The following is a 288,358-nucleotide window of genomic DNA, read 5'->3' as shown; positions in this document are numbered from 1 at the left end:
TTACGGTCAGAGGATCGTTGTTACGGTCAGAGGATCGTTGTTACGGTCAGAGGTTCGTTGTTACGGTCAGAGGTTCGTTACGGTCAGAGGATCGTTGTTACGGTCAGAGGATCGTTGTTACGGTCAGAGGATCGTTGTTACGGTCAGAGGTTCGTTGTTACGGTCAGAGGATCGTTACGGTCAGAGGATCGTTGTTACGGTCAGAGGATCGGTCAGAGGATCGTACGGTCAGAGGTTCGTTACGGTCAGAGGATCGTTACGTCGTTCGTTACGGTCAGAGGTTCGTTACGGTCAGAGGTTCGTTACGGTCAGAGGATCGTTGTTACGGTCAGAGGTTCGTTACGGTCAGAGGATCGTTACGGTCAGAGGTTCGTTACGGTCAGAGGATCGTCGTTACGGTCAGAGGATCGTTGTTACGGTCAGAGGTTCGTTGTTACGGTCAGAGGTTCGTTACGGTCAGAGGATCGTTGTTACGGTCAGAGGTTCGTTGTTACGGTCAGAGGTTCGTTGTTACGGTCAGAGGTCGTTACGGTCAGAGGATCGTTACGGTCAGAGGATCGTTGTTACGGTCAGAGGATCGTTACGGTCAGAGGATCGTTGTTACGGTCAGAGGTTCGTTGTTACGGTCAGAGGATCGTTACGGTCAGAGGATCGTTGTTACGGTCAGAGGATCGTTGTTACGGTCAGAGGTTCGTTACGGTCAGAGGTTGTTACGGTCAGAGGATCGTCGTTACGGTCAGAGGATCGTTGTTACGGTCAGAGGATCGTTGTTACGGTCAGAGGTTCGTTGTTACGGTCAGAGGTTCGTTACGGTCAGAGGTTCGTCGTTACGGTCAGAGGTTCGTCGTTACGGTCAGAGGATCGTTGTTACGGTCAGAGGATCGTTGTTACGGTCAGAGGTTCGTTGTTACGGTCAGAGGTTCGTTACGGTCAGAGGTTCGTTGTTACGGTCAGAGGTTCGTTGTTACGGTCAGAGGTTCGTTGTTACGGTCAGAGGATCGTTGTTACGGTCAGAGGACCGTCGTTACGGTCAGAGGTTCGTTACGGTCAGAGGATCGTTGTTACGGTCAGAGGTTCGTTGTTACGGTCAGAGGTTCGTTACGGTCAGAGGTTCGTTGTTACGGTCAGAGGTTCGTTACGGTCAGAGGTTCGTCGTTACGGTCAGAGGTTCGTCGTTACGGTCAGAGGATCGTTACGGTCAGAGGATCGTTGTTACGGTCAGAGGATCGTCGTTACGGTCAGAGGATCGTTACGGTCAGAGGATCGTTGTTACGGTCAGAGGTTCGTTGTTACGGTCAGAGGTTCGTTACGGTCAGAGGATCGTTGTTACGGTCAGAGGTTCGTTGTTACGGTCAGAGGATCGTTACGGTCAGAGGTTCGTTGTTACGGTCAGAGGATCGTTGTTACGGTCAGAGGTTCGTTACGGTCAGAGGATCGTTGTTACGGTCAGAGGTTCGTTACGGTCAGAGGATCGTTGTTACGGTCAGAGGACCGTTGTTACGGTCAGAGGTTCGTTACGGTCAGAGGATCGTTGTTACGGTCAGAGGATCGTTGTTACGGTCAGAGGTTCGTTGTTACGGTCAGAGGTTCGTTGTTACGGTCAGAGGATCGTTGTTACGGTCAGAGGTTCGTTACGGTCAGAGGTTCGTTGTTACAGTCAGAGGATCGTTGTTACGGTCAGAGGTTCGTTACGGTCAGAGGATCGTTGTTACGGTCAGAGGACCGTCGTTACGGTCAGAGGTTCGTTGTTACAGTCAGAGGATCGTTGTTACGGTCAGAGGATCGTTACGGTCAGAGGATCGTTGTTACGGTCAGAGGATCGTTGTTACGGTTCATTATCGTTCATCCGTTACTGCCGTTAATTACTTCGTTAGCCAGAGAGATGCTAGTTCGGCTAAAGTTAGCTGTCCGCTCGTGACTCTGATGAATATGTGCGTGACACTCATCTTTTATACAACTTGATCACGAACATGTGAGAACCGTGAAAGGCTGAGTTGACACTAACCTCATTAAATCACAGAAGCACAGGGAGAGTTGGTGCTCGTGCCCTTCCATCTTGACAACACAACTCTTGACGTGACACCACAGGAAGTTGCTATCAGCTGACCGAGCTTGCCACTCTGTGATTGGCTCAGGTGTTTGTTTACCCACACGTCATCGACATCTGACTTTTATTTAATTATTTAATACAATGCAAAATGATAGCAAACACATAAATGATCATATTTAGTTGACGTTCTGTACGATGTTTGTTTTCACCTTTTAATTTTTTGTAATCAGTGAAATGGAAATAAAATAAATACTCATAATATTCTAAAAGAAAAAATTCTATAAGCTACATGAAATAATAAACAAACCAAAAAAACCACACTATTAACTTAGAAAGAAAATAAATGAGTGTGCTTTTATTTTTATATTCATTTATTGATTAAACACGTTTTCCAGAGAAATATATAGGCTACTGCATATATTAGTTAAAAATATATATATGTTTCAAACGTATCTTAATTATTGGTAATAAAACAAGCTGGAAGTTAAAAACATAGTAAGTAATGACAACAGTAATAATCTCTCCACCTAAAGGTCTTGATTCTTTTTGTCTTTCTTGCTATACACAGTAATATTTAATTGTTTTGTTGACATTGTGCACCTGTAAACTAAAGTTGGTAATGTTGGTGTGATTGTCACAGTGGATGATGCTTCGGAAAGCTTTTTAATCTTTTTATATATATATTTTTTAAGAATCATCAGACCTCCAGTAAACCCTGTTTGTTTGGTAGCTTATAAAAACATTTGAAGCAATGGGTCAATTTTTAGCAAAAAAGGACATTTACAACAAAGTCTTATCCAGGCGCAGGTCATGGTAATTGATTCAAATTATTGCAATAAATTATGTGTATGAACAGATTCTTCTTTGGCCATACCACATCCTTATTGTTTCAGGTGCTCTTATATGACTTCTGATACTGCAGAACAGTCAGGTTTCTGTGTGTTTGTATCCAAAGCTGGACTTATGGCTCTCCACTTTGAATATTCTTCTTATTCTTCTTCTATAACACCTTTATGGCTGAAACGGCTTACAAACGAAGGGCAGAAAAAAAGGCAGTGTTATACAGCTGTAATCCCTTCAGCGTGCTCTGGATCTTCCCCGGGGTCTCCTGCCATTTAGGCGTGCCCGGAAAAAATCCAGAGGGAGGCGCCCGGGAGGCATCCTGATCAGATGCCCGAACCACCTCAGCTGACTGCAGATGAACATGCAAATATTTACAGAGTGATTAACCCGACAACAGCTCAGTCTTTATCGTCTTTTTCTTGCAGTGTCATCTAAAAAGGTGTGACTCAGCGTCTGTTAACACAGTAAAGCTGCTGCTTTCTGTGTTTTTTACCAAAATATTGTACTTACTGTGCTGACTTTATGTCATACTTTCACTTTACTACATTTCAGAGGCAAATTTTTGTACATTTCACTGCACCTCATTTGTCAGACATACAGTCTGTAGTTTCTAGTTCATTTGCAAATTTAGATTTTATATGAAAACATGATCGGTGTGTAAAATATGACGCACAGAACAGAACCACAGCCGTAAACTACATAAAAATAAACATATGATCTGAGATCTGCTGCAGACGAAGGACTTTTAACTATATTTGGTTGTTTGTTCTGCATCTGAAGGAGGCGATAACCTGGCTCCACGCCTGGGACTGTTGGTGTCGGTTGGTGTCAACTGGGAGCTGTGCTGGGAACCATTAGGTCTCTGAAGGAAGTCATTGAGGCAGAAAGCGGGCGGTGGAGTTTGAAACCGTGTATCTGTGAAAGTACAGTTTACAGTTATTACTGAGTTGTTATTATTCTTAAAGTTTTAGATTTAACTTGATTCAGTGCTTCTTTTAAAATAAACATTCAGTTGCACTGATGTTCCTGACCTTTTACTTTTCCTTATCTTGGGAAGGCCATCTTTTTGAGGCTTTGCCAACGATCCCACCACCACCACCCCACGCCCCACCCCCAGACTGAATTCAGATTTTTGTTTTGGTCCAGCAACGACTACAAGCAAAGCTGTTTTGGAGCTCATACACCAGCTGGCACAGCAAGTAGACGAATGTAAGTACAGACAGATCAACTTGTTTAAACTGTTATTTGCATGGTAGTAAATTGTGCTTTCCCTTCAAACAGTTAGCAGTAGCTTCAGGATGAACATGAAGTCTCAGTGTTACCTGACTGGATGAGTTTCAGCAGGGGGGTTTTGTTTAGAGTTCGTGGAGGTTTACAGGGGAAACTCTCAGTGATTCTGTCTGTCAGCAGGGTGGAGGTGTCAGGCAGCAGAGGAGTGGGTGGGGCTGCCCTCGTGCCCGGGCTGTCAGCTTCCTGCCTGCTGCATCCCCTCACACCTGCATTGCCCTGATGCAGAGGCATCAGTGCGCCTGCTGTGGAGAACAACAGTGAAGCAGTGGCTGAAAGGTAATGGCCACCATCCCTGTGTTTATCCACCGAGTTGTGATATTTCACTCTACGTGTAGAATCAGAAAATTCCAGACTTTTGCTCCTCCCAGAGGTGGTATGAACAGTTTGGTGCCTCCCTGCAGGGCCCCCTGGTGTGTGGAGGCCAGCATTTACAATTTGTTTACATGTGAAACAATTTTAAGAATCAACCACAACTGAAGTGTGCATCACACAAATGTGGGTCTCAAAATGACTGGCAACTTACAAACTATATATATGTGTGTGTGTGAAATATATACGCTGGGGAGGTTTTACGAATATAAAAACTATCTGGATTAAAAAAAAACAACAACAACAACAATTGTGTTTGCAGTTTGATGTATCTTGTCAACAGTTCTGCAGATTTGTTTATCATCATTGTTAATCTAATGGGAAAATGCTCTTTTGGACTGCAGGTGATTTTTAAATTGCAATACTGTGAGTTACCACTAGGCACATTTGGCAGCAAGGTTAGCGAAGATAGCTGCGAGTAGATGGTTAGAAAACTGCAGAACTGCCTGCTATTTAAACCGGCGTTTCATTTCTGCATGTGTTAAAGACAAAAGATTGGAGCTGTATGTGTGGAGGACTCTGAGTTGTTCAATAGGCTGACAGAGCTGATGTGGAACAAAAGTATTTTGTCCTTCAGGAATGAGTTAAATAATTGTAATCCTTTTCAAATGAATGACTCTTTACATGCACCACCTTTATATTCAGATTTAGTTGACTGAAATAAACAGCTCGTGGCACTAATTCTCCATTCAGTTGCATTGAGCTATTGCAGAAAAAGAGAACATGATGAGATAACGTCACTGGGCTCTGCAGGTCTCTAAAGTACAGTTCATGATGGCTGCATCATGTCCCTGAATGCTGGTTCACTGTCATGACTTAAAAGAACACTTAAATGAAACTGAGTCATCATCGATGATATTCATTCAACCTGTGCTGCTTTACAAAGAAAGGTCTATTACAGAGGAGGAACAGAATCTGCCCTAAGTTGGGACACTCATTGCAGTTCCTCTTACCTTTATTGCCAACACTTGATTTTTTTTAAACAGCAGACATGGCTGCAGCAAATGCAATGATTAAAACACTAGTTTAATCTAGATGAAATAAAAACCAGCTCATGTCTGTAACTGACATCACAATCATCAAAATCATGTGTAATTCTTGGGTTTGTGTTGGAGGTTAGTGACTGATTTACCTTCTACTTGGCCTACTGAGTGAAGGATTCAAAACACAATCAATGACTCAGCAGGTTTGACTGTAACTGTCAGATAGCTAACGGGGGACATTAGTGCATATATGGGTGCAAATGTTTCATAACTCGGTCTCCTCTGTATCCACACATGCACACATATGAACACATAAATCACTTGACTCGGTGAAATGTTTCCTTATTCTGTACTTTTTAGTTACATAACTTTATAAAAAACAGAACTAGTATCGTGGGAATTTTTCTTAGATATTTTTTACATTTTATTTTATTAACCCTCACATGCCTGGGTCACACACTACTATACCTCTGTCTTTATATAAGCCATCAATTATCATAATGCTTGTAACCTTTTCAGAGTGCAGTATTGATTATAACAAACACACCAGCCCCCATGACCCCGTTCAGCATTAAGTCAGTGGGGATAATGAATGGATGAATTGTTTACAATTGCGTATAGATTTAAAAAAAAAAGTTTTTTGTAAATGGATAAATGTTTCTCACTGAAGAGTAATATATTTCATGACATACTGTATCTGCACACAGACATTGAGTGTGGATGGACAGGTGAGGCCTCTCCAGTGTTTTGGTGGTTGTTCTTCCAGCTGAAGCTTATGCTTCAGACCTGCTTTTATAAGCAGGTCTGATTCTGAACAAACAAAAACTTTTAAAGCCTTCATCAGCTTTTCAGAAGCCGTGGTGCCTCTTTCTTTATTTCCTGCCCTGAACCTGGCAGCTGAAGGTCAATGTTCTCCAGCAGAGTTTGTGAGATCTTCTGGTTTCCTAGCTACTCGCTATATGTGTTTTAAAAATGTTTTGCCATTTAAATTATTTCTCATCGTCATCAGCAGCCTCAGGTAGGCCTCATCTTCATCCAGCACTGTTGTCATCAAAACCTCTGCTATCAAAGAAAATGCTGTTCTGCATTAAACCTGTAACCAGCTGCAGCTCCATCATGTTTCTGTGACAACAAGCTGTGCACTGCCATCATGAGATCCAGTTACACCATTGCCCTCTATAATCAACCTAAGAGTCGGGCCATCAAAGAGTTACCAGGTAAATCTGAGGGTTCACGAGATGATTAATGAAAGAGGAAAGAAGAAAAAAAAACTTTTGAAATATATATATTGTATCTTGCCACACGTTAAAAAGGTTATAAACCACTGAGGTAAAGGGTCTGTCTCAACACCAACATTGGTGGTACCTCAGGGAAATGCAGGACACATTTAGCTTAGACTACCTAAAGTGGTATAAGGTTATTCTATTTTGGATAATGACGGTAGTTCAAATGAGGTCATGTGATAAGTTTAAGAGGGGAAGTGACTCTTAGTGGAACTTCTAACAACTGAGACAATGGGACAAAACTAGAAAAAACTCATTCTTGAACAATCTGTTGTATTTTATGATCTGATGGTGTTTTAATTTTAATGTTTGTGTCAATCTGAAAATGAACTTGTAGCTGAAGCTGTCAAATAAATATGATGGAGTAAAACGTACAATATATAGTGAAGCGGAAGTTGGAAATAGCAGAAAATGTGCAGTCCTCGATTGGATTTTGTTTCGATCACTTTTCTTGTAAGACTGATGGATTGATCTTTTCAGAAATATATAATGCATTTATAAATCTGCATCCATCAGACATTAGTGTACCTGAAGGTCGAGGAGCAGGAGGACCTTTCACCCTCGGAGGAAATGTTTTGGGAGGCAGAGGCCTACGAAGGAGCCAGATGTGGTCCGAGGACATGATGCTGCTGGATATGAAAGAACAGCTGGGTTTATTGATGACACAACCTTTTATGAGACTCCAAAGCTTGTATGTCCTCCGGTGTCATACATGTCACATCGTATGTCCAGCCTTCTACTTAATGTTAGTATATCCTGGATGTCATTTGCAGTGTATAAATAAACCAGTACTTTACAAATATAATATAACAGGTAGTGTATCCATAATGTTACATCTGCATCACAGAAGCCAAAAGAATAATTTCAATCAATTATTCAGATAAAAGAAAAATACTCATTCACAAGTAAAAGTCCAGCCTTCGCAATACTCGAGCAAAAGTACACAAGTATTGACAGTTGCCAGCTGTATGTAGTCATAGTAGCCTATCTGCAGAAGTACACAAGTATTAGGGCCTTCATGTAAAGTATCAGAAGTAAAACTACACAAGTAGCCTATTACCATATTTATGTAGTTAAAGCATAATATATATATATATATATATAAAGATATTGTTTTTTTCTCATGTTTCTCCCCAACAAACCTTCAGAAATCCACTTACAAATCACAGAAAAAAAGAAGCTGCAGAACTTCCCTGGGAATCATGAAGTTTTTAAGTTTCCTTCAGGATCAAATGAATCTGGTGAGAGTTTCCTAAACATCCATCAGTACCCTGCAAACATCAGCTGCTAATTACTCATTCGGCTGCTTTTAATAGTGCCGGTTTGAATAAATGTAACTAATTACAGGCCCAAAGTATAACCCTGCACCTACCTGTTGCTGACAGATGAGCTTTTTAGTTTAGCAGACTCCTTAGCAACGGAGTCATAGCAACCGTCAACTCCAGTAAAAAGCGGTCTCGTGATCCTTCCGGTGATGGACAGGCGTCCAGCCCACGGCTCGCTCCTGATTGGCTCCAGAGAAACACAGGGGAACCAATCAGGCGGCGAGCTGCTGCTGGCCTCGCCGGCATCTGCGACTTTGCGCCAGAGTCCGATATTCAAAACTGTGTCTGTCAAAACTGGTAGTTTATCAGGGAACCCCGAGGCGCCACGAGAGCAGCACTTCTTAGACAAACTTTAACATGTTTTGTGCATTTTTCGGCGCAGAAACGAGGTGACGTTAACGTAGTTCAACGAGGTAATTTGTCTCATGAACATGTAATAAGCTAGCTAATGTAGTTACCTGCTGTCCTGTGTTTGAATGTGAAATCATAAAGTGTTTATGTAACACACACTAGTGTTCAACACTTCAACACTTTAACACTTCAACACTTTAACACTTTAACTGAGAGAAATGAGAGAACTGAGCACCATTTTCATATAAATAGATGTATTTATATTTACTGCCTTCCTGTTCATGACAGCATGTTTAGCATCCTGACTTTACTTTTAGTCCCTAAAGCTGAAACGTTGACAAACAGTGTCTGTTTATGGTCCCCATGTCCCCATGTCCATCTGTCTTTGGTCAAGTGGTTTTCATGGGACCTCTTATCTCTGCTGGTGCTCCTCTATCTTTATGCAGCAGGTTGGGGACGTGCTGTGTCAGCAGGCCCTCATGGACAAGTTTGTCCCTAAAGAAATGTTTGTCCCAGTTTGGAGAGGAAGGACTTGACTAACCCGCCTGAGTTCAGATCTCAACTCCATCCACCACTTTCAGGATGAACCTAGACTGCTGCCTGTGGACCAGACCTCATCATCACCATCAGTGTTGGACCTGTCTGATGGGACGTGGGTGTCCACTTACTTTTGTGCATGTGGTTGTAGCTCCAGGTAGGAAGTGATTGGCAGCATCTGAACACAGAAAGAATCAATGTGTGTCTACAGTATTTAACTCCAAGACAGACTTTTGTCTTCACCTGTCTGTCCTACCTTTCTTTTTACTTGTCTACTAATACCTGCTCACCTTTGTGTCTTTAAACGCCTTCCTCTGTCTCTTTTACTACCTGCTTATTTGTCTTTATAACTGTAACTTTCTTTTAGCTATCTGTCTCTTATTACCTGCTTTTTTTTTTTTAAAGTGCATGATCTGAAAGTTGACTCCGTCTCATCTGACACTGGTCTCCACCTGACATAACTTCCCCTTTAATTAGCATTTTAATCTACCTGTCTGTCTGTCTGTCTGTCTGCTATTAGGACTTACTGACTGCCCTTCTATCTTTCTGTCCATCTCTGTCACTACTTTTTAACCTACCTGTCTGTCTCTTAAACTCTGTGTTTGTCTCTTTATCTACTGGCTGCTTGTCTGTCTTGATTTAAAGGCCATAAGGAAGATCCAGCTTCCTCACTGACAAAAAACAAAACTACAAAGTAAATAAATAAACCCCACATCCATTACAGCTGACACACGTCTATCTTCTCGTGCACCTCCAGGACACCTTAAGGTCCCCGTGGCTGCTCGAAAACTGTAAAACGTGTCCCCAGAGTCCCTTGAGGCTGGGCGCGGGGGGTCACCTTGACTCGTAGTCAGCGTGCATTGCCATATAAAGACAAAACACATTTTCATTCCTGTTTCTGAAGTGTTGCATGTCACTTCCTTCCTCGTAGATTTGAATAGATGCGTTGTCGCCCTGCTTTCGGTGCCGACTCAGAGCGGTGCCTGTCAAGCAGTGAGCAGCAAAGCAGCCAGACGGACCAACCGAGGACGGACAAGTAACCCTCCACGCCCAGAGACCAGCAGCCTCCTCAGCACATCTCTCAGGTAAAGAAAGACCGGATGGCCTCAGGTGATTCCTGAAGGCATCCCTGCAGGATGAGAGGGACTTCGGTTTTATTTATTATTCTTTGTGTTAAAGTGGACAGCTGGAAAGACAAAGAGAGGAAGATCAGGTGTCTTACTGTCTTTGTAATCGCTTGGTATTGCATATGTTATTGCACAGTCTACATTTTCATAATCCAAAACCCGAAATTTCTTCACTGCAGCTCATTCGTGCTGCTCTGCTCACACAAAATAAGTCCAGACTAATAAAACAACAACAAAACTAAAAAAAGAACTTTTCTGGCTTTACGCTGTATGTGCATGTTTGACTTGAATCAGTTAAAAGCTGTCGTGTATAAATAAATAAGAAGAGCGGTTCGAAGCAGAGCGAGGCCTACAGGGGAGAGGAGGAAGCAGTTAAACCACTGCAGTGAGCTGGAAAGGAAGTTTGCGGTTAGCTTCATTTTAACTGCAACAAAAAAAATCCAGAGGCAGAAACGTCAGCTCGGTGCTGGATTCAGGATTAAAGCTTGGTGTTGGGGAGGTTGAGGAGGAACCGTGGCGGGTACAGTTGATGAAACTCAAGCATGTGTGAAGCATGATGATGACGTTCAGCAAATCCTCAGGTGGAAGACCATCGGAGGCCGCGCTGCTCCGAGACAGCTCTGTTTCCTTGTACAGTTTGTGGTACAACACTTAAGTAAAGTTACTTGTACTTTACTCAAGTATTTCCCGTTTCTGCCACTGTACTTCTACTCCGCTGCATTTCAGAGGGAGATACTGCACATTCTCACATATAATCACATGAAACGTGATGCCATAAACTGCACATTTAACGCAGTAAATTCTTTACTTCTGTTTGTAATGGACTATTTTAAAATTGCGGACTTGCAGACGAATGGACAAACGAGTGTTCTCAAATTTGTGCATTAAAACAGAAATGGTCGAAATTGAAAAAGATAAGTCCAAAAATTGAAAAGCGTTTCCTGTCATGTGAAGTGGAAAAGTGTGTGTGTGGTTAGAGAACAGGCTCAGTGAATAAATTATGATGTACATGAATCTTGTGACTTAACTGTTCCTCGAATGAAAACATCAGATCCGTGTGCAGCGATGAGGAAACTGGAACCTCGCTCACTTTAATCCATCAAACCGTCATGTGTGCATCATGTGTCCCGTTGTTTTTAGCTTCGACTGGAGCTCTGCATGAGATTAGCTCATCTTCTGCAGGTTTTAAAGTCACTGTCTCCTGTTCATCTACACACAGCTGTCATAGGTGGAAATGTACAGGAATTCTGGATTTTCTGCACATTCAATTAAATGTTTTGGTTGCTGGTAAAGTCAGGATTTCTCTATCAACCTCACCGCCATTGCAGGGGTCAAATTAGTGTTCCAGGAGATTAAAAAAAAAAAAAGAAGAAAGAAGAAGATATAAAGCAGAAAAAAGCAACAAATGTTTTGCATTTTTTTCTTAAATCCAGCCAAATTGCCTCCATTAATTTCCTTCTGATTGTTTCACCACTGGGTGGCTCAGCGAGGAGGTGAGGTATTCAGATCCTTTTACTCAAGTAAAAGTACTAGTCGCACAATGTCCAAATACTTCACTGCATTAAAATCCCCCTTAAGTAAAAGTACACATATAGTGTCAGATTAATGGAATAAAAATACTTTATTATTATGGATGATGTTATTATTATTTTTATTATTTGGGGCGTCACGGTGGTGCAGTGGTTAGCACTGTCACCTCACAGCAAAAAAGGTTCCGGGTTCAAATCCGGTCCTGGGCCTTTCTGGGCGGAGTTTGCATGTTCTCCCTGTGCTTGCGTGGGTTCTCTCCGGGTTCTCCGGCTTCCTCCCATCATCCAAAAACATGCATCTCAGGTCAGGTTACCTGGCGCCGCGCTAGTGGCAGCCTGCTGCAGCATCTCCCCCCTGAGAGCCCCCCTGCTGTAGTGAAGACATTTCCCCTCGGGGATTAATAAAGTCTATAAAATCAAAATCAATAAATTAATCCTGAGTCATCAAGCCTACAGCATCACTTTGCTGTTTTAACTACGTTATTGTTAGCTAGTGTGCCACAGTGGTTCACAACTTAAGGGTCGGGCCCCTCCAAAGGGTCACAAGATACATCTGAGGGCTCAAGTTAATTAATGTGAGAGGTAAAGGAGTTCCCCTCCAGACGTGGTCAGACCATAGTCTGTATGTAAAAGTGGACATAGCTTCTGGATCTGAAAAACGAGGCCGATGTGGAAGTGCCTTAAACTGCGATACCGCCGGGTGCCACTAGAGGTTCTTCTGCTCCATCGACTATTTAACTTCTCTCATAATTTCCATGTGTTCGTATGGTTTTGTAGTTGCATCTTATTCGTTTTCTGGCGGTCCATCTGAAAATAATCCCGTCATTAATTAGAGAATAAGTCTTAAAAAGAGGTGTCTGTTTGATTGACAGGTCTGTGGTGGAATCAGGTTATGGCTACTGGTGGGCGGGATGTAGGATCGTTAGGTGTGACTCACATCTTCCACTTTAAATGTCAGTCTGAGTCTACAATTAGCTCATAGAGAGATTATGAGTAATTAATATTAAATGTTCAGGGGTCTAGTTTAGCTGAGCTCAGTTTCATTTCTGCTTCTGATCTTCTGGCTGCTGCAGGGACAACTGTCTTTCATCGACTTCAGACGTAAAAGACAAAGGCAACAAATATCCAATAAAATTATTAGATACCCTTAAATTTCTAACAATAATTAGAAACAAATTGCTCTATTTACAACCCTCCAACACAGTATTAATAGAATAACAAGAAACCCTTGTGTTGTTGTTTTTGCGTGTGAATTGTCAGGAAGGCAAAAATGTAAAAGTGTTTTGTTTGACAAAAAAAAAGTAGGCGAAGCTAAAACAAAGAGGAAACTGAGTTTATAAACCAGCTCCTCCGTCCTCTCAGCCTGCCAGATGTTCTGCTGTGGTTCTGTGAGAACAGCTGCACAAGTTCAAGTAGAAACAAACTGAAAAGATCCTGCAGAGACGTGTGACAGTGCTGTCGGCCGTGTTCACAGCAGAGGTTTCTAAACTAGGTCATCTAAGCGTCTTTAATACTGTTCTGTGGTTCGTACCTTCCACTGTTCTTTACACCTCCACACAGTCAGCTGTTTTTTTTTTTACTTTTGTTTGATGGGTGTGTCTGATTGTTGTATGGTGCTGTCTAAAAAGGCCTGATAAATATATAAGTACAATTAAAAGGTAGTTCTCGTTCAGTTTACATCTCAGTCGGCCCATTAAACAATTAGTGTTTGACGGGAGAATAACTGGCTACTTATGTATCTATGCTGTCCTTTTCTCTCTCTGCTCTCCACTCACCCCAATCGGACGAGGCACTTCTGAGCCTGGTTCTGTCGGAGGTTTCTTCCTGTTAAATGGGTTGTATTATAATTTGTTCATAGGAGTACTGTAAGGTCCGATACTTTGACCTTCCTGTGTTGGACTGTGAGTCACTGGTAGATCAGAGAGTAGACGAAGTAAAGACCTCCTTTCTTTTCTACTAGAAATGTTATATATGATGTTGTTATTGCTTTTGATGTGTTACTAACTGGATTTACCAAATGAAAATGTCCTGAAATAATTCATTTTGAATAATTGCTATCTGGACTCAGTTCAGTAAAGACCGTGTCGTGCTCTTGTCGTGGTCAGTGTGTGCTTTGACAGCAGAGCTTCACATCCTGAGTCCTGTGTTTGTTGGCTTTCAAGTTGAACTTCAGGGGAGATTTGTGGTTGGGATTTGTACGTGTTTTTTCAGAACACGTCGTAGCCACATTTTCCTTCACATATGCAGTGAAATTCTCACATTAGAGATGCAACTTTCATTACAGAGATCAGAGCAGCGACACCAGCAGACATATACCTTCATGTTTCATTTGAATGTGCATTTGTTTCCACCACTTCATTTAAACAAGGCAAGTGCAGTGCAGGAAGTGATGTCACTCATACTTTACACCCTGAAGTCAGTCGTCCCTTCTGCGGTTCAAAGTGTGTGTGTGTGTGTGTGTGTGTGTGTGTGTGTGTGTGTGTGTGTGTGTGTGTGTGTGTGTGTGTGTGTGTGTGTGTGTGTGTGTGTGTGTGTGTGTGTGTGTGTGTGTGTGTGTGTGTGTGTGTGTGTGTGGATTTTCACATTTAACTGCCAAAAAAGGACCTGCAAATGCACTCGGAGTGAATCAGCACACCGAAATAAAATCTCCTGCGTGTCATGTGATCACTTACTTCTCACAACTGCTGCACTCTTCCTCATCTGCAGCTTTTTCTTCTTGGTTTGAAAAAAAAAGTTAACACTGCAATTAAATTCATTATACAACAAGTGAATGTGATCATTCCCATTATGTAGAGCAATACAGCATTTTAAAATAAAAATTAATGTCGATAAATAAGTCTTATAATAAAACAACTGTCTGCCAAACCACCCCCTTTTTTTCATTTCATTATGGACACAAATAATAGAACTAAGACGTGAAGAGAAGACCCACATGAATCAACTGCAGCTACAAATCAACAACGCAAATGAATAAACAATAAACAAAAATAAATAACAAACTTACTCTGTTGGATGTTCGATTTGCTGCATCAGTTGTGATTCTGAGGGTGTTGTCGGGGTGAAAAGCTAAACTGGAGGAACTCTGTTAAAGGAGGCATTTGTGTAATTTTATATTTTGTGACAATGTCAGTACTCCGTGTTCCTCTTGGTCAAAGTTCCCAAAGCTGAGGTCAACCTCACTGACATCACGTGACTCGTTCAAACTGCTGTAGCCTTTGTGTCTGAGGTTGTTCGGTGGGTTGCTAGCGTTGTCCACTGCTGTATTTTGATCACATTTAGTGCTTGAACATGAACCGACCTAATACAGACGCTGTCATTTTACGTAAGGAACGAGAAAAGGAAGTGACATCTCACTACTGTTGTTTAGTTCCTGGAAGTTGTTTCAGACACAGTTGAGCTGAGGGGTGGCGTTAAACTCCAGAAGTTGGAGTTCCAGGGACTGAACTAAATTCATCTGCGTTTCCACTGCGGTCTGCAAAAATCAACAATCGCGAGGTTTATAGTGGACCTGCTCTATGCAAATCATTACATTATATTCAAAGATTCAAAATCTTTGTTGAAAAACCAAAAGAGCATCATGTTGTTGTGTCGAAAGGACAAAAAGCAAGAACCAAATAAACTTGTTTGCAGTTGCAGGTTTGCAAGAATGGTGGTTGTAAAATGTTGACAACTAGTACACAACTAATTATATATTCTGCACTGCGAAGCACAAATCCTAAATGTTCCTGAAACCTTCAGAAGGTACCACTGAGCGGAAACTCTTTTAACACAGTCTGCCTTCAACCTCATTCAGTGGAAACACTGGTAAGAAGGACGGAGTCCCTCCAAAGTCAGTAACGTTTATTTGTATCGCACTTTGGCAGATATAAAATCACAAAGTGCTTCAAATTCATAAAACAGCCCACAAACAACATGATTTTGAACAGTTCAAATCACAATAGCAACAGACAAACGCCATTAGTGGAGAGATAAGCCAGTAAAGGGTAATCAACAAAAGAAGCTGTCCAGACAGGCGAACCAAAAGCCTGAATAACAACGTTTTTAACTGTTTTTAAAGGTTCTCAGACGCAGGAAAAGATTACAGCGACACAGAGAGTCAGAGCAAGATGATGTTTATGGAACTAGAAACCTTGTAAAGATGCCGGGAAAACAACAACAACCAGTATGTCCCTTTTAGGTAAAGAATCAGAGTCCTTTTGCCAGTTCCAGGTTACCAGCAGGTGCTCAGATATGATTACAATCTGATCACAAAGAAGCCTTCGCTGTCAGCAGGAAGTGCAGCAGAAGCAGGAAGTTGGAGGCTGGCAGAAGTGAGAACTGTGAGCGGTTTGCAACACAATAGAAAATCAGGAGATAGCACCTCAAAGTTCCTCCTTTTTCTGCCCTCGTGAACACGGCTGCCCAGGCTCGGACATTTTCATTTAAGGATGTTGTGTTCCTCTGTGTCAGTTTCAGGTTTCCAAGATGGCCGCCCCGCCGATCTCTCCTGAGGAGCTGGAGGAGCTCAGAGAAGCTTTCGCCAAGATTGGTGAGGGTTCACACCATTACCGTCACTTCCTCTTGTGGTTTTTAAAACAGGAAGGACCAGCGAACTTCACATCTAAAAACATCTGGCCTTCTCCAAAAACTACTGTCAGCTCGTCAGTTAGAAGTTGTCCTTTAGAGATGAGACACTTTCTCGTAAAAAAAACAACACAACACACAAACAACAAAATGTCTGAGTGAGTTCTTCTAAATGTCCTGAACAGAAAATGTTTACTGTTTGTCATATCCTGGTTTTATACAAGCGGCGACCAACAGTGATGTCACCTGTTAGTTGGTGAACTGCTGTAATGAGGTCATGTTAGACTTTTCGGTCGCTGACCATATTTGGTCGAGCTGCGCAGGAAGGAAGCGATAAATCTGACTCGATCTGATTGGTAACCTGAGGACACTACGCCCCGCCCACCTTTAGCAGAACCCTGACTGAACCACCAACAGAAAACAAAAATACTCATTTTGAAGCAGTAATTTCATTTGTGGAAATGATTTATTGACTGTATTTGATTAGAGAAGTTAAATCGAAGCCTTTTGGAGCCCATTGACTGAAAAATTAGCCCGGTGCAGAAGTGTCTTCAGCTGTAATACCACCGAGTGCCACTAGAGGTTGACTCCAAAAAACCTCCGGCTCCATAGACTCCCGCCCATTCAACTTTTCTCAGGGTATTCCAAGTCAATAAATGTTTTCCACGTCATTTCGGTGTTGTTAGCTAAAGTCGCTCCTTCTTATTAGTTTTCTGGAGGTCCATCTGAATATAATCCCTCATTCATTAGAAAATAAGGCTCAAAAGTATAGTTTCTGGGGGCGTGTCTGTTTGATTGACAGGCCTGTACTCCAGTTAAGTTACGACTATCAGTAGGGACATGGTGTTGTGGGGATTCCAATCAGATCGAGTCAGATCCACCGCTCGTCCAAATATGGTCACTTCCTGCTCCAAACTGCTCCGAACAAGCAAGATGGCGCCGACCAATATCCGAATTCGAGGCTTCATTACGGCCGTTCCCAAGCCAACGGGACGCATCGCACATATATATATATGTATATTTTAAGATAGATATAGAATTTGTGGGAGTGAGAACATTTTAATGGCTTTATTTCTGGGATTAATACAATAATTGATGACCACAAATGGTTACATAAGGCTTCATTCTCAACAGAAACAAAGTCACTGTAGCTCTCTCAGTCGTCGTAAAGGTGCCAAAACAATCAGAAACAAATGAATCCGGCTGTCCACGACGTGCCATCGGAGCAGCAGAGGATGTCTGACATTCAAACAGTGGCAGTCAGAGGATGTAATGTCAGAATAACGTACGGTGCAGTTGGTGCACCGGACGATGTTCACCACACATCTGTGTAAAGATCCTGAAGCCGAACTTTCCTCAACAACTACTGAAACTCAGATTCAGATGTGTTTGTCCCATGAAAAGACATCGTTTTGGAAAACTGGTGAATGCTACATAACTTAAACGTCCTCTGTCAAACCTGTCACTTTACAACAAATCTGTGAATGTGATTGGTTCCTGATTGAGGCCCAGTGTCTGACACGTCTCACTGCTTGTCAGTGTTCAGGTTTCATGAGCCTCAACAGGAAAGAAGAAAAACAAGCAAAGTGTAATTCTCTGTTTAATCACCTTCAGCAGCATTTTGACTGTGACGTTCAGTAAAGTAGGAAACTTGATATCCAAGTCACACTTTCTGTCACTTGTCTGTGACCTCTGACCCCTCCGTCCTCTCCCAGATGTGGACAACAACGGCTTCATCAGCAAAGACGAGCTGAACGACCTCTTCAGGGCCGCCAGCCTGCCGCTGCCCGGCTACAAGATCCGAGAGATCGTCCTGGAGCTGACCAAGAAAAGCGACAGGCTCGATTTCAACGACTTCACTCAGGTAAGTGTGCAGGTCAAAGGTCAGGCCGGCATATACAGCGTTTTTCTTTACGTGTCCTTCATAAATATATTAAACAAAAGACAGAGGAGTTGAGGAGACGCTTTATTAACCGCCTGCAGATCGTCCACGGACTGAAGAGCTCTGAGGTGGCCAAGACCTTCAGGAAGGCCATCAACAAGAAGGAGGGCATCTGCAACGTGGCGGGAACCTCAGAGCAGTCGGGCACACAGCACTCCTACTCAGGTCTGTACACACACACACACACACACACACACACACACACACACACACACACACACACACACACACACACACACACACACACACACACACACACACACACACACACACACACACACACACACACACACAACACTAATGTGTGTTTGCATGGTTACTATTAGATTACACAGATGTCGCATCACTGTTGTGCCAATAATAACGTTAAAGGACACCCTCGAGTGTAATATTGTTACCAACCAAGTAAAACATGTAATTAACATGTAATCAACATGTAATCAACATGTAGTCATACATGTAATCATACATGTAATCAACATGTAATCATACATGTAATCATACATGTGTTACGGTACGGGTGCTCGGAGCGACCAAAAAGGACCAAAAGAGACCTGAGTTTATAAACTATAACAAGTTAAAACAAGATTATATTCCATATTATATGAAAATCAATTCCAATTACATATTGCCATTGAGAAGGTGGAGCGATGTTGTTGTAGTGATGACCATGTGCTGTTGCTGCTTTGAGGACTTTCCAAATGATCAGTCGACCAATCAGATCTCTGGATCGGAGCTACTTGTTGTATAAAATAATATCAGAACCATGTGGAGAGTTTTTAAACCTGCAGTCTGGTTCCTTTAATTCTGACCAACTGAGCTATAAAAGAATCTGTTCAATAAGAGAACTGATCAGGTTGATACTCAGATCAAATGTACATTTCAAGAAAATGACGTAACAGAACAACCACATTGTGAAGATGTGATGTTGTGTTGTGTGTGTCTGTGATTGAGACTTCAACTGTGTGGAAAAGAAACGAGAATGAAAACCATTGAGGGAGAGAAAGCAGTTCATCGGATTAGAAGCTGAAGCTCCGATTTGTCTGATGGTTCGGCTGCTCTGTGACCCGCAGAGGAGGAGAAGGTGGCCTTCGTCAACTGGATCAATAAAGCTCTGGAGAAGGATGCCGACTGTAAACACGTCCTGCCGATGGATCCAAACACCAACGACCTGTTCACCGGCATGGGAGACGGCATCGTCCTCTGGTAAGTTCCTGCCTGATCCCGTTACGGTGACCGGCGTCACTCCACAGACCTACCATTCAAAGGACATTTGGGAAATGTCTTGTTTTCCAGAAGAAAAGCTTGATCAGACGTTTTAAAACCACTCAGGATCCTGTGCAATAAATATTTACTAAACTTAACCGACATAGTGGACAGACGGACAGATGGACAGACGGACAGATAGACAGACAGACGGGCAGACAGATGGACGGACAGACAGATGGACGGACAGACAGACAGGTCTTACCGATTCATGACGGACTGAAGATTTAAACATTTAAATAGCGCTGAGACGTCACTTTCAATAAAACAACATAATTACAACATTATTGTGACGACCCTTTTATCGGACTAATTAGTAAGCTCAGTTATTATTCAACATTATAAGTGTAAGTCCTGCTGGTTCCCACCTGAGGCTGCACTACCGCTGCCATCCCATCATAAGGAGCAGAGGGTAGAGCTGGGGAACCATGACAGCTTCGGACCTCTCCAAGTTAAGTTAAGGCTTCCACCACCTTGAACAGTGCGGCTGACATGAAGCAGCTATCAGAGGATAGTGTCTGTAGTTCTGCAGACGTAAGTCAGGGTAAGATCATGTCGACCTGATGATGATGATGATGAGGACGTCATCAGAGGATGAGGAGGATTATGGTCTGCTTCACGTTGAAACTGCTCTGAACTGCCGCTTTCTCCGTCCTGTCAGTAAAATGATCAACCTGTCCGTCCCCGACACCATCGACGAGAGAACCATCAACAAGAAGAAGCTCACGCCCTTCACCATCCAGGTGAGACAGGGAGCGATCCCGGTCCGATGCATACGGACCTGTAGTCTGTAGTCGGCCTGAGTGTGTGAAAGGTGCTGCTCGGTCCAACAGGAGAACCTGAACCTGGCTCTGAACTCTGCGTCGGCCATCGGCTGCCACGTGGTGAACATCGGCGCTGAGGACCTGAAGGAGGGCCGGCAGCACCTGGTCCTGGGTCTGCTGTGGCAGGTCATCAAGATCGGACTGTTCGCCGACATCGAGCTCAGCAGGAACGAAGGTGTGTGTGTGTGTGTGTGTGTGTGTGTGTGTGTGCGTGTGTGTGTGTGCGTGTGTGCGTGTGTGTGTGTGTGTGTGTGTTCACCTTAGAATCTCCTGTGTTTGAAACTATATTTTTGAATCCCTATTTACGCGGGTCATGGGACAGAATATTAGGAACACCATACAATCAAACACGACAGCTTAAAAACTAAAAATGAGAACACAATTTCAAGGAAAAGTTCATCTTTTTTTGGAAAGTTAATAACTTGGTTTATTTCTGCCGTCATGTCTGTTTTGTTAATCTGAAGCTGGTTATCTTAGTTGAACACGGAGACTAAACATTGTGAAGCAGCTGCTCCAAACACCTCCAAAGATCATTAACAGTGACAAGCAGCAGAATCCAGGAGTCACTGCACCCCCATCATTGTTAACATATGATACAGGATAATCATCATCATAATCATAATAATAATAACAATAATAACAATAACAATAATAATAATATTATTTTGTGTGTGTGTGTGTGTGCAGCTCTGGTGGCGCTGCTGCGTGATGGAGAGAGTCTGGAGGATCTGATGAAGCTGTCTCCTGAGGAGCTGCTGCTGCGTTGGGCCAACTATCACCTGGAGGAGGCCGGCTGCGGGAAGGTCAACAACTTCAGCTCCGACATCAAGGTGATCCCAGACGAGGGTGAAACCGCTCCGTCATCTGATGTTTGTCTTCAATGACAAACATGAAACGGCTCCTGAATGTGGACTTTGTGTCGTCAGCTCTGCGTCTCAGACTTATACTCTGATTCTAAATCCAGATGTCCCTCAAATTTGAAACAAAAAGCAAATGATTGCTGTTTCCATCCACGATGCCAATTACTGATGAATATTGTTCACATGAAAACGTGCACATGCTGTTTTCCCATATTTAGCCCCGCCCCCTCCTCGCTCGCCATTTTCCTGTCGGTTTTTCTAGTCAACTATTTTGGTAGAAAATGAGGGAAAATTCTAACTTTAAGATGGTGACCGGTCTGAGTCGTGACTCCTGGTAAGATGGACGTTTAACGCCCATCGTATCAACGTCACTCTTGTACGACTCCAGTGTAAAGCTGTCTGTGCTGAGTAGAACTGTCCAAACGGTTTTGTGCAGGACTCCAAAGCGTACTACAACCTCCTGAACCAGGTGGCACCCAAAGGAGACGAGGAGGGAACCCCCCCCATCGCCGTCGACATGTCCGGAATCAGGGTGAGACACTCACAGTTGAAGATCAGTCGTGGAAAATGTGTTTGTGTAACTATTCCTTTAATGATGTCATCAGTCATTGGAGCCGGCTGCAAACACTACTGATGATTGAACTGGTATTTGAGTGAGAATAGAGTGTTAGATATAAATAGAGCTGGATGTTACTGTAAAGCTGCATACATGAATATAACAAGAGTTTATGTTATCTGTGATTGTGATTTAATCAAACGTATTATTCATACACCGATGAAGAAGGGTTGAAACTAACATTATTGCATTACATTGATCTGCACAGTTTCTTATATCTCTTAATTATTTTGGTCAATAAATTGTCAGAAAAGCGTGAAAACAACAACAACTCCCGAACAACAATCTCATAATAATGGAATATAATTTAACTTTCCAAACATATGATACAAAGTGCTCCAAATCTGAAGATGTTCATTTCACCGTCACATCAAACAAAGAATAGCAGCAACACACTAAAAGAAATACATGATTTAGTCAAATATTTTCAAATGACTTTTTTGCAGGGTGATTCATTTCAACAAGTATTTTTGAAAGTAGCAGCTTTTAAAAAGAAAATTCAAAATAAGTCTGACTTATCTACAGCTTGCTGAACAACGTGTATAAAAGGACAGTTGATGAAGTTCCTTCATATAAACTGAGGTCAGGCTTCTGACGCGCTTCTCGTCCCGCTCCGCAGGAGAAAGACGACCTGAAGCGGGCCGAGTGCATGCTGGAGCAGGCCGACCGCCTCGGATGCAAACAGTTCGTCATGCCAACGGACGTCGTCCGCGGCAACCCCAAGCTCAACTTGGCGTTCGTGGCCAATCTGTTCAACAAGTACCCGGCTCTGAAGAAACCCGAGAACCAGGACATCGACTGGAGCTCCATCGAAGGTAGCTTTCCTTCTCGCTGCTTCTCTGACTTGTGAATGTCACTGTGACGGTCTCGGGTTTGAATCTGGGATCTCTGATGTTCGTCTGCAGGTGAAACCAGGGAGGAGCGCACCTTCAGGAACTGGATGAACTCGCTGGGGGTCAACCCTCGTGTCAACCACCTCTACGCGTAAGATGGCTCGCCGCTCTGCTTCTTCTTCAGCCTTTATTTATCCTCATGTACCGTACATCTACATAACGTGTGTGTGTGTGTGTGTGTGTGTGTGTGTGTGTGTGTGTGTGTGTGTGTGTGTGTGTGTGTGTGTGTGTGTTACAGAGACATTGACGACGCCCTCGTGATCTTCCAGTTGTACGAGAAGATCAAGGTACCAGTGGACTGGGACAAAGTAAACAAGCCTCCGTACCCCCGACTGGGCAGCAACATGAAGAAGGTACGACAGCCAATCAGAGCTCCGTCTGACACTTCACAGATGAAGACAGACGTTAATACTGATGAAGAAAAAGGTGGTTTTTATTTCCACTGAAGCAAAATAACTGCACTTTTGCTGATGGATCAGAAGAACTTAAGAAACCTCTGGAGCCCAACAGATCTTCTTAATAATGACTCATAATGAATCTATGAAACAAGACCAGCTGACATGAATCAATCCATTAATTACAGGTTTATTACTGATGACTGTTCACAGCTCTGCAGCTTGATGACCAGTCAGACCATGAGGTTTGGAGCAGATCATCTTTTGTCTTACTGTCAACTCTTTACACATTAATGTGAGGAGCAACTCAGGAACCAATCAGAATCGGTCCAGTGGGACTGGAATTAAAATAACTATCTTCACAAATTGTCCAGATGAACTGTGAATAATCTGCTCATCAGCCACCAGTCTGTAACGAGTCACCGCTCATTGGTCACTTTTTTGGACTTCCTCACGTAAAGGCACTCATTACTGAAGTTAGTAGCTACTTCCTGATTGTCTGACCATCACTTCCCCTTCTCATGTCCCTGAGGTAAAGTACCATCAGAAACTAGCCAGCAGATCCTGAGTTACCATACAAGGAGTTATTGATACTCAACCCGAGGAAATAATCATGAAGTATCTATTCATCTGTTTCACAGTTATTTAGGAGTCTTGACTTGATGCTTCAGTGGTCGTTGCTCAGTAAACTCCTCAGTAACTGACGAGCTCGGCTGTGACCCGTGTTTGTGTTGCAGCTGGAGAACTGTAACTACGCCGTGGAGTTGGGCAAGAAGGAGGCCAAGTTCTCTTTGGTCGGCATCGCGGGTCAGGACCTGAACGCGGGGAATCGAACCCTCACCCTCGCTCTGCTGTGGCAGCTCATGAGGAGGTAACAGAGCTGCATTACATCTGTCCCATAACTCATCATACAACATCATTTAAAGGAACACCGTCTCTTCAGTGTCGAACGGTCAGAAGGTTTTGGAGTCCGACTGGATTCACAGCAGGTTCGAGGTTTCTGCAGGAGTTAAAACGTCTTTTCAAAATAAATTCAATTCAGCTCCCTCAAATAAAAAGACATAAAGATATAAAGAGAGGTTATTAAAAAGGGTCGTAAGTTGAATTTCTAATCGTGTCTTGTCTGCAGCAGTACTGTTGGTAGTAAAATGTTTGTGTTTGTAATGATGCCTGTCAAGAGATGATTGTTGTGACGGTGAATTGTGCTGCAGGAGGCGTTTGAGTCAAACATCAGTTTCCTGCTTCACCACGTCCCAATAACTGATTGACTATCAGGTGAAAATACTTAAACAGAAGAAGTTCCTTCAATAGGAGTTTGGTGTTTTGGATAGTTTCCACAGCGACAGCCGCCCATCGATCTAAAAATATGTATCGAGATGCGTGTCTTAAAATCGACTGATAATTGAATGGAGTTTGGTGTAACTTCATGTGGCATGCTCTGATTTTATGATCAGAAAATCAATCAACACGGATAATCAGTGTTCATGGAAACGGATGTTAAATTAGCAGATATTTGAATGGAGTTTGGTTGTTTAGATGAAGAAGACATGGAACCTCTGCAGTGATCGGTAACCAGGATGCTCGTATGATCCTGTTTTATTGTTGTATTAAAAGGCCCTTCAGCAGCACAGGTGAGCCTGGTCTGTTTAAGAGAGGTGTTTAAAGGTGGGGGGGGGTCATGCTGTGTCCCTCAGGTACACCCTGAACATCCTGGAGGACCTGGGCGACGGGCAGAAAGTGATCGATGACACCATCGTGACGTGGGTCAACGGGACACTCACACAGGCTGGAAAATCCACCATCTCCAGCTTTAAGGTGACGCGCACACACGACTCGTCTTATTGTGTTTCTGCCAGACGTGATTAAAGTCTGCAAACCGTGTTCACGCTAACGTTCCTTCAGTGACCGCTGTCGGGAGTTACTATTAGTGATGAGCAACACATTTACTGCATGAATTCATGGGTTCTATCACATATGTGACCGCAAACAACAGCTCAAGATGAATACTGTGTTAATGTCTGTCTGTCTGTTTGTTTGTTTGTTTGTTTGTGTAGGATGGCTCCATCAGCAGCAGCATGCCGGTTCTGGACCTGATCGATGCCATCCAGCCCGGATCGATCAGGTACGACCTGCTGAAGACAGAAGACCTGGTTGAGGAGGAGAAACTCAATAACGCAAAGTACGTACACATGACGGCAAAAACAAACTGCTTCACCTCATCTTCGGCCTCGGAGCTCGTCGTCATGGTTTTTACATCTCAGAAAACTTCTTGTCCACAATGATTTGCATCCACAGAAAATTGATCAAAGTTGAGTTCAGTCCTGAAGTACCGTTGGAAGTTCTTGAATTCAAGTGAAGTTCAACTCGGTTTGATCAGAAACAAAATTCCTTGTTTTGTTATTCACCTGTTCTCGCTGATGTCATCAGGTACGCCATCTCCATGGCGAGGAAGATCGGCGCGCGGGTGTACGCGCTGCCGGAGGACCTGGTGGAGGTCAAACCCAAGATGGTGATGACGGTGTTCGCCTGCCTCATGGCACGCGGCATGAAGAGAGCCTGAAGACGAGGACGTGCTGCACAACGTCCCAGCAGTGACCCGAAGAACCCTCAATGTGATGAGGAGGAGGAGGAGGAGGAGGAGGAAGCAGCTCAGCCGTGTAGCTTTAAACAGTTAAGGGATCAAATAAACTTTCAGTGTAATGACATGAAAGCTCCCAACAGGCGACAGATCTGTCAACATCAGCTGCTTTCACTTCACTTCACATTTAATTCTGACGGTTACTCTGACGACTTTGATCACAGCCGCTCGTCACTGTTTGACTTTTCTTGAACATGTTAATGAGTCAGTCTCCTGTTTGCTGCATTGTTAGTTCTTGTTTATTGTGTCTCAGGGCAGCGCTGCAGCCTCACCGGCTCGGTCTTACAAACACAACTCACATCACAAAGTTTCTACCAAATAAACACATTTTTGTATTAAATGTTGGTGTTACTGGTTTGTATAAAATGTCTCTTTGACTTGTAGCTGCAGTCACACGTTCACATCGACACCTTTTCATACCCGTCTAGATATATGAGGCTGACAGCCAGCAGCTGGTTAGCTTAGCTTAGCATAAAGACTGGAGTCAGGGGGAAACTGTTAGCCTGGCTTTTTCTTAAAAGTAACAAAGTCCACTGGGTGACGCCGCTATGCTCACATTGTTCATCCACAATCAAACGGGATGGTTCAGGTCATAGATTATTAATGAGTCTTTTAATTTAGACTATTGTGTAGATGTGTGTGTGTGAGTGTGTGAGTGTGTGTGTGTGTGTGTTCAAACACATGGATAAGTGAAGTGAAAGTGTCGTGTGTTTCCAGACGGACATCCTGAGACTTGAAACTATGACAACAGTTCAGTAAGGTTGGACACACAAGGCTGAAAACATCAGGCTTGTTTCATAAACAGAGTCACATGTTCATCCTTAAAGGACAGACAGGTTGCCGGGAGACGGCCATGTCTGTGGACTTCTGCAGCACTTCAGAAAGTGTTCGCACCAAGACAAAGATATCAGAGCTTTCTTTAGAAAACGGGTTGATTCACTTTACAAGTTATTAACTCAGGTATGACACAAGTGCAGCATCAGTGGAGTTTGTTACTTTAGCGTTAAACGTGTCCGTAGCTTCACATTTAGTGAACAGACATGAGAGCAGATTCAATGTAAACATCTATATTCAAAAATACTCCTCTAACAGCTCGAGTGTCCTCCGACCGTCCCAGAAGATGAGCTCTGTACGCATGTACAACAGATTTGAGGAACCTACCACAGCAGCTCGGTGCTGTGATGAAGCACGCTGACTGGTTTCCCCGCAGCAGCCAGCGGGGGGCGCTCATGAGCTCCAGAGTCTGAGCAGCTGTTAGCTGAAGGAACGTGGAAGATGCTCAACCTGGAAAAAGTAATTAATAAAATATACAAACAAAAACAACCTGAAGGACTGAAACGATCTGTTTAATTAAAGAAAAGTCACAAAGTTGAACTTCCAAAGGGAAGCGTGCTGGTGGGGAAGAGGAGAAAGAAGCGGAGCTGAACTGCAGACGGGGAAAGACTGAAGTCTGAAGGAAAAACCACCACATCAGTTCAAGGTTTCCTCCAGTCGGAGAGCTGCAGCAGTTTCAGCTCTGTGAACACACGACGAGCGTTTCAGGTGACCCAAACCGCGTCCCTTTCCCTGCTCCTAAAAGTATTCTTATTCTTATTAGTAGTAGTAATAACTGGTCCTGGCGGTGCAGCGTCTCTGAGAGGAGCGTTATTTAGCAGGTTTGGCCTCGGCGGGGTTTTCTCCCGTGTCCAGCGTCTTGAGGAGGCGGAAGAGGCCGGCGGCTTCGCGGATGCGGCTGAACTCGATGCAGAAGGCCTGAACCTCGATGAAGAGGTCCTGCACGTTGATGATCTTGTTCCGGATCAGCGACTGGAGGAAGACGCAGACCAGACGGACCAGACGGTTCTGGAGGGAAGAACCGGCGTGTTGTTAGTATCCCGAGACTTCAACACGAACTACATCCTCCACAGTAAACAAAGTGCGGTGAAGGCAGCTCCGGTCAGTGATCTGAACCCAGTCTGGATTCTTTTTATAAATCAGCTCATCAGCAAGTTACACTAAAAAAAAAGTATCTCCTCCTCCTTATGTGCATTTTGAAGTATAAATAATGCTGAATAATTCTCACCGTACCTGCATGTACTTGTCTTTGATCTGCTCACAGGTGGAGATACAGTTGGAGATGTAGAGGTGGATGAACTCTGGAGGCAGGTCCACCGCTGTGGTCAGTCTGAGGAGGGAGAGGAACGACAGCTTCAAATAGCAAATATGAGCTGCAGTCTAACGATGCTGGTGGAGACGGAGGTCCAAGCTGCAGCTACGATTACACTTCAAAACTGTCCAATTATGGTTCATCAATAGCTCCATCACATGACATCTGAAGCAAGGTGGTTTTCATGAACAAACTAAACGGGGATTTAAAAGACAAGTGGATGTTCAGAGTTGTGAAGTGACTCTGCAGTCTGATCAGGAACAAAGAGCCAACTTTCTCTTTCACCCGTTGCACGAACAAACATCTGGTACTCAGTGATCTGTCCGTCAGAAACGTTACGTCACATAAAGAATCCGATTCTATGGACTAAATTCATCTACAATCTGCAGACAATTAAAACGAGAAGCGACAACTAAACAGCCGAGACCAACTGGAAACCTGCCGGCAGCACGCTGACGTTTAGTGAACGACTTTTCTGTTCCGCTCGGTCAGACATCCGTCACGTTGAAGGATCTTATTCTTCCTCCAGCGCCGTGTTCACGTTAGTTAAGCATTCGGTCGAGTCGGCAGAATCTCAGCTTCTCAATGATTCGGAGCGTCGACAGAGAGAGAAAGTGGAGATGATGAGAAGTTTAACTGAGGACAGTCGGTCTGTCATTTTACTGCAGAGTCTCAAGTAACACGCCACTTTTCCACAAAGCTCCAGAATAAACAAGAAGGACAACTAAATCAACAAAAGCTGAAGTAAAATGTCTTTAGTTGTTGTTGAACACACTAAAGTAAAACGTATTAACTTTCATCAAATGATTAAAACTAAATCAGATGCCAAAATTAAAGTGTGAAACGCTGGACACTCTAAACGGTCGCCATCTTGGCTACGTAGAGGAAAGGGGCGGGGCCACCGACAAGAAGCATTTTCAAAATAAGAGATCTGAGGAAGCTGCAGATGTTGAACACCAACGTGTTATTTTTCACTACTGCTGCTGGACAGAAGCCGTCATTGTGTTTATTGAGTGTGTTAAACAGGGCAAAAAGATCATTTGATAATAATTAAAGCTGCAGATATTTTGGAGGGTGATGTGTTCTCACTCCGTCAGCGTGTGATTTGAAACAACACCACCCTGTCAAAAACAGACTTTTCTCGTTTTATCTTCTGATTTTGCACACAGTGGGACTTGAGAAACAATATTTCCATCTCTCTGTATATCTTGTGCACGTGGTGGATTGACGTTAAAGTTAAAGATAGAGTTGAACATTTCTGCACGACACAAGAAAGAGTCCCAACCTACGAGAGCACTTTGTTCGTCAGCATGTCATTCTGAGCGCAGCAGTAGTAACGTGACAGTTTCAGCCTGCGGAGCTGATAAACTGAGTCCAAACCGACCTGTTGACGACCTCCATGGAGTGCAGCGACATGTCCATGTTGACCAGCACTGAGAAATACTCGGTGATCTGGCTGCTCTGCATCAGCTTCAGCAGCATCTCGATGGCCACCAGCGGGTTGTTCTCCACCAGGTCGGGCAGCTTTGCCGGGGACAGGCCGATGTGGTACACCAGCTTCGGGTCCTTCTCCAGCTCCGCCAGCAGCTGCTCACACGGAACAAGGCGAGGGTCAGGAGGAAGACAGAACGATCCAGACTCTGACAAACATGTCGGAAACAGACTCGCAGCGACCGATAATCATTTGAGGCGTTTCCTTCTGTATCGGTGAACCCACCTGGGACTGCTGCTGGGCCGACAGCGGGCTCTTGAAGGCCTTGGACATGATGCGTTTGATCTCCACGCCGGTGCTGTTCTTCACACACATGGAGCGATCCCACTGGACGCCGTGGTCCGGCTCGGTGGGGTTCAGCCACGCCAGCTCGTCCTCGCACACGTGAAGAGGCGGCGGCGGCCGGATGAACTCGGGGCGGAAGTGACCTGAGGATGAAACCGGCTGGTTTTACTTTGCGAGGTCATCACCCGGTTTACAAACACACCCGGGGCGTGGTAGATTTGAGTTTAGCCGCAGGTGGTGGATTTCACTCGTCCGCTGGCCATCTTGGCAACCGTGGCAACGTGTCCACCAAAAGGTGTCCTCACATTCACAGACTCGGCACCATTTTGTCAGGATGTGAACAGCGGTGAGTTCTAATCACAGGACATCACGGAGAGGTGAAGCTCGGATTGATTCACTGAATCAAGTATCTTTGGAAAAGTACAACACGTATGAACGTTCATGGTTTAGAAGTTCACGGGGAAGGAAGAGCAGGTTCTCTGATCTCTGACACCACTTCCACACACTTGCAGAGCAGAATGGGTTGAGATTCACTCTGTGCCGTGAGCATGAAGAGATTGGGCTTAAATGTCCTCTTTTTAAGTGCACAAGAATCAGTAACTGTGGTACTGTGGGCTGGTTGGAGATACCTTACTTCCTGCAGCTGATTTCTTTGCCATGTTTACATGTATTTCGGTTTCTAATCAGCAGTTTACATCGAAGCAACCAAAGACAAAGACGGAAAAAGTAATGCTGCAGTAGCAGAATGTAGAAACATGCATCGTCGTACACAAAATCATTTCAGACTGAAACTGTCAGGAGTGACCTCTTCGGTCTTTTAGAAAAACTGTACTCTGACAACAGAACCTCATTTAGAAACACAAAACAAATGTTATGTACTGCAGCACTAAACAATATTTAAAACAAGTGTGCCTGCTGCATGTGGACAGCGTAGTAACTGCAGCACGAGTAAACATGTTCTACAGAAGTGTAGAAATGACAGCAGCGTTTGACTGTATTTACTGATGTTTGATGAGGATGTCATGGAGGAATAAAGACAGACAGCAGTTCCCTACAGTGGACTGAGTGCTGCTGAGTGTTTGATCGTTAAAACACCATGAAACTGGTTTTGTTCAATTTCCTTTCGCCTCATTTGCATACGTTCTCTCTCTTTTCAAAATAGTTGTCAAACTGAGCTCCTCTGAAGTTTCTTTGTCTTCTGGGAAACCTCCTGCGCCGGTGAACACTGAAAACCCCTTCTTCAAATTGAACTCAACACTCACTCTCCAGTGGAGGGCGCGGCCCGGTGACCAGAGACTCTGTGATCTGATTGGCCACGGAGCTGTCGAATCCTGAATTGGATGAGTCTGGATCCGGGTCGTTCAGGATGCTGGGGAAGCTGGCCTTGCTCTGGGTGGGCAGCTCTGACTGACGCTCTGCACCACAAACACACACAAAAGAATTCAAAAGAAAAAAACAAAGCAGGAGAAACACAAAGTGTAATTTAATCCACACTGCTGCACGGGAAGACTCGCATTCATTTGAACACGCGTGTACAGACCACAAGTGTTCCTATTTGCTCCGATTCCAGCATTTATTATTACAGCGCAAACTAATAATCCTCACTGTAAATCAGTAAATCAGTGTTGAACTGAAGAAACTTTGATCAAGTTGGGATCAGATGTGATTTAGTCATCCGACTGAACTGTTGGAGAACTCTGATCGTCTGATTCTTCGTGGATATCCGTCTCGGTAAACGTAATGACAGATTAAATCCAATACATGAGTAAGTCTGCACAGCAACAGTTAAGTTAAACATCCTCTGAGGTCTTTCACCACTCTGCATCGACCTAACCCTTCTGCAGGCAACAGGAACACACCTGCACCTTTAAAAAACCGATTTTATCTTCATGGTATTTTATACAATGAAGAATCAACCGATTAAAGCATTTGGTCGTCTGATGCACTGTAACAGAAAATGACTGATTTTGGGGCTTTACGGTAGTTTTGTGATGAATAATATGACCTTATGCTTCGTTTTCTGTGTGCCCGTTAAGTGAAGCACAGAAAAGCAGCACAACTTTAAAGCAATGAGCTCAATGTAAATCAGAAAATTAAGTCTTTTATACTTTGTTTAAGATCAGGGACACAATATGGAAGATGGACTCCAGCAGAGTTGATATAATTGATTACAGATCTGCAATTAATCAAATGATACAGACCCAGAAAAGATGGACATGAATCTGCCCTGTTACTCAGCTGTGTGCTGAACTCAACACACAGCTGGAGATTCACTAAATTCACAACAGAAATTATTCTCTGAAAGAAAAACAAACTCCCCAAAACCTTCACTTTTGCCGAGCGCTGTTTCTCGACTGTTCTGGACATCAGTCAATGATCGGAGCTTTGTTTGCTACACATTCAGCTTAAATCATGTCAGGTGGTGAATGACGTGTTGGTACCGGTGTGAACTGGAAGTCTGGAGCCCTTCACTCAACATTATATCAACAGTGCATAATAAAACCGTCTCTGAAGACGACAGTAGTTCTCTTTCCATCATACGTATCATTGTCTTGTCCTCAAATTAGACAACGCCCACTTTTTCAAACCTGATTTCCATCAGAAGAGATTTTCTTATATTTGTAACAAAGTCCTACTACAAATGAAACACACACAAAAACAAAACACAACATCAAACATGCCAACAGTTGAAACTCGTGACCAGCTGCTATCTTCAGCTGGTGTTAATGTGTACACTGACCTGCCAAGGCCAGCTGCAGCCCGCTGATGTCTATGGACTGGGGCATGTTGCCGACGTCCATGCAGGACACCTGTCTGGGCGTCTTCTTGAAGAGGTCCCTGGGCGGCGCCAACATCAGCTGGGACAGGAAGAACTTCTCCGGCTGGGTGATGGGAGGCAGGAAGCCTGTTGGGAGAGTTGATGGGCGATCATAGTGGACACGCTGTATTTATTCGGCCTCACCGAGGTCAAGGTTTTAACACGGTAGTCACATTTTCTGTACTTTAGTTAAATGATACGAGAGCGCTGATTTTGGTCGTTTCATCGAGACTCGGCGCAAACGATGAATCAGGTTGTCGTACAAACAAAACGTCTTAAAACTCGGTCCAACTACAGCTGCATGACGGAGGTGGTTTCACTGAAAAGATCCTTTTGCTGGTTTAAATAAATTGTGTCTCTTATCTGTGACACAGTTCACATAAACACTCAGCTGGACAGTTTCAAATTAAAAAGTGTAAAACTCATGTTTTTGTATGAAGTATTTCAGAAGGCTGAAATCATTCATCCTGATTTACCAATATTGTGATGAGACTTGACATCATCTCATGACATGGTGGTGTCTTACATTATTTTAGTTTATAACGAGTTCACTTGTCGTCGTTTGCTTTTATACAATTCTCTGTTGTAAGGAATAAAAATAGTTTCAGATACCAAAGTAAAATCCAAATCAGGTTTTCTATCTGAAAACAGCCTGAGGTCAGTCAGCCTGCTGCGGGTCAGGAGGAGGGTCAGGAGTCAGGAGGAGGGTCAGGAGGAGGGTCAGGAGGAGGGGGTCAGGAGTCAGGAGGAGGGTCAGGAGTCAGGAGGAGGGTCAGGAGGAGAGTCAGGAGGAGAGTCAGGAGGAGAGTCAGGAGGAGGGTCAGGAGAGTCAGGAGGAGGGTCAGGAGGAGGGTCAGGAGGAGGGTCAGGAGTCAGGAGGAGAGTCAGGAGGAGGGTCAGGAGTCAGGAGGAGAGTCAGGAGGAGGGTCAGGAGGAGAGTCAGGAGGAGGGTCAGGAGGAGGGTCAGGAGGGAGGGTCAGGAGAGGGTCAGGAGGGAGGGTCAGGAGGAGGGTCAGGAGGAGGGTCAGGAGTCAGGAGGAGAGTCAGGAGGAGGGTCAGGAGTCAGGAGGAGAGTCAGGAGGAGGGTCAGGAGTCAGGAGGAGAGTCAGGAGGAGGGTCAGGAGGAGGGTCAGGAGGAGAGTCAGGAGGAGGGTCAGGAGGAGGGTCAGGAGTCAGGAGGAGAGTCAGGAGGAGGGTCAGGAGTCAGGAGGAGAGTCAGGAGGAGGGTCAGGAGAGTCAGGAGGAGGGTCAGGAGGAGAGTCAGGAGGAGGGTCAGGAGGAGAGTCAGGAGGAGGGTCAGGAGAGTCAGGAGTCAGGAGGAGGGTCAGGAGTCAGGAGGAGAGTCAGGAGGAGGGTTAGGAGTCAGGAGGAGAGTCAGGAGGAGGGTCAGGAGTCAGGAGGAGAGTCAGGAGGAGGGTCAGGAGTCAGGAGGAGGGTCAGGAGTCAGGAGGAGGGTCAGGAGTCAGGAGGAGGCCGGTACCGACTGGAGACATTTAATCTCTGAAAACAGCCTGACTGGGGTTTGTCTCTGTCCTAATCAACGACTCGTCTCAGGTCGCGGTTCTTCTCCTCTCGGAGACATAATGACACAGAAGTGAGACACGTGTGTCGTGTCCACGCAGACCCACCGGACAGCACCTTCTCCGGCTCCTCCCCGGCCGGTCCGGCCGGTCCGGCCGGGTTCAGCAGGTGAGCGAACACGGCGGCGAACGGGTTGGCGGCCAGCGGCTCGGTGCGGTACATCTCCCACAGCAGGTAGAGGGCGGTGAGCCGCTGCGGGGAGCTGGGCAGCAGGTCCGGCTGCTGGAGGAGCATGACCAGCACCGAGCCCACCCTGAAATGTTCCGCTTTCCCGAAGTAGTGGTGGAAGTGCGTGGACAGGCTCTCGAAGGTGTTGGTGCTCGCCTCCTCCGAGATGATGCTCAGCAGGTTGGACAGCTCTTTCGGAGCGAGCGTCATGGTCTCCTCCCGAGAGGCCGCCGGTCCGATACGTCGTACTCAGGTAGCACAGAAAACACAGCGTCCCGCGGTAAGACGGCGGGGAGTTACTTCATGTTCAGAGGACCTGAAGACCTGAAGACCTGAAACGAGGTCGACCGAGTCACAGCACGAGACCAGGACCCGGAGCAGCTAGCATCGGGCTAGCTGAGCTAGCATAGCAGTGCTAACTGACAAAAAACGGCCAAGTCATAGCAACACAGAACCGCGTGGACCGACGAACCGCTCACGGACCGGGTCGGAGACCACATAACAAGCTTATACAAACAGCAAGCGTGGGCCGGGTGAACTACCGGAGCCTGTCGGTGTCCCCGCGGCTGTTAAAGACGGTCTGCGTCCGGTGCGTTAGCTGTTTAAATTCACGGTGACGCGTTGACCTGCTCGGCGCGGTGCATGATGGGTATGTAGTTCTCTGGGGCTTCGCGCGTCATCTTTAACGCGACTCCATTCAAAACGAAGTCACGCTGACATGTTCCAGTTCATGAAACACGTGTCGCTCCGTGTCTGAGCTGTTAGCCACCAGTTCACCACTTCTACATGCGACGGACTGACGAAACACTGGTAGCTTAGCGTAGCTTAGCTTAGCTCGGCTCGGGAACTAGCTCCGTTACCCACAAGCTCTTGCGGCACCAGTTCCGGTGTTCTGCTCTTTCAAAGTAAAACCATAAAAGTTGTGTAGTTCAGTTCACGGTTGTCCCACTGTCCCCGATCACTGTTCGTCTGATTAATTGATTGCTCGTCACGGGAGGCAAATCGATTAAACATTAAATCGATTAAACATTAAATCGATTAAACATTAAATCGATTAAATATTAAATCGATTAAATCGACCTCACACGTGTGAAAAGTGATGGATGCACAAATATTTATAGAAACAAAAAAAGGTCATTTTTAAACGAAAACTTAAAACTTACCTTCTTAACTTGACTGTAGGATGTTTAATGGCCTTTAAAAACATGAACCATTATCTTATTTATCCCTTTTTAAATGTTCTATTCAAAGGTTTATTGTCTCTCTTTCACCGATTGCATCTTTTTTTTTTTTACATAATTGTATTGGTTTTCATCATCTTAATTTTTGTGGGTGCAAGTCTGAAACTTTTTCACAATTTGCTTTTGAATTTTCTTTTTATCTAGCAGCCAGTCACCTTTATGAAAGAGGCAGCAGTAATGATTTATAAACACAAAAACACGAAGATGAACACTGCTTATGTTTCGGAGGATTCTGGTGCTGAACAAAACCATCATTGATCTGGAAAGTCCAACGTGAATAAAAGTATTGCAGGTATTTTTTAATATTCTCAGACTTTACTTTCTAACTCACCTTGTGTTTCATGCAAATTAAGACAAAAGATTATTTGACTTCAGTTCTGAGAGTAAACTTTCTAACCTCTAATGCAACCAACAACCTTTTCAAAATGATCCATCTTAATAAATAAACACCAGTAACGCAGACAGGCTGTTAAAACATTTATTTCTTCTTTCTTAGAAAAGAGCGATGTGCTTTAATTCCTGGTTCTCTTTGGAAAGCAGAAAGCTTCTCCAGACTTCATGTTTTACAAGGAGGAGCCTGCAGACTGAGGAGGGAATCCTTTCTGTTTTCTTTTTGTAGATGTCCCCGGCCATGGAGCTGCAAGTCTTCGCTTTGGCTGCCCACATCTGATCCTGGTTCTGTTAACAGATGCTCCGCCCACCTCTGAGCCTGGTTCTGTTAACAGATGCTCCGCCCACCCCTGAGCCTGGTTCTGTTAACAGAGGCTCCGCCCACCCCTGATCCTGGTTCTGTTAACAGATGCTCCGCCCACCTCTGATCCTGGTTCTGTTAACAGATGCTCCGCCCACCTCTGAGCCTGGTTCTGTTAACAGAGGCTCCGCCCACCCCTGAGCCTGGTTCTGTTAACAGAGGCTCCGCCCACCCCTGAGCCTGGTTCTGTTAACATAGGCTCCGCCCACCTCTGAGCCTGGTTCTGTTAACATAGGCTCCGCCCACCTCTGAGTCTGGTTCTGTTAACAGATGCTCCACCCACCCCTGAGTCTGGTTCTGTTAACAGAGGCTCCGCCCACCTCTGATCCTGGTTCTGTCGGAGGTTTCTTCCTGTTAGAGAGTTTTTCTTCCCTCTGTTGGAGGTTTTTCTCCCTTAAAGAGGAGTTTTTCCCTCCAAGCTTATGTGGGAATTGTTGAATTGTTGGTTTCTCTGTATAATGTAAAGATTTGCTGTAAATACTTTAATGTGTTAACTGCCATGAAATAATCTGTGTTTTGATTTGGCGCTATATAAATAAAATTGAATTGAATAGAACGAGAGAGACGATCTAAAGGTCATCTAATCCACAGTTCATCTAATAAACTAACTAACTAACTAACTAACTAACTAACGTGTGTGAAAAAACAATTGAGGTGAGCATTTCTCTCAGAATCAAACATCTGCAGGGAGGATGATGAAGCAGGTTCCTGGTAAAAGTCTGCCTTGGAGAAGCAGTCTGTAACATGTCACAGATCACCTCCTTTCTCAGGCCACACTTTAAAGGGATATTGCAGGCAAAACAAAAACCAGAGTGTGCTAAAACGTTGAGGGGGAAACGGATCAGGTGACAGTTAGCTGACCTGCCACCTAACTGTCACGAGTTAAGATATTTTTAAAAGAGATTCAGTTTCGTTGGTGTTGCACCGCCCGGCTGGCTTATTTCTTTTATATGTATTTTACTGTTTGTTAAGGAAATTATTATATTTGCATTTTACCTTTATATTTAAACCTATATCTTTAAATTTGAACTTTCATCTGTTTAATGTTTGGGCTCAGTTTAATGATTATTAATGTTTATGTTTGCTCTATTTAGGGGCCAGTCCTTCATAGTTGTGCTCTAATCTTACTTACAGGCTGGTACATGAGCATCTGATGGTATTATTCTGTAATTATTTAAATGTGGATAGCACTTTGTGCTTATGCTTAAAAAAAAATTATGATTAAAACTATTAACTTTTGAAGAAATACCTTTGGTATGTGGGAAAATGGAAAGTTTTCGCTATTTACTGTCATTTTATAGACCAAATGATTAATTGATATCTTCAGATGAATTGATAATAAAATTAATCCTTGTTGCAGCTGCAAAGCAAAAGATCTCAAAGACATTTTCATCGTGGAAAAAACTGAAGCGCAGTTAAAAGATGAATTTTCAGGGATCAATGACATGATTAAAATATTGATGAATAATTCTCTGGCCAGCACTTTAGGGGAGCATTAAATGTGGCATACTCTGGTTTTTGTGCAAAAATGCCTTTTACATAACACGGCACAACAAGGACACACAGTTCTCAGGTCCATAGTTACTTCAGTCGACGAGGGAGGGTTCACACCGCTTCTCAACACACACACACACACACACACACACACACACACACACACACACACACACACACACACACACACACACACACACACACACACACACACACACACACACACACACACACACACACACACACACACACACACACACACACACACACACACGTCTGCATTTACAACACACACGCATACATATGGCACGAAAATATCCACCTTCATCTGAGAGTCGATGTGACGTCCAAGCACACGAGACTTCAGTTAAAGGGCCGTTACAACCAAAAAACTGCACAAAGACATCACAACCTCCAGCTGCTCAAACAGAATAAAGCAAGTCGGTGAAAATATGTAAAAAATACAAACATAAGGAATATGAAAACACGGTGAATTAAAATGTCTGTTATATATCAGGCATGCAGGCAAACACACTGTAAACTTCAAAACTGGCAACTGGTCCAGAATGTCCACCTGGAGATTTGTTCGGGTCCACTTCACTCCACGACAACAACACCATGAGGAAACAGGGAGGCTCAGAGGTCACACAGGGAGAACTTCTACCACGTGGGAATTCATCATCTATAGTTCAGCTTCCATGGTGCAACCATTTTCATGAAAATGGTCAGCACTAAAAGAAACATCTTTCAAAAATAAAAAGGTTTTCTTTGTTTATCCAAATATTTGTTGACATATAATGAGGAAGGACAGTCAGTAGTTTAACTCAAATATCTAAACCACTAATTTAGACTTAAGTTTTCAGGATGGACGGCAAACTGTGAAACAAACAGAAAAGCTGCACTGGTCTCATTCGATGTCTTTTAAGGCTGATTACTTAAAAAAAAAAAAAAAATCACCATAAACCCACAGAATAAGGAAAAAGATGCTGCCATCTGGCTTTAAACAAACTTGTGCAATTTCTAGAAACAAATTGTGTTCTCTCAGCTAGTTTGTTTCAGAAAATGTAACTATAGTTTGATTATCATAAAATCAAAAGCTTTCAGCTACTGTCTTTTTTTATTGAAATTATGTGGAACAAGCTGAAAAACCAAAATGGCAGTTTGTCAAAATGTATATTTTGACGGGGAAATCAATAACTCGATGTAGTTTTACTTTTATTCTTAACTAGGGCAAGCCGCAGTTGTCTCAGCAGATAGCTTTTACTTGATGTAGCACTTTGACTTAAGCTGTGTTGTTAGCGGTCATTCAGAAAGTGTCGTGTCTGAGCTGAGGAGTCCTGCAGCTCACACATGACCACACTAGAGAGGATGAGCTGCAGCATAGCAGCAACCCAGTTCAAGTCTTCCTCTAGTTCTTTCTGCTACTGTTTGAATCGTGTAAAGTCTTTCTGACTCGTAGTGTCTTCATCTTTCCTCTCCTCCTGCATGTTATCTTTTTTTAAATTTTTTTTTTTATCTTTTCACTGACAAACAATGAAAATAAGGCTCTTGAGAAAACAGGACGGTTGAGGTCGAAGGTCAAAGGAAGGAGGAGTTGGGGTACGTTTTCTGGCTCATGTAGGTGCAACGATTAATTTAGTCAAGAATCAGAAAGACAGATCAGGACGTAAGCTGACGACAACCGGCTCTTATATCTCACAATGATGAAGCTGTGGCAAACAGGTGGACTATTTACACCCTTCCTCTTCATACAGAAAACGAATCAGTGGAAGTGGATGGATGGCTGTTTCAGAAACATAAATGATTTTACTCCTAGAAGTAGTAAAAGGCTGATTTACCCAGCTTCATATTACCTTTGCTGATGTTCTGAAAACGACCACACCGGCTTGAATACAGGACGACCCTGATCAAGAGACTACCACAAAATTTCCAACGTCTGTTTTTGAGAACATACTTGTTTTATTGGGAAACTTCCCTGAGATATCATTCCAGGAGTTTAGTGTTTAGTGCAAAGTCAGCCGTTAACTGCAATCTGTCTCTTTAAACTTGGATCGTACTCAAAATATGTGATGTCACATGACACTTTCTTCTGGGCTCTTCAGAGGAAAACTTCTGGGAAGAGACCAAATCTATGTCCTCTGTGAGGAAAATAGGGAATGGAAGATTCAACTGGGCAAAATTACAGAAGCTCAGAGAAGTGGGCAATTACTGTCAATGCATCAATTAAAAATAATAATCGCAAAGATTTTTTTTTGTGTAAAAATGAACAGCTCTTTTATGATCAAGTTCAAATAATTATTAGAAAGCTTGTTTTAACAGCTTCCTTCATCAATTCTAAATGTCTCTTAAGCCCTTTGGACTTTTTCACGCTCTTATTTTGAAGGATTTCAGATTTTCAGTCGCTCAGAAGCAGCATAGTCTGCATGTTAGTTTTATTACATATTTTCTAGAGCAGTGCTTTGCCTCTGTGTCCACAGCTCTTTGATACAGGGTGAAATCTGCATTATAAAAACAGAGCTGATGAGACATCCTGAATCCTCATAAGGCCAGAGAATTATATAAAACAAAAAAAGATCATATTTGTGTTGTTTTTTTACTTCTTTCTGTAATATTTATTAGCTTATATTTGTTCAAAGTTTGATAAATTGGCACAATTAACTCATGCATAATTATATGTTGGCACTTCCTGTTTGCAGTAAAAAAACAAAACAACCTGATGATTCTCAGGTGAGTTCTGCCTTTTAAAGAAGCATCTTTCTCTTATAATTATGAAACATATTCATTGACATTTAACTGTGCTGGCCATAACAAAGGCTTTCATGTGTGTGGTAGTGCCAGCTTTTGTTTTGGGGTTGTTGTTGTTTTTGATCAAATTGTGTTGTAGGAAAACAAATTTATGTCAAAATCTTGCAATAGATTTCTTCCCGTCCAGTACAGAAATATCAGACACCTTCACAACTTTTGAGTTGAAGGTTTTGATTTGTTTTGGGGAGACGATCACATTTACAGAATACCTTTGTTTGTTTTTGATGTGGTAGTTCTTCTTGCCTACGCTGATTTCTGTTTAAGCCGGTTATTTTAAGTATTTAAAAGACGCCATCATCTGTCTATATATTTTCTGTACTTGAAATGCTGGGGGTGGAGTCCTTTCTTTTAGCACAATTTTTTTGTTGTTGTAATTTCTCTTTAAGACACCTGAAATGCTTCAACATCAAATCACCCCTAAATGCAAGGCCTTATGGGTAAGATGACAGGACCTCTGTCCAATAAACAACACTATTAGTAATAAAGTGATGATTTTTCTTCACAAGCTCTGACTTTCTTGTGACTGGTTAGAATAAATGTAAAGGAGCCAAGTAAAATATTGGAATGGAGTCAACTTTTTTTCCCTTCCAGTTCAGATCCAAGAAACTGAACTGCGGCTGTAATCCCACCAAACAGTGAAGCTCAGTCGGCGTAGTGCATGATGGACTCGACGTAGTTCCCGGGGAAGAGGCCGGTGGTGGAGTTCATCACCCCTTCGTACCAGCCGTCCTCGTTCTTCTTGATGACGTAGATGATCGCTCCCTCCTGAAATGACAACTCGTCCTCTTTGTCGGCTGTGTAGTCGTAGATGGCCACCACTGGAGGGCAACAAACACACCAAAATAAAATAATAATACTGAAGGCATTGACTGTATACAAAAGTGGACGTCAGTTCTCGGGTCTGAAAAATGAGGCCGATGCGGAAGTGCCTGAAGCTGTAATACCACCGGGTGCTGCTAGAGGTCGGCTCCAAAAAGCCTCCGGCTCCACAGACTACCAGTCTCGTAAAATTAGCAGTCAATAAAATAAAAAGTCGCTTCTTCTTGTGTTCTGGCAGTCCATCGGAAAATAATCTCATAATAAGTCTCAAAAAGCAGTGTTTTTGGTGGTGTTTCTGTTTGATCAACAGGCCTGTGACACGTTATGGCTATCGGTGCGTGGGAAGGAGTATCATCTGGTTTCCAATCAGATCGAGTCAGATCCCCCGTTTGAAGTTATTAATGGTTGTTTTTATCAGTGTTGCACAACACACAAGAAGATGTCAGGAGCTTATTACAGCTGGGAGTACTAATGGGGACAGTGGTGGAGAGGTCCACGATAACCTCAGGAAACGGCACAGACTGCCCATGCTGTGGGGCGCTCCTGGGTATTTCTGTGGGTTACCTTTTTCCATGTAGTTCCTGGGGGCCCACGGCGGGTCTTCTTCAGCATACGGGTCGTTGTACTCCACCACCGCTGAGTCTTCTTCTTCATGTCCATCCTCCAGTGGCTGAGGAGTGGGCAGGGGCTCCTCGGGCCCTGATTGGCTCTCGGTTGCCGGGTGAGGTGGAGGAGGGGCGTCTGAAACTGAAAGTTGAGGTACATCATACAAACAGAACTACCGCAAGTCAAAAAGACAACAATGCCTTTATTTTTGTATACACAGTTATTGTCATATTCACAAGAAAATGGATGTAAGGAAGCGTTTTTCTGTAATGCAGAACTGAACAAAAGTCCACAAAGTGAACGTAAACAAAACCTAGAAGCGGATTCATACTCACTGGACTCCTGAACTCGAGCGACGAAACCCATCAGTGGAAGCTGAGGGGTGAACTGGAGGAGTGAGGGGGGCGGAGGGGAGGCTGCAAACACACAAAGTTAAATAAGATCCTTGTAGACCTTCATCAAGTCTTCACTACAATCCACAGCCTACGGTCTGAACCGCTTTTCCTGCTGGTTCGTCTCACGTCATGGTGCGTACCCGGGCTTTGGTTGTAGTAGGGACCCCCGTTGACCTGGTTCTGTGACACGATTGTCTCACCCGTCCCGGAGGGGGGGCGGCGGTACGGCAGCGACCCCCCCACTTGTGGAGTCTGCTGTCGAGGCTGAGGTCGGTTCATGCTGTAGAACTGCGGGACGATCGGACCTGACGCAGCGGAGAGGGACCACGTCAGACATCAAAGACTCAACAGCTCTGCTTCTTTACAGTTCAAGAAAACAAAGTTCTGGAGACACGAGGTTTTCAACGAGAGCAATCAACTCAAAAATTAGAAATGAAATATCTGCATATCCAGGTAGAGCTAAGATTGTGGAGAATATGCTGATTTAGTTTGGCTTGTGCACTGATTGATACAACTCTCATTTCAACCCATGTTTTTTGTATTTTCTATCAATTCAGGTGACAATGCAGTAACACTAAAAAATTAAAGGTACATGTCAACACTTGTTGACCAACAGTGAAAGCTCATCTGACTTTCTGGTTGAGAGTTAGAAGAAAAGATGAAGACTAATAGCACTCTCATGTCTAAGACTGCTGCGATAGTATCTTGTACTGAAAAATGCTTCGTCATTCAGGAACAACTTTGTGTACCTTTTCGAGAAAAGCAGTACATTTTAGTGCCAAGCAATGATCTCTCCTCCTCTCATCCTCTAAACTACAGATTTTGTGCAAAAACATGTGATGTGATTTTCTTTTTCTTCAAATGGATTGTATAAATTAAAAAAAAAAAAAAAAAAAAAAAGTATTGTTCAGGAACTGTATCCAAGTCAAGGTATCTGAGCTGGTAACATTTTGAAATGTTTTTGAATGACAGGCTTACCCAGCCCAACAAATGTCCAAACATTGGATACGAGACCGCAGCCAGCAGCTGGTTCGCTTAGCTGAAGGTAGGTAGGTAGGTATATACTTTATTAATCCCCGAGGGGAATTTTTTTTAGCATGGAGACTGGGAACAGAAGGAAACCGCGAACCTGACTTGTTTTCACAAGTCGTTTTTTGTACAGATCAAACAAACATGATACAAACATGTTAATCAGTGAGCTTTCCAGCTGTTGGGAGGTGGGTTTGGTTTTTCTTTGGAAAGAGCCAGGTTAGCTATTACTCTGTTTCCAGTCTTTATGCTGAGTGGCCGTAATCTCATCATCTAACTCAGCAAGAAAGCCAATCACTAACTAGTCCTTTACATTTTTAGTCTTGAGTCCTTTTCACTTGTGGAAGTGAACACGATATATGGTCATATGGACATCTTACGTAGTACATCTCCTCCCTCTCCTGTCGGAGCACAGTGGAGACTTTTACTCAGTAGTTCTCTTTCTCAGTTAGAAAAGGGAGGATGATGGAAAGGGGACGACGGAGGGTGACGGAGGCGAAGAGAGAAGGTTGCAGGCGAAACTCACCTTCGGCAGGTGATGAGGAGGAGGAAGAGGAGGACAGTGGAGGAGGAGGTGCAGGAGGAAGGAGAGGGGACAGTTCCGATTGGAGCTCGGCTGTGCCGGGGGAGGGGTTAGAAGGCGGGGAGGTGTCGGCGGCGGGCGCGTTTGATTGCGAGCTCGGCTGAGGAGACGGGTTGGCGTGTTGTGAGGGTGAGTTTGGTGGCAAAGGCGCGTTGGGTTGAGTTAAGGTTGTGGTGGAGGAGGAGGAAGAGAAGGAGGAGGGAGTCGGCGAGGGGGAGGGGGAGGAGTTAGGAGCAGTGGAGGAGGAGCTAGCAGGTCCAGCAGTTGGGGAAACTTCAGGAAAGAGACAAGGAAGGAAAAGAGGAAGGAGTGAAGAAGGAAGGTGAAAGAAGGGAGTTAGTGACAAAGTGCAAACCACAGCATACTTGTAAATATCTCAAGTACACATACAAAAAAAAAAAAATTAATAAATGTTCGTGTGGAGGTTTTTTTGTTGTTGTGATTTTGGGAATAAAAATGTTTGATTTTACAGCAGATTTTCTCAAAAAATTGTGACGTTTTGAGTGTTTTTCTTTTGCGGGAAAATTGCAGGAATTAAAAAAAAACTGCAAGTTGAGGAATAAAAAAAAATAGTGTTTTTCAATTATATAAAAAAATTATATGTAAACACTTCCTTATACAATAAGCACGCTGCACATCACAGACATATTTTACTTATTTATTTTTTAATCTATTTTTTTTTTACTTAGAGAACCATGGCAGCTCAAAATTACAAAAAAAACTCATAAAAGTGATATAGCTTTACAAAACAGACAGTCTGAGACTAATAACAATATAAAGGTAAAATCAGCTGTCAAAAGGAGATATTTAAATGCTGTTTAAATAATATTGATTCAACATATAGGCCTACTATATTTAAAAAACAAAGTGTATTCTCTTACAACTGGAAGTGTGTATAAAATGAATTTAACACAGTATACGTCATTCCAATAATAAGACCACATTTCACACAATCCCGGTCACTTCCAGGTTTTCCAGGTAGCTAGCATGGAGTTTTGATTGTGAGAGGAGAGGCAGTAGAGCGGTGCTGATTGTAAATGAGGACTTAGATTTGTTAATAAAGTGAGTTTTGTTTGGAAAGACTACTTTTTAATTTGCTTAATTATTGCGATTGCAATATTTCCTGGAGGGACTTGATTAACATTTTATTTTCTCTGTGAATGGAAAGACTAACATGAACTTTTCATTTAATGTCATATTTGCACTGATGAAAACAGAAGAAGAAATGAGAGGAAAAAGACTAAGTGAAAGGAAAAATAAAGAATAAAAAAGGAATAATGAATATTCCTGTTGTGCCGCATTGACATGAATACCATCACGTTAAACTCTGACAAACCACGACACCATTTCACAACACACAGACCAGACCAGCTGGAACAGAAACAATGATAAAAGACAGAAGACCAAAAAAACAACAACAACACAACGTTCCAGTAACGGATCGCTTTACAGAAGAAACCAGGAGGGACAGATGTAAAGTGTAGATGTGTGTGTCCTTTTCCTGTGTTTGTGTTTATGTGTGTTACCTGGGAAGGTGGAGGGCGGGGAGGGTGTCGGCACGGCGATGGGAATGCCCACGCTGCCGCTGCCACTGTTCTCCCTGCTGCTGCTCCGACTGCTGCTGCTGGGGTGGCTGCCTCCGCTGCTACCACTACACACACACACACACACACACACACACACACACACACACACACACACACACACACACACACACACACACACACACACACACACACACACACACACACACAATCAATATTGTGTGCAGGGATTTGTGCCATTTTGGATCCAGTTCCACATTAAACACCAGAACTCATTACGGTCTGTAATCAAACCTTCCCCTCGTGTTCTCTGTTCAGTTAGTCTCTCTAGTCTCTCTCTGACACTACCAGCCTAAAAACCCAGAAGTCAATGAAACGGCTGCAAAGAAATATCTGTAGCAAGGTTCTCACAGGCTCTTCCTTCAACACGTTTCTACAGTAGATATTTGAACATGAAGTTAACGAGCTCTCGGCCTGAGTCCATCACTGGTGTTACATCATATTTTGTGACCTGCAGTTGAGTGACAACTGCTCTGTCTCTAGGCAACATTAAGTGCAGCATGCATGCGAAATACCAGCATTTATTGAGCAGCTATTTACTTCAGTAAAATAAATGTTATTCTCCTTCAACGTTCACGCATTTATTTTTTAACAATGTTGCTTTATGTTGTGCCGTTCAGCAGATGCAGCACAGCCCTCCAGTGATGAGCAAACACTAACACATAGCAGTGACACAATACAAGCCAATATCTTTGGGTTTCAGGCAGTTGTTTGGACGAAAAAATGTATAATTGTGATGATAGTTTTTACTGTTTGTTTGATATTACATAATCTACAAAGAGTAATCTATTAATCGGGACAATAATTTGCAGACTAACTGATAATGAAAGTAATCTTCAGGCAAAACAAACTTTCCCTTCAGGTTTTCTATCAGTGTTTGGGTGTGTCCTCTCCATTTTTTCTTTCCTTAAAGGCATAAATTCAACTTTCTCCAGCACAAAGTAAAGCTCTCATTTAACCAATGAGTCAATCTTTAGATAGATTGTTAAATAGGCAGAAAGGACAAAGACAGACATTAATCAAACAGATAATAAAGGCAGAGATGGGAGGAAGGAGGATGGCTCACTGATGAAGATGAGACTGATGGACAGGAAGTCAGCTGCCTGCAAGGAAACAGCCCAGCAAACAACCGCAGTGAGTCGTTAGTGTCAGCACAGAAGCAATGAAACAATGCACACATGCAATCTGATTGGCTGAAGGCTCCAGAGTGACAAAGGCGAAGGTGGTGATTGGATGGGAAGGATTGCAGAACTGTCTGATGCAAAGGTTTGATTGGGCAACAGACAGTCAGGATGTAATTCATCTGTTCATTTACTAAATAATGTACATAAAGATAAACTCAAACAATGTTAAATAATAAAGTGAAGCAGGAGTCTGATTATCAGACTAATGTGCCATATACGATTTTAAAATGAGAATATTCTAAAACTGATTTCATCTAAACAAGTTTTTTCATTTAAATTTTCTTTTGAAAACAGTACTTATAGTTACAATGACATGCACATGGACAGTGTACGTCACCGATTCTCATTATCACCATGCATCAGCTCTAGCTGATCAACACCAAAGAGTTACTTTAGATGAACATGTAAACACTTTTAAAGAATTAAAAATGTATGAGTCAATGAAAAATGAAAAAGACTATGCTGTCCTCCTTTCCCATCCAGGAAACCAACATGCCTGCAGTTACATAATCATCAGAGGAGAGAAGATAAAGCTCCAAACTGAAAATGAATCCATGAATGAGAAGAAGTCGGTTAGTTGATGCTGTGAGGATGGAAGCAGAAAGTTAGCGCTGTGTGTCCTCTGTGTTCTCTCAACAACACCACTGCTGCACATATTTGGAGGACATTTGTAAATTTCATATGATCAGAGGGATTCACACATTTGTCCCGGACTAGAAGATGAAGCTCGATGGGAGGTTTAGGAAAATAAATAGCTTATAATCTTGTAAAAATGCCAACATGTCTATTCTGAATGTATCAGATAAACTAAATATTTTATTTGCCAGTTAAAAAACGAAATTTAGATTGTATATCCAATACTGTACTATGTAATCAAAAACAGAACAAAATATTATAAATTCAAGTTAAATTAATAGTACTATTAAATTTCCATTTAATTTTACTATTTCATCACATTTGAGAATCCCTCATGATATTGGCTGTTCATTTTTTCATTAATAATCAACTGCAATGACAAATGAAAATACTGTGTTTCAACTGAACCAACACTGAATGAACTGCGGTAGAACAACAGAGGAAACACTGGACAGCAGCACACTTTAGACATGCTGAGAAGCCAACGCAGAGGAAAGTGGGATGAAGTTCAACAATAAAGTCTGAAGAAAAGTGATATTACACCAGCAAAGAAAGCACTTTCAGATTGAGTTGTGTTGTGTAACTCCATGAGACGGAGAAACTGAGAAATCTGCTCTGGCAGCCATGTTTAGACGGCGACCCGGCTACCTGTATGTCCGGGGTCGATGGTTCAGGGTGGCGGTGCGGGCCGGACTTGGAAACTGCCCAGCAGCCAGATTGTTTCTGGTCGGGCTGGAGACGTAATCGTTGGGCACCACAGGGGGGCGTACTGGCTCCAGTGTCCTGTAGGGGGAGTTCTTCCTGTACATGCAAGAAGTAAGGGTGAAGACGGGGTTAACAGGGAGAAAAATGTGTCCCGGTACCCACAACCGAAGTCTTGAGCATTTTACTTGCTGCCAGGTCGTAGACAGGTCCCACCTACTACATAAGGCAAGGCAAGACAAGTTTATTTGTATAGCGCATTTCAACAACAAGGCAATTCAAAGTGCTTCACATAAAACCATTAAAAGCATCAAAACATCAGAAAAAGGAAAAGCAAATTTAAAAACAATTAAGAATATTGATCGAAACATTAAAAACAGTAATAAAAACAATAAACAAGCTAAAAAAATAGAATAAAAGTTGCAGTGCAGTTTAAGAAATAAAATACAGGAATAAAATGCAGAAATGCAGGAAATTGATCAACATCCTTGAGTCTGGTTCAATTGAAGGCAGCAAACAGAAAAGTCTTCAGTCTTGATTTGAAGCAGCTGAGAGTCTCAGCAGACCTGCAGCTTTCTGGGAGTTTGTTCCAGATATGTGGAGCAGAACAACTGAGCGCTGCTTCTCCATGTTTAGTTCTGACTCTGGAGACAGAAAGGAGACCCGTCCCAGACGACCTGAGGGGTCGGGATGGTTCAGAAGGTAGCAGCAGATCACAAATGTACTTTGGCCCTAAACCATTCAGTGCTTTATAAACCAACAGCAGGGTTTTTAAAGTCAATTCTTTGTTGGACAGGAAGCCAGTGTAAGGAGTGATAGATGAATGAAAAGTGGGGGATATTGGAGCCAAGTGTCCCAGAATATAACCAGCAGCAGGCAGTTTGAGCCAATTTTAAAGCTGTTAGAATTATCACCCTAACACTGCTACATGTCACATTATCCCATTGTTGTTTTTTTTTTCTTAAGGTGAGAAAGAAGTAATTTAGATTCATAAACTAACGTCTATTTGGAAATGTGAGAACCAGCTGATGTTTGCTGCTCTTTAGTGATTCTTTGCTGCTTCGGTTTGTTATCAGTAGTCAATGTAGTTCTAACCAAGCTCACTGTTACACTAGATGTTTCATATTTTCAATAAGTGTTAATTTGCTAACTGGGATTTTACTTTGAACAGTTAGCCAAAGTCAGTCATTCTATAGTTTTGTTTTGAATATATTTATTTTTCAATGTTAAAAAAAGTCAAACTTAAACTGGGAGCTATAGCTTACAATCTAAAGATAGTGTTTTTAGTAGTAAAGTTCCTTAATGTATGACAAATAAATATCCCTTAAACTGTCCTGTAGCTATGATTTAAATAGACCAAAAAAAAAAATGGTTAAATGAACACAGTTTCATTAGGGAACATATTTCCTTCTAATCAAATCAAGTTCAGTCAGTCTGTCTTGATTATGTCACAAAAACATGACAGATACATTAACAAACGTATACACTCAAAATTCCAATTATTTCAACATACTTCTATTTAGCAAGCCAAACATGTGCCTTGTTCATTTCTGTTAAACGTACTGTGCAGGATGAAGAAGAAACAGGATCATGCAACTAAACAGACTGAAATGGCATTTGCACGGTGTTTGAGCCTGGATATATCACTTCAATTAATATCTATTAAACTCTAACGTTAATCATAGTTAATGGAAAAGATTTTGCCAGGAAATTTAAAATTTTTACACAGTAGTGCTATTAAGAATCCACAGGAGAGCGCTCTAGAGCAATCAGGGCATTCGAGTATTAGCGGTCTGCTCTACGGAGCCATAAAAATTGTTCTAATTAAATCAAAGGTGACATAAAATGGTCACAGGTACACCTATAGCATCAGGATGGACACATGTAATCAAACATTATTTCAGCACTCAGTAGGTTGGTCCTCCTTCTTGCTGTGGGAGAAATGAATAAATCTGTGGAGGTCGTGTTTAAAAGGTCAGGGTGTATATTTAGAGAACTCCTCCAGCTTCACAGAACTGTAGAGAATAAAGACAAGTGAGCAGCATCAAAGAATAAAACACATGAAAATCAGACTGAAGACCGAGAGGAGTCAGAGACACATTCAGTGTGAAGAGTTCTCCTAAAATCACCACAAAAAAATGTTACTGAAGCATAAATAAACACAACTATAACTCTGAAATATGATTGTCTATTTCAAACAAAGACACACACAGAACAATAAATGACATTCATAATTTCTGTTGTATGTAACTGAAAGTGAAAACGAGACCTGAGCCTCCATTAGACAGGATTTATTTCTCCGGGGCAGATGATGTGGTTTTGTTATTACCTGCTCTGGTTAGTGATTTCATACGAGTCATTTTTGATCTCCTCCCCGGTAATTATTGCAGCTACAATTTCCTCCTTTTTAAACGCAAACTCTGTAATTTATATCCCATCTGGGGTCCCATCCATGTAATTTAAAGTGAATCTCTTTCATTAGCTCATTGTGAAATTTGGCTTTTGTGCAAAAATGAAAGAAATCTGATGAGAAAAGGCTAACAATAACACACAGGCCTATTTAGAATATAATGTGGTGACAAAAAGAAATGAAAGACGTCAGGAGAACTCCACCACGTGAGCTCATTAATGGGCTGTTAATTCCAGCAACAGGTGGGTACTGCTCTCTCTGAAGCCTGTTTTTATCCTGTATCTGTTTAAATGGTCAAATAAGTGCCAAGAAAAAGTATGCAGAATTATCTATTAGCTACTCCTCTTCATGTTGTACCTGTGGATGTACGGACATCGATCACTGGTTTACTGTGAGACGGAACAAAACCTAAAAGCGTGGTGCTTCCCAGGCAGGTTCCTAAGTGTCTTTCTTCTTGATTTTTGGTGTTTTATTTGCTTTGCGTTTCGTTTCATCCTTCTCAATGCCCAAGTCTACCTGGAACTGTAATTTCACAGTTTAAAATCCTGTTTGTATTGTTAATCCCATCTGAATGGAGCTTTAGACGAGAACACGGCAGAATGTGTAAAATTGTTTGTGAATATCCTTCTGGCTTGTTGCTGTTGTTGTTATTGTGTGGAAATGTGTGTGTGCTGTCTAAAGGCCTGTTGATTGCGGTATGATGCCAACTGACTGCTGTGTGTTTGTTCCTTGACTGTGTGCACATTTGTGCTTGTGTGAGAGGAGTGTGTGTGTGTATGTGTTTAGGTAGGAGGGAGGAGGAGGTGGAGGGGGAGGGGGGCACTTGGCTTGTTGACCACAGCTTAGCTCCAACCAACTGTGAGGCTGCTTCTGTTCACTCTTTTCTAGAAACGCACACACTCTATTTGCGACCGTTTTAGCCTGAATATAATATCAGAGTTATTTCTGGACATTAGGTATAAAAACAAAAAGTGTGTGTGTGTGTGTGTGTGTGTGTGTGTGTGTGTGTGTGGGGGGGGGTCATCTTAAAGTAGAGGATTAACGCAGAGTAGCACAGCGCTGAATCGAGGGTTGTTTGTAGGCTACTTTTTGTTCATGGCACCTTCAGCAGGGAAACAATCCTGCCACGTAATTAAGAGTCAGGGTACGACAGGCGGCTGATCAGCAGGCTGCAGGAAACAGGAAGGAACAGGAGGGTGAGATGGTGCTGCGCGAGCTGGCTCTGCTCAGTCAGCCAACCTGGCTGCACACACATACACATACAGTAATGTAGTGTACAAATATGGTCAGAAGTATTGTGATGAATAGTTTCGGGAAAACGAGCTAGAAAAGAATATGGATACTTCAAGTTTTTGTTAAATATGATGCTGCGGTCAGAAACTGGTTTACTTAGCTCAGCATAAATGTTAGACAGAAAAAAACCTGAGAAAAACATGACTGTGTTAAAGGTCCCTAATTGACAGATTTCTTTTGTTTGTTTAATCTGTGCATAGACAGAAATGTAGGTTACGTGTCAGACTATTTCTCAGAAAGGAGCGGTGACTGCAGGAAGTCACTTCCCGTGTTCCAAATGGTGGACGTACGAACCAACACTCACTATTGAGTGCATGAGTTCGTTCACACTAAAAGTATGGACACTGTGCAGTGCACTAAAAGTACTACTGATGTACTACAAAACAAATCCAAATAAATGAGTGTGAAATGATGGACACCTTTCACTTTTAACAGTCGCAGTCTTAGCGTTGCAGCAGAAAGGTAAGGGCCAACCGATCTGCAGCTGTTGCAGAACACCTCATGGTGTTTATTTTTCACTTCGTACGACCTTACTGCTGATGGACAGAAGCCATTAATCTCAAACAGGAGGTACAAAAACACATTCATTTCTGCAACGCTGCAGATATATTGGCAGGCGATGCATTCAAATGTTACAGTTCTATCCGTTAAGTGCAGAACGACAGTATGAGACAACACTACCCTGTCGAAATTCAAATACCACACAAGTGAGTGTCCTAACATGTGAGCGCACTAAATCTTCGTGTACAAAGGGAAGCAGCTCGCTCGGAATACAGTCACTGTTTTCAGCCTTTATGCTAAGCTAAGCTAACAGTATGATGGCTGCAGCTCTATATTATACAAGTATTATCCAAGTCTATCGAAGACAGAAGATCAGGAAAGCATACGGCGTGTGTCTCCCTCCTGTCTGAAATCCTGAGCTGACCAGCTGGCCCCCCATCTTCACGCAGATCTTCAACTAATCCCTGGAGCTGTGAAGTTCCTCCTGCTTCAAACGCTCCACTATCATCCCGGTTCCCAAAAAAACCTCCATCACAGGACTAAATGACTACAGACCCGTCGCCATGACGTCTGTAGTAATGAAGTCCTTTGTAAAAGTGTCCCACCTGAAGGACACTACAGGCCCCTTATTGGACCCCCCAGGCAAACAGGTCGGTGGATGATGCAATCAGCATGGGACTGCACTACATCCTGCAACACCTCGACTCCTCAGGGACATACTGTACACACGGATCCTTCAGCTAGGCGTTCAACACCATCATCCCGGACACCCTCCACATCAAACTCACCGTGCCAGCTTCCACCTGTCAGTGGATCACAAACTTCCTGACTGACAGGAGATGAGGCTGGAAACATCACATCCAGGATACAGACCGGAGGCTGAACAGATGGTCCTCTGGTGCCTATTTATGTTTTATTTGTCTATTTATGTCTGTCTGATGAGATTTTCAATACAGTGTGAGGCTGTTTGTAGTTGTCCTGTTTATCAGTAGTTGGACTGGCAGCAGCTCCTGGGGGATATTAATGTACTTAAACACTATGGGCCTGATTTATTAAAGGTTTGCATGTGGAAAATCACGTGGAAACTTCACACCACCTGCAAAAAAAAAGTCCAAGCTGATCTACTAACGACGTGCAGTGAGGATTTCAAATGTGCAATTTAACACACGTTGTCCATTTTGCGTGTTTGCCTGAATGCATATGTAATATTGGGCGTTTCTACTTGAAGATGAAAAATCCTGGGAGGGAAAATGTAAATACATAAATTTAGCACCCGCAATGATATTTACTAAACCTGACAGTAGAAATAGGAGAAGTGGTTGCATGTGAATTTTAGTACGACTGAAAGGCACGTATTAATCAGATTTGAACATCAGGAGAGACGGCTGCTATTATTGTGGTGAGGAGACGCAAGAAACCAAAGAATACGTTGAGAATGTGGTTTTACACCCGTGTAAACATTTTGGAGATGGCAGAGGCAAAAACTATTCAGACATATCGTCTGTCGAGAGATGACAGAGTTATTGAATGAGCTGAATGATGATTGACAGCCAACAACAAGGAGGAGCCATGAAATACCAGCAATTAAAAAACTTCTTCCAACTCAGCATTTTGCTGCCTCTGGGTGGTTCCAGCGTATCTCTGCTTGGATCTCCCTCCAGTCCTGTTATTCAGGTGTGATGTCACAGGTCCTGAATGAGTCCTGCAGAATTCACAGGTAGCTTCATCAGGTTCACGAGACCTCGGGAGACACTGAATGAAACATCACCTGCTCATCACAGAAAGATCTGGACCTGCTGATCGGTGTTTGTTGGAAGATCTCATCTTCCTTTGTTTGCCAACGTTTTAATTATAAGCCATTTTTATTATTATTTTTTAGCCTAATATCTTGCCATTTTCTCATAATTTCATCTATTGATGTTTTTGTTTATTCCCATTGACATCCTTGCTGATAATCTCCTATAGAGCGTTTCGTTCTTGTTATATTAATATTTATTAATTTCAATGGCATCAGATTTCCTTTTTTTTGTGGTCGTTCTGTTAGAGCGGCTGGAATCACTTTAACACATGCAAATACCTCATTTGAATAGAGTGATTTGCACCTGATATCAATCACCCGCGAAACGGTTGCAAAATAAACGTGCAAACTTTTGGAATAAACACACAATTTAGTACCCTTTATTTGAGATTTTTGTAAATCAGGCCCTTAGTCAAATCTGAATGCACAGAAATGATGCACATAGTTTTAGATTCATCATGACTTATACTTTCTGAGGATATCAACATCTCTGATGTCATTGTAAATACAAATCCATATATCTGCTTCAAAATCATAGTAAAAAGTCTTTAAAAAGTTTAAATATTTTTTAAGTTTTCTTCAGTGTCACAGCAATCCAGTGATAAACGTCTCTACATCAGTAGCTAAACTTCAAACAGGAACTGGTAAGAACTAATTAAGCATACCTGTAATGGGTACAGTTTGACAAAATCTGAATATATTCAGGCTAAAAATGGGCTCAAGTTGTAGCCCACAGCTACAACAGGAGCAGATACGGGGGGTGTTTAGTTCCTGCAGTACCGGAGAGAAAGAAGAAAGGCGTGAGAGGAGAAGATCTGAGGAGATGGAGTAAAAGGGGGGAAATAGATGCAAAGAAAGTGAGACAGCTGAAGTGAGAAGAAGGGTATGAACGAAGGGAGTGAATGGAGATGAAGATAAGGAGAGAGAGGGAAGGAGGGATACAGCTGGGTGACCTAGATGTTTGAGGGGAGAGCACACAATGCATGACGTTATTCCTCTGAGCACTGTGTGTGTGTGTGTGTGTGTGTGTGTGTGTGTGTGTGTGTGTGTGTGTGTGTGTGTGTGTGTGTGTGTGTGTGTGTGTGTGTGTGTGTGTGTGTGTGTGTGTGTGTGTGTGTGTGTGTGTGTGTGTGTTTGTCATTCCCCTCTGCCAGGTCAAATCTGTAATAAGCTCGCCGCAGGATGCTCCGTCCTTCCAGAAGAGACAAACGCACAAAAACTGCAGCAAGATCACAAGCGACTTATTTCACGTGTGTCACTGTTCACAGTTCTCTATTTACATTTTCAGAAAAGTCACATATACATAGAAAATACCACATTAAACAGATGTCGTTCACACATTCACAACACAAACAATTGGAAAACAAAACAGAGAATTTTTAAATCCAAGAGTAACACTGAGTAAATTCAGTCAGCTATGAAAACACAAGACAAACAGACATGGAAGGATCAGTTGGGGTGAATGTCAGACGTACAGGTAGGGGAGTGTTGGTGTTCGGTTGAGTACGTACCCTAAGATGCCCTTGCCGGCCCTCGGAGGGCTGGGTGGTTTCTGGGTGGGGGGGTTGGTTCGGGATAGACCCCCTCCTAGTTTTGTGTTCTGCTGGCCGTTCACCTGTGAAAGCACACACAGCAGTAAAAGGTCACTACTGAGCTGGGCTCGGCCTTTCAGAAAGCCCAGTGTGCAGAACTTAATGTAACTAAACACTGATGAACCAAGAAACATTATGACCACTGAGTCCGATCCGAGATATAAACAATAAAAGGGGCTTCATCTCACAAAATACATTCTATATTGACCTAAACAGACTCAAACGAAAAGTGAGATATGGAACGTTAACTTTTACTTCCTATTTTCTTGTTTTGGTGTTTATATTTTTTTTCAGAATTTTAATTACTGATTTTTAAAACATTTTATTGTTGCAATTCTATATTGTCCATTTTATTTCTCCTACATTTTTACTAGTTTTCATTATTTTAATTATTCATTATCAGTTTGTATGCTTGTGTATTTGTCTGTTTTTTTTTCCCTTTTTTCAACGTGTTGCTCTGAAGTGAAGCACTTTGGGGCTGCAGGCTTGTATGAAAGGTGCTGAACAAATAAAGCTGAGTTAAGTTGAAGATAAATACCAAAAAAATAATGTGTACCTGCTGCCCAAAAACATCTACTCTACACTGTATGTCCCCAGTTATTTGTGGCACGCTGATGAGTTAACTTTGTGTCTCTCCAACGAGTTGCTCATTGACCAGAACGACGGTCCACATGAATCAAATGAAGGTCCCAAAGTTTTAAAAAGATACAAATAGTTCGGAGGTGCTCCACAGGTGTTGTTTTGCATCCTTACCTTGAACCTCAACAACCACTTAACACATCGATGGCAGCAGAAGTGAACAAGAAAGAGAGAAGAGGAGAAAGTCTGGAGGTCAGTGACGGAGTGCAACAGCATCATGCAAACGTGAACAGCTATCAGAAAGACAGAGCAGAGATCACACCGCGGAAATAGAGAGGCAGATGAGCTGGAATACAGACAGAGATGGGCTGCTTGACGTGATGCAGCTCAAACAGTGAACAGTGCAACTTAAATAAGAGTTATTAAACACTAGATAATTAATGCTAGTTGTCATACAAATGGTTTTTTTCCACATTATTCTACATATTTAGTGACACAGTGACTGTGAACACTCAGTCATGCAAGTTTAGATCCAATCATTTTGAAGGTGCAATCATCTTTTATAACTTATTTTTTAATAATGGGAATGGTTTTAAATTTTTGCTTTTTTATTTAACATTCTTATGTGCTACACAAATGAAGTTTATCAAACTTTTAAAATCCATATTTTAAAAAAATGATTCTATCCACCTTAACTCCGTGTCCGATATCATCCAGCACACTGTAGTCGATGGGCTTCCTGATGTAGCGCACCGGCCTCTCCTGATTGGCCGGAGCGACGATTTTATGGGAGCGCGTTGTGTTCTTGTTGGTGGTCAGGATGCCGATCTCCCGCCTCGCCACCTTCTCCTTGTGAATGTCAACGGTCTGAGAGGAAGAAGAGGGAGGAAGAGTGAATAATTAATAACTGATGACTGCACTGTGGTTGTTTGAACTCCGTTTCACCTCCAATCAGTGTCAAATCCCCTGGATACACCTGTACATCACTGAAGTAAGGGGGAGGAGTTAAACCACTGCAGGTCAAGTTATCTCTTTAGGCCAAGATAAGTTATTACTGACATAAATAGTAGGTTACTGATTGAGGCCAGAAGAGGCATCAGGTTATAACGTGTGACGGATCCAACCTGAAATTACATTAGTGACAAACCTCTGTGTCTATACTACAAGTCTGCAGGCCTGCAAGCCGCTCAGTGAGGATGGACTTTTGTCAGAGACAATGCCAACATGCTGCTGTTTAGAGGGTTTATCATGATTACTATCTCAGCTTAACCCCTTAGGATGCTGACATCAGCAGTAAACACAAAGTCCAGCTGAGGTTGATGGGAATGTCATCCGGATGGAGGTTTTCCTCTGCCATAAACCAAACAAGATGAAGGCACAAGATGTAGAGTAAGAAGATCGCCAAACTGATTCCAATTCATCCCGAGGGGGAACATGAACATCTCAACCCTTCTAGCGCTTGTTCAGATCTGGTGGATCGACCACTGTCATTGATCCAAAATGAGGTTTGTTGGGATGACTCCCTTCAGGATTATGAATTTGGCATTACCATGTTTCTTTGCTACATGAACATGCTTGTCTGATAAAGACAGGCAGCAACTGATGTCTGTAGAACAGCTGATAAGAGTTCAAACTGCACATTTCATTCATTGCATTTTTCCTCTTTGAGACAACAACACACTTGTAAAAATGTTTACTCTAGAACAGGGAGCCATTTATACACTGACATTATCATATGAATACTTTCTGAATGACTAGTGTGTGTGTGTGTGTGTGTGTGTGTGTGTGTGTGTGTGTGTGTGTGTGTGTTAAAGCTGCACCACAGTGACAGAGCTCTGGTTGTGCCACTCAGTTTTTTCTCATGAAAATACTGACACTATTATTTTAATCATTGATTATTGTTTCATTTGTTGTATTTATTAATTAATTATATTGTTTATAAAAAGTCTGTAATAACTTGTTAAAGTCTGCAGTGGTGTCTTTCCTTTATTTTTTCACCAACGGTACAAAACCCCACAAATGTATTTGGTGTGAGAAACGCATTTCACGCCGCTCTGTGATTTCACACATTTTTGGAGAAGTGGATTTTATTAATATGGATGAAAACCTGTTCTTCAAGCCTGGAGTCACAAACAAGTACGAACCATATTCAGTGTTGCATTACCTTCAGATACACAAAGATTTCTTGGTTTTCTGTTGAAAACGTAATATCTTTGACAGAACTAGATGTATGAAAATGTCACTTTAAATAATAATTTTCACTATCATCTGACATTTTTCAGACTAAACCAGTGGTCACCAAGTGGAGTCCAAGTAGTGGACTGGAGTCCAAGTAGTGGACTCCAGTCCACTACTTGGACAGGCTTCCACTTGTACTGCAAAGTGTTCAGTGTTAAAATAGTAATGAGTCTTACAATTTGAAGAGGAAAGTGAGGGCAGCCATCTTCTGTCATCTGCAGTTACTGTGCGAGAGATTGCCATTCCAGAGGAGGCCTTTTCAGCCACTCAAGGAAATGTTTCAACACCTAAGCAGCTACACCATTGTCTCCTGAGACATACGGATGCCAACGATATCATGTAGAAGTGCTTATTATACTTTGAATATCCTAAAAATGAACATGGGGTTGTCCTCGAGGACGCATATCCAGTTTACAAAAGATATGGATGTAAAGTTGAAAGGGAGACATACTTCCCTTTTTTTTGTTTTTAAGTTTTCTATTTCATAACAAAGTGTTTGTGTAATCAAAAAGCACCCTTCTGTTTCCAGTCTTTTCAGGGTCACATTAACTGATCATAATAATAATAATTGTGAAATACCGTAAAGCAGGATGCTGTGATATTTTCTGAGACGTTTAATATTCTGTGAAAAACTGTTGCAGCCCCAGTAAAAAAAAACAAGAAAACAAAACAGTGTTCAGAGAGGAGTTGACACATAAATACGCCTTTATTCTCCCTACAATAAATGCAGCGAGGCCTTCACGTCCGATCTCCACAGACTGTTGCCGGCTGTGGCAACATTGGAACGGCACGAAGACGCAAAAGACTTTAAAGAAAATGTCTTGCAACTGTCTGAGGTAAGGACAAGAAAAATAAATGAACACAAAGCCCAGCACGATCGCTGTCCTCACCGCAGTCCTTCATAGCTCAACAACATGCAAACAAGCATTTACTGAACAATTACATTAAGTACAAGTTGTTGCCATGTGACTCCTTCGTGCTACTTTTTTCTTGATTACATTGCTGACTGCATCCCATAGTTTTGTGTCATTTACTGACAACTGCTTATAAAGAAGTAGTCAAAGCAAAGTATCAGGAGAAATAAATCATAGGAGTAAATGTAGTACAATTGGTCCTTGGGGAGCTGAAAAGCATTAAGATGCTGCCAGTGTATTTTACACTCAAAAAACAGGATGTGGGGGTGTTTTGACATGCTGTAAACTACACTGGAGAGCCAAAACATTACCATGACTCACAGATAAAGAACATGTGTCAATTATCTCAAAGCAACAGCAACATGTCAAGTAAGAGTAAAGAAAAAAGAAAGAAAAGAAAAACAGTTTGCAGTACAAAGATGAGGTGAATATGTGGAACACAAATGAACTCCAATGCTCAGGTGATTTTAAATTTGATAGAATGTCCAGTATTTGAACAAAGGAGGCTCAGGTGGTACAATGGGTTGGCTAGAAAGTGCTAATTTGGTGGTTCAATCCCTGGCTCCTTCTGTCCTCAGTGTCCTCGGGCAAGACACTGAACCACACGTGTCTCCTGATGGCAGCTATAGATGTACGAATATGTTTGTTTGAAATTGTAAAGCGCTAAACCGCAAAGGTAAAAAGGCTCCGTTTGGGTTTCCACTTCAAGTCAAATGTCATATTCCCTGACTTTCACTGACTGATAACTCCATGACCTGTAATGAACAGATAATCAGTCGCCTTTGTGCTGATCAGAGAAAAAACAAGCACTTTATTTTATTCCCAGAAATGTGAGAGCTTTATTTAGTAGTTTACAGGTGTTTCCTATTGAGGTGTTTTTTGATACCTATTTGAATAGATCAATAGCAGTTTTCTAAACTTTACATGTGGCTTTTCTGTCATTTACTTAACTGATCTTTGAAGTCATCGTTTTGTAGCCAAAACTCTTGAAATTTCCATTTTCCTGCATGTTTGCCTTCGTTAGCAGCTACAGGAAAAAAGGATATATTGACTGAAGTGATTGTTGATGAGCGGGAAGGAGATAAAACCACTGTAAATAACACTGGATAGAAAAATACTTCATGGAAAATATAACTAAAATTCAAACATACTACAAACATAAGTCCATGATTTTCCATGACTTGGGCCAAAGAAAGGGCAAAATCCTTCATCTTTGCATGTCTGGAAAGGAATGTTTTATAATTCCATGATATTCCAGAAATGTCCCACCCGGAGGGACCCTGCGCTTTATAAGTGGATTCCATTTACCTCGTAAAACATTCACTATCTACAGAGTCACTCTGGGAAGAATCTGAGGAGCACGTGTTCTGTGCTACGACTGCGTTTGGATATTCCCGCTTCATGTTACATGACTACTGTGCTGGCTGCTTACTGCAGCCTAAAAATGCAAAATGGATTATAAAAGATCATCTCAGTGTGATTCCTCGCTGCACGAAGCGGTCGCCTACATAACAGATGTGACTGTGTCTCAGTGAACAGAAAGCGGTAATTATGACGTGCAACCAGAGCCTGGCCTGACATAAGAGGAAGAGAAGCATCTCATTATTTCTGCATGCAGAGTATTCTGATTCTACTGATTATTCAGAGGTCTGAGGAGGAGAATGGAGCCTCTGTACCAGTGAAAACTGTGATTTTATTCCTCCAAGTTACTCTATAAAAAGGGCTGTTGAGGATTTCAATGTTCGGTGAATGACAACACTTCTTTCTCTGCACGAGTGCGCACCGAACGACGAGTCAGCCTGCTGAGTTTATCTAGGAATATGCTGGAGAGCGCTGCAGTGTGAGATGTGTGGGTGCCGCAGAGTTGTTGTGTAAGTCGGATCAGATCCCTGGCGATGCCTCACGCAAACACACAAATAAAACCACCTGTAGGTGTGATCGCACCCAACAGTGTCGAAGCTACACCAGCTTCTCTTTGTCTTCCCAGGTTTTGCATTTAAATGAAAGTGGTTACTGTACTATTCCTGTGGTAACCTGATATTTTAGATGTTATGTAATAAAGAACTGAATAATACGAATGAGGTAATAGTGGATTCAGAGAAACCCTCCAGTAGAAACCAGATTTCTTAGCCACACGAGATATTAGTGCCTGTTTAAATGTTCTCAATCTGTAGGTTTACTTAGACAGTGTCCTGCTTTGGAACTAGTTAGCAAACACCTGTCTACTTGATTTTAACACGATCTTGGTGTTTGTCACTCGATATCAGCCCACACTGCTGAGCGAGTAGTGTACAGGGGCTTTTTAAAGCTTTCCTCTGAAACCAGCCACCTGCTGTTATTAATATTGATGCTACAAAAGCAGAAAGTAAAACAAAAGTAGTTGTAGTTGACAGCTAACCAACAAGCAGAAAGTTATTATAAACCTCTGTAAAGCTGAGAGCTGCAGATTCAGCAGATAATTCTTGGTTTCCAGAAGCACCTTTCACATCACATGCTGTTTTTACATTCATAAACATACTGACATCGGTTATCAAAGTCCTGTCTGCTTCAACCCTGGCACCAACAAGAAATATTGCCATCAAACCCAAATGTTCATCAGACTCTTGCGTGCACAGAAAAACAACAATACATGTTCGGTGTTTCCCATACGTACACGTTGACGACACATTTCAGCATTTTGAGTGTTATTTATTGTTTAATGCGTCCGAGAGAATGACGCAATAGTTTCAGTGGAGGATCTCCCCTCCCTCTCTCTACACTTCATCTGCTCTGTGCCAGGTGAGTGTAGCAGGGTTTGAAGCTCCGCCCTTCGAGAAACACACAGAGACCAGAGGACAGAAACTAGCATGACTCTCCGTGCCTGTAAAAACGCAGCAGAGACTCTCTGAAAAGCTGAAAGAAAACGAGTGCTCATAGATCAGGTAAATAAAGGAAATACAATTTGATTGGCTGGACTGCAACCCCGGGACCCGAGCGATAAATTAGGGATGGGCATGGAGGGGGGGGGGGGGGTCGAAGGGGAAACACAGGATTTCAATTTCAGTAAATCTTGTTACGCTGTATTTGACACTTTTCATGTCACTGCATTTGGGGAACATCTGTGTAATTGTTGATACAGAAAATGAACCCACCCTGCTAAACTGTGTACACATCAATCACACGCTGTACCACCCACCACAAGTACATTTTCAACCTATGGAAACATTGACGTTACTTCACTCTGGCCACTTTTTGCTGTTAAATTCCCTCTGCAGTTTATTACTGCTGCATCTCTATATTTTTGTAAGTGCTAAATCCTCCTGAGATGAATTCTGGGCTGCCGCACTCGGCTTTACACAGCGAGGACAGCGGCGTCCAGAGAGCAGGGAACATAAATGAGCCTGCATGCATACATGATTACATATTGTGTGCTTTCATCCATGAGCCCTCTCACTATAAATAACAGAGCGGTGTATGATTTTATGCACCATGTGTAGCCATGCCTCTGTTCATGCCCACGTATACACACACACACACACACACACACACACACACACACACACACACACACACACACACACACACACACACACACACACACACACACACACACACATGCGGGCAGATTTCACATTTCAAAGGAAGTGTTTTTGAATTTCACAGCATTTTTCAGTATCAATGTACCTGTAGACACCTGACGTGGATAATCGAGGTGGTGTGGGCAGGTGTAATGAAGCAACGAACAATCAAGTCTTCTTATTTGTGTGATTTTAACACATTTACGTATTGGGAGATAAATTGTGAATCCCTTAAAATGTAAATTTACCATGCAGGCAAACCAAACGATTTCCCGGTGTTTGACTTTGATATTCAGGAACGTGTGGCATTTCCTCCGCTGTTTTCATCCTCTCAGATGAAATGAGAACATTAAAAGGTCACCGAACCTGTGAAATGTGGTTGACGGAGCTCTCCATGCGGCGGAGCTGCGAGGCCTGGATGTCCAGCATTTGGAGCACGTTGTTGGCCAGCGTGTTGATGAGGTACGCGACGCTGGCCAGAGACTGCGTGGTGTAGCTCTTGGTCTCCTCCAGCGCTTGTTGCTTGTCTGCAGACTTCAGGGAGAAGAGAGACAGATTCAGGACAGCAGGCATTTAATGTGGCCACTTTATTCACATATGCAGAAGAATTTGTTTTATTTATGAACAAGGAATATGAAAAATCACTGTCAGAGTTCATAACTGACATAAAGTCAGATGCTAATCTTGTTCTTTTAAACCTGTTGAGTCATTTTTGTTGTTCCCCTTTGATATGGAGGACAATTACTTTAAATATAAACTGATATGCTGATTATCTTTTGATCAATTTACTGTTTGGTCGACAAACATATTTTGTGTATTATGGATTAATGTGACGTTTGATCTCCAAGAATGGCAGAACATTTAAATAAATATGTGTCATAATTCATTGGCTTTCACAGAGATAGAGATGCACACACAGAAGACAGACACTGTGATTTGTGCTTGAACGTCACATTCAGCATTTTAACAAGTGAGACAGACTGTGTGTGTGTGTGTGTGTGTGTGTGTGTGTGTGTGTGTGTGTGTGTGTGTGTGTGTGTGTGTGTGTGTGTGTGTGTGTGTGTGTGTGTGTTTGCATGACTGCCTTTGTCAGTGGGCATCAGCATGTATGTAACTACATGTGAGTACATTAATGTTTCTTCATGTGTGTATCTTACAGCAGGGCTGATATATAGGGAATGTGCATATGTGCTTGTACATCTATCATTGTGGGGACAATTTGCATTTTGGGTGGTCTAGACTAGAGACCAGAATCAGGTTTAGGTTAGGGTTAGACATTTACCAGTGATGCTCCATGTTAGGTAAGGGGAATGCATTAAATGCATGCATTTATGGTCCTCACAACTAGGGAAAGAACAACACGTGTGTGTGTGTTTGCTGAAGCCCGATGTAGGTCAGTGTGAACTCATTCATGCCCGAGGTTGACAAGAAACACACTGACACCCATGTGTGTCTCTCTCTTACACGCACGCACGCACACACACACACACACACACACACACACACACACACACACACACACACACACACACACACACACACACACACACACACACACACACACACACACACACACACACACACACACACACACACACACACACACACACACACACACACACACACACACACACACACACACACACACACACACACACACACACACACACACACACACACACACACACACACACACACACACACACACACACACACACACACACACACACACACACACACACACACACAGTGTCATCGGCTCAGATGACCTACAACCCTACATTCATTCAGAGATCAAACAATTACAAATTTCTTCCATTATGTAACGGCGAAGGAAGACATTCAATTCTGATTGGCTTGAAGAGGTGTCAATCACAGTGACACAACGCCCGTTCAATTGCTGTACTTGGAAGCATTTGAAGTTTCCTTTGTTCCAGACTAAAAACAAAAGTCACACAAGGAGAGGAAGTCACGACAAATCTGCAAAGACCTGTTTTACAGAAGACGTGGACTCGTCATTGATGGCCGCGTTCCACTTAGAGGAAGTCCTGCTTTTGTGAATGTTCACTGACGTGGATTACCGTAGACACTAAATGGAACTGAAACACCATCAACCTGTGCGTTCCCTGCAGCAAAAAAGTCAAGACGTCTTCCAATGAGAGAGGTCTATGAGAACGGAACCAAAGAATAACAATACCAGCGAGTGCCACTAGAGGTTGACTCCAAAAAGTCTTCGGCTCCATAGACTCCCATTCATCTTCTCTCATGAAATTTGAAATCAATACAAAAAATGTTCACTACTTTTTTTGGTGTTGCTAGCTAAAGTCACTGCTTCTTATTCATTTTCTGGTGGTCCATCTAAAAATAATCCCATCATTAATTAGAGTAAAAACCTCAAGAGGCCTTGTTTTTGGGGGCGTGTCTGTTTGCGCCCTGTAACCCGACTACACCATGGACCTGCAGTATCATCGAGCTTCCAATCAGATCAAGGGAGAACCACAGTTTCTGCTTGAGGCTTCATAACGGCCGTTCACAAACCGACGGATGACGTCGCCGTTGGTGGCGGCTTGAGTTAGACGGAGCGACTGAGGCGACTGCTTATATTTTGCATTGAGCCTGAAACAGGCCGCACTTTTTTTTTTTTTTTGTACCTCAACAAGTATTGTGGTTGCAGCCACTGTGAAGTTTATATCGGTTATACGTCACGATGTTGTCTGCTTCAGTAAGGCTGTATGAATTAATTCTGTAAAAGTGGCAGCCTATTCGATTTATGGAGCATCATATCATTACATACTTTGTGAGGACACCTGCTGTGGTTCATTGTTGCTTTATATTGTCAGACTCTGGATTTTGTCTTGTTAACTTTACTAAGTCCAGGGCTGTTGCATAGTGTTATTTGTAACTGATCATCAGCTGCATGCACAGACTACAGATATATGTAAAACAACAAAAACATGTAATTTGTTGCAGCGTTAATCACAACAGGCAGGGCTGATATTTTACTCCTCTACAGCTTTAAAACTGCATTGCCATAATGTTTAACTGACTTACCGTGAATGGAAAAGTCTCATTTTAAAAAGTATGGAAGAGCCGTCAAAAGCGAGCAAAGGTTGATCTCTCCCATTTACTGAGGTCCGCCCTTACAGCTGATTAAACTGACATGTAACGGATCAAATGCACATGGATGATATTTCAACACTCAAAAAAACAACTAGAAACTCAACATTGTTATTCTTCCAAGTAAATATCTTTTGCCTGCTGAGTAGTAGGAGGTTCTCTGAAGTGAAGAGCAGGTTCTCCGATAAGCTGTTGTTAATGTTTGTCGACAGAGGGAACTCGTCTCTCTGCTGCAACAACAGTACCGAGGTCTTAGAAAGAGTTCTTCAGTTCAGCTCAGTGTGTGCTGGTCAGCTGGTCGCGGTTTGTACTGCTGGAGTTCAGTTATCCGATAATCTGTCACACAAAGTATTCCCAAAATACTTCATTTTTGTTTTGCGACTTAAGCATTAAGCCACTAAATCCAAACAGCACTCCAAAAACGGGCCTTTAATGGAGATGAACTTCCAGATCACGATGTGTGTGTTGCACACCGTCCAGGTGCAGCACTGTAGTTCTGCTCTTTTTATTCCATCAATCTTCTAACATTGTTCCAAAAAAATGTATTTGTGAATTTTTTCTTGATTTTCTAGAACATGTGACTTATCAATTCAGTCCCCTTTATGAGGAGGTCCACGTGGGCTAGTGGGACTCCGTTCAAAAGGACGTCCACATACAGATACACAGGACACCCCTTGATGAGGAACAAACATCTTTCCCATCTATTTGCCCGTTACCGTCCTTCCTTCTCACATTCATCTTTTTAACTCAGCCTCCTCATTTTCATGTCCCTTCTGATTCTCCCACTCCTCCATATCTGCCCACCTCCTTTTCAAATTCTTCCCTCCTTGTCTTCCACTATTTCCTCCACCACCTCTCTCTCCTTCCCTCTTCATCACATCATCCTCATATCTCCTCATTTTCCCTCTCTTTCTCAGCAGCCATCTGATGTCCTGTTAGCAGTGACCTAGTTGGAGGGCTGCCTCCTCTGGCCCAAGGCAGAGCAGCACACACACACACACACACACACACACACACACACACACACACACACACACACACACACACACACACACACACACACACACACACACACACACACACACACACACACACACACACACACACACACACACACACGTTTGCAGTTGATGTTTTTTTTTCCATTTCTAATGAATTTCATGTACATGAATCATATCAGATCTACATGAATCACACACACGCTCTGATTCCTCTGACCTCTTTTTTAATGAAGACACACTCTGCTCTCCTCCTGTCACATTCCTGATGCTCAGTGTTTTTTTCTGTATGATACAAAATAGAAGTAAGCTAACAACACCGACATGGAGTTGTAAGGATAGAATGACTGAGTGTGTAAACAGTCTGCTAAGTTCAGAAAATGACAACAGGCAACTATCTTCCAGGAACACGAACCATTAAGTTATTCATTTCAACTTCATACACAGAACATCCTTCACTCCCTAGACGTTGCGTGGGATGAACATTTTGCCATCATCAAACTACACTCTATGCAATCAAAGTGCAGTGTGCACATGTTTTCCTGTGTATGGGAGTGCTCCAGGGGCTGCTGAGTTATTGAAGAGGCTGCATGTCAAAGATTCCATCAAGCATGTTGTTTAAAACCGTTCAATATTTACCAAATGTTCTCTCACCTCAACGACAGCTCCAACATGGAATTCTGTGCAGATGGGAGACATCACTGGTTGGCTCAGCCTTAAAGCAATCTCAGCGATTGAAAGTGCCTCAGTCTTTTAATGTACAGAGATGGCTTCTGGACTAGCATGGAATAGTGGATTAATAATAGTTCGGAATAGTTCTGAGTGATTTTCAAACAGTATTTTTGCTTGAAACGCCCATTTCTAATCTATGTTGTATCAACTTGCGACTCCACGCGGTAAATTACCAATGACGAATTCATCACGAGCAAATGACATCACTTTACTGTAATATGCAGCCATGGAAACCTGGAAAAGACAACACTTATTCCATGATACTACAATATCTAAATTCCAAGACAATATTTTGGTCTGAAATCACTACATCAATATAGTACCAACATATTTCCCAGCCTGACTCTAAGCCACCTAAAGATGTGGTGGTAAATGCTGTCATGTGTTATGCCATTTTTATTTAGTACTGTGCAATAAGCCATGAGGAGAACAAGGAGTCCTTCAACAGATGGTCTGACCCCCTCAGAGCCCCGATCTCAGCATCACGGAGTCAATCCGAGACTGAATGAAGACACAGATGCCAGAAACAACCTAAGAGCCATACACGTCAGAAAACTGTCTGCAACTGTACCTGGTGCTGCTCGAGACGCAAAGACTGCTCACATCAAATATGCTTACGATTTACATTCTATATTTTAAGTTTGAGTTGTTTAACTGTATTTAGGTATATTGCAGTCTTTAGTAAAATCGTTTTATAAATCCTGACAGTATCCTCTTCAATACAGTTAAACGTACACTCATTCCTCTAATAAACTGATTCAGAGATGCTGTTAACATGAGGGATTGTAGAGCACAACAAGCACCACCTGAGGTAAGTCATGATGCAGGCAACAAGCAAAGGATGCAGGCAAAGAGGGCGGCTGGCAGTGAGAATTCAGGACTCGCTGTTTCACAACCTGTGTGAATTCTTAGCTACAAGTCGGTTGTGTAGAAAGCAGATAACACATCAGACAGTTACTGTACAGGGCGGCCTTCAAATCCCTGAAAGAATATTCAGCAGAGTGGGAACACAGTGGCCCCACAATGTTCCTGTCTAAGGTCAAACAAAGACAATATGTTCGTCTTCTTGGTGAAAAAACAAGGATGATTTGGTCATCAAAGCCTGTGCAATACAAAAGCATGATCCTGTCTTGGCTGAGGATTTATTAATTAGGCTAAATCGTTTTTGTACAGGCCTATTTTTTAATATATTTTCAGCAAAAACTCCCACATAATGACATTTATCTATATGTAAAAAAAAAAAAATCCTGCCCATAAAACTGTGTCTATATAGCTAGCTTAGCTATATTTCACATGCTTGACATTGAATAATGTATTTGTCCACAGCAAAAGTTTTATTAGTTTTACAATGACATTTCAAGTTCGCCTGGAATATTAAAAAATAAAATCAATTTATAACAACAGGGGATTGAGCCAAAAGAATAATTATTTGGAAGGAGAAATCATTTTAGGTCGTTAATGACATTTATTCAACTTTATTCACAAAGCGACAGGATAATATGAATTAATTAGGAGTCATTGTCACATTGTGACAATAACTTGTCCTTCCGAAATGAAGGGATTAATAGATTTTTTTTGTTACAAATGCCGTCCGTCATACCAATTAATTATAACCTGCTATAATTTTGGGAAGGGATTAAGAAATGAAATAATAGATATCCCCAAAGCCTACTGCACTTTGTATGCATTTAATTTACAAAAGCATGCCCATGGTATGATTTCTGGGGACCTGTGCTGCATGTCAAACCCTTCTCTCATTGCTTTGTTTCCTGTCTCTCTACACTGTGTCAACTGTTAAATAAAGGCATAATGCCACAATCTATTTTTAAAAAATGGCAGAGAAAAATGAGGGCAGCAAGCACAGAAAGAGAGAGGTACAGCCAGACCAGAAAGTGCCGTTCTCTTTGTCTTTGGATGAGACTCATAAATGCTGAGCCACTTGTCATGAAACACACCTTCTCTCAGAGACACACAGCCACCAACGGCCAACTGCCTGTTTTTACCTTACAAGGACAAGTCCCTCTCGTTATGTCTGTCTGTGAGTGTGTGTCAACTACGGGAGGATTTATTTCCACTTCAAATTCATGATGTGACTTTTATATCACATATAACAAACAGTTTAACAAACAAAGCTTTTAGGCACTAAAATGTAATATTTTCAAAAATAATGCTCCTTATTTAAATGCAGGCAAAGTGCAGTAAAGTTTTAAAATGAAATCAAATAAATATTGTGCGTGGCCACCCTTTGCCTCTAAATCAGCACCAACTATTTCTAAATATCATGATTTTTTTTAATCTACAGGGTTTTATTTTCCATCTGCAGACTTAGTAAGGACTACTTAGTAACACAGTGTCATGTGTTGATATCCAATTTCACGCCACTTCATACATCTGACAACAGACAGCAAAAAACTATGAACGAGAACAATGATATTGTGTATTATCCTACATTAAAAATGGAAAAAAGAAGCAGGTTAAGAAGCAGAATTACTTTTGCTGTTCCGGAACCAGTATCAAAGTCAAGATAATGGTCCTGCAATAAAGAATTTTTGAACGATAACCAGCCTTATCGATCTATAATCTCTTTAGCATCATCATGGTTCTGCCTCCTGCACCTCGTTGCAAGTACCCAGGACATTTCCCGAGATAGGCGTCCAGGTTGCATCCAGCTGCTTGAATCAGCGGGCTCCTTTCAATGTGAACAATCTACTGGATTAGTTGATAAGCAAAATTGTTTTTGTGAATTTAAGATGTGGCCAAATAACACCAAATTCAGCATCCATGGGGTAGTCATGTGACCAATGCTTGGCACATGCTCAACTTTCTAACCAGACACTGATTGGTCATATCTTCATAATGGCCGTGGAGAATGAACAAAGAGAATACGATGTCCCGTTCGCACCTGCATGTGGGACACTTTTGTGGTTATACAATTGCACAATGCTGCAATTGCGATTAAGATTTCAATTCAATTTTATTTATATAGTCACAACAGAGGTTATTTCATGGCACTTAACACATTAAAGTCCTTACAGCAGAACTTTACAATATTATACAGAGAAACCAACAATTCAACAATTCCCACATAAGCTAAAAGGGAAAAACTCCTCTTTAAGGGAGAAAAACCTCCAACAGAGGGAAGGAGAAACTAACTTAACAGGAAGAAACCTCCAACAGAACCAGGATCAGGGGTGGGCGGCCATCTGCCTCGACCGGTTGGGGTGAGAGGAGAGCAGAGAGAGAAAAGGACAGCATTCAAGTGTGCATCCCTACTTGAATCACACCACAATTAGAACAGAAAAAAGAGTTTGTTTTAACTAAAAATATAAACTCCTGTCCAATTGCACACATGATCATCTTCAGTTTGCCAAGCTTCTGATCACCAACCTATCCTTCCGATCACTCAGCCTGTTACGCCCCCGCAGGAGCTGTTCCTGGCACCAGCCCTCAAACTGGAGGCTGATACTTCTTCAACTGGAAAACCAATCGCCATGGTTTCCAACCCAAAACACACACACACACACACACACACACACACACACACACACACACACACACACACACACACACACACACACACACACACACACACACACACACACACACACACACACACACACACACTCTCTCACAACGACCAGGGTCCTCCTCCACCCTCCATGTTCAGCCTCCTGTAGCGGGGCCATGTGTTTTCAATGAGCAGCAGGAGGTCGAGTTACATTACAACTACCTCCACTGACAGCTAACCGGTACCAGCTGTGGAGGACCCAGAAGGAACAAAACAGGACGGGGATATGAGTGGGGGAGGGATGGGTCGTCACATGCTCAGTACAGGACGGCTCAGGATGAAGAAAATGCACAAATACCAAGATGGAATTCATGAAAAATGAACGTTGATTAATGGATGAAGAGTTTCAGCTCATTTTGCTGCTACATTTCCCCTCACATTTCACATCGCGTCCACCAGCTTTTAAAACCAGGTTTTTAACATTTTTACTTGACTTTGTTTTTTTTAAGTAAATATTCCAACAATCGTCCTGATATTCTGAGTTTCTCTCTACAAACAAGAAATCTTCTATTCTTAAATAGATGAGCTCTAACTTTGTAAAGATGTGTGAATTTGTGTCCCAGCTTCAAACCCACATGGAGATGTGGGTGGTGTTATATTGGACAATCAGGTCTCGTGCAAGACCAGTATATTGTATTTTTCCTGACAAACAATGGTAGGAGACCTGGACAGACATTAAACTATCTAAGGTAGAGTATGCAAGTTTTAAACAATTTCCTCTATTGATGCTGAAGTGTGTTTTTCTTCTACAGCCTTAAGGGTTTTCTACAAATTGCACCAAAGCGTGACTGAAAGGCGATACCTTTCAGGATTTCACTTGTGAGACAGCTGACGATCAAAGACCTGCGAGGCTGTCATGACCCTACACTCTAGCCAAAGGTAATACATTATCATCAAAGATAAACAGAGATATCATATCAGCATGCGGAGATTTTTTTGTCACTCTTTACCTCTCAGATGAGACTGGGGTTGGGATCTGTTCGCTGGTTTTGTTTGGGATCGGATTCATTAAACTCTGACAAGAACAGTCTTCGATCAAACGCATTGATGCAGCTTAAAGGTGGCTATTGGAATCAGCTTTCATCTATGTCACTGAGTTTAAAGTTCGGCGGGTGTGCCACCGTGCACTGGCCTCCACACACACCCCGGCAACTGCTACACACCACCGAGAGCAGACCGGGCGAGAGACAACCGGCAGTCCAGAGAAAAAAGAAGAGTGTGGCGTGGACTTTTACGATTGACAGGTAGTCTACATGAAAACCAAAAAAAAGGAGCAAATAGTCTGGGAGAGGGGGTTGCATTCCTAAAATCACAAACTGTCTGATCAGAGCAGATAAAAGTAAACAAGTATCTGACTAGGCATGCAAAGGATCAGACCGTTTTTAATAATGATATAAACACTATTATTTACACTATAATGAGTGTCTGTCCCGCTTTAAATAAAACCAGACAGATTTCAATTTGACAGCGCCTCATTAGCCGTGGCCACTTTACCCAGGAGGAGGCCACACAGGGCCAAGTAGGGCTGAACACGGGTCAACCCGAAATCCAAATATTTAGCCCATTTAACAGGATCAACGGCACTATCGGATTATGTAACAGCTCACGTCATCTGCTGGCAGCGGAAATGTAGGCCAGGCACTGGGTACCGAGTTAGCAATGTTAGGCCCCATTTGGACACGGAGTATGACCAGTTCAATGAACTGGAAAAAGAGGAGTTTGTGATGTGATTGCCGAGAGGAGGAAGTTATTGCTCACAGAGACAGAAAAGAGAGTTGAGCTCATCTCAAGGAAAGAAAAGTACACAAAGGTGAAAGGATGTAAGAGAGTAAAAGGAGAAGTAAAGAAAGAAAGGAAAAGTAACAAGGAGAATTAGACAAAGAGAAGATAAATTAAAAAGAAAAAGGGAAATGAAGATTAAATTAAATCAGTTATTGTGAAAAGCAGGGTATAATGGGGACCAGGGTTTCTATACCTTATCTGGTGCAGTGGTACTTTTCATGGACAATTAGCACATTGCATTTAAACGTAATGAATATATATAAACATGCACTGATTTTTATTTTTTTATTCTTAATTAAAGGTGCAATATGTAAGGTTTAAGTCCAGTCTTGTAGAACCACTTTGCACATTGAAAGGAGATACAGGAGAAAATACAGAAAGAATGCAATTCAAGAAAAAGTTTCTGGGAAGCTGACCTGTTAGTCAAGTTAAGAGAAGAGAACGGCTTTCCTCTGGTGCTACATACCAACACTAATATACACTCAGGTACTAAAACTAATATTAAATAAAAGCTTCAACTAGTCAAAAGACAAAACAAAAACCTGAAGCAACACTAAAGCCGAAAACTAAGAAATGTAAAGTGGGATGGAAATAAATAGAACAAATTTACACAAACTCATTGTCAAGATTATAACCTGAAAAAGTTGCAAAAGTAAACCGGAAGTTGTCAGTCCAAGTTGACCAGTTTAAGCCGAACACACAAAAAAAAGCCACTTCTTAAAGAACGAAATGAGAAAACATTTTTGGAGTTTGCCAAACAGCAAGAGGCAGACTTCCCAAACACATGGTGGGAGGTTTTCATGAGCAGGGACTGGAAAACTGATCAGGCTTGAAGAAAAGTCAGATGGAAACCCGTTCCCATCCCACTGGGATGGATTATCACCTTCCTGCAGGACAAAGACCCTCAAACATACCGCAAGAGCTACACTGGAGTTGTATAAAAGGTTCTTGGAATGGCTTAGACCTCAATCCACCTATGAATCTATGGCATTACTTGAAAACTGCAGTACACCAACACAATCCTATCTCACTAGCAAGAGCAGTTTTACCTTAAAGAACAGGCAAAAATCCCCAGTGGCTACGTGTGCTCAGCAAAGAAACGCACCAAGAAACCTGCAGCTGTACTTAAAGCAAAAGGTGGCGCTAAAAAAGTACAGATTTCAGTTTTCTTAATTGTTCTTTAAAAAAAAAGGACATTTTAATTCTAGGTTGGAATGAAACCAAACAGGAAACACACCAAGAGGAGTGGCTACTTTTACAATGCACTGTACCAGCATACATTTTATAACTGCTGCTTTGTGCCTGGAAATATTACAGATACCTGTACAAACAGCATGCGCTGACAGTTTATTAGTATTTAGCATGTACACATGGATGCGTGTAGCCAGATTTCCCCTGTGTCAATCTGCGGTGACGCATCATACACCGCATGTGTCGCCCTTTGGTGAAGACGAACTGTTAATGCAGTTTCTCTCGTTGAAATTCACACGCAGCTGCACAAATGTGGTGAACATGAAGTGTGGCGGTGAACAGGTGTGTATTTAGCGCTGACAGATGAAGAACAGTTGTCCATAACAGCCTTGCCTGCCCACGTACACTCACACACTCATCTGCCGTCATGTCTCCGCTAACCAAGCACAGGGGGAGGATGGTGCACGGCTACTGGTGTTTTATTCACCGTCTTAAGAAGCCATTATTGAAGCTGGTCATAGACTTGTTCCGTCAGTGGATGTTACACAGAAGCACAACTGAAAAGAAAATGGATTTACAACTTTTAAAGTAGTTCTTTAAAGCAAAAGTCAGAATGTCACCAAAGTCCAGCTTTACAGTTGTGAGGATTTGCAATATTTTTAATGTCTTATGCAATACTAAACTCAATATCTTTGGGTTTTGAAAAAAAAACAACCCAAAAAAACCAGAAAAATATCACGTTAGACTGAATAATAAATCGATTAATCGAGAAAGTTACATCAATATACTTTAAATTAACCTGACACTCACTTGTCATCGTACATCTGACACTGGGATCTAACACTTTGTGAAGCAATGTTCTTGGTTAAACACATTGGACACTTGTTTATTATTTATTTATCATTTTCAATGTAAAATGACAAAAAATAGCCAAAAATCATGAATTTTTTTTCCAATCAGAGTTTTCAAAAGCTTACTGTCACGTCTTCAAAAAGTCTGATTTTGTCTGAGCAGCACACAACAATATTCAGTTTTACTATAACATAAAATAAAAAGCAACAAACTGAAAGCTGAAACTAGAGGACTTGATATATTTTTACTTAACAAAAGATTAATTGATTTTTTAAAATAATGGACGAACCAATCCTTTCAGCCTAACTTTAGATGTATATTTGTTTGTTTATTTGTATCTACAAATGGCTTTTTACTTTTCCTATTGATGACGATCACTTCATCTCAAGGCATTTCAGCTATTATGTGAAATATATCCTTGTCCATAACGGTTTTGGAAAGAGGAAAATATTATAAGGGATTTATAATTTGCACATTTCCAAGGTAATTCTATACTTATACTCTTGGTTACGTCCAGCGGTCCGTTATGACCTTAAACTTGAACTTTTCACCTGGCCAAAGTTGCCCCCTCTTGATGTTATGTAACTGGGCTTCAGTACATTTTGATTTTGAAGAAATGTCTACTTGGTCAGGGATCACGCTGAATTCTTCTTTAATTGTAAGCAAAGTGACAATTTATGTTTTCTCTGAAAATATAAAAACAACTCTGTGTTAAGCTGGAGGAGGTGAAGGAGTAAAATTCCTCACAACGTATTGTTTAGCAAATTCAAATGATAATGAAAACCAGATCTTCAGAAAAACTGGGTAATTTCCCAAGTGATGCTTAATGCTGCAAATGATCTGTCGTTCACACCTCCATGTCAACGATCCCCTGCTTATCTGCACAAGTTACACACAAGTCGCTTTTTATTTCGGTGTGTGCGTAATGAACCAATCAAGAATGAATTCAGTCAAACTCCAACTTCAACACCAACTCACTTCCATCCATGACTCACCGCAACGCACCGCGGGGCTGCAAACAACACTTGGAAAAGTTGGTTTTTCACACTTAGAAAAACGTGTAAGGTTACAAATGTGGACGCCGAATTACCTCTGAGGTTCCAACAATTCAGCCCTAAAAACAGGTCCGTTTTTAAATGTGGACTTGAGTCCTTTCTGTAAGACAACGGAGTATTTGTACAGTCATTCCATCACTCCTCTCCAAAACGCCCACTCCCCACTGACATTACCTCCATATGTCATTTTAATTGATTTGCACACCAGGTGTTTAAATACGAGCACGTACCTGGACATAGTTGCTTTCGCAGTACTCCGCTACTCTTTCCAGGTTGGTGAAACTGTCCAGTAATGCTCTCCGTCCCGCAGGAATTTCGTCCTCCAGCAGCATCTGCAGCTCCGCCATCTTTACATGCTTTTTACTACTAGAGGCTGCGGCGCGCGCTGACTGGATGTACCCCGCTGCCTTCAGGGGCTGTGGGAAACATGAACTACGTGCTCCAATGAAAGGGAAAGTGGGAGTTTTCTGTGACACTGAAAGTAACAAGAGCATTTCAGGGTTACGGCCGTGGACGGGACAACCGGGCACAGGCCCAGGATCCCAAGTGGTCTTGGGGACCACGTTGGAGGGGACAGTTACTGTTTCTAGTTGGAAAGTCAATTAAATGACGAAGAGACACACAATAACTTTGAAATGACAGCAAAGACAAACAAAACAATTTAAAAACTACTTCAAATACTAAACAACCACAAGGACACCAAAATGACCAAAACGACAAAGATAAAATTAGCACAAATACTTGGCAAAAAATACAAACAGATGCAAAATGACCATGCAGACAACCTCAAACACATAAAATGACGACAAAGACACAAAGACTTCAAAATGAATCGAAAAAGATGCAAATGTACTAAAAAAGAGAACAACTTCAGTCCAGGAATATAAAAATGATCTTGAGTAAATTTCAGCCTGAAATCCAATTTAAGTAAAAGTATAGACATATCAGCTGCTAAGTAGTTTAACTATTAAAGTAAAAATATTGGTTTGGTCCCTCTGACTGATTTTTTTTTTTTTAATTTTATTTCACTCTATTAATCCCCGAGGGGAAATGTCTTCACTACAGCAGGGGGGTCTCAGGGGGGAGATGCTGCAGCAGGCTGCCACTAGCGCGGCGCCAGGTAACCTGACCTGAAGTGCATGTTTTTGGATGTTTGGATATATGATTATATATGACAACAGTAGGTTATTATTAATAAAGACGCAGTGTCTCAGCAGTATGTTACTATCGTAGCTAGTGTGAACTTCTATATCCAGTTTTATATCCAGTGACAGCAGATAAATCTGAGGGGTTGTCAGATAATTCCTTAGGGAGGACACAAGAAAAAAAAAAAGAAAGTTCTGATTGTCAAATAGTTTTCCTGTTTTCCTGCAGTCAAGAACTTTAAAGACACCAAACACCCGCCAGCTGTTACTGTACACATACTGCATTTCTTTATTTACAAAATCACATTCATGTAAAACAAAGTGCTAGATAATATATTGTACAAAAACATAGATTAAAAGAGCAAAACACAGATTTGGAGTCTGATAGAGACAGACAGACAGACAGACAGGGCTTCAGGCAGGGATGTCCAGGTTCTCGTCTCCTCTCGGGTATCCCTCCACTTCCATTGTCATCAAAAACTCTGCAATAGAAAATAAAAAATAGACCGGTGTGTAACATGCTTTACTTTGGTGCCATCTGGTGGTAATATCAAGACTAACGTCAGGATAAACTGCAATACAACACAGCAGAAACCTCATTTGTAAGATCAAAGCATCATTCTTACATCATGTCCACTCATGAAAGGGATTACAGAAGCTGTGTTTTAATCATCATTCAACCTGCATGTTCTGTTTGGAGTCCAAGAGACTAGTGCTGCGTTCCAAGTGACATATTTACTAACAAATAGTGCACTTACATGTTGGAGCTTTTACTTGTGTAGTGCAGGAGTTTTGACAGGGTAGTGTTGTTTCAAATCACACACTGCACTGACTGGAAATAACCTCAACATGTCAACACATCACCCACCAAAACATCTGCAGCCTAAATTATTTTACCCAGAAATTAACATGTTTCGTGTCCTCTATTTCGAACTCTATGAACACACTGACGGCTTCTGGACAGCAGTAGTTAAAAATAAACCCTTTTGTGTGGTGTTCAACAACATCTGCAGCTTCCTCAGACGCTTTAATTAGAGAATTCTTTACTTCAGTGGTCCCACCCCTTCTCTACATAGCCAAGATGGCCACACTTCTTTTTTAGACTGTTTTGAGTGCATCATCCTGGTACTTGTAGTGCACTGCATGTTTCTGTACTTGACAGTGTGAACGCACGTAGGCACTCAAAATAGTGAGTGTTAGTACACAAGTGTGTCATTTAGAACACCAGAGTCCTCTTTAGAAGCTCAGGTTGCATTTAAACTTTTGAACTGATGTTTCAAAAGTGCATCTGTATTGTGACTGGGACAAATCCCCAATCAATCAATAGTACACAGCTGTGAAATGTATTGGGGTAGACGTATTTAACTACAGTACTTGAGTAAATGTACTTGGTTACTTTGCCCCACTGCATCTTTAGGAACACGAACGAGATGGAATAACAGCCACAAGCAATTACAACAATGTAGAAGTGTTAACTTTCTATACAGTCGTTAACCCGTGTGTGAGCTACTTTCACGAAGGAGTTAGCCTGACAGTAATCTACAGTGTGATATCTCCACTTGCCTTCTGTGTAGTCGATGTCCGGCCGCGTGGAGACGACGGCCCAGGCCATGCCCACCAACAGCGCCACCACCAGGTTCACTACAATCCACGGCCGCAGGATCTGCTGCTCCGAGCCTGGAGGCCTGCAGGAGGCGGGGAGGTTAGCAGCAAACGGATTATTAACTGGGAAAAAGACAACTGGACAACTGTCCAGGGGCCACTGACAAGTATGCTATTTAATAAATGTCAGAACATATAGAATTATGGCCACTATTATTCCCTAAAGTCAAAAGGAATTATCGTTTCTTTATTTAATTATCCCCCCCAAAGAAGATCAAAAAAATCTTCCACTGTATATAAACAATATGTAAAACAATCAGGGTTCTCACCACAGAGTCTCGTTGGCAGTAGGATAGAGGTTGATGCGATCACTGGTCATTTGCTGACTGAGGGACAGGATCAGGGCTATAAAATACACTGAACACAGAGAGATCATGTTAAAACATTTCATCATCATTATCATCATCATCATCATCATCATCTCAATCTCAACCCTGCTGTCATGTTGCCTCACTTACAGAAAGATGCCAGAGCAGCAGGGTCCAGAGTGAGGAAGCCTCTCAGGGCCATGGAGGCCTTGGCCAGGTTCACTCTGCGGGTGACCCCAAAAACAAACATGTTTTTTTCTGTCTTATTGTCTATTTAAAGTAACTGATTGTTGTCCAGCAGCAGTTCAGTTCAACTATGGACCACTTTCTTTAAACTTTGGGGTTTTACAGACGCAGTGAAAATGCAGGTCCTACATTATATGTTTCAATAACTTGTGTTTCTTTCTTTTAAACTATTTAAGACATTTTCTTTAGGGTTGTTTCTAAGGCCAGATAACATTTTTCTATTAAGTTACCAAAGTTAAGTCAGCTTATTACTAGCATGTGTGCTTCAAGTGGACTGTATGTAACTGATTGTTTGTTTGCCCATGATAAACACGGTTCCTGCTTCATTTATGGGTGAATAAAGTACAGTTCTAATTGTATGACCCTCATTAAGGCCACAACCTGAAATGCACAAAAAAAGCTTTCTTTCTGACAGAATTGCTGCTGGAGTTTAGACTTCATCTGGCTTTGTTTGCATCCGCCATGCTCACTGGAAGAAGGCAAAGGTGTACCACAATTCTCTATTTGTTCTCTGCAGAAAAAAAAGTCTACTAAACTCATGAGAGTGGAGTACGATTTTGTCTTACTGGCTGCTATTTGCACACTCAAAAGACAGACCTGTCGAATGCAGACACGGTGCTGATGGCCAGCAGCAGGTAGAGCAGAGACTGAGCAGGGTAGGCCAGTAGGTGGTACTGCTGCAGCAGGTTGGGCAGTGTGGTCATCTGCTCGCCCGCCAACACGTACACAACAATAATGTTCCACACCGCGTAGCCGGCCAGGAATCCATGAGAGAACAAACCGATCACCCTGCAGGTGGAGAACAAGAACTTTGTGTAAAACTGGCTTCACCGCTACACTACTGCTGGAAAATATTACATTCATCTTAGGACACGTCATACTTCACAGAAACATGATCTCTGAGGTGTTGCACAAGCCAGTCGCCTAAGTGCCCTACTTTTTTTTTTTATGTATGTGCTCCCATCATGTGATAGAACGTGCAGTCGTACTGATAAACAAGCTTACATTTCAGCTGAACCAAATATTTCCAGCTGTTGTGATCAGTCAATGAATGGATGGCCAATAACTTTTTGGAGCTTACAGACAAAACTGAAATCCTGTTAGCTCCTCAAAAGTGAAATGAGATCTGTTTAAGAAACTCTCGGTGTGTGTTTTTTTTTATTGTGTGTGTGTGTGTGTGTGTGTGTGTGTGTGTGTGTGTGTGTGTGTGTGTGTGTGTGTGTGTGTGTGTGTGTATGTAGACCTGAAACCACTGTGGACTCTTAACGCGATGTCTCTGGTGGTCCAGATCTGTCTGGGGTCGACGTAGTCTTCCATCATCTCTGAGTGTCGCAGCTGATCTACTCGCTCTGCCTGGAAACGTCCTGCACACAAACAGAAATATTTCCATCACTTTAAAGGGCATTTCATTGACTTGCTTGCATTCCATGGAGCCATAACCTAATCCTAAACCTAACCTTACCCTAGTCTTTCCCTTAAAATCTAATAATTAATGCATTGTTGGCTTGTTTTTCATCTCCAAACCTGTACTACAAGTCAGCTGTTTTTAATGTTATTACACCTCCGCGCCTTTATTTAATTTTTTTTTATTTTGTGTTGAGTGTAAATATCCTTTGACATTTTTGAAAATCTTTTTTTTTACTTTGTGGTCTTGTTTGAGTGCAGAGCAAACGCCCTGAGAGTGTCTGAGGTGAGAAGGTCAGGTGAAGTCAACTGCCTGTGACCTACACAGACACTGACACTGCTTCTGATGGATTAAAGAGTATCACTGCAACTTCTGTCCAAAACAATAAAACAAACATTCATTTAATTTGTGCTATTTTGGACAATCAATAAAGTAAATAAATAAATAAAATGTTTATTAGTGACGAATAAAGTTTCTTATTATTCTTATTTTATAGTACTTAAACCCAAAAAACTCTGACCTAATCGTTTCTTTTGAAACAAATATGTCTCAAGTCATTATGTAATACAACATTGCCTTCATTTTACAGTATTATACTAAAATAGTGTAGTAGAAGAGGGAGATCAAATTCATAAAATTCAATGTTTTAGAGGCCTGCAGTTGTGTATTTGAGCAAAACCAGTGTCAGATTTTTCTTAGATATCTGAGTGAGGCACGACGACAAAACTCAACATTCTTTCTGATTGTTAAATCTGTACGTTTTGCTGGCTTTGTCTTTCACTGCTGCTGACTCATACATTTGAATCTGATTCAAACTCACGGTTTCTCTCCACGAAGACTTTGCCGACTGGCTGGCTGGTTCCATGCGGGGCGGAAAACAGGGAATGCTGGGGGATGGGCGACGGGGCACCTGTGGTGATGTCGTCGTCTTCGGCTCCCAGATGGTTGCTGTGGTGCTCCGAGGTCTTAGTCTTCCTGCCATGTGACAGAGGAAAGAGGACTTTGTCACATTTTGAATGGCAGTGTCAGTCTGTCCTCCACTTTGGTTCAGACTGAACTAATAGAACTGTAATAATTGATTGTGAGGTTTTGGACTCATGAACTCCTGCACACTGCGGCTCTGGCTCACATTAAACCCTCCTGCAAACCACAGACCAAAGCTCCATCTTTCTCGCCTCCAGTGACAGGGTGAAGAGGAGGGTTAACAAGGTGTCACTTCTACGATACATTAACTTCTCTGTACATGGATGATGTAGTTTCCTGTAGTGCTGTGCAAAATGTCCAGAAAAAGGAGCAATGGCCATGTTTGGCTCAACTTGACAGTTTTGGGGACAATGTGGGGCGCACCAGTTTTTTTTTTTCTACCAGTTGAATTCAACTTGAATCTTTTCCTTGACTGACTCACTCTTATCCAATAATGCTTTGCTTAGTGAATGCGCTTAAATGATCACATGTACTGATGTGTTTGTAGTGGGAGCTGCTTTTGTAACTGATGATCGCTGTGATCAGTTTAATAATTCCTCATACACTTGTGTTTACATTTGATTATTTTTTATTTGTTTTATTTGTGCCTTTATTATTCCTTGAATGATTTGATTCAATTCGCTGGTGGTTGATTTCATCGCTGGGTTCTTATATACACTGACTGAGCTTCAACTATGATTAAATGCCAAGATTCTGCTTTTAAATTTGATTCATTGATTGTTACTCAGCTGTGACAGTATTTGCTTGTTTGATTGGCATAATTTGGGTTTTTGATTCTCAAAATGGTTAATCATCTTATTGAATGAATCTAAAGTTTGTTCTCATTCCTGTGATTATTTATCTAGTGCTTTCCTTCGGATAAAATCTCAACAAAGGTCTAGCCGATGATTAGTTTACTAAATGCTGCTCCTCACCTCTTCCTTTTTGTCCTTTTGGTCACAGGAATTGTTTCCTCTCCGTCCATGACGGGGTCGGACGTGTTACCGTTTGCCATGTCAGCGTGCTCTGTTTCCTGGTCTGACACAAAAAACCACAAGTTCAGTCACACCTAAGTCATTTTGATAAAACACTGTTTGTTACATAAAATCAGTGTGACACCTACAGATATGACTTCATAATGAAAAACAGATAAATAAGTGATACAAAGTGCAGGAAACAGAGATTTAAAAAATTTAAAAGTCAAATGATGTTGTTCCTTAAACTCTGTATGTAAGAACTACATACAGTATTTAATCTCCATATCTACATGACACAAAATCAACACATAGAAAACAGACAAATACATTATTGTACGGCTGGTACACTGAATACACTCTGTTCCTACACAGTGACTTGGTCAGTGGTCAATAAAGTGGCAGAGCATATTAAAATAATAAGGCTATAAAAGATTTTAAAAATAAAACATGGGAAGGAGATAATGGCCATATGCCAAAATTTAAATAAAACAAGTTAAATAGTTTTGTACTCAATATTACTCAATATTGCACATGAACCCATGTGGATAATATAAACAGCTATTGCCAATTAAACCTAAGAAAGCTATGTTTTCCCCCAAAATTCAGCAGTTATCTTTTAGCTGGAGTGCAACAAATGGGCTATCTCCATAAACATGAATATCTGCCACTGACTGAACGAGTGACTGAATCGCTGACAGTGATCGTACAGCATTGGTCAGACAAATGCGACCACAGCGCTATAGAGCTTATGAATTTACTTGACAGCTTTGAACTGACCCAACATGTAAAGGAAGCCACCCACCAGCATGCTAACACTCTGGACTTAATGATAACAAGAGGGTTACACATGGATCATGTGAATTACCTATCTCTGATAATCACTGTGTATTTTCTGATGTGATCGTAACCATGCCAAAGACTAAAAGGGACATTCTGTTTCAAAAGAGACTCTATGATGAAAGGGATGAAGCTAAATTCACTGAGATGATGAGGTCAATTGAGCCTCTTTAAATGACATGGTTGAACATCTCAATAACACTCTGTCGTCTGTTTTCAAATACTGTTGCTCCTCTAAAGATCAGGAAGAAGTCGACTGGTTGAATCTCCCCGTGGCTAAACTATAACAGTGTGACAAAGAACAAGAGAAGTTGTCGGGCAGCTGAAAGAAAGTGGAGGAAAACTGGACTCACAGTTCACTGTGATATATACAAAGAAGCCATGACTTCCTGTAACAAAGCAATACGTCTGGCAAGAAAGGATTACTTTTCTAAGAATATTACAGAGGATGCTGGAAACTCAAGAATATTGTTCTCCACTATTGAACATCATACTCAACACTAGCCCCGCCCCCCTGCAGGTCTCGGCATCAAAATGTGAAGAACTGGCACTGTTCTTCAGAGACGAAGCCACTTCAATCAGAGCCAGTATTGCTGCTTATCGATACACGCACACACTCCAAACATCTTCTAACACAGAAGCAACAATGGAAACATTCACCTCCATCACATGAACTGAGCTTTGTAAGACTCACTGGGTGTAACTCCTCCACTTCCTGTATTGACCCGATACCAACAGCGTTTTTTAAGCAGGTATTCAACAGCATTTCAAGCCATGTCCTCGAGATTATAAACACATCCCTTCAAACAGGCATTTTCCCAGATGCCTTCAAAACAGCTGTTGTAAAACCGTTAATAGGATCTATTCTCATGCAGCTTCATATGCGGTTTCATATCAGTCCTTATGCATCTAATTTCTTTTCTATATTTTTAAATGTTCCTTTATATCTGTTTTCATGTCAAACACTGCATGTCATTTTCTTGCTGTAAAGCACTTTCTTGTATGAAATACATACAAATAAAGTTTATTATTGTTATTATTATTACACACTACTACTATCTTCAAAAATGTAAATCATCTCTGTTGCTAGGTTTTTTCTAAGGGTCGGCCTACTTGCTGGAGAAGTAAACACTGCATACATTAGACTAGAGGCTACTGACGTGACTGATTGTTTTCCGGGTTATTGGTCATACCTATGGTCATACCTGTGTATTGCCATGGAAATGGAGATAAAAAAAAAGTTTCATATTTTGAGAGCGAATCGCCCCCAAAAAATTAATACATTTTGATTCCATATTTTATTTAGTTGGTAACTTCTTGCGCCGTATTTTAAAAGTTGATTAATATGGTTTTATATTTCTCTGTAATGTAGCACAATGTTACTTATTAGTGTCGTTGTCATTGCTGGAACTCAAACATTTTTTCTGACTTCTCAAAAAATATATATTAAACAATTAAATAAATTCATAAAGGTGCAACGACTAGTCGACTCCTGGTTTGAATTAACGACTTTTAGTTGACTTTTAGCAGAATCTTGAATCTTCCCTGCAGAGTTCATCTGCACTATCAACTCATGTCAACTTCCTGATAGCAGTCAAGCAGTTGTGTTTTAAGGAACAGACAATAAAGCTGGAGGTACAGCTACAATGATTAAACTGCAGTAGTGGAGGGGAACGTTACGTCTGTGCCAACTGTTCATCTATCAGCAGACAGCTTTGCTCGTGTTTTTGGTATAAAGGCAGGTAAAAGTTTTGCCACCGATGGTCGGCGCCCTCTTCTTTTTCTTCTTCTTCTGTGGTGCTGGATCCTGAGGCTCTGGGGTCAAAGACTCTTTGCTGTTGCTATGGGTTACATCCTCCATCTCCACCTCCAGGCCCACTAGAATAGAGTAGAAGAGAACAGAATAAAATAGAATTCAGTGCTGTGTGGAGCTGCAGGTAGTGGCTATCGCCTCTCACCTTCTCCCTGCTCCTCCCCATCGTTGACCTCCTTCTTCACCTTCTTCTTCTTGCTCTTGACCGTCGGCATGTCGATGTTTCTCTGTGAGAGGATCAGAAGTTCAAGATATGAATAATGTCAATCATGAAGATCTCTGAGCGTGTAACAGACTCTGAGTAATTTAGGTCAGTTAATTAGTGTTTCACGAGGATCTGCAGGCAGCCGGGTGGTGATGCCTGTTTGAGATAATTGGATTAGTTTGAGCTCGGAGGACAGGTGGTGGAGCAAAGCTTCAGGAAGCATGCCACACAGCACACAGCTTGTGTGCACACCGAAATCAAAGTAACCACATTTTTGATGATTTTTCAAAGATCCTGCTCACATTCATCTGAACCTGAAGATTGATTGGTGCACTCACTGTCATGCTGCAGCATTTCTGCAGTTACACTTTTCCAAATATTGGTTTGTCCAGCTCATGCACTTTGCAGTTCGAATGTGCGTAACATTATGCAAAATGCAAACATTTTCAGCCTCGGATGGACAATAGGGTTTAGTTTTATTTTTGTCTCTAAGATCGACATTACTCTCACATATCTCCAAATATGAAGCTATCAGCAGCTGGTTAGCTTAGCTTAGCATAACGACTGGAAGTAGAGGGCCTGGCTCTGTCCAAGGGTTAGAAATCCCACATAGCAGCACCTCTACAGGTCAGTGATGAACATGTTTTAGGTTGATCATCCGTTTTATGTGTACAGAAACGAAAATAGTAAAGACAGATTTATTTTTTTACTGGGCCTTGTGCAGACTACTTCTTTGGGAGCAGAGATGTCCTCGTCTTGTTATTGATGAGACTGTGGTGCGACCTAAAGATATTTGGACATTATAAAGTTCACTGAAACATTACGAGTTCTGACAGAAGAAATATATTCATCATTTTTTGTACGCTGTTTAAAATGTTCTCTTTGGTTGAATCTGGTGTTTTTATTTGCAGTGCTTCTTTTGCATTGAAAAATGTGTATTTCTTGTCAGAGCGACACCACAAAGCATTGTGGGACAGTCGTTGTTGTTGCGTTGTTGTGTGCAGGTGGATGCTAAAAAAGAGCACTGGCTTCTTCGGACAGAAAAGAGAAAAAAAAAAAAAAACAGTGCAGAGGAGAGGAAATATAAATTGACCAAGTGAAAGACGGACTCTTGTCTGCTTTGAGGTTTCAACAAGTTCTAGGCAATTTGTGATAATGAAGTCAGTTTTTACCTTCGGACAGAGCCAGGCTACTGTTTACAGCATATATTAATGCCAACGGCAAGCTAAATTCACACAGCGTCCACTCGCAGTAATGCAACACAAAAGGACCTCGGTCACCCAAAAAGCATTTTCCTTCCGAACACTATTATAAAAGGGAAATGTGTAAACTGGTCAGGGCACCTCCACCTGCAAACAAAGTAATTTTACTTATTATTGATTTTTTATCCATGAGGGTTTCATATTTATAAAATTGTTCTGAGTCTAGAAAAAGGCCTGTCACTCCCTGTTAAGTTAAATAAAGTTTTCAGTGGATGATTTTCTCCACATCCAGTTGACTCTGTTTAAAAAAAATATTTTTATTAACATTTTTATTTGGAACAGAACTGAAAAATTATCTTGAAAAACGTGTTTACATGATGTTCCCATTTTAACAAGGGTGAAAATGGAAAATAATATAGTAGAATAACTTAAAAGGACACTATAAATAATACATTAAAAATTTAAAGAAAAAATGAACTATAAAAAAAAATTGAAAATACGAACTTTGAACGTCTGTTTTAAATGAGGATGCGTAATCATCCAAGATTTCCAACAGCTTTCAAACTTTTTTTGTTCAAGTATTAAAATAAAAGTTTGTTTCTCCATCACAAAAATATCATGGATCACATTAACCCAGTCTCTCAACTGTTGGAATTTCAGTTGTCATCCATTTTCTCGTGAGAGCTTTCTTACTTGCAATCAGCAAAATATCTATTTTCAGGACCCTGGACGGTGTCTTGTCTCTTACTATGGTACATTGTCTCAAATTTGATTTTCAATTTGATTTTACTACCTTTTCCATGGTAGTTTAGATTTTTTTCCCAATATTGGAGGAGTAACGCACAGCTCCAGAACAGTGATTTGCCTCTTCTCCTCCACAGGACCTCCAACATGAAATGTTTTTATTTATGAAACTCTGCTGTGCTGGTGTTTAAAAAAAACTTTTACTAGATTCTTCCACCTAAATTCTCTTCAGGAAAGAGCAGACGCACCTTGTTATTTCTTTCCCCCATATTTCCAATTGTAGCATTACATTTCAGTGGAGTCCGTTTTAAACTGATGATTGAGGGAACAAACTAGTTGTCTTTCATTTTGAGGGGTTATATTGATGTTTTGTCAGTTATAATATGATAAAAACAGTTGATTTCAGGCTGAACATTTCAATGAAAATTCCGGACGGCACTCGGCATCATCACTGCTCCTCCTCATGTAGAGAAAAAAACATTCCTTATGGTTTCCACACATGGGGCTTATGGGTGTTGAGAGTTAAGGCCACTTTCACAAAGCCATCAAGGGGGGATCTCATCACATCCACGGGCCGAGCAGGGAGCCATCACATCTGCACAGACCCTGTGATGGACCAGAAGGCAGTTTTAGATGACTGAATCTGCAAACCCCTCCTGGTGTCACATACAGACATGACAGTGGTATTGATCTGAACATTTTTGGCAAAAAAGCACATTCCAAAATATCTTGTGTTTTACGGGTAGGAAGTACCTGATGAATGTGACCCCTGCTTAGTCCATGAGATATGTATTTACCCATATATTTGTGCAACCGTTCAACACCTCAACTACACACACTGCTGCTGAGTGCCAAATCTGTAATACACACTAATTCTATGTAGTCAGTAGTGAATTATAAATGACATTTACTCAAGTACTGTACTTTTAAAAGTACTTGTACTTCACTTGAGTATTTCCATTTGATGCTACTTTACACTACCCTGGTGCAAACCAGACCCAATTTCAGTCCATGAATATGGGTCTGGCGATCCTCCATAGGAATCGTTTGCGGTGGCCCGTCAAATGCTAATATGAGCTGAGTTATCAGACTCTATTCACAGTGAAGAACACTGAAGCTGTGATCAACAGTCGGTGCAGCCAGACTAACTTCATATTTCCACCTCACTACATTTAAAAGGGAAATATTGCACTTTTTACTCCCCTATATGCATTTCACAGATGTACATGTTACTAGTGACTTTTCAGATCAATATTTTATATTCATAATATTGTTCTATATGCATTCTGCTCAATGAACAGTGTTGAGATTAGCTTCACCATGACAAAATAAAAATGCTGCTCATGTTCATGTCAATGACGCACTGTTCCAATGCTTTATACATGATAAATATGGAAACACTACATTGGGCCATTCTGCATAATGAGTACTTTGACTCTGGATAAAAAAAAATTTGCTGACAGTGCTCATGTATTAAAGTAAAATAAGTACAATTTTAAGAGTTTTACTAATATTGAAACTGTTTGTTTATCATTGTGGGAGTAAAGTAAAAGAACTGAGTAACTGTTCCACTACTGAATACAGTATGTACAGTACTACATGTTAGTATATTATACTGTAAAATGTTATGAGTTATTCCACAAAAAAAATAATTTAACTGATTTACACAGGAAATTATACATCAGACATTCATCAAACTGTGTCGTGTAATGTCACTGAGTATATAACAAACAAAACAAAATGTCTTCATTCCAATATAATACTGATTTTCATTTTAAAAGATCTTTCATTTTCATTGAATTTTTCAGACCCGTAAGCTACATCCACTTTTATATACAATTTATGGTCACCACCAGGAGCAGCTTCTCCAGTCCATGTACTAATTAAGTACACTTTAACACAACAAGTATATTTTTAGCACATTATTGTTTTTGTGTTAAATAGTCGCAACAGAAATATATGGCAAATGTGCTAATAAAAAGTGTATTAAACGCATGAATACCTAAACTGTCCTGCATGTCAGAAACAACCTAAACATTTTGTGTTTCATTTCCTGTCTACAAAGGAAGTGAGGTTGTGTCTCGTGGCATGTAGACATTCTCTGCTCGTGATCACCTTTATAATCTAGTGAGGTACCGAGAGAGCTAGAACAAAGGAAGAGACTTTCTTCGACAGCAGTCTAACAAACATCCACTGCTATTTAGTGGCACTGATCAGTGTTTCTGCACAGCGGCATCAGCTGCTTGTTACTGGTATTAGCGGTACTGGTCAGAAAGGGTTGGTATGCGTGTGTTTTTAATATGTTTACACCAACATGATAAAAGAACAGAAACTGTCTGTATGTGAGCCTTCAAAATACACTTCAATGTAATATTTCTAAATCTAGAACCATCACAATCATCCTGTTGTTTCTATGACATGGAGTAGTTGGGTCAAATATTTTAATTTGTTTATAAATTAGCTTCCAGAACGGCAAAGCAGGAATCAATGAGTTTCGTGATAGTTTGTGGTAACTGCACAATATATTAACAGAAGTTATTAACAATAATCTGCATCACCGTAACTTCTGATAATTTCAGCATCTGTGCTCCTGAAAATGTTCACCCATAAAATCATCAAACTAATGTGCTGCCACAACACTCAGTGAGCTAGCTGATCTGGGTGTAAGATACTTTATGCTGTAGGTAACTTGATGCCAGAAATGTTTTTATCTGACATCTTGACTGGATGTGGTCATCTTCCAGCTTTGAAAACGTCGGTAGTATTAGCAGACTGTGTGAACCAATCAGGATCCAGAGGTATGACTGGGCTGTAACAGCTGATAATAGAGGCTGAAAGTTTAAAAAACAAACTGGACGGGCTACATTCGACCAATAAGACACACAAATATGAATATTTAAATCTTAATATTAAAATATTTAAAAGGGGCTTAACATTTACTGTAGATTCACAGTTTAGTTCTTTTTTGTTCTGACACACTTTTAGTACATTATTCATAAGTGCACATGGAGGAATAGTAAATATACTTTAAGGACGTTTGCTTTAGTGTACCATTTGTGTGCATTTTGGCAGAATAGTACCCATCCACAGCACACTCAAAAATGTACTGGATTTGTGGTTGTCTCAATCGAGTACACTTCATTTTGGGTCATTTCCACTGTGAATGCACTCCACACTAAAGTTGCTGAGAATCACTGTGTAGTGTGGATACGGCACACCAGTCAACTGTGACATGGCACGACATGGCCCTAAACAAGAGACTGACTGAAGACTGGAGACACCATAAATACACAAAAAAAGAACCTGAGATGAGGTTGAAAATAACAGAAGAAGCTCGTAGACAGACCTTCAGTTCAGTGAACAGAATGTGACAGTTTTGAGTTATAAAAAAAAGCATTTTCACAATGCTTTGTTTTACAAAATAATGCAACAGCAGATAGTCTTCCTTTGGAAGCAGAATGAATATTACGACAATAAGCATACAAATCATACTAAAAAAGACAATGATTGGAAAGATGTTGCACTATGAAAGACTGGCTATTATTAGAATTAAGAGTATATTTAAATTAAGGGATGCTTAAATTGTCCAATGTTTTTTAAAAAAAAATCTCTTTTAAGGGATGCCCTAATTAAATTAATCTAATCGGATCATTTAATTAATTGACCTTATTATTAATCTTATCGCAAATTAAATGATCTCATGAGGAAAAACTATTTCTCTACAAACCCCATTCATGTGAACAGGTAGCTTCAGGGCGATGTCAGTGCTCACCTGTGCAGCTGAGTCTGTCTGCGGCTGTGGAGCTGAAACACTGCAAACGCTCCTCCTGTGTGTCTGATCTTATCAAGCTGAAGTGTCTTAGGCTGAGCCTGAGTGTAAAGACTCTGCCTCCCTTCCCTTTATTCGACAGTCTTCAGTCCTTTTTTAATTCCACAGGTGCATTCAAGATGACTGCAGGTCTCCTTAAATTGTAAACCGGCAGCCTGAATAAAAGGTGGGGAGGTAAGGTGGAGCAGAAAGGAGACGCAGAGCGGAGAGGAGGCTCATCTGCAGCTTTCAGAATTTAGAGTAACAGGTGGATCACGTGTTGAGCCGCGTTGGCCCCTGGGAGCTTTGTGGTAGGTTGATCAGATGCGATGTCACAGCTTGGCGTAGCTTCAAATCAGCCATGGATGCTAGTAATCCTTCAGCCTTCTTTTCTTAAATCATCCCTTCAACATATCCAATCACTCCTTGCTCTGCAGCTCAGTCATCAAGAAACAGAATCAGGTGAGTGGGAGAAGTGTTCAGACCTCCAAAGTTTAGGAGCTGCCCCGTAAGAGTCGGTCAATATTACAAAAAGCTGCTGGTCCACTGAGCCAAGCAAACTCAGGGGGGATTTAGGGGGTGCAACAGGTCAGAGAGATAAAATTATAATCCTATACTCAGCAGACAGTCGACGTACGGATGCTAGATTAGGAGGAATGTGCTCCCACTTACATAACTGCTGAAGAGGTGAGCAATGTGCTGCTGCTCCCTGAGGTCCACAGGTCCAAGGTTAAACCTTTACAGAACAGAAAGCAGGTCACTTAAATGGATCCTGTTAGAACAACACACAATGTACATGCAGACCGTGGAGTGTGAACCTGAAATAGTCATGCATTCAAAATAGTAATGATGATAATAAAACATGTAAAGTGATTCATACTTGATTTTGTCTGGTTCTGTTGGAGGTTTCTTCCTGTTAAAGGGAGTTTTTCTTCCCTCTGTCGTACGTATTTCTCCCTTAAAGTGGAGTTTTTTCCTCCGAGCATATATGTGGGAATTGTTGAATAGTTGGGTTTCTTTGTATAATGTTGTAAAATTCTGTTGTAAGGACTTTACTATGTTCAGTGCCTTAAAATAACCTGTGGTATGATTTAGCAATATATAAATAAAAGTGAATTTAATGATACTGTTTTAAATGTCACTCAACTTCAAATTTCTGGTCATAAAAAGAAGAGAATATTGAAAGTAAAAGTTAATTTCACAACAGCTTCACGTCAACCTCTTTGTCTACATCTTCTGCTATCTGCCGTGTTGTGTGAAACCGGCTGCCGCTCGCTGTGTGGATGACACGCAGACTGAATGATGGCAGAGAGTAGGCACTAATCCGCCGGTTAAATCGGCTGAGCTGCATCTGGCCTGCACAGGATTAACCTGAGCAACACAAGAGAGGTTAACCCACAGCGTCCACGCCAAGTGTCGCGCATCCGCCTCGGCTCCAGCTGACTCTCTCTCTCTCTCTCTCTCTCTCTCTCTCTCTCTCTCTCTCTCTCTCTCTCTCTCTCTCTCTCTCTCTCTCTCTCTCTCTCTCTCTCTCTCTCTCTCTCTCTCTCTCTCTCTCTCTCTCTCTCTCTCTCTCTCTCTCTCTCTCTCTCTCTCTCTCTCTCTCTCTCTCTCTCTCTCTCTCTCTCTCTCTCTCTCTCTCTCGGGACAAATGTGTTCAGCAGGTCCACCTGTGTCTCTTTTCCTCCCTCTGCTGTCTGTACATCAGGACAACAGGTGCTGACTTTTGTATCTCTGAAGCATGAAATTGATTGGTGAATGTATATAATTGTCTGTAAAATTGACTTCAATCCATAATGCTCCATTGCATTTGCCGAGGTGGTTCTGGTTCATCCTGCTCTCCACAATCACCTGGTACCTCGCACTACACCTGATACTGCGTTTTTAATGCTGCTCGCCATAAAGATGTTCTCATACAGATGAGACATTCATTTTTCTATGTGCTTAGGTAACTACTCAGGCTGTTAACCAGCACTCATCAGGTGGTGTGTTGTAAATGCATTTCATTTTTTTATAATCACAACATCAAAACAAACTTCTGAGCAAGTATTTTACTGGACAAATATGAGAACAAATTGCAGGGACACAGTATCAGCTAATACACAATAGGCCTACATACATATGCAGTACCAATAAAGTAAAATAAAATACAATGCGCGAACGCCTACTTAGTATTCAGTGTCCGAATAGCATTTGTCCGTCTACTCTTCTGTGTGTCTATGTGTGTGTGTGTGTGTGTGTGTGTGTGTGTGTGTGTGTGTGTGTGTGTGTGTGTGTGTGTGTGTGTGTGTGTGTGTGTGTGTGTGTGTGTGTGTGTGTGTGTGTGTGTGTGTGTGTGTGTGTGTGTCTGTCTGTCTGTGTGTGTGTGTGTGTGTGTGTGGAGTAGGTCCATGTTTTGTTCATTGGTTTAGATAAAAATGTAGTCGCAGGCTCTACAGATGGCTGGGTCCAAACCCTTCGGGAACATTGCTGCTCCGCCAGCTGTTCCAACTCCAGCTCCAAGCCAAGCTTTGAACCTCCCATCCCGGCCTCTGGCCGCGCACTGCCTTCAGCTCTCCAAACCTGTTCAACTCACACACAGAAAATGATCCCAGCTGGGCTACGGAAATCCAAGATGACGTGTTCGAGGAATGCAACAAACACGGAAGAATATAAATTGTAAATCTTACAATTTACAAACTCAAAGTGCTCAAAGTGCATTAGGGTTGCAATTAATACTAAATTATTTATGATGAGGACTTTATTTGGCTTTATGTAAACCTGTCCGATTACTTTTGAACCCCCTAAACTTTGGGTTTTCAGAACTCATACTGTGGATTTCATTGTGGAATCACTTGTATTTAATTGACAGTATGAACAGAAGGGACGATCATAGCCTGTTTCACTCTTCCTTTGGGCACCTGACCTGAAAAAAATTAAATAAAATTGTGAACATATCCTTTAGCTTCAGCAGCTGATAAATAAATATCATGGTTTAAAATGCCGTTAATGATAATAAACTGCTGCTACTCCTAATCTTTTTGACAATCAACTCCATAAAAAGATCAAAACCAACAGGGAATTGATTGCATACTAAAAAGCATTCCAAATCCACTGTAAAGTGCAGTTTCAGCTTTTGACCACGAGGTGTCAGTGTAACCATTCTGTAAGACTGCTCCCCCAGAACAACGAGGTGCTGATGAGTGTTTTCTTTAAGTGCTCCGTTGAGCTTTCAGTAGAAGATAAAGAGGAGGATTAGTAGTCTGAGTGAAGTTAAGTTCATAATCAGACACTCTGTGATTCATTCATTCATTTCATGTTGAATCTATGTTACCAAAAGGAAATGGAGGAAACCAAATCCTTCATATAACAGAATCACTGGTTGTCATGTTTGTGTCCGCCTGAATGATGCAAGCTCAACATTCTGCACAGGTTTGGTGGTTTAAAGTCACAGTTCACGCTATCTGGTTTTGTCTCCTTCATTGTTAATGTGTTTGAGGAAGAATTACTTATATAACAGAAGGAGGCAGTTTATCAGGTGGGTTCTGTCCTCTGATGGATTTAGTCAGGACTCTGCTGAGTCAGTTGCTTTCTCACTGATCCCCTCTGTTAACACCATACTGTGTGCTGCCACTTATTTATAAAAGCAAGCACCTCGTGAGAGCAAAGGAAACATATTTACAGCCGTTTTTAAATTCAATATCAAGGTGCATTTAATTTACCTTAAAAGTGTGAAAAAAATGATGCTAATCAGATAACCTTCACAGTAATGAAATCAGTGATGATCCTAGCAGTGACATCGTAAATTATTAAAGTAACTCATACCAACAAATACAAAATTAAAAGGCTTCAGGAACCCCAGAGATTTTTCTAAAAGTTATCCTGCTGCGCTACAACGCAGATTTCTAATATTGGATAGTTTAAGAGTTCTTGGCTCTCTGCACTTTTTAGTGTCCTGTTTATATCATTACCAAATAGAGCCAAACCAGGGTAGCTGGAATAAGTCAGGGCTTAACGCGACAACTAAAGATTTGCTTGTGCCAAATAAGGCTAACATGTTGTTAATGGTCACCTAAAACCCCTGAAAACACTGAAAAACAGGACCAAAGGTGGTGAATCAGAAAGAATCATTCAGGACCAAAGGTGGTGAATCAGAAAGAATCATTCAGGACCAAAGGTGGTGAATCAGAAAGAATCATTCAGGACCAAAGGTGGTGAATCAGAAAGAATCATTCAGGACCAAAGGTGGTGAATCAGAAAGAATCATTCAGGACCAAACTGGGCCAAAGAGGAAGAGTTGGTCCAGGACCAAACCATAAAAGCTAAAATACCTGAAGTGGGCCACTCAGGACTACTGGCTGGGTCAAACTTAAAGTCCCAGAACAATATGAAAATTACCCAGAATTCCTTGCACTACCTTAAGTACTCAGTACCAGTCAGGGGAGTGGCTTCCTGTCTGAAGCTCCTCCCTCGGTGACAGCTGACGTGGGAGGGGACGGGAACATCACAACATTTTTCTTATATCCCTGAATTAAAAAAACTTCTGATTGCCCACTAAATAGTACACTATATAGTGAACAAAATCCACTCTGGTTGCCTACTTGTCCACTGTGCAGTGTGTTAACTGTGTGTGTTAACTGCACAGTGGACAAGTAGGCAACCAGAGTGGATTTTGAATCTGAATGCAGCTCAAGCTGTGATCCATCTATTCTTTTCTTTTCTAGACTAAAGTAAATGAATACACCGATGACACACAGGCCTAAGAGCCGACAACCAAAGTTCCACAGATGGAAATCTCCAGGCTTCACAGTTGTTCCATTTGCACAGTGTACAAATGGTATTTGTCCTTCCTGTCAGGAGGATCTCAGCAGCAGATCATGTTGAGGTGGATCGCTGCCTTCCACCACTTCAAACACTGACCAGGCAGAGGTTGCTAAGCAACTGTTGTGCAGCATTCTGTTGTTCTGTTGTCTTCATGAGATGCTGCATTGCACCTTCTGAACGCGACCTCATCAGTGAGTTACCAGCACCAGCAGACGTCCTCTTACTGGAGTGGGACAGATGGACACGACCAACCGGTAAATCACTGTGAGACGCTTCAGCATGTTTAGAGCACTTTTCAAAGCAGCACAACGTGTCGGTATTAAACATGTGTAACATCAGAAACACTGTTGGAAGATGTAACACTGTAGGTTACAGGGTAATTATTTCATAAATATGATGTATTAATAAAACACTTATGGGCTATGTATGTATGAAGTCAAAGAATGAAAGAATAACGGGATACCAACACCGTATTCAAGAGGAATTAAGGAATATATTAAACTGTAAGTGGTTATATATTAAACATGTTATTATATTATAATAAATTGCACAAATATACATTCATAGCATTTTAAAGATGAATTTAATTAATTATCTGGCCTGAAATTCCAAATTGGTGAATCTCTAGTTCTCTGCTTCCTATTTTTTTTTTTTTTTTTTGTAATTATTCACTCAGCAGCAAACAACAGAAATACAGTTCAAGATGAGACGGTGAACACAGTGGAGCATTTAGCAGCTAAAGAGCCACATATTTCTCTGAGGAGCTGAGGAAACCAAAAGCAGAGTAAAAAGAGAGAAGCTATGTCAGGTGGACACAAACATCCCCTGAATTATATTCTTTACTTCAATGCTTTCACCTTAAGAATGTAGCATTTTTTATATTTATGTGCTTTTACTTAAGTGCAATTTTGATTGTAGGAGTTGTAACAAAGTATTTTCACAGAGTGTCATTGTCGCTTTTACTGCAGTAAAACATCTCAGTACTTCTTCCACCACTGTATCAACAATTTTTTCAGGAGGTGGTGCAGACCAAAAAAGAGCGAAAAGACATAAGTACAATACATACTCATGTGACTATATTACAGTAGCCTACTGAAGAACTTGAGTAAAAGCACTTTATTACTCCCTGCTTCTGGTTAGCCCACAGTTCATGCTCGACTTAAAAACCCTGCAGGATGTTTGCTCAGTGTGATAACATATTTTGGATGCACCATTGACGCCGTCTTTTCCAGCCACACACACACACACACACAGCTGTCAGCCAGGAGTAGCATCATAATAGCCGACATACGATTTCACACAAGAGATTTCCCACTGTAATGGTTGCCAGGTGCAATGACAAGCATGCGTTGGTGACGAGACATGACAGCAGCGGGGAGTATGAAGGAATGTCTCGACACCACACTCGACAAAGGGAACACAAAGAGCTCTGGCTAATTACAGCCACTCTTCATTAGGGATGCAGCACAGTTAATGGAGGGCTGCTCCCTTTGCCTCCTCACAATACTGCTGCTGCTGCTGCACGCATTATTCATAGGCCAGCAATAAACACACACACACACACACACACACACACACACACACACACACACACACACACACACACACACACACACACACACACACACACACACACACACACACACACACACACACACACACACACGTTTCTGTAGCTAACCTTGTGAGGCCATTCACTGAAATAATGCAGTCTCTTGCCCCTTGGGCTAAAAGCGAGGCCTGACAAAAATGTCCTCATTTTGATGGTGAAAAACTCAAATTAGTACACACACACACACACACACACACACACACACACACACACACACACACACACACACACACACACACACACACACACACACACACACACACACACACACACACACACATGTTGGTCTTTCTATCTTTATGAGGACACTTGTTGAGATAATGCATTTCCTTGCCCCATACAAACCTAAGATTAACCATCACAACGAAGTGCCTAACTCAAACTCAAACCCAAACTCAAACCTAAACCTAATTCTAACCTCGACTGTTAAACCAAGTCTTAAACCTCCAACTGCCCTTCAAAGTTATTAGGACCAGAACAAATGCCTTCAAAATGTGGAAAAACTTAAAAAAAAAAAAAAAAAAGGCATGACCAAATGTTGCAGCTGGTGTTTTAGATTTCAGTTATCTTAAAGGGCCACCTCTGATTGTGTCTTGCAAGTAATCTTTCATCCAATCCATACCGATGCTGTAGGCAGTTGTGTGGAGAATACAACAAATATGGATTGGAAATATATCAAATGGAGCTTCTACATTTCTAAACTTTAGGTCCCTGATCTCAGTGAGACACAGACAGACAGAGTGTTGGACCAGATGGAGCCGCTGGATTAAACTTTCAAAGGCAATCATATTCTGTTGACAGAGGAAATACTGCAGCGGGATTTATGGTGCCTTTGAACTGTATGTCAGATGTTCGGAGACCTTTCCAACACAGAGGACGGTGCGATTCCTGGTCTCCACCTCCCAGTGCGGTGGTTCAGATCAGCTATAAACACATCTGCAGGGTTTCCCCAGGTTTTCTGGAGGACTTATGTGCTCTGTTATTTAACTAAAAACTTTTGTCATCTTCCCATAACCATTTGACAGAATAAAAGCATTTGTCTTCTTCCTAAAACTGTTTAGACATCTACAGCAGGTCACTCTTTTAGTGGGTGTTTCCAGTTCCTGAGTTATTGTAGCGATTCGAGTCTTTGCTCACTCTCACGCCTCGCTCTGAGTCATTTTCTCTGACAGTATCCCCCAGGCTGTCTCCTTGAGAACATCATCGGAGACAGCCATAAATCTTGGCTGGTTGATCTGCTTTACTTGGATTTTCTCTCTGGTTTTAATTTCAAGACGTTGGGAAAAGCTATAAATTTGTTTTCACAAGTCATGACCTCATGTCAACTGTTCACAAACTCCGACAGATTAAACACTTTCAGGGCTGATTAACTCCTAAAGACTCACGGACTAAAAGTGGACTAGTCTGGCAACAATGAGGCTACAAACAGCATGCTTCTGTTCAAAATGAATATCTTAAATGTCTAGTAATTGTATAGTGTGCCCAAATATGACCACCATCACTTACAGTATATTCAGGTCAGTACAGTATAGTATATTTCAGCTTGTAACTCATCGATTTTTCCATGTATTTGGATTAGACGCTACACAAAAATGCCGGGGGGCTACACTCGAGTGATGATATGAGTAATGATAGAGAAAACTCTAATCTTATTTCTGACCCGGTTGGACAGGATGTCTTAAAAATGAATTCTGAGAGAGCAGAAGCTGAGAAAAGTACTAATACAACACTGTAAGTGTACTCTAATCAATTCATCTGATCCTGATTTATCAACAGACAAACAGACAGGTAGGTAGATACAATAGAATTAAAGTAGAGATTAAACATAGACCCATAAGCAGAGTATACTGAAAAAAACTGCAACCACAACAATATTCTATACTGGGGTCTCGAACCTTAGCTCGTGAGCTACCAGTAGCTCGGTACCTGTTTCTCAATAGCTCGCAGAAGATTCAAACAATATGCAGTGATTCCCACATATAGACTTAAGCTTTCAAATGAAAATGGAAAAGAAATGCACACGGAAAAAATAATGCACATGCTGAGTATCAGTTTGTTATTGTTCACATAAAAGAAGCTTATTCTGCTGGTTTGGCTGGAGCTCAGCTTTGTGAATAAATGTTACTGAACATGAGTAGCTCTCAGACACATTCATATTGTCAAAGTAGCTTTAAGAGGAAAAAAGGTTGGAGACCCCTGTTCTATACTATTTACCTATATAGAAAAGGTAAATATAGTTAATTAGTAGCGATGAAAAATCATGTTTTGGCTTAAACATAAGGGACACTGTATCAGCAAACAATTTGATTTAAAATGCATTAATACAGCAACAATAAAGTGAAATAGTAAAACCATTTACTTGTCTGTGGTGCCTCCCCAACTGTTAAACTTCAGACAGTGAAGGATCACATTACGCTGTATTTGTAATTCATATTTCTCACATGGTTGCATCTCAGCCTTCCAAATATATAACAGCTGTACTTACTATTCTCCACAATATCAATCTATTTCACATTTTAGAGTAAAAGGAAATCCACCAGCTTATTTTACACCACCTCTATTTCTACATTACAAACATTTACAAGCCTCCATACAATTTCTGTGCAGCTTTCCGTGCAGCTTTCCTGACAATGTCGATGGTTTCATCCAGTGATTGTCATTAGTAGGAGTCGTTTTTACTGCTGCCAGGACACTGTTGGAAAAGGGATCTAAAAAAGGCTGTCCTGGTTACAGATAACTCACTGATCTCAATATTTTTGACAGGAAGACAAGTCATGTGATGTTTCTTTTATTTTTTTTGTACCCATTTTCATTTCCTATTGGACCATTTTTGCGGGATCGTCTGTCTGAGCTCAGTTTATTGTTTATCCAGCAGAGAAAGGAGAGCTGGAAGTCATTTACTGGCCTGAGGAACCATAATCCGGGCGGATGGCTACACCCTCTGTATTTTCTGTTTGTGTTTGATATTGCTTTCAGACACAATAGAAACACATGTGACACACACAGAAACAAGGTTGGGGGAGATTAATGGAGGGGGAGGGACTGTGAAAAAGAGACAGAGGACACAAAGGAGGAAAAAACGGAAGAGGAATGAGCAAGAACCAGTCTAGGAAACAGAGCTTTTCAAATGTATTTTACTAATTTGTTTTGGACAGTGTTCGGTACACCGTATTGTGTTGTACAATATGTCCCTTTTGAAAAAATAAAGTTGTTGATTAAATATGTACCAGAAGGAGTGGCATAACTGCATATGCTAAATCTGAAAGGCCATCACTGATCTAAACTTTGAGAGCTCTGATTTACAAATATTTAATTTATATGCTTAGATTATTAATCTGATATGACTGAAATTCAAACGGGTAAATCCAACTCCTCAAACTGACGTAAAGTGATAAACTGGAGAAATGACATCTCACTCAGATTTGCTGGAACTACAGAAACGGTCCACTGTGATTTTACAGTGGTGTTAGAGTGGTGCTTTTTTATTTCACAACTCTTTCATCTTTGACAGTCTAGACACACAAACCATCAGCAGACAGGTCTCATTTTGTTCTGTCATCAAGTTATTGGCTGAATGAACACTGATGAGAGATGTGACCTGCTGCTGGAGGTATTTGTTTCTGAAGAGATGCAGGGAAACAAGGAGTCCGATTAATTTCAGCTTTAGAATTGACACTGAACAAACTTGGCACTGACTCGGTTTAGTGTGAGCACAGATTTCACAGGATCCAGTCGTGGAGGTAAGATCATACAAGTTCAACAAAATTTGCGCTGTGTCTGCTAGCTTTAAAAGGCCTGCTAGCCTGCTGTAGCTCATATATTTGACCACCAGTGGTGGAACAAGTACTCAACTACGATACTCTAGCAATACCATAATGAAAAAAATCTATTATGAGTGGAAGTCCTGTGTTCAAAATCTTACTTTTTAAAAGTGCAAAGGTACTGTCAGCCAAATATACTTAAATGATCAAAAGTAAACGTACTCATTAAGCTAAATGGCTCAGTTTAGAGTAGTATAAATACATTTTGCTTCATTGACATGTACATGCGAGCAACATTTTAACGTTGTCATGGTAGAGATAAATTCAACACATTATACGGTTGAAGCATCTAATCAATGTATATTATTGCATATATAGTGACTGACCATATGTTTTTGGTATAAAATAAAATAAAGCTGTCAAATAAATGCAGTGGAGAAGAAGGTATAATATTTCCCTCTGAAATGTAGTGAAATGGAAATATTAAGTGGCATTAAATGGAATTATTCAAGTAAAGTACACATACTCCTAAACTGTAATTAAATACAGTACTTGAGAAAATGTACTTAGTTACTTTCACAACTGTGTACAACAACGAGTGGACGACTATGTGAACGTGAAGAGACCTTCTGACTGCGAATGTTTGACGACAGCCTGGACGAACAGAAGTTTCATATCAAAGTAAATGTCATGTACTCAACGCTTCCAGATGAATATGCGTAATGTTACAATTTGAGTAAAGAAACAGTAGAGTGCAGTAAACATTTTTATTTTAAATTGCAGTAAAGAAACAGTAGAGTTCAGTAGTAAAAAAAAAAGGCAGTAGATGTTGTTAAAGAAATGCAGTGGAATACAGTAAAGAAACACGGTAAATAATCACAGTAAAATAAAAAGCTATGAGATTTTGATCTTTAAGACTGATGTCTCCAATTAATCAAGTAATCAAACAAAGGGTAATACAAAATATTAAATGACAAACAGAAAGTGCTTGTTTTAGCATCATTTTCTATCATCTAATCCACTTCCTGTCCAGAACAGTGTGGTGCTTCTGTGTATATCCACAGCCAAACAAAAGCACCCGGTGAATGAAGCCACCACCAGCTGTTGTGTACAAATGGAAACAAGGATGGTGAAGGGCCCACTGAGAGACGAAAGCCTTCTGTTGACACAGTAAACCTAACAGAGCCATAAATACTGCAGCCAGCCTTCCTCCACTTGCGCTCCTTCCTCTCCTGCAAAGGCCGCCATGTGATTATGTGTGTTCCCTGCTCAGGAGTGGTGTATAAATAGTAAAGCGCTGCCCCAAATTGTGAAATTGGTTTCTCTCTTCACTCAGGCCCAAAGGAAACAGCAGCAACCGTGTAAAAATCTTTCAGGCTGCTGCCAAGATTTGTGGACAAACAGCAGCACTGGGGGTGTCGCAGTTAGGACTCGGACGGGACATTCCTGTCTGTTTTTGTTTTTAATAATGCAAACTAATATGACACTTCCTCGTCATTAGCTCACAGCCGCCTGCACAGAGATTTAGAATAAATATGTTGATGAACAAATGGTGTTTGGAATGACGCTGCTTTAATGAATGTCACGAGGTTAAATTGGAGAAATGATGAAATTGGCTGTGTTAATGATTTGAAATTGATATGCCAAACAATTATAGTGGGAATAATTACAAAGACAGTGGCTGATAACCAGATGCTGTCATTTCACATTAATGACAACATCACTTTATTTTTGGGCTCTTCTATTTTCCAGCTAATCTCCTGGAAACGTTCCTCATCGTTTCCTAAATATTAGTTTACCAAAGTGTAAATTAATAGAATATCTCCAAGAAAGTCCAATGCAATATAAACTCTGAACCTGAGCACCTTGCATGGTAGCTCTGCCACTTTTGGTATGTGACTGTGAGGGGGTCAACGGGAGGCGAACTGTAAAGTGCTTTGAGACCACTAAGGTGATACGCCGCTACATACGTGCAGACCATTTAGCATGTGATGTTACAGTCAACAATTAAAACACTTCATAATATAAAATTTCACCCATTCAGACATTGTAGTCCTTTGTATGCACAGTTGCCAAGACATACCTTTTCTGTGCTGGCAGTTCACATTGTTGTTGCTCAGTTTGTGTTTTTTTGTCCAAGATTTTTGTAATTATTCTTTTACTACTCAAAAGTCATGGGAATAAATCTACAGCACTATAAGATTTACAAAAAGTAAAAGGGTGTGAATACTTTCTGATTCCAATAAATGTGCTTGGGACCTAAACAAGATATATATATATATATATATATACAAGATTAATGTATTAGTCCTTTGTGCTACTTGCGGAAAGGTACAATATCTAAGTGGTTTTAGTTTAAAACTCTTCAAAATCAGAAGATGAAAAAATAAGTCATAAATGTTAATGTTATGTCTGTTTATTGTGTTGTAGAGATATCTACTACTGAGTTTAGCATGCTAATCAGCTAGCCTCAACTCGTCCCATTTTGTATTACCACGCTGCACCTCAAGAGGCGATAGTGAGTCACCTGCCCTCAGTTTAATGAGAGGAAGAAGATGTAGTGTCTTCGAGTTCAATATGAATATGAGTTCAAATAGATTTTCACTGCGAAGTTTGATGCTGAATTTGCTACATTTCTTCTTGACTGATTTAACAGAGATTCATTAAAAGGTTGGCCGTGGCCACATGTGGTTCAGAGCAGCTATAATAGCTGTTTGTGCCTGGCAGTGTTATCATCTAGTGATCAAACTGAGGCAATTTAATGTCTCAAACAAACAAGGCGTACTGACCTTGTCTGGACAATTCAAAACAGATCTTTAGTGCAGCTACCGAAAACACAAACCATACAAAAAAACATTTCAAAAGGTGTTGACATATGGGCTGTTTTCTTGATACTATCGTCTTGTTAAAATCAAGAATATGCAACAAACTATACAAACTTAACTGATTGATCCACTACTGGGCCTGTACAATCAAACTGTAATAACTGTATACCTAGATGTAACTGTACATACGTAACTGTAGCGCCCCGCCCCTTTACCCTATGTCTAAAGCTGCTGAAACTGACTGTTTGGGTTGGTCTAGCTTTACGGTAGCTACAGCTAAGGTTTTTCTTGTCTTATGGACTCGACTGATGAGCAAGAAAAAACAACAACACACAACTCTTCTTTCAAAATTAAACTAGTTTGCTGAAAATATTTCAAAAACAACACAAATACTAAAAATATATATATATATTTTTTTTAAAGAAGATCTAAGTAACTGGTCAACACCCTTATTGAATTTAAGTGTGAGCATTGATATTATAAAGATGTCCATTTTACCTGGACTACTGTATTTATTTATGTCACTACCAGTTAAAATCCCAACCAGACAATTTCAGGATTGGGACAGACAAATCTCCAGATTTATTTGGAACAGAAAGAAACCAAGGGTTAAATATAGCACGTCAACCATTAGTAAGGAGGGAGGTGGTATGTCTCTTCCTAACCTTAGAGACTATTTCCATTCTGCCCAATTAAAAACAATAGTTCTTTGGTGTGATAATGGTTACGAGGCTAAGTGGAAGGAGATGGAAAATGAATGCAAAGGTGTCCCAGTGCAAGCAATGATCGCAGACCGCAAACTAATGTTAACTTATCATGACCACCTGAATCCCATCGTCTCATTTACCCTCCACACTTAGTTTGAAGTTATAAAGCAATTTAATTTGCGGACCCAGTTAAGAAAACTCAGATGGCTTGCATATGATACAGAATTTAAACCAAATTATACTCCAAATACTGGACAAACCAAGGTATTACTGCTTTCTGCACAATAATGGAGAAAAACACATTACAAAGTTTTCAGGCATTGAAGGAAAAATACAATTTGGAAAAGTATGATTTTTTTCAGATATTTACAGTTACGGCAGTACTTTCTAAAAGAAATTAGGACACATGAGGTAACTATAGAACCTAACGAAATAATACAATTAACAGTACGGGCATACATAGGTAGCTCCAAATCAATAATTTCAAAAGTTCACCAGGGAATTACAAAGGGCAGAGGAACTACCACAACATATATCAAGGAGAGATGGGAGAAAGAACTAGAAGATAAAATATCCAGTCAGCAATGGGAGAATATGTGTGAAACCGCATTTTCTACTTCCTGTTCTATGTATCGGCGTGAATTTGGCTGGAAGAACCTTGTTCATTTCTTTATTTCCCCTAAAATGAAGACATTCTTAACTACAATACACCATAAATGCTGGAGAAATTGGGGGGAGGGGAGTGCAAACCACCACCATATCTTCTGGTGCTGTCCCAAGATACAAATATTCTGGGAAAACATTTGGAGAATTATGCAACATATTCTTGGGCAGCAGATCCTATTCACATGCAAGTCACTTTATTTGGGCGATCTACCAGAAGGAATAACAGGAAATGACAGGTGCCTCCTGAAAATATTAACAGTAGCGGCAAAAAAAGCAATTACTCGTAAATGTTTACAAACCGACCCACCTTCAGTAGAAAACTGGACTGAAATCGTTAAAGAAATCCACGATATGGAAAGATTGACCTTCCTGCTAAGACTAAGAAAGGACACATACATAGCAAGATGGACAAAATGGAGCAAATATTTGTCAGAACAAGGAAATGGCCAGGTGATTTGCCCTCCCTAACCTCACAAATTTTGGGATTTTGTATGCTGTAGACACTCATTATCTCTTAAAAAGATAAGTACTCTCTTCAACCAGGATGCTACCCCATGTATTGAAGACTAGTTCCAAGTTTAAGAAATGCTGTGTATGGAACCCTCTGAATATATTTTGGGATATCTGTTTGTTGGGATGAATTTATGGGTGACACGATTGTCTGACAATGTTGTTGGTGTGTTGTATGGTTGTTTGGATGAATTCTTTTTATTTTCCACTTATCTATATGCTTAATTTGTTTTTTCTTTTTGGTCTTTTTTTTTGGTCAGTTGCATGGTTATGTATTTTAATTTATTTTTCTTATTTTTAAGGGAGTTGTTTCTCTTTGCTGTAAAACACCTTAATAAAAAAAATTTAAGTATAACAAAAATATCACAAAATAAACGTAATTATCAGTCATATATACATATATATATATATATGTAAAGCCAACTATTAACTAATAAAATGACGTGTATTTTCATTACCTCTATTCATTTCATGTACATTTAGTCTCAGCATATAATGAGAAACTACAGTCTTGAGAGGGACTGCAGTGGAAGAGACTGCAGGCCTGCAGTAGGACTGTTTATCCATGAAAACTAGTGTGAATTCAGGAGCTTCAGTGAGTCAGTGATCTCTGTGGAATTAACATTTCTTTTGCTGAAAGAGATTTGTAAGCAGGTAGAGAGAGAAATGCTCATGCAATTCAGTCTGGAGGTTTACCAAAGATTGCGTTTGACACAGTGAAGCTCTGCCCTAGATTTTTATTTAGATATCCTGGGCATGCACATACACACATTAATCCTTTAGCAGCAGTGTGTGTTGCGACTGTGTTGCATCAGTAGCTCCTCAGTGGTCATGAACAGCCCTTCACAGGATTCACCAGACTTAAGAAATTCTAAATGTTTGAATGTTTTTATTCAAAATCCCCTTTTCGACTCAAAACCGTCTTTTGGTTTTTGGATGTTTGAGTATGGGGTCAGTTTTATGTCCTATGTCGCGAGCTCATTAAACATTTAGGCCTACGAGGAAATTATATTATTTCACATGCACAAATATTTACTGCCAATTGTACGATAGAAGTCCTTGTGTACAAATTCAACAACTGAGAGTTGTACAGTTAGTGGAGAGAGAAAAAACATCAGAGCACCTGTGTGTATAGAAGTAAGCAGCAAGCTGCCACCACGCACCAGAGTTTCTGCTTGAGGCTGCGCTGCAAGGAACACATCGGTTAACTCTGCTCTTGTTTAGGTCTACTCGTGCAAATCGATGAGTTTTTACAATTTGGGGGTGGAAACCAAAGGAGGCACTGGCCTTCCTACAATTGGTTGCTTTCTACACAGTCCCACCCACACTGCTTCCTTGAAAATTGATTGACAGCTTCCTTTGACTGAAGAGCTGTTTCTGCAAGACTTGAGACAGAAATGTAAACACAAGGCTCATGTAAATCCTAATAAATACAATCTTGTAACATAAAAGAATATTCAGTTTTATTTCTGACATTTCCCATTATTGTGGCTATTGTAGCTCTACATGGGTCGTGCTAACTTTGCACTCCCTTATCAGGGATACATGGAATAATACAAAACAGTGTATATCAGTGCAAAAAGCATGAGCTCCCTGCAGCGACTTCTCATTTCTCATTTCACAGTCAGCTAATGACCCTTAAAAGCCACAATAGCCACACTAATGGGAAATAGAATAAACATGATCCACATTCTAGCCTGGTAGTGCAACACTTGTAGGCCAGTGTAGATGTAGATGGTGAAAATATGTCATTGTATGAGACATTTTTCTGCTAAAGAGATATTGACATGTGCTGCTGTAAAACGTGAAACTTGAAACCTTCAGTGCATATATAAGTGGACTTATTGGAGAAGTAGAAATCTAATGTCTAGCAACTAAACTTGAATTCTCTGGGAGGAGAATTTATAACTTGTTTATTGAGATTTTTTTGTGGAAACAAATATATCGGACACAAATTTGAATGCCAAGGAGAATATTTTTATGAATCTTAAAACATGTCTGGAGGGCATATTCAAATTAGGAAAAAAATAGTCCCTTGAATGTTTTGAAAGTGTAACAAAAAACCTTTACATCTGCAGCACTAAAAATGAGGACAAGTGTGTGGCGTCTCATCCTCTTCAGTATCAGTATCAACATCGCTCACCTTCCTCCTGATCTCCAGACTTCGGTTTGACATCATCATCATCATCATCCCTAGAAGGAAAAGCATTGTTTGCTAAACTTAAGTGTTAATAACTCTGAGAGGTATATGAAAGAAGCAGGAGACAGTCAGGACCATAGTCATCATATTTAATTACAATATGTAACTTATGGCAGTAAGACTTTTCAGTCCGCTGCCTTCAGTGAACAGCTTCTTCGTACAGTATAATGAAATAAATTAGGCAGAGTGATCGAATGTACTCCTCGTTCGTGTTATCCTTTAACTAAATACAACTTTTGTCTCTCTTTATTTCAGTCTTCTCCATCCAGAATTTCCGAAACACTGTCGTTTCCACCTCTAGCCCTCCAGTCTCTGGTGTCGTGATTTCGACAGGGAGCCAACGATGAAGACAGGCCTGGAGTGTTTTCACACTTAGTCGCTCAGATTATTCCAAACCCTGGAGGGATTTCCCTTTTTAAACAACAACAAAAAAAGTGGCAGTAAGAAATGAATATGGTCTCATGTTTTGGGGCATTGTCTTTGCACACCAGCTCCAAATCTGTTAGCCATCATACATTTGATTTCAGGAGCAGTGAGGGCTAAGACACTCAGGAGTAATTCATGAATTTCATCTGTAGAAAAAGCATGTTTCTTTTAATACTTTGGGATATGCTAAAGCAGCTTCCCATGATTTGCTGTTTAAAAAATATCCTTATTTATCGTATACTGCCCTGAACTCTAAGTTCATTCTCTGTCTGACACAGGCTTCAATGTTTTCAGGGTGTATGTTATTTGACTGACATGCCTGTGCTGCAGTCATCTTGCTTGAATAGATAGGCGGGCATAGTCTCCTCCCATTTCTTAGTTGGATTCACCCCTCGCTCCTCCCCAGCTCGTCCAAATATGGTCACTTATGGCTGCAAAACAAAAACAAGATGGCAACGGCTGAAATGCCAGACTGGAGGCTTCAAAACAGCAGTTTACAAACCAATAGGTCCACCTGGTTTTTTTGAAAACCTGAAAGCTTTATAAATGACACAAGTAAAAATATGAAGCCGATACTTCAGTGCACTTTTAAACTCTGTCAACAATAAAATAAGACTTGTGCCAACACTCACAATGAGACAAACCTGTAGAAGGAAATGATACAACAGACATAATGTTTGACAATCACATTGGAAAGAGAGGATTACCATGAGTTGGCAATAATGACCAGAAAAAAGGTTCTTGTTGGATGACAGATTTAGAGTTGGTGTGCAAACCCCTTTCCAAACCCACCCCAGAGTGTCATGAGGACGGAGGGATCTCTGTGGTCATGCTACACGAAGCCCAGACAGTTTCTGGACAAGAGAGGAGATGAAGACTCCCATTTGATCGGCTAATGAGATGAGGTTTGGCATTAAATCTCTTAAGGATCAACTTTGGTATAACTGTTTTTTCTTTCTGTTGACTGAGCTGCTGCCTGGTGTTTGAGGCTCCAGGCTGTACCAACAACAAGACTACCAAGGACCAGGATTCAGTTCCAAGCAGAGACAGTTGCAGTGTTGTCCGGACTGTTTATCAGCATTAAGTCTGTAAGGTGTCGGGTCCTGTTGCAGTTCATTGTGAAAAGTATCTGCAGTGATGAAAAGTTTTGGACCTGGACCTGACATCCTGAAGTGACCTGTGTTTTGGGATTTTTTTTCCAAGGCCTGAACATCCTTTTCTTCCACAGACTCCAGTGTCTGCTCGAGTGAACATCATGGTCCGATGCGCTGCTGTATGTGAGGAACACGCGCGAACACACACACGCTTAGACCTGAAGGTCTGAGGCGTTATTGTGCTCCTGTTCACGTCAGTGTGTCTTCCCAGTGTGTGTGTGCGCTGTGCCTGTGTCACGCTGAACTGAGGCTGTCAAAACCACAGAACTTCCAACGTTTCTCCAGAGTTGCGCCGACGCCGCTCAGCTCCTGCCTGAACATACTTGGCAGACGGACCATGAGACGCTCCAGCTCCCCTGCAGACACCTGAGCGAGGACAGCAGTGATGAAAAATCACAAATAAAAATGTAATAACACATTTTGTTACTTTAGTGGGCCTCATACGGCAGAAGAATTCCTTTTTTTCCTTTTTTCTGAATTAAGCTTCATTGGATCTGGATCCTGCTGACATCCTTGGATCTTTAGGTATTTTACGGCTTCTTTTCTGTCGACTTATTTATTAACTTTTTTAATCCGCTTTAGTCAGAAAATGGATGAAGTAAAGAAGGAAGTTGTTTGCTAATCTGATAGATGGAAACATGTAGAAACCAAAGAATTACAACAACAAAAAATGTATTCCAGAAGGAAAAGCTCATCAGAGGGTAGGCTATTTACTATTGAGCCTATATTTGTTTACATTTTGTCATGGTGCCATTAAAAGTTAGCAGAATTAGCAGTTAGTGGTTTGTGTTTTTGGTACATTGCTGTACAGATAACTATCATTAGGTTACTTTGATAATGGAGAAAACCTAAAAGGTTTTGCATTTCTAATAGGCTTTGATGATGATATTTGCCACAATGGGACATCATTTTATCACGAGAGAGTGTAAAATGGGTGGTAACCTATTTTTGCTTTTGTTATTGTCGTTGTCATTATCACTGTGTTGTTCCGTGACCTTGAGTAAGAAAACACACAGTTGTACCAGAAAAACTCCCATCAGCCTCAGCTGTTCTTTGGGGTTTACTGCTAATTAGTAAATGTTAGCATGCTGACATGCTAAACCTAAGAGGTAAGCATGGTTCACACGGTAGACATTACACTTGCTGAACGTCAGCATGTTATTCTGTGCATGTTAGCACTGCTGTGCCCACAGAGCAGCTCTCAGGCTGGATGAAGGCAGCATAATGTCATTTTCACCCTGTAGGAAACAGGCAAATCCCTTCGCAAGGCATTGTTGGCCCTAAGAGAGCTTTACCTTTGAGTCAAGTCTCTGTATGTATGACCACAGATACTCAAGGTTGGCTCCGAATGGATGGACATGGAGGAAGGTTGATATAATGCCTGCAGAGAAGAAAACAGGTTGTCAGACAGACTCGTAGTTCAGTGCAAACAGGATCGGAGAAAGGAGAGTTCCAACCAATCACTGTAAGAGATGTTCAGTAACAAAGTCAAGGTTTTGTAAAGGGGAAAAATATGAATCTTTAAAGTCAGCGAAACACTACAATGAATATAATCATTAAAGTACTATAATACTTTACAACTGCAAAGGTCATGTTATTTAATCTAAGCACGTACCAGTATGTCTGTAAGTAGTACAAGGATCTTATATGTTGTCTGCAACACAATGTTGGTTAAGTTTAGACCGTTTTAGTTGGAGTATTGTTGAATTAGAGCATCTTGTATACTATACTATATACAGATAACAAAATAATACAGTAGAGTACAGTAAAAATACACAGAAACTATGGAAATAACTATGGTATAGAGATTAATAAGGGTTCAGTTTTTATTATGATTCACAGATCTGCAGGGGAAAAACTAGTCTTTTGCATTGTGTCATATGTTCTGTTTAAGATACTAATGTGAATCACAATGAAGATGCTTTTAATTGTGTAGATTTAGCATTCAACATCAATATTCAGTGCTATAAGAACACAGGCTTGGCAAGCTAATACAGTCAGCAGAGAGAGAGAGAGCTGACAGAGGTGAGATCCACTTGAGTGGATATTAGACGTAGAAGTAAAGACTGCAGTTGAGCAGCCAATCTGCATCCTCATGAAGCGCTGCACAATAAACAAATGGCACAGCGGCCCCGTACAAAAAATGCTGGCCAGAGCAGAAAGCACTCTCAAGTTGATTACTTCTGAGAGGTCCTGCAAAGCTCGGCAGTCATGCAGAAGGAGAAGGGGGAGGAAGGGTGGGGTGGGGTGGGGTGTGAGGCAATAGAGTGGCGTGCCCCTGGAGGATCCGGCACAGCCAATATTTATTTCCTTGATTTATGTGGCGAAACGCTGGCAATTACAGACGGGCCTAATTCAATTCCTTCCACCAGACCTGCTCACATGGGAGAGTGCCACCAGAGGAGAACTGTAGGGTGGGGGAGGGGGGTGGGGAGTGTGCACTCTTAAAACGAAAGTTAAATCTCCAACTTGCACCAAGGAAACTAAAAAAAAAACACGGCAATTCAGTAAAAAAAAAGGAAGAAAAAAACTCAATGTGCATGACTTGAACAATAACTTAAAATCTGAACTTTAAAGAAGCAGCAAAGTTTAGGTTCTAGGTTCTGCCTTGTTTTTAACTGGATCTTACAAACTAGTTTTGGATTTCTGTCATCGTGCAGGTCCTGCCTGCTTGTTTTTGGTGGTTTGCTGTTCAGATGTGCACGTGATAGTGATAGCGATCTTTGTTTTACCATCAGAACACAGAACAAGAAACCAGCAAAAGTTATTGTTTTTCAGTTCACATTTCCAAAATATAACTGCATAATTGGATTACATTATACGATATGCATTTTATATATTTTACCTTGTGTAGGTTTACATGCACCATTTTATTTTGAGAAATGTATCTGCTAAAGCATTTTCTCTTTGTTTGCTGTGTTAGACAAACTTAAAATGGCCTGGATGCTACAGAGTCTGTAAGTATGATGGTTTCAGCGAAGAAATACCCTGAGAAAAACACATGTATTTATGGTTATTTGCACGGATTGCACAAAATAGACCACTAGATTCAAGGACAAGTACCAGTGCAGTGTTGTTTTTACATTCTTACAGAAGCTATTTCACTTTATTCATCACTTATGCTGAAATAACCAGAAACAACTTTTGTATGTGTTGTAACCAGCTCCCACTTCATGCTAGTTGTTTGGAATGACAGTGTGGTCGGACCTTCATCATGGAGGCTCCATGTGAACACTCAAATAGAGTCAGAGTGGGTAGGGAGTGGATGCAGGGGATAGAATGGATTTATAGATACACCAAGTGTAATATTTCAAGTCTTTTTGTCATTTAAATTCAGTGTCTTTTATATGAAAATTGAAATGTGTGAATTCATGTCATGTTTGATTGCATGAGAAAAAAACAACCCACATGGCCTCTGAAAACGCTTCTGTTCGATGAAAATCTCCCAGCAACATCAGCAGCAGCAGCAGCTTGCCGGCAGCCGGGGAGGAAGACAGAGGGCCGGGCCGCCTCTCTCCTTCATATTTGGATTTTCTTTGCGCCACTAAGAGAGATAAATGTGCTGCTGTTTCTCCTGCTCTCCTCTGCTGTGGGCAAAACACTACAAATCACTTTGTTTTTATCAATACCACTTGCAGGGCCTGTGTAACATGAGGGGGAAAAAAACAAAGAAGCAGAAGCAGCTGAAATAAATTCAGTCCAGCTGCTGTGTGAGGCCGGCACTGAGTGAAATGCATGTCTGTGAGCTCGGAAGAGGACAGATAAAGAAAAGGAAGACACCGAGGCAGCCACGTTCAGTCAGTGTGTGTTTCAGTGTGGCAGAAGGTTTCAGTCTGTTTCACTGGTTCTGGTTGAGAGCTCTCCGAACCCCCAGACGGCAGACAGCAGTGTTTTTGTGTCTGTGCGAACATGACAGCGGTGGTATAAAGCTGAGATGAGTCAAGTGTCGAGTGCTCTTTTCCACTCATTTATGTGTGTTCAGTCATCTTTAATGCTCCAAACACTCAGAGCTCCGCTGAACTCACAAAGCAATCAATCCAGAGATGTTCCTCTATGTTTATGTAGAATGAACGGCTCTGCACAGTCTCTCTGGAAATTAAATTAGACGGCAATAACTGCCAGCATGTTCCAGTCGAAGATTTTATAATCTGAGTATGTTTATAATCCACCTGGAGCTGTGTACTGGAAGAGGTTCCTCGGAAGCAGCCGAGGACGGAAACAAAATGCTCAAAGTGCTCACACAATCACACATCACCTCACAAAGCAGTCAAATCAGATTCACATCCATCCTGAGGTGGAACCAGCAGAGCACAGCGCCGCCAGGGAGAGCAGTCATCGAGAAACTGATGGGTGGGCAAACGTTTTGAAGTATGCAGCAACATTTTCCATGGATAAGGTAATGGACAGGTGAGAGAAGCTTAAAAGGTTCTTAAACACCAATGTCTGCTAATGATTGTCTGTCTTTCAAGCTAGAGACTAATAGTTGACAAGATGTTTAGATATGTGGAAACAAGAGTGTAATTTCCACCACGGATGGATTTTCTGATCTGATGCTCTCTAAATGTCCTCCCTTCAACTGACTCTTTCTCCCTCATGCATCCTAACTCGGCCACAGACACTCTCCGTTCTCCTCTGTCTTCCTCTCTTGATTGTCTCTGTCCTCCTCCATGTCCTCCAGTCCTCCCCAGCTCTGTGGTTGTCTGACTTGGTGCTCCCAGAGAGACACTATGAGAGCAGCAGAAAGGAAATGGAGAAAATCTAACCACCCTGACGACCTGCTCACCTATCAATCTCTCCTCTCCTCTTTCTCTGCCTCTATCTCTGCAGCCAAAAGCTCTTTCTACCAAACCATCTTTTCCAACCTCCTTGACCCCCCCCTCTCCTCCCTCCTCCCTTCTACCAAGCCACTTTGTCAACTACTTTACTAAAAAGTTGATGACATACGCTCCTCTTTTTCAAACACAGCTTCTATAACTACATGTCGATCATCTTCATCCCCTTCGCTTTCCTCTTTCACCCCCTGTCTCCCAATCAAGTTGTTACCTTGGTAACCTCCCCCTCCCCCCATCCCATCTCACATTCTCCAGTCTATTGCTTCTGACCTTCTTCCTTTTCTCACCCATCTCATCAACACTTCTCTGTCATCGGTCTGTTTCCTGAACTCTCTGAAGGAGAGTGAACCCTCTCCTGAAGAAACCCCCCCTCAACCCGTCTGAAGTAAACAACTACAGACCATCTCTCTTCTTCCCTTTCTTTCCAAAACCAAAATCAACTCTCCTCCTATCTCCACCATAATAACCTTCTTAACCACCAGTCTGGTTTCAACAGACCACTCAACAGAGACGGTCCTCCTTCTGTCTCTGAGCAGCTTCACACTGCTAGAGCAGCCTCTCTGTCCTCTGTCCTGATCCTTCTAGACCTTCTGCTGCATTGGACACAGTGAACCACCAGATCCTTCTTTCCTCCTTCAGGACCTCGGTGTCTCAGGCTCTGCTCTCTCCCTGTTCTCATCCTACCTCAACGACCTCACCTACCGGGGAACTTGGAGAGGATCTGTGTCTGAACCTTGTCCTCTCACTACTGGTGTCCCTCAAGGCTCCGTCCCGGGTCCTCTCCTCTTCTCTCTGTACACCAACTCTCTCGGCTCTGTCGTTCGCTCGCATGTCTTTTCCTACCACAGCTATGCTGATGACACCCACCCGATGCTGATGACACCCACCCGATCTGAAACACAGGTAGCAGCATGAATCTCTGCCTGTCTGACTGACATCTCTCAGTGGATGTCCTCACACCACCTGGAAATCAACCTCCACAAGACCGAACTGCTCTTCCTTCCAGGGAAAGACTCTCCCACCCTCGACCTGACTACTACCTTCAACAACTCTGTTATCCCGACCCTGACTGCCAGGAACCTCGGAGACACTCCACAGTCAACTCTCTCTTACTGCCAACATCACTGCAACAACACGTTCCTGTAGATACATGTTGCACAACATCAGGAGAATACGTCGACTCAGAAGGTGGTCCAGGTTCTGGTCCAGGTTCTGGTCATCTCATGTCTGGACTACTGTAACTCCCTCCTGGCAGGTCTACCTGTTAGCGCCACCCGACCTCTGCAGCTCATCCAGAATGCAGCAGCTCGACTGGTCTTTAACCTCCTAAATTCACTCACACTACTCCACTCCTCCTCCTCCTCCTCCTCCTCCTCCTCCTCTCCTCCCTCCTCCTCATCTGCTCCCTTCACTGGTTACCAGTAGCCGCCTGCATCCGTTTCCAAACATTGGTACTTGCGTACGGTGCTGCGAACAGATCAGGTCCAGTCTACATCCAGGACATGGTCCAACCTTACACCCCAGCCCGCTCCCTCCGCTCTGCTTCTACCAATCAGCTTGTTGCTCCTCACTGAGCTAAACACTCTACAAAATCACGACTGTTTGCTGTCCTGGCTCCTAAATGGTAGAATGAGCTCCCCAATGACATCAGGACAGCGGAAACTCTGTACATCTTCCTCCGTAAACTAAAAACACACCTCTTCCTCCTTCACCTTGAACAGTAGAACTTTAGTAGAACTTAAAATGGAACTTACTGGTAGAACTTTGTAGTTTGGCTTTCTTGAAGAAATTGTATTTTCTTGATTCCTGTTGTTCTGGGTTTTGTACCCTCATGGTTGAAATGCACTTATTGTAAGTTGCTTTGGATAAAAGCATCAGCTAAATGAAATTTTATGTAATGTAAAAATGTTCTCCTTTAATTGTCCAGACAGTTTTCTTCACTTCACAAAGCGGCAAGCTTCATGATCAGGGAGGCTTTTACTGCCCCAAGTTTTACTTGTCAGGTACCTCAGGACTACAGAGACGCCTGAAGAAGTTCTGCATAAATATGACCTCAAACATCATCAGATTTTCACATAAGTCCTAAAAGTAGATACAGAGAACCAAATTTAACAAATAAGACAAAAATATTGTTCTTGGTCATTTATCATTTTGAGAAAAATGACCCAATGTTACATATTTTATGGAGTGGCAACACATAAGTCATCTTTAGGGATTTGCAGTTAATTCATTGGGTTGGAAACGGTTACCAAACCATTTCTCAAGAGTTTAGACTTCCCTAAACAACAGTCAAAAAGATTTTGTACAAATGAAGGAAATTGAGGATCCTTGTTACCTTCCTCAGAAGTGGTTGTCCAAAACAGATTACTTCAAGAGCAAGAAGTGAAATAATCTGCGGGTCACAAAGGAATCTAGGGTAACATCTAAGCAACTAAAGGCCTCTCTCACATTGGCTAATGTTAATGATCATGAGTCCACCATCAGGACAACACTGGACAACAAAGGTATGGATGAGGCAGGGTTACCAGGAAAAAGACACTGCTCTCCTAAAACAACATTGCTGCCCAGCTGCAGTGAACTTTTTGGCTTAAACGAGGAGCGTTATGTTTAGAGAAACAAAAACACTTCAGTCCAACATTAGAACCTTTTCCCATCTATGAAACATGGTGTTTGTAGTATCATGACTTGGGCCTGTTTTACTACATCTGGACCAAGGACAATGAATCTGGAATAAAACCAGTGAACCCTAAAGGAAAATGTCAGGACAACTGTTAGTGAACTGAATCTCAAGACAAAGTGGGCCATGTGGCAAAACAACGACACAAGCTCACTAGCCATTCTATCAAAGAAGAACAAATATAAAGTCCTGGTATTAATTCAATAGAAATGTTAAAGATGGACCTGAAGCGAGCACTTTGTGCCAGAAAACGCACCAACATGCCAGAGTTAGAGCTGTTCTGTTCAAAGTAGTGGGTTAAATTCCTCTCAAGCCGAGTAACAGGACTAATGAACAGTTGGATTGTAATATTAGATCATTTTACTCACTAAATAAACAACCAAGTAATATTTCTTTGTCATTCAAAACATTCAACAATTTTTTCCAAATAAACAGTCAAATCCCTGGTGTCCCTCAAACTGTTCGTCTTTAACAATGTTCTGGTGTCAAAATGTAAAATAATGAAAAAGCATTGTTTTCACTTAACGTGTATGTGTTCTTCTGTGGTGGCAGTGTTACAATGCCTGAACACAGACACAGTGCTTTAAAGTTTTCCTGTTTGGCTTACTGTCACAGAAACATGATGCCGCTGCAGCTGGTTTGGTTTAGAGACACATTTTCTTTGACATTGGAGAGTTTTGATGAGAACAGCTCTGCAGATGAAGATGTACCTGGATTGGGTTTTGTGTGCTAATTGTTATTTGGGTCATTTTATAAGCACAAGTACAGCATTAATTAAGACTATTGTCTAAATATGTCGAGTAGAAGTGAGGACTAACAAGATCATTTCATGTAGTTCTCTCAGCTACCTCGATACTGCTTCTACTAACACCCAAGTAGTTTTCCAGGACAAATTTACACCTTGTGAAACCAGAAGATCTGACAAACTCCTGGAAAAGCTGCTGTGGTCAAACGCAGGAGAAAAGGAAAGAGGTGCCACAACTTCCAAAAGCTGAGGGAGTCTCCACAAGTCCAGTTCGTCCAGATTTATAAAAAAAAACAACCTTCGTCTGTTCATCCACGCTAAACACGGGAGAGGTGTGTGCTTTGTGTAATAACCAGGGTGCAATGACCCTGAGCACGTGACCATGGTCATTGACCATCTGCTGACTGATTTGATTTTGGTAGGCGTCCCTCGATGAGAAATTACTGTTGGTTGATGATTTTAAATAAAGTGCTGCGAGTTACAGAAATACAACATCCTTCCATAAATGATTAGGATACCTGATGAGAATAAGGATCTATTCGCTCATCTTCTCCCACTAAAGCTTTGACCTATTAGTAAAAGTCATATTTACCCAGAAGCAGTGCCTCTTTTTCTGATGCGACTCCTCCTCTTGTGATAAGTTCACTCCTCCTTTCTCTGCTGTGGTACAGCGAAGGAACACATCCATTGATCCCCTGTGAAAACAAACATATAATAATACACATGGGTGAGAAAACAAGGGCAACTACTGATACTTAAATTAACTGAAGCTGATAATGTTTCTGTTATTTATGTAGGATACCGAACATTTACTTCATGGAGATTTCTACTGATTTATAGAAACAGACAGTACATGTTGTACACCACATCAATACTGTGAGCACTTACGTGTACATGCAGTACAAGGACAAAAGTGCAAGCATGACTTCATCATTAAATAAAGGGCATCATAGCGCTGCACTCCGGAGAGTCTCCGGGTTTTAAGATAACACCACAGTGAATACAAGCCGACTGGGCAGAATGTTTTATGTATCTGTGTCCTTCTGACTTCAATCAGTTTCCACTTCAGCATCTTCGGAGCAAAAGTTCACGTCCCGTGACACATACGTGTTATATATATATATGTATATATATATATATATATATAGTGCTGTGACAGACAGCAGAGGAGGTTTAAAATAACATGCCTGAACTCTCTGCACTCTCCTTCCACCACTAATGTTTCACTCCCATCAACTCAGTGACAGTGTTGGACGTGATTTGAACTGAGGGTTTTTTTTCTCTCAAAGTTTTCTGGAAATTATCCTTATGTGCTGCAAATATGGAAGAGGAAATACATTTTGAAATACTTATTGTGGAGATACAATTTGTATCTCATGATTTGCAAATGAAAAAACGAGATTTAGGAATAATCAACCCATTATTGCACCAAAGCATGTAATACACCTGCCAGTCCACTAGAGGACAGCATGTCAGTGTCACAGCTTTGACTTGCCTATACGTGATAAAAACTACGCGGTTAAGGAAAACAAAGCTACTCTCGGAAAAAAAAAAAAAAAACGTGGTTACAGTTCAGAAATAATTTCTTCAAACAAAACCTAATAACTTGTGGACTCAAACCCTGGCCTCCTCGATGAAAGTCTACTGTTTTATTCATCCAACAACACCGACCTGGCTTAGCTCCACAGGGAATCGTTGCCAGTCGTTCTATCCTACTGCGTAGGCATCGGGTTAAGTTCAGCATGTGGCCAAACAGGCCGAAACTGTGCGACTGCTGCAACTCCCTAACAAGGTAGGTAGGTAGGTAGGTATATACTTTATTAATCCCCGAGGGGAAATTTTTTCCACCAAAGCGTTTTTCCCTGAGCACACCATGTTTTTAAAATGTTTTTTAATGAATGCCAGCAGCTTCACGGGGTGGTGAGCTTTTATCTGCGCTGAGCGCCGAATGGTCTGCGTTTTCTTTTCTGGTCATCGAGAGTTGAAACATTTTCATATATTCATATGTAAATATAAACGCTGCGCTCGTTACTTTCACCAGTCGTCAAATCTGATTGGTCTACTGATTGGCTCGCCCTTTAGGAGTGGCTGAACAAACTCTATTACAAACAGCGTATCCAGACTATAATTACAGTGAATAAAGCTGAAGCTGTGAGTGATAGGCCCACTCCCAATGTCCACCCTAAACCCGAAACCATCACTGGCTTAGCTGATGGCACAGCTGAAATGCTTTGAGTTCATGGGGGGTTGAAATGGTAAAAAATATCAAATGGGACACGCCATCGTGACATCACACGCTGCTCGCATCACCATTGGAGAAGAAAAAACACCAAACCTCTGAATAAATAAATTAATGAATGAATATGGCCTATATTATACATATACACGGGTGTGTGTGTGTGTGTGTGTGTGTGTGTGTGTGTGTGTGTGTGTGTGTGTGTGTGTGTTTTAATGTTTATATGTCTTAACAAATTACCAAAACTCAGGAAAGGCATTAACATGAGTAAATCCAATGCAGACGTTTGACTAAGAATACAAACAACTTTACAAACATGCATTAATAACCACAGCAGCAGCAGGTTCTGTCACTTCCAGATAATATCATCAATGCTTGGTTTGTTTGCATTTTGTGGGCGGCAAGACAACCACGTTTAATGCATCACCAATTTTGCTATGAACTGTGGGTAATTCCCGAAGTCAAACTGCAGAAATGCTGACTTACGGAAAGGGTGCTTGAAGGGGTCAAAATGTCCATCAGAGAACCCTGACGGACTAGAAGATTTGACAGTGGGACAGCTTTAAACCCTCACAGACTTACCGGGAATGCGCCTCTAAGACCCTGAGTCTGTGAGGGGGACATTGGGATTGGGCCATATTGTGGTGGAGGTAGAATAACCCCCAACCTGCCTCCTATTTACTTTTCAAACCAATTCAATTCAACTTTATTTATATAGCACCAAATCACAACATAGATTATTTCATGGCACTTAACACGTTAAAGTCCTTACAGCAAGACTTTACAATATTATACAGAGAAACCAACAATTCCCACATAAGCTAAGAGGGAAAAACTCCTCTTTAAGGGAGAAAAACCTCCAACAGAGGGAAGAAAAACTCTCTTAACAGGAAGAAACCTCCAACAGAACCAGGCTCGGGGGTGGGCGGCGTATCTGTTAACAGAACCAGGCTCAGAGGTGGGCAGAGCCTCTGTTAGCAGAACCAGACTCAGAGGTGGGCGGAGCCTCTGTTAACAGAACCAGGCTCAGAGGTGGGCGGAGCATCTGTTAACAGAACCAGGATCAGAGGTGGGCGGAGCATATGTTAACAGAACCAGGATCAGAGGTGGGTGGAGCCTCTGTTAACAGAACCAGGCTCAGAGGTGGGCCTGCCTCGACCGGTTGGGGCGGGCCAACTGTCACACTGATGCGCTGTCCTCTAGTGGACTGGTGGGTCTATTACATGCTTTGATGTTATTCTTGGCTGGAGCCCTTCATGGTGTTCTTGTCTTCATTAAATGTTTTGTAACAGCATTAAAAGATAAAACAAAAAAGAGTTGATACTTTTCACATTACAGAGTGATGTTTTTTTAATAGCTTGTTTTATTTGACCAACAATTCCAAAATCTAAGATGTTTAGTTCTTCAAGTTGAAAAGTCTTGAAAATATTTTTCATTTCCTTTTTTTTTTTTTTGAGGCAGTAAAATGCCTTAAAAGGTTTTACTTGTTTTTTGTGTCTTTATTTTGAAATGATGCCACCGGCCCACAGGATTTAATGTCATAAATCTGAATATTAGTTTGCATATTGCTCTATAATTTTTTAAAATATCTAGTGTTTAAATTAAAGATATCAAGCACACGTAAATATAAGTAATTTTGCATCCAATATGTACATTCATGCACAATTTAAAAGTTATGTTTTTTTGTTCAGGTATTAAATAGGATTAAATTAGATTCCAAACACGTGCATTAAATCCACACTTCTGAGCAAAACCGACATCAATTGATTGATTCCCAGAATAGCTGTAAATAAAACAATTTTTAGACTAACTCATTGCTTCAGCTCTGGTCAGTTTTTACCTTTTCATGCACCTCTCCGTTGGTCCCCTCCACACCCTCCCCATTACTGCTCAGCAGCTGCAGGGAGAAAATGCACAGAGAGAAAGCAGTTGATGAGTCGCAGTGAAACTGAGAACAAAGTTCATCTGCAGCAGAGGACTGTTTGTTTTCCAGAAGGTTGCAACACACACACACACACACACACACACACACACACACACACACACACACACACACACACACACACACACACACACACACACACACACACACACACACACACACACACACACACACACACACACACACACACACACACACACACACAAATAGACAAACAAGTCAATTGAGATTGAGGTTGAAATGCACTTATTGTAAGTTGCTTTGGATAAAAGCGACTTACAATAAGTGCTTTTTGGTTGTCTTTACTCTCAACAGATTCCCTCTTCTTTGCACTTTCTTTTTTTTTTTTACCACCAAAGTGTGCAATACACTCATCAGTACATTAGAGGATACGATGTCAAGGTCACATTGTGCCTTCCTAGACGTGAAAAGTACACACATGTATGAACTGGGTCAAAGGAGGAGTCCATGTGACAAAATAAAAAGAGTAAGGAAGTCGCGTGGAATACAACAAACTGAGGATGTTCGACCAGGAGACCTGTTTTTCTTGAGAGAGCCAACGTGGATATTTTTAAGCAACGTGAGTAGGGTACTTATATGACATAACCTATTTAATGTTAATGTTAATGTTAATGTATGTTAAATAACTTATGGGACACACATAATGTTAACTACATAAAATTGTTCATTGTAACCCAAACATAATCTTGATCTAACCTGAACCAAGTCATTTTGATGGCTAAATCAAACTATATTGCGACTGTGTCACATTTAATACACTCGGAGAGAGTTTAATTCTTCATGAAAAAACATCTGTTGAAGTCACGTCAGTGATGCTGATAATGTGGATATAAAATCTTAAAAAATAGCTTAAACAGTATCAAAACTATCCAGGATCTTAAACCTTCTCTCTGCTCATAATGTTGTAACTACTGATACTTCTCCCAGAATCTGCAGCCTAAAGCCTGAATAACGACTAACTGACTGCTGCTACACCTTCTCACTCCCAGTAATCCATCAGCAGAGCCTGGCAACCTTCTTCTCAGTACAGCAGCCAAAATCATCTCAAACCTTTCACCAGCTGCTTTCACTCAACAGTTTCTGGGCAAAAGTCCACCGCAATTTTAAAATCCTCAGAGCATATTAGAGACTCAACACGTCACTGGATGTGAAGCATATGTACGGATAATTGAAAAGTAGACGTGTAAAGGCTAGCTGATTGATTTGTGGATGGTTTGTGGAGTCCAACCATAGTGTCCATTGTGACATCACCTACTGGTTTTTGAGCTGCTTATTGGAAGCCTCCAATCAGGCATTTCAGCAGTCGCCATTTTTTTCTTTTGGAGCCGGAAGTGACCGGACAAGATGGGGAGTTTAGAGGGGTGGACCTGACTGAGAACCCGAGGACACTATGGCTGCCCACATATACTGGAAAACCTATTGCACCACAGGCATGTCAATCAAACCAGACACATCCCCAAACAGACCTCTCCTAACATGTAAATAATAATGTAATTATTACAAGAGGGAGCCCCAGAGCACTGATCAGGTATACGCTTTTTAAATGAGAGTCAATCGGAGCCATAGTTTTTTTTGGTGCCAGCCCCTATTGGCCCTCAGTGGTATTGCAATTAAATGCACTTTCGCATTGGCTTCACTTTTCAGAAACAGATACTATGTCCATTTATATATATGGCCTCTAACCTTTTTTCCTCTGAGAGCTGCTTTGACAAAATGTACATGTCCAAGAGCTACTCCTGCTTAGTAACATTTGTTCACATAGCTGAGCTCCATTCCAAACCAGCTGAATAAGTTTATTCTATGTGAACAACAACAAATTGATACTCTTCACACACATTTTGTATAAACGGTGAACTGCGGTGTAACTTTGATCTCACTCACTCAGTGATAGACACACACTTTATAGGTCTGGCCTCGCTGCCGCAGTCCAGCCAAAAATACTGTGTTTTATGAGCATACATTTCTTTCCAACTCATTGCGAGAGTCTCTCCTGCGTTTTGCAGGCATGTTGCAAGTTGCAGTTTCTGTCCTCTGATCTCTGTGTGTCTCTCTCAGGGGGGAGCTCCACCTCTGCTGCACTGACACAGTGCTGAGCAGACACAGCTGAAGGGAGCGAGGGGTAATCTCGGACAGGTTAAATATATATATATAGATAAATAAAGAATTTAAAAATGATAAAATGGATTGCCAAATATACTGTCAATATACCTGGGCGGCCCGCCAAAGTAAATCTATGTGTGGGAATCACTGCATATTGTTCGAACCTTTCCCGAGCCACTCAGAAAAGGGTGGTAAACTACTGGTAGTTCATGAGATTTGGTTAGAGACACCTGAAATACATTCTGTGAGTCCAACATGTGCATTAGTGTGAGCAGTATGGGCAACCATGCATCTCTATCTCTTCATAATACAAAAATATCTCTGAAACAAACACTCCATTGGCTGTGTGGCTGCCATCGTTGCAGACTCTTCCCATCCCTCCTGTGGACTGTATGGAGGTTTGGAGAATCCGGGCAGCCAGTGCCAGGCTCACTAACAGCTTTTCCCCCCTTCAGGGTCCTCAGGTTTGCTGTCCTTGTCCCAAGAATCCCCTGATTCAGCTAGATACGGCTGGAAACTGCAGAGATCTCTTGTTCAGCCTGATGCTTGATTTGGGTCTCAAAGAGCTTGGCCCAAAAGCCTGAAGTGGCACAGCAGTATGTGCTAAAGTACAAACAAATCTCGCGGCTGATTTATGCATTGCTTCCTCGGACTGAGCTTGTTCAACTCTTTATACAAGAGTGTACCACCTATAAATCTCAGCTTTAAAACTGCTGAATACACATATCTCCTCCTCCTTCAAACCCCCTCAGCTCTCCCAGCCTTCCTTCTTCTTCCAACAGAAGAAGAGTAAGTTTCATTTAAGACCAAAATAATTATCAAGCTTCATATTTTATTCCGACCCTCTACAGAGGTGTTGCAGTGTGTAAGAACATTTTGAGAGAATCAATAGAAACAGATTGGAGGAAAATTGACATCACTTTCCATAAAGAGCCCAAAATAAAGAACATCTCTGAAGCGGTATAAAGAGGTGTGAAACAAATCCAACTACACACGCTGGTTTTGCAGAAATTGTGAGAACACTTTATTGATGTGACCCTGTTTACTAACTGGGAACAGTCCCGTGATAAAACAGTGAAAGAGGCTGCACTAGTGAATATGAATCTGAATGCTTATTATTATTTTATAACTTTGGAAAGTTATGAGGGGCTTATTATTTTGTCTTTTGTTGCAACACTTGCAAGGTAACTAGTACAAATTCAGAATACAAAAGAGTCCAGCAGGAATATGTGCTTAGATGGACTCAACAGGCTAACGCAGTGTCGTTCTGGAATGACATTTCACTGCAGCAATGGGTAAGCCAGGTTTCAAATGGATTGCTAGCTGTCTGATATCAAAAAGGCTAAGTGTAAAACTAATAATGAGTGCCTGCCTGATATGTCATTGATCCTGTACGTGCAAAACAGCTCTGAGCTGCTGAGGAATGGACTCTTGATGGACGTGTCCTGTGGGATCAGACACCAAGACCTCCTGTAAGCACAGTAAAGCCACCACAGATCAGTGTTGTTCCAGCAAATCCCCCAAAACGTTGGTTCATGGTTTGTCCCTCTTTGGATCACTGCTGACTGTAATCACCACACAACCTTTGTAGTGTGTTTTTTTTTTTTTTTAAAGAGCTGTTCTAATGCAGTGCTAAAACGGTTTTATTTTTCACAGTTCCTCAGATTGTAATACCAAATGGCAACCCGCCCATTAGTTTGTGAACTGTAGTTTTGAAGCCTCCAGTCTGGCATTTTGGCCATTGCCATCTTCTTTTTTGGAGCCAGAAGTGACCGTGTTTGGATAAGCTGATGGAGTAGTGAGGGGTTGATCTGACTGAGAACTTGAGGACACTATGTCTGCCCACCTACACCGGCAACCTGACTGCAACCTAAGCATGTCCATCAAACGAGACACACCCCCAAAACATACCTCCCCAGTATGTGTTCACTTTGTGTTTCATGAGGAAAAGTGATGCTGTAAAAATGGCAGTCTACTGGTGCCAGTGTTTTTTTGGAACCAGCCACTAGTGGTCCACATTGGCACTGTGCTTTAAGGCACCTCCACTTTTTAGACCCGCAGACTACATATATTTTTATATAGATTCTTTGCATTATAACTGCACATTTTTCCAACATTCAACATGCTGACTACGAGAACCGACTATTTTATGCACTGCTGCTAAGAGATAAGTGCCATTCTCTTTAACTATGAGCAGTGATCATATTGAGTAATTAATGGAGCTTCATCGAAAAAGTCTGATTTAAGTACAATTTTCAGACCACCTCAAGAGGTTATGTAAAACTTCTCTACTTTATATAATCTGTTTGAGTGAGAGATTGCTGTTCATTAGGAGCCTGTTAGCTTCCACTTAAACAAAGACAAAAGTAATTCCCAATTACCTGATTCACATATTGTGTTTTCTTATCTGGTTTACTATCGTTAGCCCCGGTTTTCCCAACACTTAGGAGTCTCCTAGTTTTTTGTCAGTGAGGCTAAACTGGCAAACGGTGGCCAGTAAATCCCTCTAAATGGTTCAACTACCTGATTCATGTGGTGTGTGAGTGTGGAAGATTTAGATTTGTTTAAAGGCACCTGATTGAGTTACAAGTAATGAAACATTAATTTGCTGCTAGTAAATTTCACTGACAGATCATTTGTAATTATTAACTGATTAACATTTTCAAAGAAGTTGCCAGACTGTTACCCACCACCACTTGGTCCACAGGTATTTATAAACCACACACAACCTTTCTCAGGTCACTCAACTCTCAGCAGGACAACACAGAAAAACATCCGAGCAGGGTTGTTGCCATAGCAGCAGCCCACATGTCCTTCCAACATCCTTCATCCCTCCATCATTTCTGAACCCATGTGTGTGTGTGTGTGTGTGTGTGTGTGCGTGCGTGCGTGCGTGCGTGTGTGCGTGCGTGTGTGTGCGTGTGTGCGTGCATGCGTGCGTGTGTGTGTGTGCGTGTGTGTGTGTGTGTGTGTGTGCTGTTTTATTGTTGCGACCATGAAAGAGCCACAGCAGAGAGACTGGAAAGCGAGCTTCAGAAGAGAATAAAAAAAAAACTGCTGCTGATAACGCAGCACATCGCGTTCTCTCAGAAATTCCCATCTTAATGTTACAATCGTGCTGTGTGTGGCCTCCCTGATAAGAGTGTGCTGTAGGAGCTTTACACATAAAACAGACTTCAAAGAATTAAATCCAACAAAGACATCTAAACTGCAACCTATCACCTCATCTCCTCTGTGCAGTGTGTTTACGACATGGGGCTTCAACAGACAACCAGCTGGTCGAGATTGCGTCTTCATTCTGCACCACTATGTACAAATATGCTGCAAAAAAGCATGGTGGGCATTAAAAGCAAATAAGCCAAATATTGTGGCATGTTACTTGTGAAAGACGAGAGAAATAAATTCAAACTGCACTTCGGTCAGAGACACATCGAGCAGCTGATAGTTTGCAGCAAATGTTTTTACAGTTTGACATTAGAAGGTTCTGCTTTTTCAAGGAGCTTTCAAAGAATCCAAGCAGCAACAATTCTGCTGAGTGATTGCTGATAAGAGTCAAAATAGAGCCAACAATATAAAACTATAGACAACATGAGGCACAGCCAGCGCATGGAGACAAGCAGGTGACACAAGCAAACATCTCTTCCCCAGGTGAAGAGGGAACTGAGATTGAGGGGAAATGTACGTCTCAATCCTCAGCTATGGTCATGAGGACCGCCTGATTCTTTGAGACTGCGGGTACAAGTAATTGAAATGAGTTTCCGCCATAAGGTGTCTGGGCTCAGCCTAGGAGATATGGAAGGAGCTCAACCAACCAGAGAGAGCTCAGAGTAGAGCTGCTTCATTGTGAAAGCAGTTAGTTGAGGCGAGTTGGTTATCTGATCAGGATTTTCGTCGGGGTCTTTGATCGGAGGTTTTCTGGACCCATTTAGCTGGCAGTAGACCTGTGCCCTGGATCCGCCAGACTTCTGCTCATGGTTTCAGGTTTCCTCACTTGTTTAAAGTCTAGAAACACTGTTCACGTTAATGTTCGCTCATCCACTTTGATGAGTGGACCAATCAGTGACCAGTGTCGCCGGTTAGGAGCGATGAGGTTAAAGTTGAGTATTTCTTTCTAAAGGTAGTTGCAAGCGGTTTTGGTGCATACCAATTGGTGGAAGGCTACTCCAGTTGTTTCAAAATCACCCCAAGGTTTACGCCCTGAAGGATTCCCTATGAACTGTATCCACACGAGACGACATAGGTCAGGTATCACTAGGCTAAGAGAGCAGTGATATGGCCTGTGAATGCCTCGGCATCCCCCAGGAGGAGATGGAAAACATTTCTGCTTAGCCTCATGCTACCACTGAAACACCACTCTGGATAAGTGGTAAATAAATGGGTACATGGACAATTAAGAGAAAAATACAACATAGTCTGACAAACTTAGTTATAATGCCTAATTTACAACCCAAAACAAGTCAATGTAACATCAAATGATCTTACTGATTTCATGTTCGTTTTCATGTCAAAGCACAATTATCTAATGTATGGTTGTGCTATCCAGAGGACCAATCAGATGTGAGTAGGAGTACATACCTTGTCTCTGAGGGTGAGAACCTCTCCCTCCAGGTAGCGATGCTCGTCTCTCGCCTGCTCTAATTCAGCCTCCTTACTCGTCAGCTTCTCCTGCAGGCTCAGGAGTTGCTGGAAGACAAACACAGACACACATTTATCAAACACTTCAGGTTCAGATCAGCTCTTTGGGCAGCTGCTGAGGGATCGTTGGTAGCAGTGATTCATATGAACATGCATGGAGCAGGAAGAGATGAAGTGTAATTTAGTTTTCTAATTAGACTGAAAAAAGAAGCTGATGATGCAGAGAAGCTGCAGCAAGTGTGTTCACTCTGCTTTTAGTCCAATACGAATGAAGAGAAACAGAACATCAACTGCAGCACTCAGTAAGCAAAGTGACAGATTTAATCATTTTCATTCATTTCACTCCATTTGCTGCATTGCTATTTGATAATGAGAACTGTACTAATGTGGAGGCAATCTTGTATTCTGGTAATATGGTCTTTTCGTGAGAATAAAATTTATTTAAGGTATTTATATTATTTGCGTGATGTAATTTCATCATAAAACTTTAATAAAGTCTATTGAGGAAATATTTATTTCAGCAAAGCCCTTATTTTGTTTGTCTCAGCTGCTCGTCTGCACTGAGGCGGCAAAAACAAGAGCAGGTAACAAACGAGAAGCGACAGTACTGTGACTTACCCTCACACTGTTAGGAGTCACGTAAGCAACACATTTACAACAAAGCCAGCGGGGCAGGGTGTGCGAGTGTGTGTGTGTGTGTGTGTGTGTGTGTGTGTGTGTGTGTGTGTGTGTGTGTGTTGGTGGCTGTCTCTAATGTGCCTTGTTCTATCAGTGCTGTCACTTTAGATAGAGAGAGACAGGAAGTCGAGTCAAATCAGGCTAACCCGTGGCAAACAAGCTTTGTGCTCTAACACAGCTTCATGAAATCAGGGGAGCGAGGGATCATGGGAGAGGTCTGAGTCAGCACTGAGAAATTGTTGCTGTTGTTTATTTGTTTCGTGTGTAAACTCAGCTTCCTGCTCTTTACTCATAACAACTCATCTGCAGTTTCACACAGCAGCTCAGTGCAGCAGTTAGGGGTTAAAAGTGCCTTGCTCGAGGGCATCGTTACTGGGAGGCACTGATACTGACACTGATTCCTTGAGCTTAGTGGCAGCCAAGCGGAAACCAACAGTAGGCGTTCTCGGACCGGAGGAACTGCACCTTTCTCAGAACAGTGGGGGGGGGGTTCCCCCTATTTTAGTTGAACTTAGAACCCTTTATGTTCCTATAACTCTGTTTTGGAGGACTTTTTTAGCTCCCACCTCTGCCCGGGTACTCTCCCCGTTACAATAGGAACTGTGGTGGCACACACAGGAGCACAGACAACTGCGTGTTTAAAACAGTGTGTAAACAGTAAGCAGGTAAACTACAGCTACCAACGAAGCCTTTTAAAGCAGCAGAAAAAAGTTTCAACTTGAGGCACACAATAGTGAGAAATGGGGTGACAACAAACGTGCAGGCTTTATTAAGCCGATTCACATCGGAGGAAATACAGCGTGACCTTGATTCAACAAATAGAAATATCAAAAGTGTGTCCATTTACGTGCTGCTACGCAGCGCTGTGATGCTTTTTGAAGCACTGGAGGGTTGTTGTGGATTTTTCAAAGAAAGTGTCTGACTTCAGGCACAACACGTTCCTGCAAATTTTTCAAAGGCCTTTTTGTGGGTGGTTTCCTTCATTTAAAAGACTGTGGGGCTTTTAGTTTGAGAAATACAGGAAGTGTTAAGTTTCTATTGCCCCGTAACAGAACAATGACCACGCAAATAATAACGATCATAACAAGGCTTTAAGTTAATACATCTTAAATGTAATTATGAGAAATTTAACTGTTCCATTTGTTTTCATTGGCTCTCTTGAATAAAACATGCTTTGGATCTTCAAACAAGTAAAATATGTTCATAAATTTCAACTAGATCAATTAAACTGAAAACTGTATTTCCTTAATTGACTGCTCCGGCAGTAGTGTGTCATTTCACAGGTCCTATTGGCGGTGCGAATGCAAACAACAAAAGTCCATAGAAATGATTTAGTTCTTGGAGAAGGGGCTCATTCTCCTCAAGAAAGTCCTTAGAACTGTTTGGTCTGAAAATGCCTCGTGACTTTTCTCATTGGTTTGTGAACAGCCACTATGAAGCCTCAAATTCAGAGGTTTTTTCCGTCACCATCTTGCTACTTCGGAGGTTTGGAGCAGGAAGTGACCATATTTGGATGAGCTGGGGGAGGAGCCAGCGGTGGATTTGACTCAATCTGATTGGAAACCTGACGATACTACGTCCCGCCCACCGATAGCTGTAACCTGACTGCACCACAGGCCTGTCAATCAAACAGACACGCCCCCCCAAAAAATATGTTTGTTTGAGGCTTATTTTCAAATTAATGACAGGATTATTTTCAGCTGGACCTCCAGAAAACTAGTAAGAAGGAGTGACTTTAGTTAGCAAAACCAAAAATAAGTTGTGGAAAACATTTATTGACTGAGGATTTTATGACACTAGTCTAATGGGAGTCTATCCAACAAAGTCAAATGCAATGTGGTGCTCAATATATTGGACCTGGAGAAAGTGTTAGTTGCTACAATTATTAAGTATTGGCTCATTATATTATTGTATAATTTTTTTAAGTAAATTATGTATTCGGTAAATGTAATATAATTCATAAACTGATGTCAAAATCTCTCTGTTTCCTCCAGAGATTAATACAAACTGTTGATTTGAGAGAAGATAAGCCAAACTCGCACATTGTTTTTCAGCTCTGCTCTGTGGAAGTGTCTGTAGGTCTGACAACGTCCGATTTATAGCGATAGTACAGCAGCTCAAAGTGAAGAAAAATCCACATTGAGTTTATTTTTAGGAAACTCATCGATAGTTTACGAGCTCTTTTTTTTCCACTTATACTCAACATATAATTTTCTACTTTTCCATTAAAACTTAAAAACGTAACGAGGGAGTAGGCAACTTAATCCTTTCCACCCTGGGGGTCCTCTTCAGAAGATTGCCGAGTTTGACACGTTCAGTGAAGAGGCTGCCTTGTACCACTGTGACTAAAACAAATCTAACATTCTTGTGCTTCATTTCTGCTGCATCGAATTTAATAGAGAAGCAGTGGAGAATTTTAAGAAGGGCTTCAATCACGTCATTAAATAATTGTTATAAGGATGTTATTTACTCACTCATTTACAGATATTTACTAGGGCAGAAGTGAAACTAGTACTGATACTTTTTCGAGTGAAATTTTAAAAAGCAACAGTTTAAGGGATTATTAAATGCAATAACTAACTTTTTCTTCATTTCTCTTGTAATTAATTGCATAAAACTTTCCTGAAATTATTATTGTATCTTCACAGAAAACATTTTGAAAACTAGCTAGGGTACCCTAAAACAAAACAAAACAAAAAATCATATTTCTCCTCTTCCAGACTCTCTCCCATCACCTGGAAGCTCCTAACAGGGTTTCTAAGTGAAATTAGAAAAGTTGATTAAAGGATTTAACTGTTGGTGCTAAAAGTAGGACTAGATCTGTGTCACTCTGATGATCATTTGTGGTCAATAGTTATGACTTCCCGCACTAAGACACTTGATAAATACTTGATGAACAGAGGAAGAAGAGGAGTCCACGGCGGAGACACCCACCTGCTGCATGCTGTGCATGCTCTGCTGCAGCAGCTGGATCTGAGCCTCTGGACTGGGAGCATGTGTGTGTGTTTGTGTGTGTGTGTGATCATCGTCCAGACGGCCGGCTCTGCTCTGCTCCCTCCTCAGGAGCTCCACCTCGTTCCTGTAGGCATCCAGCTGCCAACGTAGGGAGTCATTCTCCTCCTTCAGAGATGCCAGAGTCTGATCACATACTCCTGCAGGAGGAGGGGAGGAGTGGTGGGGAGAGGAGAGAAGAGGAGAGGAGAGGAGAGGAGAGGAGAGGAGAGGAGAGGAGAGGAGAGGAGAGGAGAGGAGAGGAGAGGAGAGGAGAGGAGAGGAGAGGAGAGGAGAGGAGAGGAGAGGAGAGGAGAGGAGAGGAGAGGAGACCTTTAACCTTTAACCAGCCCTTTATTGGTCCAATTTTTTCAATCACCAAAAAATAAAAACAAGGTTTAACACATACTGTATGTACATACCACCCTTGCATGATATTACTCAAAACCACCAACAAAATAGATAAATAACAGGTTTGTTGTCATTATCAGACACTCAGAACAAGCGAATCCTGAACTACCCCTGATTGAAATAAACTCTTCCAAATCCAGCACCGTTATATAAAAGACAAACTCTATTTTGAGGCGTGTAGCCACCAAGCCCTTAAACATTTGTTCCACATTAACTCATCTTCATTTTGTTTCTTCTAGTGAGCCAGATGCTAATTTGTGCTTGACCCAACAAGAAGTTAATCAGGCAAATGGACCTGCGCCATGCACCTTACCTCTTTGTCATACAATTATACATGCTCTGCCTGCACTTCTCAGAAACAGACTTTCCACATCTAACTATTCGATGTGTGATGAAAACACGGCAGCTGACTGAGGAAGCAGAGGCAGAAAAAACATATTTTCAATTCCCCCAAAAATTAAAGCTACGAATTAAAACCGCAACAGCAGTTTACAGCTGACAAAACACAGCTCATTTATTAGATTGCAGTTTTGGTGATGTGTTATTAACACTACTCTATCATACCATTTTCCTCAGTGCGCATCTTCTTGCAGGGGTTTTCATCCAACTCGTCATCTGACATCTCCATCTCCTCCTCTCGTCTGATGCCCATGATCTCTTCGCTGTGGGCGTTTCTCAGCTCCTGAAACATCACAAGCAGCAGATACACAGGGTGACAGCCGTCCTCAGCTCACTCAGCCAACACTGGGGTTTCCTCAACGAGTTTAACAATTACATACTGCATATATCAGTCTTAGTGCCATATTTATTATGAAGCAGGGGTTAAAAATGTGTGTGTGTGTGTGTGTGTGTGTGTGTGTCTAAACAAGATGCAAAATCTTCCCGTAAGGGATTTGTATAAAATCAATAACCTCCAGGTGGAGTATTTTTCTCTGTCTCCATGTTTCCAATTATTATTCATCTGTTTTTCTAGTTTCTGTCACTCTGCAAAGGCACTTGACACCAAGCAGCTAAAAGTCTCCCCTCTCTAAAGATAAGCTTCTGCCTCATAACCTGTATGAGGTCCTCTTATCTTATTGCTTTTAGTTTGTTTTTTTTGCACCTTTTTTTTTTTTTTTTTTCATTTACTATTATGGAGAAAAATCAGAAGTAACATGATATTGTTGAATTAAGTTCTGCCTCCAAATGGAACCGTATTTACTGTTTTTACAAGAACAGTCCAAATGAACTCTTGTGGTTTTTAGAAAGGGTGAAGTCCATGGAAGTTCAAAAGTTAATATGTTGTAGTTTTTGTTGTGAATTGGTGATATTTCCAGCAGCCTCATCTTTTCCCTCTGTCATTATGATCTTGCACTTCCTGCTTCATGTTACCCGCCTGCTTGCTTGCTAAATTGTTAGCCTCTGTGGCTTCTAAATTCCTAAATAAGGTGTCTTTTGGCGACCATGTTGCTTTTGCCTATAGAGATATCTCACCGTTCAACCACTTAAACACCAAGCATACTGTGCACGTGAGTTCTCGTGTTGTAACCACAAGCTCATGAGTTCCCTTTGAAAGCAGCAGGTCTGAACGGCGGCTGGAACGGTACATCGGGAATGAAAATACAACGTAGATGAATTTTGAGGCCAATTTAAGATGCTTTAACTTAATTTAATATCTAAATAGTTAAAAAATAAAAGCAAAGTTGTAAGCAATGACTTTTAGCTTTTAATTTTATATATTTAGTAATATAATTATTTGCTTAATTTAATTTGAGCTTTTTGGCTGCAGGGCGACCAAACATTCTATTGACCGGTTGCTGCCATGGCTGGATTAAGATTAAGATTAAGATTAAGATTAAGATTAAGATTAAGATTAAGATTAAGATTAAGATTCTTTTCTCAGTGGTCACTCTCAGTATTGCACCAAATAAATAAATATATATATATAAATACATATATTTTCTTAAATTCCCTGTTGTCCACTTCACAACTGCATTGTCCACCGTTCCCACTTTTTAACAACGCAAAAGCATTTCTAAAGCTATCTACAGGCATGTGGGACGCCTTCCTGCTGCATTTTCTCTCATTACCTACGCAGAAGATTCCTGCGACAATCAGATTTTTACTTTACTCTGCCATTTTCATGATTTCTTAATTTATCAACTGTAATTTCACAGCAAATTTCTGCATTTTGTATGCAACCTGTTTCCATACAAACCATTGCTGTTCCTGCAGACATATGTGTTTATAGACTTACCACAGATACTAGCCATTAAAGGAGGGGCTCACAATGGGACTGCAGCATGCTAGAGATGATCTGATCTCACCACAGGTGTGTGGCAAAATCATTGTCTCTTCCCTCTTTTTCGACCAAAACTAATAAATGTGGTGACAATGACATGACGAGGAGGAAGCTTAAGGTAATTATTTGTCATACTTCATTCAGTTTGACTAAAGAGGCCATGTACAAGAATACAAACATGGTAAAAGGACAATTATGTCAGCCCTAATTATTTCATGCCACATTGAAATCAGATCACAACACAGAAAACGCAGTCAGGAGATGATCATCATGGCATCAGCTGATTTAAGCCTTCAGGGATGTACAGATGAGAGTTGCAATAATAGTTCCAAGCAGTAAATGAGACTTATATTTTAACAAAATTTAGTAAGTAATCTGCAAAAAAACAACAACCATGAATGCATGTTTCCATTTGCCACCATAATACAGATATGAGAAGTTGGTTCATGGAGATAAAGGGCTGCTGAAGCTAAAAGGTGATGTGATTGAAAGAGCTCCATTTGAAATTCAAACTGTGCAGAAGAATGATGTTTTCATGTTTTAGTTGTGACATAAAACAAATCAATCATAGTGTCAATATCAGTTCCCTAAGAGCCAGGTGCAGCTTGGTGAATTGCTCTATATATACAGTATATATATATACAGTATATGTGTGTCTGTAGCAATAGCCAGTGTATGCATATTGCACAATGTACCTGGAGGTGCATATCAGGGTGCCTATCGTAATAATACACCCTCACAATAATAAAAGCCTGCACCATTGACTTAAGGTTCGCTTTCTGTTGGTCAATCTTTTTCAGCTGCCTCAAGAAATTGATGCACCAACAAAGTACTGGCCTAATTTTAAGACCAATGTGCCCATGGGTGCTCTGATTGGTGCAAGCATTTGCTATTTAAACAACGTGGATGTAAAAATGACAACTGGTTTGAAACTAGCACTTGCGCTACATTTGGCGCCACTTTGCGACCCAACTTCGCTGCTTCTGTAGTAGCTGCTCTCTGCCTGTAGAGGGCAGTGTGCACCTCACTTTGTTTTTGTGCTGTGATTTGAAATACATGAAAAATAAAGTGTCTTTTATTTCACTTCATGTCTTTGATTTGTTTTCATTTCTGCATAATAACTTTCTGTTTTCAATCGCCACAGAGCGACAAAACGAATCTTCCCACAGAGCAACATCGAGCTCCACCTCTGAATCCACCGCGTTGATGCTGCGTATCCTCGAGTGCTGACTGGGCTGAAATCGGACAAATCTTCCCTCCTTTACACACAGCCTTCTTATGTTTATACTTGTTATCTAGATTCGACTCAGGATGAATAATTGATCAGAGACTTAACCCTGGAAATCACTGTTGCCATAGCAGCGTTTCACACTTTCGAGGAGGTGTCAGATCTTTGCTTTACGTCTGGGCTGCGGGGAGAATGGGAGGCCCAGATGATCAGAAGCCGCTGTCTGTCTGTCTGTCTGTCTGTCTTGTCTGTTTGCCTGTCTGTTTGTCTGTGAGGGCGAAGCATCCAGCAAAAAACAACAAGGGCACTGAATCGAACAAATTCCACAAGGCTGTCTGTCAGCTCTCTCCTGGGGCCAGGAGTGTCAGCAGAGAAGAAAGCTGTGGGCTGGGGTGGGAGGGGAGAACAGAAAAAGGTATACCAACCTCACACTGCTTGCGCCAAATGTCTATGTTCTTGCGCTGTGCTTTTGAGAAATGGTCCCATGCCTTTTGCCTGGTGGCGGCGGTGAAAACGGCGGTGATCTGCTCGACTTTGGGGTGAACAGGGAGGAGGAGGAGGAGGAGGAGGAGGAAGGGTCAAGACAAAACAAGCCGTTTATGTAGCGTTGTAGCACTGACTGGAGGCTCGTACAGCACACAGAGGAGAGACCGTGGACACACACTGACCACAGGCTGGCATGCAGCAGGCTCTTTAAAGTTAAAGGAACATTTCACTCCATAATGAAAATTGAGTCGCCATTTGCTCAGGTCAAACTCCGTGAATGTTCAGAATCGTACCAAGTATAAGCTGATACAGAGTCAGATCTGATCCTTTAGATGTAACTGAATGTCCCTCAAAACCTTTTAAAGACCAGTATGTGCTGCTCATTAACAATGGCTCACAACTGTGTCTTTTAGAAAATTACCTTTTGCAATTGAGAAAACTGTAAAGCAAAACCAGCTATGGTTGGCTTCAGACATAAAGGACAGGCAGTACTGCTTTACTGAATATACAAGTGGCCTCTCGGAACCTCTGCAAGGGCCCGACTCACTAACAGAGTTACTGTAAGTGGAGTAAAGTGATCCTTTGAAGGACGTGACTAAGTAAAACTTTTATGTATAGAAAAAAAAAAATCATATTTTTGTACAACCCCATTTCCAAAACATTTGGGAAGCTGTGTAAAATGTAAATACAAACTGAATGCAATGATTCGCAAATCATGTAAACCCCAATTGAAATGGAAATAGAACAAAGGCAACACATGAAATGTTGAAACAGAGAAATGTTATTGTTTTATGAAAAATATGTGCTCATTTGGAATTTTGTCCCTACTTTTCTAAAAAGTTGAGACAGGGTCATGTTTCCCACTGTTTTGCTTCACCTCTTCTTTTATTAACACTCTGTAAACGTTTGGTAATTAAGGAGACCAGTTGCTCGAGTTTTGGAAGTGAAACGTTCTCCCAGACTTGCCTGATATAGGATTTCAGCTGCTCAACATTTAGGGGTATCCACTGTCGTAGTTGTCGTTTCATGATGTGCCAAATTTTTCTAATGGCTGACATGTCTGGACTGCAGGCACTCCAGTTTAGTACCCGGACTCTTCTACTATAAAGTCATGCAGTTGAAATACTTACAGAATGTGGTTTGTCATTGTTTTTCTGAAATAAGAAAGGCCTTCCCTGAAAGAGACGTTGTCTGGATGGCAACATATACTGCTCCAAAACCTGTTTATATTGTTTGGAATTCATGGTTCCTTCCCAGATGTGCAAGCTCTCCATGCCATGTGCACTAATGCATCCCTGTACTGACACGGACGCTGTTTTTTAAACTGTGCACTGATAGCAAGCTGAATGGTCCCTTTTCTCTTTAGGCTGGAGAACGTAGTGTTCATGATGTCCCATTTTGATTTGTCAGACCACAAGACAGTTTTTCACTTCACCTTAGTTCATTTTAAATGAGCCTGGCCCAACGAAAGGCGGTGGCTTTTCTGGATCATGTTTATACTGTATATGGTTTCTTCTTTTGTAGAGCGTTAACCAGCATTTGTGGACGCAGCAATGAACTGTGTTCACAGACGATGGTTTTCTGAAGTGTTTCTGAGCCCATGCAGTGATCTCCACTAGAGAATCTTGGCGGTTTTTCATGCAGTGCCGAAGAGGGTCCAAAGATAACTGTCATCCAATGTTGGTTTCCAGTACAGAGATTTTTCCAGATTCTCTGAATCTTTTAATGATATTATGTACCGTAGATGATAAAAATCCCCAAAATGTTTAATTGAGGGACATTATTGTTAAATTGTTGCACTATTTTCCAATGCTGTCTTTCACAGAGTGGTAAACTCCTTCTCATCTTCACTGCTGAGAGACTGTGCTTCTCTCTGGATACTCTTTTTATACCCAATAATGTTCCTGACCAGCTGTTAGTTAACGCAGTTAGTTATGAAATGTTAGAGTCTCTGTTTTTTAGCATTACACAACTTTTCCAGTCTTTTGTTGACCCTGTCGCAACTTTTTTTTTTTAAATGTGTTGTTACTATCGAATTAAAATGAGCATATATTTTTCACAGAACAATAAACTTTCTCAGTTTCAACATTTATTATTTGTTGTATTTGGTTTATTTTTAATTAAATATGGATTTACATGATTTGCAAATCATCGCATTCTTTTTTTTAATACAAATCTTAAACAGCGTCCCAACTTTTTGGAAATGGGGTTGGAAATTATTGACCCATTTTGACTGGAATTGAAAATAATAGTTTGACAAACATTCAAATATAATAAAACATGATCTTGATGTAAATTAAGAGGGAAATTGACTTAAACCGCAGACCAACAGAGTTTATCTGTTTGATGATAAACACTATGAGCTACAATTCATTTGTCCTTGCTTAAATGTAACAAATAAGATAAGAAAACAAATGTGCTCATTTCAGGGAAATTCTGGTTGATTTCAGCCAAGTATATTTCACATAAATGTAGTAGGACTGTCCTGACTTATAGTCTCCACAGCTAAGACTCAGGCGTACATACAGTGGGTACGGAAAGTATTCAGACCCCTTTACATTTTTCACTCTTTGTTTCATTGCAGCCATTTGCTAAAATCAAAAAAGTTCATTTTATTTCTCATTAATGTACACTCAGCACCCCATCTTGACAGAAAAAAACAGAAATGTAGAAATTTGTGCAAATTCATTAAAAAAGAAAAACTGAAATATCACATGGTCATAAGTATTCAGACCCTTTGCTGTGACACTCATATTTAACTCACATGCTGTCCATTTCTTCTGATCCTCCTTGAGGTGGTTCTACTCCTTCATTGGAGTCCAGCTGTGTTTAATTAAACTGATTGGACTTGATTAGGAAAGGCACACACCTGTCTATATAAGACCTTACAGCTCACAGTGCATGTCAGAGCAAATGAGAATCATGAGGTCGAAGGAACTGTCCAAGGAGCTCAGAGACAGAATTGTGGCAAGGCACAGATCTGGCCAAGGTTACAAAATAATTTCTGCAGCACTCAAGGTTCCTAAGAGCACAGTGGCCTCCATAATCCTTAAATGGAAGAAGTTTGGGACGACCAGAACTCTTCCTAGACCTGGCCGTCCAGCCAAACTGAGCAATCGTGGGAGAAGAGCCTTGGTGAGAGAGGTAAAGAAGAACCCAAAGATCACTGTGGCTGAGCTCCAGAGATGCAGTAGGGAGATGGGAGAAAGTTCCACAAAGTCAACTATCACTGCAGCCCTCCACCAGTCGGGGCTTTATGGCAGAGTGGCCCGACGGAAGCCTCTCCTCAGTGCAAGACATATGAAAGCCCGCATAGAGTTTGCCAAAAAACACATGAAGGACTCCCAGACTATGAGAAATAAGATTCTCTGGTCTGATGAGACCAAGATTGAACTTTTTGGCGTTAATTCTAAGCGGTATGTGTGGAGAAAACCAGGCACTGCTCATCACCTGCCCAATACAATCCCAACAGTGAAACATGGTGGTGGCAGCATCATGCTATGGGGGTGTTTTTCAGCTGCAGGGACAGGACGACTGGTTGCAATTGAAGGAAAGATGAATGCGGCCAAGTACAGAGATATCCTGGAAGAAAACCTCTTCCAGAGTGCTCTGGACCTCAGACTGGGCCGAAGGTTCACCTTCCAACAAGACAATGACCCTAAGCACACAGCTAAAATAACAAAGGAGTGGCTTCGGAACAACTCTGTGACCATTCTTGACTGGCCCAGCCAGAGCCCTGACATAAACCCAATTGAGCATCTCTGGAGACACCTGAAAATGTCTGTCCACCAACGTTCACCATCCAACCTGACGGAACTGGAGAGGATCTGCAAGGAAGAATGGCAGAGGATCCCCAAATCCAGGTGTGAAAAGCTTGTTGCATCATTCCCAAGAAGACTCATGGCTGTAAGAGCTCAAAAGGGTGCTTCTACTCAATACTGAGCAAAGGGTCTGAATACTTATGACCATGTGATATTTCAGTTTTTCTTTTTTAATAAATTTGCACAAATTTCTACATTTCAGTTTTTTTCTGTCAAGATGGGGTGCTGAGTGTACATTAATGAGAAATAAAATGAACTTTTTTGATTTTAGCAAATGGCTGCAATGAAACAAAGAGTGAAAAATGTAAAGGGGTCTGAATACTTTCCATACCCACTGTATATTGTGCGAGTGGCATGAGGTTCCCACAGCAAAAAAACAGTGAAGTCTGGGGGTAATCTTTTCTTCAAAAAGGTAAAAAATAAATTCCTCAATTTCACAGTCAACAACAGTGCTCTGTGGAGTGAAGGGCCACAGTGATTGCATACAACAGGAACAAATCCACAGCACTCTGAGTTGTGAGGTTTAATGATTAAATATTAACGGATTTTCATCATCATAGCTCAGGGCTCAGAGTGCTTTGGGTTTTTTTTTCCCGATTGTTTGCAAACATCCCTTTTACATCAGAGATTTTAAACGTTTGTCTCTCAGTCTGACCGAACAGCCTGGAGCAGCCCTCGCGGCTAACTGCATAGAGATCCTAATCCGGGGCCACATGCCAGATGAATACATCTTCTGAATATTCATCTTTCTTATAAAGGAACTGAAAACACTCAATGCAGTGGTGGATTTTCTCATGGACTAGTATGAGGACAGGCGTGAGTCATTTCACCTTGATGGTGGACCGCATTTACTCAGCTGAGCAGCTGAATGGAGGAAGAAGGACACAGGACGAATGTAGAAAGACAACAGGACCATCCTCGAATCAAACATAGATTAGGGTACAGGGTTCCTGCACTGATTGAATCTCCACAGCAAACTCCAGAGGGCCTTTTGATTCGAGATTTGGAACATAGATGTGTCCACTGATGAGACAAGCTGGTATCACAGCAGAGTGTGAAATTGACATGCCCATTCACGACAGCAAAACGTGAGATAGCTACGGTTGGCAATGTCTAGGCATGACAGTTACACATTTTCCTGTAGTGGACGAAAATTAAGCCTACTGCATGCTTTGAATCATATGATTTACAGGAAAACTAAACTATTAGCGAAAACACATGGTTGGGGTTTGGTAAAAAAAAAAAAAAAAAACTCAAGAACAACGTTGTCAACTCCTGGATTTGAACCTCTTCATACTGTATGGCAAGTCTGTGATTAATAGACGTGACAGTGACACTTCATGTCATGTGTGATAATCTGTGATTAATGCCACCAAGCCCCCCTTCTGACTCCTAAAACCGCAGAAAAACGGCCTTTGTACTTGATCTCAATACCTCTGTTGTGGTACCTTGGTCATATGATCCTTCGCCACATGACATTTATGTGCATGTAAGTTTCACGCTTACAAAACATGTAACTGTCATGCATAGATAGCCCTAAGCGTGGCTATCTCACGCTGTCGTGGATGGCCGTGTCTATTTCACGCTTTACTGTGATACTGTGTTGGATAAATGGTCCCAAGCAGCGCCTATTAACACTGCCGTACTGCACAACTTATTTCACTTCCCAAAAAAATCAGCTGAAGAACTGAGCGGGGCCAGCTGGACCAAAGGCTCTCCATACCATATGAAAAAAACGATTATGTGTGTGTCCCACCTCAATAATCACCAGCATCTGGCTGCAGTATATTATTGGACCCACTATGAGCTGAAATTACAGTCATGGCTGAGTTACAGTTGTGTTAGATAATCAAGTCCAGCAAGAAAATAACGCTTTAGTTAACTTCCAGAGCATTTAGAACACAACTGGAGCTTCTACAATCCAGCTGTTGTTAAAATAGAACCTGTGTGTTTCTTACATCCATTCACACATGCAAACAAACTAATGTGCAACTATCAAGGCTTTTTGTGTTTAGAGTTGATTCAAGTACCAAAACCTCTAGGAGACTCGCATTGCTCACCTTCAAATGCCTGTTAGCATTGTTATGCTAAGTACGGCAGGTTGAAATAAACCAGAATGGTCCTTTAATGTTGGTCAGAAGTGTGTGCCATGTGATGAGCAGGTCTCTCTCCTGGCCAGTGCTCTGTACTTACATCTCAGCACCTGCAGCTTCACTTCCTTCAGGACTGACAAAGGCGGCATTTATGCAGAATAGATGGTGCATTTTAGACTCCACATCAGCATAGTCAGGTGTCATGTTTCCATATTCAAGCTGTAATGTGATTACCTTGTGTGCAACAGTCACTGCGTGACATGAAGATTATAACTTTAAACATGCAGTTAGGGGAGCCGCACTTCCATTCTGTGAGAAAATGCCGCCTTTCAAAATTTTGCTCTGTTACTCAACATTTCCAGCAGTGACATCCTTTGTATTTATCAAACCTGAATGAACATAAAGCAAAATCCAACCATTGCAAACAACATCTGCGCGCTCACTGTGCTCAGGACTTTCTCTGATGGAGATCAACCGAACTAAAGAAAAAATACACCAAGTGGACAAACACAGAGTAATAGTATACTCACCCTTCACTTACCTTGTTTACATGTTAACATGCACAGTGAACTGATGACAATACATACACTGACTGAACTGCACTGTTAAATCTGCATGAAGTTTTTTTTTTTAGATTAACATTGAAGCAAATGAGACACCTAAAATTATCATTAACTTTGCAGCTGGAGCTTTTGGCTTCTAGTTTTGGTTCTCCATCTGCCTCTTAGCTTCAGTGAAGTACATTTACATGCACAGTGTGTCCTGTCTGGTTTCTGGTGTGTTTTCATTCACATATTAACATACTAACATGGCATCGGAGAGGAAAAGAAACAAATCTTTACTTGTGGGACCTTGAAATGTTTGGGATTTCTATATGAACACTAACTAATACAATTATCAAAATAGTTAAGAATTATTGTACTCCCCTACTAAGAAAACACAGTTTCCCATGTTTTTCAGATGGGACAGCTGTGAATACATGTAATGACATATGTTTACCACATGTTGCAACATATAACAAAATGGTAAACATATGTGGAAAAGTTTTCACATGGGAGCTACATTCACACATTACACCATAAAAAAAATTCACATGTGCACAATCACATGTGTCATGTGATCACATTAATTCATTTTTTTTCCTTTGAGGGCTGTCACTCCAGTACATTTTTTCAGCTCAACTTGTAAATACTGTGTGGTAGTTTATTTATAACAATCTAGCCTGTTTTATGAACTCTTCATATGTTGTGTGTGTAAAAATGTGTAAAGTAACTAACGTTTTTAATTAAAGGTGGTGCAGTAGAAGTAAACTCTATTTTAATACATTTACTCAGAGATATAGTTATTTTGGAGTTAATATGTGGCAAGATGATCGAATAAGAAAAAAAACAACATTTCTATCGATTTAGCTTCAGAAAAAAAAGTCAGACAGGCAAAGAAAGACTACTTGGGGATAATAGTGGAGCATTTAGAGGTAAATATTTTCCTCACGAGTTGGAGGAGACCAACAGAGAGCTAAAAGGAGAGTAAATATCGGACATCATGTGGACACAAACACAACTGCAGTCCATTAATTATGTATGTTGCTCTGTGTCTACTGGATGTGATCAGTCAGTGGTGTTTTTCTGTGAAGTGACTGCCCCATAGTGGTGGATAATCACTCAATGCAGCTTTAAATGTAAAGCTCTTGAGAAGTGACAGTGAATGAGTAATGTTTAAACAGGGCTGTTTTAGTGTAGCATTAGATAACACGCATTAACATCAGCTGTGGCTACAGTCGACGTGTTGGCATTTTTCTGAAACCTGCCTGTGAAAAGGTCAGAGCGCCGTCTCGCCGTCTCGCCGCTGACTCTGAAACCTCGGTGAGAGTGACCTAATCACCACCGTACAGTGAGCTGAAGATAATGGAGCTGATGGTGAGATGAATGGGGGAGGGTTGTCATGGAGACTGGGCCGAGATGCTGGCAGAGTAAATGACTTGCATCGAGGCAAGCTTTAAAATGGATGTGGTGGAAATGGCTTCATGGTTTGCACCTCCGTAATCTGCGACTGCACCACACCCTGCAGCAGAGTGAGGCTGTGATCAAGAGTGCACTCACACTGCACACTGATGCTGTGGAGATGGATTTATATGGAGATGACACTGGGCATTTTGGAATCAGCTATCAACTAATATTCTGAAGAAATTGGCCTGAAAATTTTGACATTTTAAAATACCACAAATAATCCAGACAATATTGGTGCAGTTCTGAAAAATCTAAACCTCATTCTGAAATCTTTGTTGTTGAAAGCAGCTGTCAATGTTTGAAAAGAGCTCGCAGGTTTTGTTCTCATCACTCGAGATTATTAGACAAATGGTAAAGCATTAAAGGCGAGCTCTGCAAATGCTAATAACACATTCTGTTTTAACGTCAACTGTCCAACTCAATCAGACTTGTAAGCAGTGAATAAAGTCTTCATTTCTTACAGTGTGAAGATCAAAATACATATTATATTAACCTTACAATATACTGTGGTATATAAACATTTTTTTACTGATCTCATTTTAGTGATCAATTACAGTTCTGATGAACACTCAGTTGTCAGTTTATTAGGAACACTTTACCATCAGTGTTTTAGTGGGGAGAAATGGTGGCACGAGAAATGCAAATCTGGAAAATCACACGATTTTCTAATCTTAATTCAATTAAATTGTTTTGATTTTAATGTGGTATTTCACTGTTTCATATAGATGATAATGCAACTGAGTGCAAACCATTTCAGTTTTTACTGCATGTGCTGTCAGTTTGGGTGTGTTTGCTCAGGATAAGATCAATATTACTGTGTTGTACAGAGCACTGGTTCTTAAGTGTTCCAGTCTCACAACCCTAAATCATTCATTTGCGACCCAAAGTGAAATTTTTCAGCCACACAAATTTTCACACAAAATAGTGCAGTAATATCCCTCATAATGACTTCATGCATTTGACAGACTTTTCTTCAACTAATTGTTTTTTTTTTTTTTTTTTTTTTTTTTTTTTACTTTTCGAACGCTAAACCTGTTTATAAATGCTGGAGTTACCTACTGATGTGACGATGTTATTGTTGGTTGCTACTGTCATGACAATGCTGGCAGGAAATGGCTACTGAGTGCGCATTGCGCCATGGGAAACATATGTCCTTCAAAATAAGAGTGCATCAGAAGAAGTTCTGTAGACTTCTAAATAACTAAAGAATAAAGAATGATTACTGTTTTTCCTGCACACATACTTGAGTCACTCAAAATGTACCATGACCCAAAAGTGGATCACGACCCACCGGATGAGAACCACTGGTCTATATGACACCTGTAGTTTCATGTTAATGGAAGAAAAAAACCTGTTCTTGCAGGTTCCAATCCCTCTGAAAAACACAAAGCAAAACAATAATTCTGTCACTTCTTCCTGATCTTTATCTTTACTGTTCACTGTTGACGAGCACGTTCGTTGTATTGTTAAGGCTCAGTCAGTTCAGTCAGGGGAACTGATGACTTTTATTCAGATCATTCATTCATTTTTAAGTTGATCATATTTTTCAATCCTGGCTTTGCTTGTATCATTTATTCTACCAAGTTTTTATACTGTTTAAAATGAGGAAACTTCATGAAGGATGGAAGATGGTATTTGTATTGTGAACAGGATGCCATGAGTGAAACTTACCTGAATAACTGCACAGTTCACAGTTATTATACTGAAGAGTTCCCACATGCGAAACAACCGTCTGCCTGGCAGTTATTTCGATGCAACTGTGTGTGTTTAAAATAATAAAGTGCCCTTACACTGCATTAATATGGCCAGCAGGGCGTTCTTGAAAACCTCTTTGGCGTGCTCCATTTCCTCCTCGTGCTGAGCTTTCTCACTCATCAGCCGGCGGACGTGGCTGTTGGCTGACTGGATCATGGAGTAGAAGTGGTTAGCGGACCGGCGGTTGACTTCGCCCCGGTCGATCCAGGTGAACAGCACTGCCGTGGCTTCACTGAAATTATGGTCATCTGTGGGAACAAAGTCAAAGTTAAAAGTAACAAAGGTAAAATAATATCCAGACCGAACAAACCATCTGTTTTTGAATCCATACTAGGGATTCTTGCTCTACAGTCAGAGCTTTTAAAATAAACGTGTATGATGTGCTGTCTTAATGTTTTTATTGCTATGTTACAATCTCCAGTGGGATACTGTATCTTCATTATTTTATATTAATAAAAGAAAGACTTCTGTTTGTTTTCTCCAAGATGGATTAAGTTGTTTCAAAAGTAAAAGATAATTTTTCTATTAGACAATGTTCATCACAGCTGGAGGGAGCCCTTCTGCTTTTTTTTGATTGAATTGAAACTCTGACAGTTGAATCATCAGTAAAAAAAAAAATTAACAACTGTGTGAGAAATGATCTGTTTTTTTACTCAAAACAATAAAAGCCTGTGGATGTAAAACAGGAAGGAGAGAAGTCGACTGTGACTTCCAAGGTGTGTTCCTGTACGAAACAATCAGTCACAAAGCTTGAAATACTGTCCTGTGTTAGTTGGTACAAGCTGAAGAGGACTATTGAAAAAAAATATCTTTGGAAGCTGAGGAATTATTTAATTTTTAGTCAGTGATGCAGAACTTTGACTTTGCCACAGCTCTGATTTGTGCCTCTAACTTTCTTTCTTCCTTCATCCCGCCAACTTAAAAAATAAAATAAAAATCCTCACTGATGCTGAGTGCCTTCCCTTCCTGAGATCAAAACCTCTTATTCACAAGATTGCTAGCTACATTTGCCCATTTCAATCTTTAAATGTGCAATAACTGATTGCTCATTTGGTGTCGACCTGTAGTCTCTAACAATCCCCGGTCAACATGAGCCTGAGAAATTTAGAGGAGGTTTAGTCAAGGTAAATATATTTTATGGAGGCTCGAGGCTTTTGCCTTCCACTTTTTCTGTAGTTTCCTGCTGGAGCAACTGATAACAGTGCAGCACAGTTAGACATCCAATGTCTCTTAAAACACCAGCAGATAAGTGACCGTTATCTGAATAATGAATTATGACTATTTTTAAACATATAGCTGCTTTTACAGAATTTCCTTGAAGGATTTCTTGGTAAAGATGCCCAAACAATGAGATCCTTGTTTACATACATTACAGTCTTCCATGCTGGGTTACTTGTGAGGTGCCACCATAATGGAGCGTACGCCTGCTCCCACCGAGAACCCAGATTCATCTCAGGACACTTTGAAGCTGGTCTAGACTTAATCTCCTCAAACTCTGGACAAACAGGGGCCACTTGCACTCTCCATACAACAAATTGTCCGTACAAAAGGTTCGCTTGACAGTTTTCCAAGCCTCATTTCCTTTGGATGGAGCTGATATTCAACATTTTTATGACTTGGTCATGTGTGCAGAGATAATCTGTGTTTCCTTCATATCCTCATCAAACCATCTCCTTCCAAGGAATGTTATCGTGATAAAGAGAACTCACTATCAGAGACACCTGTCACAATGTTAGATTTTTTTTAAATGTTGTAATTCCAAAGAAAGCATTATAACTGCTTTAAAATGTCCATTAATTTAGTGTCAATCCTCTTAAACTCAAATGAAATCTCTCCTGATGCTGAGACCCTCCCCCATCCTGAAGAGTGCGATGTGAAAGTCGTGTCATGGGACCTTTAACATTCAGTCAGGCTAAACAAACAACAGAGCAGCTAGTGAGGACTAAAATCCTTCTCCAGGGGCGCTCGCTGTTCACGGTTCCGTGAACCGCGGCACAGCCGCTGAACACAAAAGGCATTTTTGATTTTCAACTTTTCAAGCAAAACCGCGAGCTGCGCTCAGTCATAAAAACTAAAGTCTCCGCGGGCCTCCGTCGAGTGCGTTCCCCCATTTGAATAATAATTGAACGGTGCCACGGAGCTGTGGACGACGGCAGAACAGAGTGAATTAGAGAGCATTTAATGAGCTCAATACCCGCCGCAACACAACCTGTAAGAAGACACTTTCCACCGCTCTGATAAAGCCCCATTCATACACAGCAGCAGATTACAGTCACATTACAGCGAGCACAATGAAGCGCTGCTGAACAGGGACGACTGGGGGAATAATGGAAATGTATTTCCCCTGCAGTTTGAGATGAAGAATGAATTGAAAAGGGTTATTCAGAGAGAAAACATGCTTGTTTATGTAAGGTATTAAAAGATGGAGGGGAAAACTGCTGCGAGGCTGTCGTTTCGATTTTGCAGTTTAAGTAGAGATGCAGATACTAATAAAGCAAAGGAACCTGTTGCTGGTTTCAAAGAGAGGTACAGAGAGAAAAGGTAAATGTAGGGAATAAGGTTCCTGCTGTTGGGGTAGTTACTCTCAATTGTTATTATATTCCACTTTTTCCATATTTGACTGCCAAACTGCCAACCCAGCCCCTCGTCCAATGACAGGTAAGATACAAACTCCAGCCTCCCCACTGCTGCTCTCCAAAGGATAAGTATAGATAATGATATGGTATGATACAACTGTTTAGAGACTTATCAAACAAATGCATGGTCAGTATTTGGTGGCATAGTTCATTACACTGCAGTCTGTAGCCTTGTCCCATACACTTCAATGATACACTTAATACATAACACAACAAAAGGGAAATGAAATGTCAGCTGCCTTTGAAAAAGAAACATAAAGCAAAGTGAGAACATTTCTGCTTTAAATGTATTTTGATTAACCCCCTTATATGTTTGCAATTACTAGACAGTTTACATGTATTCTCCAGTTTTTATGCACACCTTAGTTAATTAATCCCTCAGCTGTACCTGCTTTATCCTGTACACGATCAATAGGGGGGCTGGAGCACATATCAGCTGAATATGAGCCGGCGAACCTGAAGAAAACCCAGGCAGAACATGTAAACTTCTCACAGAAAGGCCCCTACAGACCTGCACCTTCTTGCTGTGAGGCAACAATGCGAACCACTGCACCACCGTGGCAACCAATATACAGCACATATCTGCGGTATCTGATTGACCATATTTCTCTAAAAATACTTTATTTTGGAGGAAACAAAATGTGGCATCTTAGCATTTGGTTGCAATGCCTTTAAAAACAAAAACAAAAAACAGACATTTAAAAGGATTTGATAACTGGATTCTGACTTGATGAAGAGCTTTCAGACCCTGTCCCTAAAAGCTGCACACACTGTCACGGTAAGTCGAGCATATCGAAGTTGAAAGATGCTGCTTTACAGTGAATAGGAGGTAAAACTCAAATGCATGATTCAACAGACAAACTGCAGTTCAAAAACTCTACTGAATTCAAGCAAAGGCAAGGTTTCCAAGGTTTCCAAAAGGCGGATCCCCAATCAGAAGTCAGGTCACAGTCTGTAATCATAAACCATGCAGGCAAAAAACGATCAGGCAAAGGTATCAAAAGGGGAAAAGACAAAGAGACAGAATCCAGGAGACAAAACTCACTTCGGCACACAACTCACAGAACAAGGAATAACGCTGGAACGAAGAGCAAGTAATACCATGACGAACTGCCACAAAAGGTAAGGAGCACACAAGAGAAATTGGATTGAGGTAACTGGACACATGGGAACACAATCAGGGCGGGGTAGACAATCACAATGGCGGTAAGACATGAAGACCAGAAATAAAGTAACCTGGAACGAGACAAAAGGTAAGTGACCAAAAAAAAAAAAAGTGAATCTGGAAATAGTAATTTCTGCAAACTGACGTTAGAAATATCTGATTCCCAGTGTTGCTGGTAATGGGTTGCTCAGCAACATGTTGATACCAGAGACACACAACCAAATAACGTGTATGAGTCAAAACCAGGGTTCAGATTACACAGTGGCTTTTGCGGAGCCCTGTTTTCAGGTGCGGACAGCGACTGAACATGTCACATCCTTTTCCCTGAAAAGTTCTGTTTACAACCATTAAAACAAAGCAGGCAACTGAACGAAGTGAAGTTAATCTGTCTTTGTGAAGAGAAGTTCAAGTGGCAATATAAAATTGAACTTGATTTAAGTGTAGTGCTGCTATACTTGGATGGCCAAAGCAAGAATAGATATATACCATCCAGGACTGTACACTGCTTCCCCAACAACAAGCCGTGGATCACCAGGGACCTGAAGGTGCTTCTTAATAAGAAGAAAGCAGCCTTCAGGTCTGGGGACAGGGAGGAGCTCAGGAGAGTGCAGCACCACCTGAAGGAGAAGATGAGGGAGTGCAAGGACTCCTACAGGAGGAAGCTGGAGGCCAAACTCCAGCAGAACAACGTGAGGGAGGTGTGGACCGGTATGAAGGAGATTACTGGGTTCAAGGGGAGAGAGAGACAACCAGGGGGAACCTGGAGAGGAACAACCAGGGGAAACCTGGAGAGGAACAACCAGGGGGAACCTGGAGAGGAACAACCAGGGGGAACCTGGAGAGGAACAACCAGGGGGAACCTGGAGAGGAACAACCAGGGGGAACCTGGAGAGGAACAACCAGGGGCAACCTGGAGAGGAACAACCAGGGGGAACCTGGAGAGGTCCAATGAATTAAACTGTTTCTTCAACAGGTTTAGTTCACCACCCTCATCTGTCTCCTCCACACCTCACACCTCCAAAACACCTCTGCTGCCTCCCCCCCTCCGTCCTCTGTCCCACCTGGTGAGCTGCATGGACACAGAGTCCTCAACTCCAAAGGGCTCTTCCTCCATCAATACCTTGACCCCCCGCCCCCCATCCCCCTCTCTGTGACGACTGGCCAGGTTAGGAGACAGCTGGAGAGACTCCACCAGCGCAAGGCTGCAGGACCTGACGGCATCAGCCCCGTGGTCCTGAAGACCTGCGCCGTCCAGCTGGCTGAGGTCCTACAACACCTCTTCAACCTGAGCCTGAAGCAGGAGGAGGTCCCGGTGCTGTGGAAGACGTCCTGCCTGGTTCCTGTCCCCAAGAAGAAGACTCCATCTGGCCTCAACGACTACCGACCGGTTGCCCTCACATCTCATGTGATGAAGGTGCTGGAGAGGCTGGTCTTGGCCCACCTCAGGCCGCTGGTGAAATCTTCTCTAGACCCTCTGCAATTTGCGTACCAGCCTCATGTGGGAGTGGACGACGCCATCATCTACCTGCTGCAACGAGCTCAGTCTCACCTGGATGGAACCGGTGACTCTGTGAGAATCACTTTCTTTGATTTCTCCAGTGCATTCAACACCATCCAACCACTGCTGCTGAGTGAGAAGCTGCGGGTGGTGGTGGTGGACACGTCCACCGTCTCCTGGATCAATGACTACCTGACAGGCAGACCACAGTTTGTCCGTCTGGGCAGTGTGCTGTCTGATACGGTGGTCAGTGGTACTGGAGCTCCACAGGGAACTGTTCTGTCTCCCTTTCTGTTCACCTTATACACAACTGACTTCCAGAACAACTCAGAGTCAAGACATCTGCAGAAGTTCTCTGATGACTCTGCAGTGGTCGGATGTATAAGGGATGGACGGGAGGACGAGTACAGGGCAGTAGTGGAGGACTTTGTGGAGTGGGCGGGAAGAAATCACCTGCTCCTGAACGTGGCCAAGACCAGAGAGATGGTGGTCGACTTCAGGAGGAAGACGACGGCTCCACAACCGCTGAGAGTTCTGGGAGAGGAGGTGGACATGGTTGAGGAGTACAAGTACCTGGTGTCTCCATGACAACAGACTGAACTGGAAGACCAACATTAACGCTGTCTACAAGAAGGTGATGAGTCGACTCTTTTTCTTGAGGAAACTTCGATCCTTCAATGTGTGCAGTGAGATGTTGGAGATGTTCTACCAGTCTGTTGTGGCCAGTGAACTGTACTTCACTGTGGTCTGCTGGGGGGAGAGGAAAGGGGGGGGGGGCATTGGAGCCGGAGACACCAACAGACTTAACAAACTGGTTAAGAAGGCCGGCTCCATCATTGGCTGCAAACTGGACAGTCTGGAAAAGGTGGTGGAGAGGAGGACGCTGAACAAACTATTATCCATATTGGATAATCCTGTCCACCCTCTCCACCTGCTGCAGGGACAGAGGAGGACGTTCTCCTAAAGACTCCTCCAGCTCCACTGTCACAATGACTGATACAGGAGATCATTCCTGATACAGGAGATCATTCATTGAAATTATTTGCAATGGATATTCTGCAATGACATAATTTTTTTCTAGGTTAGGTTAGGTTAGGTAGTTACTTTATTAATCCCTGAGGGGAAATTTTTTCGCTACAGCAGCATACAGGAAGAAATAAGATAATAATAGAATAATAGAAAACCAATAAAATAGCAGTTCTAGATTCTAGATGTTTTAGCTGGAAAAATGACACCACAGTTCTTTGATTGAATCCAGCTAAAGGACGCCAACAACACCGCATGGAAATGTTCAGTTTCCTCGATCACTCTGAAGAAACAGGAACATTACCAGAGCACATAACTGTAATAACAGTAATGAGCAGTGAGCTGGATTTGAATGAGATTAAATGGCACTAAATTGCAAAAGGGATTCCGGCCCGCCTGTGTTTTCATAAACACAGTGAGGACTAAATGCCTGCAGGATTTTCAGTCATGGGAGATAAGATTCAGCCACAGCAGAGCGGAGGAAACATGGAGGAGGAGGAGTGACCTTCACTCTCCTCCACAGCAACATCTCTTGCTTCTCACTTATCCACACCTCAACCAGCTCCGTCCCACGCTTCATCTTCTTCCATCAAATATCTCCTCGTGCAGAGATGGCAGATGAAAGGCAGCTTTAGAGCCGGACAGACAGGAGAAGAAAGGTCCCCGGCATTAACGTCAAACCCATTACACAGTAGAGAAATGAGGGTATGGTGGTGCAGCTCCTGCAGTGAAAGTAGGCTGATTTTAAAAGAATCTCAGTAACATACTTGAAAATCTCTCCGACCTTTGCAATCTCACTTGAATTATTCATTCTCATGATTGATTCCTTTACAGAACACATTCCTGCTCAGGTCCAACACAAATTGGGAAATAAAACGCATGCACTGGGGGTGCTCAAACAGGGAAATCATCTGAGACAGCTCAATACACACCTTTATGGATAAAATGGCACAGGGATTGGCAGGAGCACAGAGTAAGTCTGCAGTTAGTCCAGTCTACGAGGTACAATACAAACGTTCTGACACTGCTCCTGCTGTGTGCGAACAGAGCATAGCAATACAAAGTGCTGTTTAGGCCACATATCAAGCATGCTTACAAATACAACACTTTACCTCTCACACATGAGAAAAAGCTGACATACCTATTTTTGTCTGTATGGTTCTGTGCATGCCTAAAGTGACTTAACCAAGCTTTTAACGTGAAATCTGAATATAAAAAGTAATGTGTGTGCGAGCTAATATTCAAAAGAAGATCCAGCAGAACAATGCTAAAAAAGAAGGTCCAGCATTGTTCCGCTGGATCTTCTTTCAAATATTAGCTCGCACACACACTACTTTTTTCATTAACATTTCACATTAAAAGCTTGGTAGAAAAAGTAATGTATGTGATAGCTTTGAGTGTGCATATGCACTGATAAAGTAGTGCATGTGTGAACTTTTTTACGTGTTGTCTGTGAAAAAATGTGTGTCAAAACATCTGCGCACGTGCAAACTTGTTATGTGCATGTGCGAGCTTTCTTGATATACAACACCTCATACAGCACTGTGATTTGCACAGAGCAGGGGAAGCTAAGACTTTCACAAGGAAGTATTCCAAGTCACATCACTCTTGACTGGTTTATTTCTGTTAACAAATTCAAAAATAATACGACGGCCCACTTCACAGTGCACATCTCACTGTACTGGCGCTGCTATGAGCCATTTAAATATAGGACAGATAAGCAGGAAGCAACTGCAGGAAAACAGAAAGGTAAAGTCGCATTCAAAATAACATTGCTTCATCTTTGTTTTGTATTTTGGTGTGGAGAACTGAAAATGTAACATCATATTTATATTGTAATTCATTTTTTCTTAATCCACCTCACTCATCCATCTAACTCACTGATCGTCTCTGTATTAGTCTGCTGCAGATTTGACTTTACTTTGTGTACCTTTTTATTATTTCTGATGTGTAAAATACAAAATGAATGAGAGTGAACACGCAAATTTCTGAAGCGGTCTTTTTCTTACACTTCGCTGCTCTGAGAAAATGAGAATCGATAAATTTGGACCGTTTAGCACCTAAAATAACTGTTACTATAGAAGATATTCTTTATTAAATATCTTCTTTACTCTATTTTCTAACACAAGTTGTCCATTTATAGTTCTGATGCCTGAATCAAAGGAGCCCCAAGTAACAATCACCAACACTGTGCACAAAAAAGATGAGACGCCAAATCAATAATAACTAAAGTTCCACTTTGCTGCTCGCCTTCGATGCTGTGATTTCTCTTCTTATCAAACTTCTTTTTGTTGTCACAAAATCTATTTGGTGCCTCGATTTGTTCACTCTGAAACTCTCTAAGAATCACTCTGCTATACCTGCAGTTTACAAAAACACACAAAAAGACAAACAGCTGCATTTATGGCTTGTTAAATGACCTTCCCTGTGTTGCAGTGCACCTCTCCTGTGTTGTCCCAATGTTTGACTGCTTCACACTGTTGCTGACAAACACAGTTGTTTGTATAAGTTTCCTCTGGGAGGCAACAAACGAGGAATCAAAGAATATCAATAATTGTGCAGCTTCCTGGATGATTAATTTGCACTTGCTATTAGATATCACAGCTGGTGATTGAAACAGGAGATTATATGGCGCTCACACAAACACACACACACACACACACACACACACACACACACACACACACACACACACACACACACACACACACACACACACACACACACACACACACACACACACACACACACACACACACACACACATAGAACAACAGATGTGCTGACAATCACATTTCGAGCATTGTTAACTAATTCAAAATCCGCTCTGAAAAGCCGTTCATGATTTTAGACTAATATGTTTGATAAAAATGATTGTCTCACTTTTTGTATCCATGACGACACTGTCAGATTTGGTCCTGCCCTCATAAACATCTATTCACCAGTGTAGATGTCGTATTAATCACAACAGCATGGACCACATATAAAGCCGTTTCCACCAGCTTGCTCAGTTCTTTGAAAGTCAGGGAGGAGCAGAGATCTTATGTGCAAGTAAATACAATAGAACAACAAACAGAACCAGTTCAGGTTCAACTGACCAAACAGGAAGGAAAACAGCTCAGCTTGTCTGAGATCTTGGATTGAGAGGTGTGTAGGATTGGAGCACTTCAGAAGGACCTGGAGTTGAGTCCACTTTGTGAAATAAAGCCTACTTCAGGTGTGATGTCATCACTCACTGATGTCAGTTGCAAATATCAAACATGTTTAAAGAAATGAGAATGGCCAACTGATCAGACTGGAACAGACCAACTGATCAGACTGGAACAGATCAACTGATCAGACTGGAACAGAACAACTGATCAGACTGGAACAGACCAACTGATCAGACTGGAACAGACCAACTGATCAGACTGGAACAGACCAACTGATCAGACTGGAACAGAACAACTGATCAGACTGGAACAGAACAACTGATCATACTGGAGCAGAACAACTGATCATACTGGAGCAGAACAACTGATCATACTGGAACAGACCAACTGATCAGACTGGAACAGAACAACTGATCATACTGGAGCAGAACAACTGATCATACTGGAGCAGAACAACTGATCATACTGGAACAGAACAACTGATCAGACTGGAACAGAACAACTGATCATACTGGAGCAGAACAACTGATCATACTGGAACAGACCAACTGGTCAGACTGGAACAGACCAACTGATCAGACTGGAACAGAACAACTGATCATACTGGAACAGACCAACTGATCATACTGGAGCAGAACAACTGGTCATACTGGAACAGACCAACTGATCATACTGGAACAGACCAACTGATCATACTGGAGCAGAACAACTGATCATACTGGAACAGACCAACTGGTCAGACTGGAACAGACCAACTGATCAGACTGGAACAGACCAACTGATCATACTGGAGCAGACCAACTGATCAGACTGGAACAGACCAACTGATCAGACTGGAACAGAACAGCTGATCAGACTGGAACAGACCAACTGATCAGACTGGAACAGACCAACTGATCATACTGGAGCAGACCAACTGATCATACTGGAGCAGACCAACTGATCAGACTGGAACAGACCAACTGATCATACTGGAGCAGACCAACTGATCAGACTGGAACAGACCAACTGATCAGACTGGAACAGAACAGCTGATCAGACTGGAACAGACCAACTAATCAGACTGGAACAGACCAACTGATCAGACTGGAACAGAACAACTGATCATACTGGAACAGAACAACTGATCATACTGGAGCAGACCAACTGATCAGACTGGAACAGACCAACTGATCATACTGGAGCAGACCAACTGATCAGACTGGAACAGACCAACTGATCAGACTGGAACAGAACAGCTGATCAGACTGGAACAGACCAACTAATCAGACTGGAACAGACCAACTGATCAGACTGGAACAGACCAACTGATCCTACTGGAGCAGACCAACTGATCAGACTGGAACAGACCAACTGATCAGACTGGAACAGAACAGCTGATCAGACTGGAACAGACCAACTAATCAGACTGGAACAGACCAACTGATCAGACTGGAACAGATCAACTGATCCTACTGGAGCAGACCAACTGATCAGACTGGAACAGACCAACTGATCATACTGGAACAGAACAGCTGATCCAGACTGGAACAGACCAACTGACTCTGACTGGAACACATTCGGTCCAACTTCGTCCGATTAGTCATTAAGCCCAAATCAGATTCATGAGCTCAGCAGTCTCCGCCCTTAACAACTACAAGAGTAGTATTTTCATCACACATGCTGTTGTCTTAAGAAGTCACTCGAAATGAAAACCTAACTAGTATTATCTCTGTCAGACAGTTTTCTGTCCTCACCTTTCAGTCTGTCTGCCAGCTGCCCCGCCTCGTGTTCAGAGTAGTGCACGATGGGAGGGGGAGACGGTGGCCGCAGGCGGTCTTCGTGGATCTTGCGGCGGTGTCTTTCCTCTCTGGCCAGTAAGCGTTGTTTACACTCCCACTCATACAGGTCGTCTCTGGCCTGGGCAAAGTCGACATGGATCCTCCCAGAGTCCTTCTTATCAGTGCTAGATCCAATACGCATCCGATACCCTGAAGGAGAGAAGAAGGAGTGTTAGACAGGCCCTCTCCACAACAGGAACCTGGAGGCGAGATCCAGACCTCCTCTTGTAAATATGATATATATACTAACCTGACAGGTAAATCGCCTTGTCTACCATAAACTCCTCACTAAATCGGATGTGGCAGAAGTTCTTCTTGCTCTTGCGGATGGCGACAATCTCCCCACACTGGTCGAACACCTCCCTGACGATTTCCTCTGTGGCGTTCTCCGGCAAACCTCCAACAAACCCTGTCTTACAGCCGGGGGGGCGCTCCCGTGTGGATGGAGGAGGCAGGTCTGAAGAACAGTAATCTCATCAGTGTCATGACTACGTACTCCACATCTCAATATACAGCAGCATTTCTCACAACATAAAATAATTTCCATGGACAGCAAAATAACAAATCTGGGCAAAATCACTTCAGATTGGTCTCTGTTTTCAGATATAATTATCTTTAAAGACGAGATGATTATTAAAGACAGTAATATTTTGTTCAATTTTGTTGTTAAGTACGGTTAATTAAAAACATTTTCATGTGAAATATACTTTGATAAATCAGGTATCAAATTTGTTTATTCTTTAAGTACTACCTAGCTTGTTATTACCTTGATTTCAGTAAAGTTTGTTTGTTTGCCAGCAGGATTCCAGACAAACTACCGTGTAGCATGAGCCGAGGAATTACATGTTGGTGTGGATCTGAATCACAGGGTGGATCCATAAATTATTTGTCACTGTCGTCAACAATGCCAGATAGAGCATTTGACCCAATAAATTCCATCCTTCTTAAAATCCAGTAGGTGGTAGTAAAGTTCAATAGTGACAAAACATTCTAGAAATACAATAACTCCATTATCAGAATCTACATTCATGGGTACCAGTAATCCTCATGTAGATATTAAAACTTAATACAGAATGCGGTCATTGTAGAGCACTTAGGAAAAGTGCTTTCATTGGGGAAAATCGAGACTTTGCCACAGTTGTAAATATATTTGGATATATATAGTGGCTACGATTTCAGATTTTCATATCATAGAAGAGTGGACTTTTGGCCTTGCCAGAGGTCTGTGCTACCCAAGTGCCCAGACATACAGAAATTATTCTTGACATATCATAAATTGTTACATTTATCTACGAGAGAAATTCAAAAACAGTAAACCTGATGCTAATATTGTGTCTTTTCTTAACCTGACATTTCTGACCATCTAATTTTCGGCTGCATCTTTTTTTTATTTTCTGTAACAAGCAGATTCCCTCTGCCACAAAGCAGCACTGACATCCTCCCTGTGTCTGAAACCTGCATTTGTCACATCATGTGCAATGCTCTAATGGCCCCACCTCCCTCTAACGCTCCAAGTGGAGTTCCTCCCTGCTACATTAAAAGATCAGTCTTTGAATAAAAAAAAGAAATAACAATCTCTGAGTGCTTGTCTCTAATAACACCTGTGGTCGGTTTTACCTTTTGACCTTCATTGGTGCAGTATGTAAAATTGACAAACAGTAACACACAGTAAGTTTAGGGTCTTACTGGGGTTCTGAGGGAAGAGAGTGCAGCTCCCACAGTGGATAATTTCCTTGATGACGGGCATGTCGGGGGGAACGGGTGGCGGCGGGACCAGATTGATGCCTGCCATCATGGGGTTGATGGGTGCGATGAGGCCCAGCCCGGGGTCAAATCTCTGGATACATAGAGAGTCTGCAAAACAGAGCAACAACAGACATCACAACTGAAGACTGGAAGACTGTGTGAATGTTCACACAAACAAAAGATTGACATTTGTAGTTCAAATACTTTGTGTTTTTGGTAAGACTACAAATACATCAAAGATGGAAAGGGATACACCCTGTTTCTTTTTAGAACGGATTATGATGAAATTTCAGGCATTCATGTTCCCTTTTGGATGAATGCCGATACCTTAACCCCATCATCAAACACCTGTAAATATAATTATGTTCCCATCAAACCAAAGATGGTGATCATGGTAAATATGACATCTGATGAACATTATCATGTTACCATTGTTGCAGCCAATGTTGGCATTTAGCTGTGCCTAAGTACAGCCTCACAGAGCTGCTGTTGTGGCTATCATTATTAATATTATTTGTTTATTTAACAGGTAAAGTGCACATTACAAAATATTGCTGTGAATGTTTCAGAACTGAGTTGCGATATTTCATCTGTTATCTCTGAACAGATGTTACAGTCACCCCAAAACCCTAAAAACAGAATTTAACATTATAATATTCAATATACAAAATGATTGAGATTATGTATAAACATGCAGAGTGATACTAATAAACTATATACTGATATTAATGTTACTAAAACAAATAACCATCATACAGGACAGCATTATATATATTTTTTATATATATTTTTAGATACTGTGCAACAAATAAGCACATAGTACAATATAAAAAGCAATGAAATGAAGAATGTTCACGTCAATAGAAATATGGACTACTGTACAATATATCCTCCAGCAATGGTGTGGAAAATTAGTTTTTATTTATTTGTCATTTTGTATTACAAAAAAAATATGTCAAGTCAAACAGACCAGCTTGATGTCTGAAGAAGTTACAGGAGGTGAAGACGTACAGCTGCTGCTGTGTAAGGAACAACACAAGGTCTCAGTTAAAAACTTTACTTCGGCCTGCTCACTCTTTAAAATTCTTTGTCCTGAAATGAGCTGTGCAGAGCCAGGCAGGAAATTCATTCACATTAATTACCAGTAATTATATTGCTAAATAATATTTGATACTAATGAAAATGAATCCTCAATGCATACATTTTATATCTAAAACAGCTGGTTTAGTCTACTGGAATCTTGTTGAATTCAACACAATCAATTAGGATATCAGCTGCTGGGGTCATCAGGACTTTGGCTCCTACAGGATGGATTTTTCCTTTGTATATTTTACAACAAATTATGTATTTAATAAGATATTTTTTGGCCATATATTTCTGTGGTCATTAAAGTGAACTGTGCATGTTGTGACATCAGTATGATGACTAATTTGTGAAATGTCTAATTTGGGGAATACAATATAAACTCTGTGTTGCTTTTTGTCACGATGGCTTTTTGCCATTGCTGCTTGTTTTTCAGCCCTGTAAATATTTTCTGGAGCTGTAAACCAGCGTGCATGCAGTTTTTTTCCCCTTTCTTTACAAGGGTCAGAGGCAAAAAAAAAAGTTTGAGGTTGAAACTGTGGTTTAATATATTAAATAAATAAAAGATCACAATCACACATGCAGGAGAGGAAAGGAAAAGAGTAAAATTAAAAAAAAGATAATAAAGCATCACTAATTAGAAGAAAACACAGATAAGAGAAGAAAAAATGGACACTGGATCTGTGGAAAAACACAAGAAAATATCATCTCCACAGTGTTAATGGGAAAGGTGGGAGGGAAGAAGAAAATGTCTGTTCTCCAGGACAAAGAGAAAGTGGAGGAGAAGGAGGAAAACAAACATTGAGAGGACAAAGGCGACAGGAGCAATGCCTCAGCTGTCTGGGTGAAAATAGAGCAGGCAGATGGGAGGAGGGTGGAGCGGCGTCCCATGTTCCCATCTTCCACACTGCAATAACAATGGAGCAGGAGGAAGCAAACGTCAGCAGAAAATCCCACCCGCCGCCGCCCACACAGCCACAACAGCAGGGAGAATATAGTGATTCAAATTACAGGCGAGGGAAGCTGTCACACAAGGAAAGGACAAATGTCCCTTATAGTAATTTAATAGAAATAAATGTTTCTTTTGCTGCTCAGTGTGGAGGATTGATAGAACGCCCCATTGATTCAGTGTGAAAGCTTTTACTTCTGCTGGTCTAAACACTGTGCACACAGTGAGTCTTTGCCTGAAACGATCACAAGCACACAGGAAGTGAAGCATTTTACATTTCTAGTTTGTTCGGGATGAACAGAAGAAGATGAGGCTGACTAACTGACAGTAAATCAAAGGATAGGTAGAGATCATACCCTTCCCCGGCAGCGTCCATCGGTTCGTCCTTGGTTTGTGTTTTTCTGGATTAAATTTTTCACAGTGTTGGTTCACTCGAATGGTATCTGAATAGTTTCAATATTTTGTGTTCAGGAACTCCAAAGGTAAATAGTTCCCATGGAAAGATGAGTTTTTTTGGATGTTCGTTGGCCAGTTCACTGCTTTGGTTAAGACTAAAATATTTCAACAGTTATTACAATGATTACTGTGAAATTGTAAACAGTTACATCATCTGACTTTCTGGCGCTACCGTGATGTCCACAGTTGTTTTGAGGGAAATATCTGAGCAACTATTGAGGGGATTGTTGTGAAATAATTTAGTGTCTCAGACAGGATAAAAAAATTTGACTTCAATACACTGAAAATTTTGTATGGCTGTCAATTGTTTTTCTAAAATGGATTTTCTTGTTGTTTCTCTTTTTTAAGGGAGCAGATTCAAGCAAGTTCATTCGTAACTGAGGCTCCAGGTTTAATTCTAAATGGGTAATTCAGCGAATAGTGTTGTTTTTTCTTCAGGAATGTCTGTCACCCTTTTGGTTCAGACTGAAATATCTCATCAGACTCCATTGGCTATTAGCCACCAATTTTTCAGCAGATATTTATGGTCCTCAGTCAATAAGTTAAGATAAGTTTGGATCAAGCTGCAATTAACTGTGACATCACCCGTTGGTTTGTTAACTGCTGGTTTGAAGCTTCAAGTCTGGCATTTTAGCTGTTGCCATCTTGTTCTTTTTGGAGCCAGAAGTGACAATATTTGGACGAGCTCGGTAGGAGGGGGGGCTGATCTGATTGCAAACACGAGGACACTATGCCCGCCCACTTATACCAGAAACCTTACTGCACCACAGGCCTGTCAATCAAACAAGACATGTCCCCAAATGCACTGCTATTTGAGGCTTAATATCCAATTAATGGTGGGATTATTTTCAGAAGGATCATCAGTGCACTGAAGTGAATTTAGCATATGACAACATAAAAGAGTTGTGGAAAAATGTATTGACTTTGTATTTCATGAGAGAAGTCAAATGGGAGTCTATGGAACCAGACTTTTTGGAGCCAGCCCCTAGTGCCCCTCAGTGGTATTGCACTTTAAGGCACATTGGCTTCACTCTTCAGACCCAGTCCATTTTAATATCTCAGACAAGTTAGAAGACAGAAATAACAATTGAATAACTTCAGAAAGAGAGTTTCCAAAACTCTACATCAGCCTTGCACTTCATATGGAGTATCCTGGTCCTTTATGTCATTCTCCACTCACTGTTCTGTTGACATTGATGCTTCCATGAGGGGAGTGACAAGGTATTCTCTCCAAAGATCATCCCTTTACATTTTGGCCATTCACATTCTATAATAATACATTCAGTGAGAGCTTTCAGATACCTCTTTTGGAATCCTTATTATGTTTTTTTATGCAGGTATTCTTTAGTCAGCACAATCCCAATAATTGCTAACATGTTTTAATTCATACAGCATTTGGGTACACTAAAGGCTGCAGGCTAAAGAGCTGTAAAACACTTCCTGCACTGCATTTTGTTCAGTAAAAAGAAACAAAAAAAAGCCCTACACACTCTCTCTAAAAGATCTCCAGGCTTGTAAAAAGGAAAAAAAACAAAACAAAACAAAAAACACTTGGGGAGATAATTCTCCATAAATCTAGCATGTGCAGCCAAGATGCATTGGGATCTTCTTCAGGTCTAAGGAAAACTCATTAAAGCGTTGTCTGCGATAACCTTGACAGGTAAATTACACATCTTCGTGCCACACATTCATCATAATCACATAAGGCTGGTTTTGCTCAGTCTTTCTCACAGAGCCAAAATGAGTCAAGCCAGGTTCATTTCTCTGGCTGCGAGGCTCTGCTGCATCTGCCAGAGACAGAAACAGAGGCAGAAATATAGAGAGAGAAAATCAAATACACACACAGGGAGGAGAAGAATGAAAACCAAAGCCAAAAAGTGGAGACAAAGGCTCTGACAGATGAAAAAGGAATATTTATGCCTTAAATTGTGATTATTTTGTAACTGTTTCTTAACAACCAGATATACCAAGAGACATGAGCTGCATCCGTCTTGCTGGGAAACATCTGGCTGTAATTACCCTCAAGGTGAAAGCTCATTGGTCAGGACACACCCTGATACACAAATGCCAGGGACTGTATATAAAAGTGGACATAGGTTCCGGGTCTGAAAAATGAGGCCGTTGCGGAAGTGCCTGAAGCTGTAATACCACTGAGTGCCGCTAGAGGTCGGCTCCAAAAGGCCTCTGGCTCCACAGACACCCATTCAACTAGTCTCATAAAATTCTCAGTTAATACATTTTTTCCACGAGTTATCTCGGTGTTGTTTGCTAAAGTCAATCCTTCTTATTAGTTCTTTGGCCGTCCATCTAAAATAATCCCGTCATTAATTACAAAAAAGGCTTGAAAAATATGTGTTTTGGGGGCGTGTCTGTTTGATTGACAGGGCTGTTGTGCAGTCATGTTATGGCTATCGGTAGGCGGGATGTAGTATCGAGTTTTTGAATCAGTTTGAGTCAGATCCACCGCTCGCTCCTCCCCACCTCGTCCAAATATGGTCACTCCAAACCGCTCCTAAACTAGCAAAATGGTGACGGCCAAATTCCAAACTCGAGGCTTTATAACTGCCGTTTGCAAGCCAACAGATGACGTCACGTTTTGTTGCCTCTTGGATTAAACTAATACTAAACATAATTTAAATCAAATTCCAACTGTGACATGACCTCATTTTTTAACCCTTAGCAGATCTTAGGTACAATTGAATGCACAGGTTTCAGCATTTGTGTTTATATTTTCTCACGAATGTTTAAAAAGTAGTGGGGAATGTAACTAAGTACTCACGTGCTGTACTTTAGTGAAAAGTGGAGGAATTTGTACTTAACTTGATCATTTTCTTTTCATCTTTTGAAGGGTTAATTCTGTACTTTTTATCACATTTCATAAGCTAGAAAGAGATACTGGTTACTTTACAAATTACATAAAATGTTTTTATGTTTTTATGTGCTTGTTTAATATGATTATTGTTAAAACTGTATGTACAAACAGAGCTCAACAATTATTTATACCGGGTTCAGACTACAAGGTATTTCTTCCTGATTAGATGGTCACTGTCAGATTAGGTAATTATAGAGTCATACATTTCTGCTGTGATTTGGCTGAGCGACATGACAGGCTACAAATGAGTCATAGCTAATCACAGCTGATCGCCTTTCACGACCCACATGATGTCATCAGGGATGAGAAGCCAGAGATCGACTTCTTGAAACAAGAATGTAAACAAACCACGACGTCTGAGCGATTGATTCTGTCTGTCTTGTGTTGGGAAAAGACTAATAAAGGAAAGAAGAAGAAATTGACAGTGGATCCATCTGTGGGTCACACCAAGAGGACAATAAAGGGTAGTTTGTCCTTTAGCCTGTCTTATACTTTACCATGTGTACAATTAAAGAGCACAATGTCATGCACACATTGTGGCGAGAGAAGGTAAAAAAACGAAGACTAGTTTGTTGTTGAGACGTTGTGAGCTGTCCAAGCTGCAGAATCACTTCAGTCACACAACTGACGTTAGAAATGTTCATTTGAACAGCAGAACAGTTTGGCCTCTAGGCTCCGGACTCATCACTCCCCGTAGATGGGATTACACAGATATACCGTATTTGGGGAGTGATGAGCAAATATCTTAAACCCCTCTTTGGAGCCTGCAGGTGGATGCTGGGGTGGTGGTGGGGCCGAGCAAACAGGCAGCAGCACTGATGCAGGCAGCAATGTCGTTGACAGGCAGAAAGGGGGAGATACGAAATTTACCAGCCTAAATAAACCGCAAAATATTGGAGGGTGTGTATGTCAGATGATTATCGAGTACGTAGCATGTCGCATGATGCAGAGCAGAGCAGCTCGAGTTGACTGCCTGAACCAGCTCGCAGACGTTGCTCCATTTGTTGCCCATATTTGGTTCAGCGTCCTAACATAACAACCACCTTTGATACTGATTATAATTACTTTACTTTATGTCGAAAATAATGAGAATTTTTACCTGAAAGCATGGTATTAATACTTTTACTTAAAGCCCCTTCAAATAATTGGATCAAGATCATTTTGATGGGACGCTGACTTGTAATGTGGAAAGTGGCGCCTCTTTTATTCCCACTGCTAAATAAAAAAGTTTCTCGCCTGCAACAACACAATCGTCGCTTGCCTCAACCCCTTCTTGCTAGTTTTGGCTCTTTGAAACTTCTTCTCTTCTCTTTCTCTGCTCATCTTTCAGGTCCATGGTGAAATTGAAATTGCGTACATACCCCATGTCATAAAAACTTGTGATACACAGGTGCTGTTGTTGATATAACTTAGAATACTTAGTTACAAAGGTGATTGCTTCCCCCTACTTGATCTGCATGTGTGCAGCAGGAAGGTCTCAAAACTTTCGTTTTTAGAATCCCTTGAACACGCAAAGTTACGTTGGCCATCGGAGCTGATACTAAGGCGTTTATCCCCTCGCACACGTGCAGTAGCGAGAGAGATTTTAATGCATCATAATCCTGTGGTTCCCATTTGTGGCCACAGAGGCCGCTGTTAGCGCTGCGCAGCAAATCTTACATATTGTTGCTTTAAGTCAGGGGTGTCAAACATACGGATCCGGCCCGCCAGGGGGTCAAGCTCGGCCCGCCGGATGACTTTGCTAAGTGTGAAAATTACAGAAAGACATAAATTGCATTTCTATGAGAATATGGAGGTTTATGAGTACAAACGTTTTGTCTTTTTTTTTTTAAATCGATCCAGTAATTGCTTCAAAAACAGCGTAAATGCGACGTCTGCTCCGGAGGAAGAAGCGCTCGGTGCCACAGGCAGCAGCGCTCGCTGCTCGCTTTGTGACGCGTTTGACGTCAAACGCGTCACAAAGCGAGGGAATCTGCAGAGGAGAGCCGGAGCAGATAAACAGTGGGCTGATGTCTGAGTTTTTGGTCTTCATGTTTCTAGTTTATTGTAGAAAGACCTTAAAATAGGATTTATAATCCAAAAACCTTCACCAATGATTTAAACAGAGAGAAATATTGTCGTTATGTATGCGTTATTATGCTATGATTCTACTGGTCTGGCCCGCCTGAGGTGAAAGTGGGCAGTATGTGGCCCCTTAACTAAAATGAGTTTGACACCCCTGCTTTAAGTAAAGGCTCACTTACAAAGTTCTACATGACCAGGCTCCATCATATCTTAGAGATCTTATAGAACCATATAATCCTAGCAGAGCACTTCTCTCAGTACGCTGGTCTGCTTGTGGTTCCTAGAGTTTACAGAAGTCGAATGGGAGGCGGAGCTTCAGTTTTCAGGCTCCTCCCCTGTGGAACCAGCTCCCAGTTTGTGTTGGAGGGTCAGAAACCCTCTCTAGCTTTAAGATTAGACTCAAAACGTTCCTTCTTGATAAAGCCTATAGTTAGGGCTGGCTCAGGTAGACCTGAACCAACCCTTAGTTATGCTGTTATAGGCCGAGGCTGCTGGAGGACCTCGTTACATGCTGAGCTTCTTTTCTTTCCTCCTACTCTTTAACTGACTCATACCTCACCATCTTCTTCTCTCCCATAGTTTCTTCTTATTATCTGTTGTCTCCATTCAGTTCCTTCACTCGTGTAGTTTCTGTTCTTTCTTTTCCAGATGTCCCGTCATGGAGCTGCATGTCTCTGCTCTGTGATTGTCGTCTCCATCAACAATTCTTCTCTTCTATCTCTATGCTGTCCTTTTCTCTCTCTGCTCTCCTCTCACCCCAACCAGTCGAGGCAGATGACCGCCCACCTCTGATCCTGGTTCTGTTAACAGATGTTCTCCACCTCTGATCCTGGTTCTGTTAACAGATGCTCCGCCCACCTCTGATCCTGGTTCTGTTAACAGATGCTCCGCCCAGATCCTGGTTCTGTTAACAGATGTTCTCCACCTCTGATCCTGGTTCTGTCGGAGGTTTCTTCCTGTTAAACAGAGTTTTTCTTCCCTCTGTTGGAGGTTTTTCTCCCTTAAAGAGGAGTTTTTCCCTCCTAGCTTACGTGGGAATTGTTGAATTGTTGAATTGTTGGTTTCTCTGTATAATATTGTAAAGTTCTGCTGCAAGGACTTTAATGTGTTAAGTGCCATGAAATAACCTATGTTGTGATTTGGCGCTATATAAATCAAATAAAATTGAATTGAATTAAATATTTCCAACATCACTTTAATAAAGGGAAAACTCTTACCTACATTGAAGTAGAAATGATATTTGAACACACACACATCAGATTCATTTGTCCCAATTTTCCTGTTTTGTTTCTTTTAGCTTTTCCTCATATTAACCTTCACACGTGGTCTAAAGAGGGATGAGAGCTGCAGCTGTTGGCAGAGGTGGAGCCTAATTAGCATCACATCATATTATCATGTCATCCTTTTAATATTTTCACTCTGGTCCAGTGAACTTTGGTTGCTGTGTTGCTGTCCGTCCCTACTTACAACTCTTACTCTCTCCTTGTCGCTGCTTCACTCAGTTAAGTGCATGCATTAAATTATACTGGGCTTAACACAGAAAACTCAGACTCAACCAATGTCTCTATGTGCTTATTTTATAAACCCCCTACAATGCAGCACTTATACAAGGCATGTATATAATAATTGGATCGTGTTTCTGTATATATAGCAGAAACACGACGCTCAGACAAATCCCAACGTCTCAGAAAAATAATTTCCTAACTAGATTCCAAGGTGAAATTAAGCCGAGAGAAAACAGAAAATGAAAGTGAGCGGCTACACGCAGAGCTTAGTGTAGTTTTTGTTGAAATAACAAGTGAGAGTGGTGTATTTGGAGTGCAGCCACACTGTACGTACTGCTGAGGGACAGATAAAGCTTTGGGGCTTCAGTTAAGGTTTGGACTTGAATATATTATATGTATTTCTCTGTTTACATTCAACTCCACGGGGCAGTTATGAGTTATATGGTTTAGATATGAAGAACTGAGGAAAAAACAGAGGTATTTATTACATCCAGATGTTTGAGTTTCTGTTATGATGATAGATTTTCCAGCCCAGCCCTCTTTAGCAAAGTGTCAAAGTTTGACATGTCTGGAAAAATCTCTGCCTACATACAAGTCGAGGATTGTTAAGTAAAAGTACTATTCACTGGGAACTATTTGACTAGTATGCACCCAATCACAAAAAGAGAGAACCACTCACACAGTAAATTCAGGCTCAAAAAAATTCCATCCAAATTTAAAGAAAACACTTGCCTTTGACAAAAATGATGGGAAGCATGAAATTTAGTTCACCTGGTGACCAAGCTCACCATTGACTGCTGATCTGTGGATGGAGCGTGCGATAGTGACTATCGTCTTGTTGATATGTTTATGTGACATAAACTATAAAAACATTTTTATTAATAAATGACCATTCAAAAATATGAAAATTATGCCAATATTTTGTGTGTGATGTGTACATATACTGCCGTATGAAGTAAAGTGTCAGCAGAAAAAGCTTCCCAACTTAAGGTCCTCCCTCCAAAGCTTCACAAGATTAATGAGATCATTCGTGGGAAAGAAGAAATGTTCTTTTGCACAATTTTGTTTTCAGTTTTTTTCCATTACTTTTAATGCAACGTTATTACTGCTGCTACAACTACTACTGCTTTTTCTACTCTATGTCATAATGTCACTACGACCACTGTTATTGCTTCAACTACTACTGCTGTGGGAGTCGTATAGTTAATGCGGTTTACACAGAAAACTACTACTGCACTACCATTAACTGTGTTACATATCCACTACTGCTAAACCCCTTAGGTCTGGAACACACGCCTGCATGACGTCTGTGTTACCTGTTATACTGGCGTCATTTCATTTCGGCATCCATATCAACGGATTACAGCAGCCGGACTGCCTGTTGATACCTGCGTCACACCTGCGTCTCACGTCTTGCGTTTGCGTTGCGTCATATATAAAATTGAATATACAGGGAAACAATCTGTGATCACACACATTTGTTCAGTATAATCACAGCAGAAGGCCAGTGTAGGCTGTAAATATATCATGGCAACAGGCCCAGGTAAAGGGCGGGGGTTTCTTTTTTCTTTCAGAGATGTGGCCAACATGAGATTACCAAACAACAATTTTACAAAATGCACATCTTCTGATAAAACAAATACATTATCAGAAAGATAAAAATAAAAAAATACAGAAAGCAAAACAAAAAGTGAAAAAATGTACTTCCCACAGAAGTCAGTTCAGTACATGAAGACTTTTTTCAGCCCCCTCAGGCTTTCTCCAGGTAAATGGATAAAACTGCAAGCGAACACCGAGCACAGTCTCTTTGCGCCATCTATATTTACCTGTTTTTATCTCACTAAACAAAGTGTTGCAGTCTCCTAGCAAAAGGGACAACAGAAAACAAAAAGACACTCATTTTCTCTCATTCAGGCAGCACATCGAACAAACCGGGCTTTACCCGACCAACTTAACCTCAAAACTAACTTGAAATTAAATCTAAATTCCATGTTTTTGTTTGCTTTTTGTCCCAAAAAGAAGTTGACTCCTGCAGCATGAGTAATACAAGTACACATACTGTACAGACAGACACACAATCAAGCAGAGAGACAGATGATCTCAGAGTCTGTTCACTGTGACACACACAGATAAGAGATACATTAATGTCAGTGCAGACTGATCAGAGATCAGCCATTTGGAGAGATGGCCACTGCTTCTTGTTGTCCTCACCTCTCTGTCTGTCTCTGTCTGTAAGGTTTTAATATATCACGCTCACATTAATGGGACGGACAAACAATGGATGTAAAACCCCAAAACAGTCACAGATTAAATGATTACACAGCTCATCAGAGAAAAAGGTACCTGAGACCAGCTGCTGCCCACTGATGCCCACCGGCATGATGCCCAGGTTGTTCATGGCCGTGGCCCAGGCTCCATGATCAGCGACAGGGACGCTTAGGTGGTTCCGCTCTGCACCCAGACTTCCTACACCATCAGTTGCTGCAGCAGAGACGAGCAGACACCCAAAACTTTAGACATGAGGAGGAGCTGAGTGTTTTTTCTGGATGCGGGATTAAACCCCTTCAGCACGAATATAACACAAAATATTTTCTGGAAATAGGTTTAAAAAAATGTGGGTTGCTTTATATTCAAGGACAAGGCAGTAGCACTATGACAGCATTATCCACTGTTTTTTTTTTTTTTTTTTAATGGAGAGAGTACCAGAGGAACCTCTACAGAGAGAATTGCATTATAGGTTGTTTGTAGCCCTCCTGTTACCTGGCTAGTTTGTGTTTTCAGTTCGCTTTAAGTAAGAGTCTTTCAGAGTCAGTCTGTGTTTGGTTTGCCCAGTGTAACCTGCAGGAGTTTCTGAAGGCTCCTGTTACTATAAATGTTCTGCTGTACAAAGGAAATAAATGCAGGATGAGTGAAAACGAATTCACAGTGTCGCCTGATGTCTGAATATCTGTTCTGAGTTCCAAAAAAGTCTGACAGTCAGAACAAATTATTGTGAGGGCTTCAAGAGCCTGACAGGAGTCCGTGTGAGTCTCTGACAAGATACACAAATGGGGTTTTATGTAGGGATGGGACACCATTTTTGAATATTCGAGGACTCGTTATGATATAAAAAAATCTATGAGTTTATGCGGTTATGTTCCTCTTCATTTCCCGTTTTTACTGGCGTCTGGTTGTAATGTGTTACTCCTGTCAACCACCAGTAAACAACATAAGGAGAAAAAGAACACGTTGCTACCAGGTAAAACTGTGTCGCTAAGAGATTAAATGCAACGGGAATTGAAAAGTTCAGAGCAGTTTTCGCTTGAAATATGCATCCCCTGTTTTAAATATTGCTATATTTCATTTATTCTGTGATGAGGACTCTCTTCTCCCTGGATTAATACTATTTTTTTTTTTTTGCTGGTTTTAAAGTGTTTCTTTCTGTTTATAAAGTATCTTTCAGTCAAAACAAAAGTTGAAAAATGGGGGGGTTGTCATATATTTAAGCAAGTAGGATAATTTGGAAAGTAACATTTTAATTTGGTAATGTACCGCTGGCCATAGCAGGTAGTCTGTTTTCTCTTCTCTCTGCAGTCCTGTCATCAGGTCCTTCCTCTGGCTGACGGAGGGATGCCGGGATGCAGCGACGGCTGGCTGACCAGATGGGCTCATCCAGTTTGAGCCACAATCACAGTCCAACTGTGGAAGACAAAAAGAGCAGGGAAATTTAAGGTTAAAAAGATGAAAAAGTCGGATAAAAAAATATATTCTTGAATCTGGAGATGAATCATCGATGAAAATTCTTTACATAATGAGGAAGCGAAGTCACGATCCCAGCTGAACTTCCAACAGGGAACCATGCTGAAGACAGACACGCACACACGCTTTGCTTCATGCACACTGACACTTTTCAGGAGCTGGTTCTAATCTTTGAAAACACACAAAACTGTGCTACAACTCCCCTCGAGCACAGCGATACGCACACGCAGACACCCCCTTTATGTGTGCTGTTAGTGGGCTGGCATCTTGCTCATTACCAGTTCCCCACCCCTGTACTAAGCTGAGCTCTCGAAGCCACATGGAAGACATCAGAGTAACAAACTGACAGCCCTCGGTGGCTCCGAACGAATCCTTCACTTCTGCCTGACAGGACACAATTCAGCTGCATCCATATCAAGTATTAGCAGAAATCATGCAGGGCAGCCGCACTGTTGTTGTTGAGTTGAGTCTTAGAGCCTACTGTGAAAAATGCCTGTGGTCTCAGCACAGGTTGGGAACAAAAACGTTTATTTGTACTCAAACTCAAACCTCTCGGATTCAGTCTTCATTTGAGTTGGTCGACCTACCACTTTAAATCCAGACTAAAATGTATCAAAAACGTTCCATGTAATGTTGTACAGAAATACCTGGTCCCCAGCGGATGAAAACCAATTAAATAGATAAACGTTACTACAACAATAAAGCTCCTCACACACGTTTTGCAATACCACTCCAAGTATTCCTTCTGTTTTCATCTTCCTTGTAAAAATCGTTTTGCCTTGTAATCGATGTATTTCTTGTAATTAAGCTGCAAGTAAATTAGATCTTAGAGTCTAGAGACCATCAGGCATTTTCCTTACTCACTTGTTTTTTGCAAGACACTGCGAGCTGGAATATTTCCCAGCATTCATTGGTGTCAAGAGGCAGCGATACAGTGGCATCCAATGGGAATCAGTGCAAATGTTAACAAGGAAGGCTAATTAGCTGCCACGTTCTGTATATAGGCTGAAAAGTGTGATCTTGCATTAATTCAGGGTTCTATTGCTTTGTTTATCATAAACCAGGTTTATGTGCTATAATATAGTGTGAAAGTGTTAAAATGCTCAGCTGACTCAAAACTACACGCAGCCTGTATTCAGTAACTTTGGCCATTTGGATGAGCTGTTTGGACTTCTGTAAGTTTGTGATTTCACAAACGAAGGCTCGTGTCATGTCCGCCCTCAGCACAGCCTACTGTGTCACCTGGTAGAAATCACATTGTTCATTATGTTGTGGAGCTGGAAAGCTTTTTGTGATTGGACTAAATGTATCACTCAGATAAGTCTCAGCCAATCAGAGGAGAGGTCACTGATATCAATGCACCTTAAAGACAGACGCAGAAAATCCTGTTCTTAGTAGAGCTCCAGAGATGTAAAACTATATCAAGAGGGCTTTTGGTAGTTAAAACCCCCAAAATATCTCTTATTGATATCAAGAATGCAAATTAAACACCAGAAAAGTGGTGGGGAGCCAAATTTACACTGCGCTCTTTCTTACTTTAACTCTTTATTCTGGATGACAGAACGTAGATGTTTAGCAGATCAAAAAGAAAGCAAAACACAACTATACCTGCTTAGAAATCACAAAGCAAACACACTTCAGAACAAGTTTTTTTTCTTAAGTGATGTTAATTTTTGGTGGCTAAATTAATGCCCTATATGTTTTCCATCTCTCAGATGATCAGAAACATTCAGATTTCCTCCATTTTCACACAAAAGTCAGATTATAAACTGAGACTGAGACTCTTTTTCCACAAATATGTTCAAAAAAGGTTTCATCCTCTTCTGAAAAAATTCACACAGCATCATTCCCTGACAAAAAAAAAAGAGTGCTGAGAATTCAAATTTTAGTTTCACTTTAAATGTCTCTTTACAGAAGTGTAAAGGCTTCTCCTATACCTAGAAGCTGTATTTGTCAGGAGCAGACTGTATCTTTGATGTGGGATTGTAAAGCGTGATACTGTAGCGCTGAGTGTTTGGCATGCCAAACACATCGCTCTCTCTCTCTGTCAACCCACTCTGCTCTGCAGTAATCACCATTATTCACATCTGACACCAGGAAACCAGCCGAGCCTCGCAACACATCCTGCTTTAATTGAGACACAATCATATCAATGACTTTTCATTACTGACTACACACCACGACGTGTAGTTGGGAGGATACTTCCCGTATAACTCCAAAATGTGCACCATCATCACTACAGTCATGAACCTTAATTATAAATGTGATTATTGGTCAAAAATATGCTGTTTTAATAAACCTGTTTGCTGCAGGCTCAATGTCAACAGCCAAATAAATGCACTGAAGATTTACATGTACAGATATGAACTTCAATGATCTACACACACCAAAGCACACAAACACACACTCTTTTACAAAGACACACACCTTATAAACCTGAGTCTAACCTGAGACCTAAAACCAGGTCTGAACCATTAAACAGCTCGTAGAAAAAAAACGAGGACCTGATAAAACGTGCCCACAAAGACGGAAGAACATGAGCACACACACACACACACACACACACACACACACACACACACACACACACACACACACACACACACACACACACACACACACACACACACACACACACACACACACACACACACTTCCTGCAGGCAGAATTAGGTCCCCGGCGATACGGAGGGGGATTGTGGATGAAGCAAAGGCTTATGACGAGCTGAGGAGGCTGCATCGCTGCAGCACCACAGGAAGTTCACAAGTTTATTTTAAGCACGATTTATCCAGTAAAATAAAAGTGTTTAGTTTGTCAGTGGAGATGGTAACGTCAGAGTGTCCACCACTGTGGTCCAGCCTGCAATATCTCAACACTTGTTGGGTGGCTTGCAATCCACTTTTGCGAACACATCCTAGTTCCAAGAGATAGAGTCCTTTTGATTTTCATAATCTTTACCAATGAAATATATCATCATCCTCAATATTAAAATGTCACAGAAAGCACACACAATTCAGTATATTTGACCCCCCATGCAGACATTACAAAGCCAATCTTAAAGGTGACCATACAGCTGGAGATGTAGTGCTAACCAACTGGTGATATTTACATTATTGTATTCAGGTAATTGCTTATCAGAAGCTCCCCTACTGCTATAAGGATTCTTCTACTCAAACAGATAAAATTCCTTCTGTGAATGGGTTCAGATGGATGTCACTGTGTCCCATACCTTACAGATAACGAGACTGTCGTGGTCCGTGAGTAAGTGAGAAAGTTGTGACAACACATGACAACAACAAAAAGGCAACATGGCAGCCCCCAGGAAATCAGCTCTATATCTGCTGTCTGAATACAGAAAAATGACAAACAACCTCGTCATCACCCATGTAGACCATCACAGGGACGAGATGTAGTTCGGAAGTTCATCATTATTTGTACACTACATTTCTACATGTCATTTTTAGCAGGTAACGCTTAAAACAACCAACAAAGTAATCGCCGTGTGGGAGGGATGTTACCATTTGTAGTTGTCTGTTAATGTAGTAATTAGTAGCCTATTGTTTAACAGCAAAATACCCTGCTCTAACTATGTTGTAGTATGACCTAAATTAACCATATAGTGACTATTTTTTGCGCTGAGCCAGTATATTTCTTCTTTTCACCACAAATGTTGACGTCAGACCTTCTTCTCGGAGCTCTCAAAAATCTTTGACTTTTCCGAGTGGGAAATTCCCAGTTTGAAAGGCGTTCAGATGATTTCTCCCACTCGGAGGTTGGGACTTTCCCACTTTCCAGTTTCTTGCATGAATGCACAATCTGTATATTGAATACAGAAGGTATTTTTCCTTGATGGGGAGATGAGACACGAGTAACATGGGATGGAACATGTGAAACCAAGACGTATGTCTGCAGCATCAATTTCACATCACTGTTGATATGTTTGTTTTTGTGAGTTTCTTTTATTCATTTTCTGGTATTGTGATTCACTTTTTGTATGTCTTTTTTTTCTGTTTTTATTTGATAACTCTTTCAGCTTGTTGACCTCTCCGCTTCATAGTGCAATACTGTGATGCTTAAGCAACACCATTATAACTCGCAATCGGCGAGTAGACTGTGCTTACCTGCACCACATACTTAATAAAGCCAATAAAAGATGCATTTAAAAGTTCCACTGAATAACATTCATAGTCCCCAGGTCCTGATGACTTTGGTGCTGACCTGGTCTCTATGTGTTTGTTAGTCATTTGCTGCTGAGCAGGTTGTGTGCAGTGGCCTTCAGAGCCTTTACTTTTAAGACGATGCTATGAGAGTAAACACAAACTGTGAAGTTGTGGACTGGACACTTAACAACAAACTCAAACTCACTATGACGCCACATAAAGGCAAAACAAGCTGCAGATGAAGTGCAACTCACTGAAAAGCTCCGTAAAGCAGTGTGGAGATGCAGATACCATGTTGGCCTGGGATATTTTTCAGGAAACGACATATTTATTTTTGAATGGAGAACATTTGCAGGAAGAGTGTAACACAGACTACAGAGAGCTGCTTTGTGTTTCCCATCCTCAAAAAAAACAGATGCTGAAAAAGGAGCAATGATCCTTTAATTGGGTTTGTCCTATATTCGCATTGTGGCTGCTTTACCACAAAAGAAGAGACAATAAATAAATGAAAAATAAAATATTATTAAATAATAATATAATCATATAATTAGAAGATGTGTTGACTGTCTGATGTTAAAGATGCTGTAATCAAATTCCATGTTCCACGTTTATCCGGACCGGTACCGGTACCGGATAAACGAGCCCAACTACATGTGCAGGAGGCTGCAGAGAGCAGGTGGAGGAGGAGGAGGAGGTGGAGGAGGAGGAGGAGGAGGGACATCAGTGGAAGAGAAACACTGTGGGCTTGACCTGAGCAGGTTGAAAGTTTGAATTGATTTGATATAATGAATTAACATGTGATGTAATGAATTGATGTGATGTAATGAATTGAAGTGATGTAATGAATTAACATGTGATGTAATGAATTGATGTGATGTAATGAATTGAAGTGATGTAATGACTTAACATGTGATGTAATGAATTGATGTGATGTAATGAATTGATGTGATATAATGAATTGATGTGATGTAATGAATTGATGTGATATAATTAATTGATGTGATGTAATGAATTGATGTGATGTAATGAATTGATGTGATGTAATGCAGCGTTGTTCATGTTTCAGTCGTTACAGAACTAAATCAACTCCTCCTCTCTTATTATCTCCACTATTGTAATGCAGGTGCGTTAGAAGTAGTTGGAGACTCACTGTCTTCTGTCTCTGGTGTCCAGTTTGACTCCTGTGTTACAGCTCAGGGGGACAAGCTTCATTTACATGCATCTGTATGTTTCACTCATTGGACAAATAAATTCTGATTCTGTTCTGTTTTCATAAAGCAGGCTGCTCCGTCCACCAGAGAGACAGAGGACCAGTGGGACATCATGTATAAAGTCACCGAGAGGTTGGATGTCAGACGAACCGCTTAGTGTGGAAAAGAACTGCAGCCACAGGACTGTCATACTGAACACCCTCCAGGGAGGGGGCGGAGCTTCAGCTCCTTCAGGACACGCCCCCCCAGTCTCAGAGCAGAGAAGACTGATGATTTTCTCACCATTTCAAACCCTAATTTAACAAACTTGTCTGTGTTTTTATTCATTCAAATTTGGATGGGTAGTTAACAGCCCATACTTCTGTGGTGTGATGAACTTAAAACTCATTTTCATTTCTACTTTAAAGCATCTTTAAATGTTGGGTTCGGGTGAAATGAGATTTTCCAAATTTGCATGAGCACGAGCCTGGGAGCAATGCAGAGGAATCAGGTTGATGCAGAAGCTTATGTAAAGTATGACAAGAGGCAGAGCTACGAACATCTCCCCCTCTGCTTTCTGTACGCAGTTCATCACACACACACACACACACACACACACACACACACACACACACACACACACACACACACACACACACACACACACACACACACACACACACACACACACACACACACACACACACACACACACACACACACACACACACACACACACACTCTCTTTACCCAGGTAAGAAGTCTATGTTTAATGGGCCGCATCAGGCAGTTACTCGAAATCTACGCAGACACAAACACCACGAGCGATGTAGTGTCTTCACTAAGTGACTCTTTGTTCAGCTACTTACTCGTCCGTCTCACCCCATCATGTCTAATATGCCTAATTTTCTGTGTGCGTGTGTGTGTATGTTTGGGGATGTAATGTACCATCACAGACTTGAAGACTACCTCATCTGTTGTGTGTTTTCTCCAGAGTGCCAGGAGGTTCGACTGCTTTTTCTCTCGTATGCTGATGACTGTATGGAGTATTTGGAGTACTGGATGTTACACAGGTCTTAGGCCACAGAGTGCACTGCTTCTTATCAGGTGCATGGGTCTACACCTGTCAGGGCAGGTTATTACAGCTGTTCTATCATATTTGCTGCAGATATATAACATATATGCAGGTAAGTTTTCCCGACATCATTTTCAAGGGGAAACTGCAAGTTAGAGTAATTGCATGGTCACAAAAAACACATATCAAATATAATAAACTAAGTGTCACCCATCAGGTTGTGGATTGCTAATCTGAAGCTTCCAGTCTGACCTTCACCATATTGGTTTCTTGGAGGCAGACGTGACTGTATTAGGAAGTAAAAGTACAATTATATGTTTTATTAGCTTCATGTAAAAGTACACAAGTATTATAAGCGTAATTTAGTTATTGTATCAGCTGTGCTACTACACTGTACAGCAAAAGTACTACTACTGTAGTAAAATGGGACTAATAACACTGAGCAAGAAAATCTGAACTTTTACTTATCCCATAAACTAAATGAGGTGAACTATATTTTTGTTTTTATGGCAAATTTAAATCTGTTTTTAGAATATTTGTGTCAGGCATACTTTTTAAATGATTGACTTTATATTATTTATTCATAAATGAGGCTGCTGTTACATTCAGAATATGTACAGACTTTTAACATGTACAAGTGTATGAGTTTTGCCTATACTTAGCATCAAGGACATCTGTTGCTTGACAACATAGAAGGGTTCCACTTTCCCATGTCCATGTGAGGTTACTTTAATTAAAAAAATTACTATGGATACCAGAGAATATATTTTGATTCAATGTGCAGAAACACAGAGGAAACCGGGTTTTTTTTCTGCATGGGTCAAACCTTGTTAATCTGGAATGTAATTCACAATCACTGTGTTAGCATGCTGTTAGCATTCAACTCAAAGCAATGCTGTGTCTAAGTCCAGCCTCACCGAGCTGGTGGAGTCCGATCTGAACATGACAAAAAGTGTTGAAGTGTTGGAGTAAAATGAAGTGTGAAGTTACGGAGTGTATTCCAAAGCAATTGGTCTTCAAAAAGCCTCAACGTGTTCTCTGTGTGTAACTGCTTGAATTCAACTCCTCAGGTTGTTAAAACATCTCTTTGTTTCCCACTGTCTCTCCGTCCAGAGAGAGTCGACTGGACGATGCGAAAGTCTGCTGAATGTTTCTGCTCACTTTCACCCACCATAAAATATTCACAGCTGAATGCATGCCCTGTTTATTATTCATGACTTCACTTGATCTCTGAATCATTCACACACAGTAGCATCACAAGGCACTCTCTCTCTCTCTCTCTCTCTCTCACACACACACACACACACACACACACACACACACACACACACACACACACACACACACACACACACACACACACACACACACACACACACACACACACACACACACACACACACGTGTGCTGTCAGATTTGCATGCTGAGGAATGCTCAGTTGTATGCAAACATTGAGAGAAATGCACAGAGACTGTGGATGTGCAAAGTTTATGACAGGTCTTATTAAACCTTTTATCTCTCCTTATTATTTTTTTTTATCAGTCAGTGTTGGAAACATGCAGTAATGTCAGCAGCTTCTCACTTAGAGCCAGTATAACCCACTGTAGTGCTTCTGGTAAAGGGAGGGAGAAAATCTGCACATTTCAAACTGTCATTTGTCCAATTTCTCTGCACATATTTAGGTGGTTGCAGTTTTAAATATTTACTGAACATTTGTGTTCAGTCTACTGAGGAAGGCTTTCAAAGATCCTCCTCTCAAATAATGTCCAAACAACTACATGAGGATTGTTGCTCAGGATTCAGTGTGAGCCACTAGTCAGCTACAACCCTTAGACCTGTTCTTGGTTGTTGTTTTTTTTTAGCTTGAATTAGTTGCCATTTTGGCAAAACTAGAGGTATGTTTGCAGTGTACCAGTGGATGTTCGGACAACGTTCACTGGATACTTTGATACTGAAGAAAATGTGAGGCTTCTCAGGCAAGCTTTGCAGGTGTAAGGAGCTTCTTTTTTGTATTTTTTGTAGTATTATGTCAAGGAGTATTTCCAACAATGCAGAACTGATTCTGTTCTAGTTTGCAAACCATTGTATGACTTGTGAATTTTTCAATGAAAAATAATAAGGGAAACACTGTGAAAAGAGTCTGAGATTAAAAACATTGTGTTACACTTACTTGGCACTGAAATAAGTATTTGAAATAAGATGATCAAAGCTGATGATCAGTTACTCAATATGAGGTACACCATCCTGCTGGGTTTTTCCGGACCTATATTTGCAGAAAATAAAAAATGAAGTCCCTTTTTATGGGGATGAGAAAATTCTGTGAGGAGGTGGACACCGGAGGCTAAAGACGCCCTGCAGGACTGCTTTGAGTCCACGGACTGGGATGCGCTGTGTGGACCACATGGGGAGGACATCAACAGCAGGACGGACTGTATCACAGAATACATCAAATTCTGTGAACACACCACCGTACCATCCAGGACTGGACACTGCTTCCCCAACAACAAGCCGTGGATCACCAGTGACCTGAAAGTTCTTCTTAATAAGAAGAAAAAAGCCTTCAGTTCTGGGAACAGGGAGGAGCTCAGGAGAGTGCAGCATGACCTGAAGGAGAAGGTCAGGGAGTGCAAGGACTCCTACAGGAGGAAGCTGGAGGCCAAACTCAACAGGGATGAAGGAGATAACTGGGTTCAAGGGGAGAGAGAGACAACCAGGGGGCTCCCTGGAGAGGGCCAATGAGCTAAACTGTTTCTTCAACAGGTTTAGTTTACCGCCCTGATCTGTCTCCTCCACACACCACACCTCCCAAACACCTCCGCTGCGAGACTGAGCTGCCATGCAATCCAGCCACCAGGAGTACATTCACACACCGATGGTACGCCATCGGGAGCAACTCAGGGTTCAGTGTCTTGCTCAAGGACACTTAGGCACATGGACAGGAGGAGCTGGGGATCGAACCGCCAACCTTCTGATTAGTGTGCAACCCACTCTACCGTCTGAGCCACAGCCTCCCGTTTCACCCTGGCAACAATCACAGCCGTTTTAAAGACAAACACTCAGAAGGGCCTGAAAAGAGTACAATCAGGAGCTGAGGATCCTGCTGGAGCTCCTTGAAGCGCGACGCACGTGTTGCTGATCAGTCTCAAATGGTGCTCACGATGTCCATCTTTTAAAAAAATTGCCCATAACTCAGAATAAAAGTGGCTTGTTCACTGCTCCTTTTAGACACACTGCGTTCTAGATCTTTAAAATGTGCTGCGGGACGTTCCACAAATTCCATCTGCATTAAAAATGTTAATGGAGCATGGCAGCAGTCCCCCATGAAAATCTGTAAACATTCAATCTTCAAAGACACCCTGCTTCCGAGTATGTCTCCTTCTCAACAGACCACAGATTACAGATTCTAACAGATCGACTGACTGACTGTCTCCTGCACATTAACAGAGCAACAAAAAGATTTCAAATAGCATACATTGTTTTATGACACATCATAACTCCCATTTCACTGGGTCCACAGACGTTGTGTTTAATGGCAGCGGTGAGCAGATGAAGAGTTCATGTCGAGGGAGTCACGTGTTCCCGCTTCACTTCACCCACACAGCCGAGCGATCACCATATTTCTGTACTTACAGCTCACAGCACTGCATGCAACGCTAGCCTAAAAATATAGTTCACGAAGGCAGCTGTCATGCAACGGCTACAGGCAGGAGTGGATGGAGCTGATTTTTGTCAACAAAAACTGCAAATTTATTCATATCAAAATGATTATTAATTACCATTATGCGTGGCTAAAAAAAAGTCATTACTTATTGATTCAGTTCCATCATAAATATGCCCCCAAGCTGTAAGAAATTACACTGTCTAACATCTCTGTATACGAACAGTTGATCGATGTCCATTTTAAATGGCACATTGATGGGTTTTTAATAGTTTTTAGAGCTTCAGCGTTGCAGACATATATCAGCCTGTGTTGTTGTGCATTTCTGGAGTGCAGACCCTGTAGGTACTAATACAGACGAGAGCGTTGCCATTCATATATAAGATATGATGCAGTGCCGCCACTCAGTTTCCAGTTCTTACAACACATGTACGGTTGACGGCCGCTCAGGCAAGGAACTAAGGCAATTGTGTGTCCGGATGTTTCAATGTGCATCTCATTACAACGCCATCATTATGCTCTTCACGATAGCTACCTACCAAGTACCTTAGGTATAAGGTATAAGTAGGAGAATTATTGCTGTTCGTTTTACTTTTGTAGCCAATAGTGCAGCTTTATTGATATTTTACTTATCAAAGTCAGGGCTCCCGCTCTAGCCCACCTTTGTGCTGATCTGATCAAATCCAGCAACAATATTTTATTCCCAGCAGTTTGTCTATATGCTAGTTCACAGGCATTTTCAGGACAAAATTTAACAGATTAAACAATAAACTGAGCAAAATAAATAAATTTCTTTGGGCTGCCCTTCCTAAAGATTGTCCTCCACTGGGTGGCAGCAGATCAGTGGGGGCAACAGGCTTCTTACTGTTGGCTGTGAAGGGCTCCTTCTCCCAAATTGTAATAGATCAATAATAATTTTATAAACTTTTCAACTGGCTTTTCTATCTTCTACAAGTAACACCCAATATTTGAAGTCATTGTAAACTCTTGAAATTGAAATTTTCCTGCAAGTTTGCCTTCGTTAGCAGCTACAGGAAAAAGCACATGTTGACTGAAGTGATTGTTGATAAGCAGGACAAAGACAAACAAGGTGAATATTACATATTGAAAAATACTTCATGGAGAAAATGACATGTTATTAAATTGAAACAAAAATTTTAAATGCTACAAACACAACTCCATGATACTCCATGATATGGCCCAAATTCTCAGACTTTCCATTTTTGGAATAAACTTTTTATAACTCCAAGATATTCCAGAGATGTCATGCCCAGTGGGAAACCTGCAAAGTCTAAAGGTCTTTACACTCAACCATTTCTGCCACATCCAACAGGTTGGTCAGTGTTCACTTATCATCCTTATATATCCCCGACCTTTTGCATGTGCTATTGTTACAAGATAACTGTTATGTTATTCACCTCATCTGTAAGTGATCGACAGATATTTGTGACGACTGTACAGATTTTTCTCTGTGTTAAAGCACTGGTCTGACCAGCCTTCACCACACTGTCAGTATTGAGCTCATGTGCACCACTCCACAGGCCTTTTAACCAATGAATATTGTATCATCCACAGAGTGCTGTCTATTTCACACATTCTGCGTGGAGGGCATTTCATAATTCATTATGAATATGCATGAATGACTGTATATAGCAGCATCCTCATGAGGCATGCTCTGTATCTATGGAAACACTGATAGACCAGGAACTCATAAAACTGGTTTAGCTGATACAGACTGTGCACTCGTATCCAGCTTTACGAGGCAGAAATGCAATAAACATAACGGAGTTGAGTTTTGATTTGGACGACAATTTGACAACTGCTGCGTGACTGTCAGCTGAAGTCAACAATTTATTTATCTTTCATCATCACACTCCTCCCTGCCTCAATCTCCCACCTGTTGTCTCTATAAACCACCCAGCCTCCCACTTATCACTCATTTTACTCTAAACCTTAAGGACTTATTCTGATCCATCAGGCTGGTAGTTCAGCAATTCATATTTTATTTTCATTGTGGCTAGTATTCAATAACACCCTGCTGAGGTCATGATGTCCCTGACCTGACCTGCCAGGAGGACAAAGACGTCACACTAACATACTAATGCAGAAGTAAATATCCAAAAGCTGGCTTTGCATCCACTGTTACAATGACTGCTAATTTTGCAAATTAATGATAATGAGGGGGAAGAGGTGAGGCATCCAAATCCTTGGATAGAATGTCTTTACTGTCCTTCTCCTGAAAACATACTGTTAGTCACTGAGACATCGTTGATTTAATGTTTCTGAGACATTCAGAAGGTGATGATTGTGTATTTTATCTTGATTATGTATGCGTTATGTTTTGTAAGGAATTGTACACATGATAATGTCAGTATATTGTAAAAAAAAATGGCTCCCTGGTAATTTGCTTGATAAAGACCAGGTAGTGTCAAAACTTTGCCTTTGAGTTTATTAAAACTTTTTGGGAACCATTATCTTGTGATTATCAACAGGTTTGAGAATATCTTGAGAACAAAATAACATACGAATGATCAATGGAAATCAGAATCATTATCCATGGAGGTCTGGATTCAGAATCATACTCAATAAAAGTGGAAAAATCAGATCACAGGCTGATCCAACTTCTGTGGAGATTCCTGAAGACAAGTCCAAATGAGTCTCAGTAGTGTGTGTGTCCTCCACGTGCCTGTATCACTCCCTACAACGCCTGGGCATGCTCCTGATGAGACCACGGATGTTCTCCTGAGGGATCTCCTCCCAGACCTGGATCAAAGCATCGGTCCACTCCTGGACAGTCTGCGGTGGACGTGGCGTCGGCGGATGGAACGAGACACAATGTCCCGGATGTGCTGGATTGGATTCAGGTCTGGGGAACGGGCGGGCCGGTCCGGAGCGTCGATGCCTTCATCGTGGAGGAACTGCTGACACACTCCAGCCACATGATGCCGAGCATTGTCCTGCATCAGAAGAACCCAGGACCCGCTGCACCAGCAGATGGTCTTCAACGGGTCTGAGGATCTCATCCCGGGACCTAATGGCAGTCAGGGTACCTCTGGCAAGCACACGGAGGGCTGCGCGGCCCTCCGAAGAAACGCCTCCCCAGACCGTCGCTGACCCGCCGCCGAACCGGTCCCGCTGGAGGATGTTGCAGGCAGCAGAACGTTCTCCACGGCGTCTCCAGACTCCGTCACGTCTGTCACATGTGCTCAGTGTGAACCTGCTCTCATCCGTGAAGACCGCAGGGCGCCGACGGAGAAGCTGCCGATCTCGGTGTTCTCTGGCAAAGTCCGATCGCCCTGCACGGTGTTGGGCTGTAAGCACAGACCCCACTTGTGGACGTCGGGCCCTCGTACCGCCCTCATGGAGTCTGTTTCTGACAGTTTGATCAGAAACATGCACATTAGTGGCCTGCTGGAGGTCATTTTGTAGGGCTCTGGCAGCGCTCCTCCTGTTCCTCCTTGCAAAAAGGAGCAGATAGTGGTCTTGCTGCTGGGTTGTTGTCCTCCTACAGCCCCCTCCACGTCTCCTGGTGGACCGGCCCGTCTCCCGGTATGTCCTCCGTGCTCTTGACACTGTGCTGACAGACACAGCAAACCTTCTTGCCACAGCGTGCATTGATGTGCCATCCTGGATGAGCTGCACTACCTGAACAACTTCTGTGGGTTGGAGACACCTCATGCTCCCTCTAGTGGTGAGGACACTGGCAAAATGCAAAAGGGACCAACAATCATCCAGAAAGGACGAGGACAGAGAAACGGTCTGTGGTCACCACCTGCAGAACCGTTCCTTTATAGGGTTGTCTTGATAATTGCCTCATTTCCACCTGTTGTCTGTTCCATTTGTACAACAGCAGTTGAAACTGATTCACAATCAGTGTTGACCCTAACTTGACAGCTTGATTTCACAGAAGTGGGATTGACTTGGAGTTACATTGTGTTGTTTAAGTGGTCCCTTTATTTTTTGGAGCAGTGTTTTTCATATATTGAATAGGATGTGCACACACCGCCTGCTTGATTGTAACCTTATCAACTTAGGTAACCACAACAGGTACCCTAATTATTTATTTTTTTCTTTAAACCCAAACCTAGATATTTTTTTTTTCTTAAACCTATTCCAGTGCTCTTATGTGCCTGAACAGAATTAATCATTAACCATATTGGTGTAACATGAGAAAATGCTTTTATTTTTGAAACAAAGATTTGTAACAGCTTGGCAAATACACAGATAAATGATGTTTTCCTCCAACCTGAACAATCATTTTGGTTGTTAGTCCCAACTTTCTGATGTGACCCGCAGGAGATATGACACAAATAAACTGATAAAAAGCATTTAACCTGACAACAAAATATTTATTGTTTCAAATAAGAAGACCCACATAACCGGAGCCAAATATACACTTAAAAGTTGTGTAAGGCTACTTTCACAGAGGCTAATTCCACTGAATTTGAAAATCGACCACCAGGACTCCCACACTGTGCTGAGGAAAGTGATGCAGCATTTCAGCTTGGAGAAGTTCAGGTATGTGATTCCCTACAAAAATTCCACCAAATATTACCGCTAAGTCTGAACCTCTGCAAGAGGAAATATAATAATCATTAACTGTTTAAACAGTTTAAAACAGGAAACTCAAGTCAAGTCAAATTTATTTGTATAGCACATTTAAAACACAACAAAGGTTGACCAAAGTGCGGCACATAAACAAAATGAGTCAAACACGGTTAAATGGACTTGATCAATAAAAACAAATGACATCAAAAGCAGGATTAAGTTTACACAAAGCACACAAAAGTGTAAGAGCAGTAGATAAGAACTGAAGTAGTGATTAAAGTGGAAAAGCCACGGAGAATAAATACGTTTTTGAACGGTTTATCAATATTAGAGGTTGAAGACCTGGAAGGTTGTTCCATTGCTTGGGAGCTGCAACCGAGAAGGCATGGCCCAGGTCATCATTTTAGATCTAGGGACAACTAATAGCTGTTGGTCGAGAGACCTGAGTAAGCGAGGAGGGTTATGGGGCTGCAGCAGGTCGGACAGATAGGCAGGGGCTGCTCCATTTAGACACTTGCAAACAAACATTTAACATATTAAAATCAGCCTGCACTGGACAGGTAGCCAATGGAGAGATTTCAAGATTGGTGTAATGTTTTCACGCTTACGTGTACCAGTCAGAAGCCTCGCTGCAGCGTTCTCCACCATCTGAAGCCGGGATAAAAGATTTTGGCCAAATCCAACATACAGAGAATTGCAATAGTCCAACCTAGAGGAGATAAATGCATGAATGACTCTGTCCAGGTCTTTTGAGGGGAGAAAGGGCTTGACCTTAGCTAAAACTCTGGCTTTAACAACAGATTTAATCTGGAGATCTAATTTAAACGAGGAATGAAAAATCACACCCAGATTCTTTACATTAAATTTAGAGTGGGTTGCCGTAGGGCTAAGACAAGATGAAGGACTGTCAGGTGTCACAGCTGAAAGGCGAGAGGGTTTGAGCAGCAAGATCTCTGTTTTACCTTCATTGAGACTCAGAAAAGTTTGCGAGAGCCAGGTTTTGACATCAGCCAGGCAGCTCATTAACGACAGAGGCAATGCCAGATTTCAGAGGTAGGTATATCTGAGTATCATCGGCGTAGAGGTGATAGGAAATGTTGTGTTTTTTTAATATGGACCCCAGAGGTAACATATATAGTGACAACAGAATTAGACTCAAACTGGACCCCCCGGAAAAGCAACAATCTCTCTTGTAGAAGTCCAATGTTGTGTCGACCCATCCATCCACCCTAAAGTCTGTACTTTGCAGACTTTACGGTTTTATAACTACATCACCTGACTTTCTGCTTTGTTTATTTGGGCATTTGCTGCCATGCCTCATGTTGTTTTACACAACCAGTAGAGATAATTGATTAGCTATTTGCACAAACAACCGTTGAAGAAAACTCCAAGAAAATATTAAAATTACAAACTGTTGATTTTGGTATTTATTTTTGAGGACTTGTTTGGAGGACTCGAGCAGTTAATGATTCATTCGCGCCTCTAATTTGATGTGAATCAATCCACCACAGTCACGTCCAAACACATTCCTGGTTTGAATCACTGAGCATTGTCATTTCACTCTTCCTCTTATTTCACCCTCTGTGCTCTTCAATGTATTCAGTGCGGAGCGTAAAGACTCTAATCTATGGACAAAGTGCAGGGCCTGCCATTTCCAGTGTGACTGGGACTCCCTCTTTACCCTTCAACTGAGAGACAGGGTCATGGCCCAGATATCAGTCAGCGCTCGCTGCAGCAAATTACTTCTAATAAAGCCTTTAGAAAGGCACCATTAAGCACAGCGACAGAGAAAGAGACAGAGAGAGCGGGAGAGAGAGATGGACTGTAGCCGTGGCAGCAAATCCAATCAGCTCCAATCACATCATTGTCCAGAGAAAGAGGCCAGCTCCGTAATGATCAGCAGAAGAAGGGCAGCATTTTGCATTTAACATCTGAATGGAAATCAGTGCATAAATGGCTGAAACATAGAACATCTTGGCAGGTTTTCGGCAGCTTATCACGAGCACAGCTGGTTTTGGTGAGTCCCTCCTCTCTGACACAAAACAAATCAGTTAGAAAAAGAGAAACAGTCATGCTAAAGCAATTAGCTGATTAAACAGTCAGCAGGCAGAATATGAGTCTACAACAGCTATAATTAAGCATTAATCAATGAAGTCATTTAACAAGTAGAATGGGCCAAATATGTTGGTTTTTTTTTATTGTTAGACTAACCTAAATTAAATGATTAAATAAGGTAATTTAAAATAAAATTGACATTAATAATTGTTAGATGCAGATCCAAAGCTGGGAGTTAGCGCTTCATGTTTGTTGTCTGTATTTCTATTTTCACGGCCTCCTTTTCCTCCACAGTCATTATCACTTCATCAGGTTACTGCCCCATGGTAAGACTCATAATTAGCTGGGTGCCTAAAATTAGCAATGAAAGGGCTGCATCAGCAAGGGACAAGTAGCAATTAACAGCTGACGCAGAGGCCAGCTCCACGAACCACAGGCCGAGGACAGGTTGCAACAAAACACTCATTTTCTTTTCTGTCTGTGTGTCATGAGGTGGTGGAGCATCTCGCTGCCCTCCACCATCATCCAGATTTACATTGTCTGTCTAACTATTGCTTCATAACTCCGAGTTCAGTTTTGTCAGCTTTTAATTTTCAGCATCACTCCGAATACGTTTCACTTCTCTTCCAATCACACATTTGAACAGCTATGTATGAAATTCTCTCTGCCACATAATGTAGTCTCACTTAAGGCCTTTACACACTGGGCCGTGACCAAGCGGTAACCGATGGTGACGTCACCCACTGGTTTGTGAACGGCCGTTGTGAAGCTCGGATTTTGCCTGTCGCCCTCTCGCTATTTCAGATCAGTCTGAAGCTGGAAGTGACGAGCTGTGACGAGCTGGAGCGGAGCGAGCGGTGGATCTGACGCCATCTGATTGGAAATGTGACAATACTACATCCTGTCCACCGATAGTGGAAAACTGACTGCCCCACAGGCCTGTCCATCAAACTGACACTCCCCCAAAATCCCTGCTTCTAGAAGCTTATTTTCTAATTAATGACAGGGTTAATTTCAGATGGACTGACAGAAAACTACGAAGAATAGGCGACTTCACCAAAGCTGACAACACCAAATTGACTTGTGGAAAAAATGTATTGACTTTGTATTACATGAGAGAAGATGAATGGCACTCTGTGGTATTACAGCTTAAGGCACTTCTGCATCAGCCTCATTTTTGTGACCCAGAAGCTACGTCAACTTTTATACACAGTCTGTGGTACTAGTTAATAGTAGCCGTTAAACATGACTTAGTGAATGAGACTGCCCTCTAGCATTGTGGTGATGTCACGTGGAAAAGTGTAATTCAAAACAAAGATATGTTACTGAAATAAACAGTAAACAGAAAATAAGAAACTTAACAAAATGATTACAATGTTCTGGCTTGTATGCAACTTTGTCTGAGGACATTGGAAATCAGAAATGTTTCTTTACAAGACAAGCCAGGTGTCATAGAAAGGCAGAAGAAACAACAATAATCTAAATATGGTCAAACAGTGCACATTTCAGCTATAAAACAGACATTTTTTAAAGGCATCAGCAATGTTAGTTTGACTCCAGCTGGGAACATTTTGTGCACGTCATACCCCGATCTCTCCTCTCATTCCCTCTCTGTTTCTCTGCAGCCATCTGCCCAATGAAAGCCAGAGGGTCAAAAAGTCAGCATATTTCCCTAAGTATGCCATGACATCAGCATCTGTTAAAAAATGTTTTCAGGCCAAATGGATGCGCAGATTCTCTGACTAAATGACAGAGGCGACAGTGCTAACCACTGCGCCACTGTGCCACCAAAATTAATTTATCAGTCTATCAATGAATTCAGAAAATACTTAACATAACTGGTGGTTGGATTCAGGGCTAAAACCAGAGCAATGTTTTTATTATCCATCCATCCACTATCTATACCTGCTTTATCCTAAACCGAGGCACGGGGAATTGGAGTCTATCCATCTATCCTCCCTGGACAGTCCATCACAGAGCAAAAACAGACAACCATTCATGCTCACATTCACACCGATGACCAATTTAGAATTAGAAATGAACCTGACACTTATTTATTTGGATAACAATGGTAACATTCAAAGACTTTACACTTGAGAACAAATGATGAGGTAATAGAAGCTCCAGACCAAACTTATCACCATTAGCCTTCAAAAACCATTCGAACCATTAGATTGACTTCACTCAGCAGACAGCTAATGTACAGTTTGTGTCAGTGTGTCAGTGTGGCGGAGCTACATTACTGAGAGCGCTTCATGCATCTCGGTTACAATGCTACAGCTCTTTAGACTTGGAATCAATCCACCGTGCATTGCTTAAAATTCAAGCAATGCTATTAGCGCGGCTGCGGCTCGTGTTTCGAATCCATTTAATCCACTTAGGGCCTGAGAGGCAGCAGAGGAGGGAAGGGGGGTCAATATAGTTGCCAGTTTGTAAAAAGGGAAAAAACAAAAAAAGAAATATGGGATATTGATGCAACTGGACAATGTTACTGACTGTTGAGAACAAGGTGATGGACCTGACTAATACTCAACATGTTTTTAAGATTTTATCCCTTCTACTTCTTTATCAATATTCAAAATTACATTTATTTACTTCATAAACTGATTAGTATCACCATGGAAACAGACCCTATCAGTTATACAGGTGGAAAATTAGGCTCTAACCACACAGGGAGGCAAGCATTCCCTTAGTTAAGTAAAAGTATCGATACCACACTGTAAAAAGTAGGCAACTCCATTATTAATAAAAGTCCAACACTGAAAATGTTACTGAGTCTAAATTATGTAAATATAATGCATATAATGCTGAAAAATGCCCTTAAAGTACTCAAAGAAAAGTACTCAGTGTAGAAAAATGGTTCCTAGGAGTGTTATACAATTTATATTATACATCATTCAATTTGAATTACTCATGCATTAATATGTAAGCAGCATTTTAATGCACCAGTTGGTTGGCTTTTGACTATTTCATATAACACTGCAGATATATATATTTTTTAATGATGAATTAATTAGCTGCTTGTTATCCTGATAAGTTCAGAGATGAATAAATCAATTGACTGAGTAAATTCAGAAAGTAGAGTGAAATGCTGGTCACATTCACAATGATTTTTGTTTTTTTCCAATGAAGAGTTTCTTGAGTCTGCAAGGAAAAAGCATCAAACTGTCACGTGTGAAGCATGAACCATAAAATGTTCAGTATCTTTACATAAGAATGATTATCAAACCAAACAATTGGTTTCTTCTCTGATTTTAAATACTATTAGACAGTTTAAACTACAACAAAGCATCACATTTATAGGTTGTTATTTCTGTGTTATATCTATAAAATCATACGGTAAACTGTGACCATAGTCATTAAATGTTTGTGGCAGAGTAAAAGTATAAAGTCCTTCAAAAGGAGAAGGAGTCATTTAGTAAATGTTTTTAGCCTGTAAATACTAGAAGTAGGTGGAAAGTGAAGTGTACCCCGTGTTTTGTCATTTTAAGTGTAGAAGTGAGTGCTAACATTAGCAGATTCACGAGCAAACGCAACCTATCTGTTGTTTTAAATGTCATTTCATGCATCTCCCAAAATACATCTCCTGACAACCAGACAACCTGACAACCTGTGTGTAAATGAGTGTTTCTGTGGACATGAGCGTTTTGGTTATTACACTTATCCCAGTTTTGATCACATTGGGGACATGAGGTTTACATGAACCACAAATCTGTTCTATATGATGAATACTAGTATCCTGGTTACTGATTACCACGTGCTATTTGTGCTGGTAACTGTGAGGCAGCATTATGAAATGTTAAAGTGAAGTTCCTTTAACTGTTAACATTGAATGTGACGGTTGCTGTTGACCCAACCTGTCTACTGCGGACTTGAATAGGTCAGCGATTCTATACTTTCTCTATCTAAAAGAACACGTATACTAAATGTTTTCAGTGCCCAAAGACTAAAATGTGACAGTTTGTGTAACATCTCTCAGATGAAGCTGCACCTGTGCAGTAGATCTGCAGCATCTGCAACACTAACTGCTTTCTTTCTTTCACAGGAGTCCAGCATGCACATTGAGGTGTCTCATTGTCTCAAACCCTGGACAAGGGCTGATCCAGGTTTCTGACAACAAGATGTGATGTTCACATACACTAAACACATGATCCTTAAAAACCAGATCATACCCAGGATCTTCCTGTTGATGTAAACACACTCAGTAAAACACGGCGTTTAGGCTGTTTGTGTTGCTGCATGGAAATACTTTGAGGTTGTTATATTCTATAAATGTGAACACAAACACAGAGCTGAGTTATTAGTAACAAGTGGTTACATCCAATTATAGTGACAGGCTGGAGCTTGTTGGAGGTGGGGAAGAGTTGGCAGCCAACAAATGACTGTTTGTCACATGATAAAGTGATGGAGGCAGCATTAAATCAACCCGACTACAGTGAGACCTGGATGTGAAAGACATTAGCTAAATGCATTCAGATCCATTCAGGAGTCAAATTGAGAAGTCCATTTATTTCTTCTCCAATTCAAAGAGTCCATAACTGTAATTTATGTAAGAGAAAATATCTCAAATGTCCTGCATATCTTACACAATTTATTTTTGCATTTAATGGCAATAAATTACCAAGATAATGTTAATGAAAAAAATGAGTGGGGCTAACAGTGGGTTAGCTAGTTATTTAAGGTAAATAGAGTTAACATTCTCTGTAGCTGCATATATAACTCTTTAAATTGATCTCCTGTTTTGTAAGACTTATTGCAGTGCTGTAGAATTTTTTTTTTAAATTAAGCCGATAATAACACCAAATGCTAACACTAAAGTTCTTTAGACTACTTGTTGGTTCAGAAGTCAAGTTTTGAAGCTCGTTGTAATTTACAAATTTATTTCAGTCTTACTGTTTTCATGGTGTGAGCTGAAATGAACTTTTTGCACCTCACACTGCTGTCAAACATCACTGTTAGCGACGACTCTACAGCTGCTGCTCAGAGGCTCTGCGAGCTCTGTTCCTATGGTTACTAAAGAGAGGGAGGTCTGTGTGTACCAGTCAGAAATAAAAATGAATATGAAGATACAGAAAAATGCTTTATTTGTGAATGTTAGTATTAAATGTTAAATGCGTGGGATTTAGTCAGCTCTATTGGCAGAAACTGGATATTCATAATTAGTTTTCACTAGTGTATAGTGTGTAGTGTACACTTCAAACTAAGCATTCCTGAGTTTGTATTGCTATATATGATCCCTTGATATCTACATAGGGAGTGGTTCCTTTTCAAATACATTTTTGGCCATACATCTATATGAATTGCGTGCGCTACAATAACAGGAGGCTTTTCTGTGTGCAGCCAGAAAGTAAACCTACAGATAGCAAATGAATTGTTTACGGGGTATAAATGGCATAAAAACTCAAGTTTTGTACTCTGACGTGTAATGGAATTTTCTTGTATCAAAGGCAAGGTATCAGTACCAGTACAGGTATCGAAAACCTTCATGGTTATTATCATCAACACAATATTTATCAACAGTTATCTCCCACGTTACATGTTTGTCGACTCATCCCGCAACCCTGACCTACTCCCTACACGATTTCATGCCTCCATCACAGTGTCAATGCCAGTCAACCACACATTAACGACCAAGGAGGTTTTTTTAGACGACGGCCTAGATTTTAAATCAGTATGCATGTTTACGTCTGCACAACACACTGAGGCAGTATCACACACCGTCACACAAATCTTAAAGGCAGTAAATTTGAAATGTCACAGATCTGTGTGTGTGTGTGTGTGTGTGTGTGTGTGTGTGTGTGTGTGTGTGTGTGTGTGTGTGTGTGTGTGTGTGTGTGTGTGTGTGTGTGTGTGTGTGTGGCAGAGCCTCCAGCAGGCGACAGCGCTGAGTCACAGAAAATGACCAGATGGTGTTTGTGAAAGAGGGAGGAGAGGGAAAATGGAAAACGAGAGAGGGAGGACGAGGTAAACAAAGAGCAAAGAGAGAAAGGGATGATGGGAAGCATGGAGGAAAAAGAAAGAGCAGCAAAGCAGAAGAGAGAGGGAGAGACAGAGGGAGAGAGTGTTTTGTAGCTAGCATTCCTCCAGCCGTGACTGCTCTCTGCATTTTAAACACCTTCCCTTCTGTCGCTGACAGACCGGGCTCTGCAGGACGGGCCAATTAGCATCGCTCACACACACATACAGGCCCAGAAACAGACATATACACACAGACAGCAAGCAAAAAAATCCTGCCTTTGAATATTTACGTTCGTCTGGCAGAAGGACGGGAAGGAACGTCCACATTTTGACCAGAGGAAAATCCATCTGAAGACAAGAGAGCAACAGTGATGAAGGTTTCAGTCCAACTCAACAGACCCATTAAAGACAAGTCAGGCTAAATCCCCAACATGAATAGAATAGAATAGAATAGAATAGAATAGAATAGAATAGAATAGAATAGAATAGAATAGAATAGAATAGAATAGAATAGAATAGAATAGAATGCATAAAGTAATCCTATTCTATTATTCTAAATTCTATAATGGAACAAGAAATTAGTTCCCATGGCATGTAGACTATCATTTACTAACAATACCACAGACAAAATGACGACACAGCTGTTAGTAAAGACAAAAATAGTGATGCCGATGATGATGATGACGATTAAGCGTCCGAAATCTCACTTAGTTTGACACTATTGCTTAAACTAAGGAGCACCCAATGCAGGGAATGAGTGAACAAGCGAATAATATCAGACTCACATGCTCGCAGCATGTTTACCGCCACCAGGGAGGCTACGTTTCCTGTGTGGCTTTTTGGTTTGTTTTTCAGCAGAATTACGGACAAATTGGTGGAAGGATGTATCATGAGCCGAAATACATTTTGGAGAGGATTCAGTTTATTGGCCAGATCCACCAATAATTTTTCATTTTTTATTGACATTGTAAGATAGGACCTTTGGTCTACTAAATGCCAGACAAGTTAATCCTGGATCCTGTGTGTCACTTCTGATGTCACGTTAAGCATATTGTGTCAAATCCTGTGGCCAATGCACTGTTCTGTTCTTTTCTGCTGTTTATGGGTTTATATTAGTCTCTTTGAAGGCAACGTTATGCAATTGGAATTGCGGGTCCACACTGTAGAAAACAACCCATTATCTACGTCTAGCTGTCCCCACCCTGCTAGCTGTCCCCCAGCAGGTTCCAAGCAGCCGGGCTGGCTGGGCGACGGAAACCATAGGTATGAATCGGTCGAGGCATCTCAGAGTCTGGATCTGACAGGGGCTTCCTTCTTCCTGAGATCTCCTGTGCTGTGATACGGCACTAAATAAATAAAGTGGACCTGAAAAATCCAGGAGATGGTAGTAAAGGGGTTTTAGAAATACAATGACTCCATATTACAATCCATATTCATAGGTATTTGTAATTCTCTGGGATACTCATGTATTTACTCAAACTTAATACAGTATGCAGCTGTTATGGAGACCTGTGGGACTGGTTTCATAAGGGAGGACTGGAACTGGTACAACAGCTTAGATGTGAGGGCTCAGCTAAGCACAAGCGTATTTTGACACCATTCATAAAATTGAATTAAAAAATCCATATATATGTTGGTGGTAGCAGTTGTCGATTTGCATGCCAATGAAAAGTGGACTATTGAGCTCTCCAACTGCCCTATTAGTTACCATTGTTGTCATCATCTCTGTAAGAGAATATCAATCGGCAACTCTGGCTCTCAAATGTTAACGTTTGCTTAATTTCTTGTGAGAGTAATACAAAGTACTCTATAAATCTTTGAGTTTAACCATACACTGTATATAAAAGTGGACCCTTCCAGGTCTAAGGCCGATGCAGAAGTGCGTTAAGCTGCCATACCACCGGTTGCCGCTAGAGGTTGGCTCCAAAAAGCCTCCAGTTCCATAGACTCCCATTCAACGACTCTCATAAAAAATATTTTTCCACGAGTTATTTCAGTGTTGTTAGCTAAAGTCACTTTTTTTTTTTTTTTTCTGTCAGTCCATCTGAAAATAATCCCATCATTAATTTAAGATAAGGTTAAAAAAAAAAAGCTATGTTTTTGTGGGCGTGTCTGTTTGATTGACATACCTGTGGTCCAGTCAGGTTAAGGCTATCGGTGGGCGGGACGTAGTATGGCATGGTTTCCAATCAGATCAAGTGAGATCCCCCCGCTTGCAACCCCCCCCCCCCCCCCAGCTCGTCTAAATATGGTCACTACTGACTACCTGGCGACGGCCAAATTCCAAACTCGTGGCTTTATAATGACCGTTTACAAACCAATGGGCGAAGTCCCTATTGGTTGCCGCTTGGGTTTAAACCTGTCTTTTAAAAAAAAAATTAAAAAAAAAGACATCTAAAGACATCACATTTCGCTTTAGGAAATTATATAATTGTATAATAATAATTGTGATTTTGTGTCTTCTGACATGTTACGGCCCAAATGAGGAAATGAGGAATAAAGAAGATAGCTGTCAGATTCAAGGGTTTTCAGAGAGTTTAAATCCATCAAAGCTTGGAGATATTGGCTGAATTAATTGTTAGCACTTCCTGTTGGTAATGTTTGCATGGATGTACAGTCAACTATCACTGGATTATTCTGGAAAAAAAGCAACAATAACCATCCCTTGAGATGTAGTTCAGTAAAATTTTCCAAACACAATTTATTTTCTGTTTTATGATTCATTGTGAGGCGAGGTGTGATATTATCTTGTGTGTAGGTGAGAGTTGATTATTATTCAGAGTGAAAGTTAAAGTAAATACTCTTCTCCTCGTCATAGCTTTAACTCTAACATGCAGCATTTTCTATCCCGCTCCTGACAGCACAAATGAAACGACTCCTTACAGACATTTTTTTTTTAAAAACAGCGTTGTATAATAAAGTGGCTGTGATTATTTTTTAAATATTGTATCACAGCATGCATGTAACAAACAATGTAGTTAAATGTGACATTTTTGATGTCCTGGAGGTCCTGTCATGATAGACAACAGACAGGGTTTAAAAAAAAGAAATTGCTCAAACAGCAGCTTTGCATTAAAACATTTTAAACAAAACTTAAACTGATGACCACAAACCTATTTTCAAATTTGATTCATTTGCACTGGACCTTTCTTTATTAATAATGTGGGAATAGGTGTGTGTCTCCTACACTGGCAAAGCAAAAAATCATCAACTGTCAAGTAAGTTCTCATCAAAAGGTTGAAACAAAAAGTTCTGGGACGAACGAACGGTGTGCAGCACCGAGACATGCACGCAGCACAGAGAAGCTGTCGTCTCTCTGAGTAAATATTCAAACTTTTGTTGCTTAATCAACATCAGCGCCTGAGTTGCACACGTTTTTGAGACCACTGGTCTGTGCTTCTTCCATTTCTCCATGAACATGAAACTTGAGGAGAGACCGTACATCAAATTTTGTGTTAAATTTTTGGGGAATAGACAGAAGTCACAGGGTGGCAAATCCGGCAAGTAGGAGTAATGGAGAGTAACGATTGTGTTGTTGTGGGTGAGAAACTTGAGAAACTGTGTGACTTTGTTCCATCCTCTGCACAGCTTCTTATTCCACCGGCGGCATGTCTGTCTGTCCGTTTTATCTTCCTTCCTGATTTGGTAATGTTTCCTTTATTTCTGTGCTTCTATCGTGGGTAAATGTTGTTAAACAGCTTGTTTTTTGTCCGTTTTGTGGTTATTGTTGTCATTTCCTACTTTGTGCTGCAGCCTACAGACAACGTTAATACAACCTGATGTGTTTTAGTCATTAAAAACATGAGTCTTTCTAATTATTCTGTAACTACTTCACATACTGTGTCTGTAGCAGGAGGAGAATGCATTTCTTGTCCAAATTGAGACTGCGGGGGTAGACGGTGATGTAGTAAAGTTTTTTTACGACCAGGAGTTTGCACATGGCTGTTCTATTTTTGAAAAGGTTCCCGGAGTTTTATTCTGTTTTGTGCTGAAGTGTCTGATTCTGTCATTTTTCTTGGAAGGACAGTTTCCCTGGACAAAAGTAGGAGTAGAAACTGTGTCCACATACTTTTGGCCATATTTGTCTTATCAATTAATAGATGTGTTCGCAGAAACAAGGATGACACAGGAAGAAGCAATCGAAACCCGCAATGGAACAAGATTTTTAAAAGAGAAGAAATAAATGAATAAGAATAAGCAAAATAACGATGACAGAATTTGAAAATGAATGAAAACTGAATGCAGCGTGTCTGCGTGTGTTCTCAGCCTCTTATTATATTCATGCTAAATGGGCTGATTGACAGAAGCAGCGGGCTGAGGCGGCGCCGTCTGTTCCCATCCCATCTAATCGCAATCAAGGAAAACTAAGAGTGGCAGAAATCGTCTCAGAGCCTCGTCTGTGTTCCCATAACTGCGGTCACAGCCGATACCGCGGCCACTCCTCAAGGCCTGGACATGACTCTGACAGCTCTGAATTGGACCTACGACCATCTGAAATTCAACGCTGCATTTCAGATGATTTAATTTGAGCATTTTTACAACTAAAAACCTATAAAACGTGACTACAGCTGTGTCTGGGGTATTACGAGGTCACCTCAACAAGCCATGCTAATGAAATCCTTTTTGTGCTGCTTAACAGCTGATTAAAACTTTAGACACAAGCCAATATGGGCCTCGGTAAACAATATCAGTCTCACCACTCCGAGGACATCTGCCATGTTAGACACTCTGAATCTAATCCTGCTTTAACATGATGTACCCAATTACTGGGACAAATAACATCCAGATGACAGTGATGACATCAGACAACAAGATGCAGCGGCACAGAGGGAGACCAACAGATGACAGGGGAGATCGTACAGCAGCAGCACTTTTTGGAGCTCTGGAAAGAACAGGGAAGAGTTTACATGGACATGCATGGAGAAATCTGGTCCTGCATGTGCAAGTGATGAATACAAATGTATCCTGGTTTCTGATTAGTGCATGCTGTTTGTGCACAAAGCAGCCTGACTTGTTGGGAAACTGATGTCCTCTATCATCTCTACTACTAATTGGTCATCTTTTCCATGATTTCTCCATCTGGATGACCAAGTAGTTTTTCATTATCTGGGGCTTTTTTTCTGCCGCTGTTGTTTGTGTTTCACTTAGCTGTGGTGCCTGCTGCATTTAGAAACATCGATGTGTACAACAGTATCCTGCCTTCTTTCACTGGAGTCTAACTAGAATTTTCAGGTTTCTTGAAAGATGGATAAATGTAATCCAGGTTTCTGAAATCAGGATCTGATGTTTGCACCTACAAACAGGATGACAGGATTTTTTTATAAAGCCAATCATAACATATTAAACCTTTTTATGTTTTTCTTTAGACCCAGTTCTTTGTTTGGGAAAATGGTGGTTTGGTATAATACAGAAAAAGTCCACGGTGACTTGAAACAGAATGGATTTATTCATATTTAAACCAGAGTTGGGAGTCTGGATATGAACCCCTGGTCCCACAGTGCCATTGTTGAGTGCTTTATACACTCTCCATCCACCCTGACACCTCCTGGTAGTGCAGTTAATAAATGTGGCACTTCATTCATTCAAATAGATGTAGCCTTTGAACATAATCCAGCCAGGAATTACATCACTGGGAATACAATTTAGTAATATATGAAAATAATTTCTAGTAGACAGTGTGTAGTGAAGAAGACATGAAAGCATTAAACTGAGTGTAGCAACAGAAAAATACATTTGTATAACTACTTGTAGTGGTTTACATGGTGTCAATCGGGGAGACGATGTTTGGTGTGAATTTAAGGATGTGTGTCAGAGATCAAAATACATAAATAAAATAAAGGTTCAGACAACGGAAAGTTTTAAGGCTTTTAATTTATTCTAAATTAGCAAACCGTATCCACTTAAATTCTTGACAAATCAGGTTAGATTTCTTCAGACTATTTATCTTTTAATTTGTCATCCACAATGTCAAACTTCATCCCTCGTGACACGTTGTGGTGCACTACTAACAGCCTGGGAACAGGAAGTGCTTTACAGCAGCTGCAGGAAGTAATGGAAGACGTGTAGAATAATAATAAACTCCACTATGTCACTTTCTTCTTCTGTAAGCAAGGGATTCTGGAGAGTCTTAATTATAATGCAATGCATGCTGGCATAATTTCAACTTGAAACAGTCAAACTGAACTAATTGCACTGAATAAAAATGAAAGAAATGTTTATTTAATAAGGATAACGTAAACATTAATCCATTCAGTTACCAGACAGTTTCTCTATTCGCAGATTACTAATAACCCGTAATTATTATTTATGGCACTCAACAGAGCACCTTTTTATTTGTGAAGGCAGCATCCTTAATCTAAAACTGGGTCTGAATCTATTCCTTAAAAATAACTGAATAACTCCAATTTAAAGTGGATGTGAAATGTGTTTCAGAGTGTGCTAAATGCAACTGCAGGGAAAATCTAAAACTGACCAAAAAAAAGTCTCCGCGGATGGGTCTGCTTCCAGAAATCTGATGAGAGCTCCAGATGTTTTGGCTTTCTATTCCACATTCCCATTTATGTGTGTTTCTATGAGTGTGTGTGTGCCAAAGACAGGGAGGCGGTGGAACGGAGGTTGAATTAAACGTACATTAACCCCAATTTCTAAGCGCAGAGGTCAGTAAAACTATAGAGAGACGGGAAGTGAAAGAAAGCCTCTCTCTTTCAGATTTTAGCACACACACTTTCTTGAATTTCTATATTTGTAGGGACCCTAACTGACATGATGCTTTCCCATTTCCCTAGACATGAACCTAAATCTCACTCCTAAAGCCAAGTATGAACCCTCAAACAATCCTTTGAAGGTCTGACAAAATGACAACTGGCCAAAATGCCCTTCTTTGTCTAAAACTCAGTTTAGTTCTCACAACGATAGAAATCTGAACACACAGGATGAACTGCACAACCCTGCTATGCTGAACTTTATAAAAAGAAGAGAGCAAAGTCACTTCTAATCAGCCCAAGTCATTTGTCTATCTCTAGTTAATTCTCTCGTTAATAACCATCTCAAACTTGTAATTGAGTCCTGCATCAGTTTTTTCTTCAGTGCTCCTGGATTGTGACGGAGGGAATTTCACATCGTGGAACAGACGGCATCAGTCCATTAAAAGAGTCAAACTGAACTCTGAAATCTACCTCAATAAATCTGTCAGCTCACACACACTTTCATATGTGGTGCTCCAAAGATCGTTCATACAATAATTTATCAGTCAAATAAAAGCAGTCAATGCACAGATGTCTAAATGTCCTACCCATGTGTATCTATCATCGGGCCGGGAGATATAATACAATGCATTTTAATGCCAATCTTTGTCTCTACACACTAGGACAAAATGTGATTTGAAAACAGTTTTCTTTATTAAAACTATACACGTTTCCCTGGTAACCAGGGCTATTTTGTTATAATTCCACAGCCCCACTGTGTTTAATGTGTTTGTTTGTCCTTTTTATATATTACATTTTTAAATGAGTTTTTATGTGGCATACTTTATCCAGTTTTATGCCTTTTTTGTAATTTGATGGGTTAATTGGTTTTATTTTTTTCCTTAAAGCACTTCACATTATCATTTTGAAAGGTGCTATAGAAATCAAGTTTATTATTACTGTTGTACATGCCAGACCAAAAACAGAAAAGCACCAACAAGGAGAATATTGTCCTTTTTAATATTTAAAATATTGTAAAGAAAAACAACACAAGTTATGCAATAAATGCGCGATTCACATCCTCATTAAACAATGCTTCTCCACATCTTTCCTTGTGTCAAATGCTTATGTAATGTTGACTACAAGAACTCCCGTGACCAGGTGCATTATTTTATGTTTTTCACAGCATTTTTCTTCCTTGTCCTGAGTCCCACATGCTGGAGCCACATCCCACAATTTGATTGGCTGTTTTGAAGAGTCAACACTGCAGAACAGACACTTTTCTTAAATGTGGCTATTGACCAAAGGATGCAAGTGAAAAGCATGGAAGGCAGTTACCATGCAACCGTGCTTAGTGTCAATCAAACTGCATACATGGGTCAAGTGCAGGTTAGTCTCTCACTATCTCTGCTGCCAACTATTGGACATCCAACAGGGAAAATTGGAATTCATCACAAGATTTGCAGATTTAAGCAGAATATGAAGGAAACTATCTCGATGAAAAGGAAATGCAGCTACAACCAGAACTGGAAACAGAACTGTGTCGAGTTGGTGGAAGATGCAATTCTTATAGAATGTTTTGCCTTGTTTGTGAATTCATAAGATTCTCACAAGAAATGTGTGTCTCAAAAAGGGCACACAGAGAAAATAAAACCTATTTGCCAGACAGATAAGGAAACAGAAGCTGAAATAACCTCCAGTCATACAAGGTCAACAGACTGTAGTCATCAGCCAGCACTACATAAGACCATTTACTGTGAAACTTTGGCTTCCTTTGATGTTCACTGTATTTATTTAGCGTGGGAGTTCATGAAGTTGCATTCAAATAAATTGGAGTTTGTTTATAAATTCAAAATGCTAAAGGCTTGACCTGTAACCTGCATGGTATATTGTGTGTGTGTATTTTATAAGGATAGACAACCAAAACTTTAGTTTACCTATCAGATGCACCATACTCTTTTCCCGACATCCAGTTTGCTGGGTTCTGGTCACCTTAACAAGAACCACTGAGATAATCAAAATATTTGCTTCACTTGTCATAATGTTGGTTCATCTGTGTATGATCTCCTGCTACCTCGGGTTCTCTGGGTGTCTGGAAAACCTCCAAAGTAAGGCATCCCGGAGGATCCTTAAGAGATGACCGGACCAGCTGACCTGGCTCCGTTCAATATGAAAGAGCAGCTCCTTCCTGATCTCTGAGCTCCTCTCCCTATATCTAAAGCTCAGCATGGCCGCCACATCCAGGGAATTCATTTCAGGTGCTGGTCTCTTTCTTTCGGTTACTACACAAATATGACAAAATAAAAAGCTTTGCCTTCAGGCTCTTAACAGTGGCTCAAAATGTCCACTGTGAAAAACCACTGAAAAAAAACTCCTCCATCTCCCTTTCAGATTCTTGTCTCTTCCTATACAGTTTGCTGATGCTGCAGAGTTGCTGCAGCTCCAACAAAAGCAGCGGTGAATAAACTGGAACACAGAAAGAAAACAGATTACTGCTTCATCACAATGATGCTTTTATTGCTAAAGAATAGTTTAGGAGCAGGGAAATCACAGCAGGGGACTTTCATTTCTTATCACCACCAACACAATTTTCAGTCGCAATCAAAAAAATTCTGCTATCTGAAAACACTGAGGAAAGTTTATTCAGCGTAGGTTGGTACGACGTGCGGCGCAGTCACACAAACAACTAAACAATTCAGGGGGGAAGCTGCAGCGGCGTCAATTGAAAACACACACTTGTACATCACTATTCAAAGCTATATAATCACAGATATATACAACTAGGATTCCAGTGGAATTTTTTTTTATAGTAGTAGAGGGACACACACACACACACACACACACACACACACACACACACACACACACACACACACACACACACACACACACACACACACACACACACACACACACACACACACACTGCGGCCTGCACAGATGTGTCTCTGGTGATTTTCTAATGGAAGCACTGTTGCGTAGAAGAGTTTATTCAAAGAGCAGGCAGCAACTTCTCATCTGATTCACACCAGCAATTAAGGAGCAGCCTCATGCCTTTGGGGGAGGGGAGGGTGGGAAAAGAGAGGACGAGAGGGGTGGGGGTGGGGGGGACCAGAGGAAAAGAGAGAGAGATCAGAGGAATCGTCGAATCACGAGGCGATAAGGTTTTCTTTTGTGCATAAGCCCCCTTTGCTTCCTCCTATATTCAGATCGACTCTTTGTCAGGCATTGGTTTGTGACTCTATTGTCACATTCTGTATCTATTCACACCACAGCTCAGCCAATTTTGTCAATTGGGATGCATGCAAACGGGGAGGTTTTATTATGACTCGATCAAAGAGATGGCAGGTGGAATGGCATCATTTTATTAAAAAAAAAAAAAAAAAAAAAACCTTCCAGATGAATAACTACCTGATATTCATGAGATATAATATTACACATGTTTGTGTCAGAGCTGAAGGCGTCGTTGGATGTAATTCATTGTCATGGCATAAGTTACCGGTTTACCATTGTGTTAAAAAACTCATTTCCCTGTTTATTTCCTCTGAGCTGCCACCAGTGATTCATAACAGGATCACGCTACAGGATATTAAGAGACTTGATTTCTCGTCACAGATGTTTTATGAGCAAAAACACCAAAACAGTCTCTGGTTTGAGCATCTCACATGACCAGTTTCTGCTTCTCTTTTTTCCTGTCTGAAAGTGAATTTAATACATTTTAGTTTTGGACAGTTGGTCGGGCAAAACAAGCAAACTGAAGCCATAACTGGGCTGTGACAGGTGTGAATGGCACTGTTCAACATTTTTAACATCATAAAGAGTAAATGATTAATCAACTCATCAAGGAAATAATGTAGCAGATCAATTTATAATGAAAATAATTGTTTAAAAGAGACTCAAAGTCCATCAGACTCACATTTATTTCTGTTTCAAACTGCTGCTTTCTCTTTACTGTGATCATCATTCTCCCAAAGCTTAACCACAGCAGTGTCGAAACACAAACATTTAAATTTTTGGATTTGTAACAGTTTTGGAAGATGTAGTTGACCTGTCTATTTCCAGAGTCACATCAGAAAACACGTATGTGTTGCTCTGGCAGTAGATGGTTTGATTTGGATGACTTGTGGGATATAAACCCCACAATTGAGTCAGTCTGCAAACAGTCACAATAAACAGTTGTGAACACCTAACATCTAGTGGGTGTGGTAATCATGAAGCGGGCAAAAAAGGAGGTCAGCTGACGTTGTTGTAGTGCCACAAAGTCAGCATAGAGAGGAGGTCGAGGTGGATGGATGGATCAACAAAACAATGGGTTTGTTAATTCCTCATTTTCAAACCAATAGTTGACATTGTTTTATTTAGCCATGACTGAAACTGCCACTTTATTATTGAAACTACAAAGTTTAAGGTCCACCAAGATTAACAAGGTCCCCTAAGTCTTATTTCAACCGAAACTATGATCTTTCTCTGGACCTAATCAAGTTTTTGTTGTGCCTAAACCTAACCAAGCCTCCACCATTGCAGAGACACATTATAAAAGGATGAGTTGCAGTGTACATTTTTCAAATTTTTTTTTAATAGTTTTAGTTTTTATTTGTGATATATCTTTAGCTACTGATACAAATCAACGATATGGTCATTTAGTTTGAAAAACAGCACACAGCTATGTTTCCCTGAGCTTTTCTATGAACAATATTAGTCACTGTGGCCAAACTCATAAGGTAATTTTACCGTAGTTCCATTAAACAGCAATATCTACTGTAAAGCTACCACAACTGAAAACAGTCTGCATCATAAAGATGAGGTCGAGCATTTAGCGCAGGTGTCTCTGAGTCGCCTTTTCCTAACTAAGGCAGCAACGTCCTGCTGCAGCTAGGCTGTAAGCAGTCACAATCCTTTAACATCTTGGCTATAAAAGACATTTTTCCAGAGGCAAGACACATGTAAAGGAGTCCCTGTCAGTTTGCTAACATGGCTGATATTCTTCTGCATGACCACGTTCATGGATCTGACACCGTCATCTCCTCCTGCTGCCATGAAGTATTAAACAGGACTGGAGGACAGATTTAAACCCCAGACCAGAGAAACACAAATCCATGTGAAGATCGAGTTTGTCAGCAAGTGAATGTTTCACAGAAAAGTATTCAAAGAGGCGGCAGCAGAATTCTCAGTGTCGAGGATGTTTAGACCACAGAGGACAGACTCAAGGTCGAACCACACAGCAGTGAATTATTCACCACCCAGAAAAAACACACACACACACACGCACGCACACACACACACACACACACACACACACACACACACACACACACACACACACACACACACACACACACACACACACACACACACACACACACACACACACACACACACACACACACACACATCTCCCTTTCACTCTGCAGTAAGTATACTTGTGTAAGACTTATTTGTAACATCAAATATGATTTTTGTCAGGAACGTTTTGTGAAAACTCTCTCTGTGCAAGTAAAATCAATTCACACTAAGAAGTAACTCCAGATGGTGATAAATGGAGTACCAGATTAAAAAGTACAACATTTCTCCTCTCTTGTAGAGAAGTATAAAACCACATGAACTGGAAATACTCATAAAGTAAATGTACTCCCCAGTGTCTGCTTTTTTAACAGATTTTTTTTTTTTTTTTTATTCTTCCTGAAGAATTTAAAATTACTGTTGTCCAAAATAAGAGTCTGATTGTTTACAGGTTGCATCAGGTAAAACACTCTGGTTGCACAATTATTTCACCGCAGTTTAATAAAACTGCCTCACAGCAAGCTTTAAGATGAGCACAAGTCTTGACAGGAAATAGAAGACTTGTGTAGGAAACTGCTCAGTTATCTTCTGTCTGTAGACCATGATGATAGCAAAGTGAAAACAGAGGCTTTTTTTGTTTTGAACAGCGAATAAAACTAAAACAGAATGAAAATGACAAAATATTGTATGGAAATCACAGTGAATAAATCGTCTAAACAGAAGTCTCTGAACATGTAAATACCTGACTGTTAGACTTGGACTGATAACCTAACCTGCATTATGACCTCCCTGATGAAAGCCTGAGTCTCTCTCAATCTGCAGGTCCCTCTCACAGTATCTCCTGCCTCACGCCTGCTGCAGTGCTGAAACGTATGACAATCTGTAACTTTCCATTTCAATAAGCCCCACAGCAAAACGAGCGAGCTGCCCAGCATCGATCTGTTTTTCCTCAGGTTTTATGGAGGGCAGGAGGGAGGAGGACATGTCAGATTTTCCCTTAGCTGGATGGCAGGCAGCGGCTGGTCTAGACATGAAATCACCAACCACAGGATGTGACACAGATACAGAGAGACTGGATGTGAACGCTCCCCACTGCACCGGGTTTTAAAGGTAAAGCAGCAAAGGCACCATCTTCTTTTCACACGGTGAAGCCTATATCAATACTTTACCAGTTTACATCTTGTAAAGAAAACCGAGCTGGGGAGGAGCGAGTCATGGATCTCACTCTCTGATTGGAAACCTGAGGACACCTCGCCCCGTACACCAGTAGCAGAAACCTGAATGTCCACATGCCCATCAATCAAACAGACATGTCCCTACAAAATACAGCTTTTTGAGTCCTAATTTCTAATTAATGATGGAATAATTTGTGGATGTACCACCAGAAAACTAGAGAAGAAGGAGTGACTTTAGCTAACAGCACCATGACGACAAGTGGAAAACATTTATTGACTTTGTATTTCATGGGAGAAGTTGAATGGGAGTCTATGGAGCCGGAGGCATTTTGGAGCCAATCCCTAGTGACCCTCTGTGGTATTGCACTTTTTTGGCAGGTCCGCATTGGCCTCATTTTTCAGACCTGGAACCTAGGTATAGCTATGTATCCACCACATGACAACACATTGTTATTCTTTTAGATTAATGAATACAGAAACACGCAGCAAATAGAGAAAACATTGATATTTGGATATAAAACACAAGTGTTGTACTTAAGTACAATTCTAAGGTACTTGGGCCTGGAACACACTCCCTGCGTGGCCTCTGTTACCTGTTGCTGCGTGGCGTCATTTCATATTGACGTCCATATTAACGGATGACAGCAGCCGCACTAAAACGTCTCAAACCTCCACGTGCGTGTCGCGTCATTTATAAAATAGAACCGACGCCTATTTTTTAAGCATTCAGTTCCCAGGTAAAATATGCAGCTAAACGATCTATGATTACATCTATACTGTAAAATCACAGCAAATACCCAGTGTAGGCTCTAATTATATCATGGTGATACCTTACCAGGTGTGAGTTGTCTCCGCTCCTCCCTCCTTGCTCTGTATCACTCTTCTGTGTTGTGGGTGTGTCTGTGTATCCGGTGCTGTTCAAGGGTAAACAAAAACCATGTGGCTGCTTTTTGGTTCCAACTCATCACTTGTCGGATCTCAAACATACGATACTGATGGCCATTATCAAAGAGAAACTCATTGCTTTACTGGCAGGACCTGCAGCTGCAGCACCGCATCTGACAGGCTGCTGACACGCAGCCGGTGTGGACACACACGCAAGCAAGCCACAGTTAAGACGAGCGTAAAAGGTAACGCACACGCCACAGGCACTGTGTCCAAGGCCTTCCTGGCATATTTTCCAACTGATGTTACTTCACACTTGTCCTTTAATCCAGGCTGATCTGGTGAAATAAATCAATCTTGTAAACAGCCCTGCTCCCCTCTGATGTTCAACCTTGAACAGAATATATAGATTTGAAGGACCATTTTTTTGTAGTACATATTTACGTTTCACCACAGCCTGGGACCTCAATATCTCTACTGTATTTATAAAGAGGGAAATAATTGTTCACGTCGTTGTACAGAATGCTGCTCTTTAATTCCCATCTGATCCAACAGATTTCTCCCTGATGATCCTGTTCCTCCGTCCTGCCATAACAAGACACCGCTGCCTTTCCTTGCCCTCTCCTTCAATTGCGTTTTTCTTACTTCTCTCGCTGTTTTTCTGCCCCTGTTTCCTCCCTCTCTCTCTCTTTTCTCGCCTTTCTCCCCACCAGTCACAGTGATGAAGTGACCAGTGAGTAGCCGTCCCTGCCGGTAATCACCACGGTAACTCATGGCAGCGCCGCGGCGACGGCAACACGCCATCCATCACCGCCTCCGCTGCTGCAGGAAACTGATATATCAAGATGTAAATTCTGGTCCTGCCGCTTTTTCCACTGTCTCAGAGAAGGGGGGAAAAGAAGGAGGATATGATGGGGGAGGAGAAGAGGAAAAGGGTAGCAGGAGAATAACGAGGAATGGAGGACAACTGAGAGGTGAGGAAGAGGAGGGAGAAAATGAGGGGATGCGGGGGAAGAGGTAAAGGAGGGTAAACAGAGGATGGCTGAAGAGAAGGGGGGATTAAATAATGGAAGAAAGGATGAGCGGAGGAGCGGGAAGGGGAGAAAGAACAGGGGCACAAAAGGAAGAGAAGAAAAGAGCAATAAGGGAATATACTGCAGCAGAGGAGATGGTGGATAGGTGGTGAAAAGAAAACAAAGCAACTGAAAAAAGGGGGAAATAGGGGGAAAGAGATAAAGAAAGGAGGGAGAAGAGGAGAAAAAGGGAAATAAAAAGAAGAGGGAGGAGAAAACTAAATGTATGATGAGGACAGAAATGTTAATCCATCCTAATCCAGCCTTATTGCTTTCTCTCAGCCTGCAGTTAACACACACATAAACACACAGAGCAGTAACATGTTGGCCTTCCATATACACTCGTGTACGTAACAGTGGTGGAATACTCGGATCATTTGCTTCAGTAAAAATATGAAACAGTCAAAATACGCCTTAACAAATAAAAGTCCTGCATGTGAGCAAAAGTATGTCAGTGAAATAAAAAAAAGTGTACTTAAAGTATTATAAGTAAAAATGTCCACAGTGAGTGTCAAGGCTATAATTAATGCATTAATGAGTAAGTTGAATACATAAGCAGAGCATGAAGATGAAGAAGCAGAATACAGCTGGAATATGTCCAATTCGTGTTCTAAGAGGAGCACAAGTGAGTTCCTTCACAAATTTCAAATTTAAGTTTTCACAGACTCTCCTGAAAAAAACTTCAGCCCTCAGCTGCCATGGAGCAAGAGAAAAGTAAAGAGATGCCACAATGTCCACAAATACTTCCTTTTAAATAGAGTGTAGTGTAGTAGGTTACAGCGGTCTGTGTTCAAGATAAAACAGTAGATTAAATATATTGAGTGAGTATTTATCTTTCATCTAATTACTTGGATTATTTTCTGATATTTATAAATGATTGTAATAATCTCATAAAGGATAAAACATGTTTTTGATCATAAAATATATCTTAATCTGCCGTATGTAAAAGGGATGAAAGAGTGCTTGAAAAACGACCGAGTCATTTAAGGATTATTCAAGCTACTGTCTAATTAAACAAATGTTGTCTTAATTAATTTACTTCACTTTATAAACTGTCAGTTAATAAACTTGATGGTAGCCGCTGTTTGTGTTTTAAACCTTTGAAAACATTTGGTTTTCTGCCACTGTGGGTTGGTCAGTCAGACATCAAGAAGATGGACAAACCAAATTTGAAGACAAATCAAACAGTTTCATTTATCAGTTGATCTATTAATCAGATAAACAAGATCAGAGTCAGAATGGATGTGAGCATGAGGGCTCCCCAAAAATACCAAAGCCAAACATTATGGCTTGTGATCATTTCTGTCATCGACCTCTTTTTTTTTTTTTTTTACAGTTTGCATGCATTTATAATTAAAAGCACTTCATATAGGCCTGAGGAAAGACTGTAAAGACAATCCAATACTCAACAACAAACAAGATACCTGGTGAATGGCTGGACCATGTATGAAACACTAGAGGGTTTTTAATTTGAAACTAGGGCTTTTAATTATAAAGGGATAACAATGGTGTAATTTCACTTAGACACTCACTCAGTGACTGACATTTGTGTTTTTAGCCAAGAATGTTGTAGTGTGGAGCGCTCGTATGAAGCTGATGCATTAACTGTTTCTATCTATTCCAAGTCAGCAGCTAAGGGCTCCATTTGACTTTTGAAATGATGGAACATCCTGTTAAAAGTTTAAGCCAAAGACAATCTGAACCTCATCGGTTTAAAATTCCAGGCACACTTTCTACATTGATATAAACACTTGTTTGGGTTCGTGGATGAAAGACGGTTAAGTTACTGTCAGTAATATGAGCCTAAACTTTAGTCCAGCACCATCTTTCTATCTATTGCAGTGAAACTACATGTTGAAAACACCTTTCTGATTAACTACACATCAAACAGAGCAGAGAGAGCATGAATGCACGAAACAGCTAAATCACTCCTCAGATCATCATTTCACAAACTTTTTCTTAGTCCTCCATTCTACATCAGGACAGTTACTACCCTGGAAAACTGCAAATCCACATAGCAGAGCCAATAAACAATTGTTGGTCACGAAACCCAAACCCAAAGTCTCTGCACCTAAGTAGTGTCTGAGAACATGACCGCTGTTTGCGGATTTTGTAAAAAGCGTTGCCTAAAACATCCGAGGACTCACCTGCTAACGTTAGCTTATTCAACAAAATCAACTGTACAACTTTGTCAGACTGGCCTCATCCTTAGGATTCTTGCCAAAATCTTGTGAAAAGGTCCACAGATAAGACAGATATGTGCTGTATATGAAAAGACACGCAGCCCTGGATGGCACCTCAGATTAGTTTGAATATATTAGGTGCCAGTTATTTTTATTTTTTTTGTACAGACAGAGCAGCAATATTCTGTTTGACCCACTAAATAATGCAAGAGAAGAAAACTGATAATCATTGGCTGCTGTCATTGAGTTGATAAAATTGATAAAATTGATAAAACGGAAAAGATAACACAAAGTGAAGTTCATATCTGTGTCCAGAGACCGAAAACTGAGAGGAAAGTAAGGAACAAAGTTACCTGATGCCAAAAACCAAATAATCCTGAAGAAGACTTTCAAAAGAGACTATTGAATTGAATCCAAATCCAGTCTGCAGGGCAGAGTATTTAACATATAAGAATGACAGGAAGGCCTCATACACAGACTGCAATGGACTCCAACTACAGACCAGCAAGCTGCATGTCAAAATCTGCACCACTGAGTAAGCAAACAGCTTTATTTTACTATAACCCAAATTAAAAAAATATTTCTTCCAAACAATGGTTTGTCTACAAACTCAGCAACAAAGAGTGGCTGTCTCACCAGATGTCATCAGAGACATGGTTGGATCTTTAAGGGCAGATCCAGGGACAAGTTTCTATAATACATTATTAACATGGTAAGACAAGACGAACAATCTCTTCTGGGTGAAAATCTCCTCAATGATATTTCATTCTTCTGGTAAAAATGTGACAAGTCAAAGTGTTTGGATAAGGGCTATTTATCTTACACCCAGCCACACCGGTACAAAAAGACAGTGGAAATAAACATAGGACTTACTGTTGTTCTGCAAAAACGCACATCTGATGGTCCATGTGGAGACAAACACAGAGTTCACCATTAGGCCCTGTGTTGAGGCGTTCGTGTTGTCCTAATGAAGTGAATGTGTGTGTTGAGATCTCTTCAGCTTTCAGCTATGACATCATCTCCTCCCAGTCCCCCAAAGCAACGCACTGACTCCCTGAATGTTAATGGGTGTGTGCTGGATTCACGGCTGGTGGAGGTGGTGAGTCTCTATAAAACTGTGTTACGATTTACTGCATCCTGAGGGGGAGAGCGCTGCACACACACACACACACACACACACACACACACACACACACACACACACACACACACACACACACACACACACACACAGAGCAACAGCTGGGCAGTGCTGACCTTTCTAAATAAAGGGGTAAGCTACAGAAATCCACAAGGAAACAAAAGCAATAAAAGTGTGTGTGGTAAGAAACAACACAAAGAGATGATCAGATCTTGACAAAAGTCTGTTCAGTCCACAGTCAAAAGGGCCACCTTAACTAATTAATCTCACTGACAACGAATCAGATAATCAGAATAAGGAGTGTGACATCACACCTGTTGTATTTTTTTACATCAAGTATAACAGGCTTGTAAAGTGTGACTAATGGACTGTAAGAAAACCATATAACCTGCCGCTGAATTACACTGATTAATCATATAGAGTATAAAAACGTGTGATAATAGCAAAGGAAATAAAGGAAACGGAGAAAGGAAATAAAAACAGGCTTTTTCATTAATTTGTCTGTGTTAGTCATTGCAGCAGTGAAACAGTAAAACCATCAGACAAATCTGGAAAAAAACAATATTACCTGTTATCACAACAAAAAAAACATTACGTTGCCCCATAAGTCAAACCTATCAGATAAAAACACAAAACACAGATAACACTTTTTAAAAATAGCACAGCTTCAAGTTCACTGCTTTAATATGTGGAGAAATGCAAAAACAGACAAGATATGCTAAGTTAAGATCAGACCATCACTGTTTGGAGGAGGAGTTTCATGGGGTGTCAGTTTTGCTAAGTGACCGAGTTAATACACAATTTAAATGCATGAAATTACAGCATGTTATCGAGTGATATCATGTTCTGTTATTTGCAAAAAAAAAAATAGTTTTAAAGATATTAAAGCATTATGGTGGTGGACTGTTGTGGAGCGGCCCGTGAAGCCGAAGTGACTGATCACTGTTTAATGTTCAGTGGAGTGGAGAGAACAGTGTGTTGGAGCCAGAGAGAGCCATATGGCAAAGACAGTCCCGAGCCAAAGCAGTCCAGACTGGAATGAACCAGTCCGGCTTCCAGCAGCTCCTCTCTGCACACAGACTGAACAGTATGCTGTCACATGGTGAGACTGGGAACCACGGAGCATACTCCAGAGATGATTGACAGGTGCTCTGCTACTGTTATAAAGTGACTGACCTGAAGGCAAAACCCACACAACTCTTACTATCTTATAGTTTTAACTAAATTTCACCGGCTATTTCTAAAAAAAAAAGATGTACATGAGGGTTTTATATTCACAATATCAACGAAAAAAAATACCTTCCGTACACAGGAATGACACCATGGAAACAAGACAATGTATGTTTGATGATTATTTACGCTTCATAATTTGAGAGCAGCTGTGAATGTTAAAAATAATTTCATGACATCACTGTGACTCTCCTGACATCACTGTTCACAGAATCAGCTGCACATACAAACTGAATGGTGCTGAAAACAACCCACAACTGCTCTGCTCCTCCAGAACTCACTGAAAGTAAATACAAAGTGTGGAAATGACCCCACTTACCTGAATTACTGAGAACACGGCTTGAACAGCGGGGCGCTGTTGACTTTCCCTCTTTATCTTTGTCTTTCATTCTGCTCTTACTTCTTTTATTTATCCGTTCTTGGTCTCCTATGTGTGAGTGTTTTATTTATCTCCTTGTTTTCTCTTTCATTATTACCTCAACACAGCCAAACTGATTGGAATGCAAATGATGAATAAATCTGCATAGTGCTTAACGAGATTATCTCTCTGCTACGCAGTCTGATTGCACTTGTGAAAATGAGAGTGATTGATGTGGATCAAACGTGACTTTATGAGGGCAGTACTAATTCGTTAGTGACCCAGGATTATATAACACCCTCTAATCCATTCAGTTTTGTTTTTTTAAAACAGTGCCTCAGCAGCTCCCTGGTATTCCTCAAACAGTTTGTTTTAACAATACTCAACACTAAATATCCACAATTTTAAAGAGCTTCCTTAAGATTTTATCTGAAAAGTGTTTCAGATTGCTGGTGACAACATAGATCTACTCCAATAAAATAAGATGGATAAAAATTAAAGAGTGAAATGTTTGACAGCGTCACTGTTACAATGCCTAAACCCAGACACAGTGTGTGTCTGTTTGGTTTATTGTCATAGAAACAGGACGCCGCTGAAGCGGGTTACAGGTTTAGTGCAGAACAACATTTTCTTTGATACTAGAGGGTTTGGGTTACAACTGATCTGCAAATGAAGATGAACCTAAAGACACTTTTCTAGTTTTTCATTATGTCAAATTTGTAAATAGTACCTGATAGCTGGTACTATTTTTGGTTTCACCTTTAGTGAGGTTTCAAGTGGGTGCAGTCGATGCTAAAAGGTGACGTTAAAACACTGCAGACCACTCATTGGTCAGAGAGAATCATCACAATCACTGCGTCCCTGTATGCGCATCATGGGACATCCTGCACAAACCCGCCATTGTTAACCAACCAAGATACGATCGAGGACACCATATTTCTTGTCACTTGGACTACTGGATTAATGACAGCCTGCAAAACCAGGCGGTGGTCAGTTGAGGAGCTTCAGACGTTCCTCTGTGAGAGTTGCTGACAAAAAGTTCCAACGAGCGTGTGACGTTGAAGATGACATCACAGTCGTGTTAGATGTAGTAACAATGCAGCATTGAGGGAATAATATCTGCAGTGGAAAATGAAATCAAGACCTGGACATGGTACCAGAAGCAAACAGGGTTGACTGGAGTAGAGCCAGTACCCTCAGCTGCCTCGGCCCTGCTGCTATAAATGCACAAGTAGCTTTCCAGGTCAGATTTCTAACTCGGGGAACCCGAAGACCTCAGAAACGCACACTCTCCTGGAAAAATGTTGCCATTCAGCTTCTGTGGCCACAGAAGAAGAAGAAAAAAGAGGTGCCACGACTTCCAAAGTCTGATGGGAAAGTCTTTAGTTTGTTCAGAATTAGAACAGCTTCAGCTGAAAAACGCCGGGGAGGCCTCGTCAGTCCATCCACACTGAACAGCAGAACAGTGGAGTGATGCAGCTCTGTCAACAAATTGCAATAATCAGAAGCATGAGAATGTAATTAGTTATTACTGTAGTGACTGATTTGTGGTTGGTATGAGCCACTCTCTGTGTGCAGTAAAGAAACATGAAATACATCGACATTTACTGAAAAACTACCCATAAATTTAGCAGTTAAAGGGTAATGCTACATTACTTTGTTTTAATATCATAAAAGAACCAAAAGAAAGAAACTATATAGTTAAGGCTGTACATCGTAATCATTAATCAGTAGGAAACATTATAAATGAGTGCTATCCACTTATTCTATTTCCAGACTTCTTTGCAGTCTGCTCCATTTATATAGTGTTTAGCAGCAGAACAGGATTTAAAGCTGACCCGTGTGATGATCCGACACCTTCATAATTACTGGATTTAAACTGCAGTAGACGTGTGAAGCCAGCAGCGAGCTTCACATGCAAACCCTCATTCATAAATACACTATGATACAATGCATTTCCCTTCTCACAAGTGGAGAAAGACGAGCGAAAGGAGTCCGAAATGTTAATCTGATAGTAATAAATTCATTGGCACAGATGTCTCAGCTGAATACTGAAAGACAAGTGAGAAGCTCAAGATACTTGTAGGTCCGCTCTCCAAAACAAAGCCCCAGGTCTCTGCAGACCAGCCTCTCTATTCATCACACACCACCGCAGTCACAATAGCTGCTGTCTACTGAAACAAAACACACCCACTAATTGTGTGTTTTGTGTGCGCTTCCTCTTTTATGGCCCTCTGCTTCACGTTGATCAATCACAGGCGTGGCGAGAGAGAGCAGGGTAAGCGGGGAGGCCTGGGCGGCGGTGGTTGAGGGGATGTACCCGCAAAGCACCTATTGGCACCATCCGTGTTCCAGCGAGCCCTCATATAAATCACTGTTAATGACACCGGGACGAAGAGAGAGGAGGAGGAGGAGGAGGAGGAGGAGGAGGAGGAGGAGGAGCTATTTGGCTAAATATTCTGCTCAAAGCTGTTCAGCATGTTGCTGTAGTTTATGAGACGTTCACCTGCCTATAGTAGGAAAACATGGGTTTTCTGGTTCAGATGGGAGCTCAGTGGGTTTTTATTTCGTTAATTAATTAATTAAATTCTTTAATTAATTAATTATTTTATTTAATTTCCTTTATTAAACCAGGAGAACTTCACAAGGTGTGTTTCCATTCATGTGTTTTCATGTGTGGTAACTCTAAAAAAAAATTACAGAATTTTGAAATTATGCAAAATGTGAAAAGACACAAATCATGTTCATCAACATGCACTGAAGTTTCAAATTCAATATAGAGACATGAAATAGACATAAATATCAGATCTGCGTGGAGCAACAAGGAAACTGTAACCGTCCTCACATTAATACATGACCTTGGAAAGGAGCTCTTTTAGTGACATCAACTCATTGTGTCTTCTTCTTCTGCAATAATAAAATGCTACCGACAAGAGAAGTCAGCTATCACAGCACAGCGGGCAATGTACTGTCTTTCCACTAGAGGGCTGACACACTGTCAGCGTCAAAGCTTTGTATAAGGAGGTTTAAAAAAGCATGTGCTTTAGGACAACAAAAACAAGTGGAAAAACATGTGGCTACAAACAAACACACATCCATATTGTCTTCTCCCAGACTCAAACAATAGCCTTTGGTTTTGGGGTCCTTGACATACACCTTCCTTTTTGAAAGGACTTTACACAATTCTGTACTTTGTCTAATGAGGTCCGTTGAGTGACGTTTGTCTCATAACCTCATTATGTGACCTGTCTCAGTTGTCTTCTGCTCACGCCAAGGTGACACCAGGCATCAGAAAAACCAACTGTCTAAAGGTCACTCTGCCCCCTATTGGGCTGGTGGGTGTATTACATTATTTGCCGTGATCCTGGGCAGGAGAACGAGTGCCACCAGCTGTTCATCTCAACAAACTAACTCCTAAAATTCACATGACAGTAATAGATAGAAACGGACATGAATTCACATTTTATTTGCTAATTTTCACAGACTCTAGTTAAAAATTGGACGAAAAAGCGGCTACTTAACATAAGCTAACATTAGCAGCTTCTCATTTACGTAAAGCCTGACTGTTGCCTTTGTCCTTAAAATGTCAGTGTCAGCTCTGGTGACGTCAGATCAGGAGGAGGTCTCATTCATATTTTTGGTGTCCAATGAAACTTCAGTCTGTTGGTTAATATGCTGTTTCACGAGTCAACTGTTTTAACAAAGTGGACTCTCCTCTCCAGAGAAATAATCAGCTGACTGCAGCATCTTAAATACAGCACAGGTCCACGGCAACTGTTTATGCGTCAGATCAATATTTGGAGTTCATTCAGCTCAGAGATGAGAAACAGACCCTCCAATATGGATCAAATAGTTGTTGTTTTTTTATAAATCAGCTGTAAAAGTCAGTACAGTGCAGCTGTTTTCTCTGAGTCTCAACAATCATCATCAATCAATAATCTTCTGCTGATCAGTTTGAGATGATTAATTAGGCTTCTTTAATATTAATGTGTTTCATTTAGTAGCTGTCAGTAAAAACGTGTTTTTCTGCATGGTCATAATTCACAATTCTGAACTGAGAGGCAAATGATGCAAATTAAAGATATATGATTAAAAAGAATAATAAAGGATCTGGGTTTTAAAAGTGGATTTGATCAAATGCTATTGAACCCCAACCCTAGACCTGCCTAACACTTAGGGCTGAAACTCATGGTGATTTCTTCAAATGTCTTTTTTGTCTGACCATCAGTCCAAAACCAAAAGACACAAAAGTTTACTGTAAAGAAAATATTTTCAGAGGTGGAATCTGAAAATGTTCATCAGTTTTCCTTAAAACCACCAAAAAAAACTGTTTCCATGAAAACAGTTGCAGATTAATATTCTGTCAATTGACTCATCATTACAGCTCTACACTTAATACAAAATGCATGCTGCTAGATAAATAAACATAAACAGTTTTTTAAAATTGTCCAATTTGATACATTCATACCTATTTTTAAAGGACAAAGAAAAAGGCTTTTTATGCAGTAGATCTATTTGTTCATGGTGCTGAAAGTGAAATAGTTTCAGGAGAGTCCGAGAAGAAGACACTCCTCTGCTAAATACGAACGTAAAGTAAGCTTAGCTTAGCATCAAGACTGGAAACAAAGGGAAACGGATAGCCTGGTTAGCTGACCTGTGCAAAGGTAAAAGTTTCATCCTTTAACTTACAAACACTATTCATCTGAATACAGACACCAACTGCAGATAGCACATTCAAGCTTTTCTGTGTACTAAACTGTTCTTCATTTTGACCGGAAATATCGACAGTGAGCTAAAACGCTGCTGCTGGCACATTATCCGGAGCTCTTTGCTAATCAAACAGAGAGGACAGATAAAAGGTATGAGCAGAGATTCATTAGTGTCTGAATCTGGGTATTTTACAGTCTGAAAGCCGGATATCAGAACCAATCTATAGTCCCTTTCCTTAATGACTGTCTGAAACTGCAGCCTGCACACACAGTGAAGCTGTTTTAGGGATTGAGAGGCCTGTCTAAGTTGTGGGTACCAGCGGTAAATAGCTGTGATCAGGATTTTCCTCATGTACAATGAGGACGGGCAGAGAGTGTGATTTGATGTGATGTGCAAAGAGAGGCTGGTTTGCTTTGTAAGTGGCAATCCAGACGCCCTGCTACTCTCACTTTAAAGCTGACACACCGACTGGATGGCTGGTTGGCCACTTTATTCTGGAACCGGCTGGAATGATTGTTTTGGAAGCTTTGCTGGTGACAGACCAGTTAAGGCAACATATGAATGGGAAGCAGATTTAAACGTGAATATGCAAATGGTGCATGATGGTGATCCACCACGGAAATACTGCACGGCCCCTACAACATGTAAACAAAGACACTTCAGATACAGAAAACACAACCAAATTCAGACATTAAACTGCTAGTTTCTCATATGAAACTTGAATATTGTCTGAAAAATCAGGTCCAGACATTGCTCTTTTACTCATTTAGCAGGAGATTGCAAGACTTATTCTCATCTACTGGAAATACTCCATTTGGTTTCGGTAAAAGGTGGTGCCTTGATGGACCCTGCATAATGTCATCAATACACCCACCTTCATGCTCTGAATTCTTTGGACAGTGACCTCCTCTAGTCACACATGGGCTCAAAATTACATTTGTATAATGAACTGGCAGGGCATAGTCATTTTAATGTCCATTTTCATTCATTTGGATATATGGTTTTTCATATGCAGCTCCTCTCCGTAATGTTCTAGGAAGTTTATAGTTGCAGTGCTTGTGTGAAAGCATTATATGGTTAAAAAAAAAAATGACTTTTAGGTACCACAAATGACAATGGATTGGAATGGAGTGATGCAGCTGAGTGCAGTTTATTCATCCAATTTACTAAAGTAGATCCCTGATTTACATATTCCTGTGGAGCTCGCTGCCTGAACATTCTCCAAAGTAAATGATTGTTCACAAATGCATTAATCTTCTGATGGCTGATTAGCTCAGCCCTGCCTGTTACTGTTTGTATAAAAAAGAAAGAAGTTTCCTTCTCCTCCACTGTCGTTAGATTCAAAAACACACACAGATTCCATAGATTGATCCAGAACCCTGCTGAGACATTGAGCTGTAGGACACACACACACACACACACACACACACACACACACACACACACACACACACACACACACACACACACACACACACACACACACACACACACACACACACAGAGAGAGAGAGAGATGTGTGCAGGATTACACACGGAGCTTCAGGGACAGCTAAATGTTCTCATCTGCATCCTGCAGCAGCCACATTGATTCATGTTAGTTTAGAGGATATATAAATAGATACAATGGTTTATAAGCAGAAGAAATGTCAATATGTACAATACTGTGCAGAAAATGTAGGCACACTGTCTCCTAGAAATGGTGTGTATATGCATTTAAATGAAAACAGCAAATATATTTCAAAGAAATCTTGTAGAAAGTGAAACATACCAGTAAAATATTTACTGGCAACACATTTTTTCCACAAAAATATCTGATCTTGTAGAACAATATCCGCTTGTAGTGACCACAACCTTATCAAACAGTCATGTTTACTGGAGCACTGGAAGCTCTTGGTCAATGTAAGGAAAAGATGGCCTGGACCATGAATAACAGGAAGAGGAACAGAGCATGGTGTCTTTCAGCATAAAAGACTTTTCATTTCCATTCCGTTGCATGTGAAGCTGAGAATCCCACAGTGTTGGGAACAAATATATTTTGTCAAATACATTTGGGCAATCAAATCATTTCTAACACCTCAAAGCTGTAAAATCTGTCACCATATTTCTCGAAGAACACATTTCCTTGTTTCCTCTTGGATCTTTTCCTTTCCTTTCACATCTTTGGTGGGATGGACTTAGATGCAAGAAAAACATGCAATTGAGAGACTTGGGATGTACTTCATGATGCTGAGATCAGGGCTCTGTGGGGGCCATGCCATCTGCTGCAGGACTCCTTGTTCTTGTTGAAGCTGAAGACAGTTTGGATGTATGCTTGGCTTGTTGTCCTGCAGCAGAATGAATTTGGGACGATCAGTTGATGATGAATAAGAATGGAACATTTTCTATCAGTCTGCTCATAAATCATTAGTCAAATTATAACTTGTCATTTGTGAGAGAATCTGTTGCTGCTGCCTCACGAAGAGTATTGTTCATTGCTGAACCCAGCATTGACTTTAATAATGTCCAATTACAGCACACTCCTGCCTGCCGACATACATAAATCATACAGACGCGTAAAGAAAAATATCACCTTTTGATGTCGGGCTCAAATTGAATTCTGAAATAAGCCATCATGCACTTATTACTCTCCGTGAGACACAGCTGATTATCCCTGCGTGCTCGAATGGAAATATTCCCGAATGAGAACAAAGAGATTTCACAGCAGCTCCATCACCAGCACATCCACCACCACCACCACCACCACCACCCCCTCACACACACACACACACACACACACAACATGGAGATGTACACAGGCAGGAGTCCCACAGGACGTTCATGGAGACTCCCTCCAATAAAGAGGATTATAGATTTTGCCCTGTGCACCCAAGTGTTTCCAATGAAATAACGGCCTCCTCCTGCAGAACTCATTAAAATTTAAACCATCCCCCCCTTTCAACTGAATATCACTGTACTGTTCCGCATGCAATACAGTCTTTGCATGGAAAAATAACCCTGCCGAGCTGGGTTATGTGTGTGTGTGTGTGTGTGTGTGTGTGTGTGTGTGTGTGTGTGTGTGTGTGTGTGTGTGTGTGTGTGTGTGTGTGTGTGTGTGTGTGTGTGTGTGTGTGTGTAAAAGCATCTGCATTGCAAGGGTGTGAGAACATTAGAAAGGAAGATAAGAGGAAGTGTGAGTGAAAATGTGTTTCTATCCTAGGTGGCCCTGCAGGCCCAGTGGCTGGTTAAAGATCTCAAACACACACAGACACACAAACATACACACACACACAAATCAAAAATAAGGTGAGATGAATGTTAAATAAAAAAAATTCTCCAAGCTGAGGGTGGAGGCAGGAAATTCACAGTTATATTGAGGCTGTACCTCAACAGGAGGGGTCGCGGTGCTGCATGCAGACACACACACATGTTTTTACTTCTATTTTTGAGGACCCTTATTGACATAAGTGGCACTTTCCCTTACCCTGACCTAAACCTGACTCAAACCTGAAGCCTTAAACTCAATTTGAGCCCTCAAACTGCCTGTTGAACGTCTGTCTCAGATAGGTTTTAATCTTTTCACTGCATGTATAAAAAACTATGGTAATGATTTTTTATAAAGATTATCATAAAAGGTGTTTTGAGTATGAAAAAGGAAAGAGAACATAATATAATTTGCTTATGGAAGAATAAGCAAGTTACTCTGCTGTGCCACATTCTGGAGGCATTAAAATATAAAAATGTTTACTTATAATCACTGAAAATGTTGACGATTGAAGATTGCAAAATGTATGATTTCACAGTTTAAACAGAACCATTATGTTCATTTCCAGGTTGTTTTTTTTTACTGAGAGAGCAGCTTTGCATGATCCACCATTTAAATAAATCCTTATTTATCTTACATATACTGGCCGCTTATGCAGCCCCTTAATTAATCATCTGTTTGAAACAGGTCCTTTTAGCTCCTGTCTTTTTAAGACCAAAGATCCCTTTCTTCTGATTTATTCTGATCGCATCCAGAATAAATCAGACGTGAGCCGTTCAACGTGGTCTGAAGCCTGAGCTCATTTGTCAAAGGTATTAGTTACATATGTTTACCTCATTATGAGAAACACTGGCCACGCTTAATTTGAACATCTGATATTGTAACCTTAAATGTATATGAAATAAAAACAGAGCAGTATAATTGGTCATCTTTAAACACATTAGTATTGCAGAAAGAACATGGCTGTAATTCATGGAAATGAATAATACTTTAGACAAGGTGAGGTCAAACCCTATAGGACATAGCTGGACCATGCTTGAAAGCTACAGCTCTTTTCATTTGAAATGAGGGCTTTTAATTTGAAATGGATACAGGAAATTGTGGCATTTGGCCGAGCGATAGTGTAACTTTATTTCTCAGTTGGACACAGACATTTGTGGGTTGTTCCCATCATTAACGAGAATCAAGAGAGACATTAAGTAAGTTCTATTAGAAGAAATAAAAATTTAGCACAAACCAACAGATCTATAAAGTCTATAAAAACTAAAAATCCAAAAATTTACATTTCACAATAATGCAAAGCTTTTACTTGTTTATTTGAGTTTATAAAAATCAGCATGGGTCTGTTTAATCAAAATCATCTTTAACAAAGTGTTTCCAAATTCTTTTTACAGGATTCCAGTGGAAAATTCTCAGCTCAGTTTTTGGAGTTAATATAATAAGATCTTAAAATATGTTGAAAATGATCTGGCCTTCATCTGATTTCTGGTAAAATTACAGCAGCTGAACACTCTCTGGCTCAACCTGCATCCCTGAATCAACACTTCATATCCTGATGAAAACCCTGGAAGCAGATCTGTGTTGATTTAGCTGCGGTCTGAAAATGACTTCTCAGTTTGACGAGTTCACAAGTAAAAAATGAGGCTGTACGATGTTTTATTTTCATCTGTGTCATGTCCTAAATCCAGAAACCTAACTACCGTCCAGCTGAGTGCGCAGCAGATTCATGACATGGGGAGTTTCACAGAGACCTGTACTGTTTAACCAGTCATACAGGTTTCTATTAGATTCAGAAAATGTCAGTTAGACTGTTTTTTTTTAAGCCTGTTTTGCCACCTGACAGGCTAACTCTGAAAAAAATTGACATTTCCGTGGTAACACTTAGTGACACCAGCTGATAAAAAAAAAGAGGAAACATGGATGAACAGGATCTCTAAATGACTACAAGATGCAAAACAACCAGAACAACTACAGACACAAACTCTTTCAGTCTGAGTCATTCCAGTTGCACTAACATTACTCTGGGACACACCTGCAAACCTGCAGGAGAACCCAGATATAAACAACGGTTCCACTAACAACAACAACAACAACAACAACAGTCATGTACACATCGATCTTATGACTGAGTGAATACAACAATAACAGACAGAGTAAATTGGACAAAAATTGCACATTTACCCAGTAGGCCGTAAGAACTGCCATCCTTGAATGTTCTAAAACCAACCTTGACGCCAGCCAGCAGCCTGCTCTGTTTATATGCAGCAACATTTGTGCTGCAAAGAGCAAACAGGAAGGAAAAGAGATGAGTTTGTCTGACATCCTTGATGGAGAGGTGTGCAGGACTGTAGAGCTACAGCAGGTCCTCTTTATAAAATTAAGCTAACTTCAGGTGAGGTTGTTTGTTTACTGTAACATCTCCCTCAGCGACAAACAAGAGACATCCTTTGCCACTGAGGTCACTTGCAAATATCAAACAAGTTTAAAGAAATCGTTTTGAGTATGTATATTTTTATCAGTACAATTTCAACACCAACTGACCCAGACTGGAACAGATGTGGTGACACCATTCATTTATAAACTGCCTGATCTCCCTGCTTCAGACTTCACACTCTTTTTGTGCCTTTAAATACCTTTAAAATAAATTGTGCTGGTGGTTTAAAAGCCATTATTGTGTCCAGAAGGAGCTGTGTCACGTTTCTGCATTAAAAATCTGTTGGTGAGCTTTGCAGACTGCTGCTCATCTCTGCTGTACACTCCAAGCTCCAGGCTACATTAGTTGTAGTAGGGTAATGTCATCCTCCTTAGTTTCTCTCCACACAACTGACATTTTCTGTCTCCATTGTCAGCGTTTATATGAAGGCAAAAATGGCACAAAAAAAAACCTTTAAAAAACAAACAAGACGGGACAGAGAACATGTAAACATGAACACATTAATTCACAGAAAGTGTATTAATTGTTACTTTTTTTTTTTTTTTAAATGTCACTTTAAAATCTGACTTTTCTAAAGACGCTCTAGTGTCGTGGTCCAGTCTTTTTCTTTTTTTTTTTAAACCAAGCAGACTATTGATCAGACCAATTAGCAAACATAGTGAGGTGACACACTACATGAGCTGGTCCTCTGCTGTTGCTATGCAACCTGATAACTCAAAGATTCAGAGGATGAGGTGAACGTGCTTTGACGAGTAAAACCACCTTCCCATATTTATTTCTCTATACTTTCTCCTTCTCTGTCTTCTCGTCAGCTTCTTCTGAAAAATAAATTTTGCTTTTTAAAAAAAAAAAAAATCTCATAAATTCCAACTGATTAACGTCAGCGGTGCAGGATCCGTTTGTAACAGCTGAACACAAATCCATCACTATGTTTTTGCATCCTTTCCAAGATCTTAGTTATTTTTCAAATAAGCGAGAGACTGAGTTTATGTGATGGTCATGATGGTCTTGCTTGTTTACTACTTCTATAGTTTCAGTTGTGCAGTGTTGTAGATGGCTTATTTCTAAAATTATTATGTTTTTATCTATCTTATTTATGTCTACGCATTTGTAAATATTTTCCTCATTGTGTGCACCTTCTTTGTGTTTCTATGCTGCTGTGATGACCAAATTTCCCCACTGTGGGATTAATACAGTCTAAATCTAATCTAAATCTAATTTTAACTACAGTGCATATGTAAATTTACTTTCATGACACCAGATTCCTGTAAAGCCTCCAGCCCCTCATGAACCTGAACAAAATAAGTGGTTTAGAAATCTGAGACTTTGTGGTTTCACTGAGCCATATTTCTATGGCTCCTCATCATTGATGGAGGAAGATTTGTGGAGATTTGAAGCAAAAACTGCTGAGCTCTGCAGCCTGTGCAAAACTCATAACAACCATATAAACCTCAAGAAAACAGAAAGTATGAGCCAATATGACCAATGGTGGAGGAAGTAAGTAAACATACCAGTGTAACAATGTAAAAATAATTAATATATCAATATAATACATTATATACTCTACTTTGACATTCGACGTGTTTCTGGGGGGGGTCCCAATCAAAGGGGAAACACATTCACATGCCGTTGAATTTATGCTGTTGTGATTCAAAATGTGTGTATTGAGATATTTTAGTTAATGTTCACATAAAGAAGCTTATTCAGCTGGTTTGGGAGGAGCTCAGCTATGTGAATAAATGTTACTAAACATGAGTAGCTATCAGACACTTTTATTTTATTAAAGTAGTAGTAGGAAAAAAGGTTGGTGACGCCTGCTAAGTGTCCTGTACTGTCTCGTCTTGTGTGTCATACACCATGCATCTACTGGGTCTGAATAAAAAAACATTAACATCCACGCGTGAATGAGACTCAACTGTCAATTTAATTGTTTAATGCAGCAGTGTTTCATATTCCATTTGTGAAAGGAGCTTTAGAGTGAGACTGCTGCAAAATAAAAAGAGTGACTGCTGTCAATGGCATTACCTGTGTCAGATGGAGCATGTCAGTGTATCACTTAGCCATGCTCTACATACCACAGACAGCAGAGAGGAGGCTAGAACCACAAAAGAAGAGAATACATGGCCTGTTTAGCCTCTATGCTCTCTCTTTCCATCGCCTCCAGCTCTGCTGTAAAGGTTGAGAGATGAATTCTGACGGCTAAACAACACGACCCGGACTTCCCGTGCTTGCGCATGAGAGCAATTCAAATGTAACCAGGCATATTTAATCTGCAGAGTACCGGGTCTGACACACAATACAAACAGTAAGGTCAAAATAAGGTTTTAAACTTTGTTCCAGGTTTTAACATTTGCTCCTTCTGAACTAGGCTTTAAGGTGAAGAGCACCCAGATTTCAAGCATTTTCCAAACTCCTGAAGCAGATTTAGAAACAAACGGTGGAAAAAGCTCACGTCATTAAATAAAAAGCTGCATTTTTCAGGACACGCTCCATTTGTTTCTGGGTATGGGCGAGGACGAGACGCATGACTCCAGCTCAGTGGGAAATATGAGACAAATTCATCCCGACCAGCTTTTCCATCAGCTGTAGAGCCAGGAAGTTACCATGAGAAACAAAGACACAAACACATTCATATGTGGAGAAAAGACTCATCTATTATCTCCTGCACTTACAGCTGTCAAGTGCCACAGATTAGGGTTTGGCATGGAAATAGTATCTCTGAAGTGTGTGTTAAAGTGCAGATGGCTGACATATAAGACTGAATAAATGAGTATTGAAACGTGACAAATGCAGATGTTTTTATACAGAGCAATTTGATACCCTGTGAATTATATTTATTATCATGTTTAATACTTTTATATAATCAGGGTTTGAGACAGTCTTCTCTTTGTTGTGCAGCATATTATTCTCTTATTTACATCTTGTATTTGTATTTTCTCCTCGATGCTGCTTTGATCGCCTCTTTTGAATTTTCTGCTGTCAAATTCTTCATTGAGGATTTATTCATTTCTCCACTTTTACATGCACCAGTCTTCACTTCTGCTTATTATATTCAAGTTAACATTGTTCTCAGTGTGTTTATCTGTTCCATTGTTTATTTGTTGGGTTGAAGGATTTATGAGCCGTGCCTGCTATATAGCGTGTACACAATTCTGCTCTGGAAGCTCTAAATATGATGTGCTGTGTCTCATATTTGAATAACTAACAATAATAATACATTTAATGATGTAGTGGTTTTCAAGTTAGTCAGACTGGCTTAAAAAAACACAACAAGTTAAAAAGACCTAAAACCTGAGGTGACCTGAGTGGTTGGGGTGTATAACACATATTTTAGGCACAAACACAGCAGTGAGTCCTCAGTCTGATGGCCAACCAGACGGCGAGCTATCCTTAAAGGCTGTTTTCTTTAAATTAGTTTTGTCTCATACGAGTTTAATTCCCATCTGAAGGTTTTTTACTGTTGATATATATCATTCATAGCCAGATTTATCCATCCAGTCATTATCTTGGACCAATTTACAGAAGAGCAGCCCAGTTTGGCCGACCGCTGCATTTCACAAGCTCTTGTTTATTCTCCTTATTTTTGGATAATCGGAACCGTGATGAGGAGTTTTAATACATAGTGCTGTACATTGCAATTACATTTACATTTAATAGCTTTCCTATTAAATTCCATTGACTTCTAGCTATGAAGGATGATGGTGTTCTCTCTCTCCTGCAGATGCTCATGTGCTGTTAGTGACTGACTTTGAACTGTCAGTCAAGATGAGACATCGAGACAGTGACAAAAAAATAATAATAACAAATAAAATGTGATCTTACTCCAATTTTTGTTCCTGCACACAAGGCAAACATAGGTAACACTTTAAAAAACAAATCATATTTGTTTCAGTTAAGATTTGAATTGAGGATCCTGAAAGATGACCAGATGATATAACTGCAGCACAGAAAAGCTAGTCTTGGTCACAGACATATTTATATTTGTGAATATATTTATGAATATAATTTACATATCTAAAAAAAAAAATCCACCATCAGTCTGGCTATAGTGCCTTAAAGGAGAGTGAATATAAACTCCAATGGAATGAAAACGCCGCTGTATGTCAGCTAGACAGTTCCTTTATCTCCAACATGATGGACCGGACGTCTGTCCAGGTCACCTCCCTGCTCCCTGTCTGATGCGTCCAGAGACAAACTGACACCCCTGCAGCTCTGAAAGGGCATGAACTACATGCAACACCAGGTGAGCCCGGAGACAGATGAATTCTGGGAGATGTAGTGTGGTGTGAGATGTGAGGCTGCAGGGCACAGGAGGCTGTCCAGCAGCATTTATCAGCCAAACCATCAGAGTAGAAGATGCTTTGAGCAACTATTACTGTCACACACTGCCCTGTGCAAGCAAGCAAACACACACACACACACACACACACACACACTGACCATCGAATCACAGTGCAGGCGATCATGCACTGTCACACAGACAGACATCAGTGTGGGTGTGTTATCCCTGGTTGGAGATCTTTAATGCAGTTGGCAAAATAGTCGATCCAAGTAGTTATTTCTGAGGTTCCTTTCGGTCAGACTGAAAAAACAAAAGCTATGCAGTGACAATTTATCTTCGGTACAGCGTTTATTCAACATTTTTGCGATTTTTGTAGCTTGCTCGCTCTGCGACGATCTGAGATTTCCTACACAGTGACGTGTATGGGTTGGAGAGGGGCCGTGCGGAAAGTAGTTATGCAGCGAGTTTTGAACTTCTGCGTGGATCTGACCTAGTATCTTCACGGACGCCCAGACTATTTGTTGAGATGGCAAAGTCACTGTATTATGGCTGTGTGCATTTCTGCATGGACTAATCCTTCTTAAACAGTATTCATCTAGCACAAACACCTATTTTATCATTTACAAAGTGAAGAATTTGTTTTATACAATATGGGGCTTTTAAAAAGACAAATAAAAATCCCTCTTTTCGGAAAGCTTGCCTTAATAGATGCTGTACGCAAGCAGTTGTATGAGACTTCCTTGTTTCCCCAAGACTGTACAGCAGAGGTGGAGAGTGTAAAGTTAGCATGACACATTAACCCACCAGAGACACATTAATGGGAAATACTTTAGATTGAAATACACCAGAATTATCCTTTTAAAGCTCCATGATCTGACCTTGTGTCTTTGTGCTGATGGTGCACTTGTCTGACTGTGAATGTTTCCTGTTGTCAGGTCTCAATTTCAACCTAAATGAGACTCTGATTAAATAAAGTTTATCGTGTTGTAATCCGCTGCATGGTGATGATGATGATAATGATGATAATGATGATGATGATGATGATGAGAGGAGGAGACTGAGCAGAGGAGCAACAGTCACCATCGACTGCAGGCTACGTGTTTCTATGATCATAGCTCATATTCTGTCATCAAGCATTAAAACGCAGAGATATCTGATGATTCAGCACAGATGTGATGTTGTCATTAACTTGTGTTTGTGCTGATTTTGTAAGACAACGTCCAGACCATGAAATAAAGATTGCCTACTCCAGCTGTCTGTCTCTCTCCTCACCAGATGTTGTGATGCAGTGATGTTGAAAAGAAGAAGAGAAGGAATACTTTTCATGTGGTTCAGGTGTTTCACGGAGGACCAAATTCGCTCAGAACAAAATCTGGCAGCTGTGCTGGATATTGTTTCGATTTTATCCATTCTGATTCGGCTTCAGTGTTAAGATAAGAAACAGATCAGAGAGCTTAGTGAACAAATAAAAAGCTTTAAAGCTTCTTTCACAGTGCGTTGTTATACATGTGGAGCAGGTTCTCGATATTTAGTCCTACTTGGAAACAGGTTCAAACATTTGGCAGAACTCTGGGAGTATTTACATCCTCAGGGTGGAACAGAAATCCAGAAGAATAAAGAAACTGATCAAAGTTTGCTCTTTAAAACCATGACGGTGCATCACTCGGGTGACTGAATCATCAGACTGGTTGGTATCAGTTGTATGTGGGCAGAGTGAACATTAGAGGCGATGGAAACCAGGGCAGCTGCAGGGTGTTCATTAGGACGGCGCAGGAGAGAGACAGAGTTGCTGTCGGTGTAGTCGAGGGTTTTGGCAGACTTCAGGCAGCTTGTTCCCTCTATTGTTCCCTCTGCTGGATGGTGTAATGATCCATCGTCTTTGTCCAGAGCAGTCTGCTCTGTAATAAAGGCTCATCCCTCACTGTCCGCGGCCGTCAAACCGATGCCACTGCAGGGAAGGTGTGTCCTATAGATAGGAACACAGTTTAATAGTACTTATGGGTACCTTTGGTTAATGCCATTATTTGGATCTGTAGTAAATTTGTCTTATGACAGAGAATGTAACTGCTGACATAAGAAGCGGGAAAGCTCGTACAATCTGTCTGCCTGAAGATCGGATCCAATATTCATCATTTTTTCCCAATTAAAGTGAACAATAGTTTGTTTAATCTGATTTCAGAGGAAATTGATTTATAAAAATGATGGTCTTTTGTCTCTCTCTACTTGCAGTCCCAACTATTGAATTATCTGATTGGTTATACATCAGACCGGCACATCTGTGAACTTGCAGTACGTCCCCGCCCACTTTTGGGGAAAACAAGTGACACTCCTCAGAGATTTTAATGTAAAAAATAACAGGACAAAACCAAACTATTAGAAAAGCTCCAGGGTTAAATTTGTTTATAAATTACCTGAAGACAACACGCCAAGTAAATATGTTTACTCTCTGCCTGCCATACTAGATATATAAAAAAGTTGAATTTGATCCCTCTTCAGTCGTCCCTTTAGTCTCCCGGCCATTCAGTGCTATAAAACCACTCAGTGTCCAGTGGTGTCCCACCCAGACATCTATTTTTACCTTACTGAGTCTCCAGGTGAGTAAATTACCAGTGAGATATTTTACTCTTCAGTCCTACAAATAGTCTGCTAGTTAACAACAGTACTGTGCTCTGACAATTGACACAGTGGTGTGTGTGATATTGGTTCTGTTGTGATGGAAGAAGCTTAAACAAAATGTGTCTGTAGAACCTGATAAAGTTCATAAATGTGGAGCTGTATTCATTCATTAAAGAAAGTTTGAACATAATCCAGCATCACTTTTATCAGCTTGATGTAATTGTAAGAAACAAAGAAGTCATAAATGAACCTCATGTCTAATAGTGTTAGTGTTTCTTCACATCCTGATAGAAAACCCTTTCACAGAGTTTGACATGTTGACTTCAGACATCTGATTTTAGGGATGTAACGTTACTGTGAACCACAGCACAGACCTTTGAACACTCACTGTGAATCCTATACTTATAAAACACAGACTGAATTGTGAGAGTTTGATACTCTGGAGTCTTTGCATGATTATTTGGTTTTCAGCATCTAAGAGGAAGCAATGAAAAAAAACGTGTCCACAGAGGACAAAACCTCAGCTGCTGATTCATGGCAGGTCTCTCACCCACAGTCACATCCCTGACTGAAACAAAGATCTGCTGTGTGACAGAAGAAATGAATGTGTTTGTCGACCACCATGAATTTACACAGATAAACATCATGTCTAACACGTGATGTGTCACACACCTACGTTTAATCATGACAGAGTGTGTGTGTGTGTGTGTGTGTGTGTGTGTGTGTGTGTGTGTGTGTGTGTGTGTGTGTGTGTGTGTGTGTGTGTGTGTGTGTGTGTGTGTGTGTGTGTGTGTGTGTGTGTGTGTGTGTGTGTGTGTGTGTGTGTGTGTGTGACGGCGTGGGAAATGGAAGTCATGTCATCCTTCTTCGGCCAGGCTAATGGAAAGAGCAAGAGCTACTGCTTATCTACAACACCTCTGCTAAACCTACACACACACAAACACACACACACACACACACACATACGAGTTTTCATCCCTTCAGGGGACATTGCATTGGCTTGGCTTGCATTCATAACCATAATACCTACTTGCCTAATCCTAACACTCAACCTAAATTAGTCTTACTTTTTCCCGCTGCATAAACAGATTCATGTTACCAAAACATGAGTAATACACACACACACACACACACACACACACACACACACACACACACACACACACACACACACACACACACACACACACACACACACACACACACACACACAGATATGGAGGGCAGAAAGCAACCTGTCTCTTTTCTCTTTCTGAATCTGTAGCTTCGGTGCTTGTTTAGCATTACACACACACATATCATTTACATATTGAGCGCTGAGTGGTCGGGAGGCGTCTGACCTTGTATTTGTAGCTGGAAGAGGGAGAGATGTGAGACAAAGACACTTTGTGAGGTGAAAGAAACGGGTGCATGCAGGTGTTCCGAAAACTAATGGTAGTTAGCAATGAGCCCGATTGGCCAATTTGTGTCAAATAAACAAAAAACAAAAAAAACACCTCCATCTCTAAATCATAACATCCGAACACACAGATATTAAACACATATTTTAGGTTCAGTCCTGATGTTTATTGCAAATAAACATTCAGAATCTGCTTAAACGTCATTAAAACTGCAGAGCCTGATAATCTTGATGTTAGTTTGCAGTGATCTGTGCATCCATTATTGCACTGAAAACAGCAACTGTTGATTATCTCAAGAACAAACCTGCCTCTACAACTGAAATGTACACTAATATATGAGACAAACCGGAGGACACCTACAGCTCACTCACTGAAACCATGGCAATATTACGTTTCATGTTTAGCTCCCCTCCCCCCTAGAGCATTAACTGTAGTTCTCAAACCTATAACATGATTATTGCCTAAATAGAATAATAATCTGTGACAAAATCCATTATTTTGAAGTTTCAGCCTGTTTTCATTCCCACTGGGTCACACGCTAGCAGCTGTTGGCATCAAACAGATACACAAATGCTGCGTTCAAATGGGATCGTATTTACCGTGTACACGAGACAACACCAGATGAGCAGCCCCCTCTTCAGGTATTTACAACGTCGGAACTAAAAATTCTATAAGCCTCGAATTCACGAGTTGTGACGTCTTTGCTGATGTCTACAGAAATGGCAGAGGATATGGGAGTTAATTTTTTGTTGAATTTTAATCTAATTATTGTAATTTTAGTCACGTAGAGTTTGCCTTCATTACTTAGATAATAGCCAAAGTCTGAGGAAAATGTTGATCTTCCCAAAGGGCTCATCTTTTCCCTCTGTCCCGTTGCATTTCCTGCATTAGGTTATCACCCTATTAGCTTGCTAAATTGTTTGCCTGTTTGGCTTCTAGACGCCATCCAAGTTGTCGTTGCCATGGTGCTTTTAGGACTTAACCACTTTAACGGGGAACAAACCTGGGAAACTCGTGATCTTTTTGTGACCATTATCACGTCGTTTTGGTGTCTGAATGTAACGCACATGGCACCTTTTACGTCAACCTGAGACGCATAAACAGCATTACTTGATGCATTTGAATTGAGAACACCTTGGAAGTTCTTACATGTAGTCATATCAATGTTTTTTTGACAGACAACATGCTTCTTGCACATATTCTAAGATGTCTGATTAATGTTTTCTGAATGCAACTGATGTTTGCATTTAGTTAAAAAGGCTTTTTTTTACATTCATAAATCACTGGAAGAAACAGCCAGATTGTACAGGAGCTGCTGCTTCTAGTTTCCCCTCCTGTATGAGGTCAAACCTCCTCAGCCCTTCATACATTTCTGCCTCTTTGAATTTCTGCATGTGTATTAAGCTTTAGTTGACAAGGACGGGCGTCCTGCCTCAGCGTCTCTGCATGGCTGAACACAGGCTCACAGCTGCAGTCATGCAGCAACGTTATGAGAACATGCGCAGATGGAACCAGTAATATTTACCACACTATGATTAAAAAAGTGAAGCCAGAACTATTAAACACATTGTTGGGTCGGACTTGGTTCATACAGTTTGGAAACTGGGAATGATGCAGCGGCGGTCCTCAACCGGAGCACTCTGCATCGTCTTCAGAGAGGAACCCTCTGACAGAAATGGGATTTTAAATGTGGTCTCACAGTGACAAACCACAATCCAATTACTCCACCAGATCAACTTGCCTCATAACACTGAAATGAAAGAATTACATCTCCAGATTTAGTATGTGCACGTGATTTGAGTCTCGCCTGCATACTTAAGATCAATAAACAGAAGGGAGAGAAAAGCAGATGAAACTGCACTCGGAGTGAAGAGAAAAATTCCTCTTGCCAACACTTGGTACCTTCAGGCATTCTGGTCAGACTGAGCATCCATCCAGTATCTAAATAACCAAGACTAAACGCAGCCTAGGCAAATTAGATATGGGTTACAACCACGTCAAGAGGTAGTTTGAGCCACAATCTGGCCATAATCATATAAATCCCAGAGGACTTTTACTGCATCTGTCTCTCTTCACCCCCCTCCCCCCACCCTCCACCCCAACCCCCCAAACCCAATCTCAGCTCCGTCCACTGAGCATAGCTGCTCAGGCCTTAAACTAGATTTTATTCAAGTTAAAGTACAACCATGTAAAAACACAAATCACATGTCTCTTTAGTGGAACTGCGGCATTTGAAATATGACAAGGAGATGCTGGTTATTTCACTTATTTCAGTAAAAAAAAAAATGTCGCAGCTACCAGTTTAAACCATAAGAATAGTTTTATTACATGTGCGTATTATGTTTTTTTAATATAATATGTCAAAAAAAATGTTTTAATGTATAATAGTATACATTTCTGTAAAGCTGTGCCAACAGTTGTGTTCCTATTTTTTGTACTTTTTTCTGATGTATTCAAATTTTATTTTATTTTTTGGCTACAAAAGGCTTAGAATATATTTGTTTATTTAATATGGCCATCTGACATTCAAGGTGGCATCTATTTATTTCCTGTATTATCCAAACAGTCTCTCTAACGAGATAAAACATAAAAGAGAAACAAATCTTTATATGTTGGAATCATCAAAAGCTTGATTATGTTTAAGTATCAATGTAGTTCTTCACTGATTTCTGTCAATGGATGAATCTAAAGCTGAAACAATTAATCAAACAAACAAAAACTGCCAATCCGTCTCTGGTGTGACAAATTAAGTTGCTTTTGTTGTATGTGACAGCAAATTAATCTTTTTCCTTTTTTTCACATTTTATTGAACAAATCCTCAATTTTTACTTCCTAAGGTGCTTTTTTGAAGCATAAAAATTCTAAAGTTTCTGGTTCAAACTTCTCAAATGTTTATGCTTTTGTTGTCATATGTAGTAAATTGAATATTCTTTAGTTTTGTATTGTTTTCTTGAGTGAAGATGTCACTTTGTACAACATGTAGTTATAAAAGGCATTTTTACTCTTCGTTTTGACAAAATGGTCAAAATTCCATTGATCAAGAATATATTTATCAAATAATGAAAATAATTACTAGTTACAGTTTTATCTTAATCTGAATGAGACCTGAAGAAATAAAGTTGACAGTATAAGCAGTTGTGTTGTTTCACTGATTGTGTTTGACTAATTCATGTTTCTAGAAATAATTGCTTTATTAATCAATTGGGTAATTTTCTAAGCAAATAATTATACTATTTGTTTGAATCTTTTTTGTCATACGTGACAGAAAACTGAATATTTTGTGGTGTTGGTTGAATAACACAGAATATTTGAGGATGTCACAAAGAGCAGTGTGAAATTATAATCAAGATAAATGGTAAATTGAGAAAATGATCAGATTAATTTCAGCCATACGCCCTGAATGAGACTACTTGATTAAATCAAGTTTGGAGTAAGGTTATAGACAAAATACCTACTAATGAGCAGACAGATGGATCAGTAAAAAGAAGAATTGTTCATTGCAGGACTGAATCCGCTGCTGCCTCTCAAAAAGGAAGTAAATCCTATTTCCTGCCGATCTCTTCTGCAACTTTCACTGCAAATCAGATTTACTTGATGTGTAGCTAGAAAAAGACCACACATACACACACACACACACACACCCCACCCACACACCCACCCACACACACACACACACACACACACACACACACACACACACACACACACACACACACACACACACACACAAAACCAACCATTGTGTGAATTAGACAGCACTTCAGTCACAGCAGCTCTTCCCCTCCGGCTGCTGCCTCCATCACACTGATGGCCGAGGCTCCTTTGATGTGCTGCCGCTCAGTGTGTGTGCCTTCATGCTTATATATGTGTGTCTTTGTATCTTCTCAAATGGTGAGATTGCGAACAGATCACTCAATCAACAGACAAATGTATCAGACTCCAGATGACGCTGGTGTCATCAAATGTTGGACATTTTCTTTAAAATCAACTAATTATTTGACTGCTAAAACTGTTGAGTCATTGCAGCTCATAGTTAGGCACAAGTGCTGCAATTAAAGATTATTTTCTGTATTAAATTACTTATTCATAGATGAATAAATTAACCTTTTGATTCGTAAAAAAATGATAAGAAATCACAATGACCGAAAGCCCAACAATAAGATTCACAGTGAAATGAATCAAGTGTAACCTGCAACCAGCAAATGTTTGACATGTTCACTTGTCTCTAAAACTTGACTCTAAAGCAGAGTGTAACCCACATTAGTTTTACCAGCAACTAAAGGGTTAACTCAAACATGCAGTACCGACGTTCACCAGAGGGGCGCTGTGGTGCACGTCGGGAGATCAAAGCCGTCTCCCTGGAGACGACCCTTCATGCCTCCAATGAAACAGCAGGTCATGATCTCCACCATGAAGAATCTCATTGGGTTGGTTTCTGCTCACTGCTTTTGAGGATGTTTATTTATTTGATCGTTAACCAGACCGACTCCGAAGGAAGAAGTTTATTTAAGTCTGAGAAGAATCTCCGGTGAGTGACGGATGCGTTGCTAAGAGTTAGCCGTTGCTGTAGAGCTACAAAGGAGGACAGTTGTTTAGTTGGGCTAAAGATACCGATCAGGAGAGAAGAGAACAAAACAGTCGGAGATAAATATTAATTTGTTGATGAATATTATTTTATGTGGTTGATATCTGTGATTGTGGAGCTCCATGTACGTGACGGGGCTATCTAAGTGCTAGCTAAGCGCTGGGGGTTAATGCGTCGGGACCTGTTGAACCGAGCGGGAACGATGACGTCATGTTCTTGTTTTAGCGCCAGAAGTTAACGGTCAGATTGAGAACAGCTGTTGAGTGTGTTGCTTAGTAACGGTGGACGTTTAAATAATGTCTGTTAGGTATAAGTGACAGATGTCACTGAGACATGAGGACATGTGTGTGTGTGATATGTTGCTATGTTAATATTGACCATAGTGAATATTATATATATATATATATATATATATATATATATATATATATATGTGTGTAATACTATTTTACTGGTCATTTACTGTTACACCAACAACAGAGTTTATAAATTACAGTACTGACATCGTATTAAATTCTGCTGTATGCAGATTGTTTTTGTTTGTATGGATCTGTGATGAAGACAGCGATCCCCAGAAACCTCCACAGAGCTGGAGCTGAGTGACCCTGTGACCCCTGATCATCTTCACCGTGGGTGAAGCTGCATTTGGTCTTCTTGGATTCTCCTGCCGGAGCACCGACGAGCAAGAAGATTCAGATCAGAGTTAGTCTGAGAGCCTCCAGACATAAACTACCGGGTAGTAGACTGAAAGACAAGAGACTGAAACTGACTGACTGAGAGAGAAATACCGGTATTGGGGTTATTATTTGAATTTGTTATTTTTCTTTGATGTTGTTCCTTGATTTTCTGTGTTAAAAATCTATAATAAATTGCAGTTCAGTTCCTTGTTTTAAACTGCAAACATTTGCCGTGTTTCATTCACTCCCAGAGCGACCTAAAGACAGTCCTAAACTTAACACAGGAAATCTACTGTGTTACATAGACACTACAAGAGCAAAGAAAAATATAAATATTTGCTGTCACTTTATTTTCTGTCAGTTAACTAATTATTGCAGCTGCTCATGCAGTTAGACAGCAGAGCTCCAATTAATGATTGGCCATTTATTTATTATTAATAAATGAACCGTTTAATTGTAAAATCTGAAAAAAATAGCAGAGGATGTCACAACTGCAGACTCCATTATGAAGTTTTCAAATGTGACCAACAGTCCAAACCTACCAACTATTCTGTTTATGGAGATTTATGAAGTAAAAAAGCAAGAAGGACTTTTCACATCTGAGAATATTCAGTGTCATTTTTGATTGAAAACAGTCAAACAATGAATCCATTACTGAATTGTTTGATTCATTTTTAATCAACTAACTAATCACTGCAGCTCTACGTGTAATATGACACCAGGGCCAGAACCAATCATCATCAGTTTATTTTTTAATCAGTCAATTAATGAGTAAAATCTTAAAAATATAAGTAAATCATAGTTTCATAGCACACTATAGTTTCCTACGCTGACATCATCAAATGTCCGAAATAAATGTGGCTTAAACAATGAACGTGTTTTAAAAATAGGTTTTCTGTCTATGGACTAATGTTTAGAACAATGAGTTAATTCATTTATTAGCTGAAATTAGACAAATATACTGAAATCAATGATGAGTTTCAGCATTTAATCCTTAAAAACCTATTCATTTTCTCTGTTTTATCTGATTAAAAACTGAATATCTCTGAGGTTTAGAGCATTGGTCAGACAAAAAAAGACATCTGAAGGCGTCATTGTGAGCTCTGCGACACCATGACACACAGTTTTACAGTTTTCTCATGTTTAATAGACCAAATAATTCACTGAGTAATAAAATGCAGTTTAATGGAATGTAAAATAATTGGTCGTTGCAGCCCTACCTGTACACGAGGAGCTGCTGTGTGATTCTGAGAGCCGTGGCAGCTTTCTGAAGTGACAGTAATGACTTCGCCTCCATTAACATGAGGAGGAGGAGGCTCGCTGAGGTTAATACTGGTAACAAGGCCTCCGCCCTTCCAGCCTTTCACAGTCTACTCGAGCACAAATTCTGAGCTGGAACTGCTTTCTGCTGAACAAATACGGCAGTCCTCATGAAAACTGTTCAGTTCAGAGCTTCAGGTATCAACAGAAATACCAAGAAATGTGATTGGTTGCAGCAGTATGTTTCTGATGCCAGTTGGTTGAGGTTGAAATAGATCTGAATGTCACAAATCATTTTGTTCTGTTCAGTTCAGTTCAGAGATTTGAGGTCGTTATCTCACAGACTGTAAATAAAAATGGACAACGTGTCATTGCTTCCTCCATCTGTGCAAAAGTGAAACAAAAATGTGGCAGAAATGTGCGCTGCCATCTGGTGCTGGTGACGTCATTTGCAACTGCAATGTGTGCAATAGTGAACTGAGGGATGTTGTATCTTCAACCTGCCTCCTGCCCGGCTCAGATCACACCACTTGAACTTCACGTAGCCGAGCATCTACAGTACCGACTGTCAGGGACTGCTGGTTGTTCAACTTGTTAGCTAAATAGCAGCTACTTTCCTCTTTCGTCGGGTTGGGCTCTCAGCTTAGACTCCGGTTGCTAACTTCACTTCAGTAAAGGAATACACATTCACACAGCCCAATTACATCCATAACAGAAAAGGAATTGATGATGATCAAGTGATGACATTTTTATTTAATTTGAATGTAATGTACCAGTTACTCATTAGAGTTATATCTTTTCATCTTTTCAGCACCAGCGGTAGTCTTGGACGTTATTGATTTACCGTCATACTTGTGTGTTTTTCTTTCCCCAGACTTTATTCAGGAATAGCACTATATGACATGTTACGCTGGTCAGCCAACATGTTCTCATTTAAAGTGTGTCAAATACTGATGTTTTGTCAAAGCCCTGCCCTTTGTGCACTGGGACATTCATGGTGCTCTGTGTTATGTGAAGGTTAGGATGACATCATGGTTTGGGTTAAACGTGACATGCATGCAGTTTGGTTCAGGTTAGGCACAACAACTACTGGGTTAGGGTAAAGAACAGATCGTGGAAGAGATCTTTGACTTTGGTTTAATCATGGACGTTTACACAAGTCTGTCTCTGGTGAGTCCTGTGTTTGTTCCATTCAAACACCCCTGACCTTCTCCACCCACAAACTTCTCTCTCTTTGTACTTTGCCTCATCACCTTTTTCCACCCGCTCCGTCACAATGCATGACACATAAATGATCTTGTACGTTTCTCTCTGACGCCAATGGCTGTGACAAAACAGAACCATTGGATGCCCTGGGAATGAGAACGGGCTGGGTGAGTGCACACTGCATTATTTCATGACGTAGTCTAATGGTTTGTGTTGCAGATGCTGAACAAGTTAACAACAAGTGTGAGAATTTGATCCTACGTGTCTGACGCTGACTGAACTTTGGTTGTTTTTGGTTACCATTCTCCAAGTCTAACCGTGCACACTTGGACCACCTTTTCACAAAGACAGACAAAGATTTCAGAGTTTCTGTCATGATTGTCGACTTTCATCTGACACATTCATAATGTGCGATTTTCAGCTGTCTGAAACTCCACCATGTTCTCTCCGAGTCCCCTTCTTGGTCTACATGAATTTGTTTTCATTCTGTAGGTGAATTACTCTTCGCACATACTATTTAATCTTCTGCCTTGTTGGACTCTGTTTACGCTTCTTTACTGAGACCTGTCGTATTGGACATACTGGTCACTGTCTTTTTTTATGTCTAAAATGTATTACTTTTCACCCTGGTCCTGAGATACGTTATCTCATTCCACTGTATGTGTATAAATATGGATATGGTCAGAATGACAATTAAATCATCCTTGAAACTTGAACCTTGATTTTCAATTTCTGTCAGTTACCACTAATGCTAGCAAACAATAACTAGCTAACTAACGTTATAGATGCATACATGGAAAATATTACATTTTGACAACTAAAATTTTAAGTTGTGAACAAAATTCCCTGATATTGCCTGACTCATGGTAACCCTGTGTAATGTACCCGTGGATATACAGAGAACTGTCACTGGATTGCCGTGATACTGAAGAACACTTTAAAATATGACGACTCTCAGGCAGAATCTGAGGTTATTACAGACCAGACTATTCAATTAGCTCATTTTAACCATCTCCCCCTGTAACTTTAACCTCCCACCAGTTTGTGACTCCTCTGACGGCCAAAAGTCCAGAAATATCTCTGACTCTGCTGCTTTGATTTCGACCTTTCTTTTTGAATCTCTTGCGAGTCCACCAAATAATTTGATGTGAGTTGAATAACAAATCACTGGAGTGCCCCTTTAAGTAAAGTCCGGTATTTTCCCTGATTCACCCCTACAGTCACAGTAGTTTCATTTTAATGCACTCCAGCTTTAAGAGCATCTGTCTTGGTGCATTAGACCCGACTGTTCTGCGAGCAGCTTGAGTGTATAGTAGTGCACTGTAAATACTGGAAGCACATGTACGTGTTTGTTTGTTTTTTTCAGACCGGACACTGACCGACTGCTAACACTGAGCTGGCTGGACATTTCAGAGACTTGTTTCTGTGACAGCGAATGAAAAGCAGCTGAGGAGAGAAAACTGGTCCAGAGCAAGAAGTCCTTCTGAATGCTGCGTCTCCAGATCGATACACAGCTGGTGAGTCTTCTCCTCCACACTAATTCACATAACTATCCTTGGGAGGACGCCTCCACCCAAATAAAAAAAAAAAAAAAAAAAAACATATTTTCGCACTTATCCTGTTAAGATTATAACCTTGGAATAATTTCCACAACATCACAGTTTACTTTAGTGGATTTATATGTGTCGGGTTTTGAAAAATTACATCTGTATTATTTTGGCTAATCCACAAAACTGCTGTCAACAGATTTCATGGGGACTATTTCTTTTCTAGAAAGTAGCTTCAGTGAAAACGGTGAGATCTTCATGGATGAACAGATCTGATTTTTCCTCTCTCGATGCAGATTCTGATACCCAAATATCTGCATATTGGTTGATATGGATCTGATACCAAAATGTAGACAGTGTTCACCTCTGAGTGGACCTGGTTCACTGAAGTGAGGCTATAACTACAAAGTGTCCTACAATCCTGATAGATCAGCCTGTTCTCATTCCTATCAAATACTGACATTTTGTCAAAGTCATTGGCGACAGAAAGACACACACAAGGTACCCTTTGGTATCGTCACTATGACCACCTGAGTCGAAGAAGGAGGTCATGTGACCGAGTGGAAAGACAAAATTCACATAGGGAGCATTTGGGGTGGTTGGATGGAACGAAACATGACTTTCACCTGTGAGAACAGTGTTCCAGTCCGTGAGAGAGCAGAAGTCAACATGTCTTTTACGCAACGCAACATATTTAATTTACACGCCATACTAAACATTTCCTACATAAATGTACTTATTTTAATGCCAACCCTGACTTTTTCATAACCATAACCCATATGGCAATCCAACTTTTGTAAACCCGTTTTAAAGCCTGAATTCAGACATGTTGAGTGACTCCATCTTGGACTTTAGTAGATAGAATTGACCATATATGGACGACCTGAAGAAAAGTGGGGAGTGAATCTGACTGAGAACCTGAGAACACTTTGCCTCGCCCATTTATACAGGAAATTAGACTTCCTGTCACTCAAACCAGACACACCCCCATACAAACCCTCATACATAGCAAATAACACCATCATGACTTGTGGGGAAAAAAATGTATTGACTTTGTATTTAATTCTTGAATTTGAATGGTAGTCTATGGAGCCAGAGGTCTTTTGGAGTCAGCTCCTAGTGGCCATCGGTGGTGTTGCACTTTCATATTGGCTTCACTTTTCAGACCTGGAGGTTACAATCATTTTTATATACAGTCTCAACTAGGTGGTTTTTGGAGCCTCAACATAAGGCACCTTGTTTGTATGGTCCAATCTGACGCCCTGTGATGAGAACAGGTTGGACGGTTGGTCATATTTTATTCTTAACTACATCCTCACATTTGACTGTTTAAACATGAATGACACAAAGAAAATTATCAAATAAAAATATAAAGTATATGTAATTATGTTAAATTTGTTAAACTGTTTATATAAAAATGGTATATCTTATATTTGTAAATGTTAAAAGAAAAAAGGTAGATGTCAGGTTTGTGTCCCCACAGTGTGCTGAAAACGACACGCTCCCATAAATGCTGGTGGAGTCATCTCTTGTGAATAATTCCTCCCATGGTGGAATGCAGCCTAATGCTCTCACCGTATCTGAAAATACCAGCGCAATTAGCGACAGTCGTCCCCATTGAGCTCTGCAGCGTGGGGTCAATTAACAGTTGTGAGGTGGTGTGGCAGAATCTGCAAAAGACATGAAGAGGATGGATAATCGCATTACGGAAGCTAACAGGCTGCTTTTGCCACACGGTATAATGAGATGCATGAAACATAATCACAGGAGAAGGTTGGGGAGATTTTCAGTCCATTCTGAGGACTGAAGAGGATTCTGTGTCTGTGTGCTGACTGACAGAGGCCGCTTTGTTTTGTTTTGTTTCCGCTGTCTCCTGTGAGAACTCATCAGCCACCGTCTCCCCAACAACTCGCCGGCCTGCGGGGAATCTGGCGGGTTGCGTAGTCACCTCTGTTGTCGCACGCACACACACACACACACACACACACACACACACACACACACACACACACACACACACACACACACACACACAGGCCCTCCCCAGCATAGCCGTCGGACCAGACGAACGTCACCGCCTCGGCAGCCGGCCGCTGGCGGGCGGAGTGGTGTCAAATTGTGCTACAGAGACTCCAGAGCTGATATTCAGCAGTCCCACTATCATGTCAGTTCATGATGTAACAGCCGGCTGTTTGTCTGCAGACAATACAGAAGCTGTTTGTTGATGATGACGAGCGGTGTTTGTGTTTCCACTGCCTGCGAGGACTCACTGCTGGAACGTCACTCATTAACACAGACACCATGACGAGTTGATTCACCACAAAGTTACACTCTATCGAACCCAATTCCTTGTCACTGTTCACTCTCAGAGCTCTCATGGCATCAATTAAGGGCTGCAGCAGGAAGCTGCAAGAATCCAACATATTCTGCAGCAAACAACAGACAGACAGAGACCAGCTGTACACCATCCTGGTATCAACATGTGGTCTGTGCCCAGTAAACTTATATGGATATGAGACGCATGTCCACGAGACCAAACAGCAACCTCCAGGACTGAAAAAGGAAGTCGACACTGAAAAGGCAACAACTGCAGTCCCTCGAATGGCCACTTGAGGCCAACTCTAAAAACAAGTCAGACCCCATGAACCCAAAACTAAAATTCCCAACTTTACAGCCGAAAAAAACGTTTTTGCTCTCTACAGCCAATTACCCCGTTCATGACAACTGCACAGGGGCACATTTTTGTATCATGCTCCTGTTAATGTTATATTAAAGCTTCAAGTTATGCATTATTGAGGGAACAGCTGCTTAGAGAGACAGGTGGGTAACACCACATAACCACCATAAACCACCACTGCCATGAACTGTCAGTGAGAGCCACACAGACAGAGATTCTCCACTGCACTGATTTTAGCAACCACGCTTCATTCGGCCCACCTGAGCTCCACCACACGTCCTTTTTTGCACATTTTTGGATTAGCCGTGAGAAGTGGACAAACGTTCAAATTAAAATCTGCTGCTTTTTAGTTTTGCATCACTGTAAATTTAATATCTTTGGGGTTTTGGGGTTTGTTATCTGAAAAAAAAATAATCTGAAGATGTCACCCTGGAATTATGACAAGGGATTGATAGAGAAGGTTATCAATAATGAAAGGAATAGTTAAGTGCAGCCAAGACACACGAGAGGATTTGCTCATCCTACAAATTTCCAAAACTTGGCCACTGCCATTGTTTTTTGACAAATCAAATACATCTTTCCTTCTTTCATATTGCAAGGATGAAAAACAACAGATTGTTCTAACAAACGTGATAAATCCTGCATTAAACTGAGCTCATAGCTGGCTGATGTGCAGAGATTCCCTCTCTCTACTCGTTAGTTTAAAGTTTACTGAAGCAGGATGTTTGCGATTAACACTCCTTGGTGCTGTCTGCACACGCTGCTCCTCTCCATGGTGCTGAGGAGGTCGCCCAGGTGACGTGTTACTTGGAGTATCATGTTCATGAGCCAAGATCCTGTGCTGCAGCACGTAACTTGGACTTTAATTGGATAATTTGGCCAAATTTCTGCTTGTGCTTCACAACAGTATTGCACTTAATACTGTACTACATTAATCTGACAGCTTTAGTCTTCTTGTTTTCTTTATAGATGAAGAGTTTTCACACAAAAGATATGATGAGCTGTTAAAATGCACCTTGTTTTCTTGTTTATCTTTAGACTTTTACATTTTCTGCCTTCCCTTTATTATTGAATTGCAAATCATGTTGGACTTTTTTGCGAATATTCTCGTAATTTACAGCTAAATATCCATAAAACTTCAGGGTAATTAGCTGCAGCCATAAAATAGAAGCAGGATTGAAGTCGGTGAATAATGTGAGCCGAACAATGACAAACGCAGCTCCCTGTGCTGCTGAAGGGTCGTCAAGGTGACTTGATACCAAGGACATCCTCTGCTCCACCACAGCTGATCCCCCCCCCCCCCCTCCAAACCAAACACACCACCACCCCTCCTCCTCATCACATCAGCTCACCAAGCAGCAGCAGCAGCAGATAGATCCACCAAATGACACACAGGAAGTAATCAGACATGCAGCCTTTCAGGTGCAAAGCAAAGTGGACAAAATTCTTTATTTGCAATTAACCTCCTCCTTGGATTAGAAACAGCACTATTGTCAGGACATGAGATCAAACCTCTGAGGGTGTTTGGTCACTTTCAGTCCAACAGCATTCGTTTGTTTCTTCTTTCTAGAAAACCTTCAGAGGAATCTCACCTCTGTTCAACTGGATTACTTTTAATTGGAAATCTGTTGAACAATAGGTGGATCCAGAGCCTGCATGTCATTGTTCCAGACATCCATCCGGATAAACACAGCACAACGTTTGGTCGGTGCATCAGAAGAGACATACTTCTGCTCATTCGCATCAGATAAATAACGTTTCAGCATTAGGAATAAATGCAGTAATCACCCTGTTTGAATGCCACAGTTCAGTCTCTGCTGGTTCATAATAAGTGATCTCGGATGACGGAGTAAGTGAAGGCAGCAGCGCAGCTTTCAGCAGGCTGACAGGAGCGTGTCATCAGCCGGGGGGGGAAACCATCCTTAAACCCGTTAAAAACACAGCAGAGAGCCCACATCACCTTACCGGGTCAGAAGGACAAGTTTGGCGGCGAAGGATCCGACGACAGTTCCGGAATGTGCGGGCGTCAACGCGATAAATCCCCGTACTGGTGAGGCTGGAGACGATCCCTCCGTCTGGCTCCTCTCAAGCGCTCTGGTGCATCTCAGCAAGCAGACACCGAGCCGCCGCAGCTGGTGCCGCCGCCGCCGCTGATGTGCTGCCTCCGGTAGGACTGAACCTGGGGGCGCGTCACCGAAAGAGAGCGCCGTGCACGACGACCGGGTCTGGTCTCTGTCAGCGGGTCCCGACCGGTGGAGCCGGGGACACTGAGTGGAGAGGGGGGGGGGGAGGCTGGCAACCGGGTTATGACAGAAAACCGTCCGAAAAAAAATAAACAACGAGAGATAGATTCATTATTTCATTGGCCTATGTAATTTTTTGCAAATCCATTATTCAGCCTCTCCCAGAATCAAGCAGTCAGGTAGAAAGTTAGTCGCAAATAATTGGCAAATTATTAGATTAATCATTTCATTGTTAAACCTAGATGGCAAAAAAAGAGAGTGGAACTACCTTCTCCCTCCGGACAGAAATGTGTTTGTGGCCCAACAGAGCTCACAGGCTACATACAGGTCAGTCTCATTACTTTTCCAAGACCAAGAGATCTAAAGTTGAAGCCATCAGTTGATTCATCAAATTTTGAGCGACAGAAAATTAATAAGCAGGTAGTTTGGTATCGGAGTTGCTTTTCTGTTTATGAAAATGTATTTGTTTCCTAGTTTTGCATCTTCTGTTTTTTACTTTTGGCCATACGAAATATGTCTCATTAAACCTATTTTCTGCCATTTTATACACAAAACAATCAACTGGATCTTAAATGAGAGCCAGCACTGGTTGTAGCCTCACTCACTCACGTTTTCTGTATCAATTATTGACAGGCATAAATTATTTAAACAGTTTGCAACAAATGAGCTCCACATAAACCGAATCAGTTAAGGTTTTATAGCTAGATTTTGACACAAGTCATAACTATGTCTGTACCTGTTTAAAATCAAGTATGCAGCCTGTTAGAAATTTTTCAATGAGATTACTTGAAATAAATCAAACTTACAATTTAAGTTACTATAAGAAAAGATTGACATCTTACACCAGAGCTGAGATGATGATTGACATTAATAATGGTTTGAGTCTTTTATACATTTTACTGGAACTACTCATACATGAAAAGTGGCTGATGCTCCTGTTAACTGAGTATTTTGGACAGTTAGGCAGACAAAAGGAGGCATTTGAAGTTGTCACCATGGCCTTTGTGGAATTGTTTAAATAAATACAAATAAATTCATAAGAAAATAACTGTCAGACTAATGAAGAGATAATTGAAATCAGTTGCAGTGCCACAGCACTCGTAGTCTGCAATAATAATACTGACTCTCCTTTTTCTGTACTAATAAGTGGAAAGTCCACATTTACTGTTCTTTCTACATTTAAACTGTTCAAAGTTTTGCGCACAGATTGACAGCAAGTCAGACTCCACATATAATGAAGGGCGACATTATAATGATTCTGCAACCATCAATAAAAGACAGCACAAATAATGAAGGAGGATTTTCTGCAGCCCAAAAGGTCTTTATTGTAATGCTTTATAAGTGATCTTTAATACATTAGGAAGTATTTATTATCATTATCAACCTCTTAAAAAAACTTCATTCATGGTATCTAATCAAAAACAGGTTGCCACTGGTTAACGAGGAACAAGTAAGTGGCTGGATGGAGATGAGATGTTGTGTTGGCTTAATTGGTGAGTATTACAGTTACACTCAGATAAACACACACTGAGGAGCTGAAGGTGTTGTATAGCCTTGTATATATTGTGATGTCAACACTGTATGTCATGTCGCCATTTTCCAAATTGACCTAAAATTTGTTTTTGCTTGTAATATAACAGAGTCACCTCTCATTTTTTGTCTTTAGCTATAATCTGTGATGTTAAAAAACATTGAGGCAAATGGATTTGAGCAAAAATTCAAACAATCCAAGTATATGAACAGAGGTTGATAATAAATTCCTCAGCAGCAGCACTTTGTAACCTTGGAAGAATAGATGACAGCGAGCTTTGGTCACAGAGGACGTCCAGGCAGCAAAATAGAAAGACCTCCTCCTGCTGCAGCAAAAAACATGTCAACTGGGAACGAGGCTGCAGCATGACATGTTATATGTAGAATATGTCACATGACCAGGGCCTAAATAATAAAGCAACACAACGCACAGGGTGGGAAAATAAAGAGTGCAGCATCGTCAAGTAAATATTCTGTTTGGTTGACTCATCAGCAGCCTCATGTGTTTGGATGCTCCTTCTTAAGAGGTAAAGTTAAAGTGTGTTAGCAGATGGACAGGATGAAGATGAAGCTCCTGAACTCTAAACTGGTTATTTGGCGCCCTCTGGTGGTGCTTGAAAGCTCAGTACACTAACATTATCATAAAGTATCAGCAGCAAGAGTACTTACTTAAGTGTTATCAGTTTCATGTAGTTAAAGTCTCCGTAGAAAAAGTACACAAATATTATCAGCTGCAAGTAGTTAAGCGTCCAGTAGTAAAAATAAACAAGTATTATCATTTTGATGTAGTTAAAGTATCAGCAGTAAAAGTACAGAAGTATTATTAACTTCATGTAGTTAAACTATTTGTATTAGGTTAGGTAGTTACTTTATTAATCCCCGAGGGGAATTTTTTTAAATTAAAAGTACTCGAATATTATCAGCTTCATGTCGTTAAATTATCTGTGATAAAAGTATACAGGTATTATAAGCTAATTGTATTGAAACTATAGGTAGTAAAAGTACACAATTATTATGAGCTTAATGTAGTTAAACCATCAGTAGTAAAACAACACAAGTATCATGAGCTGCAAGTAGTTAAAGTATCTGTTGTAAAAGTACCCATGTATTATCGGCTTCATGTAGTTAAAGTATCAGTAATAAAAGTACTTATGTATTATCAGCTTCATGTAATTAAAGTATCAACAATAGAAGTAGACTAGTATTATTACCTTCATGTAGTTTAAGTATCAGTAGAAAAATTAAAAAGGTATTATCACCTTCATGTAGTTAAAGAATCAACAATCAATGTACACAAGTATTAGCAGCTTCGTGTAGTTAAAGTACAAGTAACAAAAGTACAAAGGTATTATCAGCTTCATGTAGTTAAAGCATCTTTAGGCTTCATGTAGTTAAAGTATCAGTATCAAAAGTAACCAAGTATTATCAGCTTCATTTATTTAAAGTATCAGCAGCATGAGTACTTAAGTGTTATCAGTTTCACGTAGTTAAAGTATCTGGAGCAAAAGTACTTAAGTATTATCATCCTCGTGTAGTTAATTTATCAGTAGTAAAAGTAAACAAATATGATCCTGTTTCACATGGTTAAAGTATTTTAATAAATGTACACAAGTATTATCAGATTCATGTAGTTAAAGTATCAGTAGTAAAAGTTCAAAGTTATTATCATTTTGATGTAGTTAAAATATCAGCAGTAAAAGTACAGAATTATTATCAGCTTTGTGTAGTTAAAGTGTCAGTAGTAAAAGTACACAAGTATTACCAGCTTTATGTAGTTATTGTATCAGTAGCAAAAGTACACAAGTATTATCAGCTTCATGTATTTAAAGTATCAGTAGTAAAAGTACACAAGTATTATCATTTTCATGTCGTTAAACTATAATCAGTAAAAGTACACAAGTACTATCAGCTTCATGAAGTTAAAGTAATAATCCTGCATGGAGGATCATATGTCAAATATTTATGTGCAAAGGAACTGCTGCTATCAGGTAAAAGTGATCCAGTAAGTGTACACAGAGTGCCTGAGCTGGATTCAGCACCAACTAAACAAACAGCCCCAAAAGCAGGAGTACACAGGTCTTGACATAATTCAACACGAGTCCAACTCTGCTCAGCAGCTATTACCAACAACACTGCTGCAGGAAAATAAAGTAAAGTTTGGATACTGCCTCTTCCCATGATTTGGTTCCTTTCACTTCTTGATAATCCTCTTGAATTTGCAGTGAAACAAGACATTTTCTCTACTTATGTGAAAGGACATTCAGTAAAACAAACCTCCTGCTTGCCTCCATTGTTCTGCGCTGGCCTTTCCCAGCAGCTGGTTTTCGTTCTGATTTTTTCTCAGTGGCTTTGTGTTTTATTATCCATGACTTCAATTCCACCACCCACACTGTGGCCAACTAACAACCCTGGGAAATGTCCACATCCTCCTGTTCATCAGGTGAGTCACTGAGATTCAAACAAGCAAAGAGAGCATGTTTAAACTATCAGTTCAGGTTTCCACATTCCTCACAACAATAAATACAAAGCAGATCGACATAAAGAGTTTACATTTGTCAATAGAGCAGGAGAGTGCTGAAACAACAGGTATAAACCACTTAAGTTCACAAATTATTGAAATGTTTTATCACGGGAAGTTGTCATTCTGTTCTTCCCCCGAGCAGCCCACAGGTACTCTGACTTTACTTCAGTATTTTCAATGTATACTACATTTTACACCAGCACATTTAAAAGGCAAATATTGGAAAGCTACATTGATATACCTGCTGTAGATGGTAATATTAAATTTTAAGTCTGCCTATTTAACACTCTCGGAATAATTTATGGGTTGATTCATGTATTCTTTAACAGCTATAATTCCTCCTGTGGACACTCTCATCAAGTAAAACACGTGTAATATTCTACAATATGGTGTTAGCAGTTATAATTGTTCACAAATACTGTGCATTAAAAATATATTTATAGCTGAATACAGCTTCACTTCAGTGAGTTGTGAACTATTTATTATATCTATGTGTGTATATTGCTTACAAATATAAAATAGAGAACTTAAAGTGTGACCACAGTGACTTTATATACAAAATAACCTGATCAACATCATTATAAAACAATAACACCCCTACAGGGGCCGTTCGCATGCTTTTGATACTTTCAATACTTAGCTGGAATTATTTATGTTTCATAACACTTTTTAATGTTTCAAAAGGCAAGATTAAGTAATGTAAAACTAATTTAAATTTTAAAGTTCAGTCACATATTTAACGTCTTATTCTATTTCAGCTTATTTAAATCTCATGATTATTTTGATTATTTTCAAAATCAACAAGGAGAAACCTTAAACACTAAAAAATATTCCATGAGGAAACAGCACACCAATCTCCATTCACATACCTTAAATGATAGTACAAGAACAACCCAAAGTGTCCATTCCAGAATTTAATCGAATGATAGCATGAAATGAATTATTACCAAACACCATTCAAGCATCTGGCAATTTCCTAAAGTACAAATTACCAAACTTCATTCAAATATCTACTGATTTATATCTCATGTGATGAAGGTGCTGGAGAGGCTGGTCTTGGCCCACCTCAGACCGCTGGTGAAATCTTCACTGGACCCTCTGCAATTTGCGTACCAGCCTCATGTGGGAGTGGACGACGCCATCATCTACCTGCTGCAACGAGCTCAGTCTCACCTGGATGGAACCGGTGAATCTGTGAGAATCACTTTCTTTGATTTCTCCAGTGCATTCAACACCATCCAACCACTGCTGCTGAGTGAGAAGCTGCGGGTGGTGGGGGTGGACACGTCCACCGTCTCCTGGATCAATGACTACCTGACAGGCAGACCACAGTTTGTCCGTCTGGGCAGTGTGCTGTCTGATACGGTGGTCAGTGGTACTGGAGCTCCTCAGGGAACTGTTCTGTCTCCTTCCTGTTCACCTTCTACACAACTGACTTCCAGAACAACTCAGAGTCAAGACATCTGCAGAAGTTCTCGGATGACTCTGCAGTGGTAGGATGTATAAGGGATGGACGGGAGGATGAGTACAGGACAGTAGTGGAGGACTTTGTGGAGTGGGCGGGAAGGAATCACCTGCTCCTGAACGTGGCCAAGACCAGAGAGATGGTGGTCGACTTCAGGATGAAGACGACGGCTCCACAACCGCTGAGAGTTCTGGGAGAGGAGGTGGACATGGTGGAGGAGTACAAGTACCTGGTGTCTCCATGACAACAAACTGAACTGGAAGACCAACATCAACGCTGTCTACAAGGTGATGAGTCGACTCTTTTTCTTGAGGAAACTTCGATCCTTCAATGTGTGCAGTGAGATGTTGGAGATGTTCTACCAGTCTGTTGTGGCCAGTGAACTGTACTTCGCTGGGGTCTGCTGGGGGGGAGAGGAAAAAGGGGGGGGGGCATTGGAGCCGGAGACACCAACAGACTTAACAAACTGGTTAAGAAGGCCGGCTCCATCATTGGCTGCAAACTGGACAGTCTGGAAAAGGTGGTGGAGAGGAGGACGCTGATCAAACTATTGTCCATCTTGGATAATCCTGACCACCCTCTCCACCACCTGCTGCAGGGACAGAGGAGGACGTTCTCCTAAAGACTCCTCCAGCTCCGCTGTCACAAGGACAGATACAGGAGATCATTCCTGATACAGGAGATCATTCCTGATACAGGAGATCATTCCAGATACAGAAGATCATTCCAGATACAGGAGATCATTCCCGATACAGGAGATCATTCCCGATACAGGAGATCATTCCCGATACGGGAGATCATTCCAGATACGGGAGATCATTCCAGATACGGGAGATCATTCCTGATACGGGAGATCATTCCAGATACAGAAGATCATTCCAGATACAGGAGATCATTCCTGATACAGGAGATCATTCCAGATACAGAAGATCATTCCAGATACAGGAGATCATTCCCGATACAGGAGATCATTCCCGATACAGGAGATCATTCCCGATACAGGAGATCATTCCAGATACAGGAGATCATTCCAGATACGGGAGATCATTCCTGATACGGGAGATCATTCCAGATACAGAAGATCATTCCAGATACAGGAGATCATTCCTGATACAGGAGATCATTCCCGATACAGGAGATCATTCCCGATACAGGAGATCATTCCTGATACAGGAGATCGTTCCTGATACAGGAGATCATTCCAGATACAGGAGATCATTCCAGATACAGAAGATCATTCCAGATACAGGAGATCATTCCTGATACAGGAGATCATTCCAGATACAGAAGATCATTCCAGATACAGGAGATAATTCCAGATACAGGAGATAATTCCTGATACAGGAGATCATTCCAGATACGGGAGATCATTCCTGATACAGGAGATCATTCCAGATACAGAAGATCATTCCAGATACAGGAGATCATTCCCGATACAGGAGATCATTCCCGATACAGGAGATCATTCCCGATACAGGAGATCATTCCAGATACAGGAGATCATTCCAGATACGGGAGATCATTCCTGATACAGGAGATCATTCCAGATACAGGAGATCATTCCAGATACAGGAGATCATTCCAGATACAGGAGATCATTCCAGATACAGGAGATCATTCCAGATACAGGAGATCATTCCTGTCCACTGCAATCAGACTGTACAATAACTCACCTCTGGCAAAATCCATCACACAACAATAACACCGTTGTCTGTTTTTCTTGGTTGTTTAAATATAAATAAATAAAAACGTTGCACTATTGTTTAGTTAGTTTTAATTATTCTATTTTATTTTATTTTGTTGTGTATCTATCATCATCACCATCATCATCAGTATCATGTGAAGTCACACCTAACCCTACTCACCTATCCAGTAATTGAATGACATGAGGAATACTAAGACCAAGCTGCAATTCAATATATCATTCAAAACAATTGAATTAAAATATATACCAGTTAAATGAACACATTCAGCAGACTAAGATCAAACTCCATTCAAACAACTTCCATTTGAATAATGCTTCCCTTCCTAACTGTGCTAAATGATTTAGTGATTCTCAGACGCATGTTGGTGCAACCTTTGCCTCGCAATGACATTGTACGATCCCTTTCTTGTGCAGAAAACTTGCTTTACACACTTTGGCCTTACTGTGTTTGTGCAAGAGTCAGCAGAAGAGCTCAGAAGAGAACTTCCACATGGTGTGAGGGTTTTCCAGTGTGGGCGGAGCCGCGTGCAGGAAGTACAGAGTCAGCTGTAGTTTCTGCCTTCGCTGTCAGACACGTTCCTGCTGTCGTACTTGAGGCGGAGGAGTGCTGCTCTGTCTGAGGCAGAAACCCGGGTTGAACATCTGTTATCACGATAAATACCTCGGCTGTCTGCGATGAGTCACGCCGTGCTGGTGGATCTGACTGCCGGCTGCTCCCCTGCGTGCACCGGCGCGTCTCTGCTAGAGGAGTCCGCATCTTTGTCGCATGTTTTCCTGTTGTGCGGGAAAAGTTACCGGAAGAAAAACGGCTTTCCAGGCACGTTTCTGAGCTCTTGCAGAAGCGTGCAGGTCCTGGACTCTGGCTCCACCGCCGAGTGCTTGTACCGATTCAAGCAGACTCTGGACCAGCTGGATCTGAGCTCGGTCAGGGTCGTCACGACCGCACAGGGCCGAGAGATGCTGGCTCTGTACCAGAAGCTGCTTTTTACGGCCGTGTACACTTTCGATTACAAGGTGAGGCCGACAGACAATTTCACCTGTCCCAGCTGCAGAGGCTCCACCCACACGGAGTCTCCTGGAGGAAGAGTCCACCAGGACGTGTCGGCGGTAATGCAGGAGCTGCCTGCGCTGAAAGGAGACATCACAGTTCTGAGTTCAACACTGATTCCTGGTCGGTTTAAGTCAAACAAATTATGAAATAGCTCCTGATATAAAGATAAAAGAGTTTTCCTCACACTGTCATTAAATTGGTTAATATTTGAATTGATTTTGGTTAGAATTTGTCAAATATTATCATGACTCGGGTAGATACTTAAAGCAAATAATGAAAATAATTCATTAATAGACTTTTTGTTTGTTAGTTTTTGAATGGTTGGATCTTCTCAAAAATCTGAATTTGCTACATTCTTTTAACACTGACAAGTTGGTTGTGCTGTTTAATAATACGTGAAAAACTCCAAAGTACATTTTTATGTTGACTAATTTAAGGATAATGCAAGAACCATCACATACTAACATCCATTCAGGTATGTACCAGTTTAATGATAGCTTCAGACATACTCATGCCGAACTCCATTAACATATCCTTCAATTTGATGATGGTATAAGGTGACCTAATACAGAATTTTATTTAAGTGTCTTCCAATTTAAAACTAACTTGAGAAGAACCGATTATCAAACTGAATTTAAATATCATCAGATTAAATAACATGAGTTGAACTCAAACCAAAAACCATTCAAGTACCAATTTAATGAAACTTGAGAAGAACATATTAACACAATTTAAAAATTGTATGATGGGTCTTTTATCACTTAACACACTGTTGTCTGAATTAAGGTTTAATCTGCTGACAAGGTATTGCTGTATAACTGCATTTATCCTCACATGAGACAGTTTGTACAAATACTGTAAAATTAGGGATACAATAAATGTCCCAGATTTTTAAACAGAGATTGGTTTGTGTGTGTCCATATTAAAGAAACCAATTTATCTCTTTTCTCTCTCTGTCTCAGACTCCTTCGGTCATGGCTTCAGCTCTCGTGCAGGTGGTGTGTCCTACATCCCGACCCTGTCCTCTTTGAATCTGTTCAGCAGCAGTAGGAGGAGGGACCCCGGGGCTGTAGTGATGGAGAACAGACGCCGACTGGCCCTCCATGCTGGTTTTCACCCTCAGCCACTACATCTGGTCAAGGTACTGGACTGCCAGTATTTCAATTATCCCGCACAACACAAGATCAACCAGCTGCAGGACCACCAGTAAAACTGCTCTTAGCAGTTCAGTACTTCTACAACATGTGAAGGGACAGTTGGTTTTTCTTTGTGTCCACTGCCACCTCATGGTTCCTGATAATTCTGAAATAATTGATTGATTAAAAGCAGATTGGTCGATTTTTGGAGGCCTTTGATGTTACTGACTGTTAACGCAAGAAGAACCCATACCAAACTCCATTCACATATCCACCAATTTAAGATAACGTAAGACAATCTCATGCCAAACATCATTCAGGATTCTCCCTTGATTAAGTGAGGAAAAAAATCTCACAAAACTGTTTTCAAGTATCTGTTAATTCATCAGTCAAAAATCACATAGCCACAGTTAATGGCTTAAATTAAAGAGGGCATTTGTACCATTAAATCTATACAGATAAAGTACTAACACATAGTGGTACAAGACATGGATACCCATTTTTGTGGGAGAAATATAAGTAAAAGTATTTTATTATTTAATGAAATGTTTTATTGCGTATATTCAGGGTGGAAACACATTTATTTTTGTTGCTAAAAGATTTTGTGGTGATGATAGAAAATGTTCACAAGCTTTAAAATGGCCTTTCATCTCCACATGCTGTAGATGCAGGTTGCATTAAATAGGAAGAGTTTTGGAAGATGTATTTTTCTCTGCTGTTAGAGTAGATCAAATATTTTAGGTTTCTAGGCTGTTGGTCAGACAACAGAGATTTTTAGATGTTTTATAGAGTAATCATTTGTATGCAGCTCTTAAGGAAAATAATAATAATAATAGTAATCCAGCATAGTAAAAAGGAAAACAAATATGTACGTGATAACTGCTGTAACTTGTGAGGCCGAGGGCAGATGATGGGATATTGTGTGACGTTCAAAACAGTCAGAACTGTTGGATGTTGGCTTTTTTCCTGCAGGTGAACCACGCTAGCAATGTCTGGATTTTAGGGAAAGCCGAGCCGGAGAACTACGACGCCATGGTAACCAATCAGACTGGGGTGGTTTTAGCAGCTCCAGGTGCCGACTGCATGCCGATCTTGTTTGCTGATCCGGTGTTGAGAGTCATCGGAGTTGCTCATGCAGGTAGATGTTTCATTCGAAGAGGTTTGTTGGAATCTTGGAGAGATAAAGAATGACGGTGTGTACACTCTTTTGATTTATTTTTTTTAATTTCTTGTACTTGAAAATGTACGTACCACTAGCCACCAGGTGTACCAACAAACTCCTAATGGCAGACAGGTGTAATTGCAAGTAAACCAGTATCTAAACTAAAGTTATAAAACCAACTGCAGTCAGCAGTTTAATTATTTAAAACATTTCTGGACACATGCAATTCTACTTTATTTTGTTAGTTTGAGGCGCCCCCTACAGGATTTGGTTACAACAGCTCAAAGCAGCTCGACCCATGAAAATTGACATGAAACAGGCAGCAGCGGCACAACTTTGAATACAAATTGCGGCAATTTATAGAAGTGCAATATTTTTATGAAAAGGGTTAAATTACAGGTTGGAAGGGGACCCTGATGGGGGTTGCCATGGTGACGGTGGATGCCATGGTGTCCGAATTCGGTTGCCGGGTGAGCGACATCGTGGTGGCAGTGGGACCGTCAGTGGGGGTGTGTTGCTTTACGCTTGACAGAGAACAGGCGTTGGACTTCACCTGCATCCATCCAGACTGTGTCCCCGATCCAGAGTCAGTCAGACCGCACATCGACATCCGCCTCGCCAACAGGTACGGCTCAAGACAATAGAATACAGTCGAGCACAATAGAAAAAACTGAGGTTATAATGGAAGAGAAATGAAAGGCAAATGTTTTGAAACTGTGTCAGAGTTTACAGGAAGAAAACACCTATTGTTATGTCAAAATAAAAGGTATCAAAGGGTGTCTAATCAGTGTTAATTATAAATGTAGTCACTTACAGCATGATAAATATAAATTCTGTGTCTCTGGGAAGCAGCTGCAGAAAACGGTTGTTTTTCCTGTAGCGGTTTGTCATTTGATGTTTATAGTGATGTAGTTTGTGCTTTGAAGAAGTACAGGCTCATTGAGCTGTCTGGGTCATCAGGGAGCGCTGTAGCTCCCCAAAACTAAACCTGGTTCTCTTCGCTTGTACTGCAGCTAACTACGTTTACAGGAGCGGATGGGATGGACGAGGATGGTGTTTCAGCTGACTTCAGTGTTTAGACGTATTTATTTGCGCTACAATATAAGACTAATGAAACTTTCCTTGTTTAGGTTTTTAAAAGGGTCTGACAAATATTTGTATTAATTTAATTTCCACAAGTTTGCAGAAGAGCATTCAATTTTCGTCACCTCACGTTAGTAAAGCTTTCAACGAAGTGTTGTGTAAATTTTACCTTAATTTCCATAAAATGGTTCAAAGAAAAGGCAGTTGGTTGATGGAGATAAACAGCTGGAGGAGCTCATTGTACTGTGGATGGAAACACTCCTGTTGTCTGTATGACAAATGAGTGAGACGTCAACTGACAGTGAAAGCGGACGCAGACTGACCAGTATCTGATTTTAAGATGTGTTTTAAGAAGTATTGGCCTGATTTTTGGGAGCATGTTTGTAAAATGATCTCAAAAGTAACATCTTTTCTTTAATTCTTCACACTGTTAACCGAATCAAGCATCTAATTTTCCACCTCAGAGCTCTCCTCCAGAGAGGCGGCGTCCTGCCTGAGAACATCCACGACGACAGGGTGACAAACCGTCCCTCTGTGACACCCTGCACCTCGTGTCACCCTGAAGACTTCTTCTCCCACGTCAGAGACGGCCTCAACTTTGGCACGCAGGTGGGCTTCCTGTGGATCAAAGAAACGGGACCTCCGGCAGAACCTCCTCCGGGCCGGACGGAACGACAGGAGGGATCTTAGCTGGGCTTTGGTATCGCAGTGTTAAGGTTCTATCCTGAGGATATTATCTTCAGTACTGGCAGAAACAAGCACGTCTGAAAACTGAAAAAGAGACGCTGTGTTTACACAATGTATTGTAGTGCACAGCACTCACTACTGAGGTCATCATACCGCTTGAGGAACAGACTGGCAGCCGAGCTGAGGAAGATGATGATCAGCGGTGAGAATGCAGGACTCCCTGTTTGGTAATAGTCTGGGGTTCAGAGCCGATGGTACAAGTCAGCCAGGGCCTGCAGATCCCCCTGGAAGTATCTGAACAGCGAAAACAGTCACTCCACAAGTCTCCCAGCTAAAGCCCCACAAAGTCATTATGCTTTTCTTGGTAAAATATGATTCACTCCACTACAACTGACTGCACCAAACCACAGAGATACGGTTGAAAAACATATTTACGTGATACATATTTAACATCCTTACCAGCAGTACTGGTTGAAAACTGAGTTCAAGTAAGAAGCTAATTTACTGTAAATGTTCATAATTTAAGATTTTATCTTGAAGTCATAACAGCACGTCTGATTTTGATCTTTAAACAGATATTCAGATGAAAGAAAAGCAACTTTGTCAATCTGTGCACAGTTTACCAGTCAGTTCCTTTAGCCTCACACATGACCCCTGGGGGTGCCATATTAAACAAAAAACAATCCATTATTTTTAATTTAGGTAAATTATTTGTACAGGCCCATTTTGTTCAGCCAAAGCTCCACAAAACTACCTTTAACTGATCATGATTTTTTTGTTTCCCATAAGCCTGTTTGTTCTTGTGGGGGTTTTTTTTCAGCCGTTTCCAAATAATTATAACGAAATTCTCCAGTACAAAATAAAATGAAATTGTAAATTCAATTTATACAGGAAGTCACTTCTCCAAAACAAGAGGAGAGTTTGAGCTGGACTTTTGTTTGTGTGTTCTGTTGAAATAATTAAACATTTTTGGTTTCTTCTCGTGCTGAAATCAAATGGTTAAATCACACATGATACAAAAGCATTTGGTGTTGGAAGCTCATAATACTCTGATGAAATGATGGGAAGGTTTAATATAAAGGTTGAAAAATCCAAATACCATAAGTCTTGTATTTAATACAAGCTGATGAATATTGACATGTACAGCATTTTGCACAATTTGTATTTGTGTTCCAGTGTTTTAATGCATATTAATTTTAATGTCAAATACATTTAAGATGCAATCTTAATGTGGCAGCTGAGTGGATTTTATTTAAGTGATGAATTAAGCGCGGCAGCTGTTGTTAACATGCAGGCAGGAGACTGAACCGGCGGCTGCTGTGGGTCCATCAAAGACTTTCATAGTATTAAAATCCATCACAATTTACAGCAGCATTTCGATCCTGTTCATAAATGTCAGTTTTATCTGCAATCTTTTTGAAGTTTTTTTTATATAATCACTATGGTTCAATATATAAAATAATTCAATATATTGAATAATTTAATACGATTAAAACTGCAAGCAGTGATATGCGGGCCCTCGCACGCTGCACGTCGGGGATCCAGCAGGTCGGGGTTGCCGGCTCCCCGACGTGCAGCACACGAGGGTCCACATATTCCCGCTTGCAGTCTTAATTTTTTTCTCGATCTCGTTCCCTATTATCCTTCCAAAAAAAAAAAAAAAAAAAAAAAAAAAAAAAAAAAATTTTGCTGGCTTTAACATCTTCAGAAACTCATGAAAGTTGGTGCCTGACGCATGTGCAAAGTTTCATGAGGTTTGGAGCATCGTTTGACCTTAAACATCAACTTCCTGTGTCACGGTGAAACATCAAACTTAGCCGCATCGCCCTGGCTATATTATATACTATATACTATATACTATATACAAAAATGAATTTTGGGTCACTTTTTGGAGAAATTTAAAAAGTTTTGCATACACTACACATTACAGGAAGATATTTGATTTCACTGCAGACCCCCTTGAAAACATGTATTTCTACTATCCAAAGCATGTCTGCGGCAATTTTGGTTGCATCTGAATAATATTTATGGCCGGTGGAGTTATAGGTTGCCCTCGCACAGTGGACGTCGGGGAGCCGGTGGGTCGGGGCCCCTGGATCCCTGACATGCAGCGCGCGAGATACTGCATATCCCCACTTGCAGTTTTCATTTTTATCTCGTTTCCTGTCTCCAGCAGGGGGCGCTACGAATATGAGTGAATATTACCATACAGGTGTCTTCAGGGCGGGACTGTTATCAAAGATGTAATGTTTGAGGAAGATCGGAATATGTACACAAAAGTTACAGCAACTTGGAGTTTCATGGCGAGACGATTAAAATGGCCGCCACACCACGCGCACACCGTTGGATGAAGATAAATTCATGATGCCAAGACACTTTTATGTACATCTCAGTGTGCTACACGTGTTCAACAAATTTGGTGCATGTAGGTGAAACTAGATGCCGAGGCTGCAGTTTAGGGGGCGCTGGTGAGCCGTTTGGCCACGCCCACTCGCATAACACATATCAGATGTGTGTCTCACCAGGCCGGATGTATCCCGAGGAGGAGTTAAAGTACAACGTGAATCGCCAAAAGCTCCTGTTGAGTTGACGTAACGGTGCAAAGTAACTTTTTTGTACGTCCAGGTGTGATTCACGTGTCCACCGATTTTCATGCATGTATGTAAATGTAGCCGCCGGGGCATCTGTGTAGGGGGCGCCGGCGAGCCATTTGGCCACGCCCACTTGCAACTCCACTAAAATACAAAAATTTGCGCTGGGAGAACTTTCATGATTTTTTTTTGAATATGAGAAAGCCTCCAAAAATGCATTTAGCATTTGCAGGATAAAAAGAATAATAATTTTACGAATACCAATACGGCTTTCGCACCTTTGGTGCTCGGGCCTTAATTATACAAGACAACAAAGATGTTTCAGGGTTACATACAGCATTTATTTAGAGTTTTGATTTGTCTTAAAAAGCAGCCCTTTTCCTAAAAAACTAAATAAATATTACAAAGATGATCTGAGTAATGCGAAGTGTTATACTGAAGGGATCAGCAGGTTTTCTCAGCCTCATCACTACATAAAATTAACAGGAAACAAAAAGACAAATCTTGTGTTTTCATGATCAGAATTTCAAAATCATCAAAACAAAATCATGAAATGAGAGAGTTCTTTTCAACACAGTCCAACTTCAGCCATCACATTAAACATCTTCATAACAAAAAATGAAATGAAAACTGAATCTCCTACAGTTCAGTCAGTTTAGGTGAAATTCCCCTTTTATCTGAACATGACTTAGAAAAATGACATGAAGCTCTATGGTGAATGAAACAAATAAATCATGTTTCCAGCTTCCTGTTGACGCATTACTGCATAAAATAATAATAATGGGAAAAAAAGTTACAGAAAACAGACAAACGCATCCACATGACAGACTTAATAGAAAACTACATTTGTGGATTTCATTAAATAAATCAAATTAAAAACACCTCTGACATTCAGTCACTCTGAACTCTCTCCATTCCAACGCAGCCAAACAGAAAAGTCCTCTGACATTAAGGCCAGTTCTTTTGGTTTAGTGCAAACACCGAGCAGAACAAATGTAAAGTGTTCAGTCTTAAAATAAAAGCATCGCGCTGCAGTTGAACATTAATGACTAAGCTGCACTAAAGTACCAGAGAAGAAGAGTTTCATTCCAAAACAGGCGCTAAAAGTGAGCCAAACCAGTGATTAAGGTGATTAAAGAAAAACCAACACAACTCCATTTTTCCAATCACTAAATCAACTTGTTCACTTTTTCATCCTGGTTTTCTTTTGTGTGAAATATTAAAGACTTTATTGTCTACGTTCTATCTGAAAATAAAGTTTTACTTAAGTTACTAACTAACTAAGTGATGTGATAGCCTGTATATCTATATTTATTTTATTTTGTTAAAGTATCTTTCCAGGTCTTTACATCTTTATGTGTTTAGTTGATCTCTTTTTGACTATTTTACATCTTTGACATTATTTTGCATCTCTTTGTATGTGTTTAATGTGTTTGTTGCCATTTTGTGTCTGTGGTCCTTTTGCATCTCATTGTGGTAATTTTTATGTTTATTTGTGATTGTTGTGACGCTTTGCTTGTAGCTATTTTGTGTCATTTTGTGGTTGTTTTGCAACAGTTTGTAGTTATTTTGTGTTTTTGTAGTTATTTTGTCTTTTTAATTATTTTGTGTTTTCATAATTATGTCTTTTTTTTATTGTTGTCTTTATTTGTATGTATTTTGTGTTTATTAGTAGGCTAGTTATTATTTTGTGTTTTTGTAGCAATTTTGTGCCTCTTCCTAAATATTTTTGTCCTTTGTAAATATTTTGTCTTTTCGTAGATTTTTGTGTCCTTGTAAATATTTTATGTCTTGTTATTTTTTTCTCTGTGGGGTCATTTGTAGTTTTTTTGTATTTGTAGTTATTTTGTGTTTATTTGAAGCTATTTTGTGTTTATTTTTATTGAATTTGCTTCTGTTTAGAGATGTTGAGTTTCTCTTTGATTTTGATATAGGCTTTGGGTTGCTGTAGTCATGTTGCATCTCCATGTGGTTGTTGTACGCATGAAGTTGTTTAGCGTTTTGCATCGGTAAAAAAAAAGTGTTGCGATCATAATCCAGAACATGTTAAGTCATCCTCTGGGGACCATGAATGTCTCCATTTGGTTAAAAATTTCCTTGTGGGGAAAATTTAACACGACCAAAATTTCATCTTCTGAGCACCGCAGATATGAATACTAACAATTATGAAGATGTAAGTTCTCAAATGTAACAATGTCCAAAAGGAGAAAACAGTATTTTGAAATGAAACCCTTTTTGTAAAACTCCAGAACATACTAGAAAATAGTGTGACAAAATAATTTGATGATTACTTCGTCACACAAACATGATGAACACTGATACAACAAAAGAGATGAAATTACCATCATACTGCAGAAAAAGCTTCTTTGTATTATGACTCATCAGCCAAAACATTTTCCCTGGAAATATATCATCACTTCAGACGATCATCACTACAGCTCACCACCACAAAAATCACACACTGAAATGTTCTCATCATCCAGTATTAAAAGGACATTTACTCGGCTTCAGACATAAATAATATATCTCAGACTCTTGAATTGTGGCGATAGTTTCCTCCAGCATCTCATCTTCATTGTTCTCATTTGGCTTAAAGCAACTACACGGATAAAGATGTTAAAGAATTCAAATGAGGCAGTCTTTCTCACACTGGGCCGCAGTTTAAAGACAATCATTACTAACCAATAATGCAGCAAATGTAAAAACTGCAGCGAGACAGTCAACGATCCTGATGGCCTGACAGCTGGCTGAGTGTGCACACTACCAAGTTATTATAAAAACTTCCACTTTAAAACCACAAAGGTTTAGAAAGAAACTGAGCCCCGCAAAGAGATGTTGTTTGTCTAAAAGAGAGAAAACCAGAGGAAACTGTGACCAAAGAACAGCACTCGTGTAGTGAAAACACCATCCCTAAAGTCCAACAGTGCTACATCCATATGCGTCTGAACAGTTACAGATTCATCCCATATTGTTCCATCAATCTGACATGAACTCTATTGAGACAAAAAGCGAGGTAATGAATTTAAAATTAAGTGACCTGTCAGGAGGAGGCTGGGGAAACTCCTCTCAGTAAAAGTTTGTATTTACATTAAAAGTTTTCTGCGTAAAAGATCCTTCAGGCTTATAAAATGTTAAACAGTTGACTCCTGCTGTCACCAAACTGCACACATCCTTCTATTGTCTCACTTAGAGGGACACGATTGTTCTCTCGGCTTATAAATACAGTTTAAGAAAATGTTTTTGTAGCTTTAAAATCACCCAGTTGCACAGAAACATGTGACTTTAATACAATCCAACCACCAGGACATCACATGACCGTTTTTTCCTGGTCTATGTTTGGGCCAATTGGAAATGGAAACTCGCTTTGAAGTGGGATGATCCACAGTCACTTCTTCATGATCATCAAATATGTATATGAAGAGATCTGTGACTAAGCTGAAAATACAGATCTCCCATTTTGGTCACTACAGTGTAAAGGGAAATGAAGCAGGATGATTCCAAGTTGAAGTTGTGAAATCTGGGTAGAAGCCAAAGTGAACCCATCAAGTTTCTACTGCAGCATGAGCACCCAAAAAAAAAAAAAAATCCCAAAATAAAGTCTGCAGTCTTGGGGCCAAAAAAATGGATCTGCGTTGTTGTTGTTGTTGTTGTTGTTAAACCAAAGGACTGATGTTCCACATGTTCTGTTTTCATGCAGTTAAGTAACCTGATCACTGCTACAGCAGATATAAGATGTTTAAATGCACTGCGGTAACCTGGTTATTCAAAAGCCACAGTATACACCTTCCTCCACCTGACTTGTTCACAGCTTCAGTCTTCCCTGTGATTACAGTCTAAAAAACCGTGTTCAAATTAAGGTTCACTCAGCCACTCTGAAGGGTGGACCAATCAGTGACCAGTGAGACTGATGTTGAAGGAGCTGCACCAATGGTGGCAGTGGTAAAGTTTTAGTACACAATATATGTCATATGGTGGTCAAAGCTGATTATGGTTAAAGACTGCTCCAGTAATTTCAAAATGTATCTAAACTAGTCCAACTAGGATGCAACAACTGAAAACAATAATTAATTGAGCGTGGCTGGATCAATGTATTCATTCATTTGGTTTTGGTAATAACAGGCTAGTGCTCATGTATTTGTCTATTAACTAAATGATAAAGTTAATTACAATTAGTAATTGTACAATTAGTTGTTCAATTACCTAATTGGTTGGTCTATAAAATGCCAACGCACCTGAATGGAGCTTCAATAAAAGAATCCCTGCCAGAGGTGAGAGATGAAGATATCACAGGACAAAATGGTCCGAGGAATGACGTAAAGAGGAATGGATGAGCGAAAATCCCAAAGAAGAAAAGATGGAGAAAATAACAGAGGTTAGGAATGAAGGAAAAGAGTAGAGAGAATTAAAAAGAAGAGACTTTTCAGGTGATCAGCTGCCCTAGTGTGGAAGTGTGTGTGTTTGTTATCAGCTGCAGTGACACAGCAGCAGTCCAGCCACTAGGGGGAGCAGGTTGAGCAGCAGGAGCCACAGAGTAATGGCCAGACCTGGAGAACTGGAGCACGGATCTAAAACAAACAAACAACACATACATGTCAATTACATTTTTACAGTGCACTATACAGATTTGGTTATTTTAATAACGTGTGCTTAAATGATTCTTGATGCCTGAGACTCTAAATTTGATTACATTTACCACTTCAATGGTTCGCCTTTTCAGACACTACTATCCACTAACTGTTCCATGAGACGCCAAGAAAACCATTTAAGTGCATCATCCGAAGCAGCTAAATGTAAGATAAGAGTGAGTGAGACTGACCAATGGGGTTACTCCTGGAGGTGTTGATGGGCGGGAGCTGGTGGGGGAGAGGGCAGTCATCACAGAAGACAGTGCAAGCAGGGCAGACCAGGACGCCGTTGTAAACCCAGCCGTTGACTCGAACGCTGACGCTCAGCAGCTGACCGTTACGGCTGCACTGGAAGGAGCGATCCTGAACGTACACCGTCAGACCCTGAGGGGAGCACGACACCTGCAGCGCAGAGAGAGCGGCACGCAGACATACAGTACGTGGGTGGACCAGGTGTCTAGTTTTCCAAAGTCAACACTGCAGGAGAGACACTTTTCTAACATGTGGAAATACAACAAGAAAGACTGAAACCCGAAGATGATTGACAGATTAGGGAACAGGAGCTGAGCTAAATTAGATAAATGCACCTCACTGTGCAGCATCCCAATCACGCAGGTCAGCAGACTGGTAGGAAGCTTTACTGCACTTATGAGAGTTCAGAACGTTGCATTCAACCTGTACATATATATATATATATATATATATTACATTTTGTTTTTTTATGTTTTAAGTTGCAGAGACATATTACAATTTTAGACGATCGCTCAACACCGGTAATGGGTCCCACATCGTCCCTCACAAACGTACCCTTTGTCCCATATTTGGTTTGTTGAGACCTGTTACTCTCATAACACGTGTTTAATGTGTATGCTACACTTGTCAGTAACTTTATTTAGTATATTTCATTTAAACTTGACAGAATTCTGTTGATACAAAAAATATTTTAACAGATCTAAATGATGGCTCAGTTCAGTACTTATTTAACTTGCTAACATTTTGGCCAACACGCTCATTCACTTCTCTGTGAAGAGAGTCCCCCTGTCTGAAGGGTGAATGCAACAAGCTACTAAATAAGCCCGTTGCTTTTTAGCTTAGCCTAGTTTAGCTAAGCAAAAAGACTGGGAACATGTTCCTTGTGTAAATAATCATATGGATATGTTATTTATTATTACATAATGGAGCACATTGGGTAAAATTTTTAGAAAGGATAAGACATGATAGGACATCATGTGACCTGAGCTCTCCACTGATGACAGATAAATCAAATTGAAAGCCCTGGAAAGAGCTGCTAAATGGATCATAAATAAATATTTTCTTTTTGGTAAAATCTAAATTGTGGATTGAATGTTTTGAAAAAGCATAAAATGTATTCTTTAAATCTGTTGTGATGCTAGCTGTTGTTAGCCAAGCTGCTGAAATTTTAAGGTATTTTTGGTTTAAAAAAGACGTTGCATCAAGCTGTGAATGTAGATAATTGCTTCAAGAAATGAAGAACTTAAGCACAGCTATCAAAGATAGCTGCTGAACCTTTGTTAAAAAGTTGATAGTACAAGTAAGAATATAACTCCAGCTCCCTGTGGCCAGTAGGCCCATTCAGTAACCTGTCGATGTGTGTGATGATATACATCAACCTGCTAAACTGTGGAGAACTGACGGCACCTTGTAGCATCCGGAGCCCCAGTCAGGGTACGTCATCTTCCGGGTGCACTGCTCCATGACAAACGCTGACTTCTGGTAGAGACACACAGAGTCCGGTCCGTACCGCTCCGCTCCATAATTCCTCCACCAGTCTGACCACACACAGAAAGGTCGCACTGGTCAAACAGGCAGCACTGGTGAACAGCATATTCATAATAAACCGTTTACAACAGAGTTAAGTGAAAACGTTCCCCAAACATCTTAAAAGAACTCTCAGTTCAACTCATGATGTTGACAGGAATCTGACATTAAGGTCAGCTGAATGGAGGTGAACAACCTCTCTGTCAAGTTCTGTTAATTTTTCACAATAAATACATAAAACAAAACAAAACAAAGTACAACACGAAAGTCTTCCTCATATCGTTAATATTCAATCAGAAACAGCTCAACACCTCTAAGGACAAACTGAACAAGATTGGGCTCCATGTATGAGGAAGACATGGGAGAAATGTGAAGCACAATAAGTCTTTCTGTCCCCTCTGCCAGGCCACAGTGAGATTTGAAAAACCCAAATAAAGCAGAACTACAGTATGTTGCATGCATTTTAGTTACAGTCATACAGGGCACCATCTTGATTTTGGTCTGCAGGGTTCAGAAAGCCTCTAAAATTCTGAAATGTGAAAGCTAAAGTGTGAAAGTGAACACTGTTTTTAGTCTGTGGAGCTTTTTTTCAAATTAGCAATTTTTTGCTCAGCAAGCCCATATTTTTTATAATGAAAAACACCCGATACAACAGTGTGCGTCAGTGCTGTGTTTTAAATGTATTTTGGACAACAGTGAACGTTATTCTTTAAACAACATAGTGGTGGTGACAGCAGCAGTGTGAGCAGTACCTGGCTGGTTCGCTGACACTCTACAGTACGAGTTTCTCTGGTACTCTCCACTGAGGTGCCAGCTGAACTCCTGGCTGAAGGGACAGAAGTCAGCGATCTCCACAGCACCACCGAAGTACGACAGCTGATCAGCAGCCACGTCCGGAATCTGCTCAAAATACTGCCACGCACACACGCACGCACACACACACACACACACACACACACACACACACACACACACACACACACACACACACACACACACACACACACACACACAGAGAGAGAGAGAGAGAGAGCGAGAGAGACTCGGTTACAGCACACAGACAGGCCACAGCACATCTCATTCCTGTTCACAACAGACATTAATATGCTTCCTGGCTGATCCTATCACAAGTAGACAGCTCAAAGTACAGATGTGAATGCAATGAGATCCGATCTGCTCAGACCACATTGGAGGTTATAGCATCCTCTAGACTTTGTTTGAGTTTTCATTAAGTTAACGTCAACTGTAAGTTCTGACACACATCAAACCCACAGCAGTGGAAGAGGCCCCTCATCCCTCGCAGGGCAGAACCTGACCCTCTCAAACCTGCTGGAATAATCTAATGTTTTGAGCCTGAACCGACGTGATCGAGTTGAGCCCGACGGTTCAGGATGTGAATAACATCAGACATCAGTGTTCAGACATTTACAAATCGTTATTTTCCTAAAAGTCATTTTTTTCACAAAAATGATTTTGTGCCCAAATCATCTCCTCATGATGCTGGCCACCTCTGATAAAATCGCCTACAGCCTCAGTTGAACAGATCATGCGATTCTACCCCTGTAGTATAACGGCCTATGTCAAGAGTGTGACTTAGGCCGTTTTATTTTGCCAAAGTCAAAAGACAATGTGACTTGGGCAATTTTACAAGCTTTTCAAGATGGCGGCTGCATCAAGAAGAACAAAAATCTACCGAGCCACTGGAGTTATTTCCATGATTCAGGGCTCGTCCCCTATCGGTAAGTGATGACGTTTACTATAAGATAAGCTAGGCTATAAATATCGCATCGTTAGTTAGTCTTTTATTCAGTCTTTTTAGTCAGCACACCACTTTGGGAATCCCTGATGTAGCTTAATACAAGTGACCACAAGGCAATGAATGTTTGTCAGAATGATCACACATATGTGACCGTACACCTCAAAGGTTTGAAATGTTTTCAATTTCGGTAGGAGATGCACTCGACAATTCTGACACCGATCAGGCCTCATCCACTGAAAATGACAATGAGACCGTTGTTGAAGAGATGAAGCAGCATGTACCAGGCCGAGACTGTTTCAGATGGAGCAGACAGTAGCTTAAACACTCTCGTTGATGTTGTTGAAGATGGCAGGCAGACTGATCCACACCATGAAGAGGACATATCTGATGAAGATGATGTCATCAGCGATCCAGACTATACCCCATCTTGTGACTTGTCCGCTGCCCCTGAAAATGAAGACAGCCTAACCATGGTGGCAACAACTCCAGAACAGCAGGATGAGGATGTTGATTTAAACAATATGGTCCAAAGGAAAATAAATAAACGCCTTAGTCCGGGAACATGGAAGCAAAATGAATCCAAGGAGAAACGTCTCAAAGGAATGTCATACAAGAGAAAAGGTGGCAAAGAAATAAGTGCAAAGGCTATGGGTCCTCCCTGCAACTCCAAGTTATGTCAGCGAGTCTCAACTCGAGACTGCCAAGTCATTACAGAAGAGCAGCGGCAGAAGATTTGGGCAATGAACACCTGGGAAGAACGTCGGTTATACGTCACCACTTTGGTCACAAAGGTTAACATGAAGCAAAAGAAAGTTGCTGAGGGATCCCGACGCAATTCATCATTGTCCTACCAACTGAAGCTTCAAGATGGAACGAGTCTCAACGTGTGCAAGGCACTTTTTTCCTCTCCACTTGGTCTCCCTGAAAGAACTGTTACACACTGGCTGAACAAAGACACCATCGACCATGACGAACAAGCAGCAGCGCCGCTTGAAACTGATGTGAAGGATTTCCTTAAGGACTGGTTGAGGGACCACTATTGAGTCACACTACTGCAGAAGCACAGAGACCTACAAAGACAAGAAGTTCCTTCACCCAGGGACAACCATCTGCCAACTACATCGGGAATATCAACAGGCAGCTGCAACTGCTGGACTGAGGGCCCCAACGGCCAAGTTACAAATACGATATTTCACAGATGTGTTCCATGAAGAGAACTATTCCGTATTCATTCGGCGAAAAGATCAGTGTGATGTTTGTGTTTCATTCAAGCATGGGAATATCAGTAAGGCCGAATATGATGCACATGTCACCCAAAAAGATGAAGCGAGGCAAGAGAAATCCTGGGACAAGGATTCTGCGAATAATGAGAAGTCCGTTTGGACAACTGACTTGCAAGATATGCTGTTGTGTCCAAAAACCCAAGCCAGCAGCCTGTATTACAAAACGAAACTGCAGGTCCATAACTTTACCCTTTTCAACTTGAGATCAAAGGAAGGGTACTGCTACATTTGGGACGAATCAGAGGGCGACCTGAATAGTGAGGTATTTGCACACCTTCAATATCGTCATTTTGAAGGTGTGAACAAAGACCATCCAGAACTCAAGGAGATCATAGTGTGGAGCGACGGTTGCGGTTATCAGAACCGCAATGCATGTGTGGCGAATGCATTCTCTGAGCTTGCAAGGAAATATGGGGTACTAATAACACAGAAATACCTTGTTGCAGGGCACACACAAATGGAGTGTGACAGCATGCATAGTACTATTGAACGCAAAATAGTTACGGATATCTTCACCCCGAGAGACTATGTCATCATACTCCAGACTGCAAGAATCAGGCCATCACCTAACTATGTGAAGGTGCTCAAGCATGATGAGTTTCTGAAACTGAATGGATCTTACTTCATTAGCATCAGACCAGGAAAAAAAGCTGGAGATCCGAATGTGCATCACTTGCGGGCTCTTCAGTTTAGCAGTGGAGGCAAGGTCCGTTTCAAGCTGTCCTTTTCGGAGGACTCTGCGTGGGAAGCACTGCCACAGAGGGTACAGGTGCCAAATGAGCCGATAGCATGGATAAGAATGTTTCCATGTGCTCTGCCAATCAAGGAGAGAAAGTTCTAGGACCTCCAGTCAATGAAACACGTCATGCCCGTCGAGTGTAATCACTTCTTTGACAATTTGCCACATCAATAGGCATCAGTCAAGAACCCAGGAAAGAAGAGCTGGAGGGAGAAGTGAGGAGATGCACATGCTTCCTCAGCATTATGTTGAGTTAGTTTGTTAGTTATGCTTTATTGATGACAGTGTTAAAGGTCTAAAATTGCTTAAGTCTCAAAGGCATGTTCAAAAATGTCCCTAAGTCATTTATTCCTCTTATGTGACATAATTGACAAACATTGTTATTAGTATGTCAATAGTCATCTATTGTCGTAACCTTTTTGATTGAAATTATTAATAAATATCATAATCAACATTTGGTTAAGTTTTTTGTGTTTTCTGAAAAAACAGAAAAAATGACTTAAGCCATTATTTTAGGAAGGTGACGAAATGTGAAATACGTCAAAACTTTCTCGGTGACGGTGCATTCAAATGAGGGTCCTTTCTGCGAGGACGTTTCATTGTGTAAAGAGCCTGTTGTTTTTAAACATCTTTCTACTCGCCTTTCTGTACATGTTTACATGTTAATCTACTTTTACAACGTATAGTCACATGATGTCTGTGTTCATTTGCATATACAGTAGCGCAAAAAAGTGAGATCATATCATAAGTGGTCCATCAGTTAACTATTCTGATAATGAATTAACATAAATTCTTCTCTAACTAAAATACCAAATATTAAATAGCTCTAACAGAATATTTACATGATTTATTGCAAAATGTGAAGGCACAGGAGGGTGCTTAATTCGTTGTTTTTTTTTCATTTCTATATTTCAAAGATGTGGAATGGATCGACCTCTGTGCTATTGTAACTAATCATGTGCTTGTCAGATTCAATCTGGTCGACAGCGTTGCACAAGATTCTGCAAAAGTTGGTCTAATCTTTAAGGGGACTGTTAGGACACCAAAAAAGGTCCCAGGGAAATCTCCCCCCGCCTGCTCTGCTGAGATGGTCACCGCACAGTATGAGTGTCCAGTCAGTGCTCCCAGTCATCTACCTGGTACTCCAGCGGCAGCTCCTGGGGGTATTTCTGCAGGTTGCAGACGGCCACAGCCAGCTGGTCCTGTCTGCAGGTCAGCTGCAGGGGAGAGGCTCGTACTGTGTCGCAGTACGGAGTCACCGCATGTCGCCTGCAACATCAAATACAACACAAACACTGCTTGTAAGGTTATTCTTTTTTTCTTTTTTTTTAAGTCCAGAATTTATAGTTTTTTTATTTGGAAGATGAAAATCTGATGAATAAAACCAATGATGCCGAAATGCAGCTCAAAATCAGATGATAAAAACACCATTTGGCTGACATGCAGATTAACTGACATTTTGTTTTGAGCCTGTTTTCTCTTCATTCTTTTCTCTAACATACATGACACTGGGCTCCATGGGAAGTCTTTCACAGTCTGAGCACATGCCTGAACACATTTAAACTGAAATCCCACTAACGCTGCAAGCTTTAAAATAAAAGCAGGTCATGAGGGTCTAAAAACAGCAACGCTTCATCTGAAGAAAAGTTTCACAGAGTTATAGTGACCTTTGTCTCTGTCTATCCATCCAGAACTTGCAGCTCTTCATGACAAAGTCACAGCCGAGGCCACGGCCCCAGTCCAGCCTCTGAGCAAGGCTGTAGTTGGCTCGGTACCAGCCGCTGTCCTCCATGATGGCCAGCGTCAGCCGAGAAAACACCCGGTTCTGAGTGTGGGAGCCCGTCATCGCTTCATTCTGAGGGAGTAACAAGGGATCAACACAAAGTAAAATAAAAAAAACTGTTCACTATCAAAAAGCCACAGAAGAACGTGTGCTGACCTCCAGCAGCCGTTTCTCCCAGTGGTTGAGTTCAGTTCCTGTCCCTCCCTGGTTCTCCAGCTCCATCCCCTCCAAGATGGGACAGTTAAAATGTCTCCTCGCCTCCTCCTGGAACAGAACAACACATATACAGCTCAGTCACTTCCTGACATCAGGTATAATAACTAAACTACAGGGACATCAGCTCCATCTTTTCCACCTCTAATCTGACATCTATATTACATTTCTGTCAGCACTTCCCAGCTAAGTCTAGTATATATGACTCCTTGTTAAACAAATAATCAACTAACAAGACCTGGCAACCTGCATGAATAACTGAGCAGGTCTAAAGGGCAAAGGTCAGGGGACCCCTGGGCCTGAGCCTCGGTATAAAGTGACTTATTCTTTCTTCTAAAACCATCGGCTTAGACAAAGGATAAAAAACAGGCTAAACCGGAACAAAGTGATTCAAAACAACTACAAAGAAATACAAAATAACTAAAAAGATACAAGATTCCGACAAATATACAAAAATGCCTACAAAATATGCAAAAGAGACGTAAAGCGACTACAAAAAGATACAATACGAACACAAAGAGACTAGAAACGACAGCAGACCCGAGATTCAGACAGGTGTCAGAAAATATATTTATTAACCAATTTAAATTTAAATTATGTCTTTATATTAAGGTTGAAACTGTGACCTTTACAAACTGCTTCTTACCACAACACGAGGAGTGACGAGGACGTGCACTTGGTGTCGGACCATCACTCCTCCTTTGATGTCCCACAGTCTGCTGACCCTCCTTATCACTGCTTCACTCCACTGGTACAGACCCAGGCTGGCACACAGGTTCAAGATTAGAAGTTAGAGGTAGCACAGTAAAGCAGATGTAGCAGGATTTTAGCTGATAAAAGCATCAGAGTACAACAGAAGTGCTTTTTGCCAGAAATGTAATAAGCAACAGGCTAAACACTGAATTGATGCTGTGATTTGTCAGACATGTGGAGGTGAGAAAGTGTCCTGGATTTGTGGCACATCCAGACACTGATATATAGTTTGCACCCCTGCAGAATGAGATGATTTGCCATCAGGTAGAGTTTGACACAAACTGTATTCACCTCTCGTTGAAGGCGGGCAGGCCACTGGCGAAGCGAGGAGTCAGAGGTTTGCCGTCATCATCGTGGTAGAAGGCAAACAGACCTGCTGAAAACCCCTGGTGGACAGAGCGCAAACAGCACACAGACCCAATTTAAGGGACTCGGTCCACATCCACAGAGATAATCCACAAAGATTCTGTTGTGAGCCTGGTTAAAGCCTGATAACACCAGACTTTTTTTTGCTTTTCTGTTGACTTTGGTGAACTCTGACAGCAGATGCTGACTAACAGGAATCCATATTAGAGCAGCTACAATTAATATTTAAAATAAAAGTGGTGTATAGATCTGTCTGTCCCTCGTGTTACACAACAATAAGCAAAACTGAAGGGAGGCGCTGGTAATATGGTGGTCTGTTATGAGTATGCTGTTAATATGTTCTGTAACCAATTCTGTACACTATGATAATATAACCTACAACGAGTACGCTGACAAAGTAGCTGTATTTGTATCTCGATCTATTTATGTATTTATATTTCTTTCTACTTTGTTTTGGCTGGTTGGGCTGTGCCAAAAAGTTGACATAATATAAAAACTTCTTTTTTTTTAATTAAAAACATGAATAATCTGTGTTGACATGAGACCTTTTGTCTGCTCTTTATTGCATAAAATAATGAATCCTGAGAATAAAATTCCAGCAGGACAGTAAACGGTCTTGTACAAAAAAACATACAAATAAGCTCCAACAGATGTTCCCACTGACAAACACTAACATGTTCCCAACATGCTACAGTTAGCTCACCACCTCAAGCACTAACTGTTTCACAAAAGACGGTCACACAAATTTTGCTGTGCTGCTTTCTGGTGTGACCAGGCTTTACTCACTAGTAGTTTAGAGCCAGAGCTGTGTTGGTGTGTATCTGCAGGTATGCACTGTATCCTGCCCTCTTCAGGAACAATTGAGTAGCAATACTACAAAATAAAATATTGCAGTAAAAATTGCGAGCTGAAAAAGTCAACAAAATGTACTTTAAAATATTTCATCAGGGGGCCTTCTGTAAGTATAGCAAGTATAGAAAGTTAGAAAAGATGAAGTGTAATTCAGCCCAGCCCTAAAATCTAATGAGGGTTAAAGGTCAGGTACCGGCTCATCTGTGATGAGTTCTGAGAGTTTCTTTACAACAATAAATCGCACAATTTGACAGAAGACGGGAAGAACAATGCAGCTGTACTGACCAGTGCGTGGATGATCTCATGTTTGACTGTGGAGAGCATCCCTTCAAACTCCTGAGGCTGAGAGGAGATCATGGAGGGACATAGGTTGGCGTAGCCTGCAATTGGTCTGAACACACACACACACACACACACACACACACACACACACACACACACACACACACACACACACACACACACACACACACACACACACACACACACACACTAGGTCAAACTATTCGGGTTTTTTAGTCCTACACTGAAACGTGTAGGACTAATATAAACTGTCTCAAGTCTTAAAAGTAGGATAATAATCGATACTAGGGGTGAGCGATATATCGAATATAACGATGTATCGCAGCATATGTGAGGAGAAGAAGAAGAAGAAGAAGTAGGAGAAAAAGAAGAAGAAGTAGGAGGAGAAGAAGAAGTAGGAGGAGAAGAAGAAGTAGAAGGAGAAGAAGAAGAAGAAGAAGAAGTAGGAGAAGGAGAAGAAGAAGGAGAAGGAGAATAAGGAGAAGAAGAAGTAGGAGGAGAAGAAGAAGAAGGAGAAGAAGAAGTAGGAGAAGAAGAAGAAGTAGGAGGAGAAGAAGAAGAAGTAGGAGAAAAAGAAGAAGAAGAAGTAGGAGAAGAAGAAGAAGTAGGAGGAGAAGAAGAAACAGGAGAAGAAGAAGAAGAAGAAGAAGAAGAAGAAGAAGAAGAAGAAGAAGAAGAAGAAGAAGAAGTAGGAGAAGAAGAAGAAGAAGAAGTAGGAGAAGAAGAAGAAGTAGGAGAAGAAGAAGTAGGAGGAGAAGAAGAAGCAGGAGGAGAAGAAGAAGAAGAAGAAGTAGGAGAAGGAGAAGGAGAAGAAGAAGAAGGAGAAGAAGAAGGAGAAGAAGAAGAAGAAGAAGAAGAAGAAGAAGAAGAAGAAGAAGAACAAGAAGAAGAAGAAGAAGAAGAAGAACAAGAACAAGAACAAGAACAAGAAGAACAAGAAGAAGAAGAACAAGAAGAACAAGAACAAGAACCATTAAAAGGAAGCCTAGTCGTTCCAAATTGCATCCTTTTTCTTTTCACCACAAGCGTTGCGCTATCGATCGCGACGGATATGACAAAGTGGGTCAAAGTTCAAAACACATTTTTATGATGAAGTAGTATGTCCCAATTGTACACACTACATGCAAGAGTAGATACTTTTTAAGGGTAGCTGTAGTTCGTACTAAAAGTAAAAAGAAATAGTAAGCAAAGAGAGCATCAGAGAACTGTACAAAAGTGCAGTTAATCATCACTACAGTCAATGTTAACAATCGCTTGCGTGTAAAAGCTGAAACATAAGTAATCTGTGGAGACATCCAGAAAGTCCGTCACGTACAGGCAGAGATGAAAGTTACAGACAAGCTCTATGTTCATGTGTCAGTGCTTCAGTATGAAGCAGCCTGCAGCCACACACGGAGTCAACTAAATATCGACATGGGTTCACAAAACAAGTTAAGAATTAACCAGCTGATAGTTATGGCTGCATTTATGAATTCGGTCTAAAATGGTCAGGGCGTCATCCGAGCTGTGGTTCAGACACAGTTTCAGTTTCATATTACTCAGGGCAGGGACAGATCAATCATTCAGGGATGAGGGGGCTGCAGGTAAACTGTAAAACACTGTCAAAGATAAAGTCCTGCTCAAAATAATCCTGCTGCAGTTGCCTCTCAAGAATGTTAATTTATATATGCTACAGTACATGTTATGTTGTTTTTTTTCTCTCAAAAAACCTAAAAGAACCAATTGGATTGTCGTTGAATAAATACTGTTTTGTGACATTTTACTTGGTTGTAATTTCACCTTTTTTACATGCAAGTTTAAAATTGTTCCAATATAAACCACTAATGCATATAAACAGGAATCATCATACTGGTGGTATTTTAATGCATCTAAGGCTTAAATGAAACATTTCTAAAGTGCTTTAGAGAATATTTCAAATTATCGCAATATTATCTTTAGCCTATATCGCCCATCCCTAATCAAAACAATACAAAAAACAATCTAACCTTAACAAGACATATCAGGTAAACATATCTGTTTACTCATCTCAACCAAAACTGATTGTTAAAAGGTTTTGGCCTCCCACCTGTCCAGCTCAGCCTCCAGCTGGCAGTAAGCAGCGTAGGCCACTATGTTCTCCTGTCCACAGCGTTCTGTGGTGATGCCGCTGACATACAGCACAAAGTCAGACCCCTCCACTCCGGGACCATCCGGGGGCCCCGTGGGGCCACATGACTTCCCAGACTCACTGCACACCTTGCATTGCTAAGAGTGATACACAAAGAACAAGAGTGAGAAAAGGGACCAAAGTCTGAAAGTAAAACTCTTCACTTTACAACATATAATGTTCAACAACCTCTGCATGTGTCTGTCATGTCTGATGATAAGTTTTAACCCTGGATTCTTAATAGTGAGCCCTAAATGTTCACCAGTAAAAACAGACAACAGATGGAGAGGCTGTAATCCCAGTCTTCATACTTGACATAGTGACAATATGCTTTACACAATATATAAAATACACAAACACAACACATTGTTTTACAAACCAAAAAAAACAGTAAACAATTGACGCAATTTAAATGAGAAAAACGCAGAAAAGCTACGATTGAAACTACCACGATCAACTAAAATATCGTAATTTAACATAAAAGCCCATAACATACCCAGAATGCTTAAGAGTTACTGGGATTTCTTCATTAGGCAGTGCTCTTTTAATATTTTTTTAAAACTACAGTGAAGGAAATAATTATGTGATCCCTTGCTGCTTTTGTAAGTTTGCCCACTGACAAAGAAATGAACGGTCTATAATTGTAATGGCAGGTTTATTTTAACAGAGACAGAATATAATTTTTTTTTAAAAATACAGAAATTCACATCATATAAAAATTATAAATTGATTTGCATTTGATTGTGTGAAATAAGTATTTGATCCCCTACCAACCAGCAAGAATTGTGGCTCCCACAGACCAGTTGGATTCGTCCTTTCACTTTAAGAAAGTACTCAGAATCTCAACTCGTTAACAGTATAAAAGACACCTGTCCACAGAATCAATCCATCAGATTCCAACCTCTCCACCATGGAGACCAAAGAGCTGTCTAAGGACGTCAGGGACAGGATTGTAGACCTGCACAAGGCTGGAATGGGCTACAAGACCATCGGCAAGCAGATTTGAGAAGGAGACAACTGCGATTATTTGGAAATGGAAGACACATAAAATGAGCATCGATCGCCCTCGGTCTGGGGCTCCACGCAAGATCTAGCCTCGTGGGGTATCGATGATCATGAGAAAGGTGAGGGATCAGCCCAGAACTACACGGGAGGAACTTGTTAATGATCTCAAGACAGCTAGGGCCACAGTCTCCAAGAAAACCATTGGTAACACACTACGCCGTAATGGATTAAAATCCTGCAGCGCCAGTCTGAGGTTTGCCAATGAACACCTGAATGATTCAGAGAAGGCTTGGAAAAGGTGATGTGGTCAGATGAGACCAAAATCGAGCTCTTCGGCAACAACTCGTGTTTGGAGGAAGAGAAATGCTGACTATAACCCCAAGAACACTGTCCCCACCATCCAGCATGGAGGTGGAAACATTATGCTTTGGGGCTGTTTCTCTGCTAAGCAGACAGGATGACTTCACCGATCCGGAGGGAGGATGGACGGGGCCATGGACCGGGAAATCTTGGGCGACAACCTCCTTCCCTCAGCCAGGACACTGAAAATGGGTCGTGGATGGGTCTTCCAGCACGACAATGCCACGACGGCTAAGGCAACAAAGGAGTGGCTTTAAAAGAAGCACATTAAGGTCATGGAGTGGCCGAGCCAGTCGGCGGACCTTAATCCCACAGAAAATCTGTGGAGGGATCTGAAGCTTCGAGTTACCAAGCGACAGTCTCGAAACCTTCAGGATTTGGAGGATCTGTAAAGAGGAGTAAACAAAATCCCTCCTGAGATTATTCAAACCTGGTGACCAACTATAAGAAACATCTGACCTCTGTGCTTGCCAACAACGGTTTCTCCACCAAGTACTGAGTCATGTTTTGCTAGAGGATCAAATACTTATTTCACACAATCAAATGCAAATCAATTTATAACTTTTATATGATGTGATTTTCAGGATACATTTTTTTTATTGCTCTGTAAATTACTGTACATTGAGCTGATTTTTCATTTTGGATCTTGGTAAAGTGAAACAACCTCCAGCTGCGTGACGAGGTAAGTACTTGCAAGCGTCTGCACTAAGCAATATTTTTCTCTATAAAGTAAGTGGGGTCTTTGTTGTTATGAGGTTCCTAATGAAAACCATCAACGACTACAGCAATCTACATTTCACTTAAAACCAAACATTTTAGTATCGTTACTTCTCAACCCACAAGTAAGAGCTACACGCGCTGCATTATTTTGGACCAATTGCAGTTTTCTTAAATTACCTAGTAAAGTATTGGACCAAACAATTGAACAATAATCCAAGTGAGACAAAAACCTAAGCCTCAATTATTTGTTTACTAGTTTGTTGTGTCAAATATCTTGCACATCTCTTATTATCTCTTATTATTGACAGTGTTTCCCATTTTAGTTACCAATTTCTGTATGTGCTTTCCTATATTAATTTATTGTCTATGATCACTCCCAAAAGTTTGGTTTCTTCTACCTGCTTAATTGACATTGTTTATACTGAGATCGAGCTTTGATTCAATTACTACACTGGTGGTTTTAGACACATTTAAAATGAGTCTGTTACTTTTGATCCTTTCTACCACAGATTTCAACTCCCGATCTAGATTTTCTTTTAAATCACCAATTGTGTCTTCTGCTAAATATATTGTGGAGTCATCAGCATACATTGAAATACGTGCCTTTTTTTAATACGAAGATGGAAGATCATTAGTGAAAACTGTGTACAAGAATGGCCCTACACAACTTCTTTGAGGCACTCCCTGTCTTCCATTGAAGTACATGTTTGTTTTCTATCAGTCAAATAACTTTTAATCCATAGTAGTTAAGATTGATTAAAACCGTAACATTAAAATGTTTCCAACATTAACTCATTACCAATAATTTTCCTGTCATCTATTCCAATAAGCCAATCATCAACCATTTGAGCCAAGGCCGTGGCTGTATAATGCTTCTGTCTGTATGCATGTTGGAAATGTGTGATTATATTGTTATTGGAAAAGTAACTCTGAATTTCTTCATACCCAATTGTTTCCATCATCTTACTTAGGATTGGCAATATACTTTTTAGTCTTTGGTATTGGCACCACTTTGTATATTTTACATGCATACATTTTTATCATAACGTTGATCGGTATGGAACCAGTTTATGTAGCGAGCCCAGCTCTATGTGCAAATTCTGCTTCAGGTTGGCCTGGGATATTTTTTTTTTCAATATCTCTTTCAGGAATGATTCAATTAATTCTGCTAATTAATTCCACATCTTTGTCAAGGCCAAAGACTCTGATATTAAATCTTTGGCAAATTTTGTCCAGCCTTTCTGTTTTCTCCCTGTGTACCACAAAGCTCCAGCTCGACATCAACCAGTTTGGCTTTGCACTCCTTCAGTCCATTTTTTAAAGGATCCAGTTAACGTTGTGATTTTCCAACTGCTTCGGTTCGTTCTTTTCTTATTATTGAGCGGTTTAATGTAGCGAATTCATGTTTATTGCTCCACTGCGCACTGTCGGCATCCGTCTCCATTCTCACAGGTGTAATGTTTCAGATACTCCCACAGTGTTTTTGTAGACTTGGCAGCTGCATCTGCTAGCTGGCATCTCATCAAGAAAATAGGTTGGCTTTTGTCTGGTGAGGGTAACTTGTTACTGTACAGGTCTAGAAATTCAAAAACACAAATCACCTGATCCAATTCCAACTCTCTTTTAGCTCTTGTTTTGGTCTTCACCAACTCCTGGGGCTAATATCTACCCCTTTTACCTCACTTGTTTTACTTAGCTTTGCCATTACTTAAGCCCTAATTTGCAATTATTTAACATGCTTAATTAAGCTCGTGATCACTTCACCTGCTAAACGTCAGCATGTTATTTGACATTAGCATTTAGCGCTAAGTACAACGTAGGGGTGGGCAATATGTTGAATATACTTGATGTATCGCAGCTTATTCTACGTGGGATGTATTAAATGACTAACATCGAGTACAAAGCTGCTGCCGGCACGAGATACACCTTGATTTTATGCTTCTCTCACTCCATCCGGCTGTGTGTCTCTGTCTCTCCCCATTTCTGAAGGGCTTTTGAAAATATTTTAAAATATCGCGATATATATTGCGATATTATTTTTAGGCCATATCGCCCAGCCTTAACAACGTAACACTGCTGCGGGCATGAATGTGGACTCTTTGATTTTGTTTTTTGAATTATTCACAATATCTGAGGCCCTTGCTGACCTGCAGGTGGTGCTGTGGTACAATGACGGGACCACACCGGGTGATGTCTGCACAGGCGTCCTGGCAGTAGCGATGAGGGTCATCTCTCTTCCTCATGTACTGGTTGGTTGCACATTGTCTGAGTAGAAAGAGACAAAATAAAATGTATCTTAAACAAAATCACCATTTTCGCTGTGGCCTCCCTGATTTTAACAAGAGAAAGAAAAATCTAAACAAACATCATGCACGTAGTACCAAATGTTAGAGCAGCTTGAGGTTGTCAAAGGCTTGATAACATCCACTGTCAAACCGAGCAATAAAAGCAAAGCTTGTATTCGCAAACTGAAAGCACCAATAATTATAATACAATGATACATGTAAGGTAGGTAGGTCATGTGTGTACATATACATGTACAATACATGTATATTGTTCTGATTTGGGCCATTCTGCATAACTATTGTTTTTCGTAAAGATGTCCTTATTATTATTATTATTCTTACGTAAAGTGATTTTTCTTTTTGGAGGCTTTATCATATTCAAAAACTCATGAAAGTGGAAACACATTTGTCTCCTGGCGAAAAATGTCTTATTCTAGTGGAGTCGCGAGTGGGCGCAGCCAAATGGCTCGAGAGCGCCCCCTAAAGAGATGCCCCGGCGCCCACATTCACCTAAATTCACCAAATCACATGTATCACACCGAGACGCACAAAAAAGTCACATTGCAACGTTACGTCAACTCGACAGGAAGTCCACCATTTTGAATTTAGTCGCCATTTTGGGCGATTCTAACACTTTGTACTTTGTTGAACTCCTCTGAGGGATTTTGTCGGACCGACTTGAGTTTAGTTTCTCTGGATAGAAAACATGTTTGGGATTAAAAGTTATCAAAAATAATTCGTTTTCGTCGATGTGTGTGTCCGTAAGAGGCGGCCATTTTGAGCGTCTCGCCATGAAACCACGAGTTGCTTTAAATCTTATGTACATGGACCGACCTTCTCCAAACATCACAGGTATGATAACAGCCCCACCCTGAAGACCCCTGTGGGGGAATATTCGCTCATAGTCATAGCGCCCCCTGTTGGCCACTGGAAATGACACTTTTCATACTTTCACATTCTACGTCGAGTTGGTTGATCCCATAAACCTAAAGTCAGGTCACAATAACCTAAACATGTAGTTGATGATATATTGAGACATTCGTTCGACTTTGTCAATGGGCGTCGCCGTGACGATGTGGCAAAGTTGGATGTCTCGCCGAGACACAGGAAGTTGATGTTTAAGGTCAAAGGATGCTTGAAACCTCACGAAACGTGTCACATATTTCCGGCGTGGTGAGACGATACATTTGATGTGTTTTGCGAGTGGGCGTGGCCAAACGGCTCGCCAGCGCCCCCTGCTGGAGACAGGAAACGAGACAAAAATAGCAACTTTAAGCGGGGATACGCGGTCCCTCGCACGCTGCACGTCGGGTAGACGGCTTCGGGGAGGCAGCGCGCGGGAGTGCGAGGGCCCGTACATCACTGCTTGCAGCTTTAATTAAATTTTCTGATTGTTATGACTGGCTCATTCAGGCCATAACAATGATGGGAGGTCCACATGTTAAAACTGAAGGAAGTTCACATTTTAATGCAAAAAGCAAAAACTGCAAAAATGACAAGAAGACACAATTAAACAAAAAGTCAAAGGCTGCCAGGAGTCCATGGAGAGGGTCAGCCCCCACAACCAAACAGGAAACCATGTCAACAAGGCAAAAGGATGTGCTCTCATATGCAAAGTCTACATGAGTCTGCTTGTCACCCTTCCTCCAATTCCTAAACCGCTGCCTATACGTGTCGGTGACCAACTCATATGCTTTTAACACCGCAGTTTTCACCTTGGTGTAATCCATGCTATCAGCAGGACTAAGAGCAGAATATGCCTCCTGTGCCTTCCCGTAAAGACACACTGCAGCATTAATACTCTGTCAGCATCAGGCCGCCATGTGGTGTCCGCTGTTGGGATACAGCCTACAACCACATGGTTGGAGAACAAAGAAGATGCCAACATGAAAGACAAAAGCTTGGCCGCATGAGACAGTGCCTACAGATCCCATCAGCCTCCATTTTTCACAAGTCAGACTTACAAAAAGATTCGAAAATATCTTCTAACATTATATGTGACATATTCAAACATTACATTTTCTCACACTAAGGCTTTTTAATTTCAAATCAGGTGTTTTTTACCTGCAGAGGGAGTCAAATTATTGGATTATTGGACCCGCAAATTAAATTCAGATTAAAAACATGGTGATGGGAGGGCCCACATACCTGCTGAGCAGTACAGGCCCCACCCTGCGCCGCACACTGAAGGCCCTCTGCAGGTAGTCGATGGCCTGTGGAAACAACTTATCCTGAGAAGACACACACACACACACACACACACACACACACACACACACACACACACACACACACACACACACACACACAAGTTAGGTTAGCCAACAGTGATGTCCAAATGTCCTGATGTACACATCAGGACATTTGCTACATCCCTTCAACCTTTACAGGTCAGTAGAACATAGAGAGTAGCTACAGAAACATTTCATAGGCTGTGCTGTCGCCGACTCCCTCGCTACTGATATAGCTTTAATATGGTAGATAAATAGTTTCAAGCATCAAAACCCCAACGAAATGATTCACATCCGAATTTTATCAACTCAGTCTAATAACGTCTTGAAGAGATGCGTGATTGAATTATTTTAATCCCATTCCAGTTAGCATTGAGGCTAGGATGTGGGGTTCTTGATCAGCAGGTGTGTCTGCCTATGACAGCTGTATTACTTCCTCAGTCGCAGTAACAGACGTACCAGCAATCAACCCAAACATAAGCTTTAAAACGTCCCAACACACACCTGTAGCTAACGTCATAGGTGCTGCAGTCACGCAGCAAAGATCGTCATCGCACAGGTTAGCAGTTGATCTTTTTGTAACTATAACAAAAAGTGCGAAACATATCAGGTGTCTCCTCACCTTCACCAGTCTCCTCTTGTCTGCAGAAAGTCTGTGGAGAGAAAGCATATCAGCCTACAGACAGAAAGAAATTACGTACAACTAAGAACTGCAGTGGCGAAGTGAGTACAAGCGTTGTCTGAATCACAGACTACAAAATCTCAGGCTACAACTTCAAAGTAGTTTTTATGAGTTTGATGACAGTGCAATCTGAAATAACTGTCTATGGTCTGACTCTGGTGAAAATGGTTTTGACTACTTTTAAAAGCTTATTTTTACTCTTCCTGTTCATATCACTGACAGCCGTCGGCTGCTGAAGCACTTACTTGTCAACACTGTTGTCGTAGATTATCTTTATCTTCAGCTGAAGATCGTCAGGGGAGCTTCTCTTCGTCAAACGTTCAGGCTTCAGGTACACATGATGGACAACCTAAACAAAGTCAGCAGAAACTAAAATAAACCTAAAAACAGTTCAAAGAAACTTTTTCTTTATCATTTAGCAACCATACTACTTTGGGTTACTGCATAGCTGCGATTCCTTACAAAAGAATATTGAAACAGTGAAATGTCTGGATATTCAAATTCAAATTAATTTAATTAAATGATCGTATGAGGCTGTGGATGTTCATCCAGGGAAGTGAATACCCCAAAAAGCATTGCATTGATGCAACAGTCATTAAAATCCAATATTACCATTGTTGTTGGATGATTTTATGTGGCGACAGCTTTATCAGTATTGACGCATATATCAACCAACAAGTGATGCCAAAATAATGCTCGAGACAACCAATAAACAATAACTCCGTAAGTTTTATTTTTTTCAAATGTAAAATGCACCAAACAATAACAGTGAAAGCCTCAGAAAATTATGTTTTATTTGGGCTTCATTACATCAAAAATTTAACTTCATTCGGGTAACAGAGATAAGCTTTTGGTGATAGTTGGAAGAAATAAATTCAAAATAAGAAGAAATGTTGTTAATCCACTTTCTGGGGGTTTTGAAACGTTGCCGAATAATTATTTTTCTGAAAATGCAGTGCCCATCTCTGAGACAGGAATCTAAGGGTAAAACAAGTTATTGAAAAAGGACTACCCAACAATCTCCACTATAAAACACACTGCGAACAATGTACGAGTCAATTTTGGTGCCTTATTATTTTTTGGTCCATGTTAGGTTTGCCAAAGTTATGCTTCTATTTTGAAAAAAATTATCCGGAAGTGTTACTTGTGTTGTAAATGATTTTAGTCGCAAAGTGTATGTG

At 41.0% G+C, this 288,358-nt stretch overlaps 8 protein-coding genes and 1 long non-coding RNA gene across 12 annotated transcripts in view; 2 read left to right on the top strand and 7 right to left on the bottom strand.

The window, feature by feature from the left end:
• The window catches only part of LOC138633722 (GDP-Man:Man(3)GlcNAc(2)-PP-Dol alpha-1,2-mannosyltransferase-like), a 9,888-nt gene extending 7,815 nt beyond the window's left edge, over positions 1–2,073 (bottom strand). The window contains exon 1 of the mRNA XM_069720112.1: positions 2,006–2,073. Within this exon, the coding sequence (XP_069576213.1) occupies positions 2,006–2,055 (50 nt within the window). The 5' untranslated portion in view covers positions 2,056–2,073. The remainder of the gene's footprint in view (positions 1–2,005) is intronic.
• An 851-nt stretch (positions 2,074–2,924) lies between these two features.
• On the bottom strand, positions 2,925–7,410 carry LOC138633710 (uncharacterized). The gene is made up of 3 exons (XR_011311905.1): positions 7,347–7,410; positions 4,216–4,425; positions 2,925–3,808 (listed from the first exon to the last, which is right to left on the bottom strand). It is a non-coding gene; the product is annotated as an uncharacterized lncRNA (long non-coding RNA).
• Positions 7,411–9,980: 2,570 nt separating this feature from the next.
• Positions 9,981–26,024, top strand: lcp1 (lymphocyte cytosolic protein 1 (L-plastin)). Its single transcript, XM_069720110.1, has 16 exons — positions 9,981–10,116; positions 16,137–16,215; positions 17,966–18,114; positions 18,234–18,357; positions 19,266–19,398; positions 20,120–20,201; positions 20,292–20,457; positions 20,970–21,112; positions 21,579–21,674; positions 22,378–22,573; positions 22,664–22,742; positions 22,890–23,004; positions 23,784–23,917; positions 24,741–24,861; positions 25,101–25,225; positions 25,474–26,024. The coding sequence occupies exons 2-16, from the start codon at positions 16,152–16,154 to the stop codon at positions 25,604–25,606; spliced, it is 1,860 nt and encodes a 619-aa protein (XP_069576211.1). The 5' UTR covers positions 9,981–10,116; positions 16,137–16,151; the 3' UTR covers positions 25,607–26,024.
• A 988-nt stretch (positions 26,025–27,012) lies between these two features.
• On the bottom strand, positions 27,013–34,878 carry cnot11 (CCR4-NOT transcription complex, subunit 11). The gene is made up of 7 exons (XM_069720113.1): positions 34,054–34,878; positions 32,348–32,512; positions 30,870–31,022; positions 29,548–29,750; positions 29,215–29,417; positions 27,752–27,848; positions 27,013–27,526 (listed from the first exon to the last, which is right to left on the bottom strand). Exons 1-7 carry the CDS (start codon positions 34,382–34,384, stop codon positions 27,329–27,331), a joined length of 1,350 nt encoding a protein of 449 aa, XP_069576214.1. The 5' UTR covers positions 34,385–34,878; the 3' UTR covers positions 27,013–27,328.
• A 4,270-nt stretch (positions 34,879–39,148) lies between these two features.
• Positions 39,149–76,599, bottom strand: LOC138633721 (abl interactor 2-like). The gene is made up of 12 exons (XM_069720111.1): positions 76,431–76,599; positions 63,272–63,439; positions 56,887–57,063; positions 56,371–56,388; positions 55,537–55,640; positions 47,970–48,122; positions 45,424–45,548; positions 43,841–44,170; positions 42,426–42,590; positions 42,226–42,306; positions 41,849–42,031; positions 39,149–41,283 (listed from the first exon to the last, which is right to left on the bottom strand). The coding sequence occupies exons 1-12, from the start codon at positions 76,545–76,547 to the stop codon at positions 41,108–41,110; spliced, it is 1,797 nt and encodes a 598-aa protein (XP_069576212.1). The 5' UTR covers positions 76,548–76,599; the 3' UTR covers positions 39,149–41,107.
• Positions 76,600–77,652: 1,053 nt separating this feature from the next.
• Positions 77,653–91,578, bottom strand: LOC138633724 (transmembrane protein 237A-like). Its single transcript, XM_069720114.1, is given in 11 exon segments — positions 77,653–77,827; positions 78,909–79,030; positions 79,277–79,364; positions 79,466–79,539; positions 80,159–80,350; positions 80,805–80,925; positions 81,787–81,941; positions 82,865–82,967; positions 85,502–85,610; positions 85,676–85,783; positions 91,480–91,578. Coding segments are annotated over 10 exon segments (1,128 nt in total). The 5' UTR covers positions 85,772–85,783; positions 91,480–91,578; the 3' UTR covers positions 77,653–77,759.
• A 17,096-nt stretch (positions 91,579–108,674) lies between these two features.
• Positions 108,675–248,380, bottom strand: enox1 (ecto-NOX disulfide-thiol exchanger 1). 4 transcript variants are annotated; one of them, XM_069720107.1, is made up of 16 exons: positions 248,085–248,375; positions 195,750–195,821; positions 172,621–172,767; positions 171,433–171,570; positions 160,101–160,268; positions 158,665–158,871; positions 158,331–158,564; positions 147,153–147,365; positions 137,382–137,488; positions 134,012–134,129; positions 132,980–133,197; positions 129,308–129,415; positions 122,510–122,566; positions 119,026–119,128; positions 111,475–111,560; positions 108,675–110,545 (listed from the first exon to the last, which is right to left on the bottom strand). In XM_069720107.1, exons 3-16 carry the CDS (start codon positions 172,628–172,630, stop codon positions 110,414–110,416), a joined length of 1,899 nt encoding a protein of 632 aa, XP_069576208.1. In that variant the 5' UTR covers positions 172,631–172,767; positions 195,750–195,821; positions 248,085–248,375; the 3' UTR covers positions 108,675–110,413. The 4 variants fall into 4 exon arrangements, with proteins under 4 accessions (XP_069576208.1, XP_069576209.1, XP_069576205.1 ...); XM_069720108.1 differs by having other exon boundaries at positions 195,764–195,821; XM_069720104.1 differs by lacking the exon at positions 195,750–195,821.
• Positions 248,381–256,127: 7,747 nt separating this feature from the next.
• lacc1 (laccase (multicopper oxidoreductase) domain containing 1) lies at positions 256,128–262,101 on the top strand. Its single transcript, XM_069720099.1, has 5 exons — positions 256,128–256,754; positions 257,597–257,775; positions 258,743–258,908; positions 259,332–259,557; positions 260,480–262,101. The coding sequence occupies exons 1-5, from the start codon at positions 256,259–256,261 to the stop codon at positions 260,703–260,705; spliced, it is 1,293 nt and encodes a 430-aa protein (XP_069576200.1). The 5' UTR covers positions 256,128–256,258; the 3' UTR covers positions 260,706–262,101.
• A 1,517-nt stretch (positions 262,102–263,618) lies between these two features.
• lmln (leishmanolysin-like (metallopeptidase M8 family)) lies at positions 263,619–287,526 on the bottom strand (the record flags this gene model as incomplete). Its single annotated transcript, XM_069720100.1, has 15 exons — positions 263,619–267,858; positions 268,110–268,320; positions 269,578–269,708; positions 270,450–270,609; positions 274,615–274,747; positions 275,146–275,333; positions 275,418–275,525; positions 276,121–276,238; positions 276,519–276,613; positions 277,731–277,836; positions 279,814–279,992; positions 284,127–284,244; positions 286,413–286,495; positions 287,118–287,148; positions 287,423–287,526. Coding segments are annotated over 15 exons (1,866 nt in total), but the record flags the coding sequence as incomplete, so codon positions are not given.
• Positions 287,527–288,358: the final 832 nt, after the last annotated feature.

This window comes from Brachyistius frenatus, unplaced genomic scaffold (genome assembly GCF_029030835.1).
Source record: "Brachyistius frenatus isolate BFR_SWC_R1_liver_20210118 unplaced genomic scaffold, ASM2903083v1 Contig_232, whole genome shotgun sequence".
NCBI lineage: Eukaryota > Metazoa > Chordata > Actinopteri > Embiotocidae > Brachyistius > Brachyistius frenatus.
Note: the sequence above shows the minus strand (reverse complement) of the source record. Positions and strands in the feature narration are given on the sequence as shown.

Excerpts from the sequence above, each read along its gene's own strand:
- lcp1 (XM_069720110.1), top strand. The coding sequence starts at position 16,152 with ATGGCCGCCCCGCCGATCTCTCCTGAGGAGCTGGAGGAGCTCAGAGAA. Across the intron at positions 21,675-22,377 it reads TCGACATGTCCGGAATCAGG|GAGAAAGACGACCTGAAGCG; the intron begins GTGAGACACTCA and ends CCCGCTCCGCAG. Across the intron at positions 23,005-23,783 it reads TGGGCAGCAACATGAAGAAG|CTGGAGAACTGTAACTACGC; the intron begins GTACGACAGCCA and ends TTTGTGTTGCAG.
- cnot11 (XM_069720113.1), bottom strand. The coding sequence starts at position 34,384 with ATGACGCTCGCTCCGAAAGAGCTGTCCAACCTGCTGAGCATCATCTCG. Across the intron at positions 32,513-34,053 it reads GCCGGAGAAGGTGCTGTCCG|GCTTCCTGCCTCCCATCACC; the intron begins GTGGGTCTGCGT and ends CTCTCCCAACAG. Across the intron at positions 31,023-32,347 it reads GCTGCAGCTGGCCTTGGCAG|AGCGTCAGTCAGAGCTGCCC; the intron begins GTCAGTGTACAC and ends TTTGTGGTGCAG.
- LOC138633721 (XM_069720111.1), bottom strand. The coding sequence starts at position 76,547 with ATGGCGGAGCTGCAGATGCTGCTGGAGGACGAAATTCCTGCGGGACGG. Across the intron at positions 44,171-45,423 it reads CCCGCCCTCCACCTTCCCAG|TTTCCCCAACTGCTGGACCT; the intron begins GTAACACACATA and ends TCTTTCCTGAAG. Across the intron at positions 42,591-43,840 it reads CTCCTCATCACCTGCCGAAG|GTCCGATCGTCCCGCAGTTC; the intron begins GTGAGTTTCGCC and ends CCGCTGCGTCAG.
- enox1 (XM_069720107.1), bottom strand. Across the intron at positions 158,565-158,664 it reads CAAGGCGATTTACCTGTCAG|GGTATCGGATGCGTATTGGA; the intron begins GTTAGTATATAT and ends TCTCTCCTTCAG. Across the intron at positions 119,129-122,509 it reads ACGGAGAGGTGCATGAAAAG|GGGATCAATGGATGTGTTCC; the intron begins GTAAAAACTGAC and ends TTGTTTTCACAG.
- lacc1 (XM_069720099.1), top strand. The coding sequence starts at position 256,259 with ATGAGTCACGCCGTGCTGGTGGATCTGACTGCCGGCTGCTCCCCTGCG. Across the intron at positions 256,755-257,596 it reads GAGTTCAACACTGATTCCTG|ACTCCTTCGGTCATGGCTTC; the intron begins GTCGGTTTAAGT and ends TCTCTGTCTCAG. Across the intron at positions 259,558-260,479 it reads GACATCCGCCTCGCCAACAG|AGCTCTCCTCCAGAGAGGCG; the intron begins GTACGGCTCAAG and ends TTTCCACCTCAG.